Genomic DNA, 288358 nt, shown 5'->3' with positions numbered 1-288358 from the left:
CAATTTAGTTAGGGACACCAAAACTCAACATGGCACGGTATAGTTCGTTCCTGTCTACACTGTCATAAGCTGCTTTAAAATCGATAAAAAAAATCGTGTGTTTTGATATTATGTACTTGGGCTCAATCTGACGAAGAACCTAAATTAAGCCTGGTTTAACTCAAGAACGAATTGTCCTAATTAATTGGTATGAATATATCATATTGTTAATTATTTACGGTCTTAAATTTGTATTTTATATTATACAAGCAGATTCTAACCTGCCAAACTAAAAATTGTGTTTTTTTTCGATTTTGGATCGCTTCTGACGATTCAGAGCACGATCAACAATCTCTGAAAAAACCACAAATCCTTCTGGGTAAAAAAACTGGCCACACCGAATTTCAATCTTGTGAGAGGGAAGTCGAATGAAAATTCTCAAAGCAATGAATAAAAAAAAAACAACATTTTTTAAGGCTGGCAGTATTATGAGCCCTCAACCAATTTTAAAACAAACAACTGTTATTTGATAATTTAAATAAAACGGCCCCTCGCCAATTCACCCTTTAACTTTTGCCCTTATTTGCGTAAGCATGTGCCTCAGGAAAATAAAAACCAACTCCTTTGTCATCTTCAGATGTATTTTCTTGATACATGTAGGATAATAAAATTGTTTAGACAAAAATTAACTTTAAAAAAAAAACCATTCAAGCTGCAATAATAATCTTTTATTCAGTGTATTTGATTTGAGCATTAATTAAAATACAAACGGGGACATTTGTATACAGATACAAATGTACATACATCAGTAGCTACGCACATAAACAACTTTCTACATCACAAGAGCTTTTCGGACTCATTACATTTTTAATTTCACGTTAATTTTCCAATGTTTGCATTTTAATATACAAAAAAAAAACTGAACTATATCCTTTTTATGAACAAAAAGAAATATTCCTGTTTGCGAGGAAGTGGAGTGTGAATTTATATTTATTTATTTTTTTTAATGTACACGAGGAAAAAAATGAAAAATAAATACTTACATATTAACACAAAATTAATATACCCTCTTGTAATTAATTCAATAGTACTTATTAAACATTAAATAGATTCGAACATCCTCTTTTCATAAATCTCTTTGTAAATCCAGGATATACACACAACATACACAACACACGCAACACGCATATATTCACAATTTATAATGTGCATATTATTTATAAAGTTATCAAAATGGATTTTTTGTCGTTGGATGTTTTTTTTTTTATTTCTTTGCATTTAAATACAAGAATTCGGCCATATACAGATTTAATGTTTAAGAGATATAATTAAAATATATAAATAATTATAATGTAATGGTATCTTTACAGACACTATTTTTGTTTTTTAATTACAACTGATTAATATCAGATTGTAGATTATCTTTGAATATTGAGCAAATATGAACAGAAAAAATAGTCATATGTGTATCTCATTTAAATGAGTAATTATAAATTCAAAAGGAAAACCATAAGTGGAAAATGAAACACATATATTTCGACTGAAAATAATTATAAAAAAATATCCCCTAAAGGTAATAAAAATTTGTAAAAATGCATTTTGTGGCAGAGAAGTATTATTGAAGTTATAGTCTCAGCAAACTTATATATATCAATCAAATTCCGCGTTGTCAATCAAGGGTCAAATGCTATGCAAGGAATCACAATGGGCCTTGTGTTTAAAAAAAGGATAATCTATTTTTGAATCAAGATAAAGCCATGCAGTCGTAGCTATTAATAGTTGCTAAAGTTAGACTGTTCCAGCTTGAGCTTTGTTTCATATAAATAAAAAAAATATTACGCTTAGTATTTCTAGCTTTCGTTTGTTTATTCAAATGTTTTGGATAAGCTTCAAACGATGATTTATGGATAAGTCCAAGGAAGTTCTTGTTATACCGTTAACTGCAAATCGAGCTAGAATATATATAATGAACTATTAAGCTTCAAATTTGGTACGGATGCAGAGCATGTCAATGTCATTCCCTTAAGCTTTTATTGTTGTGCTAGCTTCTCTATGACTAGCTTTAATACAAAAGTTCCGATGATTTAAATTGTTTTCCATAGGTATAAGATATAACTATTTTTATTAAACTTCTTATGTAGAACAATTCTAGGACAACTGCTACTGAGGTTTTTATCAAGAAATTCCAAATGGATTTGGCTTAAACATTTCGGTATCTGACATAAAATATCAAAAATTTTAAATGTGTAAGCAATATTAATTTTATTTAATGAAACATTTAACTACTAAGCCTTTTATTTACGATTAAAAAATGATTGCATTAACTAAATCTTAAATGTTATATTTCCGTTTTAGTATAAAATACTCATTTAACGTTCAACTGCTCTTTATTAGCCCATCAATCTTTCGTGATGCATTTTGCACGTATAGTTTTTGCCATAGGCACACCATATAAAGACCGGAATCTTTCGTACGTTTTACCCTCCAACACCCATTTGTTTACATTGTTGTATTTGTAATTTTGACATTACGTCCATTTTGATATGTGAAATCCAACAACAATACGATGCTGTGTATTTCCTTGTTTTGACAGATGTTTTTTTTTATTAAATTGCTGTGGTGAGAATTTTAAAATTGAATTTAGCTTTCAAATGACGCACTTTTTGTTTTGTTGATTAGAAGAAAGCCGGATGCAATTTTAATAGTTTTTTATTTACTCCGAGTCAGCCGATTATTTTTTCCAGATAGAAAAAAAATCACAACCGAAAAGTGATGATGATGATAAAAATGCAATCATTGGAATTCATTTGGTCGTGTACTTGGTACAATAATGTACCTACAGGAATGGTTTATACCTTCGGGGAATCCTTGAAGTTTAAGTTGCATTCACAATTTTTAGTAAAAATCAAAAAAGCTTAAAAGAACACGTCCAATAAATTTCTAATGTTTGTATTTTCGTTGCTATTTGAGAGATTTAAACAATCAGAAATTTGTGTTGACGTTTTCAAACTCACCTCGAAGAAATAAACAGTTATGTTATATGTGATGTTGAGGCGATGTCACACTTTTAAACTTGGTCACTGTTTTGCAATTATCAAAATACTTTAATGAAACAGTCATCGCATTTAAACTCGAAAACAAAGAATAATTATAACATTCAAAAAAGATAATTTTGGAACTTTTAATTTTACCTGGCTTAGAACTCATTATATAACATTTAAATAAAAAACATAATACAACAAATGCCTTGTTCTGAAAATTGTAACTTTTTATTGAATTGAAAAGTTATACGTAAAAAAACTCTTAAAAAAGTAAAGTGACTTTAAAAATTACAAATTTCTTGCCACTTTCAATTACAAAGTCTTCTAGCCAAAGTTTCATTTGCATAAGAAAAATGGATTTATCCTGGATATACCTAAATCCATATTCGATTATTGCTATCAAAATAATGTTGGTAATTTTCTCATGAACCAGAAGACATGAAATCATCTAGTTTTCAGTTTTTGATCAAAAACAAATATAAGCAATGGATTCTTAAAACAATAGCAGATACTCTTAAAGTTTAAAAAGTTAAACTTTGAAACAATTTTTTTTTCAAAAACTATGCAAATTAACACACGTCTGTTCCATTCGTATTAGAAAATTTTGACCAATATATAATAATTAGCAATAAGCACGATCGTCTCGATCATAAAATATGATATTAAATATTTTCAATATAATCACGTAGGAACATGTTGTTTTCCTAATAAGTGATTCATGTATAAGAAACCATAATATGTTCTTTGTTTAACCATATTTGATGACAGCCTACAGCTAAAGAGTTTTTCGATTTTAGTCTTACGTTGACATCTGAGATGATCGGATTAATAAATATATTTTCAAAATATAATACCTTAACGGACTATTTGAATTTGCATAGTTTTGACTTGATTTAAAAACAAGCTAATAGACGAAAGTGTTGGCTTTAAAAAATTGTATAAAACTTAGTTGTAAGTATTACCATTATTTTTTTCTATTTAACATACATATTTTTTAAACTGCTCCTACTGCCAGAACGGGGGAAACAGACCTCCCGCTCCCATAGTAACAGTTTTTAACTGTTCTGTACAAATCCGTCATTAAACTATTTCGCCTGGGTTATCGTATACTCTTTCCAAAAAATTAAATATCTAATGTCACCGTGTAGCCACTAGGTGACTTCCCTTAAAAATGTCTCATCACTATGTGGTGAACTGACTTTAGCAGTGATGAATTGACTTTAGGAGTGGGGAATTGATATTAGAATTAAGGGTGCGTGAAAATTGAAGTTTTAGCTTGTAGACAAACCAGAATGAAAGATTGGTTTCCGGTCTTTATATGTCGTGTCTATAGTTTTTGCTTTTAAATTTCGCTTTTTATTGACAGATGGCTCAACTTCTCAAAATCATCATAATCTTACGAATAAAATTTACATGTCAGAATTTTGGGAAAAGGTCGGTTATCATAAAAACGGTTTAAATGAATATTGGTTTAGAAATTATTAGTAAGTTCGTTTATAACTTGATGTTACTTCCTCACAGTTATTAATTAAATTAACTTTGATACCATTAGTAATATAATGCTTACCAAAGAGCTTCATAATGAGAAAAATAACCATATCGTTTTTTTTTTTAATCAATTTCTTATAAGTTTTATTAAGCAATAATATTCGATCTCTTGATATAATGATAATATATTATTGTGATCTTAAAAAAAAAGAGGCTGGGATGCGACACACACTGATAACTTCCCATCCCGTCTGCCGATTTTTCTTGCTTTAATGGCTTAAAGCTTTCATGTTTTGTTAAAAAAAGTTGTCAGTTGAATTATTCTAACAAATTGAAAAATGATCAACAATATTTTGAATATGATGAAAGAGTTCGATTCCAAAATCTATTTTTGTTACCAATTTTATAGCATTTACGTGCTTGTAGATTTAATTTTTGTATGAAAAAAACTGACTGTTGAATTTTCATAAAAAAATACGAAATGTCGGAAACAATATTTTTAAAAGAAATTAGTTTGAAGACAATATTTTTTTTGATTTTTGAAAAGATATTTGTCGAAAGTAAATTTTTACGAACTTTTAGTAATTTTTTTTTTTAAGTTTTTATATTTTATAAAAAAAATTATAAATTCGAGTTTTTTATAATTATACCAGGTGTCAAAAACGTTATTCTTCGTTGCATATAATTATTTCAGAGACATAACCATTTTTGTTTGTTAAATATTCGAGGTGACATTTGTTTTTTTTTTGTCAGCTTTTTTGATTTATAAAAAACAAAACCGTAAATTGGATTTTTTCCAAAAAATACGTCTTTTTTATCACGATGCAATACGATATTTTATAATACAAAATTTAATTCAAGTAGCGTTATTGGTTCGTGAGTTATTTTGGGTTAACCAATATTTTTTTTAATTGCTGCTGTTAAGAAAACAGCCACTCAAATTTTCAATTTAACAAATCGGACCGCTGCGGATAAAAGTTATTTTGGTTCTTTTTTTCAGCTTTGGTCATGAAATTTTTTTCATGTGGCAACCGTGCAGTCAGTTAATCGTCTGCAGCGCATGAGTGATATGCTCGTTCTTTTTTTCACCTCATATTTCTTGTTGAATTTATCTTTCATGTTTATTCGTGTCGCGAATCCAATTCATTGTTTGTTGTTTTATTTAAAAAAAAAAATAAAGTGTTAATTTATTTCAATAAAAATATTATTTTATATCTAAAAAGTGAAATATGTATTAGTGTAAATTTAAGAAAATTAAGTTTTGTTTTTTTATTATTTGCGTGAGAATAACTTTACGTAAATCGTCGAAAATACTCGCTGTGTTGCTCGAGTTATTCCGTGGTTAAGCCGATACGGTAAAACTTTGACATTTGATTCTAGTCAAGATATAATGAACTATTAATGACAGTTATATTGTAATGGTAAGTGAATTTATTTAATTATTATTATATGTTATGGTGTAGATTTAAACAAAATAGTGTCTCGGATGTAACGCAACTTCCCATTGGTGCGCAATAAAAATTATCCAAAGTTTTATTTTGTAACGACTCAATTTTAGTATTTAAAGAAGTGGAAGAAGTATACAATTAAAAATATATTTATTTTGTGGCGATAATCAATAAAGTAGCATTTTTGGTAGAACTTTGATTTAAAAAATTTAACGATATTCATACAAGATGACAAAATTTTAAAGGCAAAATCCAACTTTAAGTACTTTTCATGTTTAAACTGTACTGTCAATAGGATATTTTGAAAAGTTTAACAAAAAACATTAATACAAATTTGGAGTCCATAACTTCATTTATTCTCGAGTTAGTTTCTTCAGTTAATTTTTTTTTATTTAAAAAAAAAAACATTGTTTTTGAAATCAGTTGAAATCCACAATTTTAGGAACTTAAAGATTTTAATATTTGCAAATATACTACCACTTCGAATCTTCTAAAAATTTTAAAATATTTCATAAAAGGTATTATTCGATGCATATACATAATTGTTTGAAATTTTTACACTTAGTGTCACATGCATAAGGACAGTATTTTTTAGTTTTTTATTAGACGATATTTTTTTAATCCCTTAGGATTTTTGGAAAAACTCAAATGTGAAATGAATGAGATATGTATTAAGCTTTTATTGCAAAAAAATATGTTTGATTAAGTTAATAAATGATGTTCAAATGGTAGACATATGCATTCAAGAGGACACAAGCGTCCACAGATTTTTCTCAAAATCCACCTCTGTCTATCAACTCCTACTCTCACCTCCTTGCGGTGAACAAATTAAGTTGGAGATTGGGTTTTAAAGATAGTGAAAAGTTGTTGGGGTCAGCAAACGAGAGAGGGGGAGAGGTGTTTCCACTAAGGCCACCTCTTCTCATCCAGACGGCAGCGGACAAATTCTCGAGATGGAATCAACGATAGCGTCTACAGTTTCAGTAAGGTTGAACACCTCATTGGGCTTCTACGATTTATTCGGAGCACAGGCCTATAAGGAGCAGTTTTATCCAGCTCCTCTTTCTTGGAGTTGTACTAAGAATCTGGCCCTCCAGGTTGGGGGTTGTGCCGTCGGTGTGACTTCCTGACCACGTAAATGGATTTACTGTTGACAACCCAAACAAACGAAATAAGGACAAAAAACTTCGGTATTGTACGTATAATGTTAGGTCCCTTAACAGACCACGTGTAGCCGAACAATTAGCGGAAGACCTAAACTACTTCAAGTCAGATATTACCGCCATCTAAGAATTGCGGTTAAACGCAAATTAAAGGACTTCGATGTATTCTACGGCGACTGCTACCGAGAACAAAGACAGCGTCTATTTGGGTGTGGATTCGTTGTTGGAACTCGACTCAGGCAGAAAGATTTGAGTTTCAACAGTGTGAGCGAGCGCATCACAACAATCCGCATGAAGGCTTTATTCGCCAACAAAAACCCAATAAGAGCATCCCCCAACAGAGGAGAAAGATGAAGACACCGAAGACATATTCTTCGAGCTCTTGGACAAGACATATGAGCAGTGCCCTGGCTATGACATTAAAATTGTCTTAGGAGATTTTAATGCCCAGCTAGGAAGAGAAACATCTTTGGTGGTACAATTGGGAGATATAACCTGCACCACCTCCGACAACGGATTCAGGCTGATCGATTCCACTGTTGGGCGAGACGTTCTGGTAACTAGTACGCAGTTCACACATTTCAATATCCACAAGGGGACATGGAAATCTCCTGATCAATCAACTGTCAATCATTGCGATCGACGCATGAAACTTCTCCAAACTGTTCAAACTTTCCCAGGGCCAACATTGACTCGGACCACTACCTCGTAGAAGCCAAGCTATGGATATCCCAGTCTTAGCCAAAACAATTAAGAACTGTGAGAAGTTAGACGGCTACAGATGCTGCCATGTCCTTTTCCGAACGAGTCTCAAGTAACCATTGCCTTGCAGACATCAGAACTGCTTGCGAGCTCTACGATCAAAAGAGGAGAGAGGAACATCGGCTCCTGAGATGGAAAAAAGAGAGCACGAAAAGCGCGCGATGGAAGAGATAGAGGGATGTCACAACTGGAATGAGGTTCGTTAATTTTACCAAAAGGTAAAAAAAACCTCCCAAGGGTACCAGCCACGAACCGAAGCCTGTAAAGACGATCAGGGGAACATTGTAGTAGAACCGCAGTCTATGTTAAGAATATGAAAAGACCACTTCTCCAAATTATATAACGGCGATGACGAACCGAATTCCGCTGTAAGGGAGATAGAACCACTCAACTTCGGCGACGCAGATCAACAATTCCGCCTACCCGACCTTGACGAAGTGAAGATAGCTCTATCTAAACTTAAGTCAAACAAAGCTGCTGGAGCTGACGGCATCGCTGCCGAACTATTCAAAGCAGCAGGCGATGACGGATAAGGAGCATGCACCAACTCATCTGCAAAATATGGTCGGAAGAAAGCATGCCCGATGAATGGAATCTCAGCATAGTTTATCTAATACATAAAAAAGGGGACCCTCTAAATTGCGCGAACTACGGAGACAACAGTCTCCTTAACATTGCATATAAAATCTTCTCTACCGTTCGTCAACAACCTGATTGGTCCTTATCAGTGTGGCTTCAGACCAGGAGAGTCCACTATCGACCAAATATTCACACTACGGCAGATCTTTGAAAAAATCCAGGAGCTTCAAATCGTTACCCTCCATGCAGAAAGGGTTGGTTTTTTTACCATAGCAGTTTAAAAAATAAGGTGAACATTTTGGTTAACCCTAAATATCTTACGAACCAAAAACGCTAGAGACTTGAATTAAATTTTATATAATATATTGTAACGTGATATCAAAGAAATATATTTTATGAAAAAAATAAATTTAATGGTTTTTTTATAAATCAAAAAAACTGAAAAAAAAATGTGTCACCTCCAAAGTTTTACGACTCAAATATGATTTCATCTCCAAAACAATTTTGTGCAACGAAGAATAATGTTTTTGACAGTTGATAAAATTTTGAGAAGAATCGAATTGACAGTTTTTTTTTATAAAAAATAAAAATCTAAAAAAAAACATTACTCAAAGTTGGTAGAAATTAAATATCGATTCAAATATCTTTTTAAAAACTTAAAATTTAGGCTTTAATCTTATTTATATTATAAGAAATATTGTTTTCAACATTTTGAAAAATGTTGAGAAAACCTAAAAAAAATTAATAAAAGTTGGTAAAAATTGATTTTCGACTCAAATATCTTGTCAATAATTTGAGATATTGGATTTAATTTACTTTTATCTTTCAAAAAATATAGTTATGAACATTCAGTAACATTTTGAAAAACATCGAATTGACAGTTTTTTTTACAAAAAATTAAAAACCGGAAAGAAATTTAACAAAAGTTGTTAAAAAATGATTTTCGACTCAAATGTCTTTTCAAAAATTGCAGATATTAGCTTCAAACTAATTTTATCTTATAAAAAATATTGTTTTCAACATTCAGTAAAATTTTAATAAAAAATTAAAAACCTAAACAAAATCTAACAAAAGTTGTTAAAAATTGATTTTCGACTCAAATATCTTTTCAAAAATTTGAAATATTGGCTTTAAACTAATTTTATCTTATAAGAAATATTGTTTTCAACATTCGATAAAATTTTGAAAAAAATCGAATTCACATTTTTTTTTACAAAAAATAAAACTCTAAAAAAAAAGCAATTCTAAAACTTGGTAAAAATTTACTTTTGACTCAAATAGATTTACAGAAATTAAAAATATTGGCTTCAAACTTATTTTATTTCACAGAAAATATTGTTTTCGATATTCAGTAATTTTTATATAAAAATCCAACAATTCGTTTTTTCATAAAAAAATAAAATCTACAAAAAATAATACGCAAATTTGGTAAAAATTGATACGAGTACGTATAGACAAACTTTTAAGCAAGACAAATCCATAGACGGGATGGGAAGTTATCACTGTGGGTCGCATCCCAGCTTCTTTTTTTGTTTTGTTTTTAAAATTGTCAAACACCTCGATAATCGTTCGAAAGTAAAACATTTTTTGAAAACAAGTTGGTATAACCGGAGTCCGATTCTAATTTCATACGTAGTACGATTTGAAATTAGAATCGGAAATGAGTTTCGAATAGAATCAAAATTAGAATCGAGATACATAGTAGGGCCCCTCTTCTTAAGGAAGCAAAATCTAGCTTCGATTTAAAAATCCAAGTTTTAGCTCTAACTTTGTTTTGTATTCTAAAGACCCGCGAGGTTCTTTTTATTATAAGTGAATTATAATTAATCTTAAGATTTCTAAAGCCAAACTTTAATAATGTATTTCAATGATAGTTAAAGTGCTAAAATAAAAGATGCAATTAAGGTTTCGGTAACAATAAGTATCAATTTTATGAGTGACTTAAAAATGTATGTTTATTGAAATATCATTTCACATTATCATTTTCACAATAAAAGTACTTTGGTTTACAATTTTAGCACAATATATTATGTTCATATGTGAGCATATCATTGTAATGAATTAAAACAAAAACGATTCCATTATCTTTGATGGATGATAAGTTTTTTACACAAGAACGACATAGCTTTAGGAATTAATTCAAAAACATACTCGTATTTCTTCTTGTTTTTTAAATGTGAATGTTACATCATCAAATTCAAAGAAATTCACTGGAATGTAAAATAAATTTATTTGTTTGTGTGCATCAGAGAAGAAGATGGAAGATATAAAGTTTGAAGATGATAGACATTTAAAAAGCATTCTAATAATGAATAAAGGATTTGGATAGCTTCTCTTGTTGTTCTTTCCTAAGCAAAAATTTTAAGAGTTCAATGATTCTTCCTAAATGTGTCGGAAATAATTTTGAAGAATTTTTGATGATGTGTTACTTTTGTTTTGTTTTTGAATATGTTAAATATTTTTGATTTGTTTTGTAGGTCTTCCGAAGTGTTTAAATACATTTTGAATTGAAATTAAATAATTTTGTAAAATATCTTAAATGTTTTTAAAATGGTTTTAAATACCTTAAAGTTTTCTGAAATGCTTTTTGGGAATAGTTTTGAAATTTGTAAAATTTTAAATCGTATCTTTTAATAATTGATTAAATATTACTTATTGTTAATAGTTTTTAATATATATTTTTTGCATATAAACGGTCTAAGATTTTTCTTAGTGGAAATTAAATTGGATGAATCTGTGGTATAAAATGTTTTTGAAAACATGATATCTTTTCGAAATTAGTTATTGATATTTAAATAATTGAAAAGTGACACTAAGAATTTAAAGATTTAAAATATTATTCAAAACATACATATAATCATGTGAATTATATACAGCGAGCTCTTTGATCAGCGGACAATGATCGTACCAAAATGTTTGTGTGGTTGCGAGAAAATAATGGAAATTACTTTCCATTAACAAAGAACACGCAATTGAAAAATTATGTCATATTTTCGTGAATAATATATTTTAAAGTACATTTCCTACTTTTTTGTGTAAGGAAATAGAAACATTTAGTTTGGTTTAAGTTTTTGTTCCCAATTCCCATATAAAAAAAAATAAAGAGTGGTTATGTTTTAAGGGCCGATATTCAGTTTGAACCATACCTAAATGTCATTTTTCTGCATATAATTTGACATTTCCCAGGTTCGGACTAATTCAATTTGAACCCTGTAGACTATGTGATTTTTTCCAAATTTTCCAAATAAGCGTTTAATTAGAAAAATCGTGGTTGTAATTGACTCAAGGCCTTCACTTTGAATGGCATTCGCTATCGTGAGATAATGACGAACTTTTTATGGCTCGAGTTGGAAAATATGGTTGTGGATGAAATTTGGTTTTATGAGGACGGTGTTATTTTTTGTTAATTGTTGATTTGTGTTCCCTTAAAGTTTAATAATTTGTATCTTAGGTAAATAAACTTAAAAACTATTACATTCATTTTTTTTTTCTTTAAAATTCTTGGTACGTGACATAGAGTTCTCAGTACTTACTTATTTACGAATTTCTCGTTTACATACTAATTAATATTTCATTTGTAGTACAATTAGTTTTTATTTACATTCGTATTGTTGCTAACTGTGTCTTTGTTTTTTTGTATGTTAAAAGGTTTAAAAATAACACCTTGAAATCTTTATTCTTCATTTTTTTTTAAACAAGTTCTTAAAAATACTTGAAATACTTAAAAAAAAACTAACTAACCTAGAAGGTGTCCTGGTATATGATCTCTAACCTTTCGAGATATAAGAACGATCGACAATTGTTTCCAATTATCTAGTTTGCTTCTAGACTGATCAAAAAATATATGTCAGAACGTAATGGTAAAAGGGATCCGTAGCTCTTCTGTCCATATGGTATATTATCGGTTCAGAATAAAATTGTCAATTCTGGACGCACCGGAAGCATCCAAAAGTTTCTTGTTCGAAACGTAATGCCGAAAGTCAGAATGTGACCTTCTCTACATTTGCATGCAAGTTCTAAGACATTTGCTCTCGAACATGCGAAGCTTTTCAATATACGACGGATTAATATTCCACCATACTGCACTCGCGAAAGTCAGAACGTATAAATGCTTGATAGCAGAATAATCTTCACATCGGATTTCAGATAGTTGGAGAAGAAAAGGCGTTTTGAAATTTGTTTACGTGATCATGATAGTATAGAAATTTGTCCAAATGAACACCCAGGTACTTCACAAAAGTCTTTGATTCGATGGGGAGACGCTCCGAGTCTATTATTTTTAGGTTTTTCCAATTTTATCTCAAATCTAAACTTCCGCGTCTTATTAGGCTGGGGGACAATATGGTTTCACACTTAGTGTTGTTTATTTTAAGCTTCCACTCCGAGCAGAATGATTGCAACTTATCAAATTTTCTTCGTAGTTCTGTTTGAATATCTCCAATTCTTGATCCACTTGCATACAAAGTGGTTTCGTTAGCAAACGCTATCGAGTCATGGATTTCACTTAATATGTCAGAAACATATAAACTAAACAATTGAGGTGCCGACACAGTGCCCTGTGGCAAACCATTGGTTATACTAAAAACCTTGTTTTTTTTGGGATGGTGTCACTTGATATACAACTAACGAAACAATGGCTCCTTTGTGCGACAATTTAATGCTTTCAAAACATATTTTTTTTTTTTTAAAAGTTCCTTAATCTTATGATCACATAGTGAGCATCTTCGTATGCTTTTAAGGGGCTGGTAACATTACAATCAATTTTGGTTTCTTCATCAGAAACAATTTCCTGGATTTCAGCTTCATCCAAACCGTAACTTCGAGAACGTTTCAAGTCGTTGTCTTCGTTGTCCATGGACACAACATTTTTAAGGATACATAAGGGTCTGCAATGGCTTAGGTTACTTTGGTTAAAATTCCGGATGTTATGGATAAAGGAAAACTCGTTTTCAGGCAACCAATCGCCATTATTAAGCACCATAAGTCTATAGTTTAGGTATTTTAAATGTATTTAAATGATCTAAAGGCTGGCAAAAAGTGGTTGTATGTTGTTGAAAAAAAACATTCACATGTTTAAGCTTAAGATCGCAAGGGTGTTATGCTGCATTGTTTAAATTGCTTAAAAAAGGCTATTACCCCGGTTTTTGTATCGAATAGGATATTATTGATGTAAGAGATATTCAGGCAATAATTTAAATGTCAGCCACGGTTTTTGAATTGATAGCAAGGTACTGCTATATCCTTTAAAATATTATTGCGAAAAATGAAAGGTTTAACAGCTTTGCCAACCACTACTTATTTTCATACTATGTTGGCACAATGCATCGGCATTGTTAACATCTTATGTATCATAACCATCAAGAAGATCAGGGACTTTTTGAAATGAAGGTTGCTACATCATCTTGGTCAACATATTCAGATTGTCCAAAAATTTCTCGAAATAGCAAATTGTGCCACTTCTTAAATTTTCCAGACAGCCAAAAGCATTTTTGTAGTCTAAAATTTCTTTAATTTTATTAGACTTAGATATTTTAAGGGTTCCTGATTCTGAGATGTGCATATTTTTAATTCGACCTTTTACAAGTTATTCATAACAAAGTGTGTCAATATTAAAATCATTTCTTTCTCGTAAACACTTGCATTAGACTTGCACTTAGTTAAAACATTTAATTTTTGCAGCAGGGTTTCCGCAACTTATGCCTTCCCGATCTTATGTTTTTCCGCTAACATGCGAACACTTATTGTTGTGTTTTAAAATTTTGTTTAAAAAGTTGAACTTTTTCTTTAAATGATAACAAACACTTCACTACCGTCCTGTTATGGAAACATCTTATGCGAACATTTTTGATATGAAAAATCATGTATTTTTACCGTTCTTTGAAATCTATCTGGTGATAAGAAGCGTCGTCTTATGGAAGTTGTCCGCGAGGACTCAATACACTTCATACGTACACTTAGTCCAAAAAAAGTTACTGTTCAGCAGACTACATTTTTTTCTTTGAAGAAAGTACTAGGAATAAATGTAAAAACTTATGTGGTAACATTGAACAAAATTTAGTATTCACCTTCACCTTTTTACCAAATTTAAAAACATTGTGATTTTCAAAATTCTTGTTTCTAATATATTGTTATAGTAAATACTTTTCTCAGAATCAACAAAAACAAAGCTGCTGTACGGAGACTTTTCGGACTATGTTTATGTGATGTTTCAGTACAAGACTATGTTAAAATAAAAAATCAATGCGGGTTCATAAGCTCTAGTTTGAAATTTCGATTATTAGATGTTCAAAATTGTTCAACCAAACCATTAAATCTCAAAATGAAACGTTCTTAGGTCCTTTATAGAACTTATGATTCAAAGTTCACGTCCGTGAAATTAAAACAGAAGTTTAAATATTTTCCACCCCGTTATTTTGTGTACAATCTCACTGATTTCGCTTCTGTAATAGCCTCATACAATTTTCAGAAGACCAAACGAATGAAGAAAATTCAAAGGCTCAGTTATCCCACCAACACCGCTTCGCCGCCGCCGCTGCAATATTCTATTGGATGCATTTTCATTTTCTATATATTAATGCAACACAAAAGACACTAAAACCGTCTTGTTTCTTCCTGATAACTTTGTTTCTCTTTCTCTTCGACTTGTTCTCGGCAACTTCCATAAAAGGGACCCAACTTAGTAGATGTAAAGATTTATACAAATAAAAGGGGAAAACTTCAAGAAGTTTCTGTGCATCCGTTTTCTTGAGTATAAAACTTTCTTCCAACAAAATTAAGACCAATTTACAGTAGACAAATAAACAAGGATAAAACTTTTCAGATTAATGTTGTTACACTAAAGCACAGAATTTGGGATGCTACAATGCTGTAAGTATACTGTATACGCAACCTAACAACTTACAGGAAAAATCTGGCATCTTAAAAAGAATGTTTTTATTGTTTGTGCAAAAAGAGTAGATAAATAGTTTTTTTTTGTCAATAGTATGTTTAGTTTTGATTCAAAATTAGTATTTTTTAATTCCTACTTTGATGAGGGCTCATGAAATCAGGATTTTCAATTTACATATGCTTATCTAATTTATATAAAATCAATAGATGAATGTAATTCCATCAAATTAGAGTAAACTGATTTTAGAAAACGGATAATTTGCCTATAACCACACACATTTAAATAGCCATTAGGCCTCATCTGATTGAATATATGTATGTTCATAATTTAGGATTTTGAATGAGTCATGTCAAGTCATCTAAAATATGATTACCCATTAGAGGCAAATTGGTAACATGTAACACATTATAAGCCAACCATAGATATTTTTAACTGCAAGTCTTACTAACGCCACGCCCACAAAGATTGATTGATAATAACAATAATCCGATTATAAAATTAGATGATGGAATGTATCACATGGTGTAAAAAGTAGGCAAATCTACATCCTACTTTTTGTCATTAATTTCCATTCATACTTAACCACAACCGCAATTTGTTTTTGAAATTGTTTCAAAAACTCATTAGATGTTTATTATTTTTTGTTCTCTTGTACAACAACAAATCAAAAACAAAATAAAAACATACAAGATATTAAAACAAAATGATAAAATGTGTTGAGTTTTTTTTTAATTTAAAACTTTAATATTAATTAAATATTTTATTTGCCCAGGGACACAGAGATAAATGAGCGACATAGAAAATTAAAAAAAAAATAACCATAATCACGGGGATGATGAAATTTAAATAATATTAATCAAACTAAATTGTTAAGCCACCACCGCATATAGCTACATAAGTAAACAATGGCATACACAAAATTATAATAATAATTTTAACAAACAAAAAACATAAGACTGAAAATGATGAATTCATAAAGGTGTTTTAGTTCGAAGGGGATGGGGAGGGGAGGATCTAATGGTTGATTATTATGTGGAATATAAATTTATGGATCTATACTTTAATGAAATTGAATTACTGTTTTTATTTGTGGGAGGACATAAGCGGAATTAAAAGAATCATGTAAATTCATAGGTAAAATAGGATTTTAAAATCGCATTGTGGTTTCGAAAAATATTTAATTTTGTAATCCTATTTAATATTAATTTATAATAAAATAGCATTGGGTGAAATTATATACTCGTAAATATTGTTCATGTTCACATGAAGAGTTTATTATTAGAGTTGATTGAATTTTAAAAATAGATGCACATAAATATTTTTGTATTAATTTAATTCTTTTTGTTTTTAAATTTCAGGACTATTAATAATTCCCAAAAGGTATGTTATTTTTCTATGTATTTATTGCTATTTTTTAAGCTAAATGTGTCATTTGTTTAAAATTCCACACTAAAAGCAGTTGTTGTTTTGGTATTTTTGAACATTAAATACTACAATCAAGTATTGTGCCTAATCGATACCTTATGTTTAATAGACTTTCAGATAATAACATTTTTTTTTTCCATAAAAAACTCAACTTTTTTTCTAAGATTTTTTAAAGTTATATTTTTGTTAATAAAATATGAAAAATTCAAAATTTCATAGGAATGGTATGGAAAAATATTGTAAAGGTTTAATTAACTATTTTTTTTAAGCAACACATAATAAAATATTGCGATGAGAAATTGTACAAATTTTAAAAATCTCGTTTTTTATCTAAAATAAATTTTTAATATTGTTTCGAAATCATCGAAAACTCAAACAAATTATGCGATCTTAAAAGGAAGTATGAGAATTGCGAAATATATTGACTTTAAGTAATCTTGGAAAAATATGAATGTTTTTTTATAAAAAAAAAATTATAAAACACCTTGGATATTTTCGACATTTGACATTTTTGCTTAGCCGCTGTAACTTCTAATTGTTGGCTTCTAGAACAAAAACTAACCTAATTTATTAAGTATATTTTATGATCTACCTTAAGATTAGATTTAGATTAGATTAGATTTATTTTTTCAATGTTAAATGTTCATACATAACTATATTACATATTTATATAGCATGGCTGTTTGCTGTCTTCCTAACTGACAACTTTTTATTCTATAAACATATGTATATGTCTATTTAAAATCTTCAAAAACTTTCGTTAATAATTCTGTTTCTATATTCTAATGCTATTTTACAATATTTATAAAACAAGGGAGCTGATGAGTGATCAGCTCTTCCGATAAAACATCACTTCCCAATACATGTCTTCTAGTAACTCTGGACATCTACCCATGAAATGAAAAATGTGTTCTCTCTCACCCATATTGCATAATTTGCACATCAAAGGGAAATCGTCTTTATGAGCATTAAAATTTAGATTGAGCAGTTCTCCTCTAAGTCTAAATATCATAGAAATTTGATGCCTTGTTAGGTCATCTCGGGAGTAATTCTTTTGATTAAGATTGTAGCTCAGCTTGCTGTAAGACATACTGTAGATGGATTCTTTTGCTTCGGATGTGTACCTCAGTCTATATCGATCGTCTACTGCAGAAAGTACAGAAAGAGTTTCCACCTAAGGTAGTCTTCCGGTGCCAAATTTATACCTTGTACTTCAGATAGCTCTAGCCACTATCTGAACCAACCTGACTTTCTCTGTATCACCTGCAGTGCTATTTTTTTTTTCGGGAAACGCTCATTTGACATCAGAAACCTTACATGTGTAGTCCATATTCAATTTCAGTATTTTAATAAACAATGGAGAGATTCCTGTTTCCAGTATTAACATGTGTGTCGGTGGTAATCGAAATATCCTCTTTGTATAAAACGGAGCAATTTTCAACAGTTTCATATTTTGTGCTACCCCATACTTGAGCTGCATACATTACTCCGATTAACGATTCAAATACTTTGTATTTACTGCTCTTAGCTATATGCTTATTACTGAAGATACAATATTCATTGCTGTTTTCGCTTTTTGCAATTTATTGGCAATATGTTTTTCAATGCTGTTTTTATTGTTTATATTGATGCCAAGATATTTATATTCTTTAACCACCTTTATTCTTTCATTATTGTAAGTCCACCGTTCATGACTGCAACACTAAGTCATCCTCAAAAAGGCGACCCTTGATGGGAAAACCAGCAATTTCTACTCCTCCTGGAAGACAATCTGTTATATCATCAATAAAGAGTACAAATAAGCTTGGACTCAGCATTCAACCTTGCCTTACCCCTGTTTTCGTTTCAAACCATGTCGAAATAGTTTATCCATCCCATACTGTAGTCTTTGTTTCCAGATAAAGATTCTGAAGTACCCGTCCGAACTTGCATGACATTCCTAATCCAAACATTTTGTACATCAATGCATTACGGTCAATCGTATCGAAAGCTGCCTTAAAATCGACGAAAAAAACATGCACCTTTTTGTTTCTTTCCAAATAGAAGTCATAGCGATACTTCGTAGTACAAATATATTATCAAAGGTGGAATATCCTTGTCTAAAGGGAGCTTTAAATTTCTTCAATAGCTTGGGTTCGTCTATCCACATTTTAAGTCTGCTATTTCTTGTGGTATAAGGTCTGTATCCATGATGTTATTGTAGATTGCCATTATTTTGTTTTTCATATTCTCTGTTCCATATTTATAGAATTCTGAAGGTATTCTATTTGATCCAGCGGCCTTTTTATCCTTGAGTCTCTACTAGTTTTCAACGTTATGTGAATTATTCTCAGATTTAATTAGAAACGTATCTATCGGTTAGATTTGTTGGATTTAAAATGTTGACATTTGTTTCAATAAACATAAAGCTAATTCCAAATCAATCTTATTTCCCTTCGTTCGTTAATTCATTCTTTTGGGATCACTTTACTTCCAAATTTAAAAAAAAAAACTCTGTCGCTGTTTTCTTTACAATAAAAATAGAGAACAAACAAAGATATTGTTGTTATTACTTGATCTTATGTATTTTTGTATAAATCTAATTTACAACTAAAATAAAATGCACGACTGGGTCGCTCGAACTTGCTCCTGTATGCGAAGAGTCTGTTTAAAGTACATATATAAGATTTAAAAATATACCTGTTAAATAAGTTTGTTTTCAAATATGTAAATGCCATTTGACTTGTCAAAAAATCCGCGCTATTCATCCCAAGACATAACTGATCCTAGGATATTTCATCCCGGAAATGAAAAATACTTGCAAGCATACTTAACGAAAACAATTGTTTGTGTATTCAACTTGTTCGTTCAAAGCGTTTTCATTTGGATAACTTTATTTTAATTTCATATGGGAAGAACCAGGATGAAAAATAAATTATCTGGAGATAAGAAAGAGCAAGAACATGTGTGTATCGCCTATTGGTTGTGTAGTTAGGTAGGTGTCTAAAATGAATAAGGAATAGTTCATTGGCGTGCTCAGCTTTACGCAGATAGATAGATAAGATAGATAAGATAGAATGAAAATAGATAGAAAACATTTTAAGATTCAAAATTTTAATCAAAAAATAAATTTGTCTTCAAAAATTTAAATTCCATTTTAAAAATCAAAAACACCTTGATATTTCCAATTTTTTTTTTTTGAAAATCGTTACAGCGGTTTTTTTAAATTAATTTTGTATATATAAAATTTTTCAATTTTGTTCTAAAAATATTTTTGGCATTCAGTTGTTTAATGATTGTAAATATACGCTTTACATTTGAATTTCGTAAATAATTGTTGAAACGTTTTTGAGATATAGAATTTTGAAAAATAAAAATTCAATATTTTTTTAAAAATCCAAAAATTAAAAAATTACATTTTTGATAATCAAATGTTGTTAAGTCAATATAAGAGCTTTTCCATAAAAAATTGATTGAAATCAGTTCATAAGTTGCTGACAAAATTAAAAAACAAAATAACGGTTCTATGAGTGGTACCTTTCCTGAGCAATATAAAAATATGTTTTTCTCACTTAAAGAAGCCAAGTTAAAAAATAAATTTTTAAAGAAAATTTAAAAAAAATCTATCGGTTTGTTTTTGAGAAAATTCAAATTTTAGTTTTTTGACCAAAAAAATTGTATGGGGGTCACTATTAGTTTTGATCTTAAAAAAAATTAAAAAAAAAGCCTAAAGCGAATCTACTCAAAACCTTAACTTTCAAGTTTGAACTCAATCGACCCAATGGTTTAGGCTGCAGGAGCGTGGACAGACAGACAAAAACGACTGGACAGAATCGCGGGACCCGCTTTTTTCGACTTCTCTACCATCGTTATATCATGTTTGATAAAAATCTCAAATTCTAAATTTTGCACGAATGCAAAACTTGCCATTATACATAGTTTCTATATGTCGCAAGTAAAAATACTTCTAAATTGGTCTACAGTCTGAATCAATTTTGAAAGGACACAAATGGAGAGGTATCAAATTAGGTCACGTCAAAGTTCGTTTTCTTTCTTATTTGTGCAACTCTGACAAATATTAATTCATGTTTTTTTACTTTCTTACTTTTCATTCATGCCATCTTTTAATTTTTACCATCAAAATCCTTTGATATCGACACAATTGACATCAAAGAAAAATGTATTGCGATCGTGTTGGGAATTTTCTTCTTCTTCAGTGAAATCCTTGTCGTTAAGGATCATATTTTTGCATTCATGATCCTAATATGAATATAAATCAGCTTATTTTTATGACAGAATTTAAGTGAGGAGATAATATCACACCTTCATACATACAAAGTACCCAGAAATATTCCTGCCAGAGGCATAAACTGATTTTGTTTGATTCTGATTTTTCTATAACATATAAAAATGTCCTTTATCACTCTTGCGTGTATTAATTTTTTCTTCTTCTCAAAATAAGCTTCTTAAGGAAAAAATCAATGTAATGCTGTTTTAACGTATCCACAAAAAATAAATAAAGTACCTATAAAAAAAACTGAAGCCCTAAGTACGGTTCCTGTGTTTATTTTTTTCCTAGGCCAACAAATTGTTTTTAGCCTGTTAACATTTCCTAAGTACATCACTGGAGCGCATTAAAGATATAATAACCTATTAAATGTGACAATAAAATTTGTGAATTTTGTCCTCTTCTCTAGGGATGTGTGCGTGTTTTTTTGTGTGTTGTTGTTTTGTTTTTCGATGTATGTTTAGGTGTTTTATGGTATTCTTCCTATATTCATGATAAAATAAATACGCTTAAGTGTTTCCTTTATCCTGAGTCATAACACTTTGGAAAATACATTCTTACAACCTACTCATACTCTTATTTCTTAATGATCCATACATACATACATATGTACGATTACATACGTGTAAGCGAAAGGACATTGTAAAAATGGTTATTTTGAAAAACTCCTCGAATCAATCTTTTGACATTCGCGAGAGTAAAAGGGCCTTTGTAAATAAAGTTTTATTATTTCAAATAAAATCTCGTTGTGTTTACAAATTGCCTATTCAACTTCATTTCGATATTTAATATTATTACGTTAAATCAAATATTAGAAATAATGCATTTTGTAGCGTAGAAAATAATGTTGAAAATATTGATTTAACTCACAGATTCGATATTCCTTCAATCATATCTATCCTTGTGGCCATAATACAGCACAAAGCATGGAGATATTCTATTTTTGAATTCTCGCAAGATTGTTTGCATGCTTTTGTATTGTGATGCAAAACAGCATGTCACACACAATATGATTGAGCATCACCCATATCGAAAAAGGGGAATGCATGCAGTTCAATTAAGCACATAATTGACTTTGAACATGGATGCGCTGGCTGCCCTTATGCGTACACTTATCAAAATAGTTGAGAGATAGAATCCATTATTATCTATCTGCACTGCCACAACATCATGCCAACAAAACTCCTGCCGCCTTCTTATTCCACAATCATACACAAAAAATCAATATCCAGAGGTCCTGTTGGTCTTTGTTTAGGACAGTCATATCTGACTTGTCTGAAAATGACTTTGGGGATATAATAGACGATATGGTTTGTGTGTTTGAAGAACGAGTATAAATACACATTTTGAGAGGTATTACAGTTCTATGACTCGATTTGGAAATATTTTGATTAGAAAAAACTTTGGTTTCTTTGTTACAAATATTCTTTGCAAGGATGGAAACATTTTGAAATTTCAGTTTTTTTAAATAACTTAGAAATAAATTTTCAATTTTTTTTAGATTTGAGAGAATTCAATATTGCCTTAAAAATGTTGTCAAAACATTGCTGCATTTCAATTGGTTACTTCACTACCACTTAACGGCTACTTTACATGTTCTTGATTTGACAAATTGATATGACGTCTGATTTTCTGACATTAAAAATAAAAGGATCCGTTCCCAAGATTTAGCTTTTATTGCTGTTTTTACTTTGACTCTTCCTAAGATATAATATTGGCGAATATTTACATCTATACATCAAGGTATTTTAGTATTGGTCTGGCTCAATGGCCGAAGCAGTGATCAAAAAAAGGATCCTACGAAAAGTAGAATTCAAATTCTCTTCCAGGGGATGAGGTGGGTTGGGTTAGTCTTTCGTAGGTTAATTTTCATATGAATTCCTTTGAATTTGTTTTTAATATGCATTTAAACATACAATTTGTATTTTATTGCTTACCACATTGTTGAAAAAATTGTTGTTTTTACTTGAAGGCTGGACTTAACTTATTTGTTAACTATAATTCGTTTTTATTTTGTATGTTATTAAATTGTGTACCTAAACCAATTCCTTTAATTCAAGAACCAAGCATTTCTCTCTCCTATTTTTAAGTTTTATCGATTCATTTTTGAACAAAATATTTGTAAACGGTTCACACAGAACATTTAAAATTTTTCTTTAGCTCCATTCTTCGAGTAAGCCCATTGAAAATAGTAGCAATAGTAGACTTCGGGAAATTGCGTCAGAAAAAAACCTAAAACCTACATAGATTCTGTTTTATTTTTCTAGGAAAAAAGATCAAACTTTTTTGAAGCATTCTTCCTCTTAATAGTAAGTGTGTGACCCCCATCCCTGGTTTCATCTCTGTATTCGGCCTACATTTAACTGTATTCTATAAAGCCTTTATTCTTCCGATGCTCATATCTTGGCATATGCCAAATTACACAATATGTAAATGTTGCCAATTTTTAATTATTTTACCCATGTATTTAAAAACAATTCTCCTGTAAAGTAGTGAGTTGCATTTAATAATATTTCCTTCCAAACAATTCAACCCTCTAGTTCAACCTTATACGTACTGTTAGAGAAGCTAGAAAGTTATTATCCTTTAAGGTATTGATTAGCCCTTTCGCTTTATTACATCTTAATCCGCCAAAAAGAAGTGATGTTCCTCAATCTTCTTACCAAACTCCTTAGTTTTCTTAACAATTACTAAGCCGGTGCTTAACGATCTGGGAAGTGCATTTGGAACAATTTTCTTTCCATCACTGTACATAGATTCCTAGTTTTATTTGTGATGATGTTTATCAAATCTTTAATAAAGCTATTACCAGCCTTTATAGTCTTTTTATGCAAATAAATCAATTTAGGTTAATGAACTTAATATTTTTATCTTTGTGCATAAAAAGTTATATTATAGTTACCACCAAAGTGTTATAATTTTAATTATGCTTTAAAAGCATAAAATGTCAAAGATATTTAACTTCTAAATTGTCTTCTATTGTATTTCATTATTATTAGAAATAATAACACTTTATGTCTTTATGCTCAAGACACATGTTCTAGATAATCAATTCAGAAATTCTCAATTTTATTGGGGATAAAATAGGAAAGTCAAAATTGTTTTTTGATTGAAGTTTTTAATTTATTTAATTAAAAATTGAACAAAACGTAATCTTTGTTGGAACCCAAGATTTTGATTTTGAAATCAGTATTTTAAAACAATAAAAACCAACTAGTTTTTGGTTTAACAAACTATTTAAATATTGTTTGTTTAAAAACCTTTCTTAACTCCAGGCATATAATTGCCACATCTGGGAAAACCCACTGGAGGCCTAACCCATTCATCTGGTTCACCGACTTGGAAAAGTAGGGCCATTCCTGTAGCCATATGGAGCTCATAATGACAGTGCAGTAACCAAATTCCTTAAAAAACATCAATAAATTGAATTTTAAATTAACTAAATTATCACTATTTTACCCGGATTATCTGCTCGAAATCGAAGTACAGCTACTCCATTCCTTGGTATTGAAACAGTGTCCTTCCACACAGGTCGACTCCTCTTATATTTACTGGCATTTTCAATAGCTTTTGTAAGATTGCTGGTATCATTTTCTATTCCCATCAAAGCAAAACGATAACCATGCAAATGGAATGGATGATCCATCCCTGGTGTGTTTTTAACTATTTAAATAACAGAGAACAATTTATTCCGACGTTTTTATTTTGTAAATTTAATTTGTACACTTACGGTCCTGCAAAGTTAATTCAACAATACTGTTTGTTTTGATTCGGATCAAATGAATGCATTCGCAAATCGGTTCTCCATTACATTTATCTGGCATATGACTGCTGTTGCAAAATAGACTTTTATCGACTTCTGAATATTGAGTTAGAATTGGTTGGGGAGGCACAATAAGACTAATATTGTTAATAATTCCAGTGCTTATTACATTTCCATTAGGATCTGTTATTGGTAGGTATATGAAAAGTGTTTAATACATAGCGAAATGTGAACTAATATTAAATCTTTCTCACTTTCAAATCGCTTATATTCTCCTGAAACAAATCTTCTATTAGCCGGAAATTCTTTGCTTTGGTACGAAAATTTAAGTCTATAATCTGGTTTTCTTGTTACAAGATCTGTGTCTTTTTCTAAAGCTTTTAAGTCAACAACACAATATTCCGAATCATCTTGGAAACATGTTGCTTGTGGATGATTGAGGCGCTAAGAAATAAGCTTGGGAATTAGTTGCTTAACACAAACTAAAAAACATTCTTACAATTCCGATGGGAAAGGTGTGATTGTAGTCCGGGAAAGGTGGCTGCGGTTTGTCAATGTCCGAATCATTATTAACATAGCGTAATAGGGCAAATGAATCAGTTGGTTGTGGCGGATACTTGAATGCTCCTCGAATTCGAATCCAAAAATCACCCTCGGTATGATTTGTATTGATAACAACGTCGTATCTTTCGCCTGCGTTCATAAGAAGGGTGTCGATTTCTAAAGGTTTGACGTCGTAGGAATCTGTTGATATCACCATCATTCTATGTTTTTCGAACTTTTGAGTTTTTGACACAGATTAGTACAGAAAATAGTTAATTTTGTCACTCTAACTAACTCACCTGTATCTGAACGATGTCCGCGAGTGACATAACATCCATCAATCTGAATCTATAACGTGCTCCAGGTTTGACATAAAATATGGTGACAGGTACTTGGTTGTGCTTGAACGTATTTTTCTACAATCCAAAAAAATAGGAAAAACTTAATAATACTGCGTTTTGAGAAAAATTCTTACGTCCACATAAGTTCCTCTCCCATTGATCAATAGCGAGTCAGGGAATGATTCCCGGTTTGGAATCCCAGGGAAGGAATTTTCTCCATAAGTATGTTTCCAATCGGAGATAAGTATATTGTGTTCAGGTAGATCGTAGTCGTAAGAGCCAATGTGTGGGTTATCGTCATCTGGTTTTCGAATTATCAATGCACCGTATTGTCCATTTAATTTATGGAGGCCTGATGCGAAACAAAAATCAATACAAAAAGCTCGTTTATCAATTTTAATTGAAAATCCCCACCTGAATGTGAATGGTAGAACTGCGTTCCGGGTTCACTTGCATAGAACTGGTAGCGAAATGTGGAATCAAACAAAATGGGACATTGTGTGGCAAATGGCACACCATCCATAAAAGGAGTTTCCCCCACGTACAACCCATGCCAGTGTGTTGTAGCAGCTGTCCCGGGAGCCATATTTTTGACATCCACGATGACTTGATCTCCTTCGCAGACATGCATTGGAGGACCTGGAATCATCCGATTGATACTCATAACTCCCTTTTGATGACCATCACCTACAACGCACTGAGGCTTGGAACAATCAGATGCTACTCCTTGCTCACATTTTCCACAAGCTCTGTTTTGAAAAAAAAAATTACGCTCGTTTTGTCTATTAATTCGTCTAACACACATTACATTTTCACAACTTACGGTCCCATTGCCTGGTAGAGTTCCAGCGTCCACTCGAAATAGCACAACCGTTTTTTACCTTTGACACATTTAGAATCACACAAGTCTCCAGGATATTGGGTTAAATTAGCAAACTGAGCCAAGGCTAAATATTCACTCAAAACCAGGACTACAAAAGCCTCCGCTAGAAGCTTTTTAATCATATTGTAATGTGTCTATCTTTCTGGGTCCTAACTACTAGAATTCTATTCACAAACTAAAAGACCAACGAACTTTTAAGATGTCTTTATACACAGATGAATTTTCTTGTGAGTTTAAATACTTTAAAAGGTGTGTTGTTGATAAAATATCTATTGTCATTACCACGTGCGAAATATTTGCTTAATAATTTGGTTATAATTGGGAAAAAATAAAAAAACTTAACATTAGAATGTTGCCGTGCAATAATAAATATAAGCTAAGACGATAATTTAAAACTATTTGTTGCAAAGTTTTTCTGAATTTGAAGATAACAAACTTTTATGTACTGAAGGTATATATAATCAGAGTTGATAATTTAATAATTTAAATGCGTGATATTTAGACGTTTATTCAATAAGTGCTCTAGATACTTCTGAGGTTGACAAAATCACAAATTCAAAACCGCAATAAGCAGTCACTAATAGAATGTCATTAACTCGAGATTTTAATCAAACATAACATTAAGTTAATAGAGAAGTCGTAAAAAGTGGTTCTCGACGATTCCGTCCATCTGTCTGTCTATTTGTTATCGCCAAACCAATGGGTCGATTGAGCTCAAATTTGTTAATATTTAAAGCATTTTCGCGTCTGGGGTCATTTTCTTTTCTCAAGATCAAAAATAACACTAGACCCCATTAAAATTTGTTAGTCAAAAATAAAAAAATCGATTTTTTTCAAAAACGAACAAAAAACGAAAAAAATAGTTCTTTCAGTAAAAAATATATTCTTGCATTTCTCCATTTCCCATTATTTTGTTTTTAATTTCGTTTTTAGGTTTTCCAAGAATTCATTAACCGATTTGAATATTTTTTAAATATTAAATATTTTTTTAAACTGAGTGTTTATTGATATGTTTCAAATAACTGCATACCAGAAGTATTCATGTCTAAACTAAATCTACAAAAATTCTATATATATACAAAATTAATTAAAAAAATCATCCAAGCATTTTCAAAAAATCTGAAAAATTAATAACTTTTTGAGAAGACAAATGGCGTTTAAATTTTCGAAGACAAATCGTAAATCATAGGTACTATCTTTACACATGCTCTTTGTATACAGGAGCAAGTTCGTGCAATCCAGTATTTTATTGTATTTTGAAATTGTATTGTATTATTGAAATTCCAAAGCGATTAATTGGTATTGAAAAACTCTTTGATAATACCCTCAGGGGCGTGTCATCAGCCTATTTATATGTGTATGCTATCATTTACCATGAACTATAGTTTTTAATATGTAATTTGTTGTCAAGTAAAGTGAATAAAAAAATGCTTTGATTTCAATGATCGTAGGATCGCCTTAAATAAATAAAGTTAATTGTTTTAAAAGGTACCATCGATAGATGTACAACGAAATGTTTAAATGAACTTTCAATCAAAGAAGATCTCGTGTACTGTGTTTTATTTCTTTCAACTTTGGAATTGGATTGCCCAAAGTTTGTGTTTTAATTCTTTAACTTTATTTTAATAATTGATAAAACAGAAGAATAAAGGTAAAATAAATAAGACATAACAAACATTAGAAAATTCAGTCTTTTGAATATTGTAACTATTAGTAAAATAAAGTGAAAAAGGGTCAATTTTGTTATAAAAGATCCAGTGAGTTGGAAATTTATCTATAAAAAGTTTACTGAAATGGTGTTAACACCTTGAGCAAAATTGTGACGCATTCAATTTGCTCAACATTTTGTTATATTTATATTTTCTCACACCTAACCGTTTCAGAGATTAACAAAAAGAGAGTACTGGTAGAAAAACTAAATTGCGTAAAAAAATATTTTGTCTTTGAATTGTGTAAGCTTTTAAGTCATTGTCTAATCCGCAACCAATAAGTACAACATCCCTTCAGAATACTAATTTTATTGTAAGGACATGACTTAGAAATCCTGAATTGGGACTAAATGCTCCAAAACCAATTCCCAAAACCTACTATACATTTAAACCTTTCCCTTTAACCACAGCGTGAACAGCCTCCATTCTTTCCACTAAAAAGCTTTATTTTAAGTTATTCATCTAATGCTAATGTATATCATTGGCTCGAAAAATCTATTCGGGAGTTGCCAGGCCTCACCCTTATTGTATTTGATAATAGACACAGTTTAGATTACACATATTATAAAAAAAGTCATATTTTTCTGTTCACTATTAAATTAATTTCCAAAAAATCCTAAGCGATGATTACTTTCTGCACTCTATTCCTAATACGGTTGAGCGTATAAGAAAGTGATTGAGTCAAACACTATTGAAGCTACAGCCATAAATTAGAACGTGGACACGACATTCTATGAAACTTTTTACACAATGCAAAGAGCCCCCAAATTAAGATATAAATTAAGTTAAATAGATTACTAGGTTTAGACCCCTGTTATACTTGAATATAAGAGGAGTCAAATTTTAAATTAAAACATTGTCAGATATTTTGCAGAAATCTTTATATAGTTTTGATTTGTAATTTTTTCAAAAACATATTCAACATTAGCAAACAAACGTTGGTTGAATAAGGTCAACGAAGGCAATTATTAGCAACTTTGACGCAAACAAAACCATCTTCCCAAAAGATGACTTTAAATCAAAAAAAAAACAAAAATAGTGCAATTTTAACATTTATTTATTATTTTCAGGAGTCTTAAACACGTTTCTCAACTCCGGGCTTATAATTTCCACATTTTGGAAACCCTACTGGTGTTGGCACCCATTCACTGGGTTCCCCAACTTGAAAAAGAAAAGCCATTCCTGTAGCCAAATGAAGGGTATAATGACAGTGCATTAGCCAAATTCCTACAATTCGAAAACCATTAGAAAAATAAACAATTCGGTTCAATCTAATAATAAGTTAACTTACCTGGATTATTTGCTCGAAATCGAGCCACCATCACTCCGTTCCTTGGAATTGTTACAGAATCCTTCCAAACCGGTTGACGATTCTTACATTTCCTGGCATCATTAATAGCTTTAGTTAAATTAGTTGCATCTTTGGACATTCCCATTACAGCAAAACGATATCCATGCAGATGGAATGGATGAAATAAACCAGGTACGTCGGCTTCTAAAGAAGGATTTTAGAAATTCCCGAAAAACTGCGAACACAAAACAGACACTTACGGTCGTGAATGGTCATTTCCACAATGCTGTCGGTTTTGATTTTAACTAAATGAATGCATTCGCGAGTGGATTCTCCATCACATTTTTCTGGGCAGTTACTTTTGTCGCAAAACATCTTTTTATCGACTTCAGAATATTGAGTGAGAATTGTTTGAGGAGGCAAAATTAAGCTGATGTTGTTCACAACCCCATCTGCAATAATATCTCCTTCTGGATCTGTGTGGTGTTTATGAAGTGATTAAGTAAATGAAAAAATAAGCAATTTTTATCTCACTATCAAATCGCTTATATTTTCCAGGCACAAATCCCTTTTCAACTGGAAAAACGTTATTGTAGAATGAATAAATAAGCTGATAATCAGGTTTTTTGGTAACAAGAGCGTTATCTTTTTCCAATGCTTCAAGATCAGAAACACAATACTCATTGTCATTATCAGAACATATTGCTTCGGGATGATTTAAACGCTAAAAAAAAGATTTTGTCTTAGGAGTTGAAAAAAAGTATTATAAAGCAAACTTACAATTCCCGTGGGATATTTGTTTTCATTATAGGCCGGATAAGGGGGTTGTGGAGTTTTGTAGTCGGCATCACTGGTTATGTAACGTAGCAATACAAATGATTCAGTTGGTTGAGGTTGGAGCGTATTCAATCCTTGGAATTTTATCCAGTAATCACCGTGAGTTTTATAAGCTTCGATGATAATATCATATCTTTCGCCAGAATTCGTTACTAAACTGTCCACTTCAAACGGTTCTACATCGTAGGAATCTGTTGCTATCACAATCATACTATGGTCTTCGATCTTTGAGTTTTGTAAAATAAAAGTTTGGAAAAACTTTCCACAATAAGAAACAGATACCGCCCAATGACTTAAATCCTACAACTCACCTGCATTTGAACAATATCTGTTAATGAATAACTATTGATGATGTTGACCCTGTATCTATATCCCGGTTTGACATACAAAATAGTGCACGGAACTTGACTACGTTCGAAAGTATTTTTCTGCAAGAAAAAAACTTCTGAAGTTTTTTAAAACTTATTTATTTCGCGAAGTGCTCTTACGTTGATATGAGTTCCTCGTCCATTGATTAAAATTGAGTCAGGGTATGATTCGCCCTTAGGAAGGCCTGGGAAGGAATTCTCCGCATAACCATGCTTCCAATCGGAGATGAGAAGATAATGTTCAGGCAGATCATAGTCGTATTCATAACTATGTAAATTATCTTCATCTGGTTGTCCAACTATTAAAGCTCCATATTGTCCATTTAGCTTTTGGATTCCTGAAAAGAGCTTAAGAAATAAACTTTTTCGAATAAAATTTTACATCTACCAGAGTGTGAATGGTAAAAGAATGTCCCAGGCGCTCTTGCATAGAACTTATACCGAAATGTTGTACCATATGGTATAGGACATTGGGTTACATATGGCACGCCATCCATAAAGGGAGTTTCCAACATTTCAAGTCCATGCCAATGAATTGTAGCAGCTGTACCAATAGCCTCATTCTTTACATCAACAACGACCTGGTCTCCTTGACAAACATGAATCGGAGGTCCTGGAATCATTCTGTTTATGCTCATAACTCCTTTTTGAAAGCCATCGCCTATAATGCACTGTGGTTTAAAGCAGTCAGTTACGACTCCTTGTTCACACTTTCCACAAGCCCTGTTTTTTAACAAATATAGTATTTAAAAGATTTAAATTCAGAAGCATAGGTTGGAAGTTTTAAAAACCAAACTTACGGTCCCATTGCATGATAAAGTTCCAAAGTCCAGTCGAAATAGCAAATCCGCCGCTGCCCCTTAACACATTTTGAATTACACAATTCTCCCGGATATTGTGTCAAATTAGTGTATTGACCTTCGACTAAACCTTTATTCAAAACGAATGCTATAAAAATAGAATAAAATAATTTTTCCATTTTTCAAGTCTGAATCTTTCAAAATGGATTGACAATCTAAATTATCCATGACTTTTTGAGGTCTTCTTATACGAAATTTTAGACATGTTTCAGAGGAATTCTGCATAGAGGCATTATTTTGTCATAAAATATACCCATCAAATTGACAGCACACTATATTGCCGCAGGCATGTGCTGTTAATAATAATGATATGCAATTTACTACACTTTTCTGATAAAAAAAATCAAGAGATTAAAATACAGACGTTGCCTCAATTGGTAATTTACCGCTTATTTACAGATTTTATACCTATGTAAGGTATCATAGGGTACGTTTTGGATTCATAAAAAAATATAACTCTACACTAATTTTATACAAGCCTTAAAAAGAGCAACAGCTTCCAAGCAATAATAACGATTTCAAAAAGTCTAACTATCGTTTAAAATGACTAAAACTTTATTTTATTTTCAATATTATTGTTGAAAACTTTAACCGACTTAAACTATTAGAACAAATACGTTCAACCCTTCTGTGCGTTTAATGTGAACTGGGTTTTAATTTGCTCACTCAGATTAAATGATTTTTGTTAATTGCGCTCTGAATTCGCTTATTTGTTTGGTTTATTGTGTAATCACTATCTCAAAAAAATAAATATTGGAATATTTTTACTGTCGGTAAGAATTAGAATTAGATGCCTAGATTATGTCAAGGTAATTGAATTTATAAATGTTATAATTGAAATTAGAACACATTCAAATGTTTAAGTAAAGTGCACGATTGTGAGCACGAATTTACTTTTGTATCCATAGACTCTGTTTATAAATAGAATTTATGTATTAAAATCTAAAATTATGCCTGCAAAATGATGCCTTCAAAAATTTAAATGCTTTTTAATTTTTTTTTTAGTTTTTTCTTTGAAATTTCGTCAAAAAATGTTGAGTTTTAAAAAGAAATAATCGAATATTTTTTTAAAAATTTAAAAAAAAGGCAATGACATTTTTGATCATCAAATATAATTAACACAGACCCTGTGAAGAAAAATTATAATTATTCAAAAAGGTTAATTAGGTCTTGAGCAAACGTTAAAAAATAACGGTTCTGCAGCAATGCAAACATGTTTTTCTTTTATTGAAAGAATGTATGTTAAGAATTTTTTTAGAGAAATTGGTTCGTTTTTGAGAAAATTTGGATTTTCGATTTTTGACTAATAAATTTGTACGTCTTTAGTCTTAAAAAATAAAACATCCAACGCGAATTAGCTTTAAACCTAAGCTAAGGACAAACAGACGAATGGAACAGGGGGAACCTACTTTTTTCGACTTCTCTACTATCGCAAAGTTGTTATTGATTAAAATCTTGAGCTCGAAAGTTGTTAAAATGCAATACTTGTCATATAGTTCGTATATATTGAAAGTGAAAATGGTAAGTAACACCTACCTTCAGAGCATATTTCTGTGATTACACTGAATAGAAAAGCCGAATTTTTACTGTAACACATCGAAAACTCGAAACTCATTTTAGTTTTTCTTAAAACTGTTGTTTTCTTTTGTTTGTCTTAAACACCCAACACTACCTTTTAAAAAATCTAGACTAAAAAATTAAAAAATGACTAATATTTTCCTTCCCAATATTAGTAAAGTAAATTTGAAAGTTTTTGACATGTATAGAGACAGTTTTGGGCTCAAAATGAGAAAGAAGCAGAAAGCTTGAAATCGTAAAGTGTATTATGGAAACAAAATTGATCTACCAGATTTAACGAAACGGCTTGTTCTGTCCAGAGAAAACTTTACATGACAACACAAATAGTATAGTGGATTTTCTTAAAAACTGAATTATATTTTTAGAATTTGGTTTTTGTGTTTAATCAATAATTGCCAAGGACACTGATTATTGCAAAGCAAATATTACTCAATAACATTCAAAATTGAAAAATAATTTTTGTTAGTTTAACACCAGTTGCTTGACTAAGTTCTAAAATGGATTTAGAACTCGATCTCGGATTATCTTTTAAATTTGGTTTTAAAAATATTTAGAACTCGAGCATTTCTTCACTTTCTTTAATTTCTTAGAACTTAGTGTAGGTACATTTATTATGGAGTTTTAAGGACTTAGAAGTCAGTTTAGTAAAACAACATACATTTTTAACATTCCATCGTGTTTCGATTTAGCGCTAAAGAATTGTGTCATTGATTGCAGTTTTAATCGATTTAAATCAATTTTCATTAGATTTTATGCCGAATGCAGTTTTTTTTTCCATTTTTTAAAGACCCAAAACATAAGTAATCCCCCCAAACAAATTGTTTGGTCAGAAACCGAAAATTCGAATTTGCTGAAAAATATTGTCTAATTTTGTTGGCTGCTTTCAATAAACCAAATGTTTGTTTTGCTCTTAAATGGTACCCCTATACATTACTATTATTTTGTTTTTTAGTTTTTTTAATAATTGATCCACGGATTTCAATAATTTCTGCACAAGCTCTTTTAATATTTTAATAATAATTGATGAGCGGAGATTTCATGTTTTTTAGAAGTCAAATGGCGCTTAGATTTTCGAAAGCAAACTTTTATTTGAAGATATATATTTAAATCTTTAAATACATGACATATTTTAAAGGACTCTTTGGATACATGAGCAAGTTCGTGCGACCCAGTGGTGCATTTTATTTTTGTATTTTCAATATTATTTTGAATTGTTTGCTTTTAAATTGTTTTGCTTATTCGGTTTTTATAAATTTACAATTGAATTGATTAACATAATATCTACGATAAGAATGTCAATATACCTTAACATTACAGAAATTGACCTTATGACTTTCTTGGACCGTTCATAGAATTCAAGTTACCGTAGCAAGAGTTAAGATTTCGCGTCCGTAGTTGGGAAAACATTTAACAACACGAATTTTAAACTTGTACATTTGTTCAACGATAAGTATTATGGCCTCATAAAAACACATAATGTCCACACCGACAACTTCTGTTAACAAAAACAAATGTCTACCTATGGACATATTTGACGTTTGAGACTTGAAGTTTTTTCTTGACAAATTTCAGGCTCTAAATATTTTGAGACTGAAATTTAAACCAGAGTTCTAACGCCAGAGAACTTAAGAACTGAGTTAGAACTCAACCGAATTTTTCTGTTGTTTTTAATATTGAAATTTAAATGATACGAGTACCTACTATGGACAAAACCAAATTTTTATTTTAAAGTTACTGCAACAATATATTCACTGAAACGGCTATTCGGGCTATTGTGACTAAACCACCAACACGCTTAAGTGGAGTTAGTTTAGTTTAGGTTAGGTTATAGTGGCTGTCCAAGATGGAAACGGACACACTTAGGCCAGTTTAATGGCCCATTGTGATACCACATGAATCTTGAGGCTTCCTCCTAAGCTCAATGGAACCAGCTTGAGTCCCTTACAAAACGTGAGAGGCTGATTATACCGATATGATTTAGATCGTTAAAGAAGAATTCTCCCAAGTAATTCTTGCATTTTCGAGCTAGAGTGGGGCATGTGCAGAAAAGATGAAGAACCGTTTCGTCCTCTTCCTCGTCTATAGAGCTTCTGCAAAAGTCATTTGAGAATACGCCTGGTCTCGTGGGGTGCTTTCCTATTAAACAGTGTCCGGTTATGGCACCTATTATCGAGCTTATATGCGATCTGCTTAGAGAGCAAGCACCTTGAACGTTTTAAATCCAGTGTTACTTGGAGTGCGAACTGAAGAAAATATCGCAGCTTTATCGGCCACTGTAAATGATGACCATCAATTATCGATTCGTCGCTGCCGTTCGCAGCAATTGGACCTCTGTTAGTCAACAACGTGAACAATTTTGTGGAAGGATTTACGTGTGATGCCTTTCAAAATACACCTGGGGCAAGAATTGAAGCCGAACGAGCTACTGTAACGTGAAATTTTTGGTGAATGGGCTCTTGGAATATTAGTCGAAGATCCACTTTTTTACCTGCTTCAACGCATTGGAAGACAACATTGAAGCATTTGTTAGTGAGATACCGGCCGAAATGTTTGAAAGAGTATGCCAAAATTTGTCTAAGCGAGTTGACCATTTGAGGCGCAGTCAAGGTCAACCATTCATAAAATAATCTTCAAATATTTAACTATATGGACCGTACTATTGATTCAAATAAAGATCTCTTGTAACTTCCTGAATTTTATGTGTTCGTTTTTTAACTTTTCTATGGCTTTTAAAAATCACCCTTTAGTTATATTACAGTAATGAAAGTCTTATTGTGTATTTTTCTTTTTTAGTACTAATTCTTCGATTTTTTGTAAAGGAACTTGGATTATTAATGTAACCTACGAGTACATCATAAACAAGTAATCAACAAATTAGATCAACCAGATTAAACGCATGGTCTGATTTTTTATAATTACTGGCTTATTGCAAGTGAATTTCAAGAAAATGATCAATTAAACGATTTATTTTACTTCCCGATTGTCGGGTATGCTAAATTATTCAAAAATGTTTTGCGTTGCTTCTACAGCTATTATCGAAAGTAATGGAAGATTTATAAGCAGTTTTAGTTCAACAACTTCCGCATATATATATTTTTAAAATTAATACCCTAGACACAGCAAGAATCTTATAATCCCAACCTCTATATATTTTAGATAGTTCAAGAATTCGTCTTACAAGGCAAACAAAAGTTTAGATTTTATTTCACATAAAACAAAAGTTCAATTTCAACTTTTATTGATCATCATGCTTTTTCTTTACTCCTGGCATATAATTACGACATCTTGGAAAATGTTTAGGAGTGGGCACCCATTCATCTGGTTCACCAACTTGGAAAAATAAACCCATACCTGTGGTCAAATGAAGCTCATAATGGCAGTGCAATAGCCAAATTCCTACAACCAAATATTTAAAAATGTATTGCTTTTAAGTGTTCGTCCTTCATTTTAAGTTACCTGGATTATTTGCTCTAAATCGAGTCACGACCACTCCATTCATTGGTACTGAGACAGTATCCTTCCAAACAGGTCGTCTTTTCCGAGATTTACCAGCGTATTCAATAGCTTCGGTGAGATTTTTGGTGTTATCGGTCATCCCCATTACGAGGAAACGATATCCATGCAAATGAAAGGGATGATCTAGACCGTTAACATTTGCCTCTGACAAAAAAAGATAAATCTGTTTTAGTTATAAAAATTAAAATAAATCAAAATTTATAACTCACCGTCATGCAAAGCCATTTCCACAATGCTGTTTGTTTTTACTTTGATTATATGAATGCATTCACGAGTGAATTCTCCATCACATTTCTCTGGACAATGACTTCTAGCGCAAAATTGGCTTTTATCAACTTCAGAATATTGGGTGAGTATTGGTGTTGCAGGAAATATCAAACTTATGTTGTTCACAATTCCTTCTGCAATAATATCTCCCTCAGGATCTATGTATGTTTTAAGAATTGGTCAGAAAATCTTATGAAATTTTAAAATCTGAACACAATCTAGCTCACTATCAAATCGTCGGTATTTTCCTGGCTGGAATCCTTCTGAAACTGGAAAAATGTGATTGGAAAATGAAAATACAAATTTGTAATCAGGTGTTTTGGTGGCAAGATTCGAATCTTTTTCCAATGCTGTCAGATCAGCAACGCAGTATTCTTTGTCATTATCGAAACATGTTGCTTTAGGATGATTTAGACGCTAACAAAAAAAAAATTCAAATGTATATGTATATATTCTGTAGAATTTTAGAATAATCACAGAAATATCTTACATATCCAATGGGATAAGTTGAATTGTAGTCGGGAAAAGGAGGTTGTTCTTTATTTCTGTCTGAATCATCGGTAACATAACGTAACAAGGCAAAGGAGTCAAGCGGTTGTGGTTGAAACGTATTGCCGCCACGTATTCGAATCCAATAATCACCTTCAGAATGGTTGGTATTGATAACGAGATCATATCTTTCTCCAGAATTGGACAAGAGGGTGTCAATTGTGACACCTTCAACTTCATTTGAATCGGTTGCTATTATCGTCATGTTATGTTTTTCGATCTTGGATATTTGAAAATTGGAAAAATGAGTCTATTGGCCTAATCAATAAATGCTTACCTGCAATTGAACAGTATCAGTCAATGACACAGAATTTATCAGATTGAATCTATATCGTTTTCCTGGTTTGACATAATAAATAGTGACGGGAACTTGGTAGTGCTTGAAGGTATCTTTCTGCAAATCAATTATTTAATACAATTTGCATAAACTTAAGTTCACCAAAAAGTCCTTACATCCACATAAGTTCCCAGTCCATTAATCAAATATGAGTCAGGGTATGTTTCACCCTTAGGAAGACCTGGGAAGGAGTTTTCCGCATATCCATGCTTCCAGTCGGAGATAAGAATATAATGTTCTGGTAGATCGTAGTCGTATGCATAAATATTTTGATTATCTTCATCCGGTTCTCGAATGATTAACGCTCCATATTGGCCATTCAATTTGTGGTGTCCTTAAGAAATTAATTTTAATTAAGTCTTTTGCCAAATGAAATTCAACCTCACCTGAATGTGAATGGTAAAAGTGCGTTCCAGGTTCTGTTGCATAAAACCTATATCGAAATGTAGAATCGAAAATTATGGGACATTGTGTCGCGTGCGGTACACCATCCATGAAGGGAGTCTCCACCATGTGTAGTCCATGCCAATGAATTGCAGCAGCTGACCCATGAGCCAAATTTTTAACGTCAATTATGATGAGGTCCCCATTGCAAATATGAAGAGCAGGGCCAGGTATCATTCGATTGATACTCATTACACCTTTTTGGTAGCCATCGCCAACAATGCATTGTGGCTTAAAACAATCAGAAACGACTCCTTCCTCACATTTTCCGCAAGCTCTGTTTTATGTTTATTGAAATATAATAAAATAATAATAAAAATACAAAATAAACTTGTTTACTCACGGTCCCATTGCGTGATAGAGTTCCAAAGTCCACTCAAAGTAGCACACCCGAGTCTGATTTTTAACACATTTAGAATTACATTTTTCTCCAGGATATTGTGTCAAATTGATAAACTGAGACTCTCCTAAGCTTAACTCGGCAAAAACTAAAAAAATTAACGCCACAGAATATGTGAACTTTTCAATCATTTTCTTTTCCCAAGTTTGAATTTTAAGACAGAAGCCCCTTCACCAACTTGAACAGAAACCCACGAACTAAAACTAAAACGTTTACAAAGTTTTCAAATCTTCTTATACACAAGCTAGGGTACAATCCTGCGTGCGTTGATCGCTTATAATATATTTTAATAATATTCAAAGAAAAAACAACCTATTACCATTGCACATGCTTCTGATGTGTCAAAATATTTTTACTAAATAAATTAGTTGTTTTTTTATTTCATTTAATTGGTGGTGAAATCAGATATTTTAAAATTACAATAATTTACGAACTGAGATTGCATGGAGTATTTCTGAGAAAATAATATACAAATTTACACCGGATTAGGTGTTTCATAATTGCACTTGAATGGCATGGAGCCATAAAGTTGAGTTCAAATTTCGTTTTATAGTTGAACACTCAAACAAGTTTGTATTTTCTCGCAGTCCTTAAGTTTCTCTTCATATAATTTCTTTTGGAGTTGGGTGGCCTTTTTCATCAGCCCCCGAAGTTGGTTACTTCTATTAGAACCATATCACAGCAATCCTCTGGGGGATTTAAAGGAATACAAAAAGTCTGGTAGGCGACCCACGCTGATATCCTCCCTTGAGAACCCCTTAAAACTACTATTTCTTAAATTTTTGTAAAATAAATACGATTGTGTTAGGGTTATTCGTTTAATATTTTGTATTTTTAGTTTTTAAGATAAAAGCGTTTATTTTTACGTAACCCAGAATATTTACCCCAAGTCAATATCGAATATTTTAATTTGAGTAAAAAACATTTTTTTAAATAATGAGTTATAGTTTAAGGGCTGGAATTCGACATCTGTCAGAATAAGTTCTTATAACAATTTTTTTGTCAGTTGAAAAACATTTACGAAAATGGATTGCTCAACTATCGAACAAAGCATACACATTTTTAAAACCTACTACAAAAATGGAGATTCTGCCACAACCATGACATATTGTGGTTTAAGAGGAGATTATGGTTAACATAATCGTCCAACTACGCACGCAATTGCCAAATTGTGAAGAAATTGGAAGAGAATGTATTAATTACAGATATTGTTAGGCCTGTGCATCATCGTTTCGCTCGTACCACTGAAAATATCGCTGCCAGATGTAAAAGTGTTGCTGAAAACCCGAATGTATCGATTCTTCGTCATCGTTCTCTGGAATTAGGACTGTCTTATGGCACTCACATTAAGGCGCATTTTGCATTTTGAACCTACATCCATATAAAATCCAGCTGACTGGGTGCTTGGACAACCGGCGCGCTGGAGGCGATTTTTCGAACAAAATTTTCTTCTGCGACGAACACATTTCTCACTCGGTGGGTATGTTAATAGATAAAATTATCGTATTAGGGGTTCTGAAAATCCTCAAAGTATTGTAGAAAAGCTATTACATCGACGAAAAGTCACTGTTTTGTGCGCTCTTTGGCTCGGAGGAGTAATTGAACTTTACTTCTTCCAAAATGACGATGGAACGACTGTCACCGTCAATTCGGAGCGTTATGGTATTGAGGAATACGACTTGGAGAATAGATGGTTTCAACATGGCTTTATTGCAAGAGACATTTCCTACCGCGAAACTTCTCGTCGCGGCGATATCAAGAGGAAACCAAGATCATGTAATTTGACACGGCTGCTTTTTGTAAGGGACTACGGGATAAACCTTTAATATTTGGGCACTAAAAAACCAACATTCATCAAGTTATAGTGGCCGAAAACTACATCAAACGAATCGATACTTGCAACAATTTGCGTAGTGGTTATTTGAATTATGTAGTGTTTTAAACATAATGCCATCGTTCAAACTGTATAATAAAGTATTATAACAATCAAGATGTGATTTTAGAACAGATCCGAGTGATTTTTTTAAATCAAAAATGTAAAAAATTGGTTACCCTCAAACATCTCTCCACTTGGTCAAGTCAATAATATTTTTAACTGCCATGTTACACTGAGTTTTTGCCATATTTTCAGCACTTAATAGAATGGCAATATTGTCATTGTCATTTACTGACAAATTTTTTGTAACAATTTCAATGTTTAATCTTGAAATGTGTTGACATATTTTTTCAATGTTGAAGTAACAGAACGCTAGCTTTCTTTCAATTTTAAAATGTCACAGTTTGCAAAATCGTGTTTAGTTATTAAAAAGTGAGTATAAAACATAGTAACAAAATACAAGTCGAGAGTTTTTAAATGAATATCAAAATAGGTATACTAAAGTTTCTTTTAAAAAAAAGATATTTAATTCCCAAAATTTAGTGAAACCTTAGCAATAATATGAACGTTCAAAAATGGAAGGATATGGACCCAACTGAGAATCGTCAGCTCTTCCACTTTGACTTGAAAATTTATAGTTTAAAATTTTAGGATTTTTCGTTGTCAACAAGTGACCGTAAATGAATTCCCTGCCACAATTGTCAATTAAATACTGGCAAATATTTTTGTTTTCGAAATATTTCTGAAAATTAAATCAGCATCAAGGAAAAGATGTCAATTTTCGTGTATTTTCCTACAATTCTACAAAATTGTTTATAAAACAGATTTTGAAAATTGTCAAGTTGTAAATAAATAAATTGTCACCTATTGTCATTGTCAATATTTATTAAATAAGCCCCTAATCCCAAGCTTAACTAAACCAAACGTCACTCAAAATCATACAAATTAAAACAAAAAATACTACAACGTTATGAAAATTGAAAAATCTCCAACAGCAATTTTTTTCAAAAAATAAAATTTTGAATTTTTAAGAACAGAGATACAATTCCTTGATCCAAAAGTTTTACTTAGTATTTCGAATTTTTAAATTTATTGCTTCCAATCTTTATAAGGATGTTCTATAAAATAAAATATAGCTTATTATAAAATGATTTGTCATCCCTAAAATTTTAAAGCCCAAAATGGAAAGTACTAATCCTGCTTGCATCCTAGTTTTTGAATTTGGCTTGAATGTTGACGAGAATGCTAGAGGTAGGCCTGCAAAGTATACCGTTATCCAGTTTGCGGTAACAAAAGTAAACGTAAATAAAACACATATAAAATATTCTTTTTTATGATATTTCTTCTTTATTATAAACATTGAACAGTGGCATTATGTGTGACATACTAAATAATTTAGAAGACTTCAACGCAAGTTTCAGGTAATTTTTGTCAATTTATTGCCACATTTTGGGCAGTATCTCAGCCATAACCTGTCGAATGTTAGTTTTAAAGTGCTCATGCGTTTAACTGCGTAAACACGATCATCGCGTAGCCCTACACAAATCGTTAAATCAAATGATGTTGGTGGCCAGTTGAATTGCCAGTACGAGAAATTACGCGCCCAGGAAATGTTGAGTTGTTGAAACCACATATTCCCCAAGTCGTATTCATCAATAGCAGGCAAATTAAAGTCGGTTATCATATGATCATAGAGCTCCGAATTGACTGTGACAATCGTTCCATCGTTATTTTCGAAGAAGTAAGGTCCATTCACACCTCCGGACCAAAGAACGCACCAACGAGTGAGAATTCGTAGCGGAAGAAAATTTTATTCGAAAAATCGCCGTCCACCGTCTGATGGTCAAGCACTCATTCGACGTATCTATGACGTTGTGAATGGTCAGCTGGCTTCAGTTGTTGTGTGAGCTGGACTTTATATGGATGTAGATTGTAGGTCCAATTACAAAATACACCATAATGTGTGGTGCCGTAAGACAGTCCTAGTTCCTGTAAACGTCGTGGAATTGACACATTCGGGTCTTCGGCAACACTTTCACTTTGAGCAGCGATATAATATAATTTAGTTTATTTATAGTAATTCCGGAAGTTTCAAATATTTTTAAATATTTGGTCAAAGTTTCCCCCAAACAAACACGAGCACTTGTCAATAAGATATTTAATTTCAAATTGCTGTTTTTATTTCAATACAAATTTAACAAAATAATCGCGGAAAGCTTTTTTTTAAATTCAAAAATTAATTCATGTTAAAAGATATTTGTTGTACTTACTCGTATACATGAAAGTACGCGTAGCCATTTTAATGCTTTTATTTTCATTTCACGTGGTTGGACTTGGAGGCTTCAGTTCTCGGCCCATTATTGAAATAACAACTTATTCAATTGCCTTTAAATATATTATGTATGTACATAAAAAAACGTACCCACTCTTCATTCCCAATTGGGTAAATCTTAAATTAAAAAAAAAGTCTGTTAACTTTTTGTTTCATGAATTAATTCAAGCCACATCTAAGTTGTCATCGTCATCAGTATTTATTATTTTTTTTTTCTCCGAACATTTGACGCAAATCCTCTCGAAATGAAAACTCCTACATTTTCATCTTAAATCTGAAGGATGTTTTATTAAAAGAACAAAACTGACATCTTATGAAGAAGGCCTCCCGTATAGCTTCCCGTCCGACCTGAAGAGGGTTCTATACTCCATTTTTACTCATAAAAAAGAATAATAACACAACAGGTTGCTTTATGGGTGGTGATGTATGTATGTATGTACGTATGAAACAAATAATAAAGAAACATCGCCAGGCTATCTGTTCCATTAAGTTGAAGGCTCCTGTCACTTGTCTTGCCAGGTGAAACAGTGATGTATGATATCAGGCAGGCAGGGGTGTGCTAATTATGTTTTATAGGTATAAGTGTATGAATATATGTTTTTTCCGAAGTGGATTTTTTACCTAGTGTGGATTTACTTTGAAATATTTTGGGTTTAAAAATTATGGTAGATCTTAGCAATTTGTTGTTGCAGAGGAATTTTATTAGCATTTTCAAGCTGGTTTTTAATTTATTGTTAACTTTAGATTTCGGAATTTTTAGTTTTAAATAGACGTAGGGTTAAAAAAAAACATATAATTAATTTTATTAAGATTATTTTCAAAACACTCAATAGTCTCAACTCACTTTTTTCTTCTAGTTTTCAAATTTGCTATTTAAAAAAATTACAAACTTCTTCGGTAGTTTTCAAGAAAACACAAGTAATGAACCGATATATTGATCAAAAAAGTATACCAACAAAAATATAAGTAGGTATGTGTAGTAAATATGTACATATCTATAGAAAACCCATATCGATGTCATTTCAAGGCTACAGCTGTATGACTATACCATTACTGGTAATTCTTAAGGTATTCTTATTTTTTGTGAAGGCTTCATAAGGACAACAAAGGAAGGTAAAGACAATCATGTACCTATACGTGTTTTCACAAATGGACGGGCAAACACTTAAAGATTCCCTGATCAAATTCTAAGAACCACCTGTGAACAGGACCATCAATTTTACTCTCACTCGTATATTTATATTCTTTTCTTAGTGAGCTTCAAATTTATAATTTGTAAAGCTTTACACAATTTCTATTTTTTATCTTTTTTTTTTGTGTTGCTGTCTGAAAGTATCTTAGCATAAAAAATAAAAAGATAAAAATGTCTGAAATATTTTCCAGAACAGCAAAGTATGATGAAGAAGAACTCGTCACGGGTGTAACATTGATTTATTGGGGGTAAGAATGTAATATATTAACAAGAAACAAGCAAGCAAAGAGCTTACCAGCCTCAAATAATGACAGCAAAGGTCACAGAGCAAAAGTTAGTGAATCATGTTCTTGTCTAAAATAAAGAAGAAGAAGGCAGAAAAAAAAACAGTCCTGTCCTGACTATGACACACGAAGAATGACACACTGCCACATCACTTCAATTTGAAATTAAAAAATAAAATGAAAATATTTATTTTATTAAAAGTGGGTGGTTTTGAGATTGGATTTTATTTTGGTAGTTATACTCGACTTTGACCCATTTAATGCATTTTTTTTATAAATTTCTCCCATCGATTCAATATCTTAAAGTTTAAGTTTTCTGGTTTATTTAAATAAAAACTTCAAATGCACCTTTTCCAAATTCAGAGGAATATTTAATTCACACTCCTTAGATCCTTTCCTCGTCGTCGTACAATAAAATAGATATAAGAAAATAAATTCAATGCAACGGAAACACCCACATTTATCATAACTTTTTTGCCTGACTATGCACTTGACATGCTATATTGTTCTTCTTATACGACGAGAAACTATGCAATACATATATACGCCATTTGAAAGCTATTATTCTTTAGAACAATGAGCCATTTGTCCCCGCAAAGCTTTGCTATTTATATGGCATTTAAACGGAACTCATGATGCTGACATTTATTTTTTTGGAAATTAGAACTCTTTAGAACAATAAAACGGGTTATAATATGAGTTATTTGGGTGCAACCAGAAAAAAATATGAAGTGTTGATTTAGATTTAGATTTTTTGTTGTTGTTGTTTGTTGCTTTGAAAATTTGAAAATGAAATTCAAGGACATTTTCTCCGTTTTTATATTTGAATTTATGGTTTTTGATGAAAAAAAGCGGAGATAATGATGGCAGTGATTTTTCTAGCAAAAAGAATTTAAGAAGCTAGCGCATATATTTTGAGGAAACAGAAATGCTTTGTTCTTTTTTTATGACTTTATTTTTCGTTTTTTGAAATGAGTTATTCAAGAAAAAAAAAGTACTTGAGGAAAATCTTTCTATTTGGGAAAACAAAATAACTTTTTATAGAAAGATTGTGGTATGATTAAAGCAATTTTAATTAGTTACTAAGTTCAAGAGATGATTTTTTTCAAATTGGTTAAACTCAACTTTTAATGTTGCTGAGTTATTTGACAATACGTATCAAGTTTTTCGACCTTATCACCATCCACTCAAAGATTCAACTACTGTTGGTGGAGGTTCAAATTAGTTTATTTGATCAAACGAAGTTTCAATTCTTCAGTGATTGATGATAAAAGCAAAATTACACTTGCCACCATAAAGGTTTCTGTAAATTGGAAGCAAATTAATTTTAGATGAAAATCTACTCAAACTTAAATCAATTATATCATATAACTTTCCCTTAAACACCAACACAATGATTCCTTGGCTGCATATTTTGTTTTGGTATGGAATCTTAAAAAACAATAGGTTCCTAAGCAACCTCTTAGGAATGATGGAATTAATTTAGAACTGTTTTCGAATGTTCAGAGGCATGATTCGAAATAATTGTTGTTGTTCCATTGAAAGGCATATCTGTACATATTACAATAACGCCTTTTTTCAATTATTAAAGAGTGAACGTCCCAAGAAGTGCACCAAATAGTATTATATCAAATAGTTAAGAGTACATAGATTCCAAAGTATAAAGATTACGTAACATATTTGAATTGCGTTCGATAAACCCCAACATTAAGTTACCTTTTGCTACGAAAAATCTAAATGCTTAGCTTTTGGTTAAAAATTACACCAATGTCCTTTTGAGAGGTTACAGTTAAGAAAAATGTATTGTTTATTTAATAAGAAATGTAAATTTATAAATGATTTCGAGACAAAGTTAAACTTTAATATTTTGCAATATTAAGGTATATGGAGTTAATCAAACACCGATTCGATAATCTCAAGATCTACCTGGAATAAAATGCAATCTTGTTCTGCATACATTAGGCACTTTGAATTTAAAAATACGTTGAGAATGTCATTGATAAATAATATCAAAATTAGAGGACCGAGATGGCGAAAGAATGTTATTAAAACGCACAAATTGAATGCGATCCGATAAATATTTAATAATAATATAATAAATAGTAGTACCCGTGGCATGATGGTTAGTGCGTTGGACAGTCATGCCAGAGGTCTTTGGTTCAATCCCTGCCTGTAAAATTTAAAGTATTTTTCACCGGTACTGACTCTTTGGAGGAATTGACAAAATCCTCCAAAAGTAATTTATTCTTGTCATGAAAAGTGTTTTCTCAAATTAGCCGTTGGAATTCGGCATAAAACTGTACAAAAGAATGGTTGAGAGTTGTTAGCCAAGAGGCTCTAGTTTTTAACAGACTTTTGAGCCACCTAATAATGTTTTTATTTATGAGTAGTAAATCTTGATTTACCGGACCAAATGCATAAGAGAAACACACAACATCAAATTGATACAATCTTCCTCAAGTCCATACATCATTAGAAAAAAAATTAAGATTTGTGCCATGTTGGAATAGAGCAATAATGCTGTGAGTATTAAAAACCGGAGCAATCTTTCCTAAATTGCTTTTTTTTTTACTTTTGGAACTGTAGTTATCTTACAAATAGGGTGATAGTTGAAAACTAACCGCCTATTGCCTGATTTATAAATTACTGTTTCCATGTATTTAAAAAATCACCACTTTCAAAGGAAAAAATTGTATTACTCTAGCATACCTCTAAAGAATAATAGGAACGACTTCAGCCATGTCAACTTTGAAAGATTCAAACTTCCAATATTAAAATAGCTATCATAGTAATTTATTGATAAGAGTTAAAACATCTCTTCTCTGTTCACTGGTGAAATTTTTTGCCATCTCCGAGTGAAATAATCTGCGTGAAAATTAAAATGTCTTCTCGTTTCGTTTATATAGTTTCATGCTAAATACCTCTTGGCTCTTCTGCCAAAATTAAAATTTGAAGAACTCCTTATTAAAAATTAAAATTGAGCGAACTGCAAAAATCATTATTTTGGAATAGTGCCGATAAACTAATGATTTTGTTTACTTGCGTGCTTATGCTTCGAATACAAACGAATTCTGTTTTAAAAACTAAATGCCATCTTTTATTTTAAATCTGCTTAATGGTGTCAAAAGAAAAATGGAAGAATATTGTATCTTGTCTACTTCTCTGATTCAATGATTAGTGATGCTGCAGTTATCATAAGCCATTCAAAGCTCGTACTTGAAGATTCCCAGCATCCAACCGTTAAATGTATGTGTATGCAATGTTTTTAACTTATTTATAAACATGTGTGTTGACTATTAAAAATGTAACTTTAACTAACTATTTAACTATGACTCGAAATTAACTCGGATAAATTATTTTAAAATTTCTGTTGAGATGAAATGATTTTTCGGTTACCTGGAATCTTAGTTGATTATTTTTTAGATACTATCCTACTGCACGTATTAAAAACTTTGAATAATTGTCCGAATTTAAAAACATTAAAAAATAATGGAAATAAGGCCTGTTTGAAGTTTAATCTCGCGAAGAGTGATGAGATGAGAGTGTTTAACTTCAAAACGGCTATGTGACTTATTAAAAGATTGTTTTACTGTCAATTCATTTCGAAAACTGAGTATGATTTAAAAACTGATCCCCATATGTTTTTAGTAGTGTATAGTTTATAATGAACATAAATTTGACAGATACCAGCAATGATGACGTTTCAAAATTCTTCAAGCCATCTTCCAGAGTCAGTTTCGCTTATTTGCATATTATTTTATTGTTCTTTTCAACGAGTCTCTGAAATGTTCTAAGTTTCTAGATCTTTGGGAGTACTCATACCTAAAAACCAATACATACAAAAAAAAGTTCTGAGAATTTTGTTACTAATTATTGTCCTGAATTGAAATTGTCTGCTATTTCTAAATTGTTTAAATCTCTTGTCAGTGATTTAACTTCTGATAAATATTCTTCTATTTTATATAAAAATCAACATGGGTTTTGTGAAAAAAATCTAAAATTTCTAATATATTACAATTCTCTACTTTTTGTTTGGATGCACTTGAAAAACTCTCAATCCGATTGCATCTTATCTTAACAGACTTTAGCAAGGCAATTGAAAAACTTAGTCATGAATCCTTTTTAATAAATAAAGCAATAATGGACTTAACGAACGTTTCGTTATGTGGATTTTGTCATATCTTAAATATAGATATTATAGCTTCATATTCAGGAGTAACCCTTCATGTCAATTTAAATTCAATTATGGGATACCTCAAGGGGGTCACCTTGGTCCTTTGCGGTTTATTTTGTTTATTTCCCTTCTGTTTTTAATGATTCTTTATAGCTTATTTATGCATTCATGAAGGATTGTAAAGAGCTCCAAGAAGATCTAAAGTACTGTTAGAAATGGTGCAATAAAAATTGTTTGGTTTTTGTAGTTTACAAATGTAAAACAAAATGTTTTAGATGTTATGACTATATGTTGAATTTATCACGTTTGAATAGTTTATCCAGTTTTTCTACCAGTTATGTTGTATTAGACTTAAAATTAACGCTTACTGATCGTATAGTTATATTATAAAAAAGCTAACAAAAGATCTTAACCAGATTTCCGTGATCCATGTGTTTTAAAATTGTGTATGTTTCTTTTGTCAGGCCAATCATTGAGTATGTGCGCTGGCGTTGAATAGGCTTCATACAATTTCGTTATTTTAGTTTTTTTTCCCTGGGCTAATAGACTTTTATTACCTCCGTACATCCAAAGGCTTCCCCTGATAAATCCCCAATCTCTTTCTGGTCACAGATAATACTTGTTGTTTTGCTTTACATCTTGTGTATTTAATGGAACGATTTTGTGTCCATTGTCAATTGTATTTCAATCTGTGTCGATTGTTTTTAATTCTGTGTCAGGCTTGCTTAAGATAGAAATTATCCCTTAGAATTATTTTAGCGGTTTAAGTTTGGATTTAGGTTAAGATTTACCTAACATATTTAAAAGATACATTTTTGTAATTACTAAATTACTTAAATACATCTTAATTTAAAAACAAATGTTGCTACTCAACAGTCCGATGAAACTAGGCTCTAGTGACTAACAACTGTCAATTACTCTTGTGTGCGAGTAATGTTATCAGGTATATAAGACACCTAATGTTTTAAGCCGGATCTAAACTCTTCATGACAAGTATTACAGTACCCGTGAAAAAGTCAATAGACCTCTGGCATGACACTCCTTCACACGCGTATTACACTTTCTTAATTTAGTTATTTTAAAAAAGATAGATTTAAATTTAAAAACTTTTATTAATTAATTAGTTAAATGTTAAACTTGTATGTTTACCAATTAACCTAAGTTTACATAGGTATCAAGTTTTAAAATGTTTTTTGTTTTCACAGAACAAATTTATTTATTGTTTTTCTTGCCTAGACTATAACCCAAATATATATACAACAGAAGATGGTATAATTGGTCATAAAGTCGTAGATTGTAAGCATCGCGTGCAATGTTTTGTTTTTATAGAGTCAACAATTTATTTATGGCCATAGTTGATAGACTTTTAATTGCAAAACAAAATATTATTAATGTAAAACAACAGGTAGTAAAATCATTCTATCGAAAAGTAGTTAAGTTATTTGCGAACGTAGCTTTGGACACGGCTTCAATATAAAAATAGTGACTTATTTTGTTAGTTCTATAAAAAGTAGTTCTATTGCCGGCATCTTGTTATCAGCGTGTGTCGAAGTGCCTAAATTTTAAGCAAATAGCAACAAAATCCTAGAATACCCATTTCAAATATAATTTGGTTCAATGGTCCATATTTATAGTTAACTGCATTACTGTGAAACGTAATGGTCATTAAAATCATTTTTCTTGTAAAACGTATTTTATTCAATGATAAATATGTAGTTTATATTAAAAAAATATAAAACTTAATCAAACGGATATTTTTTGATTCCATGATAAATTTGACTTCAATTTTACTGCTTCAAACACAAAAATGGTATTTTAAATTGCCTATATTTTAAAGGAAATGTCATTCGTTTCATTTTATTAATGGTTACTTTGCAAACAAAAATTACTAAGCAGGCTGTTTTTTTTTGCAAGAAAAATCTATTTATGCTTCATTAAAAATAAAAGGTTATAACATTAAACTTTCATTCTCATTACATTTTTAACGATGACTATGACTAGCGACTAGCGACGACGATGACTGTGCGGCATAGGAATGTGAATAAAATATAAAATTTAATTCCAAAAACTCAACACGAGCACTTAAATTATTATTATTTGGAAGGAAGCGCTTATATCTCTCTATAAACAACCTTTTACTTTATTTTTATTTATGTATATTTTTACGTCTTTCTTATAGGTAAGTGTGTGCTTATAAATGTATTTGTATAACTTAAAATGTGTTTTATTTTATTTCTCGGCAATTTCTTAGAGGAAACAAAAGCACATAACACAAATTTAATTAAAAATGATAATTTGAGTAAAAAATCAGTAAACAACTTAAGGGACTCATTTTAAGGAAATACGAAAAGAAGAAACCATAAATATTGTATTTTTCAATCAATTTAAAAATTAACCATTCAGCCATGAAACTAAAACATAATTTAAAAACAACGAAAACTGTAGAAAATGAAAAAATAAAATCACAAATGATTCATCGTTTCATTGATTTGCCCACATTCAATATAACGTCCATAAATTTGGCTAACAAATCTTCTGTTCGCCATCTAATGAAACATATAAATATATTTATATAAAGACTATCATGTGAAATCCTTCGACAATACTCTAACCAAGTAATGTTTGAAATCAACCACCATGTTTTCTACACTCGACCTCGTTTTACACGCGAGAATTCACAAGGGTATCGTTAAAATCCGGAAATCGAACAAAATCGGGGCCAAAGTATAACTTCCGGTTTTTTTTAAAAAAGCCAATCAAGTAGTGGGGTGTACAAATTGCTATTCTCTATTGCATGATTGACACCTATAATTAATGTGCCAAGTTTATAAAGTGGAGTTTTCGGACAGAATCAGACAGTTTTCAGAAAACTAACCCACCTTTATGGATTGTTAAAAACATGTTCAACTATAGGATTATGTGTAAGAATCTCTGGACTCTCAGTCCATTAAGTTTGCACACATGTCAGTTATAAAATAAATGATATTTGATTTTTGTTCAAATTTATATAGATTCTCCTTAGGAGGGATTTTAATTTTGATTTTTCTATTCGAAGTAAAAAGGAAACTTGATGTTTGAATTTTTGATTGACTGTTAAAAGTCCTATAAGAGTGAAAAGTAAAAGTTTACAATTCGTATTAATTAATAACAGTGAGAAAAGAGTAAATGAAAGAAAGCTCATTACTACTTGTTATTTATTTATTTATTAATTCATGTATTGAGTTTTCTCTTACAGATTGCTTAAAACTAATATAAACTTAATTTATATTTACATTTTCACTTAATTGTAATTTAAATACATTTCTTTCAAGACTTCTAAATCTAAATTAAATCTAAGTACATTAAATAATTTCATACATCTTGTGAATGGTTCGTTACAACCGTAATTATATCTATGCAAGGGGATATAAAACAAATGTCTTGATCGTATATTTCTAACTGAAACATAGATATTTAAGAGATTTAGCAAAACAGGGCATTTTATATGGTAAGACAATATATCATAAACAAACATCACACAATTTACAAGGCGCCGATTTCTCAGCGTAGATAGGCTAATCAGGGTACAGCAGGTGGAGAAAGTTGGCATTTTCGGTAAATTCCATTTTCATTGTCGAACCATAAGTCTAGTGAAAGATTTTTATTTTTTTCAATTCGATCTTTTGAAACTGGGTAAAAAGGCTCCCATACTACTGAAGCGTATTCCAAAAACTGCTTTAATTGCGTAAAGATTAGAAATCTCTAAGCAATTTCTTTTTAGGAAACCTAGCATTGAGTTTGCCTTTGCCACTATAAAATCTACAGGGATGTAGCTTTTCATCAAAAACAACACCTAGATCTTTTACTTCAGATCGTCTTTCAAATGCAGTGTTTGAAATATCATAGTCATAAAAAATAGATGTTCTTGACCTGGAAAATGAAAAAATAGTACATTTTTTAGTATTAAGTACAAGAAAATTTTGTTTGAACCAATCTATTATTTTATTTAGATAGCTTTGGATATTAAGGCAATCATTTATGGATTTCACTGTAGAAAAAAGTTTGAAATCATCAGCAAATAACAAACCCGTTGCATATAGCAACAATAACGGTAAAGTTGGCTTCCTTGAGGAACACCCGATAAAACTTTTATTATTTTTGATGAATAGTTTGAAATGTTCACTATTTGTCTCCTATTGACTAAGAAACTGGAGATCCACTGCAGAAGGGTTGAATGAAATCCAAAATGTTTCAATTTTTTCAAAAGCTGCATGATACTAAGCCTATCAAGTGCTTTCTGAAAATCAATGAAGATAACGTCGACCTGAGAACCGGATTAAAGTAATGAAAAGATGATAAAAATCTTCTATTTCAAGCTGATGCATTGTTATAACTTATTTATCTATCTTAAATTAAGCTTTATTTATTCGAATTGCTAATAGTGTAAACTATAATAAATATTTATTGTGGTTCATTAATTTTGTTCTCTTTTTCACTATAACATAATTTATCACTGAATAATGAGTATATGTGTACGGACATACATTCAACCAAATCGGTATTGATGGACCTAATGAACATGTTTTAGGAGATTTTCTACTCAATCAAAAATTACAATAAATTATTTTATGTATCTAGGAATCTGTGTAAGTGAGAAGATAAATCAATGTCAACACACCTAGATATGCTCGTATATAACTGTTTACACTTACTTATGTACCTGAAGATATGAATTTATTTAGGAAAAACTTGTTGAGGATTTGTATTTTCTTAACCATTAATTTCATTATATATAACCTAATGAAAAGTTATTTAGAAAACGTTATTTTGACAAACGATCAGATTACAAGTATTTCTCTGTAAATTAAATAGTATGTATTTAAACAGAGGTTAAATTTCCCTTATACATACTTCTACGCATAGGGACTGATTCAAATAAACCTCAACATACTCGATTTTCAATTTAACTATGTATACTTCTGTTGAAGTTTAAATTGTTTAGATTTTTATTATTATTAGTATAATAAAATTGTACTAACAATCATTTAATACATCGTTAGCTACCAAGGCTTTTCGCTATTTGAAAAGATACAAGTTTTAAATTACATATTCTAAGTTAAGTTTAACTAAACTTACGTGAACAAGTTTTATATTATCTTTAGATATAGTTGATAAAAGTTCTGATAAGGGTTTTCTGGATGTATTCCTTGATATTCTGTCGATATAGTCGCATTATAGCATATGAGAGATGGTGAGTGGTTTGGTTGGCGTACAAACGTTCCATAATGGAGGAGGTTGCTTTAAAATAACAAGCTCATGAGTAATCTTTGTAGGTCCCATTATTAGCCGAATATAATTTTTGGTCCAAGATTAAAGTATGTCGCTAGGGTAAAGTGCTCTGTCTGCGTTTTGGTTGATCTTGCAATAGTGATGACGATACTTCAGCCAAGAGGTTTTTAAGTTAGTCATCTTCGCATTGCAGTGTTTTTTAAAGTCTTTGGAATTGAAAAAATAGAAATTTAAAAGTGTCTCTTTTTGAGCCTTTTTGGCTACAAGCGATGTTCATGTGTCCTGGAACCCAGGCATTTTTGAGGTTTTTTCTTTTTTCAATAAGTTTGTCACGTATGACAAGAATTATAGTAGAATAGTTGTTGATGTTTTTGATAGCATTAATGGTTGATAAACTGTCAGTGAAAATAATATTAATATTTAGAGGTTTTTCTATTTTCCAAAGATATTTTTACTTCGATGTGTTACATAAGAAAAACTTAGTGTGTTTAGAAGTGTTGTTTTCAAAAAGAAATACCATGCAAACAATTTAAAGTTATGAAGAAAAATATAGTTTGTTTCTTTTCTAATTAGTACAAGAAAGTAAATACTAAGTGCCACTAAAATTAACATTATATATCGTGATGTGACGTGGTACTAAATAAGTAAAATTTTGAACAAGAAAAAAAACTTAATACCTTTCAAATTTTTCGAATAAGAAATAATATTAATTTCAAAGTTTTATGTAACGAAGAATAAGGTTTTAAACACTTTGCCTTGTATAACCAAACACTTTCCACTTTACATTTTTACTTTGTTAATTACTTTACACCAAACGCAAATATACAAAGACGAAATTATTGAGTTGAAAAGTTTTCCTCTTTTCAAAATACTTTTCTAACAAACTCAAATTTACGAAGTCTTTTCTCAAAAATTAATTTGCAAAGTTTCTTCAAACAATAAACTTTACAAGTGTATGTTTAGAATTTTGCAAAGCTTTTCAGTAGTATGCAAAGAGAGATTTTCATTTACAAATAATGTATGAGCCGTTTTCAAAATTAAGAAGTAAAATCTTAATGGGCATAGGATTTTTTTTAATTTTAACAAATTTAGCAAACAACACGAATTTTGAAATTCGTGGTTATCGCATTGATTCATTTGAATTTTAAAAATGGCTGTTGGGTTTGATATCTCGGTTTTTATATTCTCGTTTCTTAAAATCCTGATTTAAAAATCTCGTTTTTTATAATCCTGCTTTTTATATTCCCGATTTTGTATAGTCCCCATATTTGTTATCCCGTTTCTTATAATCCTGTTTTTTACTATCCCGATTTTGCAATCAAAACTAGTTGTTTAATTTTTAAAAAGCGAGTTTTTAGAATTAAACAACTATGTAGGATGCTAATTTTTTGTGCAAGAGTGTACGATATTATAATATTTTAGTCAAGTTATTCGACATAAAAACATTTGACTCCTAGTGTTATTTAGTTTAATGCATTTTTGTTTGTAATCAAAAAACAGTTCATTGTTGGAATTTGACGGGATTTTAAAAAGTGGGATTGCATTAATCGGGATCTTAAATAAGCGTGATTTCAAAAAATCGTTTAATTTTTCAGTTTATAGAAAAAAAACTTCCTTTTAAAAAGCTGCTGTAAAATAATTTATATATATATATTTATATAAAATGTATCGTTTTGAAGAATATTTTGAATATAAAGAACTTAATTATAGTAACAAAAGATTAGTTAGTCGACAAAAGAAAGGTTTCGATTAACGAAAAATACCATCGATTTTTTTTGTCTGAAACAATAGCCAAAGGAATAGGTGTTTAAATCTCTGACAACAACTTTTGCGTACAGCTGAGAATTAAACCTAATATGGAGGTGTTGCGTCTATGCACGGAATAAGCAAAGAAACCGTCTTCGAGTGAAAAATTACCTTTAAATTTTATATAACCTCCAAGACTTTTAACTTTTGATTAATTGTATCTGATCGAATTAATTGATTTTTTTATATAATTTGGTTAAAAGCTTTTACTTTTCACTTTTCAAATAAATTTTTTTCACTTCGTAAATTTTGTGAAACATCCTGCACTTTTATTTTGCAGGGTATTATATGTTTTTTTGTAAAGTTGTAAATTGAAAATGTTGTAATAGGATCCAGTCAACATTTTTAGAAAGTTGTTGTTTTAAATAATCTAAAAAAATACTACTTAAAGTTAGTAGAAATTGATTTTCGATTTAAATATCTTGCGATTAATCAAAGATATTGCCTTCGAGGTATTGTTTTATTATAAAAAATGTTGTTTTTAACATTTATTATTTTTTATACAAAATAAACAGACATTTTTTTTAAATAAGAATCTGCAAAAAATACTAATCAAAATGTTTAAGAACTTATGTTCGGTTCAAACATTTTTGCGATATTGAATCCAAAATATATGCACATCAATATACAAAATTGAGTGATTTTTTAGAAAAATTCAATTTAAAACTTTTTGTCAAATTAAAAAAAACAAAATAATCTTATAAGAAATTGTTTCTGACTAAAATTGTATGAAAACAAAAAAAGAACTTCACTTAAAATTGTTTTTCTCACACAAAATGTTTGTACTAATATTTTGTTAAAATTTAAGGAAAAGTGAAAGACGAGTAAGTTCATTTGACTTATAGCACTAGATGACATTTTAAGTATGTATTTGTATTGATTCGATTCAAACGACAAACAGTTCAATGTTCAGATATGTAAAGTTTTATGTTTTTTTTGGAATTCGGTATTGTACTTTTTTTCTAATTTTCAATCACTTTCAATATTGTTATCCACCCAACTTGTATGAGATCAACCCAACCACTGGGTAATTCTCATACATGTTTTGAATATTATTAAGAACCTCATATAGGAACTCTCTATTACAACTCTACTATTTTTAGCTATTGTCTTTTCAGAGGTATGTACTCGTATTTTAGTTAAATTTTTCCACCACGTCTATATTTGGATGTGTTATTTAAAAATCCTTAATATTACACTGATCCTTCGTTCTAAAAACGCCAACCATGCATTTCAAAACCAATATTTCTAAGAGCAGTTATTTTCTTCTTTTATGTTTTGTAAGTTCAGTTGGGGAAAAGGCAAATTATTGAATGATTTTTTAATTTGAAAACAAAATTTTTCAATTTATAACTTTCGAAATTCAAATCTAAAAATTGTCAGTGAAATGGAAATGCTTACAATATTTCAATTCAATTTATGTCATATTTTAATTATAAGTTAATACTAGTTTATTTTTTAAATTAAATCTATGTACCTAGGTACTTAAGTCTGCAATCTACATAAGTGCGCCCACTTATCGTGTGATGCACGCATATTTAATATAAATCCAAACCAACACTTGCATCGAAATGCACTTAAAAGCAAAAAAGATAGAAATAAAATTGTGGCAATTAAGTAGCAATGAATATAAAGCAAAAACAAAACTGGAAAACAAACTAAGATATCCTTGAAGTGCGTTGTTGTGCTAGTTTCACAAGTGCCTACGTATTTTTTAATATGCCTTTACCTATAGTTTTAACCCATTGAAATGTCGTTATATATCTGAAGGAACTTTCTCTTCAGAAGTCTGAACTGTAAATAATAATATTTTATAATATTTTTTTTTGTTGGCTCTAGGTCTTCTCTGCTTCTATGTTTTCTATTTGATGTTGAGATGAGTTCTTTAAATTAAAAAAATAAAAATGTATATCTGTTTAACCTTGAGCATAGTACCGTTCAAGTTGTATTAATATTATGTTAAAGAACATAGATATAAAGCGTTTATTGGAAGTTTTGGCTTCATAAAAAAAGAATAAGATATATATGCAGTTTCTAGCCAAACATTTTAAGGTGTTTCAAAGGTTTTAGATTTCAGAACATACCATCGCATTTCAGTCTCTTTCGTTTTATTAAAAAATTAATAACTGCTATAAGACAAACGTCTATCTCCGAGCGAATGATAAAAAATTAAAATTCCGCTTGTTTTTCCAAGTTCCTTTATTTGAATCCTTAATATAAATACATTATCTTATTTATATTTATACATCTAAAAGATTAATTTTTAAAGCAATGTTTGTATATTTTGTGTTTACCTCAAGATTTCAAATAACAAATCAACTTTGATTTATTCCAATCATTAATATTTCTAACAAAATAAAATGAGAAAAACAATCGCAATAAGAAGGAAAAGCATTAATCAGAGGAAACCACATAAGGCACTGCAACATTTCTCAATACAACCACCCGCGACTCGGAACCCGAACAAAAATTTTATGTTGGGATTTTATTTTTTGTTCCTCGTTTCCTTGTAACTGTAATTATTACTCAATAATGTATATATTACAACATTCTCCCACACTTAAAGTACCCGCAAACGGCAAGAAAACACAAACAAAAAATATATAATGCAATCAATATATTTTTGCAGTGGAATTGCCACCATTTATAAAAACAGTACACCTACTCCCCAAGCCTCCTTAGTCCTCCTGCTCACCTCCGCTCCAAGTTTTCAATGGAAGTGAAAATCGATCCGATATGTTTGGTTGATATACATACATACATTTATCAAAATGTCAATATGAAATTATATACATAAATAAATATAACAATTAGTGGCTAGATGTGTGGGCCTTGGTGTATACCTTTAAGCAATGAGCTGATTATAGAGTTCAATAAAAAATAAACATTGGTTGATAGACGTACATAATATTGTTTTAATAATAAACGTGAAGCATTGTTTTTTTTTTAATGCATACAGAAAAACTACCACCAACAGCTTCTTGTTTTTCAAATTTGAATGTTTGCAGTAATGGTGTTAACTTTTAAAGACGAAAAGTAATAATGAAAATGACGAATGTATTTGAATTAATAACATAATCCAAGACTGAAAATAAAAGTCAAGCCAATTAAAACTCGATTTGAAGTTGAATCCAAGTTCTTAATTCAATAAGCTAGATTTTAAGAATAAGGAATGAGCATGAACTCTTAAAAATATCTGCCAATTGGCAGATTATTAATTTTGATACTTGGCTTTTGGAACTTCATACATTAAGAAATTAAGTAAATTTTAATTGATAATTATAATGTTGGTCTTTTTTTTATAAAAAGTGTCCCATAACTTACGCAAAATGTGAATGCTGTGCCATTTAAACGTTGCAAACGAAAAAAATATAAGCAGGAGACAGCTATATAGTTAGGTCTTACTAAAGATGGAAAGCTATACGATGTTGCGTTAACATTCCAAATTATTACAATTTTAACTTAGAAACCTCATTAGCAATTGTTAAGAAACATATTCGGGTCTACCACGATATCTAGAAATTAATTGTCTAGAAAGCAAAAATCTCGAATATGAAAATCTCGAAAACAAAAATCTAGAATGGAAAAAATCTCGAAAACAAAAATCTAGAAAATAAAATCTCGAAATGCCAAAATCTAGAAAAAAAAAATCTCAAATGCAAAAATCCAGAATGTATGTTTGAATTTTTGAGGCAATGTTCAAAATTCGCGCGAATTTTAAACATTGCCTCAAAAATTCAAACATACATTCTGGATAACTTACTGCTTCTTAACTAACTTAAAGTTGACAAGTAAAGTTATCAATCATACAATTGCACATTGCTACACAAATGCACCTTTCTTATTGTTTGCAAATTTTTTTTTTCTTGCTCAGAAAATAAAATATTGGGTAAACTGATGTATTTGTGTTTTATTGACTTTGAACTGTTAAAAATACAAAAAAAAATCTCGAATTTATATTTTTTTTCAAGATTTTTTTTCTAGATAGAGTCTTTCGAGATTTTTGTTAATTCTGGATTTTTGTGGATTCGAGATTTTAGCGTTCCAGATAATTTTTTTTTATTTTCGAGATTTTCGGCATTCGAGATTTTTGGCATTCTAGATTTCGTCATGATCCCAACATATTCATCCACAACGTGTGACGGTTTGGTACTGATTTTGGGTTGGAGCCTGTATCGCTCCATTTTTCCTTAAAAATGTTGGTGGCTTAGTAGAAATAATAAATGATGATTGCGACGATATAGTCCAATGACTAGTTTACAACATATGGACGTATAATTTTATCAAGGTGGTGTCATCTAACCTAAGTTAGTAAGTGATTCTATGAGACCAATCTTTTTTCGCGCTCGTACTGTGGCAAGAGTCCTTAGAGATCTAAGCACACATAAATCCGCTGGTCCCGATGGTATCCTCGCTATTATTCTGAAAAGGTGTTCTTAAACGCTGGTAAAAACACTGCGTAAGCTTTTTCATCTGTCCTACTCCTCAGGTCTCGTTCTGAGAGGATGGAAAACTGCATTTGTCCAGCCCATTCCCAAAAATAGCGAATCTTCCTCACCGTCTAATTACCGACCGATTACACTTACGTCCCTTCTTTCCAAAGTCATAGAAACGCTGATTAATTATCAGCTCAAGAAATATCTTGCAGATCGAAAGCTTCTTAATGACCGACAGTACGGCTTTCGAAGCAATTGGTCCACTGGTGTCTCATGATTCATCTCACCGAACAGTGGAACAAATCTTTACATCGCTTTGTAGAAATAGGGTTTGATAGGGTTTGGCATCAAGCTCTCTTATCGAAAATGCGTGCTTTCGGTTTTCATGAATCCCTGCTTCATTGGATTAGTAATTACCTTTCGGATCGTTGAATACATGTAGAATTGGATGAATTCAAGTCTGAAAACGATAAAATAAATGCTAGTGTGCCCCAAGGCCCTGTTCTATCTCCAACACTCATTCTCATTTTTATTAATCATCGCCTGTCTGCAACTTTTAATGCAATACATTGTTTTGCTAACGATAGTACTCTTAGCTTTTCATATTCTTTTTCAGCCTCACATCCCTCTTCTTCGGATGTGGTACTGCATAACGACAAAATATGATTAGCTCATTAAATTCAGACCTAAACAGCATTGTTCAATGGGGATTAAAAAACCGCGTATAATTTAATGCTGTCTTGTATAGTTTAAGTGAAATACACCCCCTTGCCATTATCCATGGATGGCACTTGCATCAATGATACTGAACGCCTCGATATTCTCGGTATGTGTGCACCAGCTACCTCTTGTGGAACGATCACATACGTGATGCTGCCATAAATGCGGCAAGGTGTTTGAGTTTCCTTAGGTGATGCAATAAATATTCCAACCCTTCTGATTTGGCTGTTATCTACAAGACTCATATACGTGCAAAGCTTGAGTATAACTCCCATCTCTCTGCTCTTGCTCCTGCAACTTACTTAAGCTTCTTGGATAGTATTGAACGTAGAACATTTGAATTGATAAACGATAATGTCATCATAAGTTCATTAACATCGCTTGAACATCTTCGTAATTTTTCTTGTCTGACCCTTTTCTACCGTTTTTCCTTCCCTTAAACAGTTGAACCGTAATACTCGGGCTTCTGGGAATGCTCATCAGTATACCCTCGAGCCCAACTTCAGCCGTACTGTCAACGTGTGGTTGGCCGATTTTGTTATAAGAATTGGCCATTCATATTGACGTTGTTATTTTGTCTTTAATAAACCCAATGCCATCAATTACTTGAAAGATAAAATAGAAGGTGATTTAATTACATTCTGCCATCAATATAAAATTGTGATAAAAAACTTCACTGAAAGAGAATAGTTTTGCCAACAAAGCAATTAATTTTTTTTGTTGAGTTCCACAATATGTGATTAAAAACTGACAATCCAGATATTCTAATGCTTCGAAAAGTAACATTTCAATCGAAATTAAGAAATCGACCAAACGTGCACCAACATAATAAAAAACTTGATCAAAAAAGAACGCATATGCCTGGGTGCACCATCCACAAAACACAAACACCCAAACCGACATAAATTAATGACACACTGCAATTGACACATAAGTTGAACTACAACTTGATTATGATTCTGGGCGAACAAGTTGTGCTTTCTTTACCAGCGCGTATTATGTCCTCAAAAGAGAAACCACATACACTTATGCTTTCTTTTTCCGATATACAGGAACTATAAAGCAAGTATTGTATTCGTTAAAAAAAAAACCAAATCAATTAATAAATGAAACATGATAAAATTGATTTCCCCCATTCCGTCCAACCATTTTTCTGCCCGTCCTCGGCCCCATAGTCAAAAACCATTGCTTCGATTGAGTTCAAACTTGAAAGTTAAGGTTCGAAGCAGATTCGCGTTGAGTGTTTTTTTTTTTAAATTTGGTTAGGAATAAAAAAAACGGTGGTCCTCATAATTTTCTTTCTTCAAAAACACTCGATAGATTTTAAATAAAATTTCTCCAAAAAAACGATTTTCGAAAAAAATTCCATGTTTTTGTATTGATTATTCAAATCGCATTTCAATTTTTGCTAAAGATATTTTAGACGTAAACTTAGACAACAGCTTGGACAGCATTTTATAATATCTTCGCCATTTTAGCCTCTTTTTGTTATGACTTCTGCTGTAGTATTATATTAAGGGATCAGGACTGCCATGAAAGACGTCTGGGTTCAATGTCTAACCGTGCAACCTAATAAAAATTGATTCTTTTTCTCAGGTTCTCCAAAAGTAATCCTTGTCATGAAAGCGCTTTTCAAATACTCAGTTCACTTTTGGGATACAAATTGATATTTCTTACACACAGGAGTGATTGAGAGTTGTAAGTCACTAGGGCCACGAGGAAGAGCTTACATATTTATTTAATGGTTAAAGATGTGTTAAATTGTGAAATTCTTTTTATTTTCTGCCTTCAAAATTCAATCAATAAAATGTTTTCTGAACTTTTGTCAAGGTTTGGAATTGAAAGATCCCAGTATCCAAGTCGTAATTTTATTTTACAACGACGATGCCGTTGCATTTTACGCTAACTCCGTGTCAGCCCAACGACATGGCTAAACATACCAACAACCCTCTAACTAATCAGCAAATCTAACAAATGACAACTGGAAAGGAACACCTCTAGGATAACCAAGTCAACCGACTTTTATTTTTAGAACACCACAATATTTAAATTTAATCTTAAGCCAATAAATAAAGTTAGGCCCCCTGTGTGCTATTTTATTCTAAGACAATGTATCTATTTAATCTTAAGACTATCCAATTGTATACATAAAAGTTCAATAAAAAATCTTGAATCTTGAAATCTTGTAATATTTATTTTAAACAGGGCTATTTAAAAATAATTACTTTTCTTTTGAAAGATGTGCAATTTTTTCGCTTTTTATAAAATTTTGTAATTACACTTACACAATGGCATCAGAGGACTAAATAAAAGTATCAGTCAATAAAATTGTTGGCTTGTTCTCTTAAAGATTTTTAAATTTGTCACTTAAATCTTTTTTTTTGTTTTCGACCAAACAATAACTTCAGTGTATGATTGCTTCGTCATTAAATAATTAAATTCGGTCAGTTTTTGTTACTAATACTTACTTCATTAAGCTATTTAATTACATTTTCAGAACTTCTGTGTTATAATTGGCGAATAATGTCAAAAGCCTTTAATTGAAACCTTACTCCAAGACAACCTTAATAGCTTTGCTATCAGTTTCTGATCGGTTTTCAATTATATTGCATCCAGAAAGGGCTGTTAATGTGAATTCACTGTTTTCCCTTTTCCCTCCATTATGTGCAGTTTCTCCGAAAATCATGATGTTTATATGTAAGTTCGTCCTGGATTTCCATTATAATGCGGTCCTTTTTTGATGGGAATAAGTAAAGTTTTTACTTCCATACTCATTTTATTTAAAAATTAAGCACAAACAACGCTCTCTTACGGACAGAAAAAAACACCAAATTATAAAATTTTACTTCATCAGAATGTGTGTGTATGTGTGTATACTGTATATCCATATATAATTGGAGATTTTTTTTTGAAATTGTCATAATTGTGTCACAAACAAAACGAAGCAGTAAAATATCCTTTAAAAGTTAGTACCTTGCTGATTGTCATGCATGCTCATCGTAAATTTATGCACAGCAAAAATTGGAACGTGTTTCACTCGAATACCTACTTTTAAGTTGCACACATACACAGTTGAATATTATACAATATGACGATTGACGGTATATATTTATTTGTATGTATGAATGTAGGTGGAATACTAGCGACGACGCGACCGACGCACGTGCTTATGGCACACACAGTCATTTATTGCAAATTGTCATTTCGCGAGAATGGAATGTGTTGTTATCCTTGATTTGAATGTAAATGCGGGTTAAATTGGGGTTATAATTTCTGCGTATATAAGATATCTTCCAATTTTGAAGAACAGTTTTGAATTGACGGTGTTGTTGTCGTCAATCTTCTTGATATAAAATAAACATAATATATACACTTATACATACATTAAAGTCCTTTTGTTTGCATGAAATTAAATTCGTTACTTGATATTGAAGCGAGTTTTGTATAAAGAGATTGTTCATATGAATTTCTTAAATCATTGTAAGATTTCATGGGTTCAAGAACCTAAAGATTCGTTGGATAGTATTGAGGTGGGTGTTTATTTTTCATCAATTAAATCAGTTAGGTAGTATACATACTGAATTTGTTGATGTAATCGATTCAATATTATTCTTATTATTGATTCACTTCACCTTTTTCTATGGCACTATCATAAGTTTATTTGAATTTCAATTTCCTCATACAGGTTTTCGCCAGTTTAAATCAATTTCGTAAGAAAAACTTAAAAACGTTGCATTTATTACTTCACAATTTTTTGAACTAAACTGTGTCCATGATTTTTCAAAAAGAATTTCGGATATCAGAATGCTAAGTATAGCAAGATACTTCCTACTATTCATATTCTTACTTACTAACTGAGGGTGGCTCTACCAGCCCTGTGTTAAATAGGGACTCATCGAACTAACTTTTTCATCTAACTCTGTCCCTAGCGAGATGTCTCCAATTTCACACTCTAAGTAGGTAGAGGTCACTTTCCACTTGTGTGCACCACCTGACCTGTGACCTGCATCTAGTGCACTGTCCAGTTAATACGATTTCGGAGCATTGGTTTCCATGCATTCTACGTAACCCATTCATCTCAATCGTTGGAGTTTTATCTTCCTCCACTTACATTTTATGCAAACGGGACCGTAGAACACGCAAAGAACTTTTCTCTCGAAACAAGCCAAGTAGCTTTCGTCCGCTTTTCTCAAAGTCAATGCTTCTACAATGTGTATAGCAGGACGGGGATTATAAGGGTCTTATATGGCTACACTTTAGTTGCTCCAAACTATTATTTCAAGGATAATACAGAAATTATCATAACTGCGTATCACCTTCTCTAAAGCCTTTTTTGACATGAAAATGTTCAGTTTAGTTGTTTCCAATATTTATGGAACACCAACATTCTCCATGCGCTTCCTGCACAAACAGACGATTTTGACATGGCTCTAAACTGTTCGATGAAAAGATGGTGGGTGTCGATTTGATGTTCTTAGGTTTTTTCCACGATATGTTGTAATTTTAATATCTGATAGGCTGTGAACTTTCCTGGTCTAAAGCTACACAACATTTGTAAGTAAAACTATATTTATTTCTTTTAAGTAATATTCAAATAATCTCCTTTTTTGGATGGCGTAGAGTATTGCAACCATAACCTCAACAAATATAAAGAAATAGACATTGATGCGCTAAATTGACCAGACAGACTTGATCTTTAAGGTATGAGAGAAGATAACTACAGAATTTCTTTTGATGTCCCTGGCAACAACCTTGAAAATAATTAGTTTAGATACTTTATAAGAGTATCTCTATCTGTAAGAGCACATAGGTAACCATGCAACAATATTCCATGGGCATTTTACTATTTCTTATAATAATAATGATAGGTTGCGTTGAGTGTGCATTATGATTGTGGTAGTACAATAAAGTACCTACAATCGTTTTGCTAGGAACTATCTATTCTCAGAAATTCTTTCTTTATTATACTCAAGATTGGTACTTTTTAGTACTGAAAATGTCACCTACAGTTTAATCCGATAATAAAATATTTATTTATTAAAACTTAATTTAAGAATCTGTTTTAACTCATTAAATAAAATTATATACAACATAAAAATATTAGTACTGCATAAAAGAATAATTATTTAAGCAAACGAACAAATTTTAAGAGGAAACAAAAGTTGTTTTACATCCGTGTTGGCAATACAAGAGTAGCAAATATGTATTCTAATATTATGAGTGGGAAAGTCAGTTTGTTTGTTTGTTTGCTTGTTTGTTTGTCCGTCACGTCATATTGGTTGAATATTATGACATAATTCTTTGTCTGGAAGTAGCTACGAGGCAGAAAAGTGTTTTAAGTTACTTTTAACAGCGGTAAAATAACTGATTTACAGCTCATTGGAGCAGATCCGATTTGTAACACTAATTGAGTAGCATATTAGATGCTGTTGTTATATATCATTAGTAGTTTCTTATATTGACATTAAAACACGAAAGTATGCTGAAAAATATTAAAAATAGGAGATAGGCGGTTAAGACCTTTGCCAATTGCTATGTGACACTAAAGAAAATTTTTGTAATTTAGTACATAGTAATTCTGAAATATTTACTCTGGTCAACAATTTAACATACATAAAAATCAATTTCCCTGTCAAATGGCGATTGTAACACCAAGAAAAGTTGTTGTTTTGAAAGAAAATTCTAACATATTGGATGCAGTAGAAGAAGATATGAGTATTTGTGAATAGACACTATCATGGAATCAGAACAGCGAACTTCATACCCTTGAACTGCCAGTTGTGCCCTCATATATAAGCATGAGAAATTTAGATGCTTCTTGATTATGTAACACTACAAGGCTTCGGGACACACAAGTTCAAGATTGTTAAACTGCATCTTATACAACTAAACACTTTCGGACTATGAAATTATTCGGTTGATTATATTATATGACATCACTCATTTTGACATGATAGTTCCTAAGAGCTGTTAAATATTATGGTGATAATTGACAAATCAGCATTCAAGCTTTCTAAGTATACGTCATCCTTAAAAAAAGGAGCTCTTACGATATTAAACATGAATAAATAATTTGAAATCATCTTTTTCGTTTTTCCCCTTTATTTACCTGTCAAAAACCTTCTAACAATACTGTCATAAATCCCCATAAGGAAGATGCAAGTGGGTAAATATTATAATAGATTGTAGGATACTCGAACTAACTTGCATAACGCAAGCTATTCAAACTTTCGATTTTGGCTTATATAATGTAAATTGTCAATATTATGACGTTAACATGTTATTAGAATTAATTATTCAATTAGCAATCAAATTGACAAACACGTTATTTGTTGTGAAATTGGTAATTGTTGTGGTCAATTCTACGGTGTGACATGATTAGGATAACACTAACACCAGGCTATCTTCTGTATTTAGTGATGGATTATTATTTAATGCCATATGTGTATAGCGTAATATAGAGAACACAAATATGTGCGAGTATATGTACATTATACAAAACGTTCATCCTCAGAATTGTGCTGGCCTTGTTATTTTGGTATTTTGTGGTGTAGGTCGTCATCGTGTCGTTGGCTTTTGAATTTGTGTTCCTATAGTATCTGTCTAATGTCCTATGTTGTCCGTCCAGTCCATGCAGTGTCATATACAAATGGTGCCCTTCTAGTGTAAATGTATGTACTCTCAAATTAGTTTCTCATTATCGTGATATGTGCTTCAGAGTCTAGAGTCCGGACTGTGGACTATGCGGCTACATTATGTTAACGAGTCTCTTTTACTCTGTTTTCATTAACAATCAGGTATTTGTTGAAATAGTACTTTTCATGACATACTCAAATACTCGGTATATGTCGTTAAAGTTTTTCCATTCCATTATGTCTAGAAGTGCTTTTTTCCCAATCTAAGAATCTAAGTGTCCTAGTTGGCATTAAGCCATTTAATGAATTTCATATCTCACATAGACAAAGCAATGGTCTGGATAGTTTCCAATTATGTCTTCGTTTTTTTTTTTATTTTTCTGTTCCTTTATAAAGATCAAATATTTATTCCTTGTGTCCTGCTACCAACTTTATTATGAATAAATTTCCCATCCATTTCATAGTTACATAGTTGCGTTACGTTTGCGAAACCGACTTTAACTTATTTCGATGTTTAAAAAAACCCCGAATTCCTAGATCAGAAAAACACTTTTTACTTTGCAGTTTGCAAAAAAATATCAAATAGACTTCATTTGAAAAGTGTTACACCAATTTAAAATACAACTTTGCAATTAATTTGTATTGTGATAAGTTGCAAAGTAAATCTGCAGATATGCATTGAAAAGCAATGTTGTATACTCAAAAGTTGTTAGAAGGAACTTAAATACAAATTCCCTTTAATGTTTGTTTCCAATTTTAGACAATAAAAATTTGATGGTATTTCTCGTTAATAGAAAACTCTCTTTTGTCGAAAAATCATTTCCGATATATCTAAGTTGTTTTTTAGTTTTACTACTTTTTGGTCTCCATTTTAAACGGTTTTTCAAATGATGACTACGATTTCAATTGATTAAAAAAACTCTAAGAAATCAGGCATTTTTAAAATTAAGATTAATCAACTTGTTAACCACAAAATTCAAAATTATCTTCTTTGGTCAATTTTTTAAAATTACAAAAAAATTGTCTATTGCCCTGCTAACTATTATTTATTTCTTCATTGTCAAAAAAGTTCATATATTTTTGTATTAGTTTTCGTCCTCTTTTTAAAACGAGCTCTTATTTGCAAATGAGAATTTTTTTTTGTATATTACCGAAAAGCTTTTCCAAATTTGTAATATAATTTGAAAAGTTTATTGTTTTGTGAAACCGAAAGAAAAAAATACCTAATTAATTGCAAACATTTTTGATTTCTTTTCACTTGCGTTGCTCAACTTCAAGTACAATTACATGGTAATCCCCACAGCTAAATTCAAACATATTTGGCAGATAGATTGGTCTTAACGTAAGCTTTTATTTACTAGTACTAGTCTCATAGGTGAACGCCCTGGGCTTAGGATCCATAGAAAAATATTGCCTCTCCTTTGTTGTTTAATGAAACAAAAATGGAAACATTTCACTTTTTAGAAAATTTGAGTTCAGTGAAACGTATCTTGCAAAGCGGAAAACTTTTCCATTGAATAATTCCTTATTTTCAAAGATGCAAAGTAAAAAGTGTTGGTTAAAATAGGCCCCAGTTCTAAGTTTTGAAACCAAACCTTTGGAATTATAAGCGTATTTTGAACAAACACATACATAAGTACGTTAATGTAATGAACTGGATGTTTTGCTTAGACGAGTGGTTTTCAATATGACAATATTTTTTCTTGCTTATTTGAGTTTGTCATTTAATTATAACAACCTGCATTTTGAACAACTGAAGTCTTGGAAAAGAATATTCGGTGAGTTATTGCTGCAAAAAATGGTCGAGAATTAAGTCTCTCAGTTAAAATTTCTTCAAGCCAGCTGTGGCGGCCGTTGGCAGAATATCATTTTAAATAACAATAACGAACCCTAACCTTAATAAAAAAAGCTCAATTCTTGGCCATAGAAGAACATTCTTTAGATATAGAATGACTTCTCTTAGTGAAAAACAAGTAATTAAATAATGCATGTGCCACCTAACTTTTTTCACTTGTACTGCCTCTTTCGAGGAATGGACAAATCCTCCAAGAGTAATTCTTGTCATGAAAAAGTGCTTTCTCAAATTATCCGTTCGGATTCGGCATATAAATTGTAGGTCCCTTCCATCTCTGACAACATTACTCGCACACAGGAATGGTTGGGAGTTGTAAGTCACTAGGCCCTGCTTCTTCATGGACTGTTGCGCCACCTAAAACAAACAAAATAATTTGTATAGTTAGTATATAATTGGTACGAAAGCATCGAAATCTTTAAAATAAATTATTTAAAATGGTCTAACCTCTGATAATTTGACTGTTTTGAAAACCTGATACGATTCAGCAAAATGGAATTCTAATACATGACACTACCATCAATCAAAAATCATCCACATGTCATCGATTGAAATGAACAGACTTCCAGATAAAGGTTTCCTTATGAATAACATTTATATCATTTGTAAAAAAGACGCCATTACTAAAATTGGAATTTTACAGAGACTACACTTATTTACTGTATGTAAAGCCTTTTCTCTTAAGGCTTTCAGAGTTCAGTTAATACAAATACTCAAGACGATCAATAGCCAACATTTTCATCGCATAGAAAGTTTTCTGTGATGAGGTCCATTATCACCTCAAAAGGCTAGTTTAGTACGCAGAATCATTGCACTTGTTTTTATCAAAAGCCTTTGGAGTTTTATGGTTGAAGGTTGAAATGAACTAATGCTAATAATTGATGACTATTTCGTTTGGAAGTAATTGATTGGGACTTGAAATAAACCGGCAGCGGAAGCAATAGTAACTTTGCAAAAAAATCTCCTGACCATGTTATTTCTCGGAGAGGTGGTACAATTTGGACCTAAAATTTCTTTCTGACAAATAAAACCTTTGCTAAAGCTCAACAACCGATACGAGATCTTAAAAATAGCGGTATTTTCACAGCAAGTTTAAGGTTCATGCAGGAAGACTTAAAAAGGTCGCCTCCTTGTCACGGTGTAATTTATTTTTCTTTTCAACAATTCAAAAAATCTCAGAATATTATTCCCAACAGTGCTTTCAGCTTAAGTCTGCAAACAGTGTTTTCCGAGTTGACAAAAAAAAAATAATGCAAAAAATGTGTTGCAACATGATGCATTTCACGTTATTTTTGTCACTTTTTGTCACTAATGTAGTCACGTAAAAGCCACAATTTTTCGTCCCAAAGCAATTTTTTTAGAATCTCCATCTTCCATCCGCATATATTTTTAACAAAAGGGGCAACATTAAAATAAAATAAAAAAGCGAAGTAGAAAAAAAGCCTGGCATACTTTTCGGCGTCATGCAAGAAATAAAAAATAGATGTGTTTGTGTTATGGAGATATTCTTGAATATGGCTTGGAGCAGGTTTGTATAGGTAGAAGTATGGCATGGCGGAAATGGCGGCGCGGCCTGACTACACGGCTAGAGTCAGGAGCAGCCCACAGAGTGTACCTTCCGTTTTATGATGGAATCTTGAAATTAATTTACAAAAAAGGAACACATATGCAGCGACGCCGACCAGGAGAGCAGGGAGGGAGTGGACTTAAATTAAACGACACGGCGCGGGGTCGGTTATGTGACGTCATTTGGTTAAAATATTAAATTTTTTGTGCTCGTCGCATCGCGTCGGTCGTGAAGAAAAAGTAGTATCAAAAGCGACTATGACTATAGGACTTTTCGACTACGACTTAAACTCCGACGACGACGATGATGAGGACAGACAAAAACAGAAAATAGCCCGAGAAGCCGAGCATCAGCAGTATTCATTTTGCCGTTGTGTGTTTTTTTTAATATCTTCTTACCATATATTCCATATGGTGTTCCTGGTGTTCCTGATAAACAGAAACTTATTCATATGCATGAATTTTCGCACGAGTACCCTGCACGGTATTTATTTATTTTTTTTTTATATTTTGTTTCGAAGAGATAGAGGCCTGAGTAAGTAGGTTACATTACATTCGTTTTCGTTCTCTATTTTCGAAAGTTAGTGGTTCTTCGCCTGAAGGTGTTTTTTTTTAGCGGAAGGATGTTGTTTCTAGAAGTCATTCATGTGGCTATATATTCATATATATATATATATATATTTATCTTGTTGGAGGAGCACCACTTGGAGTACCTACCTGCCTTTTTAAGGATACAGCTGATGTAATATATTGCGTATTTATTCTGTCAATTATAAGATGGGAAGAGGGGAACAGTAGGTTTAGGTAAAACTCAAACATGTTATTATATTTGTTAAACTTTGTGTTGTTGTTTTTGAAGTAAGCAGCGCCAAACCAATGATTCTTATTTTTGTACCTACACCACACGTTCTTTGACGGTGTTGTATAGTCATGTTTTTGAGCCTTAATTGACTTTAATGTGGGAGCCGTAACCACAAGGCCATCTGGTTTCGTGGCAGGTACATGAGTGTTTTATCAAAGAAAAATTGTACACCAACCAACAAAGAAAAAAAAGAAGAAAAAATAAGACGCGAAGACAGGAACTTAATTGGAAAAAAGGTAGGATATCCGCACTTTTCAGTATTTCCGCCAATTTGAATTTTTTTGCTTTGGTATATTTTTCGTCTTAAATTTGTGTCAAGAGTGGGGAGAGAATATAATTTTTGGAGTAAAGAACTTGACTGGAAGGAGAAAACAAAAACATTTTATAATAGAGTGTAATAACCTTGGCTATGAACATCAGTTTGGAGGAGGGAGGTTTGAAATTTATATTATGTCAAGTTCCTGTTTTGTGTTTGCTGACAAAAAAAATATGAAAAGAAAAACATGAAGTCCATAATAACTTTTAGTTTGTAATTGCCATGTACTACATTTTAGGATTTGATGCGTCCGTCTTCGCTATAAATATAATAAAATATTTGCGGTCTGATAGACTTTTGGTAAGTCAAGTAACTTGATAGGTAATTATTGATCATATAGTCAGTGATATGCACTGTAAACTCAATTTTTGGATATTTTCAAATGTTTACATTTTCATAAATAAGTTGACTGTTCACCTGAGTATCAGCTTAAATATTATTTTTATGTTGAATATCTTTGTTGGTCAAATTTAAAAATTTTTCAAAGCTACGTTAATTAAAACTATTTCATATTTTCCCCCTAAAGTTGATTAAAATAGATTTAAAATTCTTCAAACCTCAGAAAATTGGTTCAGACACTAAGGACTTCAATATTAACAAGTGACAAAAGTCCTTTAAAATCCCATGTGCGGATAATAAGTCTTCAAAATTTTGTGGAAAATTTCAGCTTCTGAATGTATTTTAAAAAAGTCAGACCATTTTTGACATATATTCATTTTTTTGAAATTCGAATTTTCGCAAGTTATTGCAGATTGTTCATTTTTTTTCAAAAATATGGAAAAGTATAATAAAAATTAGATCATAAAGAACATCTATTACAATAAATATAAACATGGAATAATATCGTAAGAACGCATGTATTGAAAAACATATTTTGTATTAATATTTGTTATTATTGTCATATAATTTATCAAAGTACAAAATAGGGTTCCTCAAATTTGTTTTTATTGAAAAAAAACGTATTTTGTTGCAACAAAACAATTCTTAAAAAAAATATCTAAGTTTTTAATTTTTGTAAAAAGTGTTCATTCTTTGTATTTAAGTGTTTTTTAGCTTAAAATCTTGCGTCTGTCAAGTAAGGGTGACACTTTTTTGTTTATTTTTTGACGACTATATTTACATGCAATCAAAAAGCTCCAATTGAATGACTATAAAGTGGAATCCAAAAAATAAAATCACCATTTTTCAAAATCTTAAAAATGAAAAATCTACAAGAAATGTCAAAATCCCCATTTTCCAGGAGCATCTAGTGACACGATTGAACTAGGTTTGTAAATGCCATCTATATACCTTTCTGAAAGTTTATTGATGGCATTTTATTTAATCCGACTTAAAATTATTTTATCACCTCAGTTTTTTAAAATACCATATTTTAAGATTGGAAAAATGCTCTTGGAAAATAAACTAAGTATTTTTTTAAGTCATAGTTGTCCATATTCCATGTGCTCAAAAGTTAAAGACTCTTGAGTTGTTTTAGATTCGTATGCTTTTTTGTAGACATTCTGTTATAAATCGTTATACTTCGTTAATAAATCTTTCAAAACAAAAAAGGATTATTAGCTTTTGTAAAATAGCTTAAGCATTATTCAAAGGGTTTTGGAAAAAGTAAAATAACTTAAGTAGAGAATAATTCGTCTCATGTATATGTTTATTTTATAAATCGGATAATATGCAGAAATAATGTTGATAACAAACAATAGTAAAATCGCTTATATCAACTTAAGATATTTGACCACAAAACTTGTCTTGCATTTATATATGTACATATTTCTTATATTGACTGAAGGTCTAAAAATTAAAACACAATAAAGGTTAAACCGACCTTAAAACATCTTAAGATACTTAGAAATCGAAAAAGTGTGAAAGTTGTTTTGGTAAAAGCAATTAAGTCAAAAAAGGAACAAACAATATTAAATGTATTAAATACTCCTCTTATTATTTTACTATTTAAATTAAAGATTAAATTGGTTGGCACAACAGTTCGCTGTGACCCAGGGCCTAGTGACTTACAACTCTCAACCATTCCTGTGTGCGAGTACTGCTGTCAGGAATGAAAGGGACCTACAATTTTAGGTCGAATCCGAAAGGCTAATTTGAGAAATCACTTTTTCATGACAAGAGTTACTCTTGATGTATTTGTGAATCCCTCGCAAGAGGCAGTACCCGCGAAAATTATTTTTTTTTTTAAACTAAGGTGGCACAGGCAGGGATTGAACCCAAGACCCCTTGCATGACAGTCCAACGCACTAACCATTGTGCCATGGGTACTACTACTATTAAATATCCTTCTAATTTTTTTTTAAAGAAGATTGCAAGTTTAAAAGCCCCTTTCTGAAAAAACTGTTATAATATATTTAAGAGCTTTTTTCTCACTATGTAGAAATAAAAATTTAAAAACTGTGTACTCAATCAAATATACATTAAATTTTATAGCATTTTCTCAAAGAAAAATCCAAGTCCCAACGTGAAAATACCCGATAGCCTATGATTAAAAGTATCTCAAACCGCTTAAGTGCTATTAAGATTGTCTTCTCTTTTAAAAAGCGATTATACTCCCATGTCAATATTTCTTTTCGTTTATACATTGTTAACTACGTTATGTATCTTAAACGTTTCCCCACTCAAAAAAGAAAACAGATTGATACCAGATATTGTATATGTATGTACTTAGGTACCTACGAGTATACCTTTCACAAGTTCCACTCGAGTGATTAAGGAAGAAGAAGATATTAATGGTTTCTTGCAAATATTTTGCTCACTAATTAAGCTTGATGAGAAAGGAAGTATGCATATATATGTATAAATACTCATATCGTATACAAAAAACAATCAATCACCATCAAAAACAGTGTAGAGGTAATTATTTTCAGCCCTTTTTTGAACTCTCATATATAGAAAATGAACTAAGCCAAAAGGTGTACAGCAACTGCCAAAATAATAGAAACAGTCGTTTCCTATGATTAAAAATGTTAATTGCACATAATAGTTATTAACTTATGATAAAATGGCGTGAAACAGTTATTTTATGTTGTTTTATGAACCTCACACTGCACTCCGTTAGTTTAAAGTGACCTACAATATTAAGATGGTCAAAAAAATAGAACAACTTGAAGATACATACGAAGCAACTTTCAGATTTCCATATAAACCGACTTGTGGGGAAAGTGTTACTTCTTAAATATTATGTTATGTAGCTCTATAACTGCTCTTTGTTTACTGCAGGATTGTGCCATTGTTCAAAAAGACGCCTAGCAGCGAATTCATTTTTCAAAAATATACACCTTAAATGATAATGCATGGAACATTTTTTCTTCGTCCCCTAATGTTCGAAATTCATAAAATGTTGAAACGTGAAGGTGGCATTATAATAAAACGGGTTCAATTTGTATTGTTAATTTATTAAAAGGGAAAAATTCATACCACAGAATATTGTATAGTTGTTGTTTAGAGTAAAATTTAAGTAGCTATGATCTTAACAATACAAACTTAGAGAGATATAATTATCCGATAGACCTTTAATTTGAACCAAGTACTTAAGAGTACATTTATTCTACATTGAGTTAAAATTGTTTTGGTTGAATACAAATTAGCGGTTTTTTGGTTGCTCTGAAAACAATGCATAGGTTACTTCTTAAAATGAAATATTTATGTGTATAACTAAATATATTCTTCAATTTTTCTTGAAAATGTTCCAAAAGTTACCCAAATTTTGAACTTTAAAACTGCTTTGAAGAAATAAATTTCAATTTTGTATGCCTATCAAAGGCACTAATGAAATCATTATCTACCAAAATTTACGTGCGTTGTTCCAATTATTTTGACCATAACTGTACCTTTGTACTTACCAAGCTACATTTACCAAATAAAAGCCTATGTATAGTACATTTAACCTGATTTTGTGGTTGGTAATGAGAAATGAAACATCTTGTATTTGAGGTGATGTTGATATTTTGTTTTTTATTTGGGAATCAATCTTCCTCATTTTGCTTATGCAGTTGAAAGATTTTAGTGCTGGTATAGGGTCCTCAGAATTTTTAATTGATGAAGTGAATAAATATTGTCAAAATGTCCTTAATAACAGACTCAAAATATGCTAAAAACGCTTTAAAACATCTACATTACTTTCCATCACCAGCCATTGTCCTTCTTCATTAAACTATGTAGATATACATTTCATACATCATTTTTATATGTATATATATATTTTTTACGTCATAAAAATGTCCTCAAAAAGTAACAAATTATCCTCTTTAATCATTCTCTGTCATAAAACCCTCCACGCAAAAGACTTATCTTCATTCTTTTCAATTGTAATCGTTTTAACATAAAACAGACATAATTTAAGCCTTGACAAGATTGTGAGCAGGCTGGTTTGTCTATCCAAGAATAGGTACAGAGTTGTATACTATACGTATGTTGGTATGTGTAGCAGTAACCAGATTAAACCATTTCCCACTAACTGGAAAATTCCTATACTTGGTTTATAACGCGCCACAACTTTCATGTACACTAATTGCACTAGGCCTTTGTATCTGATTTTCAAAATTAGGTACACCGTTAACCGTGTTATAAGCCTGATGATAGGGTGAAAACAAAAAAGAAAATTCATTTCCAAAAGACACGCAAAACTTAAAATCACAGTTAGAAACTCATTTTCGTATACTTTAAGGGTCATTAAATAATTAATTGTTCAAAATTTTAAAATTAACTTTTCGAAGGGGTCCTGCGTCGACATCGAGTCGTATGAATGTATGTGTCTGGCATGAAAATTGTACATACTTACATACTCGTAGGTGAATAAGAACTTTATCTGATGAAGTCCTTGACAGGTCCTTAAACCTTTTTTGGATGAGGCAACCTTCCGCGTGATACTTCATTTATTAGTCATTTCATCGGTATACGACCGACGACGACGACGATGAGACAATGTAGACGCATGTTCTCATGTTGTTTGGTAAATAAACTTCTCGATATTACACGTGTTTTCTTTGTGAAACAACAATATTATGTTTGTGTTTATGAGATAGAATAGACTAAAACAACCATCGATCGCTCTCTCGCATCACACACAGATTAACCTGAGGCATGATTGCCTTCTTGAGGTTTTATCACAATTAAGTGACGAGATTAGAGATTAAAACTTGATTGTTGAGCTTGAGCTGAGCAGCCTATATGCATGAAAAGTATTTTTTGATGATATTTTATGTGCGTATGTATATTTGTATGGATATTCTTGGCATTGACTTTGAGGCTAGTTGTGTGTGTTTCATGAAACTTTGACTGTTAAAATTTAATAAATAAATTAAGTGTATCAATTTTTAAATGTTATTTTGATTGTGTTAAAATTTTTAGGTTATAAATGGTTTCTATTTTCTAGCAAATTAGGGCGGAATTGTGATATCTTTGTTTTTTTTATTAGAATAAATTTATAAAAAAAAAAACAATGGGATGGTGAAAAGACTTAAATACATTTTTATCCCAATAATAAGTTCTTAAGTGTACTTAAATTTTAAGGGCCGATGTTGATTTGAATAAATCAAATTACTTAATTTTTAATAATTAAACCACACCAAACATTCACTCTAGAATTATCATTCGCCAAAATGCGGCAGTTCTTCTTGTTAACGAATCCATCATCACTAAAAATGATTTTACTAAAAAATTAATCATCCACTGTTGCACGATATGCATGTCGTTTTGACCGCCCAATTTCATAATAAGCCTGAATATATACATATATAGTATTACTCAATTGTGTACCTTTAAATGGTTCAAACTGAGTTAATCTAAAATTGAGAAGTGTCAAATAAAATACAGACAAAACTTGACGTTTAGGTGTGCGTTCATATATAACGTTGGGCTTAGTAACGTAACCACCCTTCATTTCGTATACTTATCATTTTCAAGGATATCTTACTGTAGTTTTAAATTTTCCCATTTTATCGAAACTTTTTTGAGGTTCTCAAATGTCAATTGGCACTTTTTCTGACATTCATATTGCAATGTTTCTTCTTAAAATTAAAAAAAAATTAAATCTTACCCATCCACTTTTGATAAAAAATTAACTTTCATTTTTTTCCGGATAATTTTTTTGGACTGGACTTTTCCCTTTTTTAACAGAAACATAAAGTTTTTCAAATAATATAGATGAAATTGAACTACAGCCCTGTCACTCATATTTAACGTATAAATACGGCACTCTACCAAAATTCATCTGTGCTAGGTTTTTCCTTCAAAGTAGGTAAGGCTATTTTCTTTAAATAATTTGTTTGGGCTTTAATAATTTTTGTAACGAAATATCTACTTGATCAGAGAGAAATAAAAGAATAACTAAGCTTTCAATAAGAACCAAAGCTTACAAAATCAATTCGTCCTTCTTAAATATTCCATCATTTTCATTATTTTCCATTTAGAATTGGAACTCCATTGAATTCATACACCGCATTATTGCAATATTATACAATAATAATTACTATTCTGTTCGTCATCTCTTCACAATCACTCCCGCTTCACTTGTACAATATGCCAGCCAAGAAGATTGAAAATAAATTATTACTCTTCCAATTATATCCGCTCAACCAACAAAACAAAAAAAGGATACAACGAGGAATCGAAAACACAATTAAAATTCCATTGAGTACAAATTGCTGTAATTAAACATTGAGAAAGATTAAAACCAAAATTAAAAATTATTGTTTTCAAGTAACGAAAAAAACAAACATGATTAAAAGTTAACAAAATATGTGAATTGAATCGTCCTGAAGCTGTTTGCACGTAAACGTATCTTAAAGTCCAAGCAAGGCTATGCAAAAGAAAGATTGATATCATTTCATGGAGAGAACACAAAAGATTCCCATCAACATCGCATCAGCATCAAAGTACCACAGGCTGAGGAACTGGCACATATCCTCCTTTTTTATGGGTCACCTAAATTTTAGATTGCCTAATGCCTAACGTTTTGTAGGTAAGTGTCCTCTGTAAACTTTTCACTTCTCTTCCTTTTTTCTTCAAACATAAATCCGTCGAGTAGATTTTTGTGGAAATCTCTGTAAACTGTTAGGCATTGCCGTCACAAAAAATGTCAAGCATAACTGCTTCGTCATAAAAAGAAAACCCAATTTTTACGGAAAAAGGTACAATACACACAACTACCTACAACGACGGATACGCAACGTACGGTATATAGAACACAAACCATCAAGAGAAAAAGGTTAATGTGTGTTATTTGTGTATTAGACATATTTGGTTATCAGATTTATTGTTGTCCAATTTTTGCGTGTTTCCTGCGACCTCCTTTTTCATGTGTCTCTTAAGCTATGGAAGTCTCTAAACATTTATAGTTACACCCCTTGAGTTAAAGCAATAAACCCCTCGGAACAATGTAATCGGGAGGCTAAACGGAAACACAATCCTTATATGAGTGTCAGGGCTATAATACAATCCCATGAATACCACTTCGGGCCACTTCTTAACTTTGCTGACGATATTCTCTGGGGCCTAATAGCCTGGTCTGTTATTATGGTCATATAGTTAGGCTTTACTATACCTAGATACACACATGAACGGGAGAACGTTGTAGAATAAATGTGGTGGAGTTGTTAGTCCTTATGTTATTTTTTTTGTAGGGGCTAGGACAAAAAGATAAATATCAAATCTGTTCATAACTTGTTCCAAAAATGAAAAAATGAAAGAATGAAAACACAACATGAAGGTTGTTTGATATCATATTTGTTAAAGAAATTCCCAAAAATATATAAATGGCTGTCTTTTTTGCTTTTCTTGTGAGATAAACTACTCAAAATTGCCTATTGACAAATATAAGGACAAACTTACTTTAATAGACCAAGGCTTTAGCTTTGGCACAATAGAATTGTGTAATCTACAATTTGGCTGTTCACTGTCTTCAAATATTGTTTATTTATATTTGTAACCATTTTTTGTTAGCAATTCTTGTTGCTTTTTTCAAACAATTTTTCCACATTTTTCCACTCTCTAAATTGAACTTATTTTGGGGATGTCGTTATAATGCTTTTAACTTGAAAAAAAGGAGAAGGAAAAACAATTTCAGAACACAAAGAAATTCATGAGGCTGATATAATGCTCGAAGCAATGTCTGGAAATTGGGCATGAATATGTTATAAATTGAGCTAATTATTCATGACACGCCCGGCCCGTGCGTCGCTTGTCAGTCGTTGTCACTCGTTGTTGCCGTTTATCCTTATAACCAAATTACGATAGAAGATTTAAAATATTTAATATGAGATTTGGTCTTTTATAAATAATTGAGTTTGGGACTGTCGAACTATTTTTTTGTATGCATAATAGTGAGGTGAGAAACATCAGAAGTATATTGAAGTATACCATTTACATTTCAATAAATTATGATGAAAATAAATCAAATATGGTTCCCTAGTAGATACCTTTTAAGAGATTTCGGATATAACACAAAAATGTTATATAACAGCGCAAATATTTAATTAAAAGTTTCGTACTTCGAGAACGATAATACTTTTTCAAATGAACTCATGTACTTAGATGCAAATTACAATTACCGCACGTGCATGGTTAAATTATCACAAATATTTTATAAAATTTTGTTTTCTCGGTATTGTTTTGAATCTATTGCAGTTTGCAGAGAGAACGAGAAATATATCTTGTCTGGACTGTAAGAACCCCAATTATTATAAACGTTTTGCCTATAAAAATCCCAAATTTGTAGGTATTCAGTTTATTGTTGGTATTTTAGAACACCAGTAATGACGCATAGATGTTTGTTTCACTTTACATGTCAATTTTAATATAGAACTATTTTTAGTTCAAATTAATTAGTATTTATCAACATTTTAAAAACCGTAATAAAATAATAAAAAGAAAAATCTTATGATCGAACAATAATTCACAAATCTAAAAATAACAAATTTCTTGAAGATTTAAATTCATTGAGCTTATAATTTTCCATAACTAGTTAAAAATTGAAAAAACCGTTCTACAAAATCTATCCCTATGTTTTTTTTCTGTTTGGTTGTTTATTCGTGGCATAAGAGACGTTTAAGTAAGATGACCTTTAATTGTCAATTGAAATTTTTGGCTAAGAAATTAGTAAATATAATTTGGAATAATAAAAAACTATGGTCAGAAAAAAGATAACGAAAGAAAAACTGATTTGATCGGTACTTAAAAACCTTTCTGCAATTCTTACAAGTAGGTGTATTAATATTTTCGTTTGTTCCATTTGTTTCAGCTGAGAAGATAAATTGTATGAATACCTCACCTCAACACTCAAAGCTTCCATCCCAAACAATGGATATATATCAGTTATAAGATAAATCATTACTTAAAAAAGAGGCTTGGATTTTTTTTTAATTTTTTGTTTTAAACTGTCAATTCGATTTTTTTCAAAATTTTAGTGAATATTAACAATATTATTCTTTAAAGATACAATTATTGAAAGCCAAAAAATATTTAATACGATATTTATGTCGAAAATTAATTTTTACTGACTTTTATTATTGTTTTTTTAGGTTTTAATTTTTTATTAAAAAAACTGTCAGTTTTTCTTAAAATTTTACCAGACATTGAAAATGTCATTTATCGTTACACAAAATTGATTTGGAGATAATATCATTATTTGTTCCTAAAATTTTGGAGGTAACAAATATTTTTTAATTTTTTTATTTATAAAAAAACTGTTTTTTCCAAAAATATATCACCTTACAATATATAATATATAATTTAATTCAAGTTTAAAGTTATTGGTCTGTAAAATATTTAGGGCTAACTAAAATGTTCACTTTTTTGTAAACTGCTATGGTAAAAAAAACACCCAAGTAATTTTCTTGAGAGCCCTTTCTGCATATTTCTGCATTAAGATATTTGGTCTGTACAACTAAATTTATATGAAGGCGATATCTGTTCTGGTTCTTGAGCTATGGACGACGAAAGAACCATCACGAACGTACGTAGATACATCTCTCTAAAAATGTTTTATATCGACTCTTGGGAACTTGAAACGTCGAGACGTTTAGAAATTTGGTTAGTATTACCTATTTATAGTTTTCTTTAATATGTTTTACTTAAAAAGAAAACAATTTAATTTTTTATATTGTAGTGATTATATAATTACTGTAAATATTATAGTTTTTAAATATTCTACATTTAAATACAAAGTTAAAAAATAAGAAAACTTTGAAACAAGATTCTTAAAATAAATAAATTACAGATGTGGACATTACAAAAAACAACAAACACAATTTTAAAAATTCAATTTTGTATTGACTTAAAAAGATTTTTTCTTTCAAGTTTGGCAGTAGGATAGCCACTCCACTACGCTGATTTTTTTGTCATTAATATACTTTTAAGCAGATTTAGATGAGTGCTTAGGATAGTTGTCCTGCTGTAGAACGCATAAGCCAGCATCGTATGCTTCATGATATTCACCTTCATATTTTGATCCGTTTTACCCTCAATCAAATGTATTTGTGCAACGCCATACCAAGAAAATTAACCCCAAAGTATGATGCTGTCGCCACCATTCTTAATCGTTTTCTGGATGTATTTGGGATTCAGTTCTTTTAAATTAAGCCCTCTAAGGGTTTGTCTGCCATCACTTCCAAACGAATTTATCTTTGTTTCGGCCATCCACAAGACGTTTCTCCACTCTTTGGTTCCATTTGTCCCACTCCAATCAAAATTATAGTGAGCAAATTTAAACCGCGTTGTTATATTATATATTTTCCCTAGAAAAGGCACCGTTCTTGTGTTTCTTATGAGCAAGTTACTAACAGTTCTGGAAGTTTTTGGAAGCTGTATGTTGTTTTTTATTTCTCTTGAAAGCGCAAATGATCTTTCAGTCTTCTCTTGGGGTTGTTTTGCTTGGTGTTTCAATCTGCATTTAAGCAAAATAAATAAAAAAGCGTCAAGGAGGATGCTAGGATGTTTAAGTCGAAACACAATTTTTTGTTAAAATTGTTAACAGCATTTTTTCAAGGTTTTTATTTCTTATAAGAAAATAACTGATTGGATTTTTCTGAGAATATCATAATTCAGTCAACAATAAAATCATAACAGTATGAAATCCTTTTGAAGTCAAAAATCCAATTACTCACGTGATATCGATTTTTGGAGATATTTGTATTGAAAATCAATTTTAACCGACTTTGTTTTACGAGTATGTTTTTTAATTTTTGTAAAAAAAAACTTTCAATTCGAATTTTCTTACTAAAAATAAATGGGTGTTTTGATTAATCTTCATTTCTTATAAGGCCTGAAAAAAACTTTTTCAGAGTTCGAAAAATATATTTTCCACATTAGTTTTTTGCAAAATAAGAGTGGTTACGTGTGGATAAAATGGCACAGATTCAATACATTTTAATTTTTCACTCATTTTGAGGTTATCTCGTAACAGAAATAACAGAAAGGAGTAGTTTGTGAAACTTAAAAAATGTACTAGGTTCGTAAAAGTTATAAATCTGAAATTTTTGTGTCATTGTTACGGTACTAGGGCAAGAAGTAGATCACATAATTTGAATCGAGTGTGACAATTTAGCACTTCTTTAAAAGCAAGGTCATTCACGTCAATTTGGTTTGTTCTTTTATTAAATGTATATACCTATCTACATTTATCAACATATACATATAATATAAATGACATATTCAAAATTTTCTTTCCAATATGCGATTGTCAATTACAAAGCAAATTGTGTTCATGGAATTCTCCTCTCGGACGAACCACCAAATTATAACATTGCGATGGAAACAAATTAATCATAGTATTTATAGGCACCTAATTATAAATCCATGTCATTTACCATCTAAGCTGAACCAAACCAAACCAATAACAAATCACATCGAAATCCTATTCAACCGTAAAGTTTTGCTACTTAAAGCTTACATTCATTAAATTTCGAAACATACAAAAAGGATGGGTGGAGAAGGTTTGTTTATTGGTTATAAGAGCAGTGACTGTACAGAGGGTGGAGGTGGCTTCTGGCTGTTTCCATCAGTAAACGCAATTCACAAATCAGCAATCATGCAATAAAGCGCTGAGTCCTCTTACTTTTTCATATATTAAAGTCGACTTGTTCCTATACTAATGTTCCCTTGTTATATACATGTATATATGCATATCCTCGCATAGAGAAACAAACAAAAGCTCGAAATCCTAAAAACCTCAATTTTATATCTTTAACTCTTTTATATATGTATGTATGTATATGTGAATCGTCACGGGCGGTGCGGAGGAGGTGGTGCGGTATACTATAGATTCGACCTCAAAAAGTAACTCGGTAAAAGTCAATTTTTTGTCCCAAAACCACATTGCTTCATCGTTGTCGTATCGTAACTTGTAACTATAAACGAAGGATGCACTCAATACCGCGCGTAGATTAAAACTCATGAAAAACATCATGCTTGGCCAAGTGCATCCGCAAAAGTTGTTCCATTGAGGTAAGGTTCATTTATATATATAGACATCTTACATATACATATATGTATATTTTAGTGAGGTGCTGCCAAAATCCCCCAAGTTTCTAGTTCCATTTTCATTCTAAAAGGTATATACAGTCTTATATCTACGGGTATGTTGCAAGTACCCATCACTAGCAGCAAATAAAAGGTGTACCCTGTGCTATGCTGCCGTGTGCATTAGGTCGCGAAAGTTCATTCAAATAAAAATAGGTGAAAGTTGGTGGGAGATATTGAATGGAAATTCGCAGGATATTTAACAAACCACAATTTGCAGACCCATTGAAACGTGTGCGCATCATTTGATGCTTTTAGAAATGAGGATTTAGCATTCCAACACTCTATCTCTATCTCATTGCAAAAGTGGACCTGAGTTGAGCAGATCCTTTTTAAGTATTCATTGGAAGTCATTAGAGTCAGTTTATAGAATGTTGCTATCGTACACCTACCTACATACACACATTGTGTAGAAAAGTGTGGTGCGAGATTTATTCTGCATTCAAAGGATAAAAAGGTTTGCCGTTAAGCTCTCCCAAACCTCGACTCAGAATTGGATAAAAATGAATCCTGATGCCTATAGCTGCTGCTAACAAAACAACGGAAAAAAATATGAACAGCTACATGAGCTCTAATTGAATGAAAGTTTTTGAAGTCTTACAGTTTGATTATTTTATGTTTTGTTTTTGATCCTGTCTTGTCTGTGCTATGATAGGTACCCGTACCAACGTGCCATGTGCTGTTCTTTTCAGTGCAGTGCATGTGTATTTTTGAGGAGAAAGTTTTTTTTTCCACTTAAATTATTTCGTTCTTCTCTGGGAAATATATATTTTTTTTAACGTTTTGCTTTATAAAATTTTTGAAGCTAATGTTTTTTTTACCGACTTCAGAGTTGATGTTGGAAATTTCAAATTTTTAATTAAAAAACTATGAAATAAGATTGTTATTATTAGTACATACTCGTCAGATTATGTCGGATGATTCGTTTTGAAGCTGTGCTAATGAATTAATTAATTGGAACTATTGTGCACTGCCAAGTGTTTTACCAGCTGATTAAGAATCCATTTTTGTTTATGATTGTTAAATTAACTAAAAAATAACACCCGACATTGATAGAGCTAAACTCACGCTATAATAAACTAGATATCTATGTGTGGGGGTGGCTCATGGTTTTTTGATGCAGTGTTTGTTTCTTTCAAAATTTTAAAGGATTCACTAAAATGTTAAAACCATTTTTAGTAATCTTCAATGATCTTAAAATCTTACTATCTCTTAATATTTTGTTAAAATTAAAATCACAGTGTGGCCATCTTAAATTTAAGCAATTTTCAGAATTCAAATAGCATATGTCACTGTTCTAGAACATATTTCTTGCTAATTTTATCTGAAAGAGTTGTATAATTCGTAAACTAAAACCGTTTTAAGCAAGACAAGGTTTCAAAATATTTGAAAAATTGGCTTTGTGCCGAAATGTGTGATGTTTTATGGCCTGAGCAAATATCTTCGAAGATAAATCTTAAGATTAGTTTTTAGAAGAGTTACAAGTACTAATATTACCAAATTTCGTTTTTTTTTGGAGAAATATGCTTTAGGCTGATGTTGGTGAGTTAACTTCTTAATGGATCACAAATTGTCACTATTTATACATGTTTGGACGAATGTTTTTTAATAAAAGGGGGTTAGCAATTTACAACTTTGCGTTCATAGTATTTCTTTTTTATTATAAAGTTTGAACGTTGACATTACGTTTGAACTTATACATTATTTAAATGACCACCACACGAATTGTGTTGTAAGCATCGATTATAACTTGACGAAAGTTGGCTTTTAAGCGCTCAATAGTTAAAGGTGTATCTGCATAGACACAGTCTTTCGCGTTAGACTTCACAAAAAAGTCTAGCGGTGTCAAATCGCAATGTCTTGGTGGCAAGTTGATATCGCCACAACGAGAAATTACGCGGCCAGGAAATGACTCTTGCAATAAATAATATTCGCTCGAATTGTGTGGCATGTGACTCCAACTTGTTGAAACAACATATTCTCCAAGGCGTATTCTTCAATAGCAGACAAACAACAAAATCGGTTTCCATATGACTACAACGCTCCGAAATGACGGTGACAGTCGTTCCATCGTCGTTTTCGAAGAAGTAAGGTCTAATCAAATCACACCTCCGGACCAAAGAACGCTCCAAACACTGACTTTTTGTGAATGTAATGGCCGGGCTTTAATTACTTGAGGATTCATTGAACCCAATTACGACAATTTTGGTTATTAACATACCCACGTGGCAAATGTGTTTCATCACTAAAGAAAATTTTGTTCGAAATATCGCCGTCCACCGCCTGTTGTTCAAGTACCCATTCGACGTATTTACCAATTTTTTAGTAGGTTTTAACAATTTGTATGCGTTTTGCGATAGTTATGCGACCCATTTTCGTAAATGTGCGATTTTCAACGGAAGAAACAAATTAGTTTAACAACTTAGTTTGACAGATGTTGAAGAGTTATGCCTATACTTTTAAAACTTTAAAATGGATATTATGTTATAAAGGAACAGGTGACATAAAACTGATCATTTAAAAAGTATGAATTTTCAAGATTATTACCACAAACATGTAGCGACTGCCCTTGAAATTTATTTATCGATATTGCTTATTCTAACAGCAGCGGAAATTGTAACCGTTTAAAGCCGAATGACATGTCGGTCGAAATCAAAAGATAGTGATAGGAGTTGATACTGGTGCTACTAGTATTGTTTGGCTTAAATCACCTGCAAATAAAATCATTGCACCACAAAATAGGTTTTTGTTGTTTCGGAAATTTTACAACTTGTAGTCTAATGCTTATTATGCTTTTCTGCCATCGTGCACTCATCCCAAACTATTAGTTTGTTCTATTGCAACACTTAGGCCATTGCAGAATTTTACAACAGATTTGCACGTTGGTGTTTCTTGAGCGCGAAATGAGCTATTTGACCGCTTTCCAGCAACGTGGTTCCAATACAAGACAAAGCAAGTGCAAGTGCGATACCATTTTGCGAACAAGTTTATGCCAAATTCAATGATATAAAAACGTTTCTCCAGTCCCATCAAAAGAATCTAAGATAAAAATCCGGTTTTATCGTTTACTACTTTCAATAGCGTACCGTCGACATATTTTTGATGCTCATTTAAAATTGGAACGTTTCTTTGAGCGGAATCCCAACTCTTCATTCAATGCGTCGTGTATTTGGCGATTAGGCATTGTCGTAGCGAATTCTATTTTCCCTTCTTGTTTAGCATCAACCTTCAATTAACATAAAAGCTTTATAGTACACTAAGATGTTTTAACACGCTCCTGATGTTATATGGCTTCGGCCATGTAATCTTGATATTTGTTCCATAAATCAATTGGTATTGATAAGATACATGTAGACAATTAATATCCATGTCCAAGTATGTAGTATACCAAGTGTTATGCTGGTAACGGGTTGGGCTCAAAATACTGTATCTCAAAATACTGTATGTTAAAATACTGTCAGTACAAAACACCCGTTAGTTCCCGTGGTATGATGATTAGTGCGTTGGACTGTCATGACAGATGTCTTAGGTTCAATCACTGCCTGAGACATCTAAAGTTTTTTCAAAGGTACTGTGTCTTGCGATGTATTGACAAACTCTCCAAGAGTAATTCTTGTCATGAAAAGTGTTTCTCAAATCGACTGTTCGAATTCGACTTAAAACTATAGGTCCCCTTCATATCTGACCTCATTACTCGCATACAGGAATGCTTGAGAGTTGTAAATCAATAGGCCCTAGTTCTCTATTTATGTATTTATTTAAGTACAAAATACTGTATGATCAAAATATTGTATCTCAAAATTCTCTATATCGAAGTTCTGACTTCAAAGCGCTGTTAAAAATTAATAATTGTATGTTTGATATTTAACCTATCAATATAATAACTCCGATCCAAGCATTGGTTTTAAATGGTATTCATTTCTTACATCCTCTGACAATATTTGCAACACGCATTCTATCAATGTTATGTCAAACCCCATAAGGTTACATCAAAAAAAGTTTGAATTTCAAAAGCGCTATATGGTTACTTAATAAATAATTTAATATAGTGGTTAGGTGTTAATTTTCATATTATCCACACAATTTTATTAATTTCTTATTTCATTAAAATCTTCTCCTGACAATAAACACAACAATAATGCAATCGGTTACTGCCGTATACGTGTGATACCAGAAATTATTTTTATGTGTGAAGATATTTATTTGAAATAGAAACTTTCTTGTATATGTAAATAAGTATTTTTTTTTAACTCAATATTTTGATAAAATTGTTAGTAGTGAAATAAGGGGTGATTTTTTAGCTATTCTATTTTTGGCAACACTGTGGTTGAAACAGCTGACCCACGTTTCGTGTTTTGTTTCACTGTCAAACATCTTCAGTGTGGTCTCAAATTAAACCATGAATTGTCTTAAAAATGAACAATGCTTGCAAATTATTGAATTTTATTATCAAAATGAGTTCTCTGTTCAGAAAGTTCATAGCGCGCTTCTTCCAGTGTGCGACTCAATGGGTTCGTAAATAAGAAGAATTGTCGATTTTGGAGTGAATATCAGCCGGAAGCATTGTAAGAACTACCAATGAATCTATGACTGGTGGCATCATTAGACCGTACTTGTTCAAAGATTATGCGAATCGTAACGTAACTGTGAATGGTGAGCGCTACCGTGAGATGATATCTAACTTTTTTTTTGCTGAAAATGTAAGAACTTAACTTGCATGACATGTGGTTTCAACAAGACGGTGCCACATGCCACACAGCAGGAGCAACAATGGACAATTGGCCGCCAAGATCGTGGGATTTAATACCTTTAGACTACTTTTTGTGGGGCTATGTTAAAGCTTAAGCCTGCTTCAATTGACGCATTGAAAGATTACATTGAGATACTGGCCGAAATATTTGGCAGATTATGCCAAAATTGGACTAAGCGGATGGGCCAATTTAGGCGCAGTCAAGGTCAATGTTTCCATATGGACCGTACTATTGATTCAATAAAAGATTTCATGCTTTTTTTATATTGTTATATTTTTTGAAAAACTTTCCTATATCTTTTGAAAATCACCCTTTAGTATACAGTCATTCAAACTGCATGGTTTGTTCAAAAACTTCATAACAAAGTATATATATTTTTGTCACCCAAAATTGAACACAATTGCAAATTCTATTTCGATTGCATACGAAAGAATGCCTTAAGCAATGTTAGACTTGAGTTTAGTCATTAATTTGTTTAAAGTGTAGGAACTTTCCGAAAGTAAAAAAAAAATCAATAAATAATTATATTAGGTAAGATATGAATTAATAATCCCATCTATACGATCCAAATTACTATACATAACGAAAAATCAAAAAATATACTTTCACTGGCTCGCACGAAAACACGTGATTACTTTCAATAGTGAGCATTTGGTGGCGTTAGATTGTTAGCATATTTTACTTCTACCCATCAAAAACTTGTGTTTTAAACTAAATTCAGATTCAGCACCATTTCACCATCCCACCACTCCTCTCGCTCGAGTTGCTATCACATTCAAATTACAAAACTAGGTTAAACTAAAAACAAGGATTTTGGTGAGGGATGAAAAAATAACACGCAAGGGACTTTAGAATTTTCTATATTGATAAGCATTTTATTATTTCTTACCTAACCTACCAGTTTTTCATACCCTTACACCAACACCAACATCTAAACACATCAGTAGTAGTTTGGAATCAAATTTTGAACGATTTTTGGAAAATTTTGCTGCTGGTAGTGTGATGTTGACGGGTTTTACTGTGAATGACAGTTTAAATAGAAATGGGAAACAAATGTGTTTGTTTGCGGAACAAAAGTTATTCTAGGAAAAATTGTGTTCTTCTTTGTAGCGGACTTCAAGGATTGTTAGCATTGCTTTTTTGTTATTATTTTTATATTTTTCTTAACAAAGCTATAACATTGATAAGGGGTTGACAGAAAATTATGCGCCTGGTACATATGTATCTTTGTTGATAAAATATTTTTTAGCAATGTTCTGTGACAGTTATATTACCCTTACTACCTACAACAAATTAAACAAGTTAAATTTTTACTTTTTGTACTATAATATCAAAAGAGACTTGGGTCTTCAGAAATTCCTATTTTCTGGCCCCTATTTTTTAAAAATTAATTTGGAGTCCAAATTAAAAGTGTAACATTTTTTTGGTCAAAAGATTTCACATTTCGCTTGAAGACATTTTTTAAGTGTCCATGTCAGTGTGAACACTGGAAATTTAGGTGGTATTCAGAAATTTCTCAAAAGAAAAGTGTCCCAATTCATTTTGTTGTGAAAATGGGATTACATTTGAGTATAGGAAACATTTTATTTAATTGTTTTTATTATAGGTGACTTATAGGTGATCATTACTATCTTAAAAAAAAGTTATCCTTTAAGAGCGTGAGTTAAGATCGTGGAGTATCTGAAACCAAAGAAAAGTTATCTGATAAAAACCGGGAAAAATTCTTTGCCTTTTTACAATGATTTGTGTGGTCCAAATGTATCGATGATACACGCTAGCAGTCACTCTTTGGAAGGAGATGTAAGATATGCTACCTTCAAATGTTCACGGAATATTATTAAAAATTTGCAAACACTGTTCAAAAAATAAAAGAAATTGAATTGGTAAATTATAAATTAAATTATATTTCAAACAAAATACAGTGAATAGTCCTTTAGGGTTGGGCTTTTTGTATTTAAAAAGCTTTGCTAGACTTAAGGAGGCGCTGTTGGCTTTCAGCTGCTTCTACTGACCCAAGGTATTTGAAAGATTGCACAACTTTAAAATCATGATCGGCTACCTTATTGTTTGTCAAATTGTTTGTCTCGCTTTGAACGTCACCATGTACTTTGCTTTTTCTTGACTAATGTGCAGCTAAAGATTTTGTTCCACCCGCTCGATCTGGGTGAAGGAATCTTGTCCAGCTTGTTCGGCTCTCCCGATGCTGTTGATTTCGTCTGCGTAAGCCAGTTTGTGGCTGGTGACGATGTACCCTCTTGTTGACATGCCAGAGCCCAAGGGATGGGTTTTTACAACGTTAGGTTGAAGAGGAGGCAGGAAAAACCATTCACTTGTAGAATAGAATTGGTCTGAGTAACAAAGCGGCTATTTTAACTTGCCTTTTTATATTAGTCATATGCAACAAATATAGTTGTGTTAATATATTTGGGATGCCAAATCCTCTCATGGCTTTGTATAGTTCTACCCTGGCTATCTGATCTTGTAGAATATAGAGGTGATACCTCTATAGTTGGTGCAACTTGTCAAATCTCCTTCCTGGTGTATGAGTCACATAATACCTTCTCGCCAGTCTTCTCGCACTTCTTTATGTTCCCAAACCTCCACCATAATTACATAATTTAAGCTGACCCATCATTTTAAAAAAAATTGGCTGATAAACCATCAGGATTTTGTTTTGTTTGAGGCTTCACGAACTCTTATGTACTTGGTGGTAGAAGTACATAGGGCTCTACTTCTTCAGTGTCCGTTTAGCACTTCATTAAAGTATACTTCACATGGCTCTAGGACGGCTACAGGGCAGGCATCAGATTTTTCTTTCCGTCCTTGTAGGTCCCTTCCATTCCTGACAACAGTATTCGCACACAGGAATGGTTGAGAGTTGTAAGTCACTAGGCCCTGGTTCACGACGGACTGTTGCGCCACCCCATTTGATTTGTAATGTTTCAGACGGACTGGTAGAACTTCCGCGCCTGATGCGGACCTCACTCTTGGCTGTTTTCAAGTTCACAAATGAAGCTGTAGATCTGTAGAACTTCCACACCTGGTGTGGACCTCACTCTTGGCTGTTTTCAAGTTCATAGATCAAGCTCTTCTCCCACGCCGCATTTTTTCTGCATACCGACAATGCAACAATCTCCCAAAAAATATCCTTAACGGGAAAGGTTTCATGAACGCTCAAAGAGATCCGCCTATAAGAAGTGTGCTTCTATAGTAAATATGATTTTAAATCCAGAAACAGGATATTCAAAAAAGCTTTAATTATACAAAAACGAGAAACAATTTCCTGCATAAGGATATGCTTATTAAGAATACTCCACTTTGGATTACTCCATATCTCAATTTTTCCTCTATCCATCTCCAATAGAAAATAGGGGTTATCTACCTATAAAGCACTCCAAACAAATGAAGTGTATAGGAAAGTTTTTCTTTTCCCTCTACTTGAGCCATAAGTTAGTTTCATCCTCATGTAGCTAGCAACACTCGACACATTAAATACAACAACGCAACAAACACTAATTTCAATTAGATTATTGTAGATAAAATCATATCCTTGATAGGTTAACTATAACCCATCAGCTTAATTAATCCGGAAAACACTGATTAGCTCTTCCTATACAAAATGTAGGTGGATGTGGATTGTGGATGTATAGGATTCTGATGCTACTGCTCTTCTCTTCTATGCTCGGCTGCTGCTCTTGATGATAATGATGATGATGGTGATGATGCTGAGTCAGGAATTAGGATACTAATTTTAGAGAGATTCAAATTAACAACTATACCTAGGCTACGTATTTCCATTTGTCATTAGATGCTTTTGCATTTAATTAATATTGATGACTACACCTTTGACTACAGACACAAGGATATAGGTATATGTAAGTGCAATGCTCGTAAATCTAATTCAGATATCTTGTCAAGGTAGTATTTATTGCAGATCGAATAAGTGACACACATTCTGACAGCAGCGTTGCGGTGTGGCAATATATTATTATCATTCAAAAACTTATGTTCAAAACCGCATACAGTGCACTGTGCGTGTGCAGTGCACGTAATGTGTGTGATCATTGTTTTGCACAGCTTTTTTAGCCTAATATTATTTAGGGAGGGGGAGGGCGAGGTATACATATGTATGAAAAATCGATGGTTGGTTGTCAGTGATATTAATCATTTTTGAATAAGTTATTCAGGGGCTTCTACAATAATATTAATTATTAAATGTTAAACATTTTTAATAACAAAAAATTAAACAACAATTTAGAAATGATTGCGTATTCAAATGATAGAAATATATGGCACATGAAAATATATATTTATACATTTTTTGTGAACATTTTTTTAAACTATCTATATCTAAATTTTGTATAGAATATTTTTATTCCATTAAAAGCCTAAAGAAGCCTAATTTATAATTTACTTCAGAAAAATGTATAGCTTTACTACTATCCCATAGCCTTTAGACGTTCTACTCATGGGGCTTGATTCTTCCTAATCTTCAAACACTGCATATGAGATGGTCTACATTTGGGAGTTGGTATCAATTTAAAATCGCTGATTGAGATTTTCAACCACTTCTGTATCAATTTAAATTTGAACTTGTTCGTGCGATCCAGTCATGCATTTTATTTCATTTTCTTTTTGAGATAGTTCGATAGGTTGAAATTCAAGATGGTCAAAAATTCGATTAGGTACATATTTAATACAGAACAACAAAAGAAAAAATGATTTTAATCCCACCTTATTTAAATTTAAATCAATCGATGAACAGTTTAAATTATGTAAAATGCTTATTCGACTTAAAGCTTCATTTATCCCATAGTTAGTTCTATGGAAGTCAATATGTATAAAATCAAAAGAACGTAGGTGATGAGTTCCGCCTCGGTAATTCAAATTTGCACAAGATAGACAATAAGGTCCATCAATTGTACCGTTAATGAGTTGATGAAGAAATATTAAATCATTATTAACACGCCTTTGATGGAGAGATTGCAATAGAAGAATACGATGTTCATAGGGAGGCAGTTCATAAGGATCATCCCAAGGAAGACCCTTTTGGACAAAGCGAATGAAATTATGTTGAATTGATTCAATACGTTTTCTATAAATTTCGTAATAAGGAGTCCATACTTACGATGCATATTCAAGATGAGGGTGGACATGACAATTGTACAAAAAAAGAGTAACATAGGGATCATAGAACTCCTTTGCCCAGCGTTTTATAAAACCAAGCATAAAACTTACTTTACTAACAATAAAATTAATGTGATGTGTAAATCTGAGTTGGAACTGAAATAAACACCTAAATCCTTAAATGTGGAGACGCGACAGAGTTTTTGCTGTTATATACAAAAATCAAATACTCTAACGATTCGTTTTTTTAGTAAAAGTCTGGCATTTTAAAGGGTTGAGGGCAAGTATATTTTTCCACACTGAAATGTGAAACTATCAATGTCGGCTTGTTAAAGGATACGATCATGGGTGGACTTTATAATCTTAAAAATTTTCATGTCATCAGCCAAAATAAGAACTTCACTTGAACGTAAACATGACGATACGTTTAATAGACAGGATGAACAGAAAGATGGCTTCCCTGGAGAACACCAGATTGAGCAACAAAAGTTTCTGAAAGCCAATTTCTAAATTTTACCTCATAGGATCTGTTTTCAAGGTATGATTTGATCCAATCTAAGAAAAATGGTGAAAAGCCAAGAGCTTTGAGTTTAAATAAAATAATTCCGTGGCTTAGTTGGTCAAAAGCTCATAGAGAAGTCAGTGTATACACAGTCAACTTCATAACCTTGTTCTAAAGCGTTTGAACATATGTTTGAGAATGTGAGAATATTAGTAACGGTTGATCTTTTTTTCACAAAACCATGTTGCTGTTCGCAAATGATATTTTAACTAAAAAATGCGACACTTTCACAAACAACTTGTTCAAACAATTTAGGAATGCAAGAAAGCTTTGCAATCGGCCTGTAGTTTGTTATATCCCCCTTATTACCTTTCTTGAAAATTGGTGTTACAAATGACTTCTTCCATATATGACATTATGGGTTTTAAATTTTGTAGCCCAAACAGGAACATGTCACATCCTCAAAAATACGTTAATTTTTTTTTCACTTCAATTAAGCAAAACAAGCCCGATTTTCAAAGTGAAAAAAAAAGAAATGGTTTGCTTGCTCAGAGTGCTAACACCCAGCATGTTTTCTCCCTGCAAACCCCTGTGCACACTATAGGATTTAGGGCAGATGATATGTTGTGTGTATGTAAAGTTTCTGCAAATCTAGATTCTTTAAATGCAAAAAACTTTGAAAACTTGAAACTTTGCAAAATAAATAAAGTGCACGACTGGGTTGTTCAAATTGGCTACTATACCAAAGACTCTGTTAACAAATACAAATACAAATATTATTAAAATCAGTTCATTATAGTTCTAGAGAAAATTTAATAAAAATTCGTCGTTTCGTTTTCGAAAAAAAATTCGAATTTTTGATTTCTGATTGTGTGTTATTTTTAGTCTTAACAAAAAAGTTAAAATCGTGTAACGTGAATCTGCTTTAAACCTTAAAATCCAATATTGAACTCAATTCAGTCAATTATTTATTGGGGCGAGGATAGACAGGCAGACAGGCGTAATCAGGAGACCCAATTTTCGACTTCTCAACCACCGTAATGCCATTTTGATAAAAAGCTCGACTCCGAAATTTCTAACGAATTCAATAATGGCCATATAATTGCAAGTTAAAATTAATATCGATACATAAACAATTCGGTCTTTCAAAATAAATGTCATAAAGCCTTATTTCAACAAACAACAAAAAATCTTTTGGGTGTTATGACATTCCTTAATTTGGGCAATGTGACACAACCTCATGTCATAAGACCCAGATTCCAAATTAAAAATTCTTTTAGGCAAAATGAAAACTAACAATTTGGGGTTTCTTTTATTTAAAATTGATTTGCTTCAGTTTGCTGGGATTTTTTAACGTTTTGGACTTTATGACATTTTAGGATTTAAGCGTTATGGTTTCGGGCGAAAAGACCTTAACCCATTACAAAACCATACTTATACTGAGTTTTTTTTTCATTAATCAATGTTTTTATTTTGTGTTTAATTAATTTGCGTTGAAAAGAACTAAGTTTGTATTATTAATGAATGCCATTCTAAATTGGTATTTTATTTTTACCATTTTCAATAACATATTTTAATAAGATAGTATTAAAACCTCACAACATATAAAAACAAAATTATTCAACTTTATAGTATAGACTAACTTACAAAATATTATATCATATCAAAGTCAAATTAAAATTGTGAGCTAAATACAAAAGTCCTTTTGAACTTAATTATCATCCACCATTAATAGTTGGAACCGAAATTGGTCTTCACATTTTATCAATAGAAGAATAATATTCAAAATTACTTACTTTCCAGGTAGGTACAACTGACAATAGTCCATTCAATTTACCTTCAAGCTTTAAATGTCATACTGAATTTGTTTGGGAACATATTATATTCGTCTCCAAGGACTATCAATTGACATATCGATATAGTTGTGACATTTCTTTCTGTAACATTAATGAAACATTAAAGGCAACCTTTACTTCATTTACTAATCACCATCTTACCATCAGTAGAGGAAAAAACACAAACAATAATCAAATTTACCGTATGAACTTTTGATCTCCCTAAAAGATGGTTGAAATAATTCCAATCTCGACAGATATACCAACAAATTTACACACACTCTTCTATTATGGATTCCTTTTATTCACTTGTCAAAAGAAAAAAATACGAGGTCTACAAAAATCCAACTCTTTTGTCATTCACTGCCTTTGCCAATACCTAACTTGTGCCTACAAAATACTGTCTCCTTTAAGAAAATGCCCAATTTCATTCCATTATATGAACTGAAACTGACCCTTTTTATAAAGTTCATCAACCAACAAGAGATGAAAAATCTTAACTCAAGCTTAAAAAAAAGATGAGCAAGCAAAAAAGAAAATACTCGTAATAGTCAAAGAGAAAAAATATAGTATAAGCTACATTATACATATATGTATGCATCTGCTCGTCCGTCGTCGTCCGTTGTCGATGTGTCGTCTCGTATCCTGGATCCATATGATGAGTATTGACGACAGATTCCAAGATTTGATACCATCAATGCTTTTAGTTCCATTAGCCCGCCCATATGTTGGAGTTTCTCAAGCACTCAGAGTACTGCAGAAAACAATTTTCATAAAGGTAATTGACATTCAATGTATCTGCTATTTTTTCAATTTGCCATCATCATGAGAAAGGAAATTCTCCGGTGGTGTCCTTCAATTTGTCTCCTGAAAAATTCCTATCGTCGTTTGTCGTCGTCGTAGTCGTCGCATATAGTACGAGCGTATAGTGGAAGAAGCATAAAAAGGGGCAACACACGTAAAGTACAGTAAAGTTATTCTATGGTACGTGCTAGGAACGATTTGATGTAACCAACCAGTAACCATTTTCTACATCTAGAATCCCATATTTTGCGACATAAACTCTCGTATATCCTTGTGCAATTTTGCGTTGTCTCTGTGTTGTGTATATACGTATGTATAACTGTGTTACTTAAGTTTAAGGAAGAAAATTGAATTTTCGGGTTCACCCAATCGATCACTTCAACATAATGCATTAAATGCCATTTCTGGGGTACTCAGCTCACACAAGTAATGCAGGAGTGCCATGGACGGAAAATGAAGAATTTATGTGGTACCGGTCGTCCTCGTCACTGTCTGCTTGGAGGATACCTATACCTGGCTTTGGAATTTTTGGGACCACCGCTACCACCACCAACACAACAGTTGGTGGAGCGGAGTGGAGGGGACCTGGAAAAAGATATTTTTTGAAGCAATTTCTTTATATGAGGTTTTGGTATATTGGCATGCATCAAGAACGAACATCAGCAGGAACAGAACATTGAGTTGAGTTCCAGGTGTCTTTTGGTTATGTTAGTTGACTGAAGTGGTTTTGTTTGCAGAAGGGTTGATATATACTACTTCCCGTCTCTTCCTGTTTGGATTTCAGGATAGAAATTAATATTATAGGTGTGTTGGTCTTCTGTGTTTATTTTGTGAAATACCAACAACACATATAGATACAATATATATATGAATATGTACACTTAAGGACGAAGCAATTATATAGCTCAAATGTTGGCAGACTTGTGGTAATGTTAACAGATAGTTATAGTATAGATTTACAGGGGAGAGGATAAAATTGTTTCTCTGTATTAATATTATGCTATATTGAAGTATTTTAAAGGTAACCTACTTCAATATTTTTGCCAAAGGAAAATAACAACTATAATATATATAAATACGTATAAAAAATTGAAAATATAAATAAAAGCATCAAAGAGATAAATCAATATTTACGTCTGAATGTATACCTGTCTACGTATGCATATACATACATAGAACACATAAATAGATCAAAAGCTGATTTTGTTTGACTTATTCAACCTTAATTGAGATATTTATGAAGTCTTAATAAACTTTTGCAAAAGTTTAAGCGAACGAAGAAGCAAAATCGAGATAAAATTCAGGGTTTTTCTTCGGGTAACTGGACAAATGATTTCAATAACAGCATTATTGATTATCGACGTGACTTTGGATTTGTTGTAAATTAATTTGTAATGTTGATGGCTTGAAGACTTAGATAAAGGTAATTTATGAGATATTGCATGGATTTAAAATAAATCATATAACTTTGAAAGAATATCAATAAATTCTTGTTGCTAATTTTTTTGAAATGTCTCAAAACCAACAAAATGTATTAGAATTTAAGGCGTGTTTCAAAAGTACGAGAAGACTGACTTCAGAAACGAACGGTGAAGAATAGTCTGTCATTGAATTCAATAGAACTCCCATAAGCTTATTTGCAGAGAAATTCATTTCTGTCAAAGACATTGAATATTTGACAATTGATCTTAAGAATAAAAATCTCTTGGAATGGATGCTATTATAAATCAATTCCTAAAAAAACTTCCAATTATTGGATATGTTTATTTAACTTCTGTAAAAAAATGTCTGTTTTAAAAATTCAATATTTTCCACTAAAATGGAAGATGGCAAATTTGTTCCCTTATTGAAATCTAGAAAACCCCGAAGTGATCCACTAAGTTATAGGCCAATAAGCCTACTGAGTAGTATAAGTAATATTTATGAAAATGAATCCACTGCAAATTAGAATATTTTTTTAATGAAGAGAATATAATACCAATACAGCAATTTAGTAACGAGAAAGAACATAACACGTCATACCAAGTTTTAAGAATCTGTAGACACAATAGAAAATGTTTGAGATAAAAAATCAACAGGATTAGTTTTGGTAGATGTTGAAAAAGCTTTGATACTGTTTGGCACAATGCACTCATACACAAACTCATTATAAATGATTATGTCCAACCATTTTGATTAAACAAATACAAAGTTTTTTAAGTGTTAGACAATTCATATTTTCACTTAATGGAACAAATTGAGTCTAGAAAACTTTTCCTGCTGGCGTTCCTCAAGGAACACACTTGTCTCCTTTTTGTTCAATATTTGTTTCTCAAATTTTCCTGCAAAGTTGTGAATTTGCTAAATATGCAGATGTTGCGACATTCTCATCCGATAAAGATCCGGACAATATAATAAACAATATTCAAACTGATTTAGATATTATTTTCGAGTATTACAATCACTGGAAAATTAAAATTAATGCTGGGAAAAGTTAAGCTATCTTTTTCACCAGAAAAAGAAAGAATTGTTTTTCACACAGATGTAATAGCAGCAAATAAAATAAATGTCGGTATAAAATGTTATATCTGCTTATTAACCGAAGGTCATTACTTAGCAAAACAATAAACTTATTATTTTTAAAAACGTTTTTAAAGCAATACTGTTACATGGATCGCCCGTATGGAGTAATTGTTCTATAAGGAATATTAAAAAATTGAAAATTCTTCAAAACAACACTTTAAAAATGATGTTCAAGCTCTCCTAGCATTTCTCAACCCAATCCTTACCCGAAGAGACAACAAACGTCTTAAAAATAGACAAGAAAATTGGAATTTGTCTATTTATTTGTTTTGCCTATTTATTTATCTACTTATTTATATACTTATTTTTTCACTGATAAAATAAATCATCGGAAAATAGTTTCTATTAAATCTAAGGATAACCTATCTGTGATATAATTATAAACAAAATTCGAATGAAGGTTTTTTCTTTGCAATGTTTTCCTTTAAACTTATAAATATTAAGATATACACATGCTGGTTAATTAATTAAACTAATTATTTTTTCTAGTAGTTAGATACAATTTGATATCATATCTCTGTGCTGTACAATGACTTGAAAATATTGTAAACTCTGTAACTTTCTTAAAAAAAACTAAGTGTTGTTTCACTAAACTTTACTGCCATTTTGTTAAACAGGTTCTTTAGTCAGAAGAGTTATTTACTATTTATTGATTTGAACAAGATTTCTTAAATAAAAATGCTTTAACTCGAGTCGTCTAGTTTGCGCCATGGAATTTAAACTTATTTCACGTCATTCATGAATAATTTTAAAAATATATTCTACTATAATATCAAAAATAATAAAATCCTAACAAATTGGCTGCTTAAAAAAAAACATAGTTAATTTAAAGAACCCTAATGTTAAGTTATCAGTTTGGTTTGTACTATTTTTAAAGTTGTCACTGTCGAGGAAACTCATGTTACACTTTTAAATGTCGTATCCTGAATTTATTCTGCAGGGGTGGCTTCAGGAGTTCGTCTTATGAAATGTTTTAATTTAATGTACTAAACCAATACAATACATTCAAACAGATAAATTATGATGAGCAATCTAATTTAATGTCTAAATGATTGAACGTAGATCAAAAACGTGAATTTACACGTACTTAACACGTTTTATGTCAAACTAATGTTTTTATAGAGTAGTACCCGTGGCATGACGGTTAGTGCGTTGGACTGTCATGCGAGGTCTTGGGTTCGATCCCTACCCATGCCACCTAAAGTTTTTGTCATGGGTACTGCCTCTTGCAAGGAATTGACAAATTCTCCAAGAGTAATTATTGTAATGAAAAGTGCTTTCTCAAATTCACCGTTCGGATTCGGCTTAAAACTGTAGGTTCCTTCCATCCCTGGCAACAGTACTCGCCCCCTGGTTGAGAGTTGTCAGTCACTAGGCCCTAGGTCTCAAAAGGACTGTTTTGCCACATAATTTGATATTTGATGTCTTTATAGGAGTCATTATGAATAAACTACCTATTAAAAATCTTAGGCTTGACATTAGAGCCAAATCAAAGCAAATCATTCATAGGCTGCAACAATTGACAGTCGAATGGAACTTGGCACCTTCTTTTTAATTAGCATTTAAATATTTTTTTTTAAATTATTTAAATTTGGTATGAATTTATTTAAAAACAACAAAATTAAAGAGATTCCGGAGACCCAATTAACTAGGCAACGAACACGTCTTCCAATCTGCCAAAATTTAATTATTATTCACTTTAACACCTGCCTCCAAGATCTAAGAAACTGTATCTCTACTACAATTTTTGCTGGCTTATTTCTGTACCCTTACTCGTTGTTGTTGTACTCCACATTATATTCTAGGATGCAGTATTTTGAATTGCCGAAAAAGGCTTCTTCCTTGCATTTTAATAATATGTGAAGTATTTTGTGGCCGCAATAAATTCCTAAAACACATCGACGAAAATCGTAAGGCTTGAAATATTTTCATAATACATTCAATTCCCCTTTTTTATAAAAAAAACTTAAAACCTAAGGTGGTAAGTAAAAGGGCACCAAGCTCCAATGAACCAAACAGCCACTTCAAATCCTCGATCCATTAAATCATACCTTAAATTAAATTGGAATTTCATTGATGAGACTTATAATTTATCCAATCATCAGTCACCCTAAGTTCTGTTGTTGAACTTCATTTAAGTCTAGACAATTTTCTAATTAAAAATAAACGAAGTCAATTTTGGTTGTGATTAAATTTCATCACTCTGAACCTCGATTAAATTTTTTGTCCTCAAAACTCGATTATATTAATGAGATGAGGAACACTCAACCGACAATTGTACTAAACTCTTGTTGATTTCGAAATAGTTTGATACACACACACAAACACGAAAACGTGTATTACGACTGTCTAAGCCAATACTAATACCGAATGCAAAATGATAAACATTTATTTAATAAAGACGAAGTACCCACTCTACGGCAATAAATGATCAGTAATTTGCTTCGTTTATTGCGCCATATCAAATTCTCGTTTCAGTTATCTGAAAGTTTGAAAGTATGAAGGCGATTATGGTTTTATCGTCCTGTGATTTCATTTCCCGCACCATTTTCCATATCCACTTATACTATTCCTAAATTATACACACTTTCTGTGATGTTTAAGTCCCTTTTTAGGTAGGTTGTTAGTTGTTCCTACCTTCTATGCCGGCCGACCGACCGGGCAAGGCTCGACACATACATATACATATCTAGTGATAGTGAGTGGTTTTGTTTTAATCGATTTCCAGTTAGGCTCGTTCACCGGATATGCCGCCGTCAACAACAACTCTCCTATCTCTATCTCTATACCCCCTTAGTTTCCCATGCACAGAAACGGAAGTGAAATTACCTTAAAAAGCGTTTTAGATTAAAGTTTATAGTCGTACGAAGGCGTTTTACTGTTGGTGTTTATTGGTTGAGTTGAAATTTTCCAATTTAAAATTTAATTCTTTTTTATCTCAAAATGCTTACAAATGCCATCTGTATAGATATTAAGCTTCTAATATGATGGTTATGGTGTAATATGTGGCTTTTTTATTTTCATCTGGTAAAATGGCAATAAAAAGCTGGTTTAATAGAACCAACATATATTCTCATTCAGAAAAGAAATAGGCAAAAACTAATTGTATCTATCTGACTTTTTTCTGTAAGAAAACCGAAAAATTCATTCAAGCAAACCACAACTCGGTAAATTTAACATACATAAAATAAAAGCATGGGACTGTAAGGATATACACATCCTTAATATGTTATAGCAGCAAGAGAATAATTACTTTTAAGAAGATTTATTGCCTGCAATGTTTGTCGTCCAGCCGCCGCTCGTACCTATAATATAAAAATACGGAGGCTTGCCATTTCTTTTTTCAATAAAACAAAAGCAGAAAAACTTACAGATTTGTTTTCCTTCTTTTCTTTGCAGAAATATATGATCGCGCCTTGGGAATTTATCGAGCAAAGATGTGCATTACTCCAAAAAGGTATTTTTCCTTTTGTTTGTATGTATGTACTTTTTCCATCTCCGAGGACAGGTATGTATAAAAAATATTTAAAATACAATTTTAAAAATATTGCGTAGGTATTTTTTGGAATGGAAGGGGTTGACAAAAAGAAAACGGAAACAATATTTGTGTACTAAGTAAGAAATCATCCACCCACCTTATGATGCGCTACATCCGTTCTTGGCAAAAAATTGTTTTTTTGGGGCTTTTTGATATTTCCACTGAAAAGTAATTTTTGAGAACTATACTATTCTCCGAGTAGTACCCGTGGCATGATAGTTAGTGCAAGGGGTCTTGGGTTCAATCCCTGCCTGTGCTACCTTAATTTAAAAAAATTAATTTTCGCGGGTACTGCCTCTTGCGAGGAATTGACAAATCCTTCAAGAGTAATTCTTGTCATGAAAAAGTGCGGCCTAAAATTGTAGGTCCCTTCCATTCCTGACAACAGTACTCGCACACAGGAATGGTTGAGAGTTGTAAGTCTCTAGGCCCTGGTTCACAACGGACTGTTGCGCCTATACTATTCTCCGATTGTTTTCGTATTTTAAAGTTGAAAGCTTAGCTAAATATGGATATGATTTTTTTTTTAAAGTTATTTGAAGCACTAAATAGAGTGTTTTGAACTACAGTGACTGGAACTTTAATCAAGCCTTAAAACTGTTGCGAAACGTAAAAATGCATTTTCATTAATTATATAAAGACCATCTTAGATCTACGATTAATTTTTCATAACATCGACTTGAAGATGGGTAACTTTCATCAAAATACAATCATCGGTTTCCTGCAGTAGGACAGTTGGAAATAAAATGGCTTACGTCTTAATTTTCTGGTCTATATGCAAAGATTACAGACTTGAGGTAGATCAGCTCGATGGGAACATAACTTTTAAGTTAAAATTAAATTCGGTGCTGAAAATAGTTCCTGAAGACAACTTAACTGTATGTGTTCCTTGACGCTAAAGAAGTTGGACACTCTTGTGAAGACTTCTTTCACTTCTTTTTTATAACCCTTATCAAATAATTATAGTCGGCTTTTACATTTTGTATGTTCAACCTGGGAATCCTATCACACATATGTGTTGACCGCTGCATGAAAAGCACGGTATTTTGACGCGAGATCGATATATTGATTACCAAATAACTTAGGCCTTAGGCCACATTATGCTGAAAACCATTTTGGCCTAACTTCTTTTTTGTTTAGCGTTTTTAACACCCAGGTACTTACATTCTTGCGCAACTTCAATATATGAACATTAGTTTTTTATTTTTTCAATTAACTTTCTAGCAATACTTGTCAACGCAAATATATGCTCCGTCGTCCAGAAATAAACCTGAACTTTGCCATTGAACATGCTAAAAGGTTTATGTCTTCAATCTATTTTGTAAGCCTTTCGTCTACGAATAAAGTTAAAATCTTCCTTAAACTGATAAAAACTCCTCTGTAATTTTCTGGCAGGTTTTTACTTCAGCTTTTGTAAATTGCAAAACTAACTGTGTTGTTTATATTGTTTAAAACGTACGTATATAATTGCTAAATTATATTAAAAGATAATTTTTTAATTCATAGGAACTATTTTTGGGTAGTTCTACCGGAATTCCATCTATGCCTTGATCTTTATTCTTTTTCATCTTGTGAAGAGTTGATTCAAGTTCACTTATATATATTGGACCATCCAGTTCATCATGCGTCTGGAGGATAGCCTTTTGATGACAAAACGAGATAAATCAAATGTGAATAAAATGTTTTGTTCAATGCCATAGTTCTTTGGCCTCTTTTTGAAAAGCTGGTTGAGTGTTTTCTTGGCCCCTATAAAGGCTGGAAAGGCAGCCACTTCGGTCTAAGCTTCTTAATAACCATATTGGTTTATTTTTCATTAAAAGGTGTTAAGCTAAAAAGCAGAGTTTGGGCGGTTCAAAAAAACTTGCTCGTATTTCTGTCTGTCAAAAAGGTAAACAAGTTCGTAATAATTTCTCGCATACACGGCGGCGATATAATTCCTTTATACAAAGAATAAGGATATAACCAAACCACTAGTTTATTAGTAAAATGTTTCGTATAGAATCATAAAACAACTTCCTACTAAAAATAAAAAATACTTTTCCAAGTTCGTTTAGTTACATTTTCCGAAGTATATATTCATTGTTAATATGCATAGTCCAAAAAGTCTCCCTATATCAGCCTAATTTAAGTGTTTTTTTGAAAAAAAGTGCCAGGAATAAATGTAAAAACCAAAGTGGTAACATTGGAAAAAAGTTAGTTTCCACCTTCACTTCTTACTAAATTAAAAAAAAATGTGATTCAGATTTTCAAAATTCTTGTTTTTGAAATATTGTTTTAGTAAATACTTATCTCAGAATAAACTAAAAGAAAGCTGCTGTACGGAGACTTTTTGGACTATGTGTGTTTCTGCAACTTTGTATTTTATTATTACCTCAGATCCCCGATTTAATATAGAATTTCTTTCTTCAAAATGTTTTCTTAATTTAATACAAATTGTCGAAATAAGTCGTCTCTTTTGTTCTTTCGTTCACATCCTTCTTCTAACTCTATTAGCAGCATCTTTACAGTTGCAAGTTTTTAAAGTGGAACATATTTCGCTGAAGGCCATCACAAAGATTGATCAAACGAATTTAAAAGTCTGTTTTGTTTTTAGGTAAACTCTAAACTTGAGCTTGAATCTGGTTGTCATGTAACATTTCGGTTCTTAACAACTACAAGCCATACCTACATCTGTAAGCCTTCTAACATCACAAGAGCCCAAATAATGTAGGTATGTGTAAAACCAACAATATTTGCCGCACATGTTACCGAGATAATGCACTCAGTTACTTCCTTGTTCCTTCCTATTACTTATTGCAAATTACCAAATAACCGGAATTAAATATTTTGAACTCCCTTGTCGCCTCCCTCTCACGTCTGACCCTATCTGGAATCAGGAGTTTAACAACAACTCAAAAGTTTGCTTCGAAAATCAAAGCCATAGAACCGAATTTCGAACGTTCACGAGCACAAGAGTCCATGTAATACCTATATTCATATAATTATTTTCAACATGTCCAAAGTGTGGTGTCTGTATTATATTCTCAAGTAGACGTGATACAAATATATATACACCCACATATGTTAGTCATACCCATAATCTTATTGCGGTATCTAAGCCTGTCGTTTCCATAAACTTAATCTAACCAGAGCAATGGGGTTACGAACCCTCTGCCACAAAATGATGGTATATCGAACTCGATTCGAGACTTTTTATATCCTCGTCGTACAACGTACAACGTCTAACACTATAATGGAGGAATCTATACGTAGATATAGCTATGTAAGAGTATGAGCTGTAGACGTTACGTAGTGCAAAAACACAAAAAATGAAAGCTTAATGTCAATGCAAAGTTATAAGTGCTAGAGTATTGAGTGTGGCCACTTTTGCTGACGCAGATATCCTTGCCACACTTAAATCCTCAATGAGTATGAATAGCAACCAACCCAGGCAATAGAGCAGGAAGCAGAAGCAGAAGCAGTAGGAGCCAGTATAAGAACATTGGGAATGTCGATAGATATGTATGTATAGTGTAGGTAGGTGCTCAAATATAACAGGACATGAATTTCAAGTCCAGTCGCACTCATACTCGTCTCACACTCTACATCCATGGAAGGAGACCAAGGACAGGAAAAGGGGTTGGTTGGTTTAATGATTGTTGGCATTTATCAGATTGGTCAGGTCCACCTACACGCACATTAAGCTGTAACGGCTTGTGGCAAAGGTGTGTGCACCACTGGTAATCGAACATTCATAAAAATGTATTAAAATTGCGTTCTCCGCATAGGAATCAGAAATTACTTTAAATGTGAAAATGTTTGTGGAATAGAGTTAGGTACCAAACCAAAAGGATCCAAATACCAAGAACCAAGAACCGACCAATGTATGAGTAAATATTGATGTACAGATTGTAAATGGGGGTTTTCAAGATTAAGGCATAATTTGTATTGTTGACCATAGGGGAAATTAGTTTTCCTTCTCTTCTTTATTTTCTATGAACATTTTAATGGGTCATAGAGAGAGGTGATACGAGTATTCAATACATACGTTTTCTAATGACAATTTTGCTGTTTAATATTAAAGGCCTTAGGGTTTGGTTTCTGGGAATTTGTGTTGAAATAACTTTGATATTTAGGTTTAATTTGTGTAATATAAATATACTCTCACCTTTTATTAAACCTAAGACCTCAAGCTTTGTTTTTGAAATTTTAGTTTAAATTTTCTAACGCTAAAACGGTATTAGTTTAAAAAAATTGAGTTCAAAATTTCAATCCATTTTTTTTAATCACTCTTTTTAGTGGGGTTTCAGTACTGGACTTCTAGTTTTTTACAGCTAATGTAGTTGTGCCAAAAATGTGTAATTAAAAACACATGTATTTTTGAATTCTTTAATTGATGACGTTTCTAATTTTCTTCTTAGTTTTGATTGCAAAATACATACATACGAGTACATGTGTATAAAGTCGGAGGCACAAAATCCATAAAGATGCAATATTTTTATAGGTTTCTCTAAAATGAGTTATTTTTCATAATCTTGGCATCTGGTCTCATCCTTTTTTACCGATATTTAAACGCACTATTTTCTAGTGAAACCGCCAGTCAGTTTACCGTCGACCTATATGAGAACTGCAATGATAAAGAATTTAAATATTAGGTACATTTCTTCTAAAACCTCCTTCTACGAATGCTCAAATTTTGTCTCTGGTATATTAAAGGTATTTGAAATCTCAATATCTGTTACCAATTTTATCAAATTGAAACAACAAAATGATTTTTTCAACTTCAAGCCATTTGCTGAATTTATATAATGTACAAACATGTATTTATGACTTCTGAGTTTCTAATGTTTCAATTTTCCAAAAACATGTTTGTTTGCTTTATTTTTTTACGAGCTGTCATTTCTTGGACGAGTTTACTTTCACTATTTAAAAAAAGTGAATTATTTTTAAAACAACAGTAAGCTGCCAAAAATAAAAAGTCATTTGTAAAATTAGACTCAATTACAAAATTATATCAGAAAACAATCTTATGAAAATGAAGAAAGTAGGAGTAAAAAATAAGTAGTATATTCGTTTTCAAAGCAGTATAGTATTTTTGTTGAATATCAAATCCAACTAAGCAGAATTTTTCTTTTAAAGTTCCGAGAGATCATAAAGTGCGTTAGAGAGAATTCAAATATTTGCCGATTTTTCTTGAATTAATTTTCCTAACCCACTCACCTTTTATGAATTCCATAAACAGTTCTTCTGGCGTCCTCTTCAAAAGGGTAGCTTCTACTTTGTGTGAAAAGAACTTGAAAAAGTCTAAGAATTTTTGGTTTGCATAATTGATTAACTCATAATTTTATATTAAGTACCAACCAAATAAAAAAAGAAATACCATCTTTTAAAATCACACTCTTCCAAAGCACAAAGCCACTACTTGATGCTATAAAAATCCAATTTATTAATCATTATTCATAGAATACGCAGATCCTTTTGCTCGGCTTCCAGAGAGCCATTTGTGCTACTCCAAATCCAACAAGCGAATTAATTACTCTCAGCAGTATAATATAAATTACTTTATGCACATCTGCATTGAAAACCCTTTACCCTTACACGTTTAATGCTAATTATACTTAATTCCTGGGTATTATATAAATTGAAGGCTTTCCCTCTCTTTCCATATCTTGTTCTCTTTCTCACGTTAGTTGCAGGATGCAAACGAATTTTCTTAGAGGAAAAATAGCTTAGAGCATTACACTACCTTACCTATTAGTGTATGTACTGATGTAATGTACTTACATAGATACATCCTTAAGCGCTAAAGATACTTTGTGTATCTTGATACAAACTATGCATTTATAACTGCTGTGTACACACAATTTTGTATACTTTTTGTCCAACGGACGATTAAGAAATTTCATTTTCAAAGAGAAACGTTATAACTATAATTAAAAATTTAACTCATCAGGGTACAAAAGATACAAATTTGTATCTTTTTTGTTCGTTAAATTCTAATGCATAACCTTCGAGTGTGGAAAATATACTCTTGTCTTCTTTTGACGATGAGAGTGTATTTTATATTTTAACAAATTGAACGAGATGCTTTAGGAAGTTAAAAGTAATGAGTTTCCATAAACAAATACATGCGTACATACATATGTATGTTCATATGTATAAATCTTCTTAGCTGTGGGATTTAAACTTATTGATTTGTTTGTGGTATGTTCTTTAACATTTGAAAATAGATTCATGTGAACGTCTTCTTGCAACAACACAGTAAACTTTATTTTTTGTATCCACAAAAGGACTTTTGATAAATTTTTCTTTAGTCACTTTCAGTTGTTTATGGGTGCAAAGGATTAAGTATGCTTTAATGGTTTTGTATGAATATAAATGTGTTAAATGTTTAATACGAAATATACTACTAGATGATCTATCAATGCTAAATCAATTACAATGAGAGCTAAAGGCTAATTTTTTTTCTTGAAAGCAAACAAGTTGATATTAAAACTGAAGTTTGGCTTAGTTAAGGTGATAACAAGTAGTGGCCAATTTTTTGAAAAAAAGTGGATCCAAAGTACAACTTTTCCGAAAGTTAAAATAGGTAGGGAAATCACTTTAAATGCATTTGATCTTGACGAATACCACTCCCTGACGACAGACGTGTAGATGTCCGCATTTGTCCTGTATATTTCACCAACAACGCGTTTTGGCGTTTAAAGACTTTTGGGTAACTTCTACTTGTAATTAGTCTCATCCGGAGGCCCTAGACTCACATACTGAGTGGATTCGACGACTTTCTGGGCCGGAGCATTGATACGCTCTACGTGACCCAACCATCTTAGTCGTTGGACTTTTACCTGGCTCGCTTTCCATTTACTCCTCTACTCCCCATATGCATACGGGACCGTAGATCATACGAAGAACTTTTTTTTATCGAAACGACCCAAGGTGCTTTCATCCGCTTCATCCGGACGGGGATGATGAGAGTCTTTTATAGCGACACTTTGGTACTTTGAGAGAGTGCTTTGCTACTAAATTGCTTTCTTATCCCGAAGAAACAGCGTTTAGCAAGAGTTATTTTTCGTTTGATCACAGCGCTAGCCTAGGTAGACGAAGTCCTTGATTACCTCAAAGTTACGTATGTCGATGGTGACCTAGACTTCGGTGTTGTAAGTCCTTTCTTGACCACAGCATGCACTTTATTTCGCTATCATTAACCGTTAAACCCATTTTTGACTTCTCTGCCTTAAACTCACAAAAGCCCCATTAACATCACACTGAGTTCTTCCGATTATGTCAATGTCATCAGCATATGATAGTGCCTCTAGTGTTGACGTGGAAGCTCTGCACTATTTTTTTCAAATTCAATGTTAAAGAACTCTCATGACAGCGCATCACCTTGTCTAAAGCTTTTTTTGACATCGAAAGGTTCTATTAAGTTGTTTTCAACCTTTATGGAGCAGCGTGAATTCTCCATGGTCATCCTGCACAAACGCACGGGTTTGGAAGGGATGCAAAAACTAGACATGGGTCTATACAGCTCGTCCCTGTAGATGCTGTCATATGCGGCTTTGAAATCGATGAAAGGATAATGTCGATTTGATGTTCTTGGGTTTTTTCAAGGATCTGCCGTAATGTGAATATTTTATCGACTGTGGATTTTCTGGCCTAAAACCACGCTCATAAGGACCTACCAGGTTGTTGACGATTGGCTTTCACATATTACGGCGTAGACGATTTTTTGCTTTCTTTCGACCATACTATATATACAGATAAGTTGGTGCATGGTCCTAACCAAATTATATCCAGCTGCTTTGAAGAGCTCGGCGTTCAAACCAAATTATTATTATAATTAATTAATTGATTCAATAATTTGTTTCGAAATTTCAAACGCAAATAAATATTGCTCATAAGGTAAACAAAACTCTTTAAAATACCAAGCAATTTGTTTCATACGAACAACTTCAAAAAAAATCCAGAAAAGCTATGAGAAGTTTAAGGACTTCTAGTTAATGTTCTTCAGTAGAATTTTCAAGATAAAATTTTGTATAAATGCAGGAAAAAATTTAAGGAGGAGGAATCATCTTGTTTTCGTAAAACACCTACACTAATTAATAATTAAATCTAGTGAAACCACTCAACATGTCTCCTTTGTTTTGGCATCAGCTTTTCAAAGAATATGAATAATAACAAACTTCTTTTTCCCTAATTCATAAGATGGTGTATTTGTATACCGAAAAGATACTCGTACAATTTGTAAGCCATCTTATAGAAATCATATGAAAAATTCCAAAGTAATCACAACATAGAAACAATATTCTGTATTCGAAAAACAGAAAAAACAGATATAGGGAAAAAGAGAGAAATATAATCACCATAAAAACCAAAGATCTTCACTACTTGTAGGTAGGTACGTACGAGAAGATACATATATGTTACATACATATGGTTACTTCCTGATGTGCCAAGTTAATTAAACGAATATGTGTACTTATGCTTATTATGTTGCTGCTGACTTAACTCCTCCCAAGGTCAATGTCCGTTTGCAATCCAAAGAAACCTATAAATGAAAACCAACATCTTTTGCGCAGTATGCTTAAAGCAAATACAAACACACATACAAATAAACATATACTGTCGTCGCTCGTCGACATCGTCCTTTTGTATAGATACAAAACCATACCCATTCTAACCAAAAAGCAACGAAACCAAAACAAAACAACTAACCAACAACCAACGTAAGGCTCAAGTTAATCATAAATCCTCGAGGGTGTCGTTTCCTTTGTTGCCATTATGGTCACATGCTTGTTTATATGTGTGTTTGTTTGTAAGTAAAAGAAAACAAGAGGTTGGAGTGCTGAATACCCTGATCATATACATATGTATCCAGAAAATAAAAAGAAAACTCTTATAGCAATCACGATAGCATCAAATCTGGGCACAACTTGACAAAGCCGACAGGCGTTTATTTTCATTTCAAATGTACCTTCTGATATGGGTTTGCGACTTGCGAGCCTCCGTTCCATGCTGGCGAGCCCTCTCATCATCAGCCCACACTGAATTTCAATTGAGAAAACGTTTTACTTAGAGACAGATCGTATACCTATACCGCTCGTAGGACTTTAGTAGAGGACATTAATGTTTGGTTGGTGTTCTGCAAATAGCCTTAAGTAGAGTATTAGGATGCTTATATCCGGAGATGTAAAAGGAAAACACGAATATAAAAGGAGAATTTAATGGAAGAATTCGAAAGCACACGACGACGACGACACAACAAAACGGCTATAAAGACGTAGACGACTGACGATATGGCAAATACGAAGAATGTGAGAACACGAATACAAATGCGAATGCGAGCGATTTTTATTTTGCTTTCATCAATTTAATTCTGTGATTTTTTCTTCGTAAAGGTGAAAGCCTGCCTCAAAAAAACAAAAATGCGAGTAATAAAAATCAAGAGTTTTTAAAAGGAAAACGGACGAGGCTAAAGAACTTATTTTTTTCCATTTTCTTGTTAATTTTAATTGTATGTAGATATACATATATGTACCCCCATTTAAATGTTTAACAATAAAATATGTCCTTTTGTTTAATTCTCTCTTGTGCTAAATGTATAAAATCAGAATGTCCTTTGTGATGTGTGGTTTAAGAACACTTGGAAAAGTTTAATTTCCCATCTTCTCTCTTTTGCTCGCTCCTCAACATCCAATTATAAGCAAATTGAAGTCCAATGAGCAAGAAAATACAATGAAAATCCAGTTTTTCTTCTTTCCTTTTGCTTTGAATATTGAATAGAAAATTTGAAAACATTACGAGTATGTAGATACATATGTATTACCATCATCTTCATCATCACATATGCAGATACTCATATGTAACAATGGTAAATATATTTCAAGAGAGCGAGAGAGATAAAAAGTGAATTGAAAAATCATTTGAAATGTACTACAAAATGTGATTAAAGGTATAAATTGAAGAGAATGATTTGAAAATAATTGCTAACATGATGATGTGTGTTATCCCCGTTTTAATCATGTTTGTTTTGATTACAAAACACAATTAAAATTACACAGACTTTTCAATTTTGATTGGAATTAGAATTTGAATAAATATTACTAAAGAAATGTGTTTGTACTTACAGTTTGCTATCGATTAAGCTGGATTTTGCTTATAACTTGTAGATATAGTTTACTTCACAAGTTTGGCTTGGTATTCAAGAAAAAGAGACATTGCATTTAATTTAGAAAACCTGAATTAGATGAATAAAAAAGGGCAACGGGTAATGTTTTTACACAAATAAGGATGTTTTATTTAGAAAGCATAACTACACTCAATTCAAATGCGGTGGCGCAACAGTCCGTTGTGAACCAGGGACTAGTAACTTACAACTCTCAACCATTCCTGTGTGCGAGTACTGCTGTCAGGAATGGAAGGGACCTACAATTTTGGGCCGAATCCGAACGGCTAGTTTTTGAGAAAGCACTTTTTCATGACAAGAATTACTCTTGAAGGATTTGTCAATTCCTCGCAAGAGCCAGTACCCGCGAAAATTAATTTTTTTAAATTAAGGTGGCACAGGCAGGGATTGAACCCAAGACCCCTTACATGACAGTCCAACGCACTAACCATCATGCCACGGGTACGACAGCATAACTACACTATTATATATATTATACATACTTTTCAGGAAAACTGCATTTAGCGTTTTTGCGTATCTATTGCTTTAATCTTGAAAATCATTGATTTGTATTATAATTTAAAAGTTAAGTACAACATTTATCAACTAATATGCTTTTGTGTATCTTAAGCCATCGATAAACCAGAAAGTTCACTTGGGCGTATACGCACTTTTTTCATCAACATTGAGAAACATGTTAGATAACTCCTATAGCCAGTATATTGACTTCCTGTAGCCAAATATCAATGTTAAACTGACAATTGATGCGAATTCCATCGAGGATAAGTTTCATATAACTAATGGAGTGATGGGTATAGTGCGTAGGACTATCATGCTAGGGGTCTTGAATTCAATCCTTGCCTGTGCTATCTAAGCTTTTTTTCACCGGTACTACCTCTTGCGATTAATTGCCAAGTTCTCCAAAAGTTTTTTTGTCACAAAAATACTTTCTCAAATAAGTTTTTCGGATTCGGCATAAAAACTGTAAGTTTCCTTTATCCGTGACATTATTCGCATACAGGAATGGTTGAAAATTATAAGTCACGAGGCTCTGGTTTTCTACGAGCTGTTACACCAGCTAATTTATTAAAGTTATTTTACTACGCAAGTTATTTTTTAATATTCTTTGTTAACCTAGATTATTTTGTTACTCAGATTATTTGTATCCCATGTTATTTTAAAATACGGTGTTTTTTAACTAAATATGTTAACCTTGGATATTTAATGACAGAAATTATTTTGTATCCCTGTTTTTTTTTGTACTCAAGGTAATTTTTTAACCCAGTTTATTTTTTAAATCTTGTTATTTTGTAACCTAGGTTATTTTATAATCAAGGTGACATTTTATGTAACGATATTTTGAATTGAGGTTGATTTTTAACAATTTTTTTTTCTTCACATAGGATAACTCTCGATATTTAATGATCAAGGTTATTTTGTAGTATAGGCTTTTTTGTGACACAGATTATTTTTTAACCAAAGTAATTTTAGAACCTTAGCTATTTCATAACCCTGGTTATTTTTTTCTGTAAAATCCAATATATTTAGAAACTTTATTTTAATACATAGGTGGTTTATAATCTATTTTATTTTTCTCCAAGTTCAAGTCTGGATATTATATGACCAAGACTATTTTGTAACGCTGGTATTTAACAACCGAAGTTTATTTGTGGCTCGGTTAATATTATAACTCATGATATTTGTTTACCCAGGTAATACCCCCACTCTTATCGTTGGCATGAAATTCAGGTTCATTAACCTTTATTCGTTATTTTGTTAAAGTTCGCAAAATACATAAATCTTAACATAAAAAGCAATTAATAGAACTTGAAATAATTTTTGTGGTAGAACAATACTGGGTCCAACAATTTTATTACGAATGCAAGTATGACTTTATAAAAAAAAGAAAACCAACAACATTTAAACCAAACTCAAAAGAAGCCTATGGGTATGAATACCTTCCTACCTACTTAGGTATATCTATCTACATAAATTGACAGAGATTCAAAATGCGTTTTTCTCCCCTTCAAGTCTTAGAAAAACTTCAACACCAAGAATCATATAACAAGAGGGACACAGAAATTCTCTATAAAATTTGTCCTCTTGAAAAAAATTAAACGACAAAAAATAAATACGGGTTTGTTAACAAAGACAAGACCACGAAACATTAAAAAATAAAACCCATCTACCTACACCTACCCACCTACTTTACCCCTGGATCGTTTTTTCCTATTTAATTCTCACTAAACATAATGAAAAATATTTGGGGCTGTATAAAATGTACGTCTTCATTTTTAACCCTTTTTTCTAGATTTAATCATGGTCCTTCTGCAGCAATGAAACCGTAGCAATTATCCTTGCTTTTATACGTTTTCCTAGCGATGGCGATGCGGTGTTGATAGAGTTTGGTTGGTGGGTGGTGCAGGGCTGTGGGGAGGCGGAGCGGAGCGGAAGGTATCATGGCGGCAAAGGAATGCTTGGCTAAGTTATGGAGGTGTTTTCCTTCAACACCCCTCTTGTACTCACTTCACTTCGTGCTGTATAAGGATTTTGAAGTTGTTGTTTTTTTTTTGTTTTAAATTTTTGTATTTAGATAATGAAGAGGGAGAGATACATACGACATACAGGGTGAAATACCTTCCTATCTCGTACCGGAATTTTTGATGGTATACTTTTTGGCGCTTAAATTTCTATGTCTAAACTTGTAACGCATAGGATCTTAAAATTTGAAAACAAGTTTTTTCATTCTTTATTTTTTCGTTCGTTGTTTGACTTTTAATATTGCAAAAGGATCGAGAGAGGGGAGCAAGGATCTGGAGAAAATAATGCCAAGTATTTAATTGCTAGGGCATAAAGTGTCTTTTAGGTATTTTAAATGATATCTCTTAAGCTATGGTGAAAGGCACCATAACTTTACACTTCAGGGAAGGTACGTCATCACATAGAGAGAAGTTCTTTTGTTTTTTTTTGAGAGAGTGTGTCCTTAGGCGATTTTGTAATTTAATATTTTTTGCTGTTATGTTTCTTTTATCGATGTGTGTTTGTGTTGTGAAAATTTAAAGACATCTTGTTAAGAAAAGGTAACTTTAGAAATTTTGAAATTTCATCAATTACATTTTTACCATCGTTATTTTTATGATTAAACGTCGGTTCAACAGACCATCATCATTATACTTTTTTGTTTGTCGAAAAAGCTATATAATATTCTTTAGAGTTGCAATTTTGAAAATGCCTGGTAAGGGTGATAAATGTATGTATATATACCTAAAGTTAAGTATTTTTGGTTTTATGTTTTAAGAATTGTAATATCCGGGCTTTAAAATAAATAAAGAAGTAAAGTAGGTGCCTTTTTTTCTGTACAATACTAATTATCTTTTGTTTATCTTCAAGCTTGTAATTTAAACTTTTTGAACTCAGCTTGAATTACAGGTGACGAATTCATTACATATACATGGGCAGAACTGCAAATGGAGGATAATGATGTCAACACACAACTTGTAGCAAATTTTAAGGACTTTGACAAATTTAATCATTCAAACTTCTTTTTATTCCCTTGTCATACAAGAAGAAATACTTTATTTTGCAAGTGTCTCACATATGAAGTGTTCAAATTGCGAAGGTCAAAGTCAGTGAAGGTTTTTCGAATATCTTCTTTTCTTTATTGGAAGTCTGCACCATCGTTTTTAGTTTTGTGTAATAAACCAACGAGGCATAGATCAATTTGTCCCATTCTCTCCTTTAAGACTGTTTTTTCCTGTCTCGAGTATCTCGTGTAAATTTCGTTCGATGTTCCTACGTACTATATTTTCCTCTTTGAAGTCCTTGTTTTTTTTTCATATAATTCATTCAGCTTTTTTTCATTTATTGTGTAAATTCTACTTGTAAAGAAATGTCACGTAACTGTAGGATTGTTATCACAACATAAAGCTCTATAGAGTAAGAGTCCTTATATTATGTATATCGACAATCAATGAACTTGTTTTTTTTTTCTGAAATAAGGACAAGAATGCTTGTGATGTCGTAACTTTGTAACATTAAATGATTGACGGTCGGAGATTATATTACTTCGGACGGAGTACATTTCCTTTTATGTTCCAGCGAGAAATATTTAAGATTGGACCATCATCATCATCATCATCAACATCGATATCATCATCGGGTTCGTTGGGGAAAATTGAATACAGCATTTGTTTGCCATCAGTGGTGGAAATGGAGTTGGAGATGAAGAAAAAAGGTCGGACACGAAAATTCTTATCGGAGATTACTTCTGCTTGTACGCTGGAAACTTATATTTTCAGTTATATGGAATTGAGAAGGTACACTAATGAGGTTGGTGTAAGGTAGCTAGTGGCTTATGAGGCCTGGAATTGTGTAACCATCAATTTTGTATAATCATATATCAATTTACGATGTAAATTTTGCATCATTATTGATGTTCAACATTTATTAATTATGCTTATCGAATCACGAGACACATTTATTGGTGGTATACGTACGTGACATTAAAAATTTTCGCATGATAAACGTCTGGGAAAGTTCTGAAATGAAACTATATTAGTCTGCAACTAACAACAGTTAAACGGTTTAATTTGAACTTTTACTACCTTAAGGTTTAAGGTAGTTAAAGGCTCATTTAACGTACGCATGTGTTGAAAAATAACATTATTTTAAATTCAAAAATGTTTACGAAATTGTTAAAAACGAAACTTAAAACTGAAAGACTTAGAAGATCAACAATGAGCTAAGCCTAAGAACTACAAAACCGTCGTCGTCCCAGTGTCGTTTCAGCACTTACATTGGTAATGGCCTCGTTAGTTTTCGTCTTGTTGGTGGCCCCATTTATTTTTGGGATCTATGGTACATACGTTTATTTTGGATAAGGAAATTTTGTGTATATAATTTTGGCTTGTCGTAATGTTTGATACAGGAAGTAATACACACTTAGTCCAGTTTATTTGCCCATTGTGAAATCACATGAATCTCAAGGCTTTCTTCTGAGTTTGCGACACGCGAAAGACTGATTATGTTAACATGATTAAGATCGTTATGGAAGAATTCTAATAGGTACGTCTTGCGTTTTAGCTAGATCTGGGCAGGTACAGAGAAGGATTTTCACTCAATTTTGAATTTGAAAAAATTTTAGTCATGCTTTAAGTTTGTTCATAAAATCTGTTTCTAAAAAAAGGGAGAAATATTCAGGTCCTTAAGAAGAAACCTTGAATAAGAAATCGTCAATCCCTCATAAAAACTTATTTTTTTAAGGATTCACAAGAACTATTGGACCGATTTCAATAATCTTCTTTTTTTGTGAAAGTTTTTGTCGATAATCAAATTGATAATGATTTTTGATGATCAAAAATGTCATTTTTTTTATTTTTAAAAAAACTATTAATTTTGTTAACAAAACTCGATAGCAAAATTTAAATTTAAAATGTATATCTATAAGCACTTTATTAAGTGCTTTCCAAACATATTTTTAAGAAAAAATATAAAATTCAAAAATGATTTCGAAAAAATAACTTAAATTATTAAATCTTAAACTGTAAGAAATATTTTTAAACAGACTTTTTGGAAGACATTAGCAAGTTTGAGTAACCCAGTCGTGTATTTTATTTCTTTCAAAATTGATTTTCTGTTGAATACTAAAGATCTTAAAAAATTACATAATTCTACTTTAGAAGTGAATATGCTTTGGATGCTCTAGAACTTAGATTTAAACACGAATATCAATAACATAAATGTCCCAAAAAGAAAAAAAGTGACATTTTTATTAATCTAATGACTAATTGAAAAACATAATGAACGTTTCGTATTTATTGATATAAAAGCTTTGAATGTCTTGACATTGAAGTGAAAAGATATACTGAAACGTTTCTACCAAACTTATTTGTTTGCCTTAATTTGTTTTAATTTAATATTTTAGAGAAATTATGTACTTAAATGCACCTATCCTCAAATTCAAGAACCAAGCATTTTTCTCTGTACAATTTGTAAGTGTTTTGACTCCTTTAAATTGCAAATTCGAGTAAGCAGACTGATAGCGATCATAATAATAGACTTCCAAAAATAAAATCCGAAAAAACTACGTCAAAAAAAGCCCGACAGTTTTTCATATCAGATCTTCTCTCTTGAATTTTTTAGTGTTCTTCGCATTAATGGAAATAAAAACTAGAAAAGCATATTTCAACTATTGTGTTTTAGCTCTTAAATATGTCATATTTAAAAAAACTTTTGGAATCTTGGAATGCTTTCATATGTAGGGAGTCATCCAAATTAAATAGTAAAACCATTCTTTGCTGGACAACATAACAAAAGTTTTCACTTAAGCAATTGAATCAGTAACTGTAAGGTTAAGATCCACATTATGCTATTTGAATTTAGTTTGCCTCCTTTACAAAACATTAAAGAACATTTTGAAGAGGTGAGTGTGTGACCCCCACCCCCTTGATTAAAATTAAGGATCCGCCCTTGCGGTTATGACACTGATTATAGAGCTTATATGCAATCTGCTTAAAGACAGCAAGAACCTTGGCCGCTTCAAATATAGTGTAGGCCATATGTTTTTTCGTGACATGACATGTGGTGATGTAATTCCACCTGATGTTTTGCATCTTTCATTATCAACACTTTACATAAAGTGATTGGTATGCCAGTATTACCCAAAAAAGGTAAAATGGTACTGCACCATTTCTGGCGAGTTCCTCTGCCTTACAATTTCCTGTAATGTCTATGGCAAGGCGCCCAGCAAAGGTGAATTTTAAACTGTATTGCCATATTCATTAAAAATGATCGACGGTTCTTAACTATTAAATATTTTGTAGGAGGAGGTAAGAATAATTTAAGAGCCACGAATCCTACAAACTAAGAACATCGAACCTCTCTACCAACTCTTTGTTATATTAAAAATTGTAATCTTGCATGATATGTTTCAAAAAAGTTTCAAATATTTATAAACATCTACTGCAGAGTCATATACACTTCACACATTTATGTATACTGCATACAATTTGATTGGGTTTTGTAATTCAAAACACATTTTTCACTTCATTAAATGTTTGTTATTCATAAATACTGATTGTATGCTATACTTTGACTCACACGCATTGACCAGAACTAAGTTGGGAGAAAAATAAAAAATTCCTCAGGAAGTCCAATTTCCTAAGCAATCTCACTCTCATAAAATAACACTCATCCTCATCATGTATAGACACACTCAACAACTCATTCCATTTGGTTTAATGTCAACAATTTCCTCTCATTTTCACTTGAATAATTTTCATCATTGCCAAAATACCTAATATTATAATGTATCTCTCTGTGTAGCGTATAAAAATATATAAAATATATTTTTAAAACATTTCATCCATTGCTCTGACTTTTATAGGCATGGTACGGCAACTTCAAGCTACTCTTATATAGGGATACTTCATATATTTATCATATTCAACATTCAGGTCACAAGGTCCTTTTTTCTCTCCTTTTTGACAGCGTCTTTTCTTTCTCAAAATAAAAAGGAAAATATAACATCTCTATCTCAGTACTCTCATTTCCCATGTCAATTCATGGGTCCATTTGCCTAAGGGCCTATGGTTACTTCTTGAAAGCTAAAGTAAACAACAGCTACAACAAAAAATAAATAAAAAGAATATTGTATACTCGTATAAATATAAAGAAAAAGATTCACTCAAAACGAACAGTAAAATATTAAGTTTTCTTTGATCCTTAAACTTTTCTTTTTCTATATACATCTACTTATGTATTGTGTATACAAGAAGAATGATTAAGATGCTTGGAGCAATTTAAAAAAAAAATCTATATGTATTTTGTATGTTTGCTTTTGGGTATATTTCGGCCCAAGTCTGGAAAAGGAAAAAATTTACTATTTTATGGGCAACACAAAGGAAGTAGGAAAAGATATTAACCCACATCACGCTTTTCGTCAAAATTAACATCTTTTTTTTCATATAGGTGCGCTAGAGTGAATGTCATGGCTCTTCATGTTCTTTTATTTCGTCTGCGAAAGCTTTCAATCTGAATTTCTGAATAACGTTCGTTTATAATAATGTCCATGCACGTATGGGTGCACAGCCTGGAGAGCTCGTTTCGTTTTGAATCCTTTTAGTTTAGGGAAGGCTTTAAATTTTTGATTGGCATTACAATTTCCACTGACGTTTCTGTTGGCTATTTTTGTTCTATCTTCATTGAGTAATATACAATTCAATATGGTTATTTTTGGAATGAACGCCCTGGGATGGGGAGTTAACACCGAAAAGGATTAGCCACGCCACCACATAGAATTGACGTCCCACCACCGCAGGCCGCTGCCGCCGCTTCCACCGAAAGCGAGAGAATTTACTCTCTTGATAGGTATTTGAACATGATGCAAAAATATCAGAGGGTCATGTTGTTTGCTTCAAGTTCTTTTAAAAAAATCCATATTTTATCCCAACAGAGACAGAATTTTCATTTTTCTTGTTCAAAAATAAATCTTTCATTATGCCAAAGCGAGTATTGGTTGCATTTTGGTCTACAAACTAAACCCTTCCATGCACTTTTTAGGTTTTCTTTGTATTTGTTTTGTAAATTGTATGTAAAAATATGGGCACAGTTTAGAGCAATTACAAAATTTTAAAAGTTTAACAATTTTCCTGACTTAACATTTCACTCAAATCAAAATCACAAAGTGGTTAATTTTACTTTAAATAATATTATTAATATACATGAAATCTGAGTTTTGGACGTTTCAAATTAAAATTTGATCTTGGTTAATTTACTTTTAGACCTTTACTCTTTTTAGGATGCACAATTTTTATAAAAGTGAATTAGTACCCTTTATTAGCAAATGATTAAAATGAAATAATTAATTGGCGTCAAGTCTTTTTGCACTTTCGGCAGTATGACACATCCCCCCTATAAAAACCCCACTATTTATATGCGTCTTAAAGCCCAACCACCCAAAATCTTTTGGGCATTTCGACATTGAAAGTTTGGCTTTGTGATGTTTTTCAAAACCACAAAATCTCGGTAATTAATATTGTAATCACCTATTCGAAAAATAACATGGTTGAAAATGAAGTGAATTTTAAAAATATCAAAAGTTAATGCATACGGTTCATAAGTTGTTGTTGGTGTGGTTTATGATTGCCCAATGTCACAAGATGACATCTTTAAAAGTTACAGCTGCTCAAATAACGGGCTATAAAAAATTAAACATCTTATTTGAAAACTGTAAACAATCGATGTGATTGCTTTCAACATACTTTTAAGTTCCTTGAGAATATCAGTAGCAACAAAAAGTTGTTCAACTTTAAAATCTAAGAAATCATAAAAGAAAAACTCATATTTAAAGGATTTTGAAATTTTTTAAAGGATGAATTTCACTTTAAGAAACAATAAAAAACAAACTCAAGTCTGCTTACATCGGAAATCAGTTTTTGCAATACACAAAGTTATCCACTTTCCAATATAAAATATTTTAAGGAAAAATAAAATGAAAATTATTTTTAGAATGGTGAAATGATTGTCCTTTAAAACCTTTCATCATAAAATAAATAAAACGTAATCAAATAAAAACATTTCTGTTTCCAGGATCAAATCACTGCTATACGCATGTTATACCAAATCCAAGAGACATTGAAAGGTTGATTACGGGCAACATGAAGTAACTTTAAATGAATGAATTTATTGTATTCTTTATAAAGCTTTTGTTATTGTCAAAGGATTCCCATGAAATGCTTTATTTTCACATTCTTGCAAAATACACCACTTATTTTGATATATCTGTAATAGGTATATCCTAAGCCGTATAAGTATATACATAAGGCTTTATTTTTTCGTCGTTCTAAACAAAACGAATCACACAAAAAAAAATTACTCAAATACTTGTTTCTTGGAAATTGAGAAAATGTGAAATCCCAAATGAAAAATTATTGTATTACAGGGGCGGTAGTATAATTAGATTGTAAGTATTTTATAAAATGAAATCAACAAATAAATTCCAGGAAATTACCTTTAATAAGGAGATCAAGTTTTTGGGACAACAAAAAATTTAATAACTTTTCATATTGCATAATCCTTATGAAAAAGTCTATAGATATAGAGGTTAGGCATATCTTTAAAATAGAGAAATGTAATTTACTAATACACAGACGTAAAAAATAAATATGCCTCCACTAACATAGAGAATGAGTACAAAAGTAAGTTCGCCTTATTCGCATGACAAAAATTAAAGCTTGAACATCAAAATGTAAATGAAAACTTTCTATTCAACTCTCCGCATGAAATACCCATGATGGCCAAACCAACCCAACCATGTTTTACATCAATATCCTTTGAACATGCAACCCAACAACAAATATTTTCTTCTTTTTTGCTAGACTCCTTAGGTCTTAATATTATGCGAGGAATTCAGGGTAATGATGACAAATGAAATAATAATGAACATAGAAATTATTGTATGTCCAGTCATAATGTCGGGAAAATCTTAATACAAGGATGAATTTTGGCCTTGGAAAAGAGAATATTTGTATTCCTTTTGATAGACACTAAACAGTGAAGAAAAATGAATGAGTTTTGTTCTACGTTATTGGGAGGGAAGAAAGGGATTAACGTAGGATTGAGTTATTATCCAAAAGTCCTGGGAAGATGTTGAAAGGGATGAGTTTAACGTTCATAAACGAACCTATTTGCTAACAACTTGGCACAGAGTATGTGTTCCCGTGCAGATTTTGATTAATCTTCCTATAGTAAAACCCACTAAAGGGGGATACCTGAACTATTTTTTCGTTTCATTCTCAAGTTAAAAACAAAATTAAAAATAGGCTGGGATGCGACCCACACTGATAACTTCCCATCGCGTCTGTCGATTTCTCTTGCTTAAAAGTTTTTCTATATGTACTCGTATCAATTTTTACCAAATTTGCGTACTATTTTTTGTAGATTTTATTTTTTTATGAAAAAACGGACTGTTGGAATTTTATATAAAAATTAGTGAATATCGAAAACAATATTTTCTGTGAAGTAAAACAATATTTTCTGTGAAATAAAATAAGTTTGAAGCCAATATTTTTATTTTTTTAAAAGCTATTTGAGTCGAAAGTAAATTTTTACCAACTTTTATTAATTTTTTTTAGGTTTTTATTTTTTTGTAAAAAAAATGTTAATTCGATTTTTCTCAATTTTTTTTAAAATATTGAAAACAATATTTCTTTTAAGATAAAATAAGTTTGGAGCCTAAATTTCAAGTTTTTGAAAAGATATTTGTATCGATATTTAATTTTTACCACCTTTGAGTAATGATTTTTCTATTTTTTATAAAAAAAAAACTGTCAATTCGATTTTTCTCAAAATTTTATCAGTTGTCAAAAACATTATTCTTCGTTGCACAAAATTGTTTTGGAGATGAAATCATATTTAAGTCGTAAAATTTTGGAGTTGACAAATTTTTTTGTTCAGTGTTTTTGATTTATAAAAAAAAACCGTTAAATGGATTTTTTTTTTCAAAAAATAAAATTGTTTTGTATTACTTTAAAATATATTATATAAAATTTAATTCAAGTCTCTAGCGTTTTTGGTTCGTAAGATATTTAGGGATAGCCAACATTTTCACCTTTTTTTAAAACTGCTATGGTGAAAAAACCACCTACGCAATTTTCTTGAGAGCCCTTTCTGCATCTTTCTGCCTTATTATCTGTGTGTCAAAATTTATTTGAAATCGATATCTCCTCTGACTCTTAAGCTATGGACGACGAAAAAAATATCGCGAACGTACGGACGTACAGACGTACGGACGTACGAACACACGCACGCACAGGCATCTTTCTAAAAATCTTTCATTTCGACTCTAGGGAAATTAAAACGTCGAGAAATGTCAAAATTTTCAATTTGACACATCGGACCCTTACAATAACTTCCTATTTGAAGTTAAAAAGGTCACAACTTAAAAATGGCTGCTAACGGATGCATTTTTCTTATATTTCTTACCTCTTACCTTTAGCACGAACGTGACATTTGGATTTCTATTTAGGCCTCACAAGTAATTTACTGATATTTACTGTTTTCCAAAATTCATCTGCATTATTCATTTGACATCAATTATAATTCAACGGTGAAATGTCAATATTTTACATTATTTGATATGCACAATCATACAAAATTCATTATGTGTGGAATATGGCGAATATGACATCATTCAAATGCCCATTTTGGCTTCCTATGGTGACACTGATCAGAGTGATATTTTCAATGACTCTTCCGCATAGATCTGGCTGATTTTAAGTGATGGCCTGTTATATGTTGACCTTTAGGGCATCGGTCAATTATGGTTTATTTGCAAAGACCAGCGGCGACTTAAAAAAACCCACAAGGAAAAGTCGAGCGGGGTCAAATCGCATGACCTTGGTGGCCAATACACATCACCTGTGCGAAAGATAACCGCCGTCTTGCTGAAACTGCATGCCTTTTAGTCAATATGGTTTAATTTGGGCCATAAGAAGTTAGTTATCAGAGTTAAGTAACGTTCGCTGTTGACGGTGACCGCCTCACTAAAGTCGTTTTCAAAAAAGTGCGGACCTATGACGCCACCGGCCCAAAATCCACACCGAAAGGTACCTTTTTGAGAATGCTTTATCACCTGTTGAACCTCGCATGGGTTGGTGTCGTCCTATATACGCCAATTTAGTTTTCAACACAGCCATTCATCCAAAAATGCCCCTCGTCACTAACGATGATTTTTCGGCAAAAAGCCTAATCAGCAAACAAACAGTTTTGTCTCTGGTTTTGAACCTTGAGTTCCTACGTCAATTGGATCTTGTACGGGTGTAGGCCCAAGTCCCGACGCAAAATCACGCTGTACACTTTCACGGACCGCAGTGATGTTAACCAACTCTCATTTTGATAGTAAGTTTTATCCTTTGAACGTGCTTTTCAGTCGTGTGACTTGCCATGACGATTTAGCATAAACAAGTGAATAATAAACAAAAGATTTGCTAGATTTCACCAAAACAAAATGGCCACCACGGTGCTCCAAAATCTACCCAGTTGAAAAAACCCTTTATAAAATTTTTGTATTAACAATTAGATTACTCCCTTGATCCTTCAAGTTATAGAATTTAAACGAAACAAAAACAAATTTCTTTTTCATTATTTTAAAGTAATTTATTTCTTAAACATAATTAAATAATTATTTTTGTTTTTATTTTCTTTAAGTTTTGTTTTATTTTCTCAATTGCATCATATTTTTAAATAAACTCTTGTTTTTTATTGTAAATTCACGTAAATATACAATATACACACAATAATTTTTTATTTTACATGGATTTTCTAGAAAGTTTTATTTACTTGTTTTTTAAATACATAATAGTTTGTTATATACAATAAAAATAATTTTAAAAAATAAGTAAGAAATAAATCTATCAATAGAATTACATTTTATTTTCATCTACATTCTTTTTTTTATATATCTACTTTTTTCTTTATATAGAATTTAATTCAGTATTTTTTTGTTCGTTTTTATTCATTTTGTTTTTTTATGATTTTATTAAAAATAATAATACACAACACGATAAATATATATTTAAAAAGAAATATGATTTACAGTCATCTAATTGAGAGAAAATGTCTGTAGTTTCTTGTTGAGTTGATTAATAAAAATCCAATTAATATAATTAATGTTTTAAATTGTATTATGTGCCAAAGATTTATCAAAAATGTGTAGAGTGTTTTATATTTAATGATGAAATTTATATCAATTAATCTTAAAGCCCGATAGGAATGAAGAGAATTTGATAAACTATTGGCACTACTGTTGCCATGTTGCATGGCTGCTGGATGTTCACCATTTATAACGTGAACTACGACACTAGCAGAGTCTGAAATTAAAGTATAAACAAAAATAATACTTTTAAGTAATAAAGTTACAAATCCTTTAAAGTGTTTTCACCACCGAAAAAGTATGAGATTTAATTTGGACCAACAATTAAAAACGAATTTTGATTAAATTTACTTGGAAGCAAAATTTGGTTGCGAAAGTTCCCACAAGTTGCTTAGGCAACCTCGCGAGAACTCTTGCAACTCATACATTTCAAAACTAATTTGTAAATATCTTTTTTTTTTCAAAAAATTTAATTTCATTATTAAGAATAGAACATAGAAATATAAAATTTTGTAAGATATAAAGAAAAATATAAAAAGGTTGAAGTTGTGCTCAGAATAATTTTTGAAACTAAATTTAAAAAATAAAAACAATCGAAAGTTTTATAACCTGATGCCCAGAAGCTCAAAATTCAATGATTTAGGAGAGAAACTTTAAATAATTTCTTATACTTATTCAAAGCCGCACATATCCATTTAATAAATGCATCTGATTTCTCTTATTTTTCTGCTCTGAGAAATTGGTAACTTTGCTTAAATCTTTAAATTAAACTTATTCTCTATCGAAAGAAAAAGGAAAACTTTCTATGCACACATAGCACAGTTTTCCGTATGCATTTTCTTTTTTCACTTTTTTCTTAAGACCAAACTTGCAAAACCAAATTTTCTAAATTGTTTGAAGGAACAAGAGCACACCACATCGACTTCCTAGACTTCAACTTCTTGCCGGTTTGGGTTTTTAAAAGCTCCTTTCTTTGAAACGTGATTTGAATTTAAATGGATCAAAGTTAAACGTGTGGGTGGGACGCGGCGGGAAATGTTGGTGTAAGATGTGAATATGTGTGGAATTTTGTTTCTCTCTTTGTGAAACATCTTGAGTTGGAATAAAAGCCATTAGATTCGTATTCGATTGGAACATATTACCATTATCGATATCGGAATCGATAGCTATTTAAATTTAAATTCATTGTTCGTTTTGTATTCCTTTTTCGCAGGATGAAAATATACCAACAACTAAAAAATCCAATTCCATTTATCATTCAAGATTCGATGAATCCTTTTCTCGTTTCTTGTTATTTTTCGATTCAACTTAGAAGTTGGTAGACAGGACAGAAAAGAGCAAACAAAAAATCTTTAAAACTAATTTCAAGAACTTACATGAACTGCTTGGCAAACAGGTATAGTTTCCAGAATCAGCGGGTGTTGCTCTGGCAATCAGTAACATACTCGTTCTAGTCTTTCGCTCTGTTATAACATTGATGCCACCATGTTTTGTATAGTTCATCACACGCTTATCCTTGTACCAATAGATAAATGAAGGAGGTGTAGGTGATTGAAGTGCTAAGCATGTCAAATTCAAATCGCTGCCACTTTTGATGAAAAGTTCAGAATTTCCAAGAATTTTCGCTCGAGAAACTATTTTTGTATAAGGAAGAGGATTTAAAGTTTACATAAATAGATATTTTTTATTTTTTTTTTTCATTTCAAAAAAGTTCTAAAACTTTGATTTGATTTGATTTTATGTTTGTTTGGAAACTTACCAACAACATTGAGTCGAAAGCCTTGACTTATTTTCGGTTCAGTTGATACTTGACACTCATATGTTGCTGAATCTCTTGGCTGGGGGGAGGAAATTCTAAGTGTCCATTCATCGGATCCTTCAGTGTGCAGGGATTGAAATCGTTGATCATTTGTGTATGTTATTATGCCAACAGTGAGGATGTGCAGATCCCTTTTTCGAATCCATGATACCTACAAATAGAAAAAAAGTCGTGTAAAAGTTGAGGAACTATTAACCGTTATTATTTTTGTTTTCACTCTGTATTTAAATTAAAATTAATTGTGAACCTCAAAAATTCTGAATCTATAAATACCTGAACCAATTTCACTTTAAGATAAAAATAAAAATGATTTCTGTGTGTTTAGATTTTTATCCAGAAACAAATTTAAAGTTGTTGAAAGTGTTTTAAATCTGTTCATAAAACGCTGCAACGTTATGGTAGTTGTATATGTATGTTCTGTACTAAGAAATAAAAGGATTTAAGAAGAATTAACTCGAGTGGTTTTTTCCGTTTTCTATATAAACACTTCTGTTTTACTGGAATAAAACTTTAAGATTTCGAGGCCAATATTCTTTGAAAACAGACTCGTTCCGTGTAGTCGTGTAGTTTTCTGTGTTATTGATAGAATGGCATTTCAATTTCAGTGTAAAGCTTAAACATTAGCTCTCTCATCACTTATTTATTATACAAAATCTAATTTCAACAAAGTTGTAACATGGGTGTCAGAAGTGGAATAAATAAATTGTTTTACTTCACTTTATGTTAAATTTAATTGATAATTCTTTAAAATACTTAAAAGCGTTGGTGTTTACATCTTCCCTTTGTTTAGATGTTGCTTTAAAAACTGGCGTCGTATCTTCGTACAAAAGCACCTATATATACCTAATTCTTGACTTCAAAGATACAAATAATGACATTTTAACTTTCACCAAACACAAAAAAACATCTTTACCTAAATGACTTAAAGCTATTTGATTAAAAGGAAAACACAGAACACCTGCCTTCACGCACAAACAAAAAGGAGAGGGAGAAAAAAAAAACGAAACTAAAAATAGTCTTAATATTAAAACTTGTGAATTAATAATAATGACAGAGCAAAAGTGATCCCATTACTTTAAGGGTAAAATAAACGAAAAGCGTAGGTTTACAAAAGAACTACAAGCCATCAAAAGGGATAAAAGGTTATTCAAAGAGGACCACTTTGCCTCGCTTAAGTAGATCATAGCACATCAGACAAACAAGAAAAAATGGAACAAAATATTCGCTTGATATTTAAGGACAAAAGGGACGCCCTTTGACCTTTTTTATTGTTTAGAAGAACAAACAAAAAAATCGACTCCAATTAGAGTGGCTGACGGCATTTTTAGCTGAAATCTAAATAACATAAATTTAGTAGCCCTATTGTTAGCTGAGTTTTTCGTTTTTTGTTAACTTAAAATATAAAAGACCATGATTACCACTTTAGTTAAATGATTTCAATTTGAGCCAAAATGCAACCACAAATTTCAAAGGGCCAACAAGATTGTTTTTTTTCTGCAGCAGTCTTTCCGTAGTTACATCAAGGATAAACATCATGGAGAGAGCGCAACAAAATAAAAATAAAATAAAGAGCTGCAGGAGAAGAGTAATCCAAATTGCTATCCATATTACTTTACATGGTCTGCATTGAGGCTATATGCGATCCGCATACGTACCTAGTATATGACCGTAGTGCATGGTTAATCCCTGAAACCAAAATATACTTACTGTTACTATAGACAGAGATGCACGTTCGAGATACAAAATGAAGTTTTTTGTATGTATTGCAATTTTCTTCTTGTATTTTGTTTCGTTTTTGTGTTTTTAATTTCCGTTCCATTGAACAATATCAATATAAATTTATTGGGTCACACAAAGGATAGTCTCTTTTTTATATTATTTTTTAAAAAAAGCTCCCTTTGTTGTGACTGATTTGTTAAAATTGTTTTGTGTTTACTTACTCGTGTATGTATACCTATGTATTTTCTAGGAATATCAATGTGTTTTAAGAATGACGTTGTGTTGTATGTTTTTGGCTGCTATATTGCCCTGAAGGACATTGATTAATGAAAAGCCATTGATTTAAAAAAGTGTTTTTGACGTAGCTTTTGTAATTCTTTGGCTTATTATTTCAATCTCGTATTGCAATTTCATCACACGCGTCATTTTCAAAAGAAAAAGATAAAGAATTATTGAATTAATTTCGTACCACAAGAAACCATCATATTTGTCATCATTTCGCAGCTACGGTACTTTCAATCAAGTTTTAAGTGGTTTAAAACACCAAATAGAACTTTTATGAATTTATTGTGCGACTTGTGTATATTTTAACTTAAGTTTTATATTTCTCTAAGCTAAAACAAATAGAAATAGGTTTGAAATCCTTACGTTTTCATTACAAAATTTCAACACACTAGATAGAGTAATATTGTTTTCTATTTGTTAGAATGAGAGATTACTTCAATGCTTGTTCAAAAAATGTATCTTGTAAGTATGCATTTAATTTTGTTCTACAAGAAAGATCTTTACAAAATATTTAAACATTCTATTTGAATACATAATATCTTACCGCTCTGTCTCCAAGATTTTTTACACGACAATGTAGATAGGCAGATTTGCCAACAGTTGTTATCACCTCACGTTGCGACGAATTGTCAAAAAACGGCAAAGCATATGGAGCATCCCAATAGTGTGGCGGTACATCGCTTTTAATAAGTTTCGGTTCTGCAAAGAAAAAAAACGACGCCAACAAATTTTATTGAATTTGATTTCAAACCATATAAATATTTAATTTGTATTTCGGAATGATTCAAATTTATATCCAACATATACCTTTCAAATTCCGATGCCTTAATTTAAAAAAATCCTTTTTTTTGTGTTTTAAATATTTAAATAGTTATCCTTCGAAATAATTCACCCGTTAAATTGGTTTTAGTCTAAATCTAAAAGCTGTTTAAGCATGAAACAGAATTCTAAATGACCTTGCCACCCAAGTCACTCGCCGAAAAGCAAACATTTTTTAACGCTAGCTAATAAGTATGAGAATGTGCACTGATGCAGGGTGCAGTGCTTCCATGTTTTTGCCTTCATTTTGAAAATGATTGCTTCCTTTCAATCGGTTTTGTCAAGATTTACCAACAAACAATGCTCATCAAACTGCACAGCAAAAAACATTCAGGGAAAAAGAAACCAAGAGAGTCCTTTCATATCCTCTGAAACTTGTGCAAATATTTTCACTTCTTCACCACAAAATGTGTCCTTAATTTTCACTGTACGGTTTATATATAATGTTTCTGTACTCTTTATCTTCCTCACTCCTTTTTTTCGTAATCCACCTACCTCTACCAAACCCCCTGTTTCTGCTTTATCGGAAGAGTATTAAAACTTAGGTCAAGGCTACGTCTAGCACTTCACCAAACTGAATTTTCATGAAAATTTTTGTACTATTTTTTTATTTCTTTGGAAAACAAATACATACATATACACAAGAGGCAGGCTCAAAACGCAGGAGTGAGGGCAAAAGAGGGCGTTGACAGAGAGGGAAACAGTTAAGTACACATAGTTTGAAGATGAAAACAGCGGAAACTATAAAGTTTTTTGGATTTTGATGCAATACAACAGTCGAGAGGACTAAACGAGAAGGTATATGTTGGAGTTGGTACCTACATAATATTAAATGCAGTTGACATAGAAATCAGAAAAGGAGTGTCCTTCAATAAGGATTGTGATTGTGATGCCCTTAAAAATTTAGTGAAGCACAAACTTTGTCATAATGAACACAATAGGAACTTGAAATAAAACGGAAAGCCAAGAGAAAATTTCGAAATTGGTTTTCACTATTTTCGAGTGGGTTAAAGTGGCTTCAGATTTGTTGTTTCTTTATTAAAAAAATATTTTATGAAAATACGAAAAGCAGGACAACCTCCTTCAATATTTTGTTGAAATAAATAGTCTTTAAAAAAAAACAATAAGGAGCACAAAACTTTGACAAAAGCTTAAGAATTGTTTTATTAAATCTTAACTTACTAAAATTATTTAATTATGTTAAGTGCATAATAGTATAAAAGGCAATCAATACGTTTAAAACTAAAAAAAAAAAATTCTATGGCTCCAGCTCCGGCGCCGCGCGCGCCGCTCCGCCACACTGCCGTCTACCTGTTCGTCAATTGATTTGATATTTATATAATAGGTATTATATTCGATTTTTCATACTTTATATTAGGGATCTTGATTTTACCCGGGTAATACCCATTCCATCAAAAATCCGGGTACCCTGGTAATGCGGGTATTACCCAAATTTGCGGGTACCCGGGATATGTCAACTGGCGGGTACCCGACAATATCGTGTTACGGGTACCCAGTACACAAAAATGCTACAATTGCTTATGAAATAATATTCCACAAAAAGAGGAAACAGAGAAGCAATGAAATGTGATTTTTATATCCATAAACATCATGTTGTACTTAAATTTTATTGAAAGAATAGTGATGTGAATAAGTTTTGACTGATTTCGCAATAATAATTAATCCCTGCCCAGCAATAAATCAATATTTTGAGACAAATAGATTAGACGCGAATGTAAAACACATTATAAAATATATTGTTTCGTAATGCATTCATAAATCATAACTAGCACTGCTGGCCAAAAAGTATTTATGTATACCAGCGACATCGGTATCCTCGGAACGTTTTTTTTCTGCTGCAAGTAACATTGTTACACCTAAAAGATCAATTCTGTTGCCAGAAAATGTTGGCTTGTTGACATTTTTGATGAGCAATCAAAAATTGTTACAATCAAGTCCTAAATAAGTTTAAATTTGTTATTTTGACCACGTTTTAATTTCTTAACGAAAAAATTATTGTGTTTTTAATGAATAACTTCTTCTTTTCCAGAAATGTTTATTAAATTTACGTTTTTGATATGAAGATAATTTTTTTTGAATAAAAAAATTTGTTATGAATCTGTTTATTTTTATTTTTAACCAGAGCTACTCGTACATATAGTCGAATCAAAATCCGAATACTTATCTATGTATGTTGTAGCAGAGAAATAATTTAATTATTATTTTCTTTCAATCTTTCTTCAAGTCTTTTTTTATAACTATACACGAAATTGTTTTGGGTACCCGGATTTTACCGAGTACCCACAAGAACGCGGGTACCCGCAATTATGGTAGCCGGGTAATACCCGTAAGTGCGGGTACTCGGGTACCCGGGTAATTACCCGGGTATGCGGTTATCAAGAGCCCTACTTTATATCTAATATTATCCTCTTTTTCTACTCAAGGCGATATTAATACCCTTATTATTTAAAAATATAGTGTGAGCACAAGGAAAGGAAGGGAGGGGTTGAAAGGAGGCGTTGGTGAGCATTGGTTTTGAATTTCTGCATTTTCCAATGACTGGGAAAGACAGAGTGTGTTAAGGCATTCTACATTCGCGTAGTACGGCTAAATAACGAATCTGTACTGGACAATACAACCGAAGTTAGGCTCAAGCATAAACCGTTAAAAAAATAATAAAAAAAGGGTGAGACAAGAAACTTCACGACTATGTTCAAGCGACGTAAATGATCCTATGGTAGTATTATCACCAATCAATCTAAATGCTGTACGTTCATTGCTGTCGAAGGCTTAAGTAAGTTGCAGAAGAACTAGCCCAGAGCTGGGAGTTAACCTAAAGCTTATGACGTATATAAGCTTTGAAGATAACAGCCTGATCAGAGGGGGAGAAAAACTTCATGCATCGCTTTATAAAAGCCAAACATCTTGTGCCATTTTTAGCGACATGATCGAGATGTTCAGTCTCCTCGATGCAATTGTCATCCATGGATAATGGCAAGGGGGTATAACTCGCTTCAACGATACAAGACAGCATTGAGTTTTCGAAGCATTAAATTCCACGCAGTTTTATAATTATTGTATTATTGTACAACGCTGTTTAAGTTGAAATTGTATGAGCTTATCATAACAAATCATTTTAGACAATAATCTAAGTTGGGAACTTTCTATTCACAAGGAACTCGTCAAAAATGATGGCATTCCAATTGCTTCATGTAATTGTTTGCTAAAATAAGATGCTGCAAATAAATCATACATCGGCTAAAATAACATCAACAAATGACAGGCCACGAAAAACATTTGCGGTACCCTATATTCAAAGCTTTCAAAGTCGTTGATATCTCTAAGCAGATTTCATAAAAGTTCGATAATTGGCGTCAAAGCCGGACACTGTCTTATAGGTATGGACGTATTCTCAATAGACTTTTGTAGAAACTTTTCGGAAGAGCAAGAGGAGGAAACCTTTCTTCACCTCCCTTGAATCTGCGCAGTACTAGCTCAATAACGTAAGACCTAACTGGGTTTATTCTTCCATTACTAGGATTATAACATCCTAGTCTTTAACCTTTCGTAAAGAACTCTTATTTATTTCATTGAGATCAGAATGACCAGAATCATCACAATGGGCAATGGTCTAAGTGTGTCCTTCTTCAACCTGGACAGCCACTTCAACGTAACTAATGTCTTAACTGAACCGAAAGATATAAGTTTTCAACTATTGGACCACACTTTTTTGAAATGGTTTCTTAGTTGTTGTTGGTATATTTCTTTCTTGCTTATTGTAATGTACACCAAAAACACCCGCATTTACAATTTTATTTTATTTCTTTTTGAGCAACAACTGATCTTTGTTAGCATATGCAAAAATAATTAAATAAAATGCTTTCCTTAATTTTTGAAAATATCCAAACTTATAACTCTAATTTTTGAATGCACCAATAAAAAGAGAATTCCAATGTAAAAACAAAGGTTCATTAACACAATATTTAACTTGATGAACTTTTTTAGATGTAAACCCAAGGTTCATGAATTGAGAAACTACGATCATATTACAAATTTCTAACATTTTATATTTTATAGTTTGCGTGAACACCAACTTCATCCGTTAACAGATATGGACTTTTAATAAAAATAAACAACATTTAAATAGAATTTTACAAAATATATATTCAAAATTTTCAATTGATGCCAAAAACAAAACATAAAAATCTTCAACTCATTAAAAAAAAAAACACTTTAAAGTCCTTACATAGTGCTCCTTCTCTAGAGAATCAGCAACGTAAGCAAAACATTAGTAGTTCATGACTGATGCGACACTTAAATAAGGCAACTAAAAGAAGTATACAAAAAAAATCAATGCAAAACGAGGTTAACGACAATGCAAATGCCAAGCATCATGACAAAACAATGCGCAACAGTCAACAGAGAGTCCTCCTAGAATTCTATGGGTAAGGTAGGCCATAATGTAGGTGGGTATAAGTATGCAGATGTAGAGTTTCCATTTCCCTTGTGAAAACCTTGATTTATGGTTTTAACAAGAAGAAACTATACTATAACACTTCTGTACGGAGATGAAGACCAGACCCTGCACACTGCTCAGCTCTGCTCAGTGGTAATATTATTTTGGACAAAGATATCTTAAAGTTATAAATAGTTCAAGGTTATAAAACATAAATAAAGTTGAAGGTTAGGTATGCTACAAAAACCTTTTCCGTTTGTTTTTTTCAAGACATTGAAGTTGATATCTTTAAAAAATGAGAGAGAGTTGAGTCCCAACTTGAGAGTATTATCAAGATAGGGATGTCTTAATTCTCAAACAAAAGTTTTCCTTTTAAAATCAAATCAAGTCAACCCTCATTAAGATGTATTTGTCTCTGACGTGTATCCAAGATTTATGTGAAGAATTAGGAAGTTTATAACAATTCAACTCGAATTTTCTTTCGTAAGATGTCTATTAATTTTGATTTGAAAGATTTTTTTTTTAAATAACTAACTTTCAAAAATTAAAATATAAACGTGTTTTATTTTATGAATCCAACTACAACATCAATTTTCTTAAATTTTTCATACAAAAGTCAAAACTAGAAATGTCTAAATCCAAAATGTGTTCAATTGTGCTCCAACTGAATAACTAAAAATAAAATTCGAAATCAGCAAACAAAAACCATTTTTTCATTATGTTTTTATAATAATGTTTTTATTTTATCTACTTTAATTTTGTTTTGAAAATATTCGACATTACATTAAAATAAAAACAAAACATTGTTTTTCACTAGAATATTTAATGTGAAAAATATCTGCTCTTTTATCTAACCAACAAAATCCTTTTCATTTTATTTATGAATGCAAATGTTAATGTAGATAAGGAGAATTTTGTACATGGTGCGTTTGTTAAAATTGAATTTTTCCCCATGGATTTATATTTTTCTAAGCAGATTTTATCATTGTTTGGTTTTTGGAAAAAATAAGTTGTTTCAAAGTTGAAATAGAGGTTTTCTACTAATTTACTTCATATTTCCAACAAATTAATGTTTTTTTTTCAAATTAAAAACGGTTTTTAACCATGCATACAATTCATTTAAATATTTCACACTGAACCTACTCTACCGTTTGTCGAAACAAATTCAAATGCATACATATATCATTAAAGTATTAGATTTTTTATTATCAAAAATAGAATTCATGTAAATATTTTAAATCCTTAATTTTGAAATACAAACATTTTATACGCCGGTAGGTAAATAATATTTGAGTACTTCTAAAAATACAGAACAGTATTCTTTTGAGATATTCTTTCTTTAGCCATGCAACACGAATATTTGAGTTTTTTTTTCTTCCCATTTTGAGATTTTAAACCAGTGTACATTAAAATCATTTCTTTTGAATTTGTATTTTACTAATTTTTTCAATTGGCATTTCCTAGTAAGACCTTTTAGTTTGAACCGCTTTTTTTCTCGACAAAAGTGCAATCAAATAGGAAACCATACGAATGCACAAAAGCACCAAGCGAAAACTTCTGTAAAAGTGTACCAACGCTCACAAATATGCAGTTATTTATACTTAAAAACAGCTTATTTTAGCTTAAATAAAGGATTATCCATTTTCACATCTAAAAGTGTATGGCTGGAATTCCATATCTGTTAACCCAATCGATCGTTTAACTATCGTACAATGCATACAAATTGTTAAAACCTCCTACAAAAACGATATTCTGTCCCAGCCACATATGGTTTTTTAGAGGAGATTATAGTTTACATAATCGTATAACTAATTGTGAAAAAATTTAGAAAATTTAGTGCACTCTTTGGCCTGGAGGTATGATTTGACCTTAGTTCTTCGAAAATTACGATGGAAAGACTGTCACCGTCAATTCGGAGCGTTATGAGCTTATGACAACCGAAGTTTGCTTGTCTGCTATTGAAATAGTAACCGTGGCATAATGGTTAAATCTTAAAAGATTTTTCACAGTTACGGGAATTGACATGAAATGTGCTTTCTAAAATTATCCGTTTGGAATCGGCTTAAAACTGTATCCCTGACAATAGTATACTCGCACAAAGGAATGTTTGAGAGTTGTAAGTCAATAGAGAACTAGTTGTTACTCTCTAGTTCTCAACGGACTGTTGCGCCACCCAATTTATTGATAATTGAAGAATACGACTTGGAGAATATGTAGTTCCAACAAGACAGTGCCACATGTAACACAACTCGAGCGAATATGGCTTTATCGCAAGACACATTTCGCTTAATTTCTCCGCTTAATTTCTCGTCGTGGTGATATAAACTGGCCACCAAAACCATGCTATTTGACACCACTGGACTTTTTTTTGTAAGGTTACTCAAAACACCGTGTTTAACTCTCGAGCACTTAAAAACCAACATTCGTTAAATTATTTCCTTAAAAGAATCGATGCTTGCAACAATTCGATTGGTGGCCAGTTAAAGAATGTCAAAGTTCAAAAAATTGTATTAAAAAAGATATATCACGGAAAAAATGTTATATATGTTTTTTTATTTACGTTAACTTTTAAGATCGCAAAATGGATAACCCGGTACCTAAAAAATATAGTTTCCAAAAATAGTTCAAAAACAAACATTTATCGCCCAAAATATGAATTTATACATTTTTAAACTAAACGCACTACACCCAAAATTTTCTACCATTTTTTAAATATGTAGGTAATAATGGTTTATCTGTGTAGAAGTACATGAGCTACAATACTTTTTTTTCACACTACTTTAAATTTTTTATCTTCAGCCTAAGATAATAAAGTTTAAATGGAGTGTTAAGACCGTATAAATGAAACCATCCTTTAAAATTCAACTTTGACGAAATTTTATAGAAGTCAGACCATTTTGACATAATTTGTCTGGACTATTAAAGATTGGAAAGTTATAAAACTCGCTTTCAGCTTATATAACCTATATTGGAGAAATCTGTAAAACAAACTTCTGGATCGCCTATTGAGTGTTAGAATGGTGTTATGTTGTCATAAATATCAGCGTAGATTTTAAGCTGTCATAAAGGTTATTTAAAGTTTAAGAACATTTTGTATTTAAAAGTTCTATTGGAACTAGATTGGGTCAACATCGAGTTTATTGCAATAATTTTAATAATCGTTTAGTAATATTTGTTTGGCTTGTTGCAATATCAAGTTTAATATGATTAGGCTTTTGTAGTTTATGATGAACAGTCGATCTTCTAGCTTGAACTCTATTTTGTGATTTAAATTTACTAACGTAGAGCATCGAATTAGAATCTGCTGTCAGAATCGCAATTATTGACATGTTTCACTGCATCTCCAAATTAATATTTGTGTCTTATTTTTTAAAGATTTAATTCATATAATATTAAGCAGTTCTCCAGGATCAAGTTGTTACTACTAAACGAAAGAGACAAAAAAAAGCAAATCAAAAACCTAACATACAATTTTTTGACCAAAGACCTCTTTACCTAATGCTAAAGATGTATTTTTCTTGTTCCATTAAGCTTAAACTGGAAAAGTGTATCCTTGGTAAAAGTTTTTCATGTAACCATAGTGGTAGATTGTGATGTGGGGTTATTTCCTCAACAAAACTCCAAAATACTAATACTCCTTTAAATTATTAATAGATGTTTCATGTTGATGTTTTTAATGAAGCAAGTCAAAAAACCACATCCTTTAAAGAGCATCATAAAGTGGAATTTGCCAACTTATTCTCAAATTAATTTATTGTAAAATAATAATTTTTTTTCATGCTAGAGGCGATTTTGACAAAATTTTAAAATAACGTGCGCGTTATTATTCAATTAATCCGGAGTGTTTGTATTTCCAAAACACAAGTATTTCAAAACACAAGAACTCCCTTCCTCTGAATGGTAGTCGAATGACAAAACCATAAATATAAACAGTTGTAAGACCTTCAAATGATAATAAAATTATTTTTCGGATTCCTATGCACATGTTTTTATTACACCCAGACGATTCCAGTTATTTTCGTAAAAAAGGATTGTCATTTGCATACTTTTCCCATTTCGAATTTCTCCAACAATAATATTTTCATGTAAAAATCAATATATAACTATGAATTGTCAATTTCAAGTTCAAGGACTATCTAAAAGCCTTAAGAAAATTTCCAAAATGTGTCTGTAGAAAACCTTTGTTTTATTGTCCAAAACCAAACCCGCAACACCTACATTTTATTATTCGAATGAGGAACGTAGATTTGTACCTAATTGCTAATAAATCAGTATATCCTTTTTTTACAGATTATTTCGCACATATTTATCAAGGGAATACAAAGTACACCGTACGTACACACATGTGTACATATTGAGGCGTGTGCAGTATCAAGAAAGAAGAAGTAGGTATATCTTAAAACAATACATAAATAAACATGTCACACAAAATAATGCCTTGCTAATAACAATTTATTGGACTATTATCCATTCCAATGTTATTTATTATTCACTAAATGGCTTTATACATTCATATACATAAACGAACAACAACAAACATAACGAAAAGAAACCAAGAAGGCAATGGCAACCGGAAAGGCTCAGTATTCAATATACATAAATGGCACTGAAACGGAAATGGAGAACCACGACCCCGGCGACAGTGATTTTATCCAACAATTTCTATGCATAATTGATGGAAAGAAAAACAAGACATGGATAGCTCAATAATATACAAATTATATTATAATAATATTTGTCTATTCTTGTTTCAAGGTGCGCATAAACGTTTACCTATTCATGTAAATTAATGTCGCATGAAATGAATCTATACTTTAGTTATTTCTCAGAATTGATAGATATCGTTTAAAAAAATTTCGAACGATTTCATATAATTATTTTAGGTATAGTACTAGAAAGTGTACATTTAAATAACAATTAATTTTTATTAACCGATATTTATATTACGTGTGTGTGTGTTTAAGTCAAAGGTAGATATACATACCTAAGCTTTTACCTATGCCAAGGAAATTAAATCTTTTCGGCCATCTTTTAATATCCTAGCGTGACAGTGTATAATTAAAACAGTGGTACACGCAATGTTTTTCGATTTGAAATTGAAGATTTATTATTTTTTTTGGTTTTGTTTTGATTGAAATCTTGATTTTAATTGAAACCTTTATTTAGGAATAAAATTGTTTGATTTTTTTGTTCTTGCTGAAATCTATTAACCGAATAATTAGTACAATTTAATGAAAAGCTTTGAGGATATAGGAGATCGATAGTTATTTTTGATTTGATTTGATTATTTTTAAGTTGATAGGTTACGTTTTTATTCCAAGGGTGATTTTAAGAACATGGATATGGGAAAATGAAAAAATGTGTTTTTTAGAATAGAAAGTGAGAAATTCTCTAAGGATATTCTATGTAAAAGTATTTTAATATTTCGAAATTTTAGTTTCAGTATTTTTTTTTTATAAAACAGTCTTATCAAAGTTTGCAAATGATAATTGATTTAAATTTTTTTGTGAAAGATTACTCAATTATATGTATGGCTGTTTTTGGAACGGTCCAGGCACTAGACATCAGTTCATAACCATCACTGAAATCAAACAACAGTAAACAGTGTAATGTTTGTGTAGACAATGATAACCTCCAATTAGTTGTTGTATTAATGTTTCCGTTTTATAATTTGAACAAATATTTTTTCTTCCATTACATCTGCACACATACAGCATTCGTCATTTTGATTTTATTTCTTTGTTAAATTAACCCAATCAATTTAAGTACATTAATTATTGGGTATTTTGGAAATCTGTATAATTTTCTACTTTTAATTTTCTATTCACCTAGAAATACGATTTCTAATATAAATAACTTTTATTAAACGTTCACAATTGTATAAGAAGGGAAATTCTGTAGAAAGTTATATTCTAGAAACCAGAAAAAAGCTGTAGTTATGTTTTTGAAGAATAGAAAATAGCAGAGAAATTTAGATACTTTCAGTGTTGCAGTAATAATATAACTCAAAATTTTACAATTAAATTTGAGTTAAAAATCTTGAAGGATCCAATTAATGGTTAAAAAATTAATGGATTGAAATTTGCATTTTACCTATATGAGAAAGGAGATATTAGTCCTTAATAAATTATATATGTATATTTTATAGAAAATTTTATAAACATTTTCTTAAACCAAATCTCATTTTTGCGATAATAATTTCAGGCTTTTTCAATACACCTATGAGTACAGTAGAAAATTTCTTTGTGAAAAATTTATCAACAATCAGTTTAAACTAGAGCAGTTGAGGATGTTGGGTATCTTTGGCACTTATGTTGTTTCCGTTTTTGATTTTAATTAACATGATGGAATAGCTCGGTCAAATATTTAAACCCCACTTTATTCATCAAAATTGAGAGTGATTAACTCTCATAGCTAACCTCGTAGACTTTAAGACAACTCGTCTTTAAAAATTCCGTATAATAATGTTATTATTTAATGCAATATGTCTAAAATTTAGTATTTTTTGTATTTCAAACAACTTTGCATCAACATCTTGCAAAAAGGCCTAAACGTTTTGTTAATTGATATTTTTACCTTCATTAAGAAAAATTAAATTCATGTGTAAAATGATAAGTCTTCCATTAAATTTTTTAGTTCATGAATTTTTCGTGTATTAAGTTTTCTTTTTGTTGTAAAATAGTTTAAATTAATGAATTGGTACATTTAAAATTATAATAACAGCGCTCGGTGCCTAATAGATCCAAATGTTCAGTTAGACAACAGTCACCTATAATTTTTAGAGCTAAAGTGGTCTACAAACTTGTAGAAACATGGAAATTGCAATTAAGTTTAAAAGGTTGGGGAGCTATAAAAAACTTCTCTTCAGGACGAGAATGTGAATCCAGAAACGAATACGAAAACCTAAGGGTATTTTCAGCAACGAATTAGTTAAGTGGATTAGAAGATTCAGACAAAAGATCATTCATAAAAACAAGAAAGAATATTGGAGACAAAACGGAGCTCTAGAGAACACCAGCGTTTGTTATGAGATTGCACTTGTTCAATAATACTTGTTTTGAACGGTCCAACGAACACATAATTAGTTGAAACTAAAAGTACGAATTTTCGATACGAAAGCTTGATGTAATACTATATTGAATGTTTTTCAAATATCAAGTGTATTTATCTTACTTTTATTATAAAATATCAAAAGATCAAGTGGACCTATTTCTACGACAGCCATACTGCTGGTTTTGAAGAAACTTTCGTTTTTCTGTATATTTCTCAAAATGAAAATCGATCAGCGATTTCATGACTTCGAAAAGAATGGTCGTAAGTGCAATAAAACGATAGTTAAAGGGGGAGGAGCAAGGAGAAATGACATTTTTGATCCACTCGGAAAGAAATCTGAAGATTAGGACAGATAGAAAATAAATAATAGGAGGGATAGTATCCAAGCCTGCGGATTTGTGTACCTTAAGCAGGGTTACAGGAGCTTAAGTCACTTATGAGCTAGTAAGTGACTTATGAATTGAGAGCAATTCAATTCGTAAGTCAGTTAGTGACTTGTGAACTAGGCAAAATTAAATCACACTCATGAATTTAAAAAAAATTAAGTCGGGAACCAGTTAAAAGATCGTGTTAAAAAAATTGTAATTTATGAAAATAACATATAAGCTAATGGGTACATTTTGATTTACAAAATTATTAAGTAGAAATGTGTAAGTTAGCACGATCATTTAATTTAATTTTGAAAAGCTTAAAAAATGCTTTCGTTAATAATTCAATAACTTTGTAGTCTTAAGAAGCTTAAGAAATGCCAATCTTCCAACTAGATCACAATTCTTTTTTAATGTATAAGTGACTTCGAAAATATTGAATACATTTTTTCCAATTCATAAATCACTTAGTAAATTGTAAATTATTTTTTTTAATTCATAAGTCACTTTTTAAATTCATAACTCACTTACTAACCTGTGAATTATTTTGTTTTAATTCAGCAGTTATCAACGATTTAATGATTTTTTTAATTCAAAAATTAGCAACCATGATCTTAAGACCTTTTAAAGTTAGCAAATGCGAAAAAAAAAGTTTATTTCTTTACGCTTTCAATCAAAGGCGAGGAGTCGTTAAAATCTTATTTTTGCAATGTTGTATTTATCTTAATTTGACTTAATTGTGGTCAGAAACAAAATTTGAACTATTCAATATGAGCCTCATAAAGCTTGTTTAAACTTATTTTGGTTTTCTTATAACATTCTTAAACATTTTTTTAAAGTAAAACTTAAACTTTGCTTACAGTTTACTCTTTACAGTAAAACTTATATATTTTTCATTTTGCAAAGAAGCAGTTTCTTGAAAGTCACTAGTGAAAATAAAAAGGCTTCTGCTTATTATTATTTCACATTCCCGGTTTTTATCAGCTTAAAAAGTTTTGTAAATCAAAACAATTTATAATCCAATCTAAAACGTCTAAATCGTTTTAGTTTCTAGTTTGAGCTCGAAATTCTAACCAAATTCTGTAGACCAAAAAATAAATTTAAATGCAAAAGCAAAATAACGTTGGAAGAAAAAGTGTATTACCATTTGTGTGAATTGAACACAATTATAAAGCACGAAATTTTCTTTTGAAAAAAATATTGACCATTAAATGTATTATTTAGGCTTCTATGGAAGAAAAAATGATCAGTTTTCTGAAATTAATAAGTTGTACCATCATTAATGGAAGTTGGGTAGAGCTGAATTTGAATATTTGAAAATAACCTTTGTTCATTATGAATTCTATTAAATTGATGTTATCTACGTGTAGTTAAATAAATCCAAAATCAATTTCAGTTCATGGTATACCTATACTAAATTGCTTCCATAAAACTTGCTCAGGGGTAATATTTTATGACTATGTGGTGATGGGAATGAGGAAAGGGTTGCAGATTATAGGATTAGAATGTCTGCAACCGCTTTTTTAATAGAATTTCCAGACCTTCGCATTTAAAATCAGATATTAATGGATTCTAGGAATCTTACTATGGAATTCATGAGTTAATAAAAATGATTAAATTTTGATATTCTAGTAATATCTCTAAAAATCAGCCTATTGTTTTATTTTTTCCATAAATACACAAAAATCCTTTTTTATCAGACTTCTAGATACCCCCCTACCAATACTGCATTGCAGTTTGCTATAGCCAAAAGTTAAGTGGATACGAGTATAGGTACTCTCGTATAATGTAAGACAAAATTTCATTGTTTAGTGTTTGCCAATAAAATTTGGTTTTATTTCCAATTTTCAAGCTCAATAAAGGAAATACAATAAAAATCAAGCAAACAAATTAAATCGTAAACTTTTACGACTTTTTCCCTTTTCTCGATCTTGACTTCCCTACACACATAAATCTACTACCTATACCAAAAAACAAGCAAAACATGTAAAAGGTATAAATATACATGTTTAGGCCCACAAAGACCAACTTGATATAAAATGCCTCCTGTTTTGATGTACCAATATTATAATTATGATCACACACACAAAATGTCCTTGACGAAAAATGTCCTGACTACGTAATTTAAGAGCCTTCCCCTTTTTAACTTTTGACGGTTATAATTAATTTCAATTAAATTTGACATTTTAAATTCGATAGGTTGGTATTGTCATCTTACCTAACAGCATCAGCAACAAAAGATGTGTTATATATATTAATCCAAAACGTAATCCATAAGAAGATGAATTGAATATATTAAAGATTTTCACAAAAATGTTACTTTTCAATAACATTTAATCCTTTTTTGTTGTTGTGTAATTTTATTATTTTCTACGTATTGTAAAATAAAAAAACAAACAAATTTTTCATCAAAATTAATTTGATTTAGCCGCACTTGCTTTGGTATAATAAACACACACACATATATATTCCATGTTTTGAGAGAGTAGTAAATTTCAAACTAACTTTTTTCGTTTTCGTATTTTAGTTTAGAAAATGACATTGACAATTTGACTGACGACGACGACGATGACGACGACGATGTTGAATACAAGTACCGCAGTAAGGATACAGAAGTTTTCTTTTTTTTTCAATTTGTATTTATATGTTGCAGATACCGTTTTACGAAAAGGAAAAGCTTTTGTGTTTACATTTTACACCTGGGTAGGAATTTTGGTATAAGCAAAAGATGAATTCGACCTTTTTATTGTATTGCAATTAAAATTTTATTGAATAAGTCAGATTATACAGATACAACAGACGCACGAACAGGAGCTATGATACTAAATGTCCTACCGCAAGGACTTTTCAATAAAAACTACCATCTGAACATAGTTACGCGTGGGTCTAAAAAGCTCCCTGATGCGATGGCTTTTTTTTAAGCTTTTCTAATAAAATGGGAAAAGGAAAAACTTTGGTACTCTTTGGTTCAGGGATTATTTTCCAGAAAGAGCGAGAGTGTGAAAGAGAGCTGTATTTTCCTGCAAAGAGGATTTGTATCTAATCAAATTGGATTAAAATAAAATGAAATCTCATGAATTTTGTGTTGGAAAATCTTGAACTTGAGGCATTCTTCTGTTTTGGCAACGCATATAGGTAAAGTTCTCTGAAGGGTTAAAAACAGTAAACCTATGTAGAAGGGTCTTATGGGCTACCGAAGTTGCCCGCCTGGAGGGGGAGATGTTTGCATAGTTAGGTATAGGCGTGTGTATAGATATTTTTTTGGGATATGGGCTTCGGAATGAAATTGACAAAAGCTCTTGATTTCGTTACAGATGAAAATGGAGTCAAATTTTTTGGAAAATTTAAATTATATTCTTTTTGCGAATCAAATTTTCTTCTGAGACAAACATTGAACTGACAAAAAAACAACTCTTAAGAGAATGAAGCACCTGAATATTATATACGGATATTTGATGGAACTCTTTATGATTAACGTGTACTTTTTTGTTTTCATTTGTAGCCCTATTTAAGTTTGTTGCTTTTTGACAAGTTAAAGCTGCGAGAATACTTCCTAATCCATTTTTATTTGAATCTTGAATAATGAAATTGCTTGTTAGAAAACCTAAGTACACATTTTTGGCATACTAATTTTGAACCACTTAATTTTAAGGCGAAATTTAAGATGTCTCTGCTAAGTTGATAGATCTGTGTGTTTTATTGTTTCGTATTTTTTTTGACAGTGATGAGAAAATAAATTGAAAGTGTCTCCTTAATTGTTGGCATCTCTATGGGGCTCATATAGATTAATATTAGAGATCATCAGACGTTCAGAGTGGGTTTAAATCATGAGCTATTTTTTCACTTCATTCAACTGTTTCTATCGAGACATAGAACTTGAGAAATATTCACTTGTATATATTAAATAAAGAAAACGTTAAATTTATACTCAGCAAAAAATATTTATATTTCAAGCACCATCCTAAATTTATCTCTATCCATTTCAAAATCTCTAAAATCGACTGAGTGCCTTCCTAATTCATTAAATATGTTTATGTAAATGATTTTTATTGTCTTATTGTTTTAAAATAAATATTTTTTTAAATACCTGTATTTCATTAATTTTTCAACAAAATTATCAAACATTTTTAAATTTATTTTTGGGTATTACAAAATATTTCTTAAAGACCCCCGTATTAGTTAATATTTCAGCTAACGAGCTTCTTTTGCCTATATGAACTCTTTTTTATGATTTTAATTAAAAACGCTTTAATGATACATAAAACTTAAGAAAAACGTTTATCCGCCTAGAGTTAAGAATTACCTACACAGTTTATGATTATGACATTTTTTGCTTCCACACACATATAAATACAAAATATAAAGATTCTCATTATAAAAGATATATATTTCCGTCAGTAAAGCCTGTTCTCACACTTTAAGCCCATCTCATAATGAGTATGGCCTATTTTTCTTAAGTCTGCTTTCTTCTGTGGTGAATTAATATTATTTCAAATACATATCAAGCTGATTATCTACGTTGTATGGTTTTGCTTGGTTTCTTAAGATATTCATCTGCTTTGCCGTATTGAAACTAGATTATGCTAAAAGAATACACTCCCTTCGTTTACAACCGTTTTCTTAATTCTTACATCTTGGGTTTTTATTTATTTGCTAGACTATTGGAAAAGAACAAAACGTGCATTTCTTATATTTATTTAAAAGATGTCCTATTAGACTTTTGTTTTACTCTTTATATCAAATTGAAACTGTAATAAATAATAACGAAAAAATGTGTACCTACTGTAAAAACCATGAACAAGCACAAACAAAATAAGTGAAACAATTAATAATATAAAAAAGTACGCATACGCCCGAGTTCCCTACTTAAATCATAGTTTGAAGATGTTATAATTTACTTCTTTTACGCTTCTCTTACTCCATACAAAATATATAGAGTTTTAAGTTTCGTGGATTCGAACTCTTTCCGGACCGGAGCATTGGTTTCTATGCGCTCTGCGTGACCGCCCGTACAGCTAGTCGTTCAACGTTCTCCTCCACTTGCCTTCTTTGCATACGGGACCGTAGATCACGCTTTGACCGAGACGTCGTCGGTATTTTTGCCCTCATTAACCGCTAAACCCATTTTTGTCACCTCTGCCTCAAACTAACAAAAACCGCTTTGACATTTTCTGAGTTTTGAGTTCTTCCGATAATGTCAATTTTATCAGCATATGCCAGTAATGGGAAAAACTTTTGAAAGGGAGCTCGGCACTATTTTTTCAAGGATAATATTCAAGAAATCGCATGACAGAACATCGGTTTTTTGAATTGTTTTCTGATATTGAGGTTAAGTTGTTTTCCACATTTATTTCGCAATTCAAATTCTCAATGGTTATTCTGCACAAAAGAACAAGTATGGCTCTATAAGGTTCGTCTCTGTAGATAAAGAAATTGATGGTGTCGATTTTATGTTCTTAGGTTTTTACCAAGATCTGCTCTAATGTGAATATTTTATCGACTGTAGACTTCCCTGGTCAAAACAACACTTCTAACACCTTATCAGGGTAGACGTTCACATAGTACGGCTTAGAAGATTTTGTAAGTCTTTTAAACATAATCCATTTAAAAAAATATACATACTACACTTTGCTGAAACATAGTATAATTTTCTAGTTCAAAGAACTATAGCATTAGTTCTTACTGAACTGTTGAAATCAAAATGTATCTTTTATTTCATGTTCTTTTTTGTAAAGTTCTTGGCATACTTATTTTTTGTGGGTCCAACTTAATCTAAAGTTAAAATTAAGATTTTCCTATTATATTACAAAATATTTTCGATATGAATGCGATAAAAAATATTCATTATAAAGATAATTTTAAAAACGAATAACATGGCAAAAAATACGAAAAATACTCTTTTTCCAACAAATCAAAACGTCCCAAAAAATTATCTCTCTGAAGTTCTTATACCTCGTACAATCCTTTAGAGACCAGAAGTATCGAGATAAATTCATAACTTATTTCGCTTAGGTGCCTACGTTATATATATAAACACATAAAAACACAAGCATATATATTCTATATGTATGTAACTTAAATTTGGATATCAAAATGACGCACAATAACAAACATTATGCGTAGCATATATGTAAAAAATCGGAAAATACCACCTTCCTATTAAGGTGCAGATTATATGTATACATACATAAGCATCCATACATTCATAGGTATAAACTCCTTTTCCAAGGGCTATATATAAAGCTTTACCAAAATACACGAGAGGGCTACAAATGGCTTACGAGAGATAAAGCCAGAGTGCTGCATATATAGAAGTATATTTATATTTATATACACATCGAACATCACGACGAGGGGGTTAACATTAAAAACAAACAAAAAATAAAAAGAACGAGCAAAAAATAACGTTTACAAGGTGACATTAGCCTAATAGCCTGGTTAGGTTTTCACCCAGGGGATGGTGTTTTTTTAAGTGTAGTATTTTAACCTTGAATTTGATGTTAGCAGGGGGTGTAATGTGATTTTTTTGAACAACAAACACAACAACAAAAACATCAACATCAACAGCAACAAAATAAACAAAAAAGAATGGAGAATTTAATTTATACTATACTCGTACTTCTGGTTTTGGAATTTTGAAAGAGATTAAATGTATTTATTTTCTAAAGAATTTTTCTCATTTGAAAAATGAGATGGGAAAACATCACCGTTTTTGCCTGTGAATGCATATTTATTAGAAGACAGGTATGCCTAGCCTATACAGAAAAAAAGGAACCATCCGAAACATAAACATGAAGTGAACTTAATTTAATTAATTTATTATAGAGATAATATACAACAAGTAGCAATTCACTAACTTGATGGGACAAAAGGATTAAATTGCAAGTGTTATTTGTGGGGATGTATTTGAAGAGAGACTTAAAGACTTAAATTAAAAAACCGTTAAGGGGTTAAACTTCCAAAGAATTCTTGTCTTCGGCTTTGATCTCATATGAATATTGTCTTGCTATTATAGAATAACTAAAACAAAAACAGGGGTTCAGATTTCAAAGGCATGGGTATTCAAAAGAACATCCAACTTTAGAGTGAGTGTCGATGAGAACCTTTTGCACGGTGTTAAATGTAAATAAAACATAAAGTTTTATGAATCTTTGTTCATTAAAATTGAATGACTAATGCAATTTTGTAGTATAATATGTGGTATAGTTCCCATAGCATGATGGTAAGTGCATAAAGGACTGTCATGCGAGAGGTCTTGAGTTCAATCCCTGCATGCGCCATTGAAAAGTATTTTTAGGGGTAGTACTGTTTTTAAAGGTCGTTGGACTTTTACCCTTCTGGCTAAGTCTACGTCGCTGTACAGCCCGTACAGCTCGTCGTACCATCTTCTACTCCACTCTCCTTCGATGCATACGGGACCGTAGATCACACGAAGAACTTTTCTCTCGAAACGACCCAAGGTGCTTTCATCCGATTTTGTCATAGTCCATGCTTCTGCAACACTTTGGTACCTCAAAAGAGGACTTTACCACTAAATTGCTTTCTTAGTCCAAAGAAACAGCGGTTAGCGTTTGATCTCAGCGCTGGTGCTGTTTTCTGACGAAGACGAAGTCCTTGACTACCTCAAAGTTACGTCTGTCGACGTCGACGTCGGTGTTGTATGTCCTTTTTTGACGACAGCATGTACTTTGTTTTTCCCTCATTAACCGTTAAACCCATTTTTGCCTCCTTTGCCTCAATACTCACAAAAGCCCCATTGACATCACGCTGAGTTCTTCCGATTATGTCAATGTCATCAGCGTATGCCAGTAATTGGATAGACTTTTGAAAGATAGTGCCTCTAGTGTTGACGTGGGAGCTCTGCACTATTCTTTCAAGCAAGATGTTAACAAAATCACATGACAGCGCATCACCTTGTCTTAAACCTTTTTTGACATCGAGAGGTTCTGTTAAGTTGTTTCCAACCTTTATGGAGCAGCGTGAATTCTCTATGGTCATCCTGCACAAACGGACGAGTTCGGTAGGGATGAAAAACTAGACATGGCTCTACACAGCTCGTCCCTGTAGATGCTGTCATATGCGGCCTTGAAATCAATGAAAAGATGGTGGGTGTCGATTTGGCGTTCTTGGTTTTTTTCCATTGCAGTTCTAAAATAATTAAATAATTGATTTACGTTTCCTTCACAGTTTCTTTTGGTGACTTCACATTGCTGCCGAGCAAATTTCTGCGTATTTCACATAAAATTTTCCTATGAAATGGATTACATCTTCCCTCACTCTTAAGCTACAAAGGCTTCAGTAGATAGGCAGATCCTGACGATGTGGTATATAATCAAGACTTATCATTTCTACTCTCTTTTTGAAAATTTCTGATATAAGCTCCTGTTTGTTTTCGTTTCAAAAGTAGTTACGTTCGCATAAATTGTGATTTAGCTTCATTAATAGCTTCGATTCTCAGTTTTCCATCTAAATTTACAATAAGACTCCGGAGGTCGTCATTCCAGTATTTACCGTTTTCATCAACTATTCGAAAGTCCATACTACAGTAGCCAGAATGCTCTTCTAGCTTCTTATACCACACATTTTTCTTCTCAATTTTATTCAATGCCAGAATTTTTGGGAGTCTTTCATCTAGCTTAGCATGTTGCGGATATTGCTCTTTAAGATTTAATCAGCTTTTGGTGAAGGTATGTTCCCATATTAAGATTGATGGTTATGATAAATCCCCAGAGATTTGTAGGCTTTAACAATCTCGATTGGTTCTCTGTCATAGTGGCATTTCATATTCCTGGCTGTTCTACCATTCCTGAATATCATCACCTGGGATATGCTCAAACTGACTTTAAAATTCCATAACCGACAATACAAATTAAGTCGGTTAATCATCATCTGTAGGGTTTCGGGCGAGTAAGCAAACAGTATGATGTCATCTGCAAAAAGTAAGGCTTTGATGAGTCTCCTCGATACCAGGAAAAAAAATAATCAGGTCCTCTATGAACAAAGCAAAAATATTTGGGCTTAAAATGCATCTTTGCGTGACTCCCATTTTCGATTCAAAACTCTCCGACTTTTCGGCACCACTTAATACTTTCTAGTACCCAATTTTTCTGGCATCCCATAATTGTAAAGCTTAAAAAATAGTGATCGGCGTTCAACGGTGTCAAAAGCTGCCTTGAAATCGACAAAAAACACGTAGAGGTTGCCGCTATGCTTTGCCGTACAAAAATATTGTCACTTCTTAAACTTGCCTGAAATTCCCCAAGCAACTTAGTATCATGAATACAACGGGTCAATCGGTTATTTAATTATGTGCAAGACATAATATCGGCTAAATGTTCGCAATTACTTCTGTGGCGTTTCTTTATCCCTTGGTTCATATTTTTAATGACGCTAAGGAATAACTAAATTTAAATGTATAGTTGCAGTGCCAAACGACTCGACAGCGTCTTAAAACAACACTAATAATAATAATAATAATTTAATGTCTCTATTTTTCGATGCAGTGTGGTCAGCGGTACCGTCCAGTCGAGACCACTTGTAGTCCAGCTCCATATATTTACAATCTAAGAAGACAAAGTTCGTTATCAATTTGAATAGCGAAACAATTGGTCAAAATAATACGGTCTGTTCGCCTATGTCTGCATTGTTAAATTTGTCTAAGATTAGGGCAAAGAATTACAAAATTTTGAATTGAAGCAAGAAATGGACAAAAAAAACATGGTGTGGCCACCCTTTATAAAAACTTTTATATCTGCATACAATTAAGACTTTTTTTAATCACCATTTATTATTATTATCATAAATAACAAACAAGAACATCAACAGGTTTGTAACACTTTTTTTGTGAAATATGTTTTAAAACAACACTCCAGCTTCAAAGGTTTTTTTATATTTAAGCTTAATTTTTTTCACCGATGCTCAACAACCTTGTCTTATCGAAAGAATGCACTCTTTTCTTAATAATTTCAATTTAAACGAAATATTCTTTATTATATTAGCGTTACTTATTTTAGCTTCCCATCCATTCTTTCACACCAACAAAAATGCAATACATTTGTAACACCGATCAATTGACACTTTTGAAATTTTTCAATTTAAGTCGGATCTCAGCCCATAGAAACTTCTAACTCCAGAATCATCTTCTACTCACTAGCACATTTTTGAGACACTAGGTAGGTAGGTACGTAAGAAAAACTTTTTCAAAACCCATTTGATTTTCAGTGTTACTCTACTCTTTCTTATGCGTTAATTTTAAAACAAACCAACACAAAATTAATTTAACTTAGATAAGCTACTTTCATCAAAGTCTAGACTTTTGAAAGAGAATGATTTTCCAATCTTTCTTATTTTGTTCTTCGAAGAAAAAAATCTCCTGGTTTTACTGAACAAACTTCGTCACTTTGCTTATGTACCTTAATACTCCCACATTACATTAGCAGATTATAAAGTTTTTAAACCTAGGTACAGGAAGTAGGTATACCTATAAAGGTATGTGTAGACTGCAGACTTTTCCTCTCACAATGTTCTTTGACCTCTAAAACTCTAAAAGAGAAAATGTTGAAGCACACAACTTCTAAGTTCTATGCAAATTGTTCTTATCTAAGTAGTTTTCAACTTCCTATCACTACTCTACCGCACTCTGTCGTTTCACTACTATAACACGTTAAACCATCACTGCATTGAACTATAAACGTAAAACAAAATGAATTTTGCCTTAACTTAAGCTTAAAAAAAAAGAAACGAAAAGAAAAATCGTCCTTAAAAGAAAGAAAAGTAGATTTAAAAAATTTAACACGGCAAGGCACACATAGCTGAACATAATCCTCCTTGGCCACACACAGTCAAGAGATACCTTTCCAATAAACACACAGGTCTACATACATACAAACAACCTATATATATAAAGATAGGAGTTGTAGGATGTTTGTACGTATTTATACAAGTATCTTCTATATTCTTGTAACAAAACTTGGACGTTTTCTGGACTTACAACATCTAATGAGAATTTTTCTTCCTGCATATTCTTTGAACTGGGTGACAGCCGTTGTTGCCACAAACAAGAGAAGCTTTCACATTGACTTAAGTTAACCAAGTTTTTCCTTTTTTCCTATATTTGTTTTGTTTTACTCTGGTGTGTGTTTTGTTTAGAGGCAGCGTGGTATAAACATATGGAAACAGTCCCCTACACTTTCCGTTGGTAAAGTCTAAGATTTAGGGAGGAAAGTGGTGAGGAAAAAAGCCAAGTCCTTGAGTTTTCTTGTGTGTCACTTTATTTCTTGGGAACAGAAAAGAAAACATCTGCTTGATGGTTGGGGTATACTTTTTAAAGCTAAAGCAATTTTGTCCACCACTCGTGATGGTATAGTGCTATTTGAAAAAGGAGCAGTCTTACCATCACTCCAGTCACTTTGATGGATAAGGACTTTCTAAGCAATGTCTTCAACCAAATGGGATACAAAACTAAACCAAAAAAATATAGAAACAAGAAATAAAGAAAAGAAAAGAACCAACCGAACTGAACTTCGCAAGTTGTTGATGCTAAAGAAAGTTTAAACATTCTCTATTGCTGACCCCCTTTTTTATTTTCACATCTTTTTATGGAAAAAAACTCTATACCTATACATAAATATCATCATACAAAATAGAAATCCAAGATACATTTTTGAAGAGTCCTACGGAGTTCCGCTTATCGTGCTAATTTAACCTCATATTTCTGCTGGTTGGCCTTTCTTCTTTTCTCACTGATGATGGCGGGAGACCTCCTCTAGCTCTACATCTACGGGTCTATCTTTTGGAACATGACAGGAACATTCAGCTTCGTGTGCCTTACATATTGTTTTTGCAGCACGCTCCCTAAACAGTGCATGATGGTATAATAAAACACAAAATATATCTCAGGATGCTTTTGGACAATCAAGCAAGCACTTGTAGTATCTCTATGTCTCCGGAACTTATGCAATTGCTTAACATTTCACCATTTTCTATTTCTGTTCTTTTGTCGAGTGCAATGGATATCTGACATATTGGCCATAGCTTCGAATGGTTTCTATTTAATGTGAGTTCTCACAAAGAGCGAGCATCTGGTCATGAAGAAAGAACCAATTGTCATGGGAAGTTCATAAATGTAGTCATATATTTAGATAGCAATACTATAAACTACCATAAGTCTGTCATTATTTTGCGCTGTGCTCTTTGTCCTGTTATAGATAGGGATACTAAGGGAAGTTCTGATAGAAACTAGGTTGCAATTCCTATACTTAGGAATCAATAATTGACAATTTAGAGTTCAAAAATAGGGTCGTTCCACTTAACGAATATTCAATTAAAATACAGAAAAGTACGTTAAAAGAGATTAAAATTAAAATTTAACACTCTAATAGAATGGAATTGCTGAAAAATTTAATTATGTACATTAATTTATTCTTAAAGCTTATTAAAAATGATTTTTCATTTTATTTTAAATTTCATTATCATTATCGCTAAAAATATAAAATTAAAATTAAATTGAATATTATTTTTATCCTGGAATATTTGGTTTTCATTTTATTTTCCGTATGCATATGTACATATTTTCATAAAAAAGAAAAACTAATCAAATATTGGAATTTGTTTTAAAATCCCAAACCAATTATTAGCTGTTTTATCAATTACATAACCGGTTTATAATACTTTATAGTTTTATATACAGACATAAGCACACTATGTATCGATGGAAAATTCATAGGTTTATCACACCCGTATACAATAAAGCTAATGCACATTTTTACGAAACCAACTAAAACAAACATTAGATAGCTTGAAATTATTTTTCTATTAGCCCAACAGTACTCGTATGTAGACCTCAGCTTGAGCTTTACTTTCAATTGACATGATTAGAATGCAATTTTATCTAATCAAAGTACAGTGGAATTCTTCACTAAACTTTTTTGTATAAATTAAAACAGTACAAAATAAAAATGATTGTTAAAAAAATTATCCTGATTATTTTCCTTTTTTCTTTTGTTTGCAGGTCGCCTGGAAAAACAACTATGAGCACCATTCCGGAAGAATTAACTATCAGAACCGTCCTGTCGATTTTTCAAAAATATTTCTTAATGTTTATGAATTTAAATTTTGTTTTAATAAAAGATTCTTTAATTCTGTGTATTTACTTATTGTTTATATCGCAACTCACTTAATTTAACCTGCGGGTAAGTATAAATAATACCTAGCAACTGAATTAATTATGGGTATTAAAATATTTATTTAAATTCGAGAGAACGATTTTTCACATATTTTGCATAAAGCAACAAGTTTTTTTAACAACCCGTTGGAGAAAGTTTTGTTGGCAACACCTTAAGCCTAATTCAAGTTTTTATTATTTTCTCTTTTCAACTCAATTGTCTTTGTCCTTGTCTAACCTCAATGATTAGCAAATATTTCGCACACAATGGTTTAAAGTTAACGTTATTTAAGGGTGGGTCTAATCATAATCGAAAGTTGGGGGCATCGATGTAAAATCCGAACAGCATGTTTCCTTCTTTTTTCCATGAGCGCCTGGTAGTTTGTTTTGTTTTTATGTAAACAACATTGGAACAATGACACTCACCATGCTCAAATTATTAAATTTTGTTCATTCTTCTCTTTGAGTTGATCTTAAGCATCCATAAGAAGTAACAGTTATCGTCATTCATTCTCAGTATTCTTTATTTTCTACGGAATTCTAATCGATCTACCATCACGTTCTCTGTTTAAATTATACTCTTGCTTTTTTTTCTTAGAAAACTAACGGTTCTCGAGGGTGGAGCTTAGATTTTGGTTTAATTTCTACTACAAGAACATTTTAAAGTATTTGATAGAAAACAAAAAAAAAATTTAAGATCCTCCTTGAATAACTGTTATAGTTCTTAATAAAGAAAAGAGAAAGTTAATCTTTTGCAATTTTTGCGCATGATTGGCTGGTATATGGATTAGGAACTTGTAAGAGATTAAATGAAAAAATAAAACACAAAACAAAGTGTTGGTGCGTAGGTGTTAATAGGCGGAACCAAATTATTTGCAGTTTTTTGAAAGCTGATACAAATTTGTACACATGCTCATTTTCATGCTCGCCTGGTAGTTTCATTTTTAATTTCATTAAATTTGTAGGGCGCTGTTAAAAAAAAACAAGAAATGTAATGAAGAATACAGAATACTATATCTTTATTAGTATTCAATTCGAGCATTGCAAAGAACTGATCTAGGGGGAACTAAGGTACATATTTTAAATATTGTTTTTAATTACAAAAGAAAATACTAGTGTGTCAATCCATATTTCGTTTAAAACAAATTTATAATTTCATTTTTTTGCGGCTTTGAGATTCTCAAATATTTTAAACCTCTGAAAATAAAGTATACTCCACTGCCACCCTTGATGTATTCCAAATTATAAATGTGTGAGTTTCAGGTTTGAATGCCTTACTGGTGCATCCATAACGATCTTGATTAAGTGCATATAAAAAATGTTGAAAGAGTTGGTTAGAAAAGGAGGTTGGTAAAATTTTTGTTTTTAATGAAAGCAAACAGATAAGAACTTTTACTCTTGCTCATTCAAATGCTCGCCTGGTAGTTTTTTTTCAAATTTGTATGATAAACAAACAAGATCTGCGTATCACTTGCTTCTTATTTTTGGTAAACCCAATAAAGCCCTACTTATAGGTAGTAATAAAACCATTTAAGAAAAATGAAAAAGAGAATATCATTTCGACTGTAAGTATTCGAATTTTAGCAGTGCAAGGAACTGATGTAAGGAAAATATAGGTAAGTATTTTAAGCATGGATGGAATATTGCCTACGTAAATAACGTTCAAAATTGCCCCCAACTCTATTTGTATCTGAAAAAAATTAGCCATTATTAAAGCACTTTTTTGACGTTTGTGTGAAGTTTTTAAAAATGTATTACTTTGAATTAATGGTTATTAGAAACAACAACCTAGATATCAGATGACATACCACAAATATTGCACTTTCGTTCATATTTTAATATGCAAATTCCAAAAATATAACTTATTATTGTACAAATATGGGCAGGCATATGGTTTGGTTATTTACTTATGCACATACTTATTTGGTTTCGATTTATTTTTTCAAGTCCAATCTACATAGTATATTAACTTGATTTATGTTGAAATCAAATATCTTATAACCTACGAAAATAAAATTTATATGTACTTCAATGCCATCCCTGATCTTTTTTATAGTACATGTGTGAGTTTGATGTTTGTTTGAGCTTATTTTACTCTATGCTTTCTTGAGTCTTTCTGTTTGTTTTGCAGGGCTCCTCCTTAAAGCACCGTTAAATTTCTTTTAAAAAAAAGCCGTAGAGTTGATCTTGTCCGCATGATTGGCTGATACTTTATTATGGATCTTGTTTGTTTTGAAACAAAAGTAAAAAAAAGGTAAAAGGATGGGTATGAGGCGGATCCAATTTTTTGAAATAAAAGCAAATGCATACAAAATTTTACACTTGCTGATTCACATGCTCGCCTGGTAGTTCGTTAAAATTTGTATGGAAATTCTGGTACCTCTCTCTCTTTTTTACCCCCTTTTTCATAGCTCAAACTGAATTGAATGGGGCGCTACTTATGCATATGTAGGTAGGTGGTGATAGAAAATTATTATAAATTAGGTAAGTACTTATAAAAAGCTGATGTAGGGATTTTATATGCCAAAATAAAAAGTTATGGCGGAGCCCAATTTTTTGTTGACAGACTTTGGAAAACAAATAAAAACTTATGCTGTTCATATTGAATTATAGACAAAGTTCTCTTTCTCACACGTTTGTGTGATAATCGAATGTTCCAATCGAACAGCATTTCCCTGGAATTTCCTGATAGGTCATAGAGTAATTTGTTTATTTAGTTTAAAAAAAATCTTTATTAATTTTATACAATTTGCTTCATATTTAAAATTCGTATTCTGAAAAACTCTATAAGGTTGTCATTGTACTTCTAGGAACTGGAACTTGATACAGATTTTAAAACTGAAAATAAAGAAAAAGAATAGGTTAGGTAATATTTCAAAAAAATAATAAAAATAAAATATTTGCTTTGAAATATTCTTTGAAAAAATCATCAAGAGTCATGTTTAACTTAAAAAAAAGTTAGAAGTTCAATTTCGTCAGTTTTTCTTTAAAAAATACAATGTTTTTTTTCATTTTTACATATACACCCATCCAGGTTCATTCACAGATTTCTCGCTTACCGATAGTAGAAAGGTTTTTTTTTTATTAAAGATAAATTCACAAACTTCAAGAATAGTCAAAAGAAGATGATCGCTAAATGAGCTTCTGTGTATTTTTACCAAACAAAATTTACTTTCAACGAAAATAACTTTTTAAACTTTTCTTTTAACAAAAACAATTTGCATAAGTTTTTAAGCCCATTATAATACGAACAAGATTGTATTTTAAAAAACTGCAACAATTCAAGGTACTTTATCCAATATCTATCAAAATAGCTGTAAACTTTTCAAAGTCGTCCTAATCGATAAAAAAAAACAGACACTGCATCAGCGCATAAGGTCAAATGGCAATTTCAAGAAATAAACAAAAGATTTAAGATACAATTTTCGAAACATGTACATATGTACCTTGATTCGAATTAAAAAAGGTTTTTTAAAGATACATGATGTGTATAAATTGTACCACTGTTCTCTAAAGTAAGCTTATGTTGTTATTAAACAAACTTTACTATAGAAGCACATGCAAACACAAAGCTGCCGCTGCCGTTATCTTTTTCCCTGCCTTCAATAGCGTCACGGTACAAATACAGAATAGACTACATCAGTATATATATGAAGGTAAGTACACACATAAGTTTGCAGTCGGTTTATTACATCATAATTAATTTTGAAATATACACACAACCGGGGGAAAGCCCCCCCCCGCTACGTTTTTCTCGTTATAGTTATAAGTTGGTGGGAAAAACTGCAACGAGTCTATCTATTCTATACTACAATTCAGCTTGGGGTAGGTTAATGGTCTATTTTACACACATAAAGATGCAGCATGTTCGCATTCACATACAAAACGTAGATAGGTTGCAAAATCTACCCCTTTTCGTTTTTCACAGCACAGATGCATAGGTAGGTATAAAGTTGGCTTGAAAATGCGTTTAAAAACTGGTGGTTAGTGGCGCCTCGATTACTCCATAGAGTTTTGATGGGTGTTTTAACGCGATAATATGATAGAAAAGTAGGTATAGAAATGAAAAAACATAACATCAGTAACAACAGCATTTTGAGCGCCAGTCTGTGATATTAGAGGTGGTATAGGTATATCTATAGGTAAGGTAGTCCTAGTCCTATGCCCTATTGCTATATACCGACCGTGCTGTTGTTGGTAACACATGTTTTAATAATTAATATGCGTTTAACCTATTTTGATACTGAGTCACGATACATCGTTAGTTATTCAGTATGTTGAGGGTTTTCTAGTAGAAATAATATGAATGGCAGGAGTCTAATGGCTAATGTATCTATGGGTATATTGTTGCATAATAACGTCAAACAAACAACGTAGTATTTATGCTTAAATAATTTTGTTGCTAATTTTAGTTTGTGTTGGGTTAGAGTGTGGTAACACCATCATCCATATAACATCGGAAGCACTTTCATAATGAGACATGAAAATAATTTGTAAAAATGTTTATGTTTCTAGCTTCATTTTCGTAAAACTCATTTCTGTTATTTGTTTACACATTTCCCGAAAGGCAATAAACACTAGTTTTGATTGTACCAACAATTTCTATCAAAACAGTTTACTGACAAACAAAAACAATTCGTGTAAATTAGGAAATATTAATAATATGTAAGTAGCACATATGTACATCTATTTACAAATAATATACATAAAAACAAATTCGACTGGCTATATACATGTATATAGACTTATTTGACAAAAAAATAAAGTCTGCTGTTTTTTTGATATTTAACAATATCACTTTCTGAAATGTGGTAATATCTTTAAAAGAATCAGAACTCAGATTTGGAACACAACCTTTAAATTTGTGATGTGTTTGGAGAGTTGTATTGTTTCAGTTTTGATGCTTGAAATATTTACATAGGTAGTTGCTCTGTGAATTCGGGATCTTACATCAGTATGTTTTTTTAATGAACATAATTTTAAATGTATGACTACTTTATACATTACAAATTTGTATCTTTCTGGAACAATTTAAATCGTTTTCTTATCTTACTTATAGGTTTCGTGTAAAGACTTAACCCATTTGTCCCCAACGTTGCGTAGACGACACATTTCAAATAATATTTTTTTATTACTATGTTATTGTACCAAATTCCTTTTTAGCTGTAACAATATGTTCATAACAGAACAATTATTAATTTTACTATGATTGAAATCATTATAATAAAACGATGTAATTTTTACATATATATGAACTTAGACGAAAATTTGAATTTCCTGTACTATATTTTTGTCGATTTATTTTCTTGACTCGGAGTACAATGGAATTTTCGAAATTACCAATTTATATTTACAAAGTCATAAGTAAAGTAGAGATAATATCATATTCTGCTTTTTATTTATAATTTCTAACATTGGGATTCTAACGTAATTAGTTGTCCATTGTTTCGCGCTGTTATTTCAAACGCACGAACAATTTCATACTCAAAATTTACATTGTTAATCCCAATGATGCGTATACGCAACATTTTATTGTAAATAAACTAAAAAACTCAGAATTTTTTTCAATTTAAAAATTGTTATTTAAGTATATATTGAACTAATAAAATGCAGTGAAAGTATAAAATTTCTTTTTTTTCCAACCTTGGGAACTAATGGGTTAAGGGTGTTCAATTAAAACAATCTGATGTATTGAAAAAACTTGAAGTTAATTTTGATGCCGAACTCAAACTCAGAAAATACCCTTTTTAACATTATTTGTATGTTATTTCAAGATACTCTAAAACCTTTAAGACTTTGGATTTGTAATAAAATAAAAAATTGATTGTATAACATTTTTTATATCGGAGAAAGGGATTGTGGATTTGGGAAAACATTATATATTTTATTGATAAAAACTACTACATAAACATACCTCAAAAAGTCTAATATAAGTTTTTTTTTCGAATTGTATCTCGGTTGTATCTCGAAAACCTGACTTGATAGGAGTCGGATTTAAACAAAAGCAATCAAAACCTTACTTACTTACTTAAGGTGGCGCTACAGTCCTGTGTGAACTAGGGCCTCACCCAACAAACTTCTCCATTTAGCTCGGTTCCTAGCTACATGTCTCCAGTTTCGCGCTCCAAGTTGGGTAAGGTCAACTTCCACTTGTGCACCACCTGATTTGCGGCCTTCCTCGAAGACTTTCCGGGCGGAACATTGGTTTCCATGCGCTCTACGTGACCCAGCCATCTTAGTCGTTGGACTTTTACCCTTCTGGCTAAGTCTACGTCGCTCTACAGCCCGTACAGTTCGTCGTTCCATCTTCTCCTCCACTCCCCTTCGATGCATACGGGACCATAGATCACACGAAATACTTTTCTCTCGAACCGAACCAAGGTGCTTTTATCCGCTTTTGTCATAGTCCATGCTTCTACACCGTATAGCAGAACGGGGATGATAAGGGTCTTATATAGCAACACTTTGGTCCCTCGAGAGAGGACTTTACCACTCAATTGCTTTCTTAGTCCAAAGAAACAGCGGTTAGCAAGAGTTATTCTGCGTTTGATCTCAGCGCTGGTGTTGTTTTCTGCGTTTACAGAGGAGCCTAGGTAGACGAAGTCCTTGACTACCTCAAAGTTACGTCTGTCGATTGTGACGTTTTGACCAAAACGTCGGTATTGTATGTTCTTTCTAGACGACAGCATGTACTTTGTTTTGCCCTCATTAACCGTTAAACACATTTTTGCCGCCTCTGCATCAATACTCACAAAAGCCCCATTGACATCACGCTGAGTTGTTCCGAATATGTCAATGTGAGCTCTGCACTATTCTTTCAAGCACGATGTTAAAAAAATCACATGACAGCGCATCACCTTGTCTAAAACCTTTTTTGACATCAAAAGGTTCTGTTAAGTTGTTTCTAACTCTTATGGAGTAGCGTGAATGCTCCATGGTCATCCTGCACAAACGGACGAGTTTGGCAGGGATGCCAAAACTAGACATGGCTCTATACAGCTCGTCCCTGTAGATGCTGTAATATGCGGCCTTGAAATCGATAAAAAGATGGTGGGTGTCGATTGTTGTTCTTGGGTTTTTTCCAGGATCTGCCGTAATGTGAATATTTGATCAACTGTGGACTTTCCTGGTCTAAAACCACACTGATAAGGACATATCACGTTGTTGACGATGGCCTTTAGACGTTAATATATTACGGAAGAGAAGATTTTATATTCGATGTTAAGTAGTTAAGTTTCTCTATAGTTGGTGCAGTTTAGAGGGTCTCCTTTTTTCAGGATCGGGCAAACAATACTGAGGTTCCATTCATCGGGCATGCTTTCTTCCGACCATATCTTACAGATAAGTTGGTGCATGCTTCTAACCAACTTATCTCCAGCTGCTTTAAAGAGCTAGGCATTCAAGCCATCCGCTCCAGAAGCTTTATTAGACTTCAACTTAGATATGGCAATCTTTACTTCGTCTAAGTCGGGAGGACGGGATTGTTGGCTTTCGTCGTCTATATTGAATGGATCATCCTGCCTGACGGCGAAATTCAGTTCTTCGTCGCCGTTATACAGTCTGCAGAAATGGTCCTTATATATCCTCAGCATTGGCTGCGGTTCCGCTATGACGTTTCCACTTTCGTCTTTGCAGCCTTCAGTTCTAGGTTTATGTACCTGTGAATTTCGTTTCACTTGATCATAAAACTTTCGAACCTCATTCCTGCTTTTATACCTCTCAACATCTTCGACCGCACGCTTCTCATGACGTCTCTTTTTCCTTCTGAGAAGTCGGCGTTCCTCTCGCCTCTTCTGCTCATAGAGCTCATGAGCAGCTCTCGTCCTTTTATGCAGCGCCGCTTGGCGTGCCTGTTGTGTGGCTGCATTTGACTGCCGACATTCCTCATCAAACCAGGGGTTCCTTGTTGGTGGCTGTTTGAAACCAAGCACATAGGCGGCTTCTCTGATTGCATCTTGGCACTGTTGCCACTGGTTTTCGATACATTGTGTTGGCGGCAGAGAACTTCGAGAGAGGTTACTTGTAACTCGGTCGGAAAAGAATTTGACGATTTCTGGCGATTGTAGCCGTTCGACGTTATTCCTTCTCCCAGCATCTCCCTGTTTTGCTAGCTCCTCGGAAAGTTAATACATCCATAATGCTGGAAGCGTGTCTGGCGTCGATCGCAATATGGTCAATCTGGTTGACGGTAGATTGATCTGGAGAAGTCCAAGTTCATTTGTGGATGTTGAGGTGTGGAAAACGCGTACTGGCTACCATGACGTTTCGCCCCGCAGCAAAATCTATGAGCCTGAATCCATTGTCGGAAGTGTTGTCGTGCAGGCTGTTCTTTCCGATTATTCTACCAAAGATGTCTTCCCTTCTTAGCTTGGCATTAAAATTGCCCAGTACTATTTTAATATCGTAGCTAGGGCACGGCTCATATGTTTTGTCTAGGAGCTTGAAGAACATATCTTTGGTATTGTCGTCTTTCTCTTCTGTGGGGGCGTGCGCGCATATCAGGCAAATGTTGCCGAATTCAGCCTTGGTGCGTATGGTCATGAGGCGCTCATTGATGCACCTATAGCTCAAGACTTGTTGCCTAAGTCTGGCTACAATGACGAAGGCGCATCCAATAAGTTGGTTTTCGTGGTAGCAGTCACCATAGTAAATATCGCAGTTTTTCATCCTCTTTTTGCCCGGCCCATCCCATCGTATTTCCTGGATGGCGGTGATATCTGCTTTATAGCGGTCTAGGGCCTCCGCTAATTCTTCGGCTGCACGTGGTCTTTTAAGGGACCTAACATTCCACGTGCATATCCGAAGTTCGTTGTCCTTTATTCGTTTGCATTGGTTGTCAACAGTAAATCCGTCCGTATCCGAGGTTTGTTGGTGCTTTCAAACACCTTAGAAATCACTATAATTTGATTGCCACCTACTTTACCTTGTTGATCAATGTAAAGGGTTAACTATTAAATAGCCAAATAAATAATTTGGCTACTTTTTCAACAACTAAAAACCTCCAGAAAATACTTTTAAGATTTGGTAAAAATAATTTTATTGCTGGAATGTCTTGAGAACACATATAAAGATATTGATTTCAAAATTATTCCATTTCAAATACTGAGGATTGCATATTTTTTTTTAAGAATAATTCTGTGTTAGGTTTTTAGCCCAATACCATATCACCCAAAACAATTTTGTTAACATTTTGTTGTTGTACGATTTGGGCAATATTACCGAAGCACCGGCGTTGAAACTGTTTCATATTTTATAGAAATTCCAAATAAGTAAGTAGCATTTGGATTTGGTTTAATAGCCCAATAAAATAACGCCAATATACTAAAAATGTCATCAAGTTTCTTTAAATCCAGATTCTTGAAATGCAGAAACACTTTTCATATAGGTACACTTAACTTAGCACCTATCACAAGCAGCAATTTGGACACTTGTATTAAAGTTTATTTGGGTGTTTTAACTTTTGTTTTTAATTTTTTGGCTATTTTTTTTATTTTTTGGGCTATGTGACTAATTACGTAACGTAACAAATAATTTAAATACATTTTTTAAAAACAAATAACTATTAACGATTCTACCGAAAATTGGTTTTGTTTTAGATAATTTAAGAAAAAAAAGACAAAAATATTAACGTCGTCGGACTAATTATTTGACTGTTCAAACATTAGCTCCATATAAACATAGGCTAACGTTTTTATATGAACTTTTTTTTAAATACAAAATTTACAAAAATACTACTAAATTGCTTAAGCATCTCTAACATCTCATTAAAAGAAATCCTTAAATTTAATTTGGCTTATTTAATTTATCTAAGTTCTAATACGGACAATGTGTTTTTAAATAAGCCACATTGTCAGTAACAATATTAATTTGCAAGAAAGTGTTTAAGGGCACCAATCGAAAGGTATCAGTATATGGATTACGTCCCGGCCTCTCTTTTTAATGTCAGTTTTATCGAGATTTTCAAATTCACTTCCAAAATTCATAATAATTACTACTATTTAAGCTATCAAAATAAAGAACCAACGAAAAAATTCTCTACGTCCTGACTTTTCGTGATTTTTCGTAATACTTCTTTAAAAAAAGAAGGAAAACCAAGCAAAGCCAATCCTAAGCTCCATATAAAAAATGTCGTAACATAAAAATTGCCGTTCACTCAAGTTGATATGATGGCACTTGAAATTATGGTAATAGCTTATTATATCAATCTCATCGGGAGACAAGGAACAATTCCGAGGGTTCATTTCATGCTCAAGTAGGATTCGGCTAAAGGCCTCAAATACATGTTGTATTATATACGGTACCGACGTATGAGCTACCATCGGGGAATGCGTGCCATCAAATAGCCCATTAGTTATTTTTTATAGCTTGTTTGCAGATATATGTTAGCTCTAATCTGGAGTATTTCAATCACCATCGCCAAAATAAGCTAATTTCCCTATATTGATATTTCACAAGTCATTGACTTAATTCTCATACTACATATATAACTTTATTCTGAATATCTCGAGTCTGCAGACATTAAAGGACTTCTTACTGTACACCAAACCAATACCTTTGTATATAGCTACTTTGAATTTGTTTTTCTAATTCGTTTGGCATTTGCCTGTGATGGAATTGTTCATTCGTATGCAAACATAAAAATGCAAATAAAATACCATATTATTGGAGTAAAATAACAATAAAATAACAATTTTTGGCAAGCAAATTTCAATTTTCTTCAATATCTCTCCTACCCTTCCCATCATATTGAAATTCTTAATAAACCAGCCTGTCTAAAGGTACATCTACATTATTTGTTATAAAAGGAAAGCGCGTACTGTATATTTTAGGAAATGCTCCCCCAAAGTGTAGAACACTTTTGAAATGTTTCGATAAATCTGAATGAATTGTTTTAATATTTGCTACCAATTTTGAAAATATTCCAAGCACATCGTTTTATCATTTTTCTGAAGTGAATAAATAGGATGTTTTCCCGATAGGCAAATAAATAGAATAGATGATAGTGGGTATCTATGAGTCCTCTGTCGGTTGAATTCAAAAGGGAAACGCAGAGAAATAAATATATAAATGTAGGTACACAAATATGTAGGTATGTAAATAGATACTTGTAGGTAGAGGTTCAAAGAGTATTTCAATGCGAGTATTGTTTTTGAAATGAAAATTGTTGTGTTGTGAACGTAATGAAAACCTGTGGCATTCGATATCCGTCTTGTCAGTGGAACTCGGCCCAGCCGAGTGCGGTGATGAGGACAGAGCAGGAAGATTACAGACATCATAGAAATAAAAAAAAATATCTCGTTCACCTATTGCGCTGAGTATCAAACATTGGAATATAAAATATATTTGCATTCTCATTCATATAATATGTAAACGCAAAGCCTTTTCATAAAATGTGGCTAACATTTTTTATATACTACCGTACATATTTGTTTCTATACATTTAAGTGAATCTGAAATATTGTAATCCCAAATATGTGAATATTTAAAACAAGTGTATACTTTACTTATACGAAAAATCAACACTTATGAATAAAATAATAAGCTGATCACTTATTCCTTCTATTTTTCTATGCAACTAAACCTTTCAAACCCTCTGACAGATAATTCAAACTAGTTAGCGTATATCCACATTTATGGCTTTGGTGCAATGTTTACGATTTTGACGTATCATATTTTAGTGAGAGAACAGCTTACTCAATTATTTTGTATTCCTGAAACCATTATTCAATTTATTTTGAAATATAAAATTTGAGCCCTACAAATTGGGATTGCAAATCCAGGGTAATCCATTTTTGCAAAAGTAAACATTGATAAGTAAACGTAAATAAAAGACATATAAAATATTTGTCTAAATTATATTTCTTTTTGTGTGTGAAAAACTACATCATTTAAATAACCACCGCTCAAATTGTTGCAAGCACCGATTGTTTTGAGTTAATTTGCGACCGGTATCTTAGCCATAACTTGACGAATGTTGCTTTTTAAATTCTAAATATTAGATATTAAATCTAGTAAAGCATTCCACATTCGTGTAGTACGACTAAAAAAAGAATCTCTGTACTTTACAGTACGACCGAAATTGGGCTCAAGGGTAAACTGATGTGCATTCAATTGTTTGACGGGACGAATGCAACTGCTTATGGAAGGAGCAATGACAGACATGAAACCTTACGACGCGACGACGGTGCTTGAGAGATGGAGAAGTTTTAGTTAGACCACCGTCATATATCATTTTTAGAGCTCTCTTCTGAATTCTGTCCAAGGGACTCAAGTACGTTATAGGAGCACCTGTCCAAATATGGGAATTGTACTCAGGTTTTGGATGAATAAAGTCTTTATAAATAATTTCCACGTCAGAAGGGGTAAAAATTTTCCATGGTCGAAGAAAACCTTAATAATTAGCAGCATTTTTGTCAATGTCAAATATGTAATCACCGCACAACAAGTGGTTTGTAATGCACATACATAGGACTGATAGCTGTTCAGTCTCCTCGATGCAAGTGCTACTCATGGACAGTGGCATTGGGGGAGGGTTACAGCTTTGAGTTTTCGAAGCATTAAATTATTCACCGTACCCGTGGCGTGGTGGTTAGTGTATACGGCTGTCACGCTGCCTCTGGCGAGGAATCGACAAATCCTTCAAGAGTAATTCCTGTCATGCAAAGTGCTTTCTCAGACAGGCTTTTCGCATTCTGAATAAAACTGTAGGTCCCCTCCATCCGTGACAACTTATATACAGGAATGGTTGAGAGTTGTAGGTCACTAGGCCCCAGTTCTCAATGACTTTTGCCCACTTAATTTAATTTATCTTTGAATTCTACACGTTTTTTGATTCCCCATTGTACAATGCTGTCAAGATCAGAATTTAATGAGCGTATTATACGCTGCCGTTGGTAGTCCACATCCGAAGAACAAGGATGAGAATCTAAAAACGAAATATACGTCCTTCGCCTAGCCCCACAAAAAACACGCAAGCGGTGTCAAATCGTATGATCTTGGTGGCCAATTGACATCGCCACAACTAGAAATTACGCGGCCAAGAAATATCTCTTGCTACAGTTGTGTGCCATGTGGCACCGACTTGTTGAAACCACACATTCTCCAAGTTGTATTCTTTAATAGCAGGCAAATAAAAAGTCGGTTATCATACAACATAACGCTCCGAATTAACGGTGGCAGTCGTTCCATCGTCGTTTTCGAAGAAGTAAGGTCCAATCACCCCTCCGGACCAAAGAGCGCAACAAAACAGTGACATTTACTTGATGTAATGGCATCTCTTTAATTACTTGAGGCTTCTCAGAACCCCAAATACCACAATTTTTGTTTATTAACATACCTACCGAGTCAAAAATGTGCTTCGTCGCTGAAGAACATTTTTTTCGATATATCACTGTCCACCGCATGTTGTTCAAGCACCCATTCCACGTATTTAAGAAGTTGTGATTGATCAGCTGGCTTCAGTTAATGTGCAAGCTGGGCTTTGTATGGATTTAGATGCAGATCCAAATGCAAAAAACGCCATAACATGCCGCAAGGCAGTCCTAATTCCTGAGAACGACGAGGAATCAACACATTGGAGTCTTCGGCAACACTTTCACTTACAGCTGTGAACGTTCGATTCAATACTCCTAATGAGGTCCTATATTTTAACATATATTTTTGCATCTCTGTAAAACGTCCAATTTAAATTTGATTCAATTTAATAGTTCATTGCTAAATTAAAATTAAAACATACTTTGCTGTCTGAATTTTATTATACATTAAAACTAATCTTTTATTTTACACATATACAAAGATGACTATACTCAAATCTTTTATACTCCTTTTTGAAACGTTCTTTTTAATTAACTCAAAAATAACCTTCAAGCTTATAGATAAACATCAAAAATAAGATAGTTTATAAAAACTTGCGCAACAAGTAAATCATTAAGATTTTATTAGGTTCTTGATTTTCAGAATGCTCAAACTTTTTTATCTCTCTACAAACTGGAGCTTATTCAATATTCCACAAGGAATTGGAAATAAAATTTAAGTTTAAAAAAAGTTAAGGAAAAAAAACAACCCCAATAACTTCTTTTATTGAAAATTTACACAAATGATCGGTATAGTCATTGTTAAAAATTAATTGTTTCGTTTCCTTTTTGTCAGTATGACCTCTTCATTTAGTGAAACTTTCTTTTTATTGACTGAAAAAACATCAAACTATCTTGAAGAAAATAAAAATAAAAGTTTTCAATGACACAAAAGTTCTTTTAATTTAACACCCCAGTCATAAAGAAGCTCCATCTGGATTTTTTTTAAATTTATTTATGTGACTTTACTTTTTCGTAAAGACGTGCTAGTTACACAACTTTTTCAATATTTATTGTTAGTTAAAAACTTCAAATTCAGTTCATTTGCTATATGAGAACCCGAACAGCACCATTTTTAGGTTGGTTTTGGTAAAAACATTAAAGAATTTCACTTGGAAAACAAAAACAAACAAACAAAATTAAATCTGTCATAGGGTTCTGCCATATCCATCGTCATTGTGAGTGAATCATATCTACATACCCACCTTTTTATTTATTTTTTAAGGACACTCTATATAATCCTTTCGCCCATAAGCCATTCATCTAAAAATATGACAGCTCGTTCATCGTAACCTGTTGTTGAAATTTATCCACCATCACTGCCACATGTTGCTATATTCCTATATCATATAAATTCCAGCGTTATGTAACTCTCTTAGGTAGTTATATTTCATTGTTTTTATTTGGCGTTTTCAAGTAGCGAATTTGGGTCGCTTCTCGACTTATTTTCTCCTGGAAAATAGCCAGGGGTGACGTAAGTCCTAAAGGCATAATAAAAGTAAAGGAAGTTACAAAAAAAAAACAAGTTTCTGAAGTGCAAAACGGTGGAACCTAAATACACTCAGACAGAATCGCTTTTGCCTGTCAAATGAAAGAAGATAGCCCAAGGACGAGTATACGAGTTATACCTATGTATAGGTATGTAATAAAAGTACGGGTATTAAAGGAAGAAAACGGTTTGTTTTTATTTTCTTCATCTTTATGCTCCTAATAGCACTTGTCTCTGTTCAAGACAATATCCTCCTACCACAATCATTGCGGCACATAAGCAAAACTATTTCTTAGGATTATATTTTTTTCTTAATATTGAGCTGTTGTTGTTGTTGTTTTTGTTATTTTTCATTCTTGATTGCCGCTGCAAAAGAACACAACAAATGTCAAAGCCAAAGATAGATAAAAGGAAGATAAGAGAAAGAAACTTTTCCTTAACCCGACAACAAATCGTTTTATGTTTCCATTCATTTTTGCTTTTAGCTGAACTGATTCAAATACATAGTACAACAAAAATAAAATAAAAGAAAAGAAAATAAAAAACGGACAAAAGCAAGTGGAACATAAAATTAAGACTGCAATACTCCTTAGCGATGAGAAAGTAGAGACTTCGACTATTAATGACATGCAAAAGCTCCATTATGTAGGACATTAAGATTTTTTCTCCCAACTATTATGCGCTATATCTTTTATTACCAACTTGTGGTTGTGTCATCTCATTCCTTATGCTTTTTTCGACTTGCTTTTCTTCTTCTTTTTTTCTGTGTTGGTATCTTTCATTGCTTCCAACTCATTATACCTACCTCACTTCACCAACTCACCGAAAAAGGGAAACCAGATGCTTTTCGAATCGTTGAAGTACGTTGCTGCACGAAAAGAAGTTAAAACGACAAAATCCGATTAGGAAATCGAGAGCAAAGAAAAATGTTTAAAAATTAGGGAAAAACGGAAAGGAAAAATTTCAAAACTACCAAGATCCAACAGACTAAGGAACGAGAATGAAAAATGGACCAACTTGCCTTAACACATTTTAAGTGGTATCTAGTATACCTATATTCCGCCACCGACAACGCGTGTTTTCTTCAAACCGACACGTTACCGCCCGTCGAACGCCATGCCGCGCCACGCCGCAACAGCCGACCGCAAACGCCTGACGCTTTTTCCGAACACTACACCAACATCAGCACCAGGACTTAAACCTGAGCAAAGAGATTTAAATGTAGATTTCGGGTTCCAATTTCGGTAAAAGTTTAACCTCTATAAACCCTGCACCCATCAATCAAAGGGGTATCACCATCTGCGGATAGAAGATACAAGGATATTTTTGTCTGTGACTGTTAAATTTATAATGAGGTTCTTCTGCAAATATTCCCCACGGCACATAAGTAGATAGGTATAGCCGTATAGGTATAGCAGCAGAGGGAAGAGGAAGAGGGGGAAAGCTATAAAAACCGCATATATAAATTGCATGCCTCTGTGGTTGCGGAGCAGTTGGGTTTTTGCGTTAACTACTGAGTTTTTGGATAGGTTAGGTACATAGCTCACACACATATCGCTAAACGTACTTCGTAGATGTGTGTTCACAGAGCTTAGTCCTTGAACTGGATAATCATTTGGAGGCATAAGATTTATGTTTTTTTACGGCTTAGAACAATTTTGTGTTAGAAATACCAACGAACCTCCAGCATAGGTAAATCCAGTATCTATATATGTGAGATTTTTGCACTAAAAGAGAAATTATAGGCTTGTTCTTTGTGGGCAATTCGAGTTGACTAAGCGCAACAGAAACAAATGTGAAATAACACCACTGAAGTGTAATTAAATGACAAACAACATGAGCTTCCCTCATTCATATACGAGGTATATATCTATGAGGTATAGGTATCTTATAAGTTCTTTTTAGACGTTGTGATTATTAGGTCATAGGTTAGGCATCCGAAAAAGGTATAAGGTACTATCGCACCTACAAAGGTAATCCTGTCCAAGGGGAAAGAAAGAAAGAAACTTGTGTGTACATACACTAAAAGGCCTTGAGGTTGCCTTTTGTCTATAAGCATTTAACATCTATTAAATGGAACTATGTTTTTAAATAGACCTAAAATCGATGTTTAGAATTCTCTTTCTTCTTAAATCCTTAAATACACCTTAGTTATAGCTTTTTTGCCTACCTGAGCTCAAATGTTCAGGGAATTTCTTCATTACTTTGCTGTCTTAATTCATAACCATGAAATATAAAAACTATGTTTGCAATTTGTGCACCTCTCTACTTAAATATATCTAGATTCCAATTCCAATCTTCTGAAACTAATGACTTCACTACAGAATTCGACTGATGATATAATGCAAACACGAACAAAGAATTAAAAATTGACAGTGTTACTAATTTAAAGATTGATATGTATGCACAACAGAATGGTTTACTTATGTGAATGTCTCATAGGAATCAAAAGCTCCTGAAATCTCTGAAAACCTAATTTGAAGCGTTTTGAATGGTATTATATACTTAATTTAGTATTACAAGTACATATTTCCAAAACACTATCTCGCTAAAATATGCTTCACTTTTAACTTTCAACAAATTGTTATGTCCTTTAATGCCACTTCTAGAATTTATTTTGTGGGGTTTTGTTGAGAAGTTTAATTTTTCTTTAAAATTTTATTATTCATGGAAATGCAGGTTGACAATGTCAGAACTGTTAGGATTATCAAATTTATCCGTACTTGAGAATGACCCTTGTATGATCAAAATATTGATTTATCATAGAACTGTTATTTGTCCGGATTTCTCTTTTTCTTTTTTCCCTCTGTGGAAAACAGAGTATGAACTTATCTAATGCCATTTAAGAACCAGATGCGTTTTTTTTCTATCCTGAGGTGGAACGTCTTTTGCTGATGTACGAAGTCGCATTTTAGGAAAACACGAAGAATATGCCTAAAATTGTTTTATGTCAATAACCAAAAACTAGGAAAACATTTTTTTATGTTAAAATCGGAACATTTTATAAATAATATTTATTTCATAATAATTTTGTTTCACTTAAAATTAAATCTTTTTTGAAGAAGCTCGATGAAACTGGTCAGTCAAAAACGATAATAGTAAGGTTTTAAGATTTAATCTTAATAGGATTTTTTTTTGAAAAATCAAAGTTTTCTAATGGATGCAGTTCTTCTAGAAGAATGTTATGTGGGGGGAATCAGTTGAGCCATGTGTACTTAATCTTTAAGAACATTATTTAATACATTTTTAAATGTAAGGATCTTAATGGCTAACATAATAGTATTTCAAGTATTATTGGACAAAAGAAAACTCAAACTGTTATTTTAGAACATCACACGAATTATTTTAATAAAATTGAATTTTGACAAGTTAGACTGTGAATCTTTTTACGACATGATTATATAATGCACTTTAAGATTATTTATTAAAAAATGAAGTTAATTAATAATGTTTAGTACCTCAAAAAAGCGATTTTCAAATTCTCTCTTCATAAACTCTAATAAAACAGCCAGTTGAATTCCTTCCCTCAAAGAATTCAACCGGATTACCCGTTGCTCTAGGAATGCCCATCAGTTTACCCTTGAGCCCAATTTCGGGCGTACTGTAAAGTACAGAGATTCTTTCTGTAATCGCACTACACGAATGTGGAATGCTGTACTAGACTCAATATTTCCCACTCATTACAATGTACAAATATAAAAAATCAATGCGCATTGAAATCTCCTTTCTAATCCTATTCTTCCTTATTAATTGCTCACATTGTGTTTAATTATTATAAGGGTACCCAATCCATATGCCGTTGCGTGCGCACATGATATATGAAAACAAATATTTTTTAATTTAAATTAAAATAGAATTGTTGGTATTCTTTCGCAAATAAAAATGTGTTTCTTCGTTTTGTACTCTTTTTTCAGTCCTCCTTTACTTACTTACTTACTTACTTACTTAAGGTGGCGCTACAGTCCTGTGTGAACTAAGGCCTCACCCAACAAACTTCTCCATCTAAATCGGTCCCTAGCTGGATGTCACTAGTTTCGCGCTCCAATTTGGGTGAGGTCACCTTCAACTTGTGCGCGCCACCTGATCCGCGATCTTTCTCTACTGCGCTGTCCTGTGGGTGTGGATTCGAATGACTTTCCGGGCGGAGCATTGGTTTACATGCGCTCTACGTGACCAAGCCATCTTAGTCGTTGGACTTTTACCCTTCTGGCTAAGTCTACGTCGCTGTACAACCCGTACAGCTCGTCGTTCCATCTTCTCTTCCACTCCCCTTTGATGCATACGGGACCATAGATCACACGAAATACTTTTCTCTCGAACCGAACCAAGGTGCTTTTATCCGCTTTTGTCATAGTCTATGCTTCTACACCGTATAGCAGAACGGGGATGATAAGGGTCTTATATAGCAACACTTTGGTCCCTCGAGAGAGGACTTTACCACTCAATTGCTTTCTTAGTCCAAAAAAACAGCTGTTAGCAAGAGTTATTCTGCGTTTGATCTCAGCGCTGGTGTTGTCTTCTGCGTTTACAGCGGAGCCTAGGTAGACGAAGTCCTTGACTACCTCAAAGTTACGTCTGTCGATGGTGATGTTTTGACCAAGACGTTGGTGTTGTATGTCTTTTCTTGACGACATCATGTCAGTCCTTCTTTGCTTGAGAAATTTTGGGTTTTTGAAACTTGAGTACTAATTTTATTTAAACATAAATGGCTACCCTTTTCTATCATATACAAACTTGTGTTTGCAAAATTGTCTGTTTCACAAAAATTTAATTGATTTTCTCTAACTAAAATCAACTAGTTTTTGATTACTTTAAAAGACTGTGTGAAAGTAGTTATTAAAATAAATAGTTAACAATTATTCAACTGTTGTATAAATTTAAAAGAATGTTAATAACTTTAATTCAAAGTCTGAATATTGTACGTGTTGGAAAAATTTTAGATATTTACCTCATATTTCATGCTAAACTGTGAACGGTGTACCGATCGATAAGATTTTCCCTGATCCAAATTGACGTTTTTGAACCTGAAATTAAAAAAAAGGTAAAATTTTAATACCTAGACAACACTAACGGCGATATTGTACAAGGGTGGAACAAATAGTAATCGACTGTAAGCTTTAATTATGTATTTTGGTTTTAAAATGTGCTCAAAAACATTTGATTTAATTCAGTTCAAATTCTATATGCAATTATAAATCATTTTAAGAATAGTTATTATAAATACATTTATATTCAATAATGAATATCAACGAACACACCGTAAGTCTGTCAGCAAATTACAAAATTCTGAACTTTATATCAACAAAATATTTTTGGAAATAATTCGCTAATTCTTTTTGTAGCTTTCCGTGTTAAATGTTGCAATGTACAGTATTCACTTAATAGTAACGATCTATCACAAATCACAGTTATTGAGTACAGAGTACATTTTAACACCAATTTAATTTTAACCTTTTCAAAATGCTAGCGAATTGCGAATTTTTAAGAAATTGTCAAATGCTTTTGCTTTTCAGCTTTTTCTAAAGACTTTACTTTTTTAATCAGAAAATGACTTCCTGTTGAAGGACTCAAATGAAAGATAAACAAGAAATAATTCGAAAAGGTAAGCTAAGGTAAACGAAAGGAAGCAATAGTTTAATCTTGAAAGAATGATTTACTTCCGGAAGAGAATTTGAGGAATATCTACTTTTGTGCATTTAATTCCTTGAGTTTCTTTTGAGATCTATCATATCCTTTGTTGCAAGAGTATCCAATTAATTTTCTATCAAATAAACAACAGCAGATATAGTAATAGTATCGTGAAGAATTTAAAAAATGCATTTACTATGACTCTAAAAGGTATACGTTTAGAACTTTTGCAGTTTATAGGGTGAACGTCATTTTTAAAAAGACAGTGTTAACAGTAACCGAAAAAAAACATCTTTCATTACAGGAATTCTATACATATTTATACGTATTTATAGACGTATCGCGCAATTATAGTTCAACTTGTGTATAACCCGTATCATTATTGGAATCGGCTTGAAAATTAAAAAAAGGCATTCAATTTCAAAATGCACGGAAAGTGTAAAACAATTCAAAAGAGATATCGCCGCGTTGAAAATGCAATAAATTTGAATGAAAAATTCGAAGTTTCCGGCAGCAATTCCTCCATACACACAATGCACTTGACTACACCAACAAATATAACACATACAAAACAAATGAAATTCGGTGCCACCGGCCGGCCCTTCCAACATCCAATGGATAAAATTAAACAACCACACTCCGATCCGACTTTGTACATACTTATGTAGGTTTATATCTCTTCATAGGTATGCAAATTGCTATGATTCCTTCAATTGCATTTTGCCAGCCAATTACATTTTTCTTATTTGTATGTGTAAATGTGTTTAAGAGAGAAAAGTTCGAAAGATTTATGAAACTATATAACAAGCCGCAAGGATGTATCCATATCTTCATGTTTCGAGGTAAACACGAGCTTAGATATCCTCCATATTCTATACACAGTAAACCTCCTCCTAGAAATGTGTACTTAATATTTCACTTCGAATGAAGCAAAGTTCCGATATCATCGTTTCATCACATGCTCCTTGTGTAATTAATTGAAAAACTTACGCGCGGCTTGTTATTCCATTGAAATAACATTAGTTATTCAAAAGTTCCAATTGTTTGTACTTATACCTTAGTTAAAGGGGCGTTGAGCTGCTGGCTCCCGCTGATGGAGAAACAACGTGTTTTACCAGTTTTGGAATAATTGCAGTGAATTCCCTTATCAAACGTAGTGATTCTTCCCAAAGGAAGTGACCATTATTTCACTCTTATCCTCATGCCTTTTTCCCTATCTATAGTAGGAATGAAATGAAAGAAGAAGAACGCCGCGTCCATACCTCCCAAATTGGTCAAGGGAATGGGGGCTGTAGATAACACCACATTATCCAATGAGGTTTACAAATGAATTTGCCGCAAGGAAGTGCTGATAAAAAAGAGCACCAAACTTATCCTTTTTGGAAATATTTAAATATATACGAATACTTTTATAACTATGGAAATAAGAAGAAGCCTTGTGTACAAAAAAAACAGCCCTAAACGAAAATCCACTTGATAAGAAACAAAAGAAGACGAACAAAAAAAGAAAACAAAATTTAACAAACTAACATGAAATGAAAATTAATTTTGAATAAAAAACCAAGGAGGAGATCCTTAAAAAAGTCTGAGTAGGTAGGTTAACTATAGGTATCTACATATATACCTACCCACTCCCTTATTCTCGAGCTTAGTTAGTTCAAACGAAAATACACCATGTAAGAAATTGGATTCTGAACCATCAGCAGCAACAAGAACAACAACACGATAGACGATACACAACGAACAAAGGAATTAAAAAGCAGCTTTTCTATGAAAATTGATAGTAAGCTGTAAGTCTGTAGGTACGTAAAGGAAAAGTAAGTAGGGTTGCCTTTGTTTGAGAAATGCGATACAACATAACATATTATACTATTCACATAAATCGCATTGGGTTCTTGCTTTTTTGTTGTTGGATACTCCTCATTTCATATCCTTTCATTTGTATTTGATTAAAAATAACGTGTGCAAATGTATGCATATGTAAAAAAAGCCGGCCTGGGAAAACTAAGCGCCCTAAAAGTTCTTGTTTCTTTGAAAAATTAAAAAAAAACTTGAAAGTAAAATGGCTTGGTAGTGGAATATTTTTAAGTTTGTTTATGTATCTTAAGTAATGTATGTGTTGCTTTGAAAGTTCTTAAAAATTAAAGTACTTTTAATTTTCCTTTGGAACATTTTAGACTCTAACACTTTAAAATTGTGAAATCCTTGGTATTTAATTTGATTAAGATGTTTAACACACTGCGAAGTTCTAGAAAACAGAAAAGGATTTAAGGGGATAAGCCGGTGCAAATTGTTCTTAACGCCTTAAATATCATATCATATTGGAGGTAAATCCAGATAAGTCATTATTAAAAGAATCAGAAGCTCAAAAGAATCTCTAAACTTGAAAGTAGTTACGTCCAAAATTGGAGGCGGAATTGTTTCAGTGGAGGAGGGAACTTGTTTACTTTACTTTATTTTCCTAACTTCCCATAGCAAGTGATGGTACTCGGTCCGATTTGTTAAATCGAAAATTTTGACATTTCTCGATGGTTCAAGGTCCCTTGAGTCAAATAAAAGATTTTTAGAGAGATGTCTGTGCGCGTGTGTGTGTAAGTACGTTCTAAAGTTCGCGACGTTTTTTCGTCGTCCATAGCTTAAGAACTAGTAGAGAAATCTATACATCGAAATACATTTTTTGGGTGTTTTTTTTACCATACCAATTTAAAAAAACGGTACACATTTTGGATAACCCTAAATATTTCACGAACCATCAACGCTAGATATTTGAAATAAATTGTATATTGTAACGCAATACCAAACAAATACACTTTAAGAAAAAATTTCCAATTAAGGTGTTTTTATAAATAAAAAACCTAAACAAAATATTCGTCACCTCGAACATTTTATGATCAAAAAATGATTTTGTGCAACGAAGAATATCATTTTCAACAACTGGTAAAAATTAAAGAAAAATCGAATTGAACTTTTTCTTAATACAACATTACATTACTTAAAGTTGGGAAAAATTGATTTTCGACTCAAATATCTTTTCAAAAATTTTAGATTATAGGCTTTCAACTAATTTTATCTTAAAAGAAAAATCCAATCGACATGTTTTTTTACAAAAAATAAAAACCTAAACAAAGGATTACTTAAAGTTTGTAAAAATTGATTTTGGACTCAATATATCCTTTAAAAACATTGAGATATTGGCTTGAATATAATTTTATCTTTTAAACAATAATATTTTCAACATTCAGTAATATTTTGAGAAAAATCGAATTGACAGCTTTTTACAAAAAAAATAAAAACTTAAAAAAAATTAAAAAAGTCTGTAAAAATTGATTTTCGACTTAAATATTTTTTCAAAACTTTGAGATACTGGCTTTAACCTAACTTTATTTTATAAAAATTGCTAGCTAATTATAATAATAATAATTTCTTGAGAATATTTTGCTAGGAATAAATAACTTATTGGAAGTGTTTAAGAATGTGGTATATAAGTGTGAGAGGTATAGAGCACCATAAACGGTGACAAAATATAAAAATATAAAATTACCAATCAATTTTTTTTAATTTATTAAAATTAATACATATCGCAAATTATGACAATACTACAAAAAATCAATATATATTAATGCAAGTGTACAATATTTTGTTGTGATCCCATCTTTCCCCAATGTTATCTAAACTTTGGAAAGTTAAGGGGAAAAAAGCTTCTGATAAGTCTTTATTTGTCGAATAAACTTTATTACCAAGAAGCATTGTGGTGGGAATATTATTTGATTTCCTTAGTTCCTTTGAATACAAAAAAAAAAGAATTTTACATTTGTTTTTAGACTTTTTTTATCGCCATTAATGTACTGAGAACGGCAATAAATTATCTGATTTTTGACTAACGTACCTAAATAGCTAAATTCATCTAGGTATTGAATGATATAGATGAGACGCATAACGTGCGTGGTTTTAATGAAGCTACGAAATGCCAGGCTTGTATATAATGTTCTGAGATAAAACCAAATTATCTCAGTTAAAAATGAATTTATACTTTGAAAATTTGACCGATGAAAATTTCTTTGCTAAATAACAGATTCTTTCAGACGGTTTTTTTTATGAAAATTACATTTTATAGCAAGTGGTGGGTGATATGAACCAATTTTACAAAAAACCGTCATTGCTTAAGGATACCGTTAAATTTGGAAACCGTATTGTCCAAAAAAAAACAAATAGAACAATTAATAATCATAGCATCATTCTTGATTTCGTTGAAAAGTCCATGCTAAAAATGGAACGTTAAAATAATTGAAAGCGATTGAAAAACGGAACCGAGGTTATAACAAATCATGAAACATCGCGGCGGTGGTCAAGCTATTAGAAAAGATTCGATTGCAGTTCTATTGTCCATCACTTGCAAAGATCATTTTTGGATTTCATCTAAAAGATTGAGCTTTTCTTGGACAAATAAATATTTTGTAGATTCCATTCAAATCTGAAGTTGTACAAAAATTACATAACTTAGCTGCATTTTTGATAAATGTCGAAGTTTTATCCTTTCACAAGAGGGCTATGGTTTACAAAAAGGAGAATAAATCAAAGTTGGCCAATGATGTCTTGATCAAAATTAAAGGACCTCTGCATACGATCCGAAACGATGTAAAAATTTGTTCAGCAGTTCGGTTAGATAAACCAAAAAATGATCTTTTTCATCCAATAGAAAGCATACCTGAGAACGGCAGGTGGTTAAGCTTACGTTTTTGCTAGCGTTGAAAAATTCCTTTGTAGTTCAATAGAAATTGTATTATACAGGCCAGCGTGCATGTTACGGCACTACAATAATGCAATATATTATTATATTATATTATTTCCTAGTTTCTCTAGAGGGCATGAGAAGCGTGCGGTCGAAGATGTTGAGGTTTACAAGCAGGATTGAAGTTCCAAAGTTTTATGAACAGGTGAAACGAAATTCACAGGTACATACACCTAGAACCGAAGGCTGCAAAGACGAAAGCGGAAACATCATGGTGGAACCGCAGTCAATGCTGAGGATATGGAAGGACCACTTTTGCAGACTGTATAACGGCGACGAAGAACTGAATTTCGCCGTCAGGCAGGATGATCCATTCAACATAGACGACGAAAGCCAACAATCCCGTCCTCCCGACTTAGACGAAGTAAAGATTGCCATATCTAAGCTGAAGTCTAATAAAGTCGCTAGAGCGGGTGGCTTAAATGCCGAGCCTTAAAATCAGCTGCAGATAAGTTGGTTAGGAGCATGCACCAACTTATCTGTAAGATATGGCCGGAAGAAAACATGCCCGATGAATGGAACCTCAGTATTGTTTGCCCGATCCTGAAAAAAGGAGACCCTCTAAACAGAGAAATCAGTCTACTTAACATCGCCTATAAAATCTTCTCTGCCGTAATATATGAACGTCTAAAGCCCATCGTCAACAACGTGATATGTCCTTATCAGTGTTGTTTCAGACCAGGAAAGTCCACAGTTGATCAAATATTCACATTCCGGCAGATCCTGGAAAAAACCCAAGAACACCAAATCGACACCCACCATCTTTTCATCGATTTCAAGGCCGCATATGACAGCATTTACAGGGACGAGCTGTCTAGTTTTGGCATCCCTGCCAAACTCGTCCGTTTGTGCAGGATGACCATGGGTCATCCATAAAGGTTGGTTGGAAACAACTTAACAGAACCTTTCGATGTCAAAAAAGGTTTTAGACAAGGTGATGCGCTGTCATGTTCAGAGCTCACACGTCAACACTAGAGGCACTATCTTTCAAAAGTCTGTCCAATAACTGGCATATGCTGATGACATTGGCATGATCGGAAGAACTCAGTGTGATGTCAATGGGGCTTTTATAAGTATTGAGGCAGAGGCGGCAAAAATTGGTATAACGGTTAATGAGGGCAAAACAAAGTACATGATGTCGTCACAAAAGGACATACAACACCGACGTCTTGGTCAGAACGTCACCATTGACAGAAGTAACTTTGAGGTAGTCAAGGTCTTCGTCTACCTAGGATCCGCTGTAAACGCAGAAAACAACACCAGTGCTGAGATCAAACGCAGAATAACTCATGCTAACCGCTGTTTCTTTGGACCAAGAAAGCAATTGAGTGGTAAAGTCCTCTCTCGAGGTACCAAAGTGTTGCTATATAAGACCCTTATCATCCCCGTTCTGCTATACGGTGCAGAAGCATGGACTATGACAAAAGCGGATGAAAGCACCTTGGGTCGGTTCGAGAGAAAAGTTCTTCGTGTGATCGACGGTCCCGTATGCTTCAAAGGGGAGTGGAGGAGAAGATGGAACAACTAGCTTTACGGGCTGTAGAGCGACGTACACTAAGCCAGAAGGGTAAAGGTCCAATGGCTGGGTCACGTAGAGCGCATGGAAACCAATGCTCCGCCCGGAAAGTCTTCGAACCCACACCTACAGGACAGCGCAGTAGAGGGAGACCACGGATCAGGTGGCACGCACAATTTTAAGGTGACCTCACCCAACTTGGAGCGCTAAAATAGAGACATCTAGCTAGTGACCGAGCTAGATGGAGAAGTTTGTTGGGTGAGGCCCTAGGTCACACAGGACTGTAGCGCCACCTTAATTTAGTAAGTAAGTAAGTTTCTCTTTTATGTAGAAAAAAATAATAAACTAGGTGTCGCAACAGTCCGAAGAGAAGAGTCAATTCCTCGCAAGAAGCAGTACCCGTAAATTGAGCCTAAGACCTTCGCACTAACTTTCACAGTATCATTTATGGAAGCGAACAACATTATTTTTAAACAGTGTTTGATGTCCTTTTTACAATTTTATTGAAATTAAGGAAGCCACAATAATTCTGTTTATTTATGCATCGCTTTTATAAGCCGCCCTAAGAGTTCACACTAATGATTATGGCCCTGCATTTTCAATGCATGCAAGTCTTTGTACATGTATTTAAACTTCACAGGAAACAAATCTCAAACAGAAAAAAGAACAATTAACAACACACAAGTCCACCATTAATTACAAATGCAAATTATATGGAATTGGCTTAATGTTAAGTAAAAATATTTAATTGAATAGTAAAACAAAGTTTATTTCTTGATAAGTTTTTTTCTTGTCTGTAAAAAGTGAAATAATGATGACAGGTGGTGCGAAAGAAAAAATGTGTTTTGTATACCATATAACTTTCATGAATGTGTTAAAAGTTATATAGGTAAACATGAGAAGTACGCCTCCTACTTGAGCTGTCTGGCAAAGTTTATGGTTTTTATTTTTATATTTTTGTTTCTTGCAAATGAGGGAGAATTTAAATTTGATTTAAAAAGAATATTGTTTTAATTTGTTGTTTAACATTTCTTAACTAATAAAATATGGAAAAGAATTTATAAGTTTCTTTTATTTTTATTATACGCGTAAGAAGGTTTATTTTACTGAACTTTTATAAGAAGAAAGGCTATGAGTAAGTTAATTAAGCCATATTTGAGCTATGTTTTATTTCTTGCTAAAAACATATTCAGCATTATAAAAGTTCCACTCGATAAATCTTTCACTTGTATTTTAAAAGTTATTAGATATTTCGTTTTGAATGAGGAAACTATTTTTCACAGTCATTTTCGTAGTGAAACTCAGAGCAATGAAAAAGTTTAATGGATTTTCATCAAGTTCTACAAAAAACTCGAAGATCATAGTTCACAAATTTAAAATTGTATATTTACTAATTGTGGCCACTTAAAGTCTTTGCAACCACAACTGTCATCTAACTTGTTAAGCACATATACTCGTAGAGCCATGATGTAAAGTATTCCAACACCAGGTTAATGTTCTTACAAAAGTTTTTCTGTCTCAACTTTATTTGTTTTTGTCCAATATGAAAAATGGTCTGCAGGAACTGGACAACAAAAGTTCTGCCACACTCTTCCCATTAAACCGCAATACTAATTACACTCCATTAGCCATAAGAGTACCTTTCATGTGGAACATTACCCAAGCAACGAGCGAACAATGAAGTTGAATGTATTTTCATGGATTAAGATAAGCGAATGTGCGCTAACTTTATCCCTAGATACACCTATGCCATGCATGTCCATGTCCTGTGTGCTACGTCTAGTGTCCTATGTCCTGTGTCTATTCACGCTAAACATACGGAATCATAGTACCTAGTCGCTAGTCCTAGAACAGCCGGCAATCAAGGGATAAAGAAGTATTATAATTCTGCGTGAGCCGCCATCACCTTACTACTTATAACCCACCATACCTTACCTGGTGCTATTGTGTGCTTCAGTCGCTCTTATTTCTTTGTCTGAGTATAAAATTATTGTCACACTTTCTGTGTGGAGAGTAATCAACACACGAACACTTATAAATGTTTCATAATAGGTTTTAGTTACCCTTTAATGATTTCTATAGGAGCGGGTTTTTTCGTGCAAAAATATATATGGCAGGATATCTTACACAAGAGCTCTCTTTGCTATTTCAGTGCGCGCTCGTACTTAAAGAGAAAAGGATGTGGTTATTTAAAATAATGTGTTTTGAGCAGTGATGAATACTGCCATGTTACGGACATATTTCATTACGTTCTTTCAAAAAGGAAAGAGAGCTTTGCATTTGTTTTTTGTTTGTAGAAAATATGGATTGCAGAATATGGAGATAAAAACTGGGGGCCTCATCCTGGATGTGGCACAAATTATTAAAATGTTATTCATTTTAAAAAGTTGACAAGTGATGATGTTACGTAACAGAGTAAGAGATGGAAGAAAAGAAAACTATGTACATTGGGGAAAGGTTGGTCATGAAGTCACAGTGATATCTAATGAATATGAAAGCAAGTATACATTTGACCAGATATTTGAAATATTTAGATATTAATATTTAAAAAAAATGTGATTATTTGTATAATACACATTATGAACTTTGCACTTGCAAATTTCTTATTAATAAAATTCATAATCTTCTAGTAAAGATCTTAACAATGAAAAAAAGTAATCTGGAAAAATCTTAAAAAATCTCGTGTCTACGTTGGAAGCTAAGTCAAATGATGTGAAAACTTGTAATCTTAACTTCAATCATTTAGTTGTCAGTTAAATTTTTATTAAAAAAAATAAAATTAAGCAACAATAATTTTTGTATGTAAAAGTAAAATTTGGGTTCAAAATATGTGTTTCTTCCCCAGATTTTAAGTCGAAAACCGATTTTTTAAAAAGTTTTTTTTTTTTTTTTAATTAGAGATTGGATTTTTCTTAGACAAATATCTTACATGAAGAATAAAATTTAGCACTAAATAAAACAATTTTGAAGTCGAAACCGTCATTTATTCACGAGATATCAAGAATCGAACATAAATTTTCCCCAATTTTTAGATTTTATTTTTTATGAAAAAATTGACCGTTTGGTTTTTATGGAAATTGGCCGAATGTTAAAAACCTAGTTTAAAGCCATTACTTTTTTTAATTTATTTTACCAACTTTTAATAATGTTTTTTTTTAGATTTTAATATTTCTTACTTCGATTTACAAGTCAAAAAGGTTATTCTTCGTTCCTTAAATTTGTTTTGGTATTAAAATCGGTTTTTGCGGAAATGACAAATATTTTTGTTTACTGTTTTTTTATTTATAAAAAAACCTTTGATTGATTCTTTCAAAACTATATTTTATCATACAAAATTTGACTGAAGTCGATAGTGTTATTGGTTCGTGAGATATTTTGCGTCAACCAAAATTGTTCCTTTTTTTAAATTGTTGTACTAAGAAACTACTAGCGTAATTTGTTTTCCTTTCTGCATTTTCTTTGTTAGTTTTTGTGTAACAAAATTCATTGGAAGTCGATATCTCTACTGTTTCTTGAGATTTAAACGACAAAACTTCCCAAATGAACTCGTACACGCAGACCACTGGCTAAAAATCTTTGATTTCATTTCCACAGACCTTGAAACGAAGACCCAATTTTTTTCTATGAGGAGTTAAAAATTCGAATAGATTTTACAACTTACGAGTATATCTTCAATAATATCAATCTTTACGGTTTGTTGCTGAATGCTTTCGAAAAAATTTTAATTTTAATTTTATTTTTTCGGGTCGGAAAACAATTTTTATGTACAAAAATGTTTAGGGACCGCACTTCTCCGTCGATGGCAGTTAAAGAAACAGCAATGGATACTTTTGTAGTGTTCATTTCAAAAACCACTGCACATCATGATCATACCATAAAATGCCTCAAAAATATAATTATTGACTGCTGTTTTAAATTTGAAATTTCTAGTAGATACAAAGAAACATCCTTTTTCTTTCTACATGGGACCTCACTTATCCTCAGGCCCCTCGGACGAACAGCAATAACTAGGATTTCCCTTACAAAAAGAAAACTACAAACAAATGTTCAATTTCGTTCATATTAACACTATTTATACCTCCCTTAAAATTAATATTGAAAATAATGAATTAAAACATACTAGTAGAGTTTTTATTCTTTAATTCCCTTCCACTCTTTAAATTCACACGCATAGTCCTTAAAACTTTTACAGCCAAGCATACATTTCCCACATTTTATTTTGTACAAAGGACACATGGTGGCCACAAACTTTTATTTAAAAAGTTTTTGGGAGCTGGTTAATTGATTTAAAAACTCTTAAATTGTCTCATCGTTTCTTAAAGTATTTTTCGTACCAATTGGGTTTTTCATCTTAAATTTAATTTTTGTTTAAATATAAATGCCCTTCATGCAAATAAAGATCTTTAACTCCACATTAAATTTCGGAATTTAATCAGTGCAATTAACAATTAACGGTAGTCTTCTCCTATTTGAATCTTCAATAAATTAATTATAGAACAACCTACGCACAAACACAAAGCACATTTTTTGTTTGTCTAAGAAAATTTCAATTAAAATCGTTCCTCCACAATAATTCCTAACTGCTTTCCTTCTTTTTTCTTTGACAACAAAATTAATTGAATAACCATCAAAACAAAACTCGAGTTTAAAAATAAAATAAGATTCCCTGCTATTTTTCATTGCCTTCATCAGAGCTCTGACTGGATGTCAAGTTTAAATCTTCCATCTCAAAACACTTCTTTCCAACCCAACTTGCGACCTCGATTCTCTGCCATCGAAGTCACACTAAATACTATTTATACGAACTGCAAATTATTTCTAAGTAATTGACTGCAAGAAAATAATCTCCATTTCCATCCTTGAATGCAATTTTCAGCTCGTTTTATCAAACAAATTACAAATTGGATCAAGAAAATTGAAAGAAATTAATACACAAGCGGGAATGCTAAGGAGAGCGAGATATGCTTGACAATTTTGTTAGTTTGAAAAATATTCATACATTTCTATACAAAGTGTACATTTTTGAAAATATACATAGATATAGATATCTTTGAATGAAAAAGTTGGCGTTTTTTAACGTTCACAGTTTCCTGTTCCCTGCAGGACACTGTCACACACAATTGAAGCTCGAAAATAGAAAAGAAATAAATAGAAAAAAATGGGAATAAAACGTTGGAATCTTTTATGTGGATTTAGGCAAATGGCGAGGGGAACCGTTTTGTTGACTCTCAATCAGGCAATGCAATTTTTTGAAGACTTGAATATAAATCGAAATGCTATGATGACATTTTCAGTGATATGTACTTTTTTGAAATCACAAATAATGTGATAAATTGGGGCAAGTTTTTCATAGCTATTTTTTTTTTTTGATATTCGATATTTTCGATTTTTAGTTGAGTGGCATACTTCAAAAATGACCTCTATTCTTACCAAATAAACATTTTCTGTCACTAAGTGGCACTCAACGAAATTCGATGAGGTTTCATTGTCCTAGAAAATCGAAACTTTGTACATGAAAAAATGTTTAATTAGGTGTAAAAAAATAATATTGGTCATCATAGCAAAAACTCAAAAATGAGGTTTAAGAAAGTAATGGCATTTTTTTTATAATAAACACACACTACCCTTATTATGCAGAGGCACAGTGTGAACACTAGGAAGAGGATAGAGGCTTTAAAAGGAGATGTCGGTGATTATTGGTTTTGAATTCCTGAATATTGTAATGACTAGGAAAGACAGAGTGTGGTAAGGCATTCCACATTCACTTAGTACGGCTAAAGAACAAATCTCTGTATTTGACAGTACGGCCGAAGTTGGGCTCGAGGGTATACTGATGAGCATGCCTAGAAGTGCGAGTATCACTGTTGAACTGTTTAAGGAGAGGAATAAATCTGGCTATTTCACTAGAGAATAAGCCGTTAAATTAACGGTAAAAAAAGGCAAGACAAGAGACCTTACGACGATGTTCAAGTGAAGTAAATAAACTTATGATGATATTATCATCTATCAATTTAAATGCTCTACGTTCAATACTATCCAAGAGGCTTAAGTAGGTTGCAAGTGCACCAGCCTAGAGATGAGAGTTATACTCAAGCTTTGGACATATGTAAGTCTTGTAGATAACAGCCAGATCAGAAGGGGTGAAATATTTCTTGCATCGCCTAAGGAAACCCAAACACCTTGCGACATTTTTGGCTACATCGTGTATGATCATTCCACAAGAGGTGTTTGGTGACACACATACCGAGAATATCGAGGTGTTTAGTCTCAAGTGCAAGTGTCATTTATGGATAATGGCAATGGGGGTATATCTCGCTTTAACAGTTTTTTTAATCCCCATTGAACAATTCTGTTTAAGTCGGAATTTAATGAGTTTATCATATTTTGTAGTTGCAGTTCCACATCCGAAGAAGAGGGATGTGAGTCTGAAAACGAATATGAAAAGCCAAGAGTACTATCGTCAGGGAAACAATGCATTGGATTAGATGTTGCAGACAGGCGATTATTAATACAAATGGGAAAGAGTGTTGGAGATAAAACAGAGCCCTGGGGCACACCAGCATTTATTTTATGGTTTTCAGACTTGAAGCCATCCAATACTACTTGTATTGAACGATCCTAAAGGTTATTACCAATCCAATGAAGCAGGGATTCATAAAACCGAAAGCACTGCTCGGTGAGATGAACAATGAGATCGCCAGTGGACCTATTGCTACGAAAGCCGTATTGCCAGCCATTAAGAAGCTTTCGATCTTCAAGATATTTCTTGTATGTTTAGATCTCTAAGGACTCTTGCCACAGTACGAGTGCGAAAAAAGATTGGTCCCATAAAATCACTAACTCGCTCAAGTACAGGCGGAGTCATAACACTCACTGGCAGCGTAGAATTGGCGGTGAACTGCCTTGCAAAGAGATTAGTTTTCTCTAAAGAGCTAACAAAAGTAGGCTTATTGACAACGAGCGTAGGAACCGAAGAAAAGGAAGAATTCCTTATGTTTTTTTCAAATGACCAACAATTTTTTCTACCTTTGGGACATTGCAGTATTTTTTGCCGTAACTTTTGGTCATGTAAAATTTGGTCCGTCGAATATGGGCGTTTCAGGCCTGCCTGGCTTGTGTGAACTTTTTCCGGCTTTCCTCAGTAGGGTTGGCTTTATAGCAACGGAAACTTACCTCTTTGGCCATAATAACCACAAATATAATAATGATGTACTGTTATCAGAATTGTGAGTCGTAAAAATGTGACTGACAGAATCACAGACAAAAGACACCATTATTGTTTGTAGCTATTATCGAAATAGTTCAGAAATAGCTCAGAAATAATACCTTCAATAAAGGTCACATAATGTATTAACCAAAATGTGTCTAAAATCTCCCAAATGGCTTTTTGACCAGACGCATTTTAAATGGTTCCGAGCAAAGAGTGTTGAAAGTATGATCAGTTCTAAGATTCAAGTCATGTGTTCCTCAGATGGACGATCAATTTTTGTTGGGGCCCTTCTATCAAATCAAATTTAATTAAAAAGGAAAAAGTATTTTTGATTAGATGGTATCAAAGTTAAGACTGTATACGAATCGTAAAAATGTATGTATACTTTACCATCAATATCTGTGTGATTTTTGGTTCCAATAAAAATCAATAATTTAAACCAATTTACATAGACTTTTGGAACGGTGTTTTTGGTAGAAGTTTAACCCGAAAGAATACTGTCATCCAAAAGATATTTTTACACTTTAATTCTTATTTTAAACGACAAATTCTAAACACCATTTTAAAGTTATTTCTTCGAATCCCACGAACTAGCTCTTGATTCAGAGTCTTTAAAAAAACATTTAAGATTTAAAAGTATACAAAAAAAGTTTGTTTCCAAAAATTTAAATGCCATTTCATATCTCAAAAAAAACTTAAATTTTTCGGATTTGTTTTTTTCAAAGTCGTCAGAGCGATTTTTTCTACATTTTTATTGTGTATTTACACAATTCTTCAAATTTTGTTTAAAAATGTTTTTAGTAAGCGGTTATTTAAAATATATTATTAAACATTTTATATTTAATTTTTAACCCGTTTTTGAAAAAAAATATGTATTATATTAGAAACACAAATCTTGCTTGTGCGAGAAAAAAGTTTTGAAAACGGTTAATTAGTTCTTGAGAAAACTTAAAAACAAAATAGTGATTCTTGTGGTGTATCGTTCTGGGAGGAATACAAACATTATTTTTTTTTTAATAAAGGATGCCAAGTTAAGAATAAACATTTTAGAGAAAATTTAATAAAAATCTTTGGGTGAGTTTTTGGGAAAAAAGAAATTTTTAAAGGAATTTCTGTTAATTTTAATCTTACAAAAAATCAAAAAAAAAAAACACCTATCTCGAATTTGCTTAAGACGGTAATCTTTATTTTATTAGATATTTGATTTAAAACTTCCTAAAATTACGTTCCATATATCCTTACATAATATATATTATACTTGTACATTTTCTTTATTAACCTAAAAAATACAAATGAGTTCCGTCAAATCGGGTAGTTGTCAAAGTTTTGCTAGTCATTGTCTCGACAGAGATAACTAAACGTAACATTGACTCATATATGCGTGCAAATTTATTTTGTGACAGGACCGAATTGTTTCATTAGCGTGATAGTAATCGTTTTATGCATTGACACTGTGAACGTTATCAGAAATTTGTTTAAACTTTTCGTGATGACCCTTTACATTGACCGTTTAATTTAAGCTCAAATACTTCCTCAAATATATTTACTTAAGATCTGCTTTAAAAATTTATTTTTAAATTCAATTTATTTAACAAAAAAAAAAAACTATTGTTGATTATTTGTTTTGAATTAATTAAGATCAACAAAAATATATCATATCGTACAGTATCTATTAAATTAGCTATGTATATTTTAAATTAAATATTTGTTTATTTTTCATTCAGATATTTCATAAATTAAACACAAATATTGACACAAAACTATATATCAAAACAAATACATAAAACATTTAATAATTGTATTTGTTAGTTTTGCAATGCAAACATTTAAACAGAAACATTAAATTGCATTTGCCTCTCGCACGCTTCCACATACACACACACACACACACACACACACACACACAAACAAAGATGAATAAACTATAGTTTAATCATAAACAAAATCATCTGTCACTTTATATTATTTAAATTTTAGATACATGTATAAATTCGAAAATCAATCAATCCATACCTCGACACCATCCGCACCATACTCACAGATTTCCCATCTATCAATTCAAAATCACTACATAAATATTCATCAATACAATTCACCTCCCCAATCACTCCATCCCCTCAACAAATGAATCAGAAAAATAGTACAAGTAAAAAGAAAACGCAAAAGGAAAATACAAATAAAAACAAGATTCAATATACATAATTTTGCACACAACTCTTCGTCTTATATCAAAGACTTACAGGCCAAAGGAATCTTTTATTCATAAATTCAACACAACTACGCATCATCAGGAGCACGAGGACGAGATGTTAGATTTTATTTTTGTATTTTCCTCTTTTTGTTTTTTTTTTCTTTGGTGTGTCAATTTTCGCTGAACGCATTTCATCAAAAGCTTTACGCTACAGTGATGTCCTGCGGCTTTGTAAGTGTTGCAACCGCAGCCCTGGGGTCTAATGGAAACTTCTTCTTCTTTTTTCTTTCACTTTTTGTTGCTGTTTTCCTTTTTATAAATGTTTTTCTTGTTGTTGTTGTCAGAAAACCAAGTTCTATGGTGCGTAAAAAGGGTGAAAAGTTCAAATGCTTGTTAATGTTCACACAGAAACTTTAAGCTTCATCCACAAGAGTCCTTATCTTTTATGGCCCACGCGAAGGTTTTGTTTAAAAAATATGGTTATGATAGCTGAAAGAGAATTTTTCATCTCATCAAATTTATTTATGCATTTCATAAATAAATGAACAAATTATGTTTCGTTTATGTTGAAATTTAGCCAGGGAACATGGTTAACTTTGTTATCATGTCATTCGCATCCTCTATCATTTTGGAGGATTACAACAAAACATTGTTTGATTTTAATCAAATTTTCAAGCCTCAATTTACACACGGCCTTCCTAACACAATTTTTTTTGACCTACTTGTGCCTCACTTCAAAAAACAAATTCGGTGTTTTTGGTGCTACAACATAAAGAGAAATACTTCCTTTGCCTTTGCCTTTACCTTCCAATGAGAGAGTCATTTTAAGAGAATTCGGTATGTTTTCTTCGTGATCTGGTCCTTTTGAAAGAGTCTGATGGTGGGAATGAGCAAAAGCTTCTTGGCATGCGATATCTTTCGCAATCACACGTTATAGCGTTGTCCTCGCCACAAAATCCTTCGATACACACAAGTCTAATGGAATAACTTCATGGAAACCTAAAATTTTCAAACAATTTCTCTTTCATCAAAACAGTATCGCTTGGAAAATCCTACAGCAAGGGTCCTCATGGTAGAATATATTATGGTCTCTGGCACCCTTAACAATAATTTTGTTCTGTTGTTTGTTTCGTGTCAAAATGAATTTTCCAAACGAAAATACACGAATGTCAAACGGTTGCGTGAGTGAAGCGTATTTGAAATTTTCAAGCACTCAATAATCAAAGAATTACGTTAGGTCTCTCATTTTTTCTAGAGCGATTTCACGAAAAGCAAATTATAAATGATCCTTATTGAAGGAATTTAATATATCTCACTCACGGGAAGTGTAACGTTGAATGTGATTTCAAAATAAATGTGTTTCGAGTTCTCTAGGTATAGTGGAAGTAGTGTATTGTAAATGTAGTACCTTCACACCAATTTACAAAGGAAACAACAAAAATGTATATTATGTAGCTTGTCCTTTTTGTGTCAATTACAATCTAGATTGTGTGGAAGTGTTTTCACGTGGCGAGCATTGAAGTCGAAATTTTATGATGTTTTTGCGTTGAGTGCGATTTATTTTAAAATTAAATTTGCAATTGAATTGTTCGGGTATCAACATTCTTTTTAAATATTTAGTGGCTAAATCGAAACAAGAAACAGCAATGTAAAAAAATGATTTACAAAGAGTGCGTATACGCCCGAATGTATGTCACTTTGCCGTGTTTTTTTGTTTTCTAGTTAAATGAACTTTGAAAAATAAAAATAAAAATTAGTGCGTAAACGCCCCAGTAACCTGATTTAATATATTGCTAAAAATATATGATTTTCTTTGTTCTCGGTCTGAGGACATGAAATATAGCTTGAGCTTCAGATATGCCTTGAATACTTTCAGTAATATGCATCAATGAACTCTGAAGGAGATAAGATGTATAAAATGTAACGTGACTGCCCAGACGTGAAATAAGTGGATATTCATAGAAATGGAGCAAAGTTAACAAAAATTGAGAACACGTGAATTGATTGCAAATCCAAAAAAAAAAACATAAGAAAAAGCAAATTAATCTACATTTGAATTCAAAACGTTTCAAGAAGAACAAGTTTTTTGAAAAAATAAAGAAAATATACAATCGAATAGTTGTATCAACAATTACTACAATCCTATGTTAAAAACAAACAACCATGTAAATTCAAAAAACAAGATAAAAAGTGCTAATACATCCCAATAATTTTATTTTATCAAGACTTGGTTAATGTTGATGGAACTAAAACAAAATGTAGTGAAATAAATAACGTTTTTATAGTTTTTGTATTCCCAATAGCTGTTTTATGAAAACTGTTGCTTTTTTAAGGAAATTAGCAACCAAACATAAAATTTAGCTCTGTAAAGAAACTTCAGCCGTTGCTAAAGCTTGTAAAAAAAGCCCCTGCTTTAAACACAAATATCTCTTTTTAAACCAAGTTACGACAAAAAATAAAGAAAATACCTTAATTAGTATAAATTCCTCCCTGTTGGCACTTTATTTTTACATAAAACTCTCCGCCATATACCTTTCCCACTAATTTTATTGTGTCTGTAGAAGATAAATATGTCAATGTACCTATACCCTAAGCCCAACCAAATGTATCAACCTTAAGAATATCCTCAGTTGAACTCTCGTGTATTATATTGTTGGTAAAGTTTTTAACGACCCATGAAAAAATATGTACGCTATTCTCATCGCAAGCTCAATGAAAATTCCAATAGTCCTTCTAAGGTTTACTCTCTTTCCAACATGAATCTGTAGAAAGTTATTTTCTAAAATATACACATGTATGTTTGTATCATGTCTAACTTGTTGTGTGTGTGTGTTTTTTTTAAACCATGTCCTTAAAAATATATTATATTTCCATCAAACGAAAGTATTAAAAGAAAAATCATAATAATAAAAAAAGTGCAAAATTTACAGAACAACATGTCATAAAATTGTCATCACCCTTAGAGTACTGAGGAGCAACACGAAAAGGATATTAAATTTAATTAGTATTATAAAAAAATACCTTTACATAGAAAATCTAATTTGAAAACGGTATCTAAGAAAAAATGCTGATGGAATACCTGCGTCGTTTTGGATTACTTTTATTCACCCACCTGCTGTTGTTGATGCTTCTAGGTAAGTGGCTTCTTTATGTCATGTTTTACTTTTGGGGCAGAGTGAGGAGGAAATGGCCATAAAAGCCATTCTAATCAATATGTACCTACGAGCGTTCTTTTTATGACATTATTTTTAATGAACTTAAATTGCTGAGTGCTTACTTTCTTTGAATAATTTTCCCTTGGTTCTTTGATTTTAAATGTTTTATAAGTTGTCAAACAGAGATAAAAAATATATAGAAAGTGTTTTAAGCTATTAATTTCTAAATGCATTTTTTTCCTAAATATTCGAGAAACGTAAAGCGATAAACATAAAATGAATGACTTGCAATTAATTCTGTTTGTCAACAAAATGACCTTGAGGTTTAAAAAAAGATATCAGGCTCAGAAAAATATATACGAATGCAAAAAGTCATTTAAAATAAATATAGGATCCTAAATAGTTATGGAAATTAAGAAACCAAAAAAATACTTACTTTGTTCATATTTCATGTAAAATAATGTATGCCACGCTGGAAGCAACATTTCCCATGAACACAAATCCGCAAAAAGTATCCAAAAATAGTACGTATATCATCCACTAACAAAACAAAACCCGGAAAATACGTTTTCTTTTCATCTTTATTGTGTTTTCCAAATCTCCTGTATGAAATGAAAAAAAAAACACCATTAAAAAAGCAGAGGTATGTTTTTCTTATTCATAGATTCTCCATACCTTCTCATTACTATACAAACAACGGACGTTCCAAGGCCGAAGTTAAAAAGTTCTTAATTCTGGGTATTCATGCAGCGGAAGAGAAAGGTCAAATTAAATGGAATACCTTTCCAAAAAGGGTTAGTGATTTCTAAAAAAAAAATTAGCATACAGGTTAACATTTCTAGCACATACATATATTATAAAGGAGCACATAGAGAATGTTTGTTTTTTCAAGCCGTTTACTATAGAATCGAGGATTTTATTTTTTTATCATTTATTTTTTCTTTTTCAAAATTAATATAAAATTCAGCAAAACATTCTTTTCAAGGAGCCGCATGCGGCTGTATTCAAGTATACGAGTGAAGAAGCAGAAAGTTGTAAAAAAGTTTCTTTTTCGGATAAGGGAGAGAAGAGGAAAAGAAGAACTTATTTCCTTCCGGGAACAAACAAAGTGGCTACTACAAATGTTTATGGTTGTTAAAATTATTACTATACAAAAATCTAGAAGAAAAAATCACAGCTAGATACTGAAAAAAAAATGGAAGTAGATAAAGGATATGTTGAATAAGTAAATAACTGTGTTATTTTTTTTTTTTATAAACTTGACTCCTGACCAAAAGATATGGAATTATGTATGTATGAAATAGTTAAAATTTCTTACATGTTTTCTGTGCCACAAGTTTGACCTATAGACAAGTTTTTACTCCAGAAGAACTCAAATTCTTTTTCAAACTAATTCTAACAAATAATTGATTGTAGAAGGTTTTAAATATAATGGACTTTTCGTAATCCTGTGAGTGGAAAACATTTAATAAAATTCGACAAGATATGAGAAAAGAAGCTCTTGAAAAAACGACGGTTTTTTTTGTGAAAGACAAAACTCATTACCATGGAATGAAGGATAGGGTGTTAGGTCTTTTTGCCAAAAACCATAAGGCCTTTACTAGAAATATCATCGGTTAGGTTAAAATGGCTGTCCATGATGGAATAGGACACTCTTAGGCCAGTTTAATGTCCCATTGTGATACCATATGAATCTTGAGGTTTCCTCCTAACCTCAATGAAACTGGTTTGTGTTCCTTACGAAACGTGAGAGGCTGATTATTCTAATATGATTTAGATCGTTTAGATCATTATAGAAGAATTCTCCTAGGTAATTCTTGCGTTTTTGAGCTAGAGCACGGCATGTACAGGGAAGGCAAAGAAGTGTTTCCTCCTCTTCCTCGTCCATACAGCTTCTGAAAACGTCATTTGAGAATACGCCTAGCCGCATGGCGTGCTTTCCTATTAGACAGTGTCCCGTTATGACACCTATTACCGAGCTTATATGCGATCTGCTTAGAGATAGCAAGCATCTTTTTCACTTTAAATCTAGTGTTGGCCAGATGTTTTTTGTGTCCTGACACGTGGTAAAGTTTAAGAGTAGCGATGGGTATGCCAGCATTTGCCAAAAGTGGTAGAATGGATTGTACTCTACAGTACAGCAAAGGTGAATATTGAACCGTTGTGCTCATTAGAGATGGTCTGTTACGAGAGTTTTTTTGTAGAGACAGAGTATATTCATTTGATAGCGTTCTGACAATCTGAGAAGATACGGATATCAGAAGTTGATATCACGTTTTCTTTTAGCCAGGACAAGACTTCTTTTATCGCCAAAAGTTCCGCCTGGAACACGCTATAATGATTGGGAAAGCGGAATAAGAGACTTAATTTAAGTCGTTCAGAGTACACATCTCCACTTCTTTTGTTTTTGAACCATATAAAAATGGATTGACTCGTCTTCTAGGAATGCCCTATCATCCCAGAAAGATCTGGAAGGTAAAGAAATCTGGAAATTTCTGTCGAATTGCAGTTGGGGGATGGTGTAGTCAGTGTGGAATTGATTGTAAATACCTAAAAATCACGGAGTGGCCAATGTTGTTGTTAGATGGTCGAAGCTTTGAAGCGAATAGCAGAGCTTGCTGTTATTTGTTTGCTAAATATATCAAGAGGTGTTAGGTAGAGTAAGCTGTCCAGTGTTGCTGATGCGGTAGTACGAAGCAATCCGCTTATACATAGGCAAGCTGAAAGTTGGACTTTATTCAATTTGTCGCGGTTTATAGCTTTCTTTAAAGCAATCCACCATACTGCCTCACCGTACATTAAAATTGGTCTAATTACCGATGTGTATAGCCAATGCGTGATTCTGGGTTGTAAGCCCCATTTATTAACAATAGCTTTTTTGCTACAGTAGCTTTTTTGACAAAAAAAAGTAAGAAATATAAAATATCATAGCGCTCAAAACAATTTTATTAACATTTTGTTGTTATACGCTTTAAAAAAATATTACCAACATTTAAGACAGCAAGAACTCTTGGGCTTTTAATGTATTGAAAAAAAAAAGGATTTTGGAGTTTTTGCTGTGATATAAAATTATCAAATAACGAGTACTACCGATTCGTTTTTTAGTAAACAATATCGTTTGGCATTTTAATGGGTTAAGTGTAAAGCTAATTTTTTCACACAAAATGTCTGCTTGTAAAATAATACGATCATGGATTTTTATTATTTTGAAAATCTTCATGTCGTCAGCAATAATGAGAACTTCACTTCAACGCAGACATGACGAGGATGAACAGAAAAGGGCTTGAATGGCTTCCCTAAAAAACACCATATTGAGCAACAAAAGGTTTTGAATCACAATTTTTAATTTTTACCTGATACGACCTGTTTTCAAGGTTTGCGAGATTTGATCCAAGCTAAGAAAAATGATGGAAAGAGCTCTAAGTCTAAATAACATAATTCTGTAACTTAGTTGGTCAAAAGCTTTAGAAAAATCAGTGTATACACAGTCAACTTTATAACCTTGTTCTAAAGCGTTTGAAAGCGATTTGGAAATTATGGTTTTTGCCAAAAGACCTAATGGTGAAGTATAGAACTATTTACCATCTACTGTAGATGTCTACTAGTCTAGTCTACTTTATTAAATCGATGAGTATAGCCTTGATCATTGAAAATTTTTAATTTAAATGAAAATTACTTTTTGTTTTTATTAAATTATCTTTAAAAAATACTTTTTTGATATAAATTTTTCCAACGAATACAAATTTCAAAGAATTTTTAAATTAAAACAAAAATAAAAGTTATGTCATTTTTTATTTTTTTAAATTGTCACAGTAGGTAATCTATACCAAACGAAATTCCTGTTTTATTTTGTTCATTTTGCATTTATTATTTATTAAAATAAAACCAAAACCCACAACAAATAGGAATTCCGTTGAAAAATGAATCCACAATAAAACGATAAAAAATATATGTACATATGAATATACTCGTACATATGTATGGACACCCATATATACATATACAAAAATGAAAACTCCTGATTTAAAAATCTCATAAATTTTATTCTATACCAATGACGATGAATCCGTCGACCCTAAGGCAATGCGTATTTTTTTTATTATATTTCTTTTTTTAGTACGAGTATTGCTTTCGAGAATGCCCCTCAAATAAAAACGCATTCATCGATTAAATTTTTATATATAAACACACGTATCTACACATTTTCGAAAGCATACTGGGATATTGTACAAATAAAGCCCAAAATCGAACGTTCGTTGAATGAATATACAAATACTTGGGTTTTATTTTTTTGATTTGCTGTGGAATAATATTGTATATGGGCCATGAGGACTTTATGCCGGAAATCACGACTGAATTACTCATTTAATATACATCGCTTTTTTAAAATATCGGTTTCCCGTTTATTTGAAATTATACATTCTCTAATTTTTTTTGATAAATATTTATATGGAATATTTATTACATAAAATGTTTTATTTCTAAATGATTTATTTTGATTTTATTTGTTTGTTTACTTTTATTTTTTTTTAAATGTGATTTAATTTTTTAAAAGTTGTTTTACTGCATAATATAATAATAACGCACAACGCAAATAAAAAACTATTTAGAAAAAATGTTTGATTAGGAGAAGCTTTTGAAAGGCTTTTAAAATAATTATTATATGAAATATCGGAGGCTAGAGTGACAAATTTCTGTACGGTAGATTAATGATGGAGTTTGATTTCGGTTTGTGGAGATTTGAGAGTTGACTCAAAGTTACTAATTTATAAAGATAACAACGATATGTTGATTATACATTTTTGCATGTTATTTACCAGCATGATATAAAATACAGAAATATATAATTATGTTTACAAAAATTAGAGATTTTAATTTAGAGAATTCGTTTCCATTTTATTAGAAGAAATAAGCCAAATGTTGTTGATGCATGAACAATAATAAATTAGCAGTAGTTAAAAACATTTTTTGAAGATGGGAATATTGCTTTTGATAGAAAGATTGTGCTAAGGGGATGATAAAAGAAAATTTATTTTATAATAGGATAACACTGCATTCGAATCAATTTGAGATCGTTAATTTACCGTATTTTATTGGTTTGAATAAACAAATTGAAAACGAAATTGTAAATTTTTTTTTTTTTTTTTTTTTTTATAATAAGCGCACACTCAAGGGGATATATTACCCTTATTATGTAGACACAGTGTGAGCACTAGGAAAGGGAGAGAGGGGTTGAAAGGAGATGTCGGTGCACATTGGTTTTGAATTCCTGAATATTGCAATAGCTGGGAAAGACAGAGTGTGGCAAGGCATTCCACATTCGCATAGTACGGCTAAAGAACGAATCTCTGTACTTGACAGTACGACCGAAGATGGGCTCGAGGGTATATTGATGAGCATTCCTAGAAGCGCGAGTATTACGGTTGAACTGTTTAAGGGGAGGAATGCAACAGGCTATTTCTCTAGAGCATAAACCATTAAAATAACGGTAAAACAGGGTGAGACAAGAAACATTTCGACGATGTTCAAGAGACGTAAATGATCTTATGATGGTAATATCACCAATCAATCTAAATGCTCTACGTTCAATACTATCCAAGAGGCTTAAGTAAGTTGTAGGAGCACCGGCCCAGATATGGGAGTTATACTCAAGCTTTGGACGTATATAAGTCTTGTAAATAACAGCCAGATCAGAGGGGGAGAAAAACTTCTTGCATCGCCTTAGAAAACCCAAACATCTTGCGGCATTTTTGGCGACATCGCGTATGTGATCGTTCCACAAAAGGTGGTTGGTGATACACATACCAAGAATATCCAGATGTTCAGTTTCCTCGATGCAAGTGCCATTTATGGATAATGGCAGGGGGGGTATATTTCGCTTTAACGATACAAGACAGCATTGCGTTTTCGAAGCATTAAATTCCACGCGGTTTCTTATTCCCCATTGTACAATGCTGTTAAGGTCGGAATTTAATGAGCTTATCATATTTTGTCGTTGCAGTTCCACATCCGAAGAAGAGGGGTGTGAATCTGAAAACGAATATGAAAAGCTAAGAGTACTATCGTCAGCGAAATAATGTATTGGATTAGATGTTGCAGACAGGAGATCATTAATAAAAATGAGAAAGAGTGTTGGAGATAGAACAGAGCCCTGGGGCACACCAGCATTTATTTTGTGGTTTTCAGACTTGAATCCATCCAATACAACTTGTATTAAACGATTCGAAAGATAATTACTAATCCAATGAAGTAGGGATTCATGCAAACCGAAAGCACGCATTTTCGATAAGAGAGCCTGATGCCAAACCCTATCAAACGCTTTTGAAATATCTAGTGCAATAATCTTACTTTCTCCAAAACTATGTAAAGATTTGTTCCACTGTTCGGTGAGATGAACCATGAGATCACCAGTGGACCTATTGCTACGAAAGCCATACTGACGGTCATTAAGAAGCTTCCGTTCTTCAAGATATTTCTTGAGCTGATAATTAATCAGCGTTTCCATGACCTTGGAAAGAAGGGACGTAAGTGCAATCGGTCGATAATTAGACGGTGAGGAAGATTCGCCTTTTTTAGGAATAGGCTGGACAAATGCGGTTTTCCATCCGCTCGGAACGAGACCTGAGGAGTAGGACAGATGAAAAAGCTTACGCAGTGGTTTTGCCAGCGATGAAGAACACCTCTTCAGAACAATAGCGGGGATACCATCCGGACCAGCAGATTTGTGTATGTTAAGATCTTTTAGGACTCTCGCTACAGTACGAGTGCGAAAAAAGATTTGCCCCATAGAATCATTAACTCGCTCAAGTACAGGCGGAGTCATAACACTCACTGGCAGAGTTGAATTGGCGGCGAACTGCCTAGCAAAGAGATTTGCTTTCTCTAAAGAGCTAACAAATGGAGTGTCATTCACAACGAGCGTAGGAACCGAGGAAGAGGAAGAATTCCTCATATTTTTTACAAATGACCAAAAATTTTTACTGCCTTTGGGACATTGCAGTATTTTTTGCCGTAATTGTTGGTCATGTAAAAATTTGGTCCGTCGAATATGGGCGTTGCAGGCCTTCCTGGCTTGCTTGAACTTATTCCGGTTTTCCTCAGTTGGATTGGCTTTAAAACAACGGAAACTTACCTTCTTAACCCTAATAACCTCTTTACAGCTCGCATCGAACCATGCGTTTTCCTTAGGTCTGATGCTTTTAACCCTATTCGGGATAAAAGTTCTCATTCCCAGTAGAATCAAACTTGTGATCATATCAGCGCTGGCGTCAACGTCACTATCGAGGAAGCATAGTGACCAGTTAAAGATCCTAAAGTAATTGTTGAGACCGTCCCAGTTGGCTTTCTCGTATTGCCAAACGGTTCTCTTAGGAGCTCTTTCTTTAACTGGAGAGTTTTTACACGAGAAATTTGCTGATATGACACAATGGTCAGATGTGCCTAGAGGAGATAGAACACTAATAGTGTACTTACCAGGGTCAGAGGTAAGAAACAAGTCAAGAGTGTTTTCTGCTCGACCTACGACGTCCGATATTCGAGTGGGCTCGTTGACCAGCTGAGTTAGGTGGTTTAACTCAGCGAAGATCTCAGCACACACTCCTTCTGGTGTTGACTGGCCCGAATGTTGAAGCCATGAAGAATTGTGTACATTGAAATCGCCCGTAACAACGATTTCAGTGCGAGGATAGGACGAAACAATTCTTTGGATGGAATCAGACAAAGCATCAAATTCACGAGAAGTTGATACTCTGTCTAGATTTGGGCTTCGATAAAGGAAGCAATAGTGAATGATTTGCTTGTTCACGGAAAATTTAAACCACATAAAATTGAAAAAAGAATTGGTGCAGAGACCATATTGTGGCAAAAAACTGATAAGCAACATCATTCCTAATGTATATGGCGAGACCATGGTGAGAAAAGAATAATGGCACCAAGTTATACCCTTGAATAAAGAATTCAGTGGGATCGGAATCCTCACCCACTTGGGTTTCACTTAGTGCCAAAACAGCTGGCCTGTTTAAAGCAGTATGGGAGTACACAGAAAGAAAATTCGCTCTAAGCCCACGAATATTACAATAATCTACCCTGAAATTTCCAGCCATTGCAAATAAGAGAATAACAAAAACCAAAACAGACGAAGACTTAAGAAAAAATATTACTGCGTTGAACCACAGAATGCTATTCGATACACGCCACTACCAGTGTTATGCCTTAGTAGTGACAAGAATCAAATCCGGCCCTGTTAGTACAAAACAGTAAAATTTTTGTTGTCAACAATCTGTTATCAACGATGACGTAGCTGTGTATCAATTGCATTAGTAATTAAATACAATGCAATTTGATACACATGCTAAGCCATGCGACTGTACGAGAGAAAGGGGAAAGTGAAGGATGGTACTCACTGTGCTATCGCTATGCTGAGTTGGCTTAACATGATATGTATTATTTTTTTGTTGGTTGTTTGTTGTTTTTGTTTTATTGTAATTCATTTGGTGTGGCGTGATTTATTGATTTTTTTTATTTTTGTTGTTTTTTTTTTGTTTATCACTTTTAATATTTTGTTTGCTATTTTTTTTGTTTCGTTTTGTTTTTTGATTATTTGTTTTATTTAAATTTTTTTTATGTTAACATTAAGTTTTAAGGGAAAACAATTAGACAGATATCACGATGGGCACTAGACTCGAACAAGACGCGCATGCGCAACGGACGCACAACACAGGGGGACCTTCCCCAACGAAAGTTCACTGACACAACAAATTGATTTACTTTTGTGCACACGATGAAAACTGATACAATACAATATTTCAATTGTTTCACTCTAACCTCAAGCCGAAGAGGGCGAGATTTGAGATTTGTACACATAAATATGATTGATCCATTATTAAGAAAAATCAAAAATTATATTCCAGTTTTTACAAATACGTATACATTTATATGTACATTGTACATACATGATTGAATGAATAACTTGATTGAATGATGGTTGCGTACGTATAAATTCAATAATTAGAAAACTTTTGACCCGTGTAGATCTGCATATATATATTTAAATTTGGAAGAAAACCGACATTTTGGAACATTTGAAGTTTTAAATGTTTTGTTTACAACCCTTCTAGTAGGGTCGGTTGGGGTAAACGGAAACATGGGGTAAATGGAAACGGCAGTTATTTCTGCCGTTAAAATTATAATTTAAATTCAAGAAACATAGTAGCCATACATTTTGAATTTTCGTGCAACCGGTGCATTATACCTCGGGTTCCTTTCTTTCTGTTTTTAGTTGAAATTTCTGTTTCAAAGTCAATGTGTCTCAAAAAAGTGTAAGTCAATTTATTAAGTCTTTAATTTTTTTTGTTTTATAGTGTGTTTAAATAAATAGGTGAGTAATATTGTATTTTTTTCAAGTGTAGTGTATAGCAATAATGTAATCTGTTTAAACAGTTTCTCGTAATAAGTAGTTAGGTTCTCATATTTAAAGTGTTTTCATTTACCCCAGTAGAATTAACGTCGGGGGTAAATGAAAACATGAATTTGGGGTAAATGAGAACAGGTTTTATAATGAAATTTTATTTTAATTATTCGATACAGTGTAAAGAAATGCCCCGCACATATGAAAAAAAGAGATCACCTGCCCAATACGACATTACTGATCTTAAAAAGGCAGTTTTTGACGTTGTCAACAAAAAAATGACATTCCGGCAGGCTGAGGAATATTATCATATTCCAAAAACTGTTATTTTCAACAGAATAAAAGGCCGAAAAACACCCGTCATGATAATGGGATCTGGGAGAACACCTGCCATTCCTAAAGAAATTGAGGATGAAATAGTTCGGTGTCTTATAACACGCTCAGAAATGGGCATTCCTTGTGATAAAAAAGAAATGCGGGAATTAGTCGGGGAATATATTAAAGCGAGCGGTTTAAAAACACCTTTTAAAAACAATGTTCCAGGGGAAGATTGGTACTTAGGGTTTATGAAGCGCAATCCCCAACTTTCATTAAAAAAACCCGAACATTTACAAAAGGTTCGGAAGGATGCAAGGAATCCCTTTGTAGTTTATGATTTTTATGATAAACTCCAGAAAGTAATAGAAGAACATCAATTAGCCGATAAACCACAGTTTGTTTTCAACGCAGACGAAAGTGGCTTTCACCACGATCCTAGTCGTATTCGTGCAATAGGCGTAAAAGGCAAAGCTTTGAGTAGAGTTTCTGGAGGATCTGGACGCGAATCCACAACTGTGCTGGCATGCGTGTCTGCGGATGGTTCAGTATTGCCACCATTGATAATTTTCAAAGGTGCTGCTGTACAAGCCAGGTGGACTTCAACAGATGGGTTTCCTGGAACGTTGTATGCAACCTCAAAAAATGGTTGGATGGAAGAAGCACAATTTCTCAATTGGTTTGCAAACGGTTTTATTCCGTTTGTAAAAGAAATTCGCTCAAAAGAATCCACCCTAAATCAGTCAGCTTTGCTTGTATATGATGGACATTGTAGTCACATAAGTGTTAAAATCATTGAAATAGCTCTGCAAAACAATATAGTATTAATGCGCCTACCAAGCCACCTTACAGACAAAATGCAACCTTTAGATAAATGCGTCTTTGGCCCAATAAAAACCCATTGGGAAAAAAAACTGATTGCCTATGGTAAGACACAAATGGGTAAAGGCTGTATGCGTTTAAGTAAGCAATTGTTTTCTCAATTCATCGGAGAAACTTGGAAAGAAGCCATGAGCGCAGACAACATTATTTCTGGGTTTCTAAGCACTGGTTTGTTTCCTGTTGATCGATTTAAGTTTCCTGAAAGTGAATTTCCGTCAAAGCTTCTCCAAGACTATCATAAAAGTTTAAATGCTTCTGATATGGTGTCAGCACAAAGCGAAGCCGTTCTTGAAATAGAAAGTAAACAATTCTTAACATATTTTATGTTCATTTAATTAAGATTTGAAATTTTGTTCCAACACCATAGGCAGTGAACAAGTTTCCAATGCAGAATACATCTCTCCTTTGGGTTTCTGCCCTAACGACAATAACATTGATTCGACTCACTTTTCCGATGACGTTTTAGATGAAAGGCAAATTCAATATCCGCCACCTCTAGAATTTGAACAGAACATGGTTACAAACCCTATTGAACTTGATGCATCCCATAGAGAAGAACAACAAAATATACAAGGTACGATTCGTAAGACTAATAACGACATTTTTGTATTTACCTATGTAGGTAGATTTGGCCAGATTTGTTAATTAGTTACCTATATACGTTTTATTTATGTCGGTAGTTTTTTTTTTCTCTACAATAGATACGATCACCGATTTATTTTGTAAAGCAAGTCCTTCAACATCAAACATTTTTCTAAGCGAACCGAAAAAGCCAACACCAAGACTGAAACAAATGACATACGGGGAAGTTTTGACAACAGAAGAAGTACTTAAACGACTGAGAGACGCCGAAGAAAAAAAACAAACAAAAAAACTTCCTAAGCCTAAGAGAAAAGAAGTTTGCCAAATCAGTCAACCCATTGAGAAAAGGCGATCCTCAAGTTGGAGTTCAGATGACTGCGATGGGGAAAAAAATATCGTTTATGATGAAGATAGTCCATGGAACGAAGAATTCGAAGAAGATGACGAAATTGAAAACTTAAACCCTGTGGATCATTCTACCATTAAAAAAGGCCAATTTGCTTTGACCCAGTTCAAAGGTGGAAGCAGACTTACATCTATATTCAAATATGTGTGCGTAATCGAAACATGTCAGAAAATTGATAAAATTGAAATAACTCTTCTTAAAAGCTTGGACACCACCCGAAAAACCTTTGCATTGGTTCCATCCGAAAAAAAAACAATTCATATTAAAGAAATTATTGGTTCTCTCCCAAATCCAACTATGGTTATGATGGGAAGCAGAGTTCACTATAAATTTGAAAAAAGTGTTAGTGTAAAAGAAAACTAACCATTCTTTGTAAAATACACTTAATTGATCTCCAAATAAACAAGTTTAACTTTTATAAATGTACAAATATTGTTTTCATTACGTTTTTCACAGTTTTCCAACTATAAAAACACTTTTCATAAGCCTTTAAACTGAATTAATTTTTAATTATGGGGTAAATGGAAACATTGATTAAAATGAACAAGACTGGGTGTATTCTATAGAAGAATCATTAATGTTCACATTTGCCCCATTCCGAAGTCTATATCAAGCAAGAGAAAACAGAAAGACGTTTTCATTTACCCCCGATTTTAAAATAAATTGGGGTAAATGGGAACGCTTCAGGGGGAAATGAAAACACCAAAGTATTGCACTTAATATTCAATGCAACGTGTTTTAGCCATTATATTATTAACTCTTCTCATTATTTTATAAGTTTAACACTTTTAGAAGTTAAAAATTGCTTGTATTAATTTTTTTTTTTTTAATTTCAAATTTGTATCTCTTTGAAATTGCAAAAACTGTCCCCAATTACCCCAACTGACCCTAATTAGTTTAAAATGTACGTTTTAAATACTGTTCACAAATCGATAAGTAAAGCTTCTTATTGGTGTTTGCATTACTGTGCCGTTCAATACTAGTTTATTGGATGGTTTCAAATCTGGAATTCATAAAATAAATGCTAGTGTTCCCCAGGGCTCCATTTCGTCTCCTACTCTCTTCCTTATTACTTGTCTGCCACTTCTAATCCTTTAAACTTTTTTGGTGATTACAGTACCCTCAGCTTTTCATAATCGTTTTTAGATTCACATACGTATGCTCATGTTTTACAAACAATATTCAGTCACAATTGACAGCATACCTGCCCTCAAAGAGTTAAGCAGTATAATTTATATGAACTTGCCAAAATTCTCATCAGTATACCCTTGAGTTTAATAAGCAGAGTATCAATTCAAAATTTATTTTCCAAAAGCTGATTACTTGTTTAATTTAGATTTAATACTCCATCCGTGCAACACATTGTATATTTTCTGATCTGATAAGAATCCAAAGAAAAAGACAATTTAAAACCAATCATCAAAAAGAAAACAAAATTTCAATAAAATTGGAAAATTTTGCTATCGGGTGAAGTCTGATTTTTGAGGTGACACAATGGCCTTTCAGTACATTTTCAATTAATTTATAAATAAATAGTATCACATTAAGATTAAATCTCATAGTTTGTGAATGTCTTACAAACGAAGTTTTTAATTTTGTTTAAGGATTTGCAAACTTGGCCTACAACAACTATCTACCCAACACAACACACGCAAACCTTAATACAATTGTCCTTGAATTGAAAATTCTCCTTTCCAAAAGCATACCTTCCTCAAGTGTACTGATGTGCTTTTAAAATCTCAAAACCAAAGTAATATCCCTATTTTTTAATGATTGTACCACAGCACTGGCCTTAACATTTCCTGTCGTATCTGCATCTTTGTGTAATTTTTTAATTTAATACTTTCTCATATTGAGGTTAAGTATTCTGTATAGTCAGTAAGTTTTCATTGAGAAAGTCAAAGTAAAAACCAAAACCTTAAAGCGCAGTCATACTTTTTATATCTCGTATAGTAATTTCAGGGAAAGAATGGCACTAAACTTGATAATGGTCTGTGCTCTTGGGCTTGGTGCCTGTTGGTCATATCCCCTTTTGTGAATGTATGGTCCAGTTGTGTATTTTTTGTTAAATTCATTACGGAGGATACAAAAGCCTAGGAGCAGGATGCACAGGCAAGGATATACGTCCTTAATTGCGATCGTTTGTTGAATATTTAGGTACACCCACACAGCATACACATACACACAAACTAACGCAAACACACAGACTATATAGATGCGTGTAAAAGTGAAGGCAAAAAGGATTTCTGCAGTTGTAATAAATTGATTACACTATTACAGATTGTTGGTTCTTCGAATTTATAGCCTACTACGTATGCTTTTGCCTGGTTTTAGTTGCCTTTCTGCTTCTGGACATTTTCATATCCACATGCGGAATAAACAGGACTTTGTATACTATAGAAACTTTCATCCTACCTTCCTACATCTACACCTCCCAAAAAAGGTAGACCGAAACCCCACTATGATGGATACTCATTGCATATTCTATGACACGTCTCGATTTAATTTTATGATCCTATATGGAACTGGTAACTTTATGTTTACTGGAAATGTGCTGCGTTGCACTTTAGGGCATATCAGTTAGGGTTAACCTCGCATATTGGACGAGGTCAAAGTTTTGTTTGTTTTATCAATAAATTCCTTTGTTCCAATTTATTAGTTCGACTCAAATTGTTGAAGAAAAGAAACTTATTTATATGATTATAAATTAATTAATATGAATGCATAGATCGAAATATGCAATTTCAATCATGTTATAAATCGTTTTATTTGATTTGAAAATTTGCACAGCAAATTAATATTCAAATTATACTTAAATCATGCAGCCATTAATAGTCCTGTTTAATCGTTCGGAAAATAAATAACAAATGTATTTCCATCCCCCATCAAAATTGATTTACCATTAGGTCCGTTTAGGGTATTCAAAAGGAGTATGTATGTAAGGCACGTGCTCTATCAAGAAAATCCAAAAAAAAAAAGAAAACATTCATTACCAATTCAAATGAGCCCGTGAAAGTCTTAAAATATTTACACTTGATGAATGTGTAAGGAAATGAAGTAAGCACAGCCCAAACACGTCCAAAATTTATGTGATCAATAAAGTGTATGTAAATTAGTTTAAATATAATTTATTCACCAAAACCCAACCATTGGTACATATTTTTTGCTTTTTTATTTCGTTCTTGTATTATTTACCCTATCTTGCATGCTTAAATGACAAAACAAAAAAATCAATAAACCATCAATGTCACCTTTTTAAACCACAAAACACAACACAACACATCCCAACAAAATTCGACAACAACAACAAAATTAACAATCCCTTTGGAGCCTTGCAGCGTTTATAGTCTGACAATAGGTACAAAAAAAAAACATAAACAAGCCCCTAGTCCATAAACTACCCTTTTTTGTGCGAAGGCTTGCTCGTGTATAAAAGCCTATGGTTAGAACAACTACTGTCCTAATTAAATCAGCCGCATCATTTTCTATTTGAGGCACGTATCAGCAGTCTACTTGACAAGGAAAATACGGCCAAATTTTGTTAGCCTGCATACATGTGGCGATGGTGGCCTGCGAGCTTGGTGCTTGCCCGGGCTTATGTGGAAATGAAAATACATATACATATGTATCTATCCGTTCCTTTATTCCGATCTATCTTTTTTTTCATACACACCGTCTCCGCTCGAGGATACAAAATATTTTACCTGATTGCCTGTGTGTGCATTCAATTCACCCCTCACATTTCTGCCAAATAAATTCTGCCCTCTAAGCTAAAAAATGTTATCTTGAAATTTCGCCAAGTTAAGTCCTTCACATGTTTGCCTCGTCAATTTGGCCCACATCCAAAAAAATACCATTCAAAATGAAAATTAAAGCTTTACGTTTAGATACTTTGCGTATAGAGGATTGTGTCAGCTGAAACAACAGAGAATCATTAACGAAAGAAATAAGAGGCATGCCAGCCTTCACATAGACCTCGATGGAATTATATATTTGCATATCGTAGTGTTATTTTTTTGTCTTAATATTTATTCAAATTGAAAGTCAAATCAAATGCAGGTTTTTCGTTTTGTTTCAATTTCAGGCCAAGTGCGACTTATGAGATGTTTAAGATTCCGCCTGTAAGAAACACTTAACACTCTAAATTAAGGCAGACATTTGTAGGAAAATAAATTATGTCCATTCCACTTCCACTTTCACGTACGTTTTCAGCATCAGAAACACTGTGTGAAGATGTACCTATTTACCTACGCAAAATGTTTCTGATTGCTCCAAGAAAATAAACTGTGACATTGGGGACATTAGAGAAATTTGCAATTCAAAAAAAAAGACAAAAATGTCTTTAATTGAAAACAAAGTTGATCAAGTTGTTTGTTTCTAACTTGTCTTACAAGTTAGAAACAAACAAGGTAAACTGAATACTCCTGTGTACAAAGGTATACAGATTGGCCTGGTTGCCGTAGACATTGAGTCCCCTTTCGACTTGTATTGCAAATAGGTGGGTAATGGGGATTTGAGTTCTGTCCGACTTCGACGACCGACAACCGTGCGACGCGACGTCTTCGTCGGGGACGTTCCTGATGACACTCTAAGCTTCTTCTATACATTTTCAAAGTTGGGTTTTTTGTTGGAGCGATTTTAATCTTTTATTTAATTACAAAACATCTACTTTCCTCTGATGGTTCTGGGAAACGAATGAAAATAAATTAACAAAGGGATAATTGTATCTAAGGTACCTAACCAACACTCATCCCCGCAACCATTCTTACTTATGGTGAAAATGAGGGAAAGTAAATTTAAAGCTTAGAGTAGAATCGATTATTGTTTGTTTGTATTTTTTTTGTAAATAATTTTCTAAATTCGAAGTTAGATTTTTGAGCGAAATGCCATTAAAGATGCTAATATTCAAGGACTTTTCTAAGTCTTTAGTTATATCTTGTTGGCAATTAGATGATTTGATTAAGTAAGGACGACTAAATTGAGTTTTTTGTATCCAATAAGGACTTTGACTTACTTTGATATCAGAGGAATGTTCAATAATAAATTATTTATGTACTAAGAGGACTTTCCGTTTAAATAATAATTCAGACGGTATTTCGAAAGCTTTAGGAATAACTTTTTGGATTCAATTTTGTATAGAAATTCTAATCAGTGAATTTGTAATTATTCACTTGAAAGTACGTAATTTGAAATTTAAAGAAGTGTAACCATACAGGATGCATTCAGAGGTCAAACATTGAATTTTAAATACTTGATTTTAAGTTTTAAAGTCCATGTCCCTAAATTTGTAATTCTTTTTAAATTGTGTAATTTAAGAATAGAAGCACAATATAAAACTCAAACAATCTTAACTATGTCCTCACAGTTTTTTAAACACTGTCAAATTTCTGAAAATTCACGAATTACTTTAGTGTATATATAAAAGTTACACACAGTGATTTTGAATTTTTGTACACAGCAAAAAATTGGAAAAAAACATTAAGCCACATAAAGAATTCCACATTCGTGTACAGTGAAGCTATTTAATCTCTGTACTTGACAGTATGTTCAAAATAAGGCTTTCAAGGGAAATAATGGAAATGTCATTTTCACCGAAGCATTGTTTAAGAAAATTGTAACGTAGGTAGAAATCATTACAGCAATGCCGGAAAGATATACAAATGATTCTGTTAGGTTATTGCCAATAGCCCATGACTTTAGTCTTTACAACCAGATAAATCAGGGTACAAGTTTTATTGCAAATATGTCTAAGAACATGGAATTGTGCTACGTCGATTGTGTGATCACTCCACAAACGATGTTAGTTGATACACTCATTTATTTGCTTACGGTCCAGGACGGACCTTAACGTCAACTTACATCGTCTCCACCCGATTCGGTTCCTAGCTATCTTTGTCTTGTTTTGCACCAAGCTGGTAAGGGTCACATGACAGTGATCCGCCTTGTCTGGAACCTTTTTTGACATAAAAATCATCGGTGAGATCATTTTCGACCTTGATAGAGCAGTGTGCATGTGCATTCTCTATCGTCGTTCTGAATATACGAACAAATTTGACAGGGATGCCAAAAATAAACATTGATTTGTAAAATTCTTTTTCGTCATACACGGCCTTGAATTCGATTTGTAGATAGTGCTCCTCAATGCAAGAGCCTCCCATTATTAGTGGAGTTGAGGAAAAGTTACGCTTTAGAAACATTACAAAATTTGTATCCCAAATCGAAAATGCTTGCAAGATCAGGATTTAATGAAGTTGATTTAATGTGCTTATTAACATTTGAAATATAGTCGGAGACAAAACAAGTATTTTTAGTTTTTAGATTATATAGATTTAAAACCATTCGAAAGGTAATTTCTATCCCAAGACTGAAGAAATTATTCGATACCAAATACACGAATTTTCGATAAAAAAACTTGATGAGTGAATTCTTCGAGCATGAAAAGTTCTTGAAATATTAAATGTAAGAATATTTTTCCTCAAAAATGGTGTTACGGTTAGTTCAAAAAAATCAATTTAATTTCATAAAAAAATACTTATAGTTCAATTGTGTTAAATTGTATATCTACGTTTATGAGTGCATAATTGAAAGGTCGAATTGTTCTTTCATACAAAGCTTGCTAGAAATCAAACAGATCACCAATATTGTTTCATTTTAAAGTTGTTCTAAAATGTATGTCAAAACTAAGAGTTTCAGTAACAAGTTAAATCACTTATTCCGACACATCAACATCTATTGAACTGTGGTACAAGTCTCATCGTCATCACTAATATTCTATTAAACAAAATTCAAATAATTACTTCATGGACTGGAAATAATACTTAAAACCCTCCTCCCACAACACAATGTTGAATGTTCCCTCTTATAAACGGCTATAAATGTCAAATAGTGCTAGAAATACCTCTACGTCTCTCCGTATGCCCACCAATATTCCAGTGAGAAGAAAACCCAACCAAACCACAATAATAGTGCATGTTGGAGCAAGGAAAAGGATGGAAACACAAAAATAAAAAAGAAAAACAAAAATTTGAAACGAAGGAATCCACCACAAGTAGCCGCTTTGGCATTCATAGCTTTTCAAAAAGGATCCAGAAGCAGCAACCCCATTAAACTGAAGCATGTCCCCACTATAACCCTGAACCCTTTCGCAGAACAATGCAGTGAGATTTCGCCTCGAGCCTTCCAACCATACTGTTAGTATTCCCCTCTATATATTGCTACATGTACAAGAAGGTTCCTATACCTAAGTATACACATAACACACCATAGAGCATAGACCATAATAATAGTTGAAGAGGGTTTTAGAAAAGAGAAACGCAGAGGGAAGGCCGCTCAATTTTACAGTTTCAAACATTTGTTCTGCTCTTTATGGCGCTTTGCACATTTACCACAATTTTGACAGCATTACGTGTACTATATTGAAGTTATATCAACCGATGAAGGTGAAGGAAAGCAAGAAACACGAACACGATGAGGGAGGTCGAAAACAACGAACAAGGCGAGTGTTCCAAAGGGTTATTTTGAAAATGCACCCAACAAGTGCAAAATTGCAATCGAGACGCGTTTTGTAAGTGTGATTTTTTTTGTTTAAGTTTGTATTGTTGCTTGTTTGTGTGTATTCCTGTACGTATAGGGTACATTTATCCCTTAAGCTGGTTTTTCAACATTCAACGTTCAATTTTAGTGTTCAAACAGAAGCTTTTTCGAAGTAGATTTTCAGGTAAATATTCCTTATACCTATACCATATAACGTATAAGTTGAGTTACTTGAAATGATTCCTTTTCTTCAGTTGTTACAATCTCGTTTTCATATTGGTATAAGGTTCTTTGAGCTTGTAGTTGTTGTTGGTATTATGAAGAATTCCAATTTTACAATTTGTATTGGTTACTTTATACCTTAACGTATTTCAAAAGCAGAAGCTGCAGCATCCATCAGAAAAGTATTGAAATATTTTCTTAAACTAGAAACAAGGAACCGTTACTTGGGCCAGTATAAAATACAAAAGTAAGCTGTTCAAACAATACTATGCTCGTAAATAGAATTGCTTAAGCTCTTCGATTGAAGATGGAAAATATGAAATTATAGAACAAGAGTAGAATGCAAGATTATGCAGTATTTGATGAGATTTGAATAAATAAATATATCATTTTAATTAACTGTTATTTGTTTTGAAAATTGTATTTGACTTTTGCATGACTTGGAAAGATTCACGACCCTATTTTTGTAGATTGATGCTTAATGTAAGCTATCCTCAACTGTGAACACTGCTCGTTCACCTAATAGTACTTTGATATCCGGATTCTGTAGGACCTTTGCAACAATCTCTGACCATTTCGGAGTTTCTTTTCAAGTTGCCCTTGATGATTCTACTCCTAATATGATGCCGTTACAGACATAAAGAAGCTTCAAAAACACTAACTGGAGGGCATTCCAAATTAGTCTTCACGACTAGTGGTCTTCTCTCATTCTGCCAAACGAGCAAAACGTATCAAATTCAGAGATTGACTCTATTATCAACACTTTAAATTCAACAATAATGTCAGGTGTTGATGGTCACTTTTAACTAATATACACGAATAACCATAAATTTAAATGTATTTCAGAACTTACAAGGAAACTTATTGATCTACTTACATTATGGCTTAGACAACTCAAAACACTTTACCATCCTTATCTCAATAGAGAAAATGCCGAATATGGTGAGCTTCAATCAAAAATTCAGTGCATAAGTAAAATTATTAAGGAAAATGTAAACCTAGATCCTAATAATTCCTTTAAATCTAGAGTGAGTAAAATTGCGCCTTAACCCTATGCTTTTAAAGAAATTGATAGTCACGTGGGGCAAATTTTAATGGATTGATATTCCCCATCAGAATCTTCTATACAACAGGCAAGAATTTGTCGACACTCAGCCCAAGATAAGTTCATTTAAGGACTTTTACTCCACTAAATATTTCGAAATAGCAACAGATGACCCTAATTTTGAAAATAAAGTGATCTACATCGCAAATTTGTTTAGAGAAACCAATTCTGAAACTTTTACAACATTTTCATCAGATTACATCGTCTGTTCTCCAGAACCATTACTCTTCACTTTTCCAATTATTGTCAATTTTTATAGATCATCGCTTTATAGCAAAACGTCAACAGGTAATGACATTTCAAATTTTATTTAAAAAATGCCCATTTTCCCTGGACATTCTGTTATCAATTGTTTTTAAGCAGTGCATTAATAATAGTTACTTTCCGACATCATGGAAACAGCAAAGATCTTGACAATATCAAAGGAAAAGAAGAGTCGAGAGGTTAACAGATTTCGACCGATCTCGCTTCTCTAAAACATTGGTAGGCTTTTTGAATGGTTGCTAGCTAATCCCTTCAAAACGTTCTGCGAAGATAAAAACATAATTCCCAGAAACCAATTTGGTTTTAAAAAAGGCAACTCCACTGAACATGCATTGCTTCTTTTTAAGATAAAGCAGTTCACAATCTAAGGAATAAAACGTGTAAAGAGTCTTGGATATTGACCTAGAAAAAGCATTCGATTGGCTTTGGCACTTTGGCCTAGTTTTTAAACTGATCCAACTGAATTTTCCGAATTGGCTCATTAAGTATATATTAAATTTTTTCACTGACAGAACTTCTTCAATATATAAATGTTCTGAACACACACTTTTTTTCCCGTTAATACAGGCGTCGCTTAAGGGTCTATTTTATACCCACTTTTGTTTAATATCTTCTTGCATTATTTCCTTCTTTTATATCCCACATCACATTAACCGGGTTCTATTAACTTTACTGATAACTCAATTGTATTTGTATTTATTGATAAAATAAAGCAAGGAGTACCACTTGTGGAAAATGATTTTAAGAAATGGAGACTAAAAATTAACCTTAGAAAATGTGGATTGACTTGTTTTAGAAATGCGAAATACAATACGTTCGGAAACATCAATTTTTGGCATCAATTTTCAAAACCGATTCCTCTTTAATAAACATGGTAGGATGATTATAAAAAAGGCAAAAATGACAACTGGTTCAGTGAAAATACTAATTAACTCGTAATTCTTGCAAAAGAATACCAAATTTCTAGTGTATAAGACATTAATAAGACCCATTCTTACGTACGGATTCTGCACTTGGTTAACCAACCACCAACAGTTGCCAAAGAAGTGGAGAAATTTGAACGACAGATCCTGCGACGATGCTGAGGACCAAATAAAAAATTGTATCCCAAAAAAACAATCTACGACGCAACACAAGTAACACCCTTCATGCAGTACCAAACAGACCTATTTTTGAAAAGGATAGAGCACACAATCTCTCATTCAAACCCACTTATAGGAACACCACTGACAGTGTTAATGACAACTTTTACCTTTCACCGTTTAATTGTCCCAACGAAGGGTCAATCGCTCTTTTAAGACCAGACACAACTTCGGGTCGATTTCCATTCTATGAAAATGCATCTCCTTTGAATTATATAGTTTGATTTACAAAAGTTATATGCACAAACGTTATTAGCATACAACCTTGAAGTTTAATCGCCAGAGTATTCTATAATAATGTAATAGATAGCAATGAGACTAGTCTTATTCTTATCCGGAAGTGCGTCAAGGATCAGTCAACTGCTGAACTCAGGGTAGTCAAAAGATTATTCTAGGTTCTTTGCCCGTGCCTTAATCTATTAGTTTAGTTTGGTTTTATTTAGTTGTAAGCTTAGTTTTAGTCCTAGTCTGTAACTTATTATCAGCCAGTAAAGAGCAAAGCAGCTGTAGTTGTCGGGAGCAAGCAACTAAAATAAGAACAATATATTTCTAGATCAAGAAAACGTTATACAATGAATTTGAATTAAACAAAACTTAAACAATTTTAACTAGCTCAGACATATCTTAAGTCGATCAAAAATTAATATTATTGTAACTGAAAAACTGATTAAATATGTCTCAATGAATACAAACAAATAAAATCAACTAATTACATTTTCGAATTGTGAGGTGTAAAAAAAAGATTCATCAAATGTTATCTCAAATAATTATATATGATTATTTATGATATAATGCTTCAGTTGAGTTGAGCTTTATTCTTCAAACATTACAAACTAATCAATAAACTAGGCTGTGCAGCAGCTAGTAGAGAACCAGGAACCTACACTACCGCTCATCTAAATAGGTTAATAGATATTTTCACCTCACTGTTGGTCTCTCTTCATATGTATGGCAATGAGACATCTTTTTTATATATGTAATGAAAGAGAGTGCTTGTTTTGGGAGGAAAACAATGTGTCTTAAAGCGAGGAAGAAAAAGGCAAAATAAAATCATTTCGGGTATCAGGCCTAAGCCAACGACTTATAGCAAAGAAATTCAAAAGGAGACAAAATTTGGTAGGCAGTTACTTGCGATATATCCAAAATTATGGAAAAAAACATGAAAGGCCTTATTCTTATGATTTCGCGTCAAAAATAAAAATAAAAACCATACAAAAAAATCAGAAAAAAACCACTACTTAACGAATCTAGGAAAGAAAATCGTCTCCAATTCTTTAAGAAATTCATGTCGTGGAAGTCAGAGTGGAAAAAGTGATATTTTAAAATAAGAAAAGTTAAATTTAGAGGGCCGTGACGGCTGTAATTATTACTTTTAAAACCTTCGCAAAGGGTAGCATTATTTAAGTCGGCTGTATAGTTGTGGTGTGGGGAACTATTTTCTTCTACGGAGGCTGAAAGCTTTAATTTGTTACATCGCGAATGAACGCAAATTCTTATAAAGGTGTGTTAAAAAAAGACCTTCCCACAGATTTCTTATCTCTTTGGACCAATATCGTGGACATCCCAACATGATAATGCCCCTACCCATACAGCGAGGACAGTAAGGCAGTGGATACAGAGCCAAAATGTGGAGATGCTGGTGTGGCCCCTATAATCCCCTCACCTTAACATTATAGAGAATGTGTGGGGACTTCTCTTAGGTAAATTATTAAAGTCAGAGGGGCAGTTTAAAGACAAAAAGTCATTAATCGCAGCCATTAAAAAAGCCTGGTCAGAAATTTCGCTTCAATACCTGCAAAAATTGTATAGTTCCATTCCGAATCGAATTTACGAGAATTTATATTAAAAAGAGGTGGCAACACTCAATTATTACCTATTGTTAAATAATCATACAATAGAAAAGGGTAAATTAATTGATGGAGTTCAAATAATTTGTATTGTTTTATTCCATTTCATCCGTTGAACCTATTCAGATGAGCCAAAAAAATGCGTGTTTTTATGACAACATTTAGTTTAGCTACCGTGGGAGAATAAAGGTAAGATTTAAGACAAATTTATTTCCACCAAAACAAGCACATAATGATGCTTTTTCATTATATGTATAAAAAAGATGTGTCATTCCAATACATATGAAGTTAGGCCATCAGTGTGGTGAAAATATTTGTGAACCTATTCAGATGAGCGGCAGTGTAGTTATTTACAACTCGCAACTATAACTCGAAGAGGTTTTTTCAATTTCCTGAAAGAGGTAGTACCCTTGAAAACAAACTTTAGGTGATGCAGGCAGGGATTGAAACTAGGACCTTTTGGCATTTCAGTCCGCTTTAATCATCACGCCACAGGTAAAGTCACCCGAAATTCCTTAAATTACTTTTCTTACAAATGCTTAACAAGGAAGAGGTGCTCGCTGATAACACCGAAATATTTATTTTAAAAATAATTTTAAAGTATTCATTAATTTCAGGTCCAATTTTATAAAATTCCTCAACAAAGTATTTTTTTTATTGATTTTATTAGAAACCCCCTCAAAATAATGACATTTAAAATACGAACAAAACGGCTTCATACAAACAAATGAAGTTAAATGGTGTTTCTTATTAACAGAAAAAATATGCCATGGAACAATGTGAGCATAAGAAAAAAAGGAAAGATTCGCACACACGGAAAGAAATACATTGCTAATATTACAATGTCAGTATGGGTGTGGACGCAATACTATATGGTTTATAAAATTTCCATTGGATAAAAAGTTGTCAGCATAGTTAATTTGGCCATACTGAGAATAGTAACGGCGACAATAGTTATAGCCGATACGCCAATGCCAGTATTAGAGTCAGGCCCATACTGACTGGCGGCATGTCCCTTATGGTTACATACTTAATATATTTGATTCAATCTGAGTACTTACAATTTCAAAAAAATTAACAGAAATAATTGTTTACATTTCAGTCGGACTGTTTTTATACTGTTTATTATTTATAATCACCGTTCGTCTTACAAGTAAGCAAATTTATTTTCGTTTTATTAATTTTGTAGAAAAATTTCGATACAGTAGTTATACCCATGCACTATTGACAGTAATCCAATAAGGGCATCGTTTAGCACGCCATAAATTATATTGGGAAAAACAAGTAGCATTGCCACATCTCCGGTACAGTATGGGCAATACTGTCTCGTCAAATGTACTATGCGCCCTCGTGTTACAAGCAAAGATTGTGGTGCGTAGTTGACGTTATAGTTGGCTGATAAATTTCAATAAAAATAAAAATCACGCCATAATGCATAGAAACTTACACCTTACCATTTTTTGTTTCGCATTGGAAGTTATTATAATTAGTACAGTTCGAACCTAGGACTTAAATACATAGCTTAAAGGAGATGTCTCTGTTCGCATGTGTATGCATGTATCTTATACGGAAGCCTATATCTCAAGAACTAGCAGAGATAACGACTCCAATAATTTTTTTACTCTCAAGGGGTTATTAATACCCTTAACATGTGACAGTACCTCCGAAATTGAGCTCAAGGTTAAACTGATGTGCATCAATAGAAGTATAAGTATTACGGCTAAATTGTTTGAGGGGGGCAATTAAAAATATCGGTAGAACAACAAAAGATATGAAAAATTGCGAAGGTGTTCGAGTGAAGTAATTGTTTCGGTTATAGTTCTATCGCCTATCATTTTCAAAGCCCTTTTTTGGATCCCGTCCAAAATACTTAAACTTGTTTTAGGGGTTCCTGCCCAAATATGCGAGTTACATTTAAGTTAGGGACGAATGATGGCTTGGCAGATCAGAATGGCGGAAAAATTTCTTTCACAGTCGGACAATATCGAATATGTGATCATTCCAAAAGAGGTGATCTATGATACACATAGCAAGTACTGAAAGTCTTGGATGCAAGTGTCGCTAATGGATAGCGGCATTGGGGATAGGTTACACTTTAACGACCGGAGACATAATTGAGTTTTCGAAGCATTAATGGCTGAATCACAAACACGCTTCAGCTTCGGTTTCGTCTGCGTTACGGTGGGCCTGCTTCGAAGTTGCTTTGAATGACATTTCTATTATTTCGTCCCTCCAAAAAGCAAATATTTTGTTTGTCGGCATTTTTTTACAGCTGTTGAGCTGTCAGACAAAGCAAATGTTCAGATAATTGAACTAGAGCTTTAGTTTGGAGTCAAATTACATTATATTTCGTTCTTTTCTTTACGATTGTCAAACGAAACGTGAGGTCGAAGCTCCTTGTGATAGCATGCATTGAATTTCTATGGCTGAACTAGTAATTGTCAGGCAAAGCCGAACCTGAAGCGTGTTTGTGTTTCAGCCATAAATTCTACACTGTTTTTGATTCCTTTTTGTTCAATGAAGTCAAGATTAGAATTTAATGAGCTTATCATACGCTGCCGTTTAAGTTCCACATCTGAAGGACAAGGATGTGAATCTAGAAACAAATATGAAAAGCTGAGGGTACTGTCATCAGCGAAACAGTTTAATGGATTAGAAGTGGCAAACAAAAGATCATTTTTGAATATAAGGAAGAGAGTAGGAGACAAAACAGAGCCCTGGGAACACCAGCATTTATTTTATGAATTTCAGACAACTGTATTGAACGGTTAGAAAGGTAGATTTTAATCCAATAAAATAATAAATATAATCAGTGGTTGGATTTTTTTAAAAATTGCAAGTTAAAAAAAGGTTTTATTTTTTCACCCCAAATAGCGATTCCAGTCGAATTTATTCACGCATTGGGGCTTGACAAGAATAAACATAAAATGAGTGAAAAAACTTGACTTTTATATATTTTTGAACAACAAATTATTTTATCCCAGAATGATTTTATGCTACAAAAAACGTTTCGACATCTGAAAACATTCGTACAAAAATAGAATCCACTCCACAGCTTTTTTTACAAAAACTAAAACCTACAAACAATACTACTCCATTGGTTAAAGTATATTTTCTGCTCGAATATCTTGGAAACAAACAAAGATATTGACTTAAAACATGGTCGTTCTATCAAAACGGTTATTGAATACAAAAATCAGTTGATAATTGTTTTTTACAATCAAAAACAAATCCTACCAAAAATAAAAATTGATTTAAAGTCTCAATAAAACAGAAAACGTATTAATATGCAATTATTACATTTAGTCTTATATTGAAACAAAATATTTGTATATATATTTATTGTTGGGCAAGTTGGATGTTTTTTTCTTTTTTGCCAAAGTAATATTCCTCCCTTACAATTATTTCTGGTCTTGACTAAACCTATATCACTTTTTCGTGGCTTTTATATGTTAATTTTATGAAATTATTTTATTTTAATAAAAAAAGAATATTAATGAAAGTAGACATTGTATAATAAATTAAGCTGTCCTTCGTTCTTCTTCTATAAGCAAGTATTTTTGTAAATTTCTCCTCGACTTTAAAATATACAAATTCATCCACCTTCTGCTCAAATTAAAAAATAATTTGATTAGATTTCTTTTTCTTTCTAGCAAAACAAACACACACAAACACAAATTAGATTAAAAAAATTTTCCGCATCAATTTACTATTACACAAAAAAACATACATACATCCGAAGAAAGTTTCATGGAAATGACTTTTGCCCATCGAATATTGATGAGAACAAGACAAACAAACAAAATTTTCTACGATTACCAAACTTGGCATCTTGTTCCATGACAATCTGTCATAACAAGAAACGATGATGTCAAAAACACACACATACATACATAATTTTTATATTTTTATTATTATATTTTATCATCCAACGAAGCCTAAAACACTAAGAAAATAAGACTAAAGTCGAAAAAAAACTTCAACTAGGATGTCATAAAAAGTGAAGAAATTTGTTATGAATAGAATAAAAAATACGCTTGCCTGCGCCTTATTTTGACATTGTACCTATACATATAAAGCATACATCCTTGTTGGCTGGGCCGGGCATATTAAGCTTAGCCCTACACCGACCGGTAGTAGCTCAACATAGACAAAATATGAAAACTAGAAGACCTATCGAACCGGAATAATTTATTTATCGATTTTATTTTATTTATCAATTTTGTGTTTGTTGTCAAACAGAGTGGAATATTTTACAAACAAAAAATCTATATGGGCTCGGTGATGAAACTTAGGAAGGAAAAAAAGTCCTGGAACTATCCTTTCGTCTACATAATTTTGTATTTTTTTAGCACCTAGGACAACAACTAAAAAACACCACGTTGTAAGTCAGCAGAATTCTCTTTTTTGAAAGTAAAAAAGGCTCTCACCTTAAGCCACACAACAAAAGCTTTTTCGCCTTGTTTTTCTCTATCTCGCGCATAAGAGTGTTCCTTGACGATGATATGTCTGTAGAATCCTCTTTGTGGTATCAAATGATTTTGCATTACAAAAGTTGCGTGAATGATTTTCAATTTTTACTTGCGAACGTGTTGTTGTTTTCTCAGAAATATTTTATACAACTTTGCACATCACAATGGAACTTTCACAAAGACAACATTCTTCACATGCTTCAAAGGAGAAAAAGGAATTTTCCATAAAATCTGTGTCAAAAGCAAGGAGATGCGAGTGTATATAAATGCATAGCTCAGGCACAATATTGATCTAGTGTTGAAATCAGAAATAAGAAAAAGATAACTTCGAAATTCATTATAGATTCCGTCATCCTATTGGTATTGAAGGACTGAGTCACTGAGTCTGAAGCTGGCTGACTGCATTATGCTCCACTTGTAATTGGGTCGGTTTTCTAACTCCTGTGCTTCAATTGCTTTGCACATATGTATGTGTGCAGATATGTGTCACTATACTGCAGATTGTGTTTATCAAAGTCAAATCAAATGAAATCTTTCTGTTTAACAAGGCGACATTTCAAGGAATTATATTTTTACTGGATGACAGTTGAATGTCTGCCAAAAAATAAACAAAGCGCTGTCAAAGGATATGAAGGTCTATACGATATAGTTGATTTGAATAAATGCCTGAAAATTGTCTCTTGTCGCCAGTTGCCAAAAAAATAAAAAAAAAATCCGTCTATATTGTTGACATGATGACAAAGGTGATTTTAAAAGGTGTGTTTCGTTGAATTCTGGCATATCACGGTCATTGCGCAGTTATTTTCGAACTTTGGTTTTTTTGTGATCCTTTGAGAAGAACATTTTTGAAGAAGTTAAAGTAAAACACAAAAAGCGTAAAAGCTGTTATTGTATACTGCCTTAACGGAATACTCACAAACATTTAAAAAAAAATTTTCACATTTATTTTATCAAATATGGACGGTTTTTGTTGTACCTGTTGATGCCAATTATTCCCTTAAGATGTTAAGAAAAAATATGTTAAGCATTTTCCACTTGCTTTTTTGTATGTAAAGTAGACGTTTTTTTCAAGTGGAGATGTAAGAAGACAAATGGTTTTGTATGAGCGTTTTCAAGCACTGGGCATTTTAAATCAACAATGTGAGTAGTTTCAGTGAATTTCAGTTATTAATCTAAACTTTTAAGAAAAAACGAGTGTTTAAAATCCTTTAATCGATTTAATTAGAAATCAAAACCTTATCAGAATTTGTAATGGTTTTTATTCTTACATAAACAATAAATATTCGTACAGAAAAAACGTGAAGGGTAATAACAACGCTTAAAGGCTAGGAATTTTTAGGCGCGTATCAGATTCTTCTGAATCTCTGGCAAACATAAAACAAAATGTCGGTTTAAACGCAAGATACTTCACAGATCTATGAATTTGTATTATAAACCCGCTTTACATGAATGCTGGAAAAAGAATAGCATCAAATTGTTTTTTTTTTCTTGCCGAAAAACACTTTAATTTTGATGACGCTGACGAATCCAACTTTTATTTTCAGAATTTAAAAAAAAATAAAAAGGTGTTTATAGCTTTATCATGAAGGAGATTTTGTGATATGAAAAGCTGTCAGTTATTATGGAACAGTTACATCAACAATGACTTCAATTGGTCATAAGGCAATTTCGGAAAGAACTTTTCCTAAATATTCTAACATTTTTGGACCCATATATTTGACCTACCAACATGATAACCCGCCCTTTCACTCGGTGCGCATAGTAAAAGCTTACACAGAGGAATACGATGTGCACTTCTTCATTAACTTTACTTTAGACAAAAAATTCTTAATTTGTGCAATTAAGTTAGCGTGAAGTTAACTATATTAAAAGGCTCTATAATTCATACTGAAACTTATTTACGAATTGATTTAAACTAAAGGTGGAAGTATACTTATTTATACACTTAACAGAAACTTGTTTTAATATTTTTTAATTTGACACACATAAGTTTATTTTTTAAGAATTTTGGATAATTATTTTGAAAATATCTTCTTAAGGTCTTAAGGGAACAATTAACATCAACAGATGGCAAATAAATGTTGTTTTACAGATAATTATAGAAAGAAATATTTTTATAATTTAAAAAAAAGTTTATACAACTAGAAATCGAAAAAAGATATTAAATTCAAATTAATTTTATTTGATACGATTGATTTTCTATTCGATTTTAATTCCTTTTATTTAATATTATCCTTAATTTCAATTAATTAAATTGTATTTTAATTGCTTCAACCAATACAATGATATTCTTTTCTTAAATTCGCATTTGGAAGTTTATTGTTTGGCAGAAAATACAGGAAATACTTAGGTACTTATTTTTATATTTCTAAGAAATATTCAAAATCTAAAGTAGAAAATTCAAGGCCTTCACCTAAATATGGTTTCTGTCAACAACAACAAAAAGAACACTCAAAGTGTTTAGTGCGAGTGTTTATCTAGTGGTGTCCTTGTTTCTTTTGGAAACAACGACCTTTGACAATATTTTCCAAGGATAACAACCAAATACAAGTATAGTTACATCTACCCAGCTCTTACAATCAGTAAGTATCTGAAAGATACATCCATCACCATCAACATTCTTCATTTAGCAGTAGATTATTTTTATTTTCATTTTTCTTTTTTCTGTATTTTTCCTTTTTCTTCCCTTGTTATATGAGATACAAACATAAAATAATAAAACGAAAGAAAAAATAAGAAAAATGACTTCTGGTCGTACGCACTTGATTGACAAAAGTGGAAATTTGAAGGATACACTTGAGTTGATCTTGAGTTTACTTAGACACTAAATGCGCGTTGAGAGAAAAAAAACTTCCTTTTTCATCTTCTTCTACTTCCTTCCCCCAACTACCCCGCCGCGATTCAGTGTATTTCATATTTTTTTATGATCCAATCAGATATCTATTCACGCGTAAAGTGTTATTTTAATATTTATGAAAGACAAAATGGGGAATCATAAACACATTCTGACTGACAGATATGAGCAAGTATCTAAGTACATCCTGCAGACTATATATAAATATGCATGTATGTGTGTTAGAATTTTCCATAAAGTGGTTGATTGAGAGAGCTTATATTATGATGGATATGAAGAAGTAAGTAGGGTAGACTATGATTTTGCTTTTATAAATCAACAGCATTGTACACGAACATATACGAGTATATATAATTTATGTTTTATCTATTTTTCATTTCTATTAGAAAAATAGAAAGGAAAAAGTCTTAAATATACTTGGGAAATATGTATTTGTAAATAAAAAAGAAAACTCATGTTCTATAAAATTATCAGTTAAATACGAATTGAAAGAAAAACCATTTGATGGTTGGTTTTATTTGAACGAATTTTTTTATAAAAGATTCAAAGGTTTCATGAAGCCATCATAAGGCTCCGAGGGGAATTTAAGAGCTCTTCATACATGTCTAATGTTGTATGCATGTTTTATCCTGATACGAGGACGAGAAGATAAGGAAGTTATTTGGATTCAACATTTGTGAGTAGATTTTACTTCAAACTAAAGCAGATTTTAGTCTATGGATGGCGTTCCAAATCAGAATCTGTCAAATAATTGAAAAAATAAGAGGTTTAGCCTGGACAATTTCGAACCCTTGAATTATTTCTTAATTTTAAAATATTCTTTTTACGTCTTTCATACTTTTTTCATTCAATGTAAATCAGTTTTTAAGACATCTATCAGGCTCATACTGATTTTCGATTCTAATGACTTTTTTACTTCACTTAAATATTTCAACAAATTTGAATGAGATTATTTATTATTTAAATTTTCTACGTCCAAATACCAAACCTTAATAATATTTTAATTCAAGAACTTATTACCAAAGTTTTTAACAATTTTGAAGTGTTTTAACTAAAAACAATTATTTCTCTTTATTTTACTCAATTGGTGTAAGCCCAATATTTTTGGAGATATGTTTCACAATAGTTAAATTTTAAACTTAAATTCTAAAGCAAAGCTGAATTTTGAAAAGTGAGTAATGGCCTCACTCTAGATTTTGTGTATGTCAAAGGTGGATCATGGGGGTGGGGGGTCGTACGGGTCATGAAAAATTCATCAACTTTTAAATAATGGAGAATCCATTGGAGTCACATACATAAGTCATAAAGCTCATACAGTTTTGTTGTACCACAAAAGCAAAGATTTCATTTGCAGATTTTTTGTGTAGTGTCAAACACAACTTTAAAATATTTGTTATAATCTTAAAGGTTGAGTTATGCTTTACATAATTTTAATAAGATCTTTTCTGAGAGAAAGAACAAATAGTGAGATTCTTAAAAAGAATCCTTGAAATGTTATATTGTATTTTGAGAAAACGACATTTTTTTTATTGTTAACTCAAACTGAAGTTCCTGAAACACGTTTTTATTTATACCTATCTTATTTTTTTTGACTCACAGAGTCTGAGTGTTAGGATTTCTAAAAGTGTTTTTACACATACAAACTGATTATACAAATTGTTAAATATGAAAGCATTTTTTAGATCTTAATTAATTAAAGATATCTACTTTTTGAGATTAATTTGATTTGATGCTCTAGAATTGAGATTGAAACAGGAATTTCAAGAATATGAATATCCTAAAAGCAGCAAAAGTGACATTTATAAAAACCCTAACAAACGTTTGATATATATTATATAATATATTAAATTATTTAATATAATAAAGAGGCTTCAAGTATATTGTGTAAATTGTGAGTGCCATCCACTAGTTTTTTTCTTAACTTATTTTCATGCCTTAGTTGGACCGTTTTTAATTTTTAGAGGCATTTTTTTTAGAAACAAACATTTTTCCTTCTCCAATTTTCAAGTTTTTTTTTGCTTCGCATTTATTTTATAGGTATATTATATTTGAAAAAAAAAAAGTTATGTTTCAAAATGATTTCTAACATGTATACATGGTATACAACGATTTGGTATACCAACAGGGTTTAAAAAAAAACTGTAATAACTAAAGTTGCTATTTTAGGCTTTAAAATATGTAAATGTTAAGTAAAGTTACACATTTTGCCATTTTAATTTTGCCACCTTTTTTACAGAGTGATTTCAAAAAACTTATCTTGATTTTAAGTATATCTGATTTTTCCTATAACCCCCCCCCCCCCCATTAAAAGTCTGAAACCGTCCTTGTTCATTATATGAATTCAAATATTTCGAGAAAACTAAAAATCTATATATCATGCCACTTTAAATAATTCAAAAAATTCCGTACCAAAGTCTTATAATTTTTTTCCACTGGATTAAATCATATATGTTCACAAATTTGTAACTTAAGAACGAAGAATAAAAAGGACCATTTAAGATTTTGTCAAACAAGTTAAAAATGACTATCTCCGATACATCAACTACCATTTTAGAGAGACCCATTTAAAGTACACTTTATTGCTTCCTTGCGTTAATTTCGTATCAAATTCCTCAAGATAAAAACCACTAGTTCAGACTCAAAGATCATCCTTTTCACTTTTTTCAGCGCTGAAGAGTTCGAGTAAGTAAGTAATTTGTTCATATTTAAAATTTGTATATCACTGTTTAAAGTGCCGAGACAAAATATTATTAAAACAGCACTTCTAATAGCACTTCTTCAAAAAGAATTCAATGTGAAGATACTGACTCTCTTTTAAAAACTTACTTCAACACCAACCCAGCATTCACCCACTTTTCGAATAATTGTTTTTCTTAACTCGTTCAATTCACAAAACTTAGAATAATTCTCTTCACACAACTTATTACGAAAGTCACACACTCATATTGATTTAAATGGGACAAACTTCAATGCTCATGATCATGGCACAATAATTCTCTTTTGCTATAAAGTAAACTTTATCCCCTACCGGCATTGATACTATAGAGTCAACCCTTCCTACAAACAATCATATACGATATACATAAATGTATACATTTATGTACCCATATCCATTAATTTAGTCAAACATTTTGCTCAAAAACCATCAACATTTACCTCTAAACTCTACTCAGTGCTTGCAAATTAAATACAAGACTTGTTTCTAGTTTGTACGGTAGAGTAATTTCTGCAGTCACTTTGACTTACAGACTATATTCGTATATAGTTCGAAAACCGCAGTTACATTCAGAACAGAATATTCAGAAACATCCTTTTTCGAATTGTCACCTCGCCCCAGTGGAATAGAATGAGTTTTCACATCATATATACAGCAGCAAGAGTGCACAAAGGGGAAGAGAGGATAGTTTAATGGTTCAGTTATAGGTTAGTTTGGGTTAGGTTAGGTTAGGTTCGGTAAGGTTAAATTTTACTTTTGTATTTAGGCGAAACTCGAAATTTAAGGAAAGTTTTCGGCTTAGAAAATTGAAGTGAGTGTATTTGGTTTCATGTTTTTTGAATAAGTTTGAAATTTTGTTGGTTGTATGTAATTCTTCAAAACTTCCGATAATCGAAAACCACAGTTTAGAATTAACTCGCACGGTGAACTAATTTGAAAATGAATTTATTTTTATTTGAAATTTGTCTAAAACTAATTAAATTTACATTCAAAACATTGTGAAAATTAATTCAACCGCAAGTATCACAAAATAACAAAATTAAATGTCTAATTGCTTTTTTCCAGGAACAAAATCAATATGCGGCGATGTTCAACCTCATTACTGGGAAACCCCATATTCCCAGCCATATTTTGATAATACCACACGAAGAGAAGTAACAGCAACAGTGGGGCAATCAGCTTTGCTGCATTGTCGAGTGAGAAATTTAGGTGACAGAGCGGTGAGTTAGTTTTTTTTACTTTTTTACCTCTTCACTATAAACACATTATTCCCAATCCTATATATTAAGTTATAAGGTACTTCAATACATATGACCTTATAGTTGATATTTTGAACGTTGAGTGAAATGGCACTTTCAAGACTGCACTTTTAATGAAATTGGTTAAAATCGAAAGCGATATACTTCCGACAATGGTATAAATCGCATGCAATAAATTTCTATTGATAAATCTCACAATGAAACTGCCAACAGTTTCCATTAACCAATATAGCCTTTTCTTCACACGAACTGTTTCCAACGATCTCTATCTATACACATAGTTACATAAATGTATGTATTTTAGTGTTTGCAGGGAAAGATATATATTTAGATAGCGCATATATGTATATCCACACCATATGCTCCGGTCGGTCGGTTGGTTGGATTACTTTACTAAATCGTTTATTGTTGTACTGGACTATTGCACAATTATTGATTGCACAACACTATAAGGGCTTCGGATAAACGTATTATGTACTCCTATAAAAATACATATCTATGGATGTATGTGTAGTAAAACTCCAGGGGATGTTTGCTTTCGTTTTCGACACAAAGCCACTCAATTTATAAACCAGAGGTTTCCTTGACCACAACAATTTCACCTTCAAATAAATGATGTTTAACAAACGGAAACTGTTGTATCAGAATTTTCTTTCCAATTTTTTTCCTGTCAATTTATGTGGTGACATAAGAGAAGGATATTTTATTTTTTCAATTTTATAAGAAATAAATTTAACAAAAAAAGATGTCTCCGTCATTCAGAAGACATCATTTTAAAAACCCATTCCTGCATGAAATTTGTGCAAAAGCAAAGCACACACATAGCTAATCTTATATACCTACTCGTATATATAATATAAGCTAAAAGCCGAGAAATTTTATTTAGAGCAGAAAGGACCTATAGCCATCAAGGACGAGTCTCACATCAAATTCTATTCTTTTGTTCGTAAATTGACAAATTGACAAAATTGCATGTCTCTCAACAATAAACGTTATAGAGCTTTCTCTACATATAACTTTACCTCCATAACATTATCCCTTTTTTGTCATTCCTTTAGTTTGTCTACTGCAGCATATAGGAAAGGCATTTGGGAAATATGTACTATACGGCAAACATACATATGCATATCTAGGTATAGGTATAATAATATATAAAAGACATCCTGGCAGCCACATGTGTGTTGAGGATATCAGGCTATTGGATTGGGTGCGGAAGAAAATTCTAAATTTTACCTTAACTGGAACATGTCACTCAGTGCTGCACAGCAGAGACAAGTAACACAAGTATAATATCGTGTCCCTCGCTACACTTCTTACTAACAACGTGCTTGCACTTTGCTTCCGGGATGTACATTGTACAGTATACATGTACTTGTACTTGTATACATATAGAGGAACTTTGGCTTATTTGATCCTTTTTCTAGGGCAAACACAGCTTTGAATTTATTATGTATAATAATTTTTTTTAAAGTTGATATTTTGAGCATAACACTATGTTTTGCAGGTAAACTACAATTGACAACTTAAAAACAATTTAAAGATACTTAGATACGAAAGAATCGCAAAGCACACATGGAATACTCGAAATTTTCTTTATATCATTAGTCTGCCAATTATTTGCTTCTTGAAAAAAAAAAACGGAGAAAGCGAAATTTTACTCGCCATTGCTTAGAAAATGATTTTTGATCATAGAATGAACTGAAGGTGAGAGATAAAATTAAAAATTAAAAAAAAAAGGACACAACACCAACAACATTACACAAGTGAATATTGTGTGCTAAATATTTATATGATATAATCACGTAAGAGAATTCATTCAAAATCACAAAATACTATTCTTACCATCATTGGCAGGACAAGCAAAGGTTCACTTCAACAAATCACTTGACCTATCCTCAAGGCTTCGGGTGTTCTGATCTTCTATTCTATTTCTTCAGCGGTTCCAAAGGATAGTTCGAACATTTTACATTTGTGATATCATGTAATCCTCAATTCTGAAATTAAAAAAAAGACTGATGTTTAGACATAACTATACAATTTTATTTTTCACACGTATTTATATGTATCAGATACCTTTAATTTTAAGACTTTGTACTGGCAAAATAGGTACCTATCCAAAAATGTAAATGTAAGAAGGAAATTCATCAACAATAATATTCGACACTTGATGAACATTTAATAATGCAGAAAGGACTCTTAAAAAATTGGGTGGGTGGTTTTTTTTACCATAGCAGTTTAAAAAAAAAAGGTGAACATTTTAGTTAACCCTAAATATCTCACCAACCAATGATGCTAGAGACTTGAATTTAATTTTATATTATATATTGTTACGTGATATCAAACCAGTATATATTTGGAAAAAATCCACTTAATGTTTATAAGAAAGAATAAGAAATTATTTCATCTCCAACACAATTTTGTGCAAAAAAAATAAAGATTTCAACATCTGGTAAAATTTTGAGAAAAATCGAAATTATAGTTTTTTTTTTATAAAAAATAAAACCTAAAAAAACATTATTCAAAGTTTATAAAATATGAATTTCGACCCAAAATTTTTTTAAAAAACTTGAAATTATGGCGTCAAACTTATTTGATCTTATAAGAAATATTGTTTTTAACATTCGGTAAAATTTTAAGAAAAATCGAATTCACAGTTTTTTTTTACAAAAAAAAAAAACTTTAAAGAAAGTTTAAGAAAAGTTGGTAAAAATTGATTTTCGATTCAAATATCTTTTCAAAACTTTGAGATATAGGGTTAAAACTACTTTTATTTTGTAAAAATATTGCTGTCAACATTAAGTAACATTTTTAGAAAAATCTAATTGGCTGTAAAAACCTAAAAAAAAAACAATACTAAAACTTGGTAAAAATTTACTTCCGAGTCAAATAGCTTTTTTAAAATTTAAAAATATTGTCTTTAAACTTTTTTATTTCGCAGAAAATATTGTTTTCGATATTCAGTAATTTCTCAATAAAAATCCAACAGTCCGTTTGTTCATACAAAAATAAAATTAATAAAAAATAGTACGCAAATTTGGTTAAAACTGTTGTTCTGTTCTTGATATCTCTCAAATAAATTTCATTCATCCAATAAAAAAAAAAAAAAAAAAAAAAAAAATTCATCCAATTTGTAAAAAATTAAGACATGATACTAAAATTGATAAAAATTTGTTTTCGACTAAAAATCTATTTAACAAAACAAGGATTTTTAAACTTAACTATTTCTTTATATGATAAATTTTGTGGGTAGGTTTAAAATTTTTAAGAATATTTTAACTGACAACTTTTTTAACCCAACACGAAGACCTACAAACTTTTAAGCAAGAAAAATCGACACACAGGATGGGAAGTTATCAGTGTGGGTCACATCGCAGCCTTTTTAACTTCCCATAGAAAGTTATTGTAATTGGTCAAATTTGTCAAATTGAAAATTTTGACATTTCTCGACGTTTCATGGTCCCTAGAGTCCGAACGTTCATACCATACGTTCGCGACGTTTTTTTCGTCTTCCATAGCTCAAGAACCAGAAGAGATATCAACTTCAAATAAATTTTGTTATACAGATAATAAGGTAGAAAGATGCAGAAAGGGCTCTCAAGAAAAGTGCGTGGGTGGTTTTTTTACCATAGCAGTTTGAAAAAAAGGTGAAAATTTTGGTTAACCCTAAATATCTTACGAACCAAAAACGCTAGAGGCTTGAATTAAATTTTATATAATATATTGTAACGTGATATCAAAAAATTATATTTTTGAAAAAAAAATCCATTTAACGGTGTTTTTTATAAATCAAAAAAACTGAAAAAAAAATTTGTCACCTCCGAAATTTTACGACTTAAATTTGATTTCATCTCCAAAACAACTTTGTGCGACGAAGAATAATGTTTTTGACATCTGAAATTTGAGAAAAATCGAATAGACAGTTTTTTTTTTATAAAAAATAAAAATCTAAAAAAAAACTTTACTCAAAGTTGCTAAAAATTGAATATCGATTCAAATATCTTTTCAAAAACTTGAAATTTAGGATTCAAACTCATATTATCTTATAAGAACTATTATTTTCAATATTAGTACAAATTTTGAGAAAAATCGAATTGACAGTTTTTTTTAACAAAAAATAAAAACCTAAAAAAATTTATAAATGTTGGTAAATATATTTTCAAAAATTGTAGATATTGGCTTTAATCTAATTTTATCTTATAAGAAATATTGTTTTCAACATTCGATAAAATGTTGAAAAAAAATCGAATTGACAGTTTTTTAACAAAAAATAAAACTCTAAAAAAAAACAATACTAAAACTTGGTAAAAATTTACTTTCGACTCAAATAGCTTTTCAAAAATTAAAAATATTGAATTCAAACTTATTTTATTTCACAAAAAATATTGTTTTCGATATTCAGTAATTTTTATATAAAAATACAACTGTCCGTTTTAAAAAAAAAAAATAAAATCTACAAAAAATAGTACGCAAATTTGGTAAAAATTGCATCGCATCCCAGCCTCCATTTTTTATTAGTTTTTAAGAACTTGTCAAAACAAACTCTTTTTTCCGAAGTTCTAAATATGATTTGCAAAGTTTATTGTTTAGGGAAATAGAAGAACAAATAATTTACAAAAGAACAAAACTTTTCAATTTTCAGAACAGACTTTGAATTTTGCAAATTTGCGTTTGGCGAAACGCACTTCGCAAAATTTTAAAGTGAAAAATGAAAAGTGTTTGGTGAAACAGGGCCCTGTTGCTAAAAATAAATAACTTGCGTTTCATACCAGCGTTTGATACATGTTTATTGAGATATGAGAATAATGGTAGGGCAATTGTACATGTATATATTTGTTTGTTTTAAAAATCGGAAAATTGAAAAAAGTTTAATATGGTTATTGTATTTGTATTTATTACATATTATTTAGTCTTGCACAGTAAGATACAATATCTTTTAAGGTAGAACAAGCTTCAGTCTTACAATTGGTTTACATGAAATGAATTAATACTAAATTTTAAACAAGATAACTTGAATTATAGAAAAGGTGGGTAACTCGATGTCATCAACTAGTTTATGCAAAGTCTTATTATTTTTTATTGAGATTACAATTTATTTTAAAACAATGGAAAGACCTTTATTAAGTCAGCCAATTTCAGTTCTTTTAGTTTGTGCGAAACATCGCCGATTCAACGTCAAATCCCACTTTGAATTTTAATGTTGGTAATAAGTTAGTTGTGCGTCGCACAGTTTGACTGCCACCATAAATGTAACAAAATTTGGGCTATGTTTGTGGTCTATACACGTGCTAAACCAGTCAACACGTCAGTCCTATGGTGAGTCGTTATTTTTTTTGTTAATCTAAAGTTTATTTTTATTTATTCATTTTAGACTTTGATTTGTTAAAATGTAGATTGTTGATATTCGAAATAACAAAAAAAAAACATTAGAACTGATTTTAATCTCAAATTTCGTTCCAAAGTTACCCAACTTTTTTATAATCACCCTTTAGTTCAGCTCTAGTTGGACAGCAAAGTATATTATAATAGAAGGTTACAATTTATAACGAGTGACCACACAAAAATTATTTTTTTTTTCGAAAAATTTAAAAATTATGTGTAGATTTAATTTTGTATAAAATATAAATTTCATTAAGACTCAACTCATGCCAAAGAATAAAGAAAACATTTTAGCCGTCTTGTATTGACAAATCAATATCAGTCAGCAGATATTAACAATATTGAGGTGTACATAGTGTTTAAAACCTGAAAAAAAGTGGTCAGTTAGGGAAGGCGAAAAACAAATGATTGTTGGCAGTAAACTTGAGGGTGTGTTGGTTGATATTTGCTCTATGTAATACTAAGTCTTCACTTGACCTTTTGTAACATTGTTCCCATTCTCTTTTTTGTAATCTTTACAATAATTTTTAGCAAAATTAAGAAATATGTCGAAAATGAAGACATTTCAAACAAACAAAGAAATAAGGAATCAAATGAGATATGCTATCCTTTCTAGATAACCTTATTCGGTACATTGGTTCTAGTAGAAAATTCCATTTCAAAGTGATTTGATCAGAAATCATCAAATAAGTATGACATTACATTTTTATTTTTACCCACAAATAAACATTATGATTGATTTAATAACTTGATCGTAAAAGAATGCGCATACAAATTCAAAACTGAAATACAATCTTAGCCTATTAACCCATGGTTTCATGAATATTTCAATTCAAATGAAAAACGAAAGTTTAAATTCAATATGCAAAATAAATCGAAGCAAAGACTCCCATGATGCAAAATTTAAGAAATAAATTCAAGGTAATATATATTTGTGAACGCAGCGTTTTGTTGGTATTTATGCGCTATTAATAGATGACCAATAAAACTTGCCTGTAAATCAAACCTAATACCAGAATTAAAGATACAATCTTTGTAGATATTATTATATGTATGAAGATTATTTACCTACTTCCATTTTGTTATTCCATATATCACTTCAACCAAAACTTTTCACACTTGTTGAATTTCTTTGGTAGAACCATACATTATGATTCTGACATGTTAATCAAAAATGGAAAATTATGAGTATGAGCAATGCAATTTCAGGCCAAGGAATAATGTTGTGTTGACTCTTAGAGAGGCATTTTAAATCGTCAGGATTCTTTTTAAATAAACTGTGTTCAACTTACCATCATAGTTATCATTACTCACATCTGTTTCTCTACTATTTCATGCCTGAAAAATTTTGTCATGTTGCATAAAATTGAAAAACCAAAAAAAGAAAATTCTATTGAAATAAAAAAAATCCAACATTGAATATTTCTTAAGAAATTTATCTTAAAATCTAGTTTCAAGGATTTATATTCAACCAAAAATCAAACCAAAAAGAGAGAAAATACAAACTTATGATAAACTTTTACTGCATACACCCGCTTACTCAAAAACTTTCTTTCTTTCGACTTTATATCCTCATGTCCTTTTTATAGTTATAATACATATGTACATATGTACATATATGGTTACATATACTCGTATGTTTAAAATAATAAAATAAGTTTGAGGAACATTTTTACTCAAATATATATTTATCTGACAGGTTTCGTGGATACGAAAAAGAGACCTACATATCTTAACAGTTGGTATTCTAACATACACGAATGACCAAAGATTTCAGTCGTTGCATACAGAAGGATCGGATGAATGGACTTTAAGGATATCATCTCCACAGCCAAGAGATTCTGGAACGTATGAGTGTCAGGTTTCAACAGAACCAAAAATAAGTCAAGGCTTTCGACTAAATGTTGTTGGTAAGTTTAAAAAGTTTTTTTTTTCATAAATAAAGTTTTAGAAAATTGAAAACAAGACATTTCTGTAGGTATCCATGGGGCTCAAAATTATTTTAATTTTAAACCTAACCTGTGTTGGGAGAGGAATAGAACTTTAACTTTTTCAGTGGGAAGTTGAAAGCTTGAATCTCAATTTTTATAACCGTGACACAAATATTGTTTACAATTATGCGAAAAAGATAATCTCCATAAAAAAAAAAAACATTCTTCTTAAAGTACCTTAAAAATTATTCATTTAGAGAGAATGCATTTTCCTCTTGTGTTGGAAAAGCAAAAATGAAACATATTATAACTGTTATACCCCAACATTTTGTTGGTCAAAAAACAAACAAAACAAAAGAAAACTAAGGGCCGAGGGATAAATCAGTTCAGAATCGATACAATTATATACTTTTCCATCATCAGAGAACAAGGAAATCTCCGTTGTCATTGCATTGGAGGATTAAAACCAAAGGAGTTAACTTTTTTCTCCTGTCATTTTTTTTATAAATGTGTGTGTATATAGCATCTATCCTGAAAAACCTTTGGGATTGAAGAGCACAATATAATGAACATCGGTGGAGTGATTTAAGAAAAGATTTATTAAAACGTCATTGTCTGTCTTTTTTTGTGTTTGTTATTTTGTTCGTTTTGTTTGAGCATAGTACCTATACTTATTTTATAACACAGATACATATCTAGTTTTTAATATCGAAAGAAATAAAGGATGAAAGGATAATAGAGCTGAGCTTTAAAATTGATGACTTGAGTAATTTGTTTCAGATCGCCCTTTTTTATCACAGATGGATTAAAAGGATAAGAGAAGACTATTTGATAGTCATCGGTAGTCAATGGTAAATGAAGAAAATAAAAATTAAGCCAAATGAAAGAGGAATGACGGAAATATACATATATATATGTGTTATCAGTCCTTTTTAATTGAAAAGGTTTCTTTTTTAGATTAGTGAAATCTTAAATAAAAACAGAAAATAATTGGTCATAAGTAATCTATCTTTGAAATGTAGGTAGGTACATAAATCCAAGCATATAATTCGAAAATATTTTGTAAAATTGCTCGTATCATTTTTTCAGTTTTCAATTTAATTTCCAACATCTTTGTATGACAATTTTCTTCTTATTACCTGAATAGTTGAAGTTCTAAAACTTCAAAATATTTTCAATAAAAAATAATTACGAAAAAATTAATGCCAATTTAAATACTTTGGCATTTTTGTATGACCAAATAAGGGGGATTCATGTAAAACACTGTTTTTATTCTAAATATGTTTTTGTTTGTGAATATATATTTTTTTTAGAAATACTAAGGCAGCTTTGATTACAACTCTAGAGTTGAAACGCAATTTGAAATTGACAAAAGCTGTCAATGCAAGGAGTTATTATTATGTTAATGCAAGGAGTTATTATTATTATTATTATTATTATTATTATTATTATGTATTTATCAAGTGAAAAAAAACGGGGTTAAACTTCAACGATTAAAGGATAATGAATGATTATAAATGAATCAAAATTGAAGTTATTAGAAAGAGTTACAAAAAACCATATTTACGTGATTGTATACTCATTCTTTTTTCTAACTTCATATTAAGAAGATACTATTTCTATTGTATATGCAGGTTATCCATTTTGTGGTTTCAAAAGTAAACGTAAATAAAACACATATAAATTATTTTTGTCATGATATTTCTTTTTCACTGTAAAGTTTGAACGTTGACATTGTGTTTGAAACAATACTTTATTTAAATGAACACCACGCGATTCGATTCCTTTGAGATAATTTTCGACCACTTTTTGACACATAGTGGGCGGTATATCAGCCATAACTTGACGAAGGTTGGTTTTGAGTGCTCAAGAGTTAAAGATTTTTCTGCATAAATAGAGTCTTTCGCGTTGCCCCACAAAACATAGTCCAGCGGTGTAAAACTGTATGATCTCTGTGGCTAGTTGGTATCGCCACGACGAGAAATTACATGGCCAGGAAATGTCTTTTTGCCACAAAGTCCCATATTATCCCGGGTTGTGTGGCATGTTGCAACTTCTTGTTGAAACCACATATTCTTCAATAACAGGCAAAAACAATCGATAATCATATAACCATAATGCTTCGAATTGACGGTGACAGTTGTTTTCGAAGAAATAAGGGTCTATCAACCTCCGGATGAACGAGCGCACAAAACAGTGACTTTTTGTGGATATAATGGCCACTTGAAAATTCTCAGAACCCCAAATACGAACATTTTAGTTAGAATATATCCACCGAGTGAGAAATTGGCTTCGTCGCTGGAGAAAATTTTGTTCGAAAAATCGCCATCCACCGCCTATGGTACAAGCACCCATTCGACGTATCTAAGAGGTTGTGGCTGTAGTTTTTATGTGAGCTGGGCTTAATATGGTTGTAGGTGTAGATTCAAATGTCATTAGACAGTCCGAACCAAATAAAGTTACAAAATTCCAATTTTACTTCGGAGCGGCATAAACATGATTTCATTAATATCAAAATAAGAAATTAAAAAAATTAATATTTCTTTATCAACTTCTATAATCTTGCTCTTCAGGAGTTATGACAATCTTAAGTTGGAAATCTCAAGTTTAAAGCATCAACTTTGGTTGAATACAAAATCAAGAGTTGAAAATAAAATTCCTTAAGTTATGTTCACCTTTGCTGAACAAAATCTTACTAAAATCGGAAGTTTTTATCTAAAATACATTTTCAACAGTATTTTAGAAGCTTTTAATGTATTGACTTAAGTTGTTAAAAATGGCGAGTGCTTTAAATGTACCAACAAAATACAATTTGTTTTGATGCTGTGTCCCAAAATTTTCTATCTCAAAATAGTGTTTCCTTAAAAAGTATAGTTTTTTTTATAGAATTCTGTTCTTTGACTTTGAGTTATCAATTTTGTAGGTGAACGTAAATTGTAGGAACAAAAATTGATTTTCTTTGAACCACCCTAATGTACCAACATACCAACTACCTTCAACTTTTGATTATGTTCAGTTAAATATCACTTAATCTTCATTCTTTACAAACATCCTTGCAACATTTCCTTTCTCCTCATCGTACACATAAATACGAGCAGAAATTTCACGTAAATTCATTCTTGCGCGTGCACTTTTAGTGCTTTTTAAGGTGTTTTTTTTATAAGGAGCTACGTACTCATATGATGCAGTTTGATCCTTGTTCAATTATGCCCATACCTATTTATATACGTATGTATACATACATATAAGTTTGTATGTATAAATACGTTTGTAAAAATATTTGTTCTACAAAAGGTAAAACCATAAATTCACCAGCTCTACTCTTTACCATCATTATTTAATAAAAGTTTACAAAATTTTATATTCCCTTTTTCCTTCCCCCTTTTCTGTTTTAATTTTGTTGTTTTTGTTTGCACTTGTTCATTTTTATTTTTTATTTATTTTTGTTGATAGTATCACGTGCGAAAATCCTTGGCAACTCAGAACTTTTTATAAAAAGTGGCAGTGATATAAATCTGACATGCCTGGCGATGCAATCACCAATACCGCCGTCATTTATTTATTGGTACAAAGGAAAACGTGTCATGAATTATTCTCAACGTGGTGGCATCAACGTTATAACAGAACGACAGACTCGGACGAGTAAATTATTGATAGCAAAGGCAACGCCAGCTGATTCTGGCAACTATACCTGTTCGCCGAGTAGTTCAGGTAAGTGTAAAATAAAAATATGTTGTTGGTAGTTTTATTTTTGTTACTTTTATTTTTCTTAAGAAAGATAGAGAAATTTGTGACAGAAAAGTGGGGCCAAAGCCTCCACCGCGCCAGCACGCTACGATATGGAAATGCATATGACATTAAACTTTATGAAAAATATGTTCCACACATGTTCATGGAGGAAATAATGTTATTTTTCTTAATGTCGGTGTCAAAGAGAGTGGATGTCCTTTGTTTTGACATTGAAATATTAGAAATTAAATCATTATCCTTTGCATTAGTATACCATTCATGTGTAGAATAAATAATAAGTGGGATGTAGGGAAAGTTTCTAGTGGTACATCACAGACAAATAGAAGAATATTTCTCAAGGAATAACTGCTCGTTCTTCCCAATTTAGGTAGTAATAAAATGAACTTATAACGAACTTTTATATACGGCTTAGGTACTCTACTTTTATATGGTTTGAACTACGTACCCCTTTAATGTTATAAAAATGAACAGAGTTGTTATTAGAGAATTGTAACAATATTCAACGAAACTCTTAAGTACATAAAAGAAAAAGTTGTTTCACATTTAGATACACTCTTATATTCTCGCAACTATGTCTCTTTGACAAACAGGGGGTTGTTGTGTGCAAAATAATCATTTGAGCTAACAAGAAATGAATATGAATTCTTCAACCTCCACTTAAACAATTCAATCGTAATACTAGCATTTCTTGCAATGTCGATATACCCTTGTGCCCAACTTAATCGTACTGTGAAGTACAGAGATTCGTTTTTTAAACGTGCTATGCGAATGTCGAATGACTAACAGTGCTCCATCTTTTTTTGAAACCTTTGGGCCTTAAAATCTAATTTGACAAAGTCTTATATAGAAAAAAGGGCAATTGCATTTAATCTGTATTTCTTAGAGAGTTTTAACAGCGCGGTCACTTTTTAATATGTTTAATAAAATAAATTGAAAACGTAGCTAAATATAAAAATGTGGCTTAAGAGACTATATTAAAGTTAATCTTCTCCTAAAGTAGATAACATTTTAAACTCCGACACAAAAAACTAAATCAAACCTTATTAACTTTTAACTCAAAGTTACTTAAGATGGCGCCGCCGCAGTCCTGTGTGAACTAGGGACTCACCCAACAAACTCCTTCTAGTATGGTCGCTAGATAGATTATTTCAGTTGCTCACTCCAAGTTGGGTGAGTTCTCGACTTAAGGTGCTTTCATTCGCTTTGAGCTTTTGTCATAGTCCAAGATTCTGCACATTTAAAGGAGGGCGTAAATGATTAGGGTCCTTTATTGCGACACTTTAATTGCTTGGCCTCAATTACTTTCTTCTTTTGATCTCAGCGCTGGTTTTATTTTTTGCTATAACTTATTGATTATTAAATTTAAAACAAAATGAATGAAACTTAAGAGGAAATTATAACAACACTGCTCTTAACACATTCCCAATCCAACTACCTTTTATCACTTGGATTTATAGAAATGTCCTTTTCTATAGAGCTTCCTTAACCCGCATTCTCACATAGTCACAAGTCACAACATTTACGCGATGTTCTATTTATTCTACATACACACCACGGCTGCCACCTTCTTCTAATAATATAAGGGAGATATTTAAGCTTCTTGGCTTCGTGATATTGCAGAAGAGGGCTTATTGTGTGAAACAATAAATCACCTAGAATAACTGGGTCAGTAATACTAAACCAAAATGTAGACCACATAGTTATTCCCTCTGTAAGGATGATGGGTGTTCTGTGCATGTGTTTGTTTGTATGTTGTATATTCGCTCGTTGTGGAGTGTATCATGAAGCACACAAAGCAGCTACATACTAAAACAAATAGTAATCCTACTAACATTCAAATGAATAGGTGAAATGTATACTATGTAAGAGGTACATACAGTAAACACGGGAATCCTTTTTTCGTCCTGTTTTTATTCGTATTTATATTTTTTATTTTCCAAATAAAGTGTGTTTTGTTGCCCTACAATATAAGCTCTACCATTGTTGACTTCTCTCTAACTAAGCAAAAGTCTAAGAGAAGAGAAAACGAGATAAAGGTATATACTCGTACATGTGTATATAAATACTTGACGTGTGTTTTTTTATTTTTATTTTTTTCAAATGTACCTACTTTACCCACTTTTCATAAAACTAAAAAGGACAAGGTACATTTGAAGTGGCATACACTAGACACATAAAGGTAAAGACATGTATACCTATAGGAACGTACCTGCGCATATGTGAAGAGATCCTTGTTATCTTAACTTAAGTAAGTTTATACATTTTGTCAACATGGAATGTTTCTTTGCTGACAACGACGACAACGAAGACTACAAATGCTAAGGCTGCGGCGATGACACGAAAGGAACGTGATTCTGCGTTCGGAGGATTTTATCTTTGATGTAGGTACCTATCTACTTACCCACAAAGCGACACAAGCTCTCTGAGATTTCTTATTCAGCTTATATGAGCTCGTTTAATATTCAGATTTTGTCACTTAAGGTTTACTTTTCTTGGCATCTAGGAAATGTTTGAAAAAAAAAAATTAATTAAATTGCAACTAAAAAGGGTTCAAACAAGTCCTTTCTTCCTTCTTTTTGAGTATACTAAAATCACTTCATCTGCTGATCGCTACAATATTGACTTTCAAAGAAGTTACATTATAGAAAACATTCATTCCCAGCAGTATTCATGTTATCCTTTAACTTTATCTAGATTTAATAGTCTATACTCAAAATCACTTAACATACATACATACATATTGAATATCCTAATCAATTCAAGTTCTTTTGAAAATGTACTATTTTCAATGTTGAAATTGTATCCTTAAACTTTTCATTACATAGTCCTTTTTTCATTCTCAGATTCAATGTGTATGTGTATTGCTCCAATGACCTTGTCGGTAGATTTAGAAAAAGTAACCTTCAAAAGCCCATTTGAATGTATGTAACATAAAAAAAACATTGCTGACATTGAAATTCTATCTCTTTCTTTTTTTGAAAATTCACCTTTTCAATGACGGCCGAATGCCGATGGATGCAAAGGATCTAGGAAACTTCACCTGGTGATAAAATGTTGAACAAACTTCCACCATCCCTTCTAGGACATCGGCAAATAGTATAGAAAAAAAAACTACAAAAACGCCAACTAGTATAGTCGTGTTGAGCACACACATACATTCAGCATGCCTGCAACTAAAGAATATTCACATATTCTTATTCATAAAGAAACAACATTTTTGTTCACAACATTACATTCACGTTACGTTTGTCCTGTAAAAGCGAGCTCTTCCTTTTTTGTCCTTAGAAATAATTTTTATTTTTATTTTTGTAATTTTTTGAAAAGAGATACGAGAAAAACTAAAGTAACTTTGCTTATTCTGCGATGAATGGAAAATTCTGCACATAAAACAACACAGAAACTAGCTATCGAGGAAAAAAAAGAAAATGAAAAAGAAAAGAGAACCCGATGTTTCTGCTGATGCAGCGAATGAAAATGAAAAATATCCTTTTGAAAATAGAAATTAAGTGGTTCACTTTTTTACACATGTAAAAATAATTTAATTTTTGTTTTTTTAATTTTTTAGTAAACTTGTTTCTGCTCTTAAACTTTTGTTTGTAGCTTTTTTTTTTAAATTTTATTTGTGTATATTTTTACGTGCAGATTCGGACAGCGTTGTGGTGCATGTTATAAACGGCGAACATCCTGCCGCAATGCAGCATGGCAACAGTACTACTACAACAACAACAAGTACTACCAACAATTTTGCATCATCATTGCATTGTTACCGAAAACGAAAACTGACGCTGGCAGCGTCGACTTTCACCTCCATCAGCAGCACCAAAACATTCGTACATCATGCAATTACTACATTACGATTGTTCCTGGTGGATGATTGCGTCATAAGTTGGATGATGTTTGTGTTATGTCTGCCATCGTCAATAGGATATTTTTGGTCCTTTAGGTGATTAATAATGTAAGAGAAACGAGGACTAATTTAAAATATTGATTTTTGTCAATAACAAAACAAAAATGGAAGTAAAAAAGTAAAGAGATTTTGGAGTCTATAATTTTTAAGAAAATAAAATGTGATTTTTTGAACGACTATTAATTAGATTTAAGAATAATAATAATAATAATTGTTAAGTTATGTAAGTAAATTAAAAAATCGTTATGAGTAAGAATACATATGTCTATTATGTTCCTATTTTGGTTTTTATAATAATATGTTTTGGTTTAGGAGAATCTAATTTACAGATTAGCTAAATTTTAATCAACCTTTTTTAAGGTCTTAGAATTTTACTAGTTTAGCAATTTTCTAAATAAATCATCAAAGTACTGGGACCTATTTCTCCAAACACTTTTTACTTTTCTCTTTAAAAATTTGCCAACAAACATTATTCTGCAATTTAAAGTTGCCAAGTGTTTCACAAAATTTGCAAAGTAAAAAGACTTTTGTATTTTTGAGACTTTATTTGAAAAGTGAAAATCAAAAGTTAGTATTTCATCAATTTAAAATACAACTTTGTAATTATTTCGTTTCTTGAAAAGTTGCAAAGTAAATTACAGCAAATTGATCTACATAAGAAATTTTCCATGAGGAAAAAATTGAGAGGCCATGTCTGAACAATTTTATGCCCAGCGAATGTTGTTGAGAGAAATTCATCAATAATAATATTCGACACTCGATAAACTATTTTGTACATTTCTGTTTCCAATTTCAGACAACACTTATTCAATATTACTTTCCGTTACTCGAAAACTTTCTTTTGTCGAAGAATCATTTCAAATATCGAAGTTAATTATTTGTTTTACTACTTTTTGGTCCCTAATTTTACCTTCCTCATTTTATTAACAACACCTTTTCAAAAGAAACGATTTTATGCTTTAAACTGTCAAATAGAATTAAAAGGTGGTTACGATGTTGACGGATTAAAAAAACTGTACAAAATCAGACTTTTTTGAAATTGAGATTAATCAACGCGTTAAACCTTAAATTCATACTTCATATTCTTTGGTAAACTTGCCAAAATGAAAAAAAAACCGATGTCCATTATCTTGTTAACAATTGAATCCTTCTCCATTTCCAAAACGATTCATAATTTTTTTTATCAGTTTTTGACAATTTTTCGAAACAAACTTTTATTTGCAAATAAACATTTCTTTTTACATATTTTTTCAAAATTCTAAATATAATTTTCAAACTTTATTGAAAAACAAACGGTTTGCAAAATAACAAAACTTTTCTCTTTAATGAAAAGACTTTGCACTTTGAAAATCTGAGTTTGGTGAAACATATTTTGCGAAGTAAAAGTGCAAACTTGCAATGTAAAAAGTGTGTGTCGAAACAGGGCTCGGGTCATTCTAGGAATTTTATCTTTTACTAACTAAAAATGTTGCATCTGAGAACGTCTAAACAAAATGACAGTTTTAGCCAATTACTAAATTGCAATTACATGATTTTATATTTGGTATAATGTTAAAAAGATGGTTTGATTCTAAAATTGTTTGAAATCAGAAAATCATAAATTAGACTTAGTAACCTCCTAAAATGGACTTAATTTTTTACTAAATTGCTTATAAGTTATCATTTACTTAACATCTGATGAAATTACTGTGGGAAAAACTAGAAAAAAATAGATCCTGAAAGTTAATTTTGAACAGCAATAATATAAATTTTGATGATAATAATTGGGGGCAACGATAGTCAAAAAGTCTAGCAAAAGAAAAAGAGGTTTTCGCTAATAAGGTTCTAACCTTACAGACTGTTTTTTACAAACCCCACTTTCAAAGGAAACACAAAGAATAAAAAGCAACGAAAAAAATCATTTTTGGCAGCATCTAGTGTATTTTGTAAAGAATCTCTAGTTTTCACACAAAAATTAATCTAAACTCTTAAATAAGAACATTTTGTTTATAAATCCTAAGTAATGATTAAAAAAAGCTTCCATTAAAAAAAAATACTATTTTAATAGTGTTAGAAAATTTGCAAAGCATATTCACAAAATAATTATTACATTTTTTAATTTAACTTCAAGTAAATTAACAGGTATTTTCCACTTCTGTATAGAAACAACATAAGCAAATTGAAAAAGGACACTATTCAATAAAATTAAATTTTACAATAAACACCGGTGTATCATAATTTTTAATGAAGTAACAATTTTTTTTGTCAATAATAATAAAAAAAAACAACAATAAAAAACGAATGCACCTAGTGAATTTATTTAATAACAAAAATAAACTTAAACAATAAATAAAATATATTAAAAAATAAATCAGTCAATGGAAGAAAACACTAATAATAGTTTTAAATTTACCAATTCATGTTCACGGAGAGTGGAAATGCATTTATGTATCTATATTGTAAAAACAGTATATTTTTTTGTATTCATATGTTACTCAATTATTTTCAAAACAAAAATAAATATTGTAAATAAAATTTAAGAAAAACATGAATTTTTCTTATGATGCAATTAAAAACTAGTGTACATCAAATTTAAACCAACAAAAATCTATTAATTGTAAGAAATTCGGGCAAGGCTTTAGTTATTTAAACAAACAAAATAATAATAATAAAACCATATTTACTATGTACCTATATTCAATTATTTAAGTTTGATATGAATGTATATGAAAAAAAAATAATTTTTAAGAAAATAAAACAAAAGAGTGAAAAGGTCAATAAAAATAAGACAAAATGAATATATGTCACGAATGTTTCAATAAATTCTATCGTAAGAAGGATATTAAATCATTTTAAGGTAAGTTTCTTAACAGAAGAAAAATAATTCAACTAAAAGAATACTTCAGTTTAATTCCAAATATTGTATTCTGTATCCTTATAATGAATTTCCACTGCCTTAAAGACAAAATATTTATTTGAATTCTAGAGTTAACGCCTAAGTCTAAACTTTACAAATTGTTTTAAATTGCGTTCAAAGTTAGTAACTATGACACTCAATCTAATCTTAACTCCTTGAAGTTCTAATATATTTTTTTAAACAGCTAAGCCTGAAGATATTACTTTGTTCATATACTAAAAATATAGATCATTGAGCTCCATACTAATACTTTTTACCATCAGAAAACTTAACTTTTAATGTTTTACTATATTCATATGGCAATTTTTCCCATATCCTTTTGGTTTAAAAACAACGTCGCTAACAAACAGAAAAAAAAACTCAATCCTTCCTTAGAAAGTGAATCTTTTACCAAACTGCGATTTCATTTTTTTATTATTATTATTCAAGGAGTCATGTTGACGACGACGCTATATCAAAATCCTTTATACCACATCAAAAAAGGAAACACAATATTAAGCATCAAAAATTTCAAATAAAAACCAATCCAATATCTGAATATATCTGGGTCCTTTTTTCTCATGTTCTTCTTCATCAATATATCCTTTTTGGTATTTTAGGTTGATATGCGAGACATTGCCTGTAGGAATGTACTTGTGGTATTATCATTTTATTAGGCCATCAGGACTCCACCCGATGTATGTCCACATTTATAGATCCATCTACAGTCATATAGTAGGTAGAAAAAGCCGAATCATAACAATCCACATAAAAACAAAATTATTCAACCCATACACAAACAAAACTTCAAAAGTCCTGTGTATAAATGATTCTCTAGGAAATCCCACCCACCAACAAAGCCCCTTTGTGTTATTGTACTGTGCACTGGGGCTTTTCATATATCCAGAACAGTTAGAATAGAATAGAGAAAAGTTTCCACCAAACTCTCGCATATCCTTTGAAGAAACACACAAAAGCATTCGCCGCTGTCGTCGTCGTCGTCATCATCGACATACTTATATATTCATATAGTCATAGTCATAGTCCTTTTCAGCGTTGTTCCTGTTCATTTATACGTATGTAGGGATAGGGATTGGGATAGAAATACGAAAGGCAATAACCCATAGCAGCTCCTAATAATAACTCGTCCTCGACTCAAATCTCGAAGCCCAAACTCCACTTCAAAAACTGTTGTGTGCGGATTGGAATAACAACGACTTAGGGACTTGTAAATTTACTCCCAGATTTTTTGCAGTTGTTGTTGTTTTATTTTATCTTTGGATTTCTCGTTTCCTCTATGGTTCTGTGTTTTGTGCAAGAGGACTATGTTTAGTCCTTGTGTAGTCAAGTGTAGTTTGTCAGTAGCAGCATTCAATATTCAGTCACGTTCAATATGAATGACATTTTCAATTTTCGTCACCGTGTTGATTATTGAGTTTGAATTGAGTGCTCGGATGAATCGTCGAAGTCGGTGGTTCTGTGTAATACATGTATTTTCTATAAGTTCGGTAGTACACAAAAATTCAGTGATTTATTTTTCAACAAAATGAGTAAAGTTATAGCGAAATCAAACAGGACAACAACAAAATTTTAAGTTACTATTACGAATTGAATAATTTAGAAATACACACTAACTTTGAATATTCTGACATGCTGCGGTAATGGAAAATTTTGAAATGATGGGGATCGCAAACGAATCAGAGATCATCAAATAATCTCAAAGAGTTTATCCTTATCAAGTATATGGTATTTTCTATATTCATTTAATATTCAAGTCACAGTGACAGTCACAGACAGTCAGTAAAATTTTAAATAAAATTAATTCATTGAACCTTAGCTTAATCGTTAAAAGAAAACTTTTTTCAAAACGTCCACTTTCCATTCTCATCCATACAGAAACTCCATCCAATTACAAAAAGGGGAAAACTAAAAATGTATAAGAACATCCATTAGGGTGGTTATTTAAAGACCGTTTGCGGGAAATGTTACAAAATGCCCAGATGAACCAGATGAAATACAGTACCCGTTGTATGATGGTTAGTGAGTTGGACTGTCATATTCTAGAGTTCTTGGGTTCAATCCCTACCTGTGCCATCTAAAGTTTTTCACGGTTACTGCCTCTTTCTATAGGGATTGACAAATCCTCCACGAGTAATTCTTGTCCTAAAATGTGCTTTTTAAGTAAGCCGTTTGATTCGGCATCATATTGTCTACAGTTTGGACTGCTCACCAAATCAAATCAAATTGGGTTGCGCAACAGTCCGCTCACCACCTTATTTATTTATTTTGTATGTGAAACACTTTTAACACTCTACAAAAGTTTTAATTGCAGTTTATCCTTAACTTCCACGAACAGGGTAGTACCGTCCAAAAAACCGTTTTTTTTTATAAGAATCTCATTTTTTTACAACACAGCGCTAACGTATATTATACATAACATTTTCGAACTATTGGTCGTAGAAGTTTGAGTAGCATTTAATGTCCATACATTTTTGAACCACCTTTAAGAAAGTTTCATATACTTCAACTATTAGTGAGTTATTGCGGAGTAGTTTCTAGTAGGAAATTGTATTTCCTGTAAAACTGAGCTTTACTTTATTTTTGCAGGTGTTACCATTTTCAAGATATTGGCAGAAAGGTGAGAAAAAGCAATGGAAGCTTCTGTACTGCGTTCAATTCTGAGAAAAAGTCTTTACTGAAGAAAAGTTTAAGTGTGTTTCATATGGAAAAACTTAAGATGTTTCTTTGACGAGACAAAATACTAACCGTAAATGCTCAATAAATTGTTTTATTTTTTTAACAAATTTGTACCTTGGGGCCTACAAACAAAAAATAGTCGCAAAGAAGCGCCCTAATATAAACATATGAAGATATGAATGTTCGATGGACGAATACGGCTTTTTCAATTTTCTATTTTTAGATTTCTCTTCTATGATTTCCGGTCACCAAATCATAAATAATTTGAAGTATACGTACATATTTAAATAAATTTATTTTTAAGCATTTATTCTAGAAAGAACGAACAAGTTAAAATGTTACTTTAGAAAATAAACCTATTACAAAAAATACGTGTTGATCGTATTACGGCTTTACAAATTACTTTCTACTTGTTTTTTTTTTTGTTAATACGATTAAGCCCAATCCAATCTAAAAATGTAGAAACAATGAAGTCTGTTTGAATCAAATATTTTTTACTAAAGAATGGTATTTTGTATTAAACCTTAAAAAGTCAAAAAAGATATAAAGAGCGAACAAAAAATCAAACAGAAAGCCGTTTTGACAACGGTATTAAATATTAAAAAATATACTCAATTGTAATTTACCAGCTCAAAAAATATTCATCCGCCATTGATTTTAAATCGTAACGTGTTTCCTGTAGCTTCATCATAAACGGATTGCAAATTAATATATGTAGGTGCACATATTTACATCGGTCATGTTCCTTGCAAATAAAAAATATAATTTAATCGGCCACAATATAGACTCAAATTGTATTCCGCGTACACACTTGCATGTTTATAGAAAGTCATCAGACTATACCCATATTTCCGGTACAAAACAATTTTATTAAAATTCATTGCATCCCACATCGATTTCATCAGCCGAAATGCGATGGCCAGCTACGCGACGACGGACATATAAACCAAAGCTTATTTAATCCAGATACTTTATCGACTTTATTGAGTGAAAAAGACTCTCATATAAATTAATGTTTGGAAAATGTTGATCTCCCATTTTACTTGAACAACCAACAGAACCCACGAACAATAACAACAGAAAATAAAACAATAATAGCGCAATTAAAATTCACTCAAACAAATGTTTATAGGTGAGATGGCATGTTTTCGATAACTACAATTTATTTAACCATGATCTCTGAGGCTGAAGTAAAATACAAAACTCATTTTGGATCTTTTAATTGCTTATTTCAGAACAACACAACTCAAGTCTAGTTGCAAGGACAGGATGAATGAATGAATGGATGTACAACGAAGCGACGCGACATGAAGCAAAGGGACGAAACGGGACGTACACCCTCAATTTTGAATTGACATCAAAATTACCCCCATCACAAATAAGTCTTTATTAGTTCGAAACGCCTTTCAGGAATATTGTGTTGTTGTGGTACAGAAATTGCGTGACTTATTTCAATTAAGGCATCACGCAAATCAAAAAACCAACAGCTGAATGGAAAATACAATATAAATCACTTACATTTTTTCAAATACTCCTTTTCAATCAAGGGTTCGCCTTATGAATTGTTATTTTAATCAGTAAGAGATGGCTGATGGTTTTGTGGTGATGACCTTTTGATTATAATAACATCAATAAGTGACTTTTCGTCGTTGCTCTTAAATAATAAATCATAATATTGTTACATTCATCGTTTTCAATTCAAAACTGAAGAAGTTTAAACGACTTTCAATTCAAAACCTCTAAATCCAAACTCTGAAAAGTTTTTAACTCAACTTCAATGAAAAAACATTTTACAAAATTTTGTGACTTTAAGAATACAAGTTAGATCAACAAAATTGTATACATTATATTTTTGTTATTCTTTGTATTATCTTTTGGATTTCGATTTCAAATGTATTTCAGAATATTTGTAATGAGTCTTAGATTATTTAAAGTTAATAAATAAAAATGATGAAAGGTCCTGGCTTATTATACAGTTTCAATTAAAAGTCTAAAAACTGAGATCCGGAACTAAAAGCAGATGTTGTCGAAACTTTGTCATAAAGTTGGGACACACACCTTTTTAATTTTAAGTCCTCTTTATTTTCTCTATTTGTGCAGGCAATTAAATTCATAGTCTAAAATTTACTTATGCTTGTCAATTTCAAAGTAGTTCCCGTGGCATGATGGTAGGTGCGTTGGACTGTCATGCTAGAGGTCTTGGGTTCAATGCCTGCCTATGCTATCTAGTCTTTTTCACGGGTACAGCCTCTTGCAAAGAAATTGACAAATTCTCCAAGAGTAATTCTTCTCATGAAAAGTGCTTTCTAAAATTAGCCTTTCGGATTCGGTTTAAAACTGTAGGTTCCCTCTATCCCTGACAACAATACTTGCACACAGAAATGGTTAAGAGTTGTAAATCACTAGGCCCTAGTTCCCAACGGACTGCTGCTCCACCCAATTTATTTTATTTTGTCAATTCAAAAACAAAATAATATTCATAATTGACTTGTAGCCACATCTATTTTTAATTAATTTCCATTGAATTCAAATTATTTGTCTGCTTATGGCCCAGACTTTAAAAAAGTTATATCTGCACACATACAGTGTTGCGCAAAATTAAAACAACTTAATATGTTTGGTTTATTTTGTATACATAATTTGTAACATTAAATTGTTTTTTTTTTTTTTTAATATCTTTCTATTTCCACAGTCCCTTCAATATTTCACATTAAAAAAATTACTGCAACTTAAAAAAATATTGTGTGACGAAACTTTTGTTATGTATAAGATCTCATATCCTAGACATCCTAACCAAATGGGAGATTTAAGATTTTCTTTTCGATCTAGAATGTTATATTACATAAATAAATAAACGATGTACATTCCTGTGTGAACTAGGGCCTCACTCAACAAACTTCTCCACCAGCTGGGTCTCTAGCTAGATGTGTCCAGTTTAGCGCTCCAAGTTGGGTGAGGTCACTTTTCACTTGTGCACGCCACCTGATTCGCGGTCTTTCTCTACTTCGATGTGTTTTGGGTGTGGATTCGAAGACTTTTCAGGCCGGAGCATTGGTTTATATGCGCTCTATGCCCCAGCCATCTTAGTCGTTGGACTTTTACCCTTCTGGCTAAGTCTACGTCTCTGTACAGCCCGTACTGCTCGATGTTCCATCTTCTCCTCCACTCCCCTTCGATGCATACGGGACCGTAGATCACACTTAGAACGTTTCTCTTGAAAAGACCCAAGGTGCTTTCATCCGCTTTTGTCATAGTCCATGCTTCTGCACCGTATAGCAGGACGGGGATGATAAGGGTCTTATATAGCAACACTTTGGTCCCTCGAGAGAGGACTTTATCACTGAATTGCTTTAATAGTCCAAAGAAACAGTGGTTAGCGCTGGTGTTGTTTTCTGTGCTTACAGAGTTACGTCTGTCGATAATGACGTATTGACCAAGACGTTCGGTGTTGTATGTCCTCTCCTGACGACAGCATGTACTTTGTTTTGCCCTCATCAACCGCTAAACCCATTTTTGCTGCCTCTGCCTCAATACTCACAAAAGCCCCATTTACATCACGCTGAGTTCTTCCGATTATGTCAATGTCATCAGCATATGCTAGTTATTGGTGAGACCATTGAAAGAAGGTGCTTCTAGTGTTGACGTGTCTACTTCGCTGTACAGCCCGTACAGCTCGTCGTTCCATCTTCTCCTCCACTCCCCTTCGATGCTTACGGGACCGTAGATCACACGGAGAACTTTGCTCTCGAACCGACCGAAGATGCTTTCATCCGCTTTTGTCATAGTCCATGCTTCTGCACCGTATAGCTAAACCGTTAAACCCATTTTTGCCGCCTCTGCCTCAATACTCACAAAAGCCCCATTTACATCACACTGAGTTCTTCCGATTATGTCAATGTCATCAGCATATGCCAGTAATTAGACAGACTTTCGAAAGATGGTGCCGCTAGTGTTAACGTGTGAACTCTGCACTATTCTTTCAAGCACGATGTTAAAAAAATCACATGACAGCACATCACCTTGTCTAAAACCTTTTTTGACGTCGAAAGGTTCTGTTAAGTTGTTTCCAACCTTTATGGAGCAGCGTGAATTTTCTAGAAACTAGACATGGCTCTATACAGCTCGTCCCTGTAGTTGCTGTCATATGAGGCCTTGAAATCGATGAAAAGATGGTGGGTGTCGATTTGGTGTTCTTGGGTTTTTTCCAGGATCTGCCGTAATGTGAATATTTGATCGACTGTGGACTTTCACTGATAAGGACCTATCAGGTTGTTGACGATGGGCTTTATACGTTCACATATTACGGCAGAGAAGATTTTATAGGCGATGTTAAGTAGACTGATTCCTCTATAGTTGGTGCAGTTTAGAGGGTCTCCTTTTTTCAGAATCGAGCAAACAATATTACTTATTTTCCCCATCACTTAAGTCTACCTACTGTATGCCAAACTTTCCTGAAGTGTTTTTTTTAATGACGTACATTTATGTGCAGAGTAGTGTCATATGTAATGTAATGTATTTTTTAATTTATTATTATTTTGAATATAATAAAGGGTTTTTCAATGGACGCGAGTAGATTTTGGCGCGTTATTATAACGATAATCACTTAACCAATTGCTAAACTATTCGATAATTCTAAAATGTTGGATTATATTATTTGTGATATTTTGTTTGATAACAAACATGGCTTTGTTAAAAAGAATCCAACAATAACAAATTTGTTACAGTTAACAACAACAAGTTGACTGTATTTTTACTGACTTTAATAAATTGTTTAACAAACATAAAGAATGTATTCTTTAAAGAAAACTTCAAAATATGGATCTTAACCGTTCATTTTTTATCTTTAAGTTATGAATATCTAAATATCTCAAAGACTGGTTACACAATTTGGTGTTTAAGAGTGAACGCTCTAAATGCGTTATTGTTAATTCTAGTGTACTCTAGGGTAGTCACCTCGGCCCGTTATTATTTCCACTTTTGATTAATGATCTTATGTTCATCCTTATCAATTCTATGTCTCTTTAATATGCCAATGATATACACATCTTAAGTACAATCGACTCTGTAGAAGGCTGTTATCTTTTACAAAAACACCTTCAAGGTTTCTGGAAAAGGTTCATTATTATTGGTTAAGTCTTGAATATTAACAAGCTTAAGACAGTGTGTTTTAAAAACGCTTGGCTTTATGAAAAGGTTTTCTCGAGAATCTCTTGATACTTATGTTTTAAAGACTCTCTATGCCTTATTCGTAAGATCTATCTTAAAGCATGGTTATATTACATAGGCGCCATATTATGTGGCTCATATTATTGGAGTCCGTTTAAAGAGATTTTTTCTTAAAATTTGTATGATGGGAAAATTCGCATTCAACTAATCAATCTTCCATTTTTAATGAGTCACAGAACAAATCTACAATTTTAGGTCAATTTCAGCTCCATTGATCCCTTATCGATTGAATTTCATTGCTAGTCATGAAAATTTGATAAGGCAGTTGCAAATGTGTTACTTTTTTAGTCCTTCAAATCTTTAAATTAATTTTCACAATAAGAATTCAGGTATAATCAATTCTAGAAATGAGAATGTAAGATCGTTTATTCTAAATTGTTCATAATGTAGGTAAGATGTAATGTTTTCATTTTTTTTGCTTTGTTATAATTTAAAAAATATTGACCTTTAGTTTACAAGAGTGTTAACAAATAAAAGAAAAATAAATCAAACCTCAGAAATTATACACCAAACATAAGAGCAACGAATTAAGTTGCTTTAATTTTGCCCAACACTGTATAATATAGAAATAGCATTCCTTTGTTAAATTGACCCACCTCACCTATAAACTCATTCAATGTTGAGCCAATATTTACTCAAAATTCCACAAATATTATGGCTACACACAATTTTATATAATTTTTGGACCTTTTTTTTGTTGCCCATGGCAAAACAATTATTTCGCAATTTGATGCTCTTATAAATTTGTTTTGTATATTGTGTTATTTAATAACTGAACATTTGATAGTTTTGCAACCAACAATAATTTTCAATAATAGATTATATATAGTTGAGGATTTTTCTATGTATTTTTTTCGAGCAGTAATTGAATTTACTATGGTCCTTTGCACATGCAGTTTACATTTTTTGTAAAGGGTATTCTAGTTAAAAATGTAAAATAGCAAAATAAAACAACCTTTTTTATTTTTTACAGCTAAATTTATAACACATTTAACTAAACATTACATCTACCAAGAAAATTTAATTTACATAACTACTGAACATTAATTTTAAGTATACAACAAAACAAAATATCCTTTTTTGAGTCATTAAAAAGATATTTTATATTTAAGTTTTAACTGAGCATTAAAGATCACTTTTTTGGTTGTTTTTAGCTTTTAGAAGGGGCCTATTTAAAAAACCTGGATGGAATAGAACGATTAGTTTGTTTGTGGGACAGAAGAAAAATGTAATTTTGGCGCCTATCGTCATCATTCATATGCTTAGAAACTTAAAACAGTAACATCTCAAATGTTACTAAAACACCCTATAACATATTAAATATATATTTATTTATGTGAATTTTAAATTTGTTTAAATTATTGTTTAATAATGCGTGTATGAACTGAACTGCATAAACTTACACAAATAATTACTTAATAAAAAGTGAATGTTCCTAGATTACTGAATAAATAATAAAACTAAATCAGCTATTAAAGTAATTAATCTACACACGTAAAGATTATATCTATATTTTTTTATAATAATTAAACATAATCTATGTTATTGGGAAGCATACATTTACCACTGACGATTTATAGATGTGCAATAAAACAGCGGAGATTAGTTGTTCATAATAAATTGTCTTTTATAAAAAAACAAATACTTCTATAAACTGTTAAATAATGGTTTCAGCCTAATGAATCGGATTAATCTAATTTAACCTTTTATTGTTTTATTTTAATCCTCGAAAAAATTGAATAGCTTTCATTATGTTGTGTGTATCGTAATATAAAATCTGATATATATAATAACACATGAATGAAAATATTTGTGAAGATATGCCTCCCACTTTTAAACATATCCAATGTTGAGTAAATCCCAAAGAAAATAATGTTTCCAAAGTGACATTTTAAACAAAAATTCTCCTAATCTTTTTATCAACTTACAATTGAAATTCTTCAAATCCTTTCTTTCCCCTCATTACTTTTATGGTAGTATTTTTTGTAACTTATTCCCGACACAAAACTTGAAACCTAAATGTTTGAAAAAATGTATTAAGTTATTCAGCATTTTAAAACAACATTATGTTATAAGTTTTATTTACATTTTAAAGGCAATGGTACTTTGTTTTTAATTATATCATAGATTTAAATAAATTTTTGTAATTCACGAATTTGTTTTCCAAATTAAAAAAATACGTATACCTCATTTAGTCTACATCTTATTGTTTATTACAACTTAAGTATTTATTATTATAAACGTTACTTATGAGATGTTGTGTTCAAAAATTGAAAGAAGTACGTATACGCCATGTAGTACACTTCTAATTTGAAAGGACAATGGACATCATTGTATGAGTTGCGTTTGCATTTTAAATATTTGAATAATAATTAAAATGTTATTACTTTTTCATTATATTTTCATGGTGGCAAAAGCAGCCACTAAGTAATAAAAAATATATAATTTTAAATAAACAAAAAAAATAAAACAAACACAATGAAACCGTTCTGGTTGTTCAACCTGGTCTAGTTCTATAAATATACTCAAGGAGTAGTAGAAGAGGACAGTGATGGAAACAAATTTGCAATAATCATCACTTGACATACCCCCTAAATTGTTTACCACTTATGCCCATTACGATAAATACATCCATGTATTTTTATAGAAGTAACTTTGCAATAGTAAAGTGTGACAAAGATGAGTTTACTTTTTATAAAAATCTTTAACAAATTGATGAATCACTCGAAACTATAAAACATGACAGCTCTAAACTGTTTCATGAACTCGTGATACCTCAGAGAAACAATTTCAACTTTCAAAAATATAACACTTGTATTCGTATATTTTGTCACTTCACTCACAAAAGTGATTGACCAGTTCAATTATTTTTAATGATCACACAAATTCACCCGTTATATGTCTTAACATAATAGAAAGCTGTTCCTTATAACACTGGTCTATCAAACTTTGCTCTATATTCATACAAATTACACATAAAGTTTCTTTTTTTATTCAAAGATGACGACCGGCTCCGATAAAATAAAATAAAAATACAGGATGTACACAAAGTTTATGTTTCAGATCTCCTTTTTGAAATGAAACCTTTTTTCTATAGAATGACATCAAAATATCAAAAATGATATCCATGCCTATATAAGTACATACCTAGTCGTTTTTCTTCCCTCCATTTATGTTCCCATATGACCATCACCGCCACCGAAGCAGCATCACAAAATAAGAAAGGACATCTTATTATTATCATAAATATTCAGTGAGTATAAAAATGGATTACCATTGGTTCGCTTCTCCATTTGATCAGGACGAAAAAACAGCATACATATATTATAATAATATCCTAGGGTTGTCTTAGAGTTTATTTGGGATAGAAAGTCATATAGCAGCAGCCGTTATTAATAACATCACAAAGAAAACAACAACAAAAAAGATGTTACGAAGCCAAATCGAACGAAAAAGGATCTTCACAAGGATTAACTATATGTGAAAAGTTTTTGTGTAGAAATAAAAATGGCCTTTTTTGGAGTTTTTACTTTGTTTAGTATTTGCATCGTATTCGCAGGTAATTCGACCATTTGTATGTTACTAAAGTTTCACCCAAAAATAATTGAGTTAATATTTTAATTCCGAATAAGCCTGTCACAAACAAACAAACTATTTTGGATGTGAAATGCGTATGTTTTCATGCTAACTTTGGGGATACTTTTAATAGGCCACAATAATCGTAGCAGAGATGATTTGAATTTTAAGTAGCATCATAGTGAAAAAAAAAGTTTTGAGAGGGAGCGAGAGAGGAAACGTAAATTGTACCAAACGATATAATGGTCTAAATGGCTCAGTGCTATATATACTGAATAAAGCTTTCTTTAAGAAGAAAAGTCACAATTTTTCCAAATAGATTTTCACGTTATTGGAAAAGTTATAATGATTTTTGACTTCCCTTCTAAAAGAAGATACTTTTGGCATTTCAGTTATTTCTTACGATTTTGGTAAGGGACTACCTAAACCAGGACAAGGAATCGAATTTGAGATCTTAATTCCGAAATTCTGCCAGTCTGTCTGTCTTTGGAAAACAAAAGGCTTTTGGTGTGGTCTATGGGCGCAAGCTGAAGAGAATATAGCACGAAATAGTTGTGGGATAATTGGTCTATCAGAATTGGAATTACCAATAACTGAATATAAAATTCGGGCCATATTTAAGGTGCATATGATATAAAACTTGGATTATGTAAACATCATATCCAATAGACGCAAGGTCTAATGTACAGTGTACCTCGCTTTTTGGCAACAAACAACATTTTTAAATTAAAGGAAGGTTGTATGGAATATAACAACTTGAATTGGTAGTTTAAGGATTTTTGTTCGAACGTCTATGATTCCAGTATAGTGTTTTTGTTAAACGGAATAGTATCAGAGCGAAATAATTATCTGGGGGAGGAAAATTCATTCATGAATTACAGGGGGATGTCAAATAAGCAAAGTTTAGTATTGATATACCTAAGAAGCGTAATACCGAAAGTATCACTTTATTGGAATGAATGTAGAACAGTTATTGAATCATATGTATATATTATTTCGTAAGTCAGTCTTCCTTTTGAGACTCTTACATTTTAACAAATAAGGGGTCAAAAGAAAGTCAATTTATTTATTATTTTATTAACATTGAATACAAATTTAAAGTTTTTTGAAGGACTTAATACTTTATTGTTATAAAAATATGAGTACTGGGAATATAATATAATACTGAAATAACAAATAAATAAAATAATATATCGTAAAAATAAAACGTTTTTTTTTAGTATATCATATATTTATGAACGAGTTCTTTTAAACGTTATGAGCGGTCTTAGGATGATCTGAAATAGGGCATGCAACCCTCAATCGCAATACCTTATACCGGTGAAGTAAGTATTAAGGTATTCTCTAATTTGATGATTTAGGAAAACTTTAAGGAATGCTCATTGCGGGTTATTAACAACCTCTGTTGATAACGGGCCTTACCAATAATTATTGCCTAAACAAGCGTTTAGATAAACGCCACGTTAAACTTTAGAGACGAGTTTATTTGTGTGTTAACCAATAACCAAATTAAACACGTCTTTAACTAAACTCTGCTCTATTACATTATCTACTACATTTGTTGCCAAACAGACATATGAGTGAATTGCATCGGTATCAAATCTCGCATTATCTAATTGGAAGTCCACTGACAACATTGCAGATATTTCAATGTTCTTTGGGGGGGTTCATCAGTTTCCTTCTGAAACCGACTAAACTTATTTTGCTCCTGGCTTGCGTTTTTAAGGCAATAGCCAGTGGCATTTAACATTTCCTGAATGCTCTGTCAAGCTTCAAATTTAGCTTTGAGTGTTTTTCCATCCTTGAGTTTACTCTCCACTGTCATAGAAAACGGCTTTACTGCTTCAACCAGCAACTCCTTCATTGCTGGTGTCCAGTTAACAGACCCGACTTCGCTTTATTGCCATTGGAATAACAATTTACTCTGAAATAAATTGAAATGTTACTTATATATTTAAATAAAAAGAAATTAATCTATTTGTTTATTTTGATTGCTAATTTTTATGAGCTCACGGTCACAGCCAAAAATAAATTTGCAGCAGATTAAAGAAACATACGAAAAATTTCTTTTCCTGCCAACTGCCAGAATGACAGCACAAACATGACGTTAAACCTTAATCACGAAGTTAAACACGCGTTTCTCTACTCTAAAATTTAGAGTGACGTTTAGCGTTAAGCTGACTATTAAATTGATTATTGGTATGGTTCATTATTTAGAGTCCACTTAAATATTTAAGTCGTCACTAAATTTGATTATTGGTAAGGCACAACATGTTTTGTAAAATAAATAGGTCTAACGAAGAACATGGGTTAAGAAATTGCCTGAGCCACAATATAATCTAATTCATATATATCCAAAGTTTACTTGGTTAAGAAATAACCTGAGTTTATAAATATAACATTGGTAAAAAAATAACATTCTCTGCATAACTTAGGTTATAAAATATCAAGGGTTAACCAAAGCGAAAAAAACGTGTTTTTAAGTAACATCGATTAAAAATAACTTGGTTTAAAATATTAAACGGTTTAGAATTTAATATCTGTTAGAAAATATCCTGGATTTTTAAATAGCCTTGGTTATATACAACAACACATAAACTGATGTATAAAATGTCAGGGTTCAAAGTAACCTGGGTCATAATAAAAATAGGCTATAAAATATAACTTGGAATGCAAAATTGCTCCAGTATCCAGTATCTGTTGAAAAATAATACCCATTGGAAATCAAAAAAGTAAACCTGCAAAATAATTTAATTTTTATTTTTCAAAAAAACCTTAATAAAACTTTAGGTGGCACAGCCATGGATCGAACCCAAGACTTCTCGCATGACAGTCCAATCCACTTACCATTTTTTTTTAATTTAATTTGAATTCATTATTTCTTAAACTATCCTAAAGCAAGACAAAAATTCATACAATTCGCCTAGTTATCCATAACTTACAACTTACTTGCTGGTCACATATGGACACTATAATTTAAACATTAATACTTAATTCTAATGCCTTTCGGCCCTAAGATCTATTTAACTTCAATTCAATTGTATTTATTTTTGTATTCATTAAAAAATTTAAAAAAACTAATATCAATATCCTTTTTTAGTTTTACTTAAAAACTACTTAAAATTAGGTCCTTAAATACAACTTAAAACAACCTTGAACTACCTATTCCACCTATGAACCACTTAAACTAGAACAACCACAACAGCAACTCTAACTATCTAACATTTTTTGTTTTTCATATTTTGTTGTCTTTTTTTTCTTATTCCATGTTTTTCTTTAAATTATGTTTTTTATATATATATATATTTTGTATTTTTTTCTGTTTGTGCCACCATGCCTATTCTAGTTAAAACTATACCTTAAAACTTAAAGTATGTATAAGCCGGCCAAGACTTAGAAACCTATCCCGACTTCCCACTATCAAGTGCTGATTGAAGCCACCAAAACCTGTTCCAGTGCTTCACCTATCAGTTCGGTCCCGTTCGGACACTGCCGAACATGGTTCGTCGCCTGACTTGGTAGATTAACGGAACTTCCAATTTATCCTGTATCAGACCGCATCTGTCTTTGGAATGAAGCCGCTCAGACGTGCACTTTTAAAATACTCGCCGTTCGGATAGAACGCTCCGAAAATAAAATCGTTGGCCGAAGACATAGCTCTTGCAATGTAACCTCGAAAGAGTTTTATCACGACATTATCAATTCTGTTGATTCGAGCACCGTTGTAAAAGACCTGGTTGGAATAGTAATGCACGCAAGAAGATTCAGCTGTTCGATATAAGCTGGTACAGCGTCGTAAACAATTCCGCTCGAACACCCGAAGCTTTTCGATCTGGGAAAGGGTAACGCTGAAATACACAGGACAACTATAAACGATCATCGGCCGTATGAGGGCCATGTAGACAATTACCTTCACTCTGGGGTCAAGCCGACTGAAGATCAACGATGACCATCTTGCGCCAATTCTTCTACGTATCCCTCGTGGCCCTAGCCAACAGAGTCCGAGACATAATTGTGTCTGACTTTTGGACATTTATTTTCAGTTTCCAATCGTCGCAAAATCGCTGAATCTTGTCAAAATCACGCTGCCAGAGAATTCTAAAAACCTTAACTTTTCGGGCCGTTCTGATGCAATTAGATCGTCGGCGTACGCAATTGCCTTTGTAAGACTACCTATCAGACCGCTGGTGTAAATGCTAAAGACAATTGGCGAATTTACCGCTCCCTGTTGAAGACCATTTTTAATTGAGAATGTTGTGGTAGAAGTTACATTGCCACTTTTGACAACAAACTTTCTACCGTTAAGCATATCATAAAGTATATACAACAATTATTTGCTTATGCCAAGATTGTTCAGTTTAAGGTAAAGACCCTCTTACCATACGGTGTCAAAGGCCTTTTCCAAATCAACCAGAACAGCACCTGTGCATTGTTGTTCTGATTTATTCCATTGGATATCAGAAACGAGTTTAGATGCAGCATGAATTGTGTCATGACCCGCCTTGAACCCGAACTGTTTATCCGGAATTATTTAGTTGTCCGCAGCCCACTTAGTCAGAGCCCTATTGAAGCTCAACCTTCGTCACTAACAAGAGACTTGGTATCGTTTGCTCGGTGATTATGGCATTTGCCAAGGAATCTTCATCGAACCGCATGAAACCGCGGTTCTCATAGCGCCATTGTGTCATATCATTTCGAAGGTAAAAGTGATTAAGTAGGGCTCTGTTTTCCATGTCGTGTTTGGGGCGGATGCTAACATTCACCTTGTACACTTACTGGAAAGCAGCTCCCACCGCCTCCACTTTTTCCTTCGGATCAAAGATGGCTTCTTCTGGATCTATTTGCGCTGTCCTGAGTATGTCTCTGTTCTCTTCAGTTCTAACTGGCACTAACCATCATGTTACTACAGTTGGTACATATAACATTATTTCTGTGTTCTTAGTAGATGCACAGTTATTTTGAATATGATTATATAAGTTTTAAATTTAATTTTCGTAGAAAATGTTGACCCATTTTTTAGGTATCGAATTTCAAATTTTTTTTTTTAAAAATCCAAAACAAAAATGATGATATTTTTTATCTTCAAATATTATTTGGAGAATATGAGATCTTATGGAAATAAAATATTATTGAATTCAGATCATGATTTTTTTGAGAAAAATCAAAAACAAATAATAATTTCTTTTATTGAAGTAAAAACAAAAATGAGACGATTTAATTCAAATCTATCGGTTCCTTTTTGGTAAAATTCGAAATAACAATTTTTTACCAAACATTTTGTATGGGGTCTGCTGTTATTTTATATCTTTAAAAAATGAAAAAACAACAAACGCGAATCAGCTTGATACCTTTTTGATCAATGTTAGGTTTTCTTGCATTCAACTAAGTTCCTTCTTCAGTACATCCAAGCAAACATTTTGTTTACCTTTCATTAGTTGAATACTCAATCAAAAAGGCAAGGCATAAACTTGGTTATATCGGACATGTAACAGGATTTGCTCTTATTTATTTTGGTTTTAGCTCATTGTCTTATTTTTATTTGTTTCTTGTGCTGCAAAAAGTCAAACGTTATAAGAGCTTTTTAAAGATACGTCAAAAAATTAAAAATTAAAATATTTAACAGTAAAATAATTTAAAAGCGGAGTCTTTCCTATGCTATCAGAAAGAGATGGTACACTTAATATATTTTATTTAAATATTTGCATAGTCAAGATTATTTTTTAAGCGAAAATTAAAAATGGCTAAAGGCAAAAAAACTGACACTTACAAATTGCTTAAACTTTGAAGCAACATTTGGTTAAATGATCCCTGGCCAGGCGGAATAACTAGAGATAACAAATACTAAACATTTAGTTGCTGATTGTTTCTTTTTCAGTTTAAAAAAAAATCAACTATAAAAAATATGGATTCAGTACACTTTTAAAATCCAGTTCGTACAACCCAGGATATCAATTTATCTCAAGAGAATTTGATGAATGAATTTGAAGAAATTACTGAAACAACTGTCTGAGAAGTTTGTTCGTTTAAGTATGAATTAATATAAAGGTAATAAATATTTGCATTTTATTTATTTGAAGTTTTCAGAAAGAAAAACGAACATATTTATTTGGACATGTTTTTCTTCTTTATTTCAAAGTTCCAAATCATTACATTAAGAAGTCCTAAAGGTCATATTTATTTTTGGAACAAAGCAAATAGAATTTTCATATTTGTCTTGAAGGTACCTATATTACACACAAAAGACATACGCTCGTTTTAATATTTCATCCTTATCTCTGCTTACAAATCTATCACTAACTTACCAACTTCCTCCAACAAATAATTACTCAAACCTTACACTTCTTGAAAGCATTAACTTTTATGTAAGATCTCATACAATCTTCATCGTGCTAAAATTTCACACCACATTTCAATTTAACGGTGGCATTATTCAAATAAAAGTTTCAAATGTAAAACACGATAATCCACATCTAAGCTCACCTACTCACGGAATACAAAGAAGAACACAAACCATCTTATCTTCCCTTCGAAATCTCTGAAAGTACAACAGGAACAGCTACTAAGGAGCGGACCACACAATCATCATAATCATATTAAATATCACAAGAAAATGTTATGCGTTGCCATTGGCGGCATTCAAAGGACGAAAAACGATTAGAAATTTCTTTTGTGTTGCCGCATATTGCCTGGGTTGAACAATTCAGCTATACGACACTCAAAAGCCACCATCACCGCCGCCGCCGGCAGCCCGTCGCGTCGTCGTCGTCGGTCGCCCGCCGCATGTGGCCACACCATCACCATCGTCTTTGTACGCCATCAAGACAATGGCTTTGTATGAAGGAACTTGATGGTATAGATTCTTCACCAAAACCAAATGGGAAAATTTTGTTCGCTCTATTGATTTTCTAAATAACGCGGAGTTGAATCCTCTTCCCAACTGATGCACAACAGAAAATTGGGTAGTTTCAGAAGCCCGGCGGTGGCCCAGGCCACGGCTACGCGTGGTAGGTGGTGAAGGCGGCGCGGCACAGTACTCATTGAGTGAAGAAAGCTCAAAAGAAATGTTGTATTTCCTTGGTGAGAAAACATGTATAGAGAGTTAGATCTTATCCGTGTTGGTTTCATAAATTTGACTGCATCTGCGAGCGTCGTGGGATAACATCGTTTTTGTTGCTACTATTTCTGCTGCTGCTGTTATACTTCATCCTTAGAAGTGTAGATACCTATACATAGATAGAAGCTTGCATTATGTAAGTTAGTTCCTGAATTCTAAAGACTTTTTTTCATAAAGACGTTAAATTTTGGGCACCAATTTCTTCACACAATACCGAAGAAGATGAAGAGGTGACGTTGTCATGTAGTACATATAATGTCGTAAAGGATAATAATATACCCATGAAGGACCTTAGAGCGTTATGCTCTTATGTAGAATAAAAATATGAATAATAGTTTCTCTTTCACAACGAGGAAGAAGCGAGGATTACTATTTTGTCGATATTAAAATTTGACTTTATTTGTCGCGACAAACTATAATAATTGATGTGGTGCCAACGAAGTTGTAATTTTTTTTAAGATTCTACATCAATTTCGTTCTTTTGATTTCTTGATTTTTTTCAATTTCTACTCAAATAAATATTTAATAACTACTTGAAGTTTAAAAAAAAATATTGTTGGAAGATTATAAAAGAGAGCAAGTTGTGTTTATGACATGTTTATGACATGATGAGAATATTTATGGATTTTGTCTACAAACAAATTAGGTATTATGTTAAGTTTAATGTCTTTGCTTTGGAATTTGGTTCAAGCTTTTTATGGTTGATGTTAATATTGAAAATACTTTAAAGGAGAAATATGAATAATAAGTTTTCTACATAAAATTAATTCCCATATAACCTACACAATTTCATAATGTTATTATATAGCTCGAGTTGTGTGGCATGTGGCAATTTGTCTTGAAAACAAATATTCTCCAAATCGTATTCTTCAATAGCAGGCAAAAAATTGAGGGTGACAGTCGTCAACTCCGGACCAAAAACCACACCAAACAGTGACTTTTTGTGGATGGAATGGCCTCTACTCAATTACTTTAGGATTCTAATAACCTTAAATAGAACAATTTTGTTTATTAACATACTCAAAGAGTGAGAAATGTGCTTCGTCGCTGAAGAAAATGTTTTTTAAAAAATCGCCGTCCACCGACTCTTGTTATCAAGCACTCATTCGACGTACGTATCTACGACGTTGTGAATGGTCAACTGGTTTCAGTTGTTGTGTGAAATGGGCTGGCTTTATATGGATGTGATGTAGATCCAAATGAAAAATACGCCAATATCTAATATAAGACTGTTCTAACTCCTGAGAACGACGAGAAATCGACATATTCGGTTCTTCGGCAACACTTTTACTTACATCAGCGATATTTTCAGTGGTAAGAGCGAAAAAAAATAAACTGGCCTAACAATATCTTTAACCAATTCAGTCTCTTCAAATTTCTTCACGATTTTGCCAATTGCTTTTATAATCGGACGATTATGATATTATCCATAATCTCCTTTTAAACCACGATATGTGGTTATGGCCGAATCACAATTTTGAAGTACGTTTTTAAAATTTGTATGCGTTAAGCGATCCATTTTCGTAAATGTCAGACTTTCAACTGAAAAAACATTGGTTTAACAAATAAGTATGACAAATTTCGAATTTGTGCCCTACATTTTTAAAACAGCGAAATGGATAATCCGTTACTTTACAATGTGACCAGATACCAAATTGAAAAAAAAAACTACTAAGGGTTTTATTTAAATTACAAAAATAATCGACCATCCCGAAAGACAAAGGGTCAGTTTTTAAGTAATAATAAAATCCTTAACAAAATATAATTGAAAGTTGGCTAAAATTTATGTTTGAATCGAATATCCTGATAATAATCAAAGGTATTTATGTCATGTCATAAATAATAATAATAATAAGCACATTTGGTTGAATTTTAAGAAAAACTCAATTTAAATGTTTGTTTAAAAAAAATAAAAATCTTCAAAAATACAACAAAAAATTGGCAAACACTTATTTTCGACTCAAATATCTCGAGAATAAATGAAAGATATTTTTAACGTTTGGTAATATTTTTTTAATTCGATCGTAAAAAAAAAGTTAATAAAAGATTAGAAATCAGGTATACTGGAATCAAACTTATTGTAGGTATCATATGAAAAATATTTTCAAAAACTTTTTATTCATATTTTAGAAAAACGCATCTGAAACTGCTCTTATAAAAAAAAATAAAGCCGACAAGCTAAAAAAAACTGATAAAAACCCTTATCAAGTCGAGAACAAAAATTTGTCTTAAACAAAAAGTGGTTATTAATGACATTTTGTAATTCTTTCAGATATATCTACAGAAAGACACGAATATGAACTCATCAGTGTTGGTCGCATCATTCATTTTGTTTTTTAAATTTTCTACAAGAAAAACTTAACATAAGTACATATATAGAAATATAAAACCCTCAACACAATATAGAATCAATAAATTAAATATTTTAAATATAAATACAAACAAAAAACAAATGAAAATTCTTCGGGATTACATATTTCAAATTCAATTCTTAAAAAACATACATGCACACAAAATTCATGCCTAAACAAAATTTCCCTCAGATTTATTTAGCTCTTTTATTGTGAAATATGAATCCCACATCAGCTGTGCTATACATCAACAATACTACTTACTCCAATGTTGTATTTTATCATTTCCATCCTAACATCAAGACACTTACAAATATTTGCGAACCCATCTCAATTCAAATTTAACCAAATCCAAACGATAAATTCTCAGCTCTTTCAACACGATTTCATCTCGTGTATATGCGTAGCTGAATGAATTAGTTTGCTTGTACAAATTATTTCCCCCCCATTAATAAATCCACTCATACTCAATACCCAGCACCTCGTATACCATAGCACATACATGTAGCAGATCCATGAGCTTTATAGGTACCTTAAAGGATCTCAATAGCCTCAACATACATAAATATATATACTTCTTTCCTATATTCATAAATCATAGCATATACATATATGTACATAGATATTGATTCAGACTGCCATTTTATGAATTATATTATTCTTGTTCATATATATTACCCACACTCGTAGACGGTAAATATCAATTAACGAACTTTATGTCAAGTGCAAAAGTGTTTGAAATACACTTTGGCTATATCCTTAATAAATACTATAGTAGTATCTCGCTCCATCTATATTCAGAATTTAACAACAACTAATTTTCCATCCAGCCCCTTTGTCTGCCTCATTCTCCTGTCTCTCACTTCATACAACAGAACAGACGGACCGGACGAATTGGCAAAACCAAAAAGCAGTTAGGAGAGGATCTTCTTGAATAATAAATCATGCCAGACTATGAATCTTATAGATAGTTCGTTGGGAACAAATACAAATACAAAAAAGAAACGTGTATCCTGCCTGTGTAAGCAATAATATTCCGGACTTTAGTTAATTGGTGATATATGCTCATTCCGTTTTCAATTAAACCATAAATAACATATTAATATTCGATGTTTAGTTGCCTGTGAGAATAATTGGCCACGAGGATAATCCTGCTCCGTTTCCCTAGGGTTTTCAAAATATAAATATATGTACCTATACATCTATTCTATACGTTATTATTTGAGCACAGGAAAGTCAAGTCAAGAGTCGCTTCGAGCTCATAAGCTGAAATTAATTTTCATAATATAATTCAACCTGTAGCGTATAAAATCTGAATCGAATAAAACACGTTAAAAAAATATTTTCCTTTCTTGCTATTTTGGATAACGAGTGTTTATTTTTATACGAACCTATGCGCATATGTATGCATATAGGTATATACATTTCCTTCTTTTGGAGGTACTATGAAAAGTAAATTAAAATTCCCCTTAAAAAGTTTAGCTCTTTTGTTAAGAAACTTTTTTTTATGTTTAAATAGGGTCCACACATAGGGAGTCATTAAAGGGGAAGAAATAAAGAAGTGTGAGTGGAGAATTGATTGGAGTTTAAAGTCTTAAACTTTTGTGATGGGTTCATGTGTGGAGCTCTAGAAATTGCCTTTGGGCAAATTTTGTTTTCAAGGTGTAAAATATTTAAAATTGTTTATCTAAAAGTTGTACAAACTTTTTTTTATTTCAAGGACTTACTCATTTTTTTTATAATGTATTTAGAAGAATTTGTTGAATGAAACTAAGCAATGGAGTTTAAAACAACACAATATTAATGGCTTAACATTTTACTACAGAGTTTTCAATTATAGGCTTAACTTTATTATAACAAAAAGGGGACGAGTATCCATAGGAGAAAACAAGGGATGTGAAAGGTTTTTTTATCAGCTAACAAGGCTTGAATTTTTTTAGTATCCGAACATTTTTATATTTAAGACGTTACGTAATTTTGGAGGTGGTATGATTTCACAGACGTTGATTTTTTTTTTTATATTGTACGAGCATTCAAGATGATATGAATACCCTTATAATGAATACCCTTATAATGATTATAGGAAGGGAGGATAGGATTTGAAAGGAGATACCGATGCACATTGGTTTTGAATGCCTGCACATTGTAATGATTGGGAAATATTGAGTCGGGTAAAGCATTCCACATTCGTGTAGTGCGACTAAAAAAAGAATCTCTGAACTTTACAGTACGACCGAAATTGGGCTCAAGGGTAAACTGAAGGGCATTCCTAAAAGAACGAGTATTACGGTTAAATTGTTTGAGGGGTACCACTCATGGATAGTGGCATTAGGGGAGGGTTACGCTTTTGCGACAGTAGACAGCATTGAGTTTTCGAACCATTAAATTCTACACGGTTTTTGATTCCCCATTGAACAATGCTGTCAAGATCTGAATTTAATGAGCTTATCATACGCTACCGTTGGTAGTCCACATCCGAAGAACAAGGATGAGAATCTAAAAACGAATATGAAAAGCTGAGGGTACTGTCATCCGCGAAACAATTTAGTGGGTTAGAAGATTCAGACAAAAGATCATTTATAAAAATGAGGAAGAGCGTCGGAGACAAAACGGAACCCTGGGGCACATCAGCGTTTATTTTATGAATATCAGATTTGAACCCGTCCAATACTACTTGAATTGAACGGTCCGAAAGGTAATTTCTTACCCAACGAAGAAGGGATTCATCAATACCAAATGCACGCATTTTCGATAAGAGAGCTTGATGCCAAACTCTATCAAATGCGATGTAAGGATTTGTTCAACTGTTCGATGAGATAAACCATAAGATCACCAGTGAAACTATTGCAACTAAAGCCATATTGCCGGTCATTGAGAAGCTTTCGTTCTTCAAGATATTTGTTAAGCTGAAAATTGATCAGCGTTTCCATGACCTTGGAAAGAAGTATGCCATAGAGTATTTTTGAACCACTTCTGCAACCACTTCAATTTGGAGGTGCTGATATAGATCGCTATATCTTATATATTTTATTCCAAGAAAAACTTGGACTTGGAATCTGAAAACGTCTAAACTCTTAACATTCGTGAAGAAATAATGGAAGATGATAAAACTTGTAAAAATCATCTTTTTAAACAAAGTAACTTACTAAAAATCAATGCTGAGAATATGGAAGGGCTACTTCTGCAGACTGTATAACGGCGACGATTAACTGAATTCCGCTGTCAGGCAGGATGATCCACTCAACATAGACGACGAAAGCCAACAATCCCGTCCTACCGACTTAGACGAAGTAAATATTGCCATATCTAAGCTGAAGTCTTATAAAGTCGCTGGAGCGGATGGCTTGAATGCCGAGCTCTTTAAAGCAGCTGGAGATAAGTTGGTTAGGAGCATGCACCAACTTATTTGTAAGATATGGTGGGAAGAAAGCATGCCCGATGAATGGAACCTCAGTATTGTTGCCCGATCCTGAAAAAAGGAGACCCTCTAAACTGCACCCACTATAGAGGAATCAGTCTACTTAACATCGCCTATAAAATCTTCTCTGCCGTAATATGTGAACGTATAAAGGTCAACAACCTGATAGGTCCTTATCAGTGTGGTTTTAGACCAGGAAAGTCCACAGTTGATCAAATATTCACATTACGGCAGATCCTGGAAAAAACCCAAGAACACCAAATCGACACCCACCATCTTTTCATCGATTTCAAGGCCGCATATGAGAGCATTTACAGGGACGAGCTGTATAGAGCCATGTCTAGTTTTGGCATCCCTGCCAAACTCGTCCGTTTGTGCAGGATGACCATGGAGAATTCACGCTGGCGCTGCTCCATAAAGGTTGGAAACAACTTAACAGAACCTTTCGATGTCAAAAAAGGTTTTAGACAAGGTGATGTGCTGTCATGTGGTTTTTTTAACATCGTGCTTGAAAGAATAGTGCAGAGTTCACACGTTAACACTAGCGGCACTATCTTTCGATAGTCTGTCTAATTACTGGCATATGCTGATGACATTGACATAATCGGAAGAACTCAGTGTGATGTCAATGGGGCTTTTGTGAGTATTGAGGCAGAGGCGGCAAAAATGGGTTTAACGGTTTAGCTATACGGTGCAGAAGCATGGACTATGACAAAAGCGGATGAAAGCACTTTGGGTCGGTTCGAGAGAAAAGTTCTTCGTGTGATCTACATACCCGTATGCATCGAAGGGGAGTGGAGGAGAAGATGGAACGACGAGCTGTACGGGCTGTACAGTGACGTAGACTTAGCCAGAAGGGTAAAAGTCTAACGATTAAAATGAAGTCACGTAGAGCGCATGGAAACCAATGTTCCGGGCCGGAAAGTCTTCGAATCCACACCCACAGGACAGCGCAGTAGATTAAGACCGCAGATCAGGTGGCGCGCACAAGTGGAAGGTAACATCTAGCTAGGGACCGAGCTAGATGGAGAAGTTTGTTGTTGGGTGAAGCCCTAGTTCACACAGGACTGTAGCGCCACCTTAAGTAAGTAATTAACTTACTAAAAAGGTTTAAATATCTAAATATAGTACAACCCAAAAAACGACTTTAGTTCAAGTGCCATATAATAAGTGCCGCATATTAATCTTATAATTTTGAGAACCAACATTGTAGTGTTTTTTTCATATAAACGTTTTATAGAGGGTTTTTCAAAAAGGGCATGTAGATGTTGAAATGGAATGGTGTTTGCTATTTGGCATGTACTGCTGGAACCACATGTCGTCTAGGTCCATATGGTTCAATTTGGGCCATAAGAAATTAGTTATCAAAGTTATGTAGCGCTCGCTGTTGACGATGATCGCCTCACTAACGTCGTTTTCGAAAAAGTGCGTACCAATTACCAATGAGCCTCGGCACTAAAGTTGTTTTTTCGGCCGAAATTGCGTTTCCCTTCCAAACGATTCAAATCCCAGTCAGCGAACAAACGGCGTTGTCTATGGCCATGAACTTTGAGCTCCTGTGTCAGTTAAATCTTGTACACTAATTGTGCACAACGTTTGCGTTCACGAACACTCATTTTAATAATAAAGTTGTATCATTTAAACCTGCTGTTCAGTCGTGTAACCTGCCATCATGATTTGGCATAAAAAATGAAATATTTGACATATGATGAAATACATGACACCAAAACAAAATGGCCACCATGGGACGACAAAATTAACCCGCGTTTCTTTTGCATAACAACTTAATTTGATCAAATATTTCACAAGAGTCAATTTCGAACATGTTCGCAGATTATTTGAATATTTCCTTTGAAGATTTTTCTTGTCCAAGCACCTCTTCTCGTTTTTTTCCTAACATACAGAATACAATAATCTTACATTAATAAATTTCTTGATTAGTTAGGGTTCCTTCTATATACGTGATAATATAGTATGGCTAAATGAATTTTTCAGCCTTGGTCTTGATAGAATACCCTCATTTATGCTCAAAAATCCGTGTCTTAATAACCACACCATTATATAAAAAAATGTTCTCTAAAAACGAATTAACGTCCTTCATATACTGAAATTGTCTGATCCCTTGTCTGTGACATCATATCTTTTCATTGTTCTTCTATTATACGTAAAGTTCAACATGATTTGATTGCATCTGTACAGGCTTCACCAAGGCATTTGACAAATTAAATCATGGATATTACAGCGAAATTGTTAGGAGTAACCCTTTATGTCAATTCAAAGTAAATTCTGGTGTACCTCAAGGAAGTCGTCTTGATCCATTGCTGTTTATGTTATTTATTAATGATTTGTATTCGACACGATTGAATAGAAAATGTAATTTTGCTGACCTTAGAATCGCATTAGACTCAAAACTAACGTTTACTTGTCACTATAATTATATTTTCAAAAAATCTTTGTTTCTTTAAAAGATCTTTCCGAGAATTGCAAGTCAATATATTTTTAGAGTTCTATGTGTTTTTTTTTTGTCAGGCCAATTTTTGAAAACGCTTGCATTGTTTAGGAGCCATACTATTCCGCTCATATTGTTGAAATAGAAAATATTCAACGTAGATTTTTAAGTTTTATTTTCGTTTTTTCCCTGACCAGTGACCTCCATACCCTTCCATAAAGTTCCCTTGATAAATCACCCATCAGATGGAGTATTTGCAGTTCTGCTTAATATTTTGTGTGTTGTATGAAACGATTTGATGTCCATCTACCTATTCTTTGTTGATTGTATTTCAATCTGAGTCAGGCTAGCTTTTAAAGGAATTTTTCTCTTAGAACTGTTTTTATCAGCAAATTTTTACAATACTCGTTGGATCTAAAACCTCCAAGTAATAAATTTTAAGTTAAGATTTGAATAAATATATTTTAAACTTAATGCTAACATTAAACGTATTTAATAAAAAATATAATAGTAAAAATGATGTTTTAAATAAAGAGTTGGCATTCCTTCCTATTCGTGTCGTCTTTCGGTATTCATTAAAATTTTACTTAATATTGTTTTAAATGATTAAAATAATATTCTTTGTGAGAATTAGTTTGAAGCCAACATCTTGAATTTATTCGTTTCTAAAGCCAATTTTTACCAACTTTGAGTAGTATTTTGTTTAGGAATATATTTGTTTGTTTTAAAAAAACTTTTTTTTTGATTTAAAAAAATATATATATTTTTTTTTTCAAGGTAAAAAATATATTAAAAAAAAAAACTGTGTGTTGTAACAGTGTACGATATATAATTTTATTCAAGTCACTAGCGTACTGGTTTGAGATATATGCATGTGTTTTGGGTCTACCAAAGTTTTCACGTTTTTTTTACAAATTGCGAAAAAAACCACTAATGCAAATTCCTTCTGAAACCTTTGAAGTTATTACCCGTAAAACTTAATTTATTTGAAGTCGATATTTCGGACGTATCTACAACCTACGAACAGACGCACACACTTACTTATATATATCTCTCTAAAAACCTGTGGTTTTAATTCAAGGTAATTTGAAACGTCGCGAAATTTCAACATTTGCAATTCGAAAAATACTACAGAATTGTCATCTATCACAAAAAAGTAAATTCAAAAATACAACAATTCAGTTGTATGTAAATGGCATTTAAGGAATCCTCCTAGAAAAAGATTCCATCTGTTTTGTGTTAAAATTTAAAAATATAAAACACAATTAAAAAATTGTAACTTCTTTGGCTCTTACAGCTGAAATACTAAACCACTTGTAAGACTTCTTGACTTTTCCAAGACCTGCTGAGGCAATTTATTCCAAAGAACCCCCTACAGTCCTACAGCGAAAAATACTCTCTCTCTCGAAATTAATTGGTTTTCATTATTTGTATCAACACACCACGTATGTCTAAACTTAATTGGCCTTATAGGAAACAATAATAATAACAATAATATCCATTGGTATGACTCTAACTCGATATTGTACATTGTACCTTTACAATAGTGCAATGCCGGCAGATATTTATTTCAATTTCCCGCTTCCGCATTCGTTCTTTGTTTATGGCATTCAATTAATATGAATAATGTGATACAGTTAAAATACATGGTTATTAGTGTAGCTTAAATGTGTTTTCAGAGACTTAATACCCATGGATACGAGTATCTATAGCAAAACGATAAGGTAATCCGATTGTGCAAGCAAACATAAAATATTCCAATCGATTAATTCGGTTATTAACATTGCAACTTACATACTATACACATACATCAGGTATCATTTGAATACAGAAACAAAATACTTATGAAAAGAAAAGGACAATTTGAGTTCAAATTCAAATGCTTCTGGCGTCTTCGTATTAAGTAGACCAAACATTTAATTCAACTTTTAAATTAAATTGTTTATTGATTTAAGCGTTTTTAGTATAATGTAATGCGATGAAAATACAACTACAATTTCTCCATCAGTAGGTAAAACATAAACTTTTCTTCATCGCAATTAACCTTATTGACATCAGTACGAAGCAATAAATACTTCTTCTTTTTCAACATTCGTCGTAGTTCTCTTCGTTATCGACTACGTCTTCACCGTCGAAACGTCGTCTTCATCGACCGACGTTTTCGTCTTCTAATAGTTCAAGCAGTTTAAAACTTTTGCTCAGAAATGAAAATCGCAATTTTCACCTGTCAAACTTGAGGGCTAGAGGAAACTGGAGTGAAGATAAATTATTTCTTATTGCAGGCAGTGACAGCATAGCATAGAGTGTAGGTGTATAGGTTTAGGTTCCTGCAACAACCGCACAAATGGTAGCAGTAGGTAGCACTAGCAGCAGCTTTTCTAATAGATTTTCCAATTTAACTTTCGACAAAGTGGCAAATAGGTTTAAATGTTGACAGAAACATTTCATTTGTATGTTCGATAAACTACATCTACGTATATTTGTATGTACAGTTATACATATATTTTTATTTTGTTAAACAAAATAACTTGAGGATAGATTTTGGTTTACTTGGTGAAGTAAAATGGTGGGATTTCCTTTGGCGCTTTTCAAACAGTTGAAATACTTGAATAAATGCAAAAACTAGAAAGTAGTATAAATAATATTGGATATCGTTGTTATTATATTTTTAAATATAACTTGAAATAACTCAAAAATGTATTGCAAAATTGCAGTTATTCTTGGCAGAGTTTCACTGAATTAATGCAACATTTCATATTTTTTTGTATATTGTGCTTGCACTAAAGGGGTTATGAATACCCTTGTAATGATTAAACACAGTGCGAGCAATTAGGAACGGAGGACAGCATTAGAAAGGAGAAAACGATACACATTGGGTTTAAATGTCTGCACATTGTAATTAGTGGGAAATATTGTGTCGGGTAAGGAATTCCATATTCGCGTAGTGCGGCTAAAGAAAGAATCTCCGTACTTAATTGCACGTTCGAAATTGTACTCAAAGGTAATTTGATGGGCATTTCTAGCAGTAAAGGTATTACGTTTGAATTTTTTAAGGGGAGGAATGCAACAAGCTATTTCGCTAGAGAATTGTTTTTTATAAAAATAACTATAAAACATTGGCAGGCATGAAACCTTGCGGTGGTGTTTAAGAGAAGCAAATGTCTCGGTGAGAGAACGATCTCCTATGATTTTTTGAGCTCTTTTTTCAATTCTATCCAGAAGACTCAAGTACGTTATTGGGGCTCCAGCCCAAATATGGGAGTTATAATCGAGTTTAGGACGAATAATAGCTATATAAATTGTAGCCAGATCAGACGGAAATCCTTAGACTATATTTTGAAAGCAATCTTACATTCAAAATTTTACGCGGACTGTGGCATTAGGGGTTTTCTAAACAGTAGTTTAATTTTACGAGACGATGGAATGTGACTCACACCTTAACGTCAAGTTTTTGTCTGCATTTCATTTAAAATTTCTCAGTTTCAGTCTAATTCAATTTGAGTCATGGAAAGATACACAATCGGGAAACGCTTTAATTTTATTCAGGCTTATTAGGAAAATGGGCGTTCAAATCAAAATGCATATCGTGTACTCGTAATTTGTCGGTCAGTTTAATAGGCCAAATGTGCGTACAATAGGAAAAATGATTCAAAAATTTTGGCAAACCGTATGTTTGTAAGAGATGTGAAAATATTGCTGCTGTTCGTGGTAATGTGGCTGAAGGGCTGTGATCGTGCCCAACAATTGTGCCTCATCGTGAGTTATTATAAATAAGGAATTGCATTTACAAGCTTATAAGTTGTAATTGACTCGAGAACTAAAGACTCTTTACCATTTCAAGCAACCACATCTTCAATGGTCAGAATAGTGACAAGAAATGGCAACAGTGGATGATCAATTTTCGAAGATTTCATGAGGCAAATTTTCACCTCAGTTGATTCGTCAATAAGCAGAATTACTGCATTTGTCGAAAAAGTAATGCACCCATAAAGAGTAACCGTAAGATGCGCAGCATCATTGCAACTTTGTATGGCCTAAATGAAAAGATAGGGAAAAGCAACAATATGTATGTAGTTTAAACACGAAGGTGTCGTAGAGGTATCCATTTGTCCGATATTTTGTTTCATACATAATTGAACCATACCAATTACACTAATTTTCTAAATATTTTGTATTTAATTCAAAATCAACATCGGCCTTTAAAGCGTAACCACCCTTTAGTAATACCTAAGAAGTAAGAGTAATCATTGGCATTAACAACATTCGCAAATGGCTTCGCCATTAACGCATTCTGTCACTCCAATTTTTCAAGACGTTGTAATATCGGAATGAAAGCTGATAAGATGATTTGGGAATGTGTCCGATCTTGGCATTGGCTGGGTGGCATGGTGCACTATATTAAAGAAAACGACCTGAACATAGCTGATTGAATTCGTTAGCCAAGGCTCTAGGGCCTATATACAAAGTGGATCTTAGTGCCCCTTTAATTTTTTGAAAAACGAAATATTTTCACAAAATCTTTGTGCAGAATTCTCCTCAAGGTATAGTGCGAGAAATGTTGAGCTGTTAAGATCCGATGTCAACTTGATGTTCGTAAATTAAGTTTTGAACTCTAGGCTACATCAATAGCAACATTCTTGTTTCTAAGTACCGTATGACCATATCATATGACTTTTAACACACCATAAACAAAGTTAAGAGTTTGGCATTATGTTTTAAAAATTAACTTCGAGTAAGTGGCCTCCGCTGCTGATTCAAACAAATTCCAGCCTAGAATATCCCAATTTCACTTTGGTCGTATTCGTATGTCAGCAATAATGCACCGAATATCTCTTTCCAGGCATCAAACGCCTCGGCGGCTTATCTTATCGAGATAACATGTTTACCAAAAGTTTCCTTCACTAAATTGATAAGGCTCGCGTATCGAATATTATTAATAATTAGAACAATAAAAAGGTTTTAGTAAGTTTTTGCATTAATAAATAAATACAGCAATATTGATAGCCCATTACATTAATTAAAGAGCAACGATATGTTACCCTTTATAATAGATGTCGATGTAAACGTCAACATTTAGTAAACAACCCTCCTTATATTTATACTGACAGATATATGTAGTTGGTGGGTAATCGAACATAAGAAAAAATTATCTATTGAGTAAGTAAACTAGTCCATTGTTTGTCTCTAAATTTTAATAAAGCTTATCCAAAACACAAGAACGTAATCAATTCAAAATTGTACCTCAGGACATTTTACTCAGAGCAATACATTATTCGACAATATCCGACTATTGCTTTCTCTCTCCGTCTCTTTCGCTCTGCACAATTTCATAATTAAGTTTTGATCTATCTAAAATTCAAAACCTCATAATGAGGTTATATCGTATCCGTATTGAATGAAGCAACATTTCTTCAGGCCACAAAGTTTAATCATTGTATAATCACTATAATTCAAAGAACCTTAAACATTAATTCTATTATAAAATGCGTTCGATTAGAAACATCCCTACATATTGTTTATTTAGCACATACATACGTCATACATATACAAATTTGAGAAGATAAACAAAGCTTGCAAGGGAGAATAATATTAAAATTAATTAAATGATTACTTTTTCAGAAGAATATACTCGTACTAAGCTTTTCTGCATTCCCCATAGTCATGTCCTTAACCATACTGCACTTCTACTTCCCATACAGTCAAAGCATGACAGTTAATAGAGCGGTAGAGGTGGGGGGTTAAGGGTTTTGAAAGATTGTACATTGGAGGTACTATATACTCACATTGTAAGTGGAACAAAAACAAATGTTCAATTTAATTATCTATAGAATCTCCAATTCAATTTCTGCAACAATCTGCATTTTAAGTGATATAACAAGCATATAACAAAAGCAAACAACTTAATTCCATTGTCGTTTCAAACGCAAACCAGACCAAAAAATGCAATTTTTGATTTTCCAATCAATATTCTAGTCAAGATTTTCGATCTCCGCAAATTCAATGGACCACTTAAAAGCTTCGAACTAGAAGAAGAAGAAGAAAACTAAAACGAAACAAAAACCGGAAGAAGAAGAAAAGCCCCTCACATTGCAATTTGATTCCTTCTTTCAATCAAAAGTGGTATTTGGAGAAAGAATAGAAAAAAGATAAAAGCGAAAAGCGAAAAAACCACAATATTCAGGAACACTGTGCCACGACCAAATGCAAATTAAAACAGGAAACCATAACCATAACCGAACCATTCTATGATGACGATGGTTTCCGGGAGTCAAAATATGTAAATTGAGTTCAATTTATAAACATTTTTGCATAGGAGGTGCACTTATATTGTTATAGGGTGTAAAACAAAAAGATGTATATGTAAGTTACAACAAAGACAAACCATCGATATCGAAATATGAGAATATGAAATGCAATATATAGAATAGGTATGTATAGGGTAGGTCAAAAGTTTTTTCCCTATTTAAATGTATTGGTTGTTTCTTTTCTTTTTTAAGGTAAATTAGAAACTTGGGAAATGAACTACATAGCTTTACAAAAGATCAAACTTGAATTCAAATTTGAAAATATTTACATATTTGACCTAGAAATTTTAATGTGTGTCTGCTCACACGATTTTGTCAACAAGGAGCTGTAAGCGAGCTCGCATTGCCAAAACTGAAGTTTAAATGGAACACATTCTTGCAAATGTTGTGGAGAGTCCAGAAAAATCCACACGGAGGTGCTCTGGTGTGTCCCGCAGCCCTTTATTAAGAGTTCTAGGAATCAAATTGCAGCTGATTCAATACGAAACCCAATTCGAGCAAGAATTGATACCTAAGACCTATTTTACCAAACACTTTGCACTCTTACTCCCCAAATTACGTTTCACCAAATGCAAATTCACAAAGAGGAAATCAGCGAATTGAATAAGGTTCCTCTTGGCAAACTACGTTTCATCAAACTCAAATTTGCAAAATTTTTCTGAAAAGTGAAAATTGAAAAAAGTTTGTGCACTTTCTTTACTTCACTTAAAAAGCTTTTCTGAAATATGGAAAGAGAATTTATTATTTTCAAAAAGGAGTTTGTTTTGAAAAAATGGCGAAAACTAATAGAAAAATATATGAAACCTTTTTAAAATGAGGAAGTAAATAATAGTTAAGAGGACAATGGACATAAGATATTTTTTGGAATTTTTCCGAATTTTCTAAAGAACATAAATTAAACTTTAACGCATTGACTCGTTTTAATTTCAAAAACGTTTCATTTTGTAGAGGATTTTTAATTCATCGACATCGTAGCCATCCTTCAATGAGAATAAACAATTTATAGACATTTTTTTTTTGAAAAGCTGGTGTAAATAAAACGAAGAAGTTAAAAAAAATACCTAAGAGTAGTGAAACTAAGAATAAGTTTCAATATTTTTAGTTAAAAAAGAATTTTCAATAAACGTGGGTTGGGGATGGAGCTCAATGTCACGGTGTTGCATTTATGCAAGGAATTAGCAAGGAAACCGTCAGCAGAGTAGTTCATCGAGTGTCGTAAAGTCCTCTTACTTTGCAAATTTTGTGAAACACTTTGAAATTTTTCTCTGCAGGATATTGTTTTTTTTTTACAAAGTTGCAAAGTAAAAGGTTAAAAGTATAGGGTCGCAGTTAAGATATTGTAGCTCACAAAGATCGGTTACAATAAATAAATTAATAAACTGAAGTACCGTAGATGGTATCCAACAGTGGAAATTGCCTTCACTTCAATGGCGTAACTGCAGAAAAAATAATTGTACCATTAATCTTTGAAGACAATGGCACCAGTAATATAGCCGGAATCTTGTGTATCGGATTATTTTAATGGTTAAGTGTACGTAAATAAATTTACCACTATTCCGAAGTTGAAGGAGAAAATTCTTACTGAAATGCAGCCACTGGAGACGGATTATGGAATATGTTTTAGAAAGAGTGTGTCTCTGTGAAGATGAAGCTGATGCTCATTTATGGGATATTGTGTTTAATAAAATCCTTAAAAACTATTATTAATTAATTAGGAAGTCACTCTTGATCCACCCTGTAAAATGTATGAAGAATGGGAAAGTGTGATTTCATCTTTCAGCTGTTAGCCAAGAACTTTAATTAGCAAACAGATTGAAAAGACTGTAAGTGCATTTGACATAGATTGAGGTTATGTTCATCTATAGGTTTTGGTCATTAATCTATAAGGTCGACTTGAGTTTCACATGAGTTTGACAGGATTACGTATAAAGGTTGAGAATGTCAATACCGTACAAAATCTAGCTAAACAAATAACAACTCAAATTTTAATCAAGTAACTGACACGATAGGAATCAGTTGACAGAAAACATAAATAATGACGATTTGATAATTGCTCGTTGCGATATAGTATAACTAACATTTCTTTTAACTACAATTTAATAAAACCTGGAATGAAAATTAAGTTAATTTGTATTCTCAAGAAAAAAGTATCCTCGAAGTAACTGAGAAAATAAAAATAAAACCGACAGACACTATGTATGTACAGTGTGGAGCAAAACCAGTCGGATGTTTGTCAAACCTAAGTTCATATTGCTGCTAAACTTGTAAAAATTACTCAATTTGCTTCCGGTTTTTATTATTAGTTCTTTATTTATTACTCTCATCATTGAATAACATTGAATGTAATAAAACAAACATACAAACTGAAATTTCGTGGAAAAAAACAAAAAAAGTCAATGCTTTCCAGTTTTAAAGGCAATATTTTACCGTTATCTCTATGAAAGTTTTCAAGAGCTTATTGCGCTTCTCTAATTATTTCATCATTATAAAGTAATACGGTGAAGAGTTAACATTGTTACACCCAAAAATTGTGAAATTGTTGTTCAATTAAAGCAAAATGAAGAAAATCACTAAAGATTTGGAAAACCGAATTGTGGTACTACTGCAAAAAAAAGAAAAGTACCCGCAAAATAGCTGAAAAGACTATGGCTTTGGAAATTTAATAGTGATAGCAGTACGAAAAAGAAATAATTTGGAGTTTCGCGGGTGTTTGTGGAGGGCGCCCAAGATTTCTGACGGATAGTGACGCTCGTGAAATGGAACGGTTACTTCGTAATAGCTCCAAGCTAACACTCAAAGAAGCTACACTGGCCATTAACAAACCAACAAGCGAAAAGACAACCAGAAGAGCATTGAAAAGAATGGGGTTAATAGTGTCTGTAAAGCAGAACAAACCTGCGCTTTCCAAGAAAAACATATCAGCTCGATTGCAGTTTTGTAAAGAACACAAAAACTGGTCTGTTGAAGACTATAAACGTATTATATGGTCTGATAAAACGAAGATCAATCGTTGTTTTATCGGATGTTAAGTCTTATTATTGGCACCTAACCGGTGAGCAGCTTCACCAACACCAAGTCAAACAAACTATGAAACATGGCGGCGGTAGTAGAATGGCGTGGGGATGTTTCACTTGGTGGTACGTCGGTCCTATGCCTATCCAATTGAGGAAATTGTAAATATTAAAACAAGATTGAGTCCCCAAGCATACGTCAAAAATAGTGAAAGAGTGGCTTGAAAATCAACCATTTAAAACATTAAAATGGCCTGCACAAGGTATGGGATCGAGTGCAAGTTGCCCGGACCAATATACCAAACACACCAATTAAAAATTAGTGGAAAGTATGCCAAGAAGAGTGTGAAATGTTTTTAAAAGAAACGGTCTCTGGTCCAAGTACCAAGTATTTAAATCGTTGTTTTTTGTATGTTGAGTTTTGTGTGCAAAACTGGACATATTGACTTTTTTTTCAAAGAAATTTTTGTTTTTATGTATTTATTTCTATGTATGTATATCGACTTTCACAACGTGCCTCAAATCAGCGAAACAAACGATGGAACATTATTCACCTTTAGTTTTTCAATCTTAAAAGATATACGGCTGAGGACAATAATGAATTTTCTATGTACATATGTAGCTGTTAGCAAACTAAAAAATGAATAATTTTTTGCAAATGTCTGAAATAAAATTAATAGCTTTTTTTTAATGTAATGTAAATATATGACGTCTTTGATATTCAAAAATATATTTTTCTTATGTTTTTATTTGCACAATTAGCTTCAGGTTTTGAGAAATGTACTTAAAAGAGGGTCATTCAAACTCATGAAGCATTAACATGAAGAATAAATTTAATGATTAAATTTTTTTATTTAAAAAAAAAAATATTATTATTCAAACACAGGTTTAGTAGCAATAAAAAAGCTACATACATTTAATCTTAAAACAGTTATTTAGATTTTGAGAGTTTTATCTGAAAGCAAAAATATATTGAAAATAACAATTAGTATGGAGCAACAGTCAACAATAAATTCGATTATCTTTTCTATTTATGAGGAATCAATAAATTGTGTTCAGTATTATTATTTTTTATTGCGCCATATAGAAGCTAACAGCTTATCCATTTTGAGGTTTCAAACGTTTAGGGCTGAAATTCTGCATTGGTCGAATTTGTCGTTAAACCAATTTTTTTGTCAGTTGAAGGTCTGATATTTACGAAAACGGGTCGCTTAACTATCGCACAAAGCATACAAATTGGTAAAACCTTCTACCAAAATAGTTATTCTGCCACAGCCATATGTCGTGCTTTAAGAGGAGATATTGGCTCAAATAATAGTCCAACTACGCAAACTATTGGTAAAATTGTAAAGAAATTGGAAGAGACTGGATTGGTTACAGATATTGAAAAGCCTGCGCATCATAGCTTCGCCCGTATCACTGAAATACCCGAATGTGTCGATTCCTCGTAGTTCTTAGGGATTAGGACTGGCTTACAGTACATTATATCGCATTTTGCATTTAAGTCTACACCTACATCCATAGAAAGTCTAGCTGTAACAACAACTGTAGCCAGCTGACCATTCACAATCGTCGAATGGATGCTTGAAGAAGAGTCGGTGGAAAGCGATTTTTCGAACAACATTTTCTTCATGCGACGAAGCACATTTCTCACTCTTTGGGTATGTTAATAAAAAACTGTCTTCATAAACGACGATGGAACGATTGTCACCTTCAATACGTAGCGATATGGTCATATGATGACCGACTTTTTTACCTGCTATTGAAGAATACTTACCCGAAACTAATTGGTTTCGACAAGACGGTGCCACAACTCGAATGAATATGGCTTTATTCCAAGAGATATTTCCTAACCATGTAATTTCTTCTAGTGGCGTTATCAACACGGCTCCAAGATCATATAATTTGACACCGCTGAACTTTTTTTTTTGGGGCTACGCGAAAGATTGTGTTTATGCAGAGCAGACAAACCTTTAACTCGTGAGCTCTTTAAAATCAACATTCGTCAAGTTATGGCTGAGATACCTTCAAACTTTATAATAAAAAGAATTATCATGAACAAAAATATTTTCTATTTGTTTTAATTACGTTTACTTTTGAGACCGAAAAATAACCCTGTTTATGGTAAGTATTGCATTAAAAAAGTTGTGGATTCACGATTGACATTACGATAGAATAGAAGTCGAAAAAAGTGAGTCCTCCAATTGTGTCCGTCTCGTCTGTCTGTCTGTCAGTGCCACTACAGTCCAAACCGTCGCGTCGATTCAGTTCAAACTTGATATAATTAAGGTAAGCAGATTCACGTTAGGCGTTTTTTTTTTTCAGTTTTTCGAGACTGAAAATAATAGTAGCCTCCATAAAAAGAATTCGATCAAAATTTGGAAATTCGAATTTCTCAAAAACAATCAGATTTGTATTAAATTTTTGCCTCATTTTTTTTTCTTCAATTGGCTTTTTCAATAAAATAAGAATTAATAAACGGTCTTAATAATATTTGATGATCAAGAATGTCAGTGTTTTTTTTTTATTTAAAAAAATATTTCAACCATCTATCCGTTCCATTTCAATGAGTTTGAAAAAATAAATTGAAATGTTGCACATTTAACGAAATAATTTACAAGAAAACCGCTTTAACTAATTCAGAAAAAAAAACCAATAACATTTCAATTTTTAAAGGCAAACTTAGTTAATATGTAAATTTTAAAATTTTAAAATATGCGTATTATTGGTAAAAAGAGTCTTGCGATACAAGATAAATTTCGTGCGACCCAGTCATGCACATTTTTCGAAACCCATCTTTGGAAAATAAATCGTATTTAGATGAAACACATATTTGTCACTGTTCTTTTTAAAAAAATTTTAATTTTAGTGGGAAGT

The 288358-nt window shown here is 32.0% G+C and overlaps 5 protein-coding genes and 1 long non-coding RNA gene across 7 annotated transcripts; 3 read left to right on the top strand and 3 right to left on the bottom strand.

The window, feature by feature from the left end:
• Nucleotides 1–24139: 24139 nt before the first annotated feature.
• Nucleotides 24140–31806, bottom strand: LOC129948201 (uncharacterized). Its single transcript, XM_056059091.1, is given in 18 exon segments — nucleotides 24140–24445; nucleotides 24501–24704; nucleotides 24772–24991; nucleotides 24994–25248; nucleotides 25304–25582; nucleotides 25647–25763; nucleotides 25823–26040; nucleotides 26103–26437; nucleotides 26512–26705; nucleotides 29359–29507; nucleotides 29572–29775; nucleotides 29832–30047; nucleotides 30106–30295; nucleotides 30352–30633; nucleotides 30720–30836; nucleotides 30897–31114; nucleotides 31165–31499; nucleotides 31577–31806. Coding segments are annotated over 18 exon segments (3693 nt in total). The 5' UTR covers nucleotides 31585–31806; the 3' UTR covers nucleotides 24140–24293.
• Nucleotides 31807–36388: 4582 nt separating this feature from the next.
• Nucleotides 36389–38990, bottom strand: LOC129954192 (uncharacterized). Its single transcript, XM_056067937.1, has 9 exons — nucleotides 38671–38990; nucleotides 38270–38604; nucleotides 38000–38217; nucleotides 37824–37940; nucleotides 37488–37766; nucleotides 37225–37414; nucleotides 36940–37155; nucleotides 36671–36874; nucleotides 36389–36610 (listed from the first exon to the last, which is right to left on the bottom strand). Exons 1-9 carry the CDS (start codon nucleotides 38856–38858, stop codon nucleotides 36450–36452), a joined length of 1908 nt encoding a protein of 635 aa, XP_055923912.1. The 5' UTR covers nucleotides 38859–38990; the 3' UTR covers nucleotides 36389–36449.
• Nucleotides 38991–49971: 10981 nt separating this feature from the next.
• On the top strand, nucleotides 49972–157148 carry LOC129954194 (uncharacterized). 2 transcript variants are annotated; one of them, XR_008782659.1, is made up of 5 exons: nucleotides 49972–50395; nucleotides 50587–50764; nucleotides 103546–103654; nucleotides 140868–140962; nucleotides 157008–157148. It is a non-coding gene; the product is annotated as an uncharacterized LOC129954194 (long non-coding RNA). The 2 variants fall into 2 exon arrangements; XR_008782658.1 differs by lacking the exon at nucleotides 50587–50764.
• On the bottom strand, nucleotides 127317–146848 carry LOC129954193 (hemicentin-1-like). Its single transcript, XM_056067938.1, has 5 exons — nucleotides 146217–146848; nucleotides 131847–132001; nucleotides 129239–129449; nucleotides 128856–129113; nucleotides 127317–127696 (listed from the first exon to the last, which is right to left on the bottom strand). Exons 1-5 carry the CDS (start codon nucleotides 146329–146331, stop codon nucleotides 127425–127427), a joined length of 1011 nt encoding a protein of 336 aa, XP_055923913.1. The 5' UTR covers nucleotides 146332–146848; the 3' UTR covers nucleotides 127317–127424.
• A 37242-nt stretch (nucleotides 157149–194390) lies between the features above and the next one.
• LOC129938383 (limbic system-associated membrane protein-like) lies at nucleotides 194391–249215 on the top strand. The gene is made up of 6 exons (XM_056045910.1): nucleotides 194391–194709; nucleotides 196266–196469; nucleotides 231302–231456; nucleotides 238571–238781; nucleotides 242256–242513; nucleotides 246195–249215. Exons 2-6 carry the CDS (start codon nucleotides 196400–196402, stop codon nucleotides 246497–246499), a joined length of 999 nt encoding a protein of 332 aa, XP_055901885.1. The 5' UTR covers nucleotides 194391–194709; nucleotides 196266–196399; the 3' UTR covers nucleotides 246500–249215.
• LOC129938382 (jerky protein homolog-like) lies at nucleotides 205617–208003 on the top strand. Its single transcript, XM_056045909.1, has 2 exons — nucleotides 205617–207667; nucleotides 207795–208003. Exon 1 carries the CDS (start codon nucleotides 206028–206030, stop codon nucleotides 207426–207428), a length of 1401 nt encoding a protein of 466 aa, XP_055901884.1. The 5' UTR covers nucleotides 205617–206027; the 3' UTR covers nucleotides 207429–207667; nucleotides 207795–208003.
• Nucleotides 249216–288358: the final 39143 nt, after the last annotated feature.

This window comes from Eupeodes corollae, chromosome 1, assembly GCF_945859685.1.
Source record: "Eupeodes corollae chromosome 1, idEupCoro1.1, whole genome shotgun sequence".
In the NCBI taxonomy this organism is placed as follows: domain Eukaryota; kingdom Metazoa; phylum Arthropoda; class Insecta; order Diptera; family Syrphidae; genus Eupeodes; species Eupeodes corollae.
Note: the sequence above shows the minus strand (reverse complement) of the source record. Positions and strands in the feature narration are given on the sequence as shown.

Coding starts and splice junctions, on each gene's coding strand:
- LOC129954192 (XM_056067937.1), bottom strand. CDS start 38,858: ATGATTGAAAAGTTCACATATTCTGTGGCGTTAATTTTTTTAGTTTTT. Junction 38,605..38,670: donor CTCTATCACGCAATGGGACC/GTGAGTAAACAA, acceptor AACATAAAACAG/AGCTTGCGGAAAATGTGAGG. Junction 37,156..37,224: donor AAAATACCGACGATTTGATA/GTGAGCTAGATT, acceptor AAACATACATAG/ATCCTGAGGGAGATATTATT.
- LOC129954193 (XM_056067938.1), bottom strand. CDS start 146,331: ATGTTATTGAAAAGTAACATTTTTGTGAAAATCTTTAATATATTCAAT. Junction 132,002..146,216: donor TTTGTTGCTGATGCTGTTAG/GTAAGATGACAA, acceptor TTTTCTTTGCAG/AACCGAAACTTATTAAAAGC. Junction 127,697..128,855: donor CTGTTTGCCAAGCAGTTCAT/GTAAGTTCTTGA, acceptor CTTTAATTTCAG/ACTCTGCTAGTGTCGTAGTT.
- LOC129938383 (XM_056045910.1), top strand. CDS start 196,400: ATGCTGATGGAATACCTGCGTCGTTTTGGATTACTTTTATTCACCCAC. Junction 196,470..231,301: donor GCTGTTGTTGATGCTTCTAG/GTAAGTGGCTTC, acceptor GCTTTTTTCCAG/GAACAAAATCAATATGCGGC. Junction 231,457..238,570: donor GAAATTTAGGTGACAGAGCG/GTGAGTTAGTTT, acceptor TTTATCTGACAG/GTTTCGTGGATACGAAAAAG.
- LOC129938382 (XM_056045909.1), top strand. CDS start 206,028: ATGAGAACAGGTTTTATAATGAAATTTTATTTTAATTATTCGATACAG.